Source organism: Bemisia tabaci, chromosome 4 (assembly GCF_918797505.1).
Source record: "Bemisia tabaci chromosome 4, PGI_BMITA_v3".
Classification (NCBI taxonomy): Eukaryota; Metazoa; Arthropoda; class Insecta; order Hemiptera; family Aleyrodidae; genus Bemisia; species Bemisia tabaci.
In genome coordinates, this window is record NC_092796.1 from 46,227,240 (window position 1) to 46,449,903 (window position 222,664).

Sequence of the window (222,664 nt, forward strand, 5' to 3'; positions counted from 1 at the left end):
TCGAATCGAAACAAATCGTTCGGGTCTTCGAGCCGGATGAGGTTGATTCATGGACTATGCTGCCGTGCTAAGGAAAAACGCCGTATGAACCTTTGTCGGTTGCCAAATTTCTTTTGATTCACCGGAAAAAAAACACATTGGATCTAGAGTCCAGACTCTTAAAAACATACTCTTGATTCAATCAGAATCTAGCTTAAATCAAGAACCAAGCCTCTTAATTTAAGCCGATTTCGTTTTGATTCAAGCAAAAATCCGATGGAATCGAGAGTATTTTTTCTTGTCAATGTTTTCAAGAGTCTTGACTCTAGATCCGACTTTTTTTCCAGTGTACTGTACACTAAAAAAGCCAGGCCAATTTTCGTACGTGCGTCACTATCTTTATTCCAATTGGTCGATCGATCAGCCGATCAAAAAACGTTATTGCCTTGGCGCAACTTTGAGTTCCTGATAACTTTGTCTCTAAATCATCGTAGTTTCCAAATAAATCGGTATGTATTGCGGTGTATCAGGACAAAACGCGATATATTGGGAAGAAACGGGATAAGTCAGAATAAAATGGATTAAAACAAGGTGATCTTATATAGATCAGATAACCACCGGATAGGGAGGGATAAAACGGGAGAGGCATCGGAATAAGGTGTGAATAATCAGGGTGAATCTAGATTTACTGGATACACTGATGTAAAACAAGATAAATTGATGTAAAATGATGTAATTGATGACATAAAAGGGACGGTACGAGTCGAAACGGGATTGATCGGAATGTAATGAGATGAGACGCGGTGGACCAGGATACAACGGGAGAGGTAGGGATAAAACGGGATGCATCGATATAGCACATTCAGCCATTTCCTAAACAATCTTATTCGGGGGCCGAAGAAAGTTTGACCCAGTGTGCGACTTGGAAGTCCATGTTTATCCCTCTTCGTCTATTAAATGTAATTTTGATACTATGTTCTCCCTTTCAGTCGCAAAAAGTACCTCAAGCACGATCACTTTAGAAATTCATTACTTCCTGAAGTCAAGATTATTTTTCTCAAGTCTAACAGCAGGCCCATCTATGTTAGACATTTCGATTTTCAAAACTTTACAACAGTTGTTATTTTATTTCATTCAAGCGGGGCGCCATTCTTATGATGAATGAAAACCCGTAAAAGCGACCGAAGGAAACTATCCTCCGATCACATAAGTGTGGAACATGCTCAGAGAATAAGTATGCTTCATCTACAAGTGTTTATACTGGCTCTGACCTCGAGGATCCCGAAGACATTCTCGGGAACCTGAGCTAAAAAAATTCAGTCGCGAGACAGAGCAGATGAGCCCTCGATAACTTAAGATGAATCTGCGATAAAAAATGCGCAGCAGAGGCGTGCTAGGCCCATAAACTTAATGCTATCGACAAAAAAAGAGCTTTCCTCTTTGAATGGTTTTATTCTACTTATTATACATATGGTTACCGATCGGAACACGCCTTGCGACTCGTCTTCAAGCAGAAGTAAAAGGATGACGGCCGTAGTCGTATTCACAGTCAAATTTAAGTGTGTCGTGCGAAAACTGCTGATGTATATACATCGTTCCAGTTTCAAGTTCTTCGTGTTAATAACACTTTCTAAAAGTTGATACATCCCTGCAGCCTGATTGTTGAAATCGAATCGACACTATGTCGTTGCTATGTCGTGTCGATTAACCGTTTAAGCGGGAAGTGCGATTGTTGAAACCTATGTCTTTTCGGTTCTCGGGACATGGGGCGGTTAAGCGCCGACCAACTAACGGCACCTCCGGAGGACCCGATAAAAGCTTTGTCGATGAATAACTTTAAATTTGTTTCGTGTGCTTCATGAAAAAGTGTAATTCCTTCAAAGTGAAGAGGAAAAGTTCTGTGGTTGAAGTTTGTTTGCAGTGTTTTTCTTTGTTTGAAATCAGGTTCAAAATTTGAATATCCCGCCGAATCGAAAGAAGTAAGTTGCAATTTTATACTTATAGATGACGCTACTCCCTCCATTTCTTATTTATTATTGTTTACATCTCTTATCAATGCAAATTTGCATTCATATCAAATTCACAGTTTACTTCACACGATGAAAAATCGATGAATTTTCACTTTGTTACTTTTCATTATCTTAGTGGAAACGACATTGATTCAAAATGTAATCTACTCAACTTCTCAAGTGTATTGTTGCTTATTTTTGTAACTATAAGAAAAGTGTTTACCTCACAGTTTTGATCTTGTCAGTCTCTCAGTCAGTTATCTTTCTCTGCTGAATGTGCAAGTGATGAGTAACTCTTAATTCCAAAAAAAAAAGTATATTCTCTTTTAAAATATCATCTTAAGTTCTCACTATAGTGTTGTGTCAAATAATGCTTCGCTCCATTAAGGGGCAAATTATGAAGTTCGTTTCATCGTAAATTACCAAGCGTCAGAGTATTCTCCTTTTGCTGCTGGTATGAAGCTGATGGTAGAGCTTCCCAAGAGTGAAAGAGAGTGCTCTCTCGCAGTTTTTTTGCATCATGATAGTATTTCATAACTGTTACTTATCGCAGATGGCTTGGGCATTGGAGATGCTGCCGGTCCTTGCCCACCTCCAAAATCTCCATGATTTGATGGAGGAAGAGGATGCCGTGCAGAACTGGCGGGTGGAGAGGAAGCGGTTAAGGAATTCCTGCGACCCATTCATGGCCCCGAAGCGGCAGTTCCAGCAAAATTTCCGCATCTCGAAGAATGTGGCACGAGCCCTGATCCAGAGGCTCGTGCCGCACTTCCCGACAACACGGAGGTCGTCGCTGACTCCAACCTACAGGGTAAGGATTCTCAACATGATTATCTAATCCTGACAAAATACTTCCTCACTGCCGCAGCATGTAAGTTATATTTATTTTATTTTAGATATTTTTTTCAACCTGTCGGAAAGTTTTTCAGTTTTATTTTTTTCTCTCAATATCAAAGACACAAGGGTGTTTAAAGTAGTTCGAAGCGTAAATAGTAGGTGCATCTCATATTCATCCACTAATCTCATCAAATTAAGATTCTCCTTTCCAGCATCTGCAGTGAGTGTTACCTCAGCACATTAGAACAGAGGAACATAGATGAAATTGTGTTGTGTGTTTCCTTGACTGGTCAAGGCAAGACTTACGTCAGTGAAATGGACTTATGATGTAGGTTAGTTTTGTTAATCGTGTTCTTCCTTGTGCCTACGTAACGTGGAACTGATGACAAGCTGAAGGCCTCTCTTGAGATACCGATAGCTTGTAGCATGTACTATAGCCCAACATAAGCAAGATTGACAACTGTTAAAGTCAACTTATCACACAAGTCCTTTTCACCTTTATCTTGTCTCGTACACTTGACAAGCACAAGCTTTCAATAAACAATATATCTGGATCTTTTTTGGAGGAAATTGCAAAGACACTTGCTACAGCCAGACATATAGATAACTTCATGTTGAAAATCATGGTAAAAATATTTTTAGGAAACTTGAATTCTGTGGAATCCATGAGAACTACCAAAAGTGTATAGCTATTCCAATTGTGGAGGAAGGTCCCCCAAAGTAAAATAAGTTTGCATGTGCGATGGTGGTAAATGATTTTGTGAAAAAATGAAAAACTAAAAGAACTATAATGTGTGATTTTAGGTCCTTGCCGCGCTGAAATTTTTTGCAAGTGGCAGCTACCAGCGAGGCTGCGTGGCGGAGCACAATGCAATTAATATGTCTCAGATTTCCGTCAGTAACAGCCTGGCAATAATAGACCTTTCGTCCCATCAATTTTTGATTGTAACTTTGAATAGACCATTTGATTCCCTGCCAAGGCCGAGGAGACCATTTTCATGGTTTTTCCTCTCTATATGCGGGTCAACTATACATAGTGTTTGTTTTCTGTGATCTTTAGTTTGTTCTTAGCTTCTGGGATATAAAATGCAATAAAAATGTGTAAGTTAAGGTACATGTCAACAGTTAAATGCAGAAAATAATGAACATTCTTCAATAAAAAGCTTTATGATCCATTACGCAATGTTAGTCCCAATTACATTTTCGATAATTAAATATCAATATACACCAAACTAAAAAAATTCCACTGGTTACATTTTCCCTTTGAGCCTGTAAAAAATATTAAAAGAATATCTCATTGAACACATTTATTGCTTTTCCTTCAGTAGATTGATCTGAAAGAACTTGTGCGAAAAGTAAGAATGGATTTTGCATATTTTGATCCCATAAGCTTCAGTGAACGGTCAGATTGAAATCAAATACAAACTTGACATGGAGTGTAATCTTGAAAAAAATTGGCATTCCGTTTTTCTTAAACGAGTTCCTTTTGGCAACATTTTAATACTTTCGTTTTAAAGAAGAATACTTATATGTTCCTCTTTTAGTTACAATATTTTTCCCCCATTTTAATTAGAGGTTCCTTAGTGGAATGCTGTACTGAATGTTTTAAAATATTTAACTCTCCAAAAGATGGTTCTCCAAAATATATATCCGCCGACAAACAAATACCCCAGAATCTTACACCTCAGCCAGGAACACCGCAATAGTGTGATACATACACAAGACTGTGATAACAAAGAATTTTATTTTGTCATTTTATTTCGATTCTAAATTTCAGCTTGGTACTTTTTCCTTCTCGATTTTATTTTTTAGCATTGACTTTAATGTTCTGAAGCGAATGCATGATTTGGACGAATTTATGCTAAGAAGAAACATTGCACACAAGCCATATATGCACATAGTTCTTTTCAGCATAAGTGCGTCCATTTACTGGATTCCATGTTATTTTATTTTAAAGTCTCATTAATTTTTACTTCTCTGTTTTGTGGTGTTTTTTTTTTTGGGGGGGGGGGGGGATGTCTACCTACATTTACCATAATTTTCATTCTAATTTTGATGTGAAATTTTGCAGGAGCTGGGTGATTTGCATACATTGTCAAAATAAATACATACCCATTGGCCAAACATAGGGTACTCCTTGGTCGATTACAAGATCCCTGAGGTGGTGGAACTAAAGAATGTGACCAGATAAAACCGTCGTTGGTCGCTCCTCCGTACCTTGGATTAACATTTAAAATTTTCAGGTTGCTATCACAAATCTGCAAATCACAATGTATCAATCAATTTCAGCAGTGAAAAATATTACTCGGAAGCAAATTAGGTATTTGGCATTCAAATCAAGTTTTGATTGAATCAAGCTCAGTTGTAAATACCAAACAACAATGTTTAATTTCTTAGTAGTGAGGGTTTAAACGTAGAAAATTGTAAGGTGATGTTATTTTATTTTAAAGTCTTAATGATTTTTGCTTCTCTGTTTTTTTTGGTTTTTTTTCCTACATTAAGTCCTACCTACCTTAAAGTACCTACATTAAGTCCTCAGTGTAACTGGAGATCTGTTAACTTTCAAGTTTTTTTTTTTTTTTGGAATTATTTGTGATTGTATTATTTTGAAAATGTTGGTGTCTCTCTTTTGTACGGTAAGTGATAAATAAATAGACATTTATCTTATATGATTGATACATTTGGAGCTGCCATGAGTTAGAAGTCCCACTTTTTTTGATATTGTGGGACTCCTGTGGTGCCCCTGTGGTCCCTCCTGTGGTGTCCAACCAGCGCTTGAAGCGCTGGTTTCATAATCAGGAGGTGCCGAGCTTGATTCCCAGCCATGTGGTCCGAATTTTATGGTCATAAACGACAATTGCCTGGAGCTGATCGTTTAGTAGTGGCTGAGGGGGCGGGGGCTTTATTCGTAAGCACAGGATTACTCCCTGGGGAGATATTTGAGGTTTCCACCATATACTATGAGAATTAAAATATAGTTCAGGTCCGTAAAAAACGTCTGACGAGAGCTGCGACATAATGCAAGTTCAGGAGAGATTATCAATTCAATTAGCCCGATTTGTGGATCCTCGCGCGAGTCCAGTGGCGTGGCGTGAATTGCGATGTATCGATTGTTATGCCATTTAAACCCATGGTAAAGAATTGATTATTAAGGTGTTCGCTGCGAACACCCTGTTAATCGATCTTTTTCCATAGGTTTAAATGGCATTTCAATCGATAAATCGCAAAGCACGCCACGCCACTGCGCGAGTCTTCCTATCGATCCCCGCAATGCGGTTCTCCGCATCCGAGAGATTATTTTCTAATCTAAAGTGTAGGAAGAATGAATCTAGATTCCCGACAAAAGTCATTTTAGGAAAAGCTTGGAAGATAGATACTTTCCAGTTACAAGTTCGAGTATCCAGTTCCAATTTCCTGTTTGATTTCCTATTTGTTGTGGTTGCAAGTTCCTGTGCTATCATCGTCCAGAATCTTCTTTCGTGTATTCATCTTCTTTGTGCAGAACTCCGTACTAGTAACTATGTTTTAGCGTTAGTGTTTCAGCATTATGTTGATCTGTGATATGAGTTCAACTATACGTGACCTTTGTTTTCTAAGTAGACTAAGTTTTTCTTTGTTTTCTATCTATGTCGAGTCGACCCAAAAGTGCGCTTCGGCGAGCACGTGAAGGGCAGTGGCGTGGCGTGCTTTGCGATATATCGATTGATCTGCCATTTAAACCTATGGTAAAGGATCGATTAACAGGGTGTTCACAGCGAACACCTTAATGATCGATTCTTTACCACAGTTCCAGATGAAGAAATATCGATAATAGATCATTCACGCCTCGCCACTGATGAAGGCAGACTCCGAGAATCTACTAAGCGCGTTGCGCAGCCTCCATTGAAAATACGATATCAAAACGAATCCGGTCACGGCAAAACCCAGTCGTCGAAATGGTTCCAAATTGGCAAATTGCATAGCTTCGCCTCATCCAACTTAATTTTATCTGCGTAATTGGGGTTGAAAAGTAATCACGATCATATGGACTTCGAACTTTTAAATATACTTCCTATGTGGCTTCAGATCCGGCTGGGTACCCGGTTCCGTGTTGTTCGAAATCATTGATTTCATCGTCTGTGTACGTGGAACTATAATATCCCTGTTGAATGCACGGTCATGTTGTGCCCTGCATTTAGGACCGTGTTATCAAAGCTTAGTTCAATGGCTGGAGTCATTTCAAAGGTGATTACTGTGGCGGAATCGGTAAACTCGAGTAATTAATGTGGCGATAGTGGCAGCTTTCAGTCGTTTGAGCCGTAATTTTTACACCAGTGTTTTACGGCCGGCCAAGGTGACTTTCGGTCCGAATTAGCTGCTAAACTGGCCGATCATTGCGCAGGAATCAACGGATATGGATAAGCTCGTTTTATGCCCCTGATGCCGGATCCCTTGCGCATACAAATTGATCTATTTTTACTCGAATCTTCAGCATACAATCTGAAATAGGTAACGCGCATTGTAAAGCATTATTACTGACACACCGGGGAAAAAATCACATTGGATCTAGAGTCCAGACTTTTAAAAACATCGACAAGAAAAATACTCTTGATTTAATCAGATTTAAGCTCAAATCAAGAACCAAGCCTCTTAATTTGAGCGGATTTCCTTTTGATGTAAGCTTAAATCTGATTGAATCAAGAGTCCTTTTTCTTGTCAATGTTTTCAAGAGTCTGGACTCTAGATCCAATGTGGTTTTTTTTCCAGTGCGAAATGAAATTTTTCATAAAAAACTCCTGAACAGGTGTAATGCACTTCCTGAATCATCGCTTTGGGTAGAAACTTTCAAGTTCTGCTTTTCCATTAGCATTGATTCTACGTCTCTTATCTTCATTCCTTTATCGACGGAATATTTAATAAGTATTCTTAATGGAAAAAAGAATGATCATATGACAAAATTAAATAGGTTAGCTGCCCATCGTCAACGTCAGTTATGATGAAAGCATATTTGTAGCTCTGTCACGCGCGCAACCTGACAAGGAACTATACCCCGGCCGAGTGAACACGACACGAGCAAATCATTGAAAGATACACGGGCATACAATTTTTATCTATTGATAATATTAAAATGATAGATCCATGTATCATCCAATCGGAATTCAAAACTATTGACCAGTGTATATAGTCCAGGCGCCTGGTAGCTGAAAATGAGGTTACCTGGAATTTCGGGTACACAGCTATTTTTTGGGCGTACAATAGGTGTTTGTAGTCGCTGATTCCGAATCTGAAGTTTCTTTACACGTATCTGTTGAGTATTTGCCGCCATTTTTAAAAAATGGCCTAAAAAGGACTTTCTTGCGGTTTCTCTATAATAGCGGCTACGCATGAGAAATAATCCCGGATTTAATTAACGTTTTGAATAGCTGACGTGGTTTGGAAGAAAATGGTATATATAAAGATGCTAAGTTTGCTCAAAACTTGAGGAACTTCGGAATTCGGAACTTTTCGGAACGCTTCGGAACTTGGAGGACTGCGGCGAGCCGGACCGCGCTGACGGGTGCGCCGCGAAAACGTGAATGAGCTTGATGTTCACGATGCTGTACCTTCCTCAATTTTTGAGCAAACTTAGCATAGGTGCATACCATTTTCTTCCAAATTACGTCAGTTATTTAAAAAAATTAACTAAATTTGGATATTTTGTCTCATGCGTAGCGCGCTATTTTAGAAAAACCGCAAAAAAGGCCTTCATAGGCAATTTTTTTAAAATAGCGGCAAACGCTCACCAGATACGTGTAAGGAAACTTCAGATTAGGATTCACTGACCCAAAAAACAAAAATTAGGCCAAAAAAAAGCTGGGCACCCGAAATTCCAGATAGATTTACCACGATGCCTGGACTAATATAACAATTTTACCCGAAGCAACACAGATTCGGCGAGAGCCTCTGAGTATGTTATCGCCGCTTTTTTAATAAGGACTTCTTCAAACTCTTCAAACTCTCCAATTACGATTAAGATGCCAAAATTATAAATTAGATTAGATAGAAAATTAGAAATTATATTAGAATTAGCTTCTTATGATGCGGGATGTGACCGTTCTGGCTGCGTAGTTGTCCCTTCTTGAATGAAGTTGAGGCATGGAGATACTTGGGGATATGATTGATAGAAATCAAAGTTGGAAATCACATGTCCATGCTTATATGTAAAAACTAAAGTCTTTAGTCTACAGTTCGTTGAACCTCAGTAAATATTCATCCGTCAATAATCTAAGAATAGTGTATTTTGCAATCTTTAAATACTTTCTTGTGGAATTGAATTACATGGAGCTGCCTCGATAAACGTGAGCATGAAACTTCACTACTATACCCTCACGCTTTCATCCAACTCATAGTCATTCATTTCCCTTAAAGCACGTTGGTTTGTTTCCCGTTGTCTAGTCTACTGTTTCAGGAAGTCACCTCACTAGACCGTAAGGTGTGGTGTGAAACTGGTAATAATTTAGAAACTTATTCTACCGAATATCATATCCCTTTTCACCCATAACAATCATCCACTCATTCCAATACGTCTATCATTACTTGCAGGAGGCTCCACTGGGATAAAAACCATAAAATCAACAGGGGGAAAAATTGAAAATAATGCCATTGACGAATTCACCTTGCGCCGATTCTTCCATGGTAATTGATTGAAAAATGTTTCCATTTCCTTTCAAATCAAAGTAACGCAGCCACCTTCGGCACCAATACTATTGATGCAGTTAAGGAAGTGCTCGATTATCCAATACAGACGGTCGTCATTACAATGACAATGTGCTTGTTGTTCAGAAGCCACGCGCAAGACTCGCCCAGTTTAAACGACGGGGAGGTATGAAGGTCACCCGTAGCAGAGTGACACCTGACGACCGAGAAGGAGATGAATACATTATGGATCGGTGGCAGTATTGGCTAATGCTACGCCGCCACTATGGTCCACAGACTGGATTTAACGGAACTTTATTCGAAAATGCACTGCACCGTTATAAAAGGTGTTGGATCATATGTTTTTTGGGTCGCTGATTTCATTTTACATCTTAGTTTAACAAAATATTAACATCCTGACCGAGAAACATAACCTCAAATGTGATTTCTGGCGCTTTCAAGACTGAAGATTTTTCCACCCTATTTTGACATGTATAAAAATAATAACAAAAGTGTCTCTCTGTCGAGATCAGACTATTCTCATTTATTTTTAGGCGGTAAATCCGAATATGACCTCCGTTTTGGTCCATCACCCTTAAATTTTCCGGAAAAGCCGATTTTACCCGGAAAAATGGACATTTTTGGTGTTTTTGCGACTGTTGACCTCTGCAACATGTAGGTAAAATTTTTTCCAGGTACTAAATAGTACTAGTTCGATGTATTTTGATCTACTGAGTCTGAAATTGACCTTTGTCTTTTCTTATCACCTCTCTTTTTTCCGAAAAAGCGACTTTTTCCGGGAAAATGAGCAATTTTGACGTATTTTTGTCATAATTGCAATTCATGTTGATAAATTATACCGGACCCGTGGTAAAGCGATTCTGTCATGTATATTAAGCTGCTAAATCCGAATATGACATAGGTTTTGGTTTATCACCCTCCAGTTCTCCGATAATGCCGATTTTTCCGTGCCTTTTGAGTAAAACCTTTCCCGGACTCTTGTGTTAAAAATACGGTTTAAAATTGATTTCGATGTTTGATATATCGATTCTTATGTATTTTGACTTGCTAAACCCAAATATGACCTTAGATTTTTCCTATCACCCCTCATTATCCCGGAAAATTCAATTTTCCTCGGAGAACGAGCTTTTTCGGTATTTTGGCGCCAATTTTCCTATTCTATGGAGTTGTAGCGATTTTCCAAGTTCCTCTTTAGGTCTTCTCTGACGTCTTAAGAAACATTCAACCGGAGTTCGACCTCAAATTGCCTCTTACAACCCCCAGTTTTTCTCAGAAAACGGAAAATCGTCGCAAAAATACCAAAAAAGCTCGTTCTCCGAGGAAAATTGAGTTTTCCGGGATAATGAGGGGTGATAAGAAAAATCTAAGGTCATATTCGGGCTTAGCGAGTCAAAATACATAAGAATCGATATATCAAACATCGAAATCAATTTTAAACCGTATTTTTAACACACTTAGAGTCCGGGAAAGGTTTTACCCAAAAAGCGCGGAAAAATCGGCATTATCGGAGAACTGGAGGGTGATTAATCAAAACCTATGTCACATTCGGATTTAGCAGCTTTATATACATGATAGAATCTCTTTATCACGGGTCTAGTATATTTTATCAACATGAATTGCAATTATGACAAAAATACGTCAAAATTGCTCATTTTTCCCGGGAAAAAGTTGCTTTTTCGGAAAAGTGAGAGGTGATAAGAAAAAACAAAGGTCATTTTCGGACTCAGTAGATCAAAGTACATCAGAATACTTTTATTTTGTACCTAGAAAAAATTTAACAGTCGCAAAAACGCCAAAAATGCATGGAATATTCCACATTTTGATGCACGGAGGTGCACTCCGAAAAAATTGATTTCGACCGTTAGTTGCAAAAAGGCGCAATTTAAATTGGCATCATTTTAAAGTCAAGGATATGTTGAACAAGATTTTTCAATCCGCAAAGCATTAACTAGAATTAAAAAAAAGTTAGAGCTTCCTAAAAATTATGAATTTCACTGATTTCTAGCATTTTTTGGCGTATGTTTGGAGCGTTCAAAAGCATACAAATTTCGGTTCAAAATTAATGAAACGGGGTGAAAAGGAAGTCACTTGCCATCAGGTGGATCCATGTTGCCCAAAAATTTACATAGATGAGGCGTAACTCGGTAAAATAAACACCCTGTAACGCACCACCGAATGCGGCTCACAATCAGCTAATGAAGACCTACCGCGCGCTCTGTTGTTAGGGTCCGTCACAATCTTATAAATCATTATTAGTCGATGAAAACTTAGGTGACGATCCATGAGAGTATGTATGATAAAACTGTAGTGCCAAACTTTAATTTTTTCCACCCTCAAAATTTGACTAAAGTTCCGTTAAATAGGGTCTGTGGACCATAGTGCGCCGCGCCGTCGTCGGGTTGAATGGTAAGTGACGCTTTTGAGAACGAAATTAAATTTGCAGTCGAGTGGCGCACAGCGGTATCTCTATTCCGATGAGAAGTGCTGGCTCTAAGAATCGCGCTGGCTCACACAACACCCATCACGGCCAGTTAGGGGAATTTTGCTTCCTCTCTTGCCGTGGATGAGAAAACGATGGAACTGAAGTAAATCTTGCAGGGTAAGCAAACTAAATCCATCCTACGGTGTTAAGAACAAATTTAATTTAACAATGGAAATGTGGGCTTTGCCGATCTAGACATGGACTGATCGGGAGTTACAAATTGTCTTGGAAACTACTTGCGGCTATAATGAAGGGACTGGAAGCCTGGCAGTTGATAGCGGCTCCCAAGACTGTTCTACATCTTCAAACGGTTTCTGTGTTCTTTCTTAATTTAACGAATTAAAAACTTGGGATGACGCGCGGTACAATTTTGGGCTTGTGAGACAGCACATGCATAAATTTTACCTTTACGTAAACCAATTTTTTTTGGAAATAGGTAGTTCCAGCTCTGAAAAAATTATCCGCTCGATATGATTGACGAAGGCGCGAGAGACAAACATACCTTTGCTAGCACGATAGACACAGTTCCTTCAATGAGAGGATAAATAATACTGAAATTCGGTTACTGTAGGAAGTGAAATACAAAATAATCATGGTCTTCGATTGATTCTGCATATCATCACCTTCCAGGCAAAGTATCACAAGCGCCATGCGACGTTTAAAAATTTCCGCCGCCATTTTATTTTTTTACAGAGAAATTGTTCAACGAAGCTGTCCGAAAATTTCACTGAATTTTCTTTGTGCTGCCGATAAAATTTAGTGAAATTTCCAAACAGATTCAACGAACAATTTCTCAGTAAAGAAATAAAATGGCGGCGGAAATTTTTAAACGTCGCATGGCGCTTGTGATACTTTGCCTGGAAGGTGACGATATAGGGTTCCCTGGTTTTTCAATGGTTTTCGGAGCTTAATTCAACGCAAAGTAAAAGTTGAGCTACTAGCCGACTGTACAAATACATGCAATGATTGCAAAGTATTCGTACAGTCGGCTAATAGCTCAACTTTTGTTTCCGCATTATGAGTAGCCGAAAACCAAAAAATCTTGTTCAACACAAAATGTAGTGGAATCAACATACAATTAAGAATGATTAGTGTTTCTGTTGCTGTTAGTAACACGAGAGTAAAAATGGTATTCTCATAGATTGGAACTCTCTACGCAGGCTGGATATACACTGAGAACAGTATAAAACTCCCAAAATACATCTCATTTGAGGAGTTTCGAAAACCGGCAAAAATTCACAATCGGTGGGAAACCGATTATATATTTCACCGTTTACTCAAGCGCAACCCAGCAGTTCCGTCTTGTATTAAATACAAAGTTCGAAACCCCAGACCCACTTACGAATATAAGACCTTGTCGCCCTCTACGGCCCGAAGTTCCCGTAACGGAAGGAACTTTCAAAAATTGGTTGGTGCAGGTCCTCCTGGGTGAAGCACATGCTCATCCAGAGGTAGGTGGTTCCCCTTCAAAGCCTACAAGCCCGCGAAAAGTGAGCAGACATCGCCCTGCTACAGTCGTGAGGAATCTCACGAATGCTACGCTCCCAGCGGCAATTACAGAAAAGTTGCCATAAACCAGCACACCCTGTGTTTATTTCAGTGCACTTTTCTATGAATTTCGTACAAGAAACAACTACATCCCAAGCATCAACTGAGGCTTTGTGTTATTTTGTGTATCGCTCCCAATCTTACCGAAGGTTGGTGTCATGCGTTTCCCAGTATCATCACCGCTCCCCAAAAGCCGTCATGGTGCAAGTGTTGAAAGTATGGCCGAAAGCTTCTTTTACACTGCTCCAAAATGAGTACCCTTTTCGGCGACTACCGTTGAAAAACACCTAACTTTCAAATCGGATATTTTGAGTTATTGATACTACAAATTTGTTGTTCCGATCTTTCGGACAGGTATTAATATTGGAAAATTTAAAAAAAAAATGGAGGGATGGGAGATAGCCGTCGATAACAAAACGTCTACAGTGATGGACAAAGGAAACCTCTGGCTTTGACCACTGTACGTCGGCTGGAGAACTGACACGCATTACTTCCAATTACCAGGGTTACGTCGCCCAATTACTTCCACCAAGTGGCGCTCATTTCACAATACGCCATCCCCTGACGACAATACCTCGATTGAACTAGATTTTCAGTCCGCAGATCGGTGCGGAGGAGTCTTGCAACACCGAGCGTTTTAGTCTAAGCTTCAAATACGTAATTTGAAAGATTCCCGAAAATTATAAGCAAACTTTTAAGAATCTAACAGTTAAATATTAGTTTGGACACTTTACTTTCATAATCTTACATGATGTATGTCATGAACGGCAAAGCAATAATTCGTGGGTGACTCCTAAATTGAATAACGTCATGCTAAGACGACCACATTTCAAAAATTCCAAGACCGACACGAAATGAAGAGAATGTGGTGAATTTTCTTGCGACAATGAATACTAATCCAAATTGATTAAAATGGCCGATTAAGTTGTTTCTTCTGATCCAAATCGAAGTATTCGTGACACTTCTCGCGATTCAGGAGTACCTGTTGGATCTGTATGACGTATTTTGGAGGAGGCACAATGTCATCCCTTCCATCTTGAACTTCATCAGGCGCTATCAGAAGTAGACAAAGTAAAAAGAATTCAGTTTTGCCCGTGGGCCAAATTCAGGATGACCCTAATTTCTTCGACAAAGTTCTATTGCAAATTTTTTTATAAAATTTAAGTTTAATCATGTCATAGTATGTTATAATATAATAATATTAGTTATTTAAACACAAATTGTTACCCCGTGCCAGAGGATATCAAGATGATTGGAATAACCAATCACACGTTCTTTACATTTAAAACTTATCCTAACTTAGTACTAAGCTAATAGATACCTAATTGTAGAAGGTAGTTGTCGTTATTTCAATAAATATTAATGTTAAAAAAAGAAGAAAAGAAGTTATGTTATCCGAAGAAGCAATTTTTAAGGGCAATGATGACGTCAACTAACAAAGCCAATTGCCACTTTTGGGCCTGTCAGGATCCACATTGGATAGAGCAGGTGGACAACCAACATGTATGGAAGATTAACGTGTGGTGCGGGACGTGTAGGTAGGCGACCATACATTAAATGGAGAAATGTCTCCTCATTTCCTTGAAAATGAACTACCGTAGCTCCTCAAAGACGTACCTCTCGAGATTCGTGCGAACATGGTGTTTCAGCAGGATGGAGCTCCAGCGCACTTCGCCGTAATTGTAAGAGCTTTTTAAAATGAAAGATTCGCCGAAAAGTGGATTGGCCGGGGAGGTCCGTTTTATTTGCATGCCCCCCTATAGAAGCCCAGACCTGGCGTGCCTGGATTTTTTCCCCTTAGGGCATGTTAAAGGACAGGGTATTTTAAGACCGTCCTGCTAATCCTGACGTTATGAAGCAGAGAATCCGCGATATTTGTGCCTCCATCACATCCGCACGTATCTTCCTCATGAGACTTGTGTATAGATGTTCAAACTTCAGGGAAATTGCTCCGTAAATCGCCTTAGGCAATGGATGAGTAGGTTAGATTGCAAAACTTAGTCCATAAGTAAAACACCCACTTCACGGTGGAACCAAAAAGTAATAAAGAAAAAGGTAGAATATCGAGGGGTTCTAGGAAAGAGCACACGCTCGGTGGAGGTATCATTTCCCACGCGGTACTCGAAATTCGATGTACGAAGGTTACGCATGAAGCATTCGATAGAGCCCATGATCACACGTATGAAACCCGCGGTTTTGTCCGGTCATCGGTGTCGGGTATCGGCTACACATCTTGTCCGAATCAAACTGGGTAAACTGGGGCGGTCGCTGCCAGCGCTGACGGATAATTTCCATTAAAGCCGCGGGGACGTGAAGGTTGCGTCGTCGAATCCGACACTGCCGTTCGCTCTGCTCCCATAGCGCCTCGGTCGGCGGCTTTAATTACCGGGTGGACTCGGTGAAAAAAAGCCTGAAAGTTTAGCCCGTTGTAATGAGATGCATTAGAAGCTCGTTGATGCGAGGAGTGGTACCGGGAGCGGCGCTGTTGCTTCTATGGATACGGCGAAAAGTTGTCATATTTACTGTATTTATACTATTTATAGTTGTCACTATAAAGATAGGGAAGAGATTGTTGCTCGAAAATTGTTACCCTAGCACTCTTGTTGATCGGGAATTCTCAAAAGTGTTGAGGGAAAAAGGAAGTGGAAAACACCAAAATTATGGTTGTAAAAAGGGTCAAATAAAATTTGACAAACTGATTTCTTTGCCATATGTGCCCCTTTTGTCGGAAAGCTTAGCAAATGTTTTAAAAAAGTATGGATTTTCTGTTGTGCATACCAAGTATAACGATCTCGGTTTTTTAATGTCCAATTTGAAATCAAAAAGAACTAATGACTTGGTGGCTGGCGTCGTTTACTACGTACAGTGTCAGGATTGTGAAGTCGGGTACGTAGGACAGACATCCCAGGTACTAAAAAGGAGGCTTTCTCAACATCGATATGGGAAAGGGGAGAAGACTGCCTTGCAGCACCACCAAGATGCAGAGGTACATCGCTTTGACTTCGGGGGGGCTAAAATTTTAGCCTCCGAAAAGCGTTATTTTCCGCGTCTTCTCCTCGAAATGATGAATATCTTGAAGCGCAGGAACAAACTTTGTAATTACCGCGCTGATGTTGATGGTCTCTGTGCCTCTTATCACCAGTTTATCCTCCCAGAGGGAGCTGGTGATTAAATTTCCATCCTTTTTTGTAATTTTTGTCTTGTGTGCTTTGATTTTGCTGCACTGTGCCGAGTCTGTTTACCTGGTAATCAGTCTCGGTCTCGCAATTACAGCGGAGCGACGGCTCGTTTTTGTTTTTAATTTATTTTCCGGTTGATAATGAAATTGTTATTATTTTGAAACGTCCCGGGTTTTGTTTATTCATTTTTCTTTATTTGCAGCCTTTTCCCCAAATTAAGTTGTTCTTTTATTGTGTGTATTTTGGCTGATTAAGTTGTTTCTCATTTTGTCATATTTACTGTCGATTTCCGAGTTACTCTGCGGGCCGATTATTGAGACTGATAGACAAAGCTATAGACAAAGACGACAAAAGGGATTTGGAGGGATCCTATTGGTGGAAGCAGGTGGTGGCAATGGACATAGAAGGTAGGTAATGGACTAACTAACGGCAACCCACTGAATACCCGACAGTTAGTCCATCATTTTCTTCCTTTGTCTATGAGAACCAATCTTGTCAACCATTAAGATCGCTCCATACTCCCTATGTCTTCTTTGTCTATCGCTTTGTCCATCAGTTTCAATAATCGCCCCGCAGGTAAGCACTTCAAAAATAATTTTTAGCAGAGAACTCCGCACTCCCAAGGATTGAAATTATTAATGATTGGTAAATATGAATAGTACGAAAATGCGTACCCTTCAATTGATGGCAATAATAACAAGAAATAAAAAAACCTCAACTTAGGTAGTTATACTTTTACTTGATAAAGGCTTGAATAGTAATACTGGTCTGAAGAGAGTTTAAGAAGTTGATATGGATAATATATGAATAATAATTAAGAATATTTTACATTTTCATCGGCGATTGAGGTTTATGCTCTGCAAAGGTGTGCGTGCGGTGATTCATGGAACTGACGGTGTATCTTAATGTGGCGCGACGAGTACTCACAAAAACGCATGTCGAAATGAACAAAACAAGTCTAATATAACGTTCGATGGATTTTTCGAATTTCCGTGCTGGTGCAAGCTTCCTTATTTCTATCCTCTCGTTAAAGTCTCTCTGGTAATTATTATTGGAGCTTGACTTCAGCAGTGGTCTCTAGAAATTTCACACTTCAAAAGTATACATAAATTACAGAGCAAACGACACTGTCGGGACTTTCCAATCAGTTTCTTACTCAGCAAATCCGGTTTTAAAAAGTTCACTTCTTATTCTATAGAATTCATTTAATCCAGCGTCTCGGTAAAATATGATCGTTTGGCTGCTCTAGCTCTATCAAACTGTGAATCATAGCAAAACTAGTGACTGGTTCAACAGGATTTCGTCACTCCCCTGACGAAAGGGCGTGTCTTTATTTCCACATGAGACCCAGAAAACATATATGTATACGTTAAACAAGGCTCTTATGGAAATCGAGATACGCCCTTACTTCAGTGAGGCGACGACTTGTATGTATATGTGTTGCTAAGTTTCCCTCACCAATCATAAACCAACATGCTATCACTCCACAGATGACGTCAGCAACTTGATAAACAAGACAGTTAACTCTTAGACGGCAGACCCAGTGCTCTTCCGTCCATCTTCTCCGACCCTGAGGCCTGAGCACACTTTCGCATAATTCCAAAGTATTTACCCCCATCGGTTCACCCGGACTTCGACGCCTTCAATAATCGTGATGGCAATTTCAGCGGCTTAGGAGCAGGAATAGTTGCACGCAGTGGTTTAGTAGCCTCCGATCCGTCCAGGCAAGGAACACACGTTGATTATAACGCCTCACTGCGTGTTTCTCAATTCGTCGAGTTCACCTTAAATGACCGTGATGGCAATATGAGCGGCTTGAAAATTATCCTGTATGATGCTCTGTGGGAAGACCGAGCTTTGTTGCGATTAGGCGTCGCACAGCGCCAAAGAGCGCTATAAAAGCGACTCATATATATATATGATGCTCTGTGGTGTGATTTTAAACAAATTTAAGTACTCATTTATTTTTTCATTGTGTGGTGTAATTGCCATATCAATAGCTCATGTGTCAGTCACTGAAAAAAAATCTCGGTGTATTTACTAAGAAAAGGGTAAAATTACAAAGAATTCAGGGTTCTATTTGATCCCAGTTTTTTCTTGGTAAAATTACCATTAATGGAATTGGTAATTTTACCGAAAAATATCCGTAAAATTGTTGAACTTTCTTGGTGATTTTACTGGACCTTGGTAAAAATGCCAATATTTTTTATCGACTGTGGTAGAATTACCGAGATAAAATGGCAAAGTTACCGGGAATTTATTACCAATAAAAGTGGTATTCTTACCTGAAAAAAAAAACAGTAAAATACCGGTTTTTAGGTAAGCTTACCAGTCTGTCTTGGTAAAATTACCAATAATTGGTAAAAAAAGTGAGATGGTAAAGGTACCAACGGCCCTTGGTAAAAACGTTGAGAATTTTTTTTTCAGTGAGGCAAGGTAAGAAAACGTGGGACTGGCAACAGGGGAAAGTTGGTCCATAGGACGACGCGATGCTGCGAGCAAGTGCGATTGGCGGAGCGGAACAGGACTGTTATGAGAAAATGGACTCATCGAGCAGCTATCCCGGAGTCGCCGAAACACTAGACGCGCGAGATACACGGCTAATTGATACATCTGGCTCCATTTCCATGCCCTGCCTCCGCCCCGTCACCGCATTAACCATGCATTTCAATCGAAAAACATCACCGCCATCATTTCATTTCAAACCCGCCTGAGAGACCGCTCATGCTCTGAATAAGCCTGTTTCTCTAATTTCAGATCTGGCTTCTCATCATGATTTTTCATAGGAACCCTTCCTGAGACACATACTAAGTTCGGTATTACAGACTTTAAAACGAATAAGTTAGTTAGTTAGTTATTATAATTTTTTCAAATTGTTCGTATTGATACGTACATTAAAATGAAACCATTGGTCATCAAAATTTGTCATCGAAATTGTGTCCCCTACAAATTTTCTAATAGTTAAAAAGTTCATATTTGCAGTAAAAAAAGTTATCACGCTCTTTGTGAAAAAGAAGCAATTCAATTTCTAAAAATTTGCGAATTTTTTTGAAATTTTCAGCTTTCTGTGGGAAAATTTGTATGATTGTTAAGAATTTCTCAAAGAGCATATTCAGACAGACGTTTTTAAAAAAAACCAGAGGTGTCTAGCTACATTAGGGGCTGAGTTAAAGCGCTTTAAATCAGAGGGGGATTTTTCAACTTTGAGGGGGGGCTAGCAAAAATCCCTATACTCCGAGATAGTGGCACGCAGACCAGCCCTATGAAATCTCCGCCGCCCCCTACAGACACGCCCGACGTTGTAGTCCTTGAAGGCGACGTCGGTGCAAACGAGGACCTTAATAACCAGAACAATCCTTGGGGCGGACCGGAGATCATCGTACCGGCCCAGCCCTCGACGTCAACAGCTGGCGTCACGGCCCAAGGTCCGCAAGTCCCGCCTCAGCCACCGCCCCTACCGCCGCCGCCATACCCCCTGCAACCGCCTAAGCAACAAAGGCCAAAAAATACAGAAAATGACGCTGTCACCATTGTGAATAATGCAGGGGGCACGGAATTTTTGATGATGCAATTTAGCAAAATGATCAGGGAGGAAGTCACCAGGGCGATAGATATGCGCCTGGGACAACCTGATAAGCAGGCGCCGCCAAGACAGAAAGGCAACAGAATTGAACAAACGAGGCCTGAAAGTCAGAGGCAACCAGCATCGACTCCCCCGACATCCCCCAGGGGTGAGCCGCCACGTCCCGGAGGAGGCGGTGGCTACTCGGAAACCTGGCAGGAGGTAGTAACTCGAAACTACCAAGGTGTCAGGGGTCCGAGGGCGGAGACTCATCCGTCTTCTAAAACAACAAATACAACAAACAACAGATTCACACCGCTGGGAGGAGGTAACAATGCAAAACGTCGGGAACGGGAACCCTTTCCGAGCCTCCCCCCGCCTCAATCGCCGAGCCCGTCCACACCTGGGAAAGGGAAAAAGAAAAAGAAAGGGGCCCAAAACCCCTCCCTAAACCCGCAGCGACCACCAGAAGTGCAGCAAGAAACAAGTAATGCTAAGATACGGGAGAAGAACACCTTCCCGGGGGCGGACATCATCGTCCAACCCAGACATAGTAACGCCACAGTAACCTGCAATGATGTGTGGACGGAGCTGACCAAAACGGTCAACCCCAGAGAGGTGGGGGTACAACCGCTGAGATGGGCGAGAACGCGTGACGCGCAGGTACGCGTAACCTGCGCCACGCAAAGCGGCGCTGAAGCCCTAGCGGCTGCCGTCATTGCCAAAAGTTCCAATCTAACTGCCAGTGTACAGGGCAAGCAAAACCCGAGGATCGCCTTCCATGGTGTCCCAGTCGGTCTCCCGAACGACGATCTCACCGCGATCATTCGGGAGCAGACCGGGGCAGACAACGGTTACACCTACAAGTACACTTTCGGGAGCAGATCCGCGACGACAAACGTCCGGGTCTACGAATGCTCCCCGGACATTTTACAAACAATTGCGTTGTTACCTCCACGGTGGTCGGTCGGCTGGGCTTTCGTCACTGTCCGGGAACACCTACGGTTAATGCAATGCCACCGATGCCAACTCTATGGGCATTTGCAAGCGGTGTGCACCAACAGGGAGCCCACCTGTAAATGGTGCGCTGGGAACCACGACTCCGGACAGTGTCATGCCAAGTCAAATAAAAACCTCTGGGCCTGCGCGGGGTGCAAAAAGCACCGCATGCCCGGACCACGCCACGCCACTGGGGACACGAACTTGTGTGCCTACTACAAACTGCGTCGCAACGACCTCGAGCGCAGTATCAACTACGGGCATAAACCCACCGTGCCACAACCAAGAACAGGTGCTGCACCGGCGGCCGCGGAACAACGACCTCCGCAACCCGCCAATCAGCTGAACTGGGGCTCCGCGCCACCAGCAGCGTCAACCACACCTTCATCCTCTTCAAAGGCACACAAGTCCCCGCTGGCATCCGACCGACCCCCCCAGCCACAAACATCGAACAACAACGGCAGCGGCTTTCCCGCCGACGGTGGGGATCAGAATCAACAGCCATCGCCGATGAAGACAGACTCCTCGCAAGTGGGAGGGAACTGCCATTAGTCCAACATGGCAGTCCCGACCGCTTCTGGCACTGGCCTGCGTCTCAAGATCGGGCAGATTAACCTTGACCATCGAAAGGACCCGAACTGCGAGACGCAGGTCGATTGCGAGAAACTCGGGATCCAACTAGCACTGGTTCAAGAACCTTTGATCAAGAAACTTCCAAACGGCCACAAACTGGTCGGCTTCCGAAACAACGTCAAGAAGATTTTCACCATCGAAGCCGACCAGGCCAGAGCGGCCATCGTCATACTAGATCCCACAGTCGGCGTGCTCGCGTTAAACTCCCTAAGCACGAAAGACATCGCCGTCGCAGAAATCGGCTTTGGGGAGTGCAGAATGATCGTCGCCTCTGTTTACATATCGCCGAATGAAGACTACGAACCTGTCCTCCAACAACTGGAACAGATTGCGCACCGGACCTCGGGCCGCCCCTTACTGATCGCCGGAGATTTTAACGCTAAGTCTCCGGTTTGGGGCGGAGACCCACAGAGGCTCCACAGAGGTATAGCAGTGGAAACCTTAGTCGGCGCCCTTGACCTAACAGTGTGTAACGACCCGTCCTCGCCACCCACTTTCGAGAACGCCCAAGGGAGATCGTGGATAGACCTCACCCTCTCCCGCGGGGACGTCACAATCGAAAACTGGAGGACGTGTGGGACCGAGGCGGGTCGATTTATAACCAGCCACAAACTTCTCCAGTACGAAGCGGAGATAAACCGTGCACCTCCTAGACAAGGGTTCCCAAACCCGGGTACATCGCTTCCCCAGCTGAGCAAGGCCAACTGGGGGAACTTCCAAGGCCTTTTAAAGCCTTTTGAAAACAGGAGGTGCCCGGAGGGCGCCGACGAGGCGACGATCGACCGCGAGGTAGACGACTTCACCACCATCATCAAACGGTCCACCAAACAAGTAAAGCCCCTGGTAGAAACCGCGCGCAACTCCTGTAGTCCGAGAGCCAGACGACTTTGAGTGACAAACTCGGGATACATGTTTTGACCCCCTAAATCGATAGCCTTGCATGCACTGAAACGGAAAATTTTTGTCTGCCGCCCTCTAGCCTGTGCCATCACCCTCATCTAGGCCCTCAAAGTGGTCCAAAAAACACCATCTGGTGACAAACTCCTGACGCTCAGCAGACAAGTCTATTATTAAAGATCATACCCAGGGTGACTAGAAAAACTTTGTCTGCCGCCTTCTAGCCTGTGCCATCACCCTCATCTAGGCCCTCAAAGTGGTCCAAAAAAACACCATCTGGTGACAAACTCCTGACGCTCGGCAGACAAGTCTATTATTAAAGATCATACCCAGGGTGACTAGAAAAACTTGGTCTGCCGCCTTCTAGCCTGTGCCATCACCCTCATCTAGGCCCTCAAAGTGGTCCAAAAAACACCATCTGGTGACAAACTCCTGACGCCTAGTGCGGTTGCAGATGTACTCCTGTGAGCAGCTTGTGTAATAAAGTTTGAATGATACATCATTCTCTTCGTTTTTTCGTGTAGAATCCGATTTTCGATGTTGTCAAGTCCAAAAATGATGCTGGTGCCCCCAATTCAAGATGGCGCCCAAAATGGCCGCCCCGGGGGTCAAAATTCCAAAATTTGAGAATATTGTCGAGTTTGGTATCCATTTATATATAATTTTGGTCGTAGAATTCATATCTGGTGTCAAAAAATAATTTCAACCCCTTAGGGTCCGTCAAATCCAAGATGGCGGCCAAAATTTCAACTTTAATGATAATTACCCAAGATGCACCTTTCACTGTCGAATGACGTGTCTTCATTTATGTTAATTAGGTCAGAAAACCTACAAGGGAGGTCTACAATGCCACTGCACCCTATGGAGGGCCAGGGTTCACCCCCTCCTACCCCCAATATGGCCGCCGCGGAGGGCATAAATAGTGACATTCTCTCAGAACGTCATAGTAGGTGTCCATTCCTATGTAATTTGAGGCGTAAATTCCAAATTTCAAGTCATAAATCGCAAATGTGAGACTTGCAATGGCTTATACCCTATATGGGGCCAGGGGAACCCCCTCAACCCCCTCTTCTTTCTAATATGGCTGCCATGGGGGGCATAAATAGTGAAATTCTCTCAGGACGTCATGTGAGGTGTCGATTCTTATGTAAGTAGAGGCTTATATTCCGAATTCCAAGTTGAAAATCGCAAATTAGAGGTCTGGAATGCCATTTCACCCTACGCGGGGCCAGGAGCAGCCCCCTACCCTCTTCAAAACGGTCGCCGGGGGGGGGGGGCATAGTTGCAGTGAAATTCTCTCAAAGCGGCATGTGAGGTGTCGATTCTAATGTAAGTTGAGGCCATTTCACCCTACGCGGGGCCAGGAGCAGCCCCGTACCCTCTTCAAAACGGCCGCCGGGGGGACATAGTTGCAGTGAAATTCTCTCAAAGCGGCATGTGAGGACTCGATTCTCATGTAAGTTGAGGCGTAGATTCCGAATTTTAAGGCAGAAATCGTCAATATCTCAAAGTGACAAAAACACTTAAGCATGGCAATCGCTCTGGCCTTCATCTTGGAATAAAGAATGCATCTTGGGTTGGGTTCAGTTATGTCGAAAGAGCTGGAAATGAATCGGATAATTTAATGGTGATTGACATATTTCACCGGTGTTCTTTTTCAATTGTACACAGAGGATTCATATTGGTTTCTGGTTCTTTCATTATTAGATAACTGGATAATAGATGGTTCTTTTTGTAATCGATTTTCTTCTAGCAGGAGCGTGCGTTTTGTTGCAGATAACGCAGGAAACTGTAGGTGTCGCTTCTACTAGGAGACGAAACCCTGCGCTACAAAAATCACTCAATTATCCAGTTGTTTTAATTGCAATTAAACTGAGTGCGTTCATAAACAATAACATAGGAACTCTGAATGCAGATACATACTTCGTCGGCAAAAAAATTATATTTTTGTGGGAATTTTTAAAAATGAAAAAAAACAGACGCCCATCTGAGTCCTTTGCGTACATAGAAAAAGAATACGCGTGAAATTTGTCAATTACCATTAAAATCACCAATTCATTTCCAGCTCTTTCGACAAAAATGAACCCAAGCAGCATTTTTAGTCCAAAATGTAGGCCAAAGCGGTTGCCATATATAAGTATTTTCGTCACTATGGGATATTTACATGTTTTGACTTGTGATTCGAAATCCACGCCTCAGATTAAAAACAAATCGACACCTACTATGCCGCTTTGAGAGAATTTCACTGTTCCTATGTGGGCGAATATTGGAATAGCGGACATTTCAGGGTGAAAAAAGTCGATAAATCAAGTTCATAATTTCCCTTGGAAGTTATGTGTTTTCTTAATTCTGGACGATTTCTGGGATCTGAAAACGTATATGGTCCCAATGTTATGAATCGACACCTCACATGACGTCCTGAGAGAATTTCACTATTTATGCCCCCCATGACAGCCATACTAGAAAGAAGAGGGGGTTCCCCTGGCCCCATATAGGGTATAAGCCATTGCAAGTCTCACATTTGCGATTTATGACTTGAAATTTGGAATTTACGCCTCAAATTACATAGGAATGGACACCTACTATGACGTTCTGAGAGAATGTCACTATTTATGCCCTCCGCGGCGGCCATATTGGGGGTAGGAGGGGGTGAACCCTGGCCCTCCATAGGGTGCAGTGGCATTGTAGACCTCCCTTGTAGGTTTTCTGACCTAATTAACATAAATGAAGACACGTCATTCGACAGTGAAAGGTGCATCTTGGGTAATTATCATTAAAGTTGAAATTTTGGCCGCCATCTTGGATTTGACGGACCCTAAGGGGTTGAAATTATTTTTTGACACCAGATATGAATTCTACGACCAAAATTATATATAAATGGATACCAAACTCGACAATATTCTCAAATTTTGGAATTTTGACCCCCGGGGCGGCCATTTTGGGCGCCATCTTGAATTGGGGGCACCAGCATCATTTTTGGACTTGACAACATCGAAAATCGGATTCTACACGAAAAAACGAAGAGAATGATGTATCATTCAAACTTTATTACACAAGCTGCTCACAGGAGTACATCTGCAACCGCACTAGGCGTCAGGAGTTTGTCACCAGATGGTGTTTTTTGGACCACTTTGAGGGCCTAGATGAGGGTGATGGCACAGGCTAGAAGGCGGCAGACAAAGTTTTTTCTAGTCACCCTGGGTATGATCTTTAATAATAGACTTGTCTGCCGAGCGTCAGGAGTTTGTCACCAGATGGTGTTTTTTGGACCACTTTGAGGGCCTAGATGAGGGTGATGGCACAGGCTAGAGGGCGGCAGACAAAAATTTTCCGTTTCAGTGCATGCAAGGCTATCGATTTAGGGGGTCAAAACATGTATCCCGAGTTTGTCACTCAAAGTCGTCTGGCTCTCGGACTACTGGTGGGACGAGGAGTGCGAGTCCAGAAAAACGGAGGTCCTCAGGGCGCTGTCTGCAGCCAGAAAGGCGAAGCCCTGGGAAAAAGACCTCCTCTGGGCCAGGAAAAAGGACCTAGAGAAGGACTATCGGGATTTCCTGAAAACGAAAAGACAAACATACTTCTCTAACCTCCGGAAAGAGTCCCTGGACAAATACGGACCTTGGGGAGTCGTCTACAAAGCCGCTGCCAATAAATATCAACACAAGCATCCACGGGCAGAGATTCCGACCCAAGACGCCGACCCCGACGGAGAGGCCCAGTCTATGCAAGACGTCCTCACGGCTACTCTACACCGCATGATGCCGGACGACGACGCACCCGAGGACGAACGGCATACGGCGGTACGGGACTTCGTTGAGGTCGGTCGAGGCGGACCCTCCTGCCCCCCGCCCACTCTGAGAGACGTCACGGAAGCCGCCGCCCAGATTAAGCCAGGAAAGGCCCCGGGCAAAGACGGGATCCACGGAAGAGCACTCCGTGAGAGCATCCCTGTCCTCGGCCTCTGGCTTCTATCCATCTTCGTAGCCTGCTTCACCACCGGATACTTTCCCTGCGCCTGGAAGCGGGAAAAACTCGTCACAATCCCGAAAGGTGGAGCAGGCAGAAATATCAACGACATTTCCAACTGGCGTCCCCTCACAATGCTCTCAGAAGCAGGCAAGCTTCTGGAGAGGGTGATGGGGATTGTCACAAGAACGGCTCTGGGCGGCGACGGCCATGCCGACCAACAGTTTGGCTTCCGCAAAGGCCGCAGTGAGATTGACGCGGTCCGCAGGGTAAACGAGCTCACGAAACAGAAGAACGCGTCGGGGCAGCGAGTTATGCTCGTCAGCCTCGACGTCAAAGGCGCTTTTGACAACGTGTGGTGGCCCTCTGCTCTAAAAGCAATGATAGAGAAGGGCTACCCCGAGAACGTAATCAACCTTTGGAGAAGCTACCTGCGAGACCGCGTCGTCAGCATCACCGACAGCGGCATTACGGTACTAAAAACGCTCACAAAGGGGGCCCCGCAAGGATCAGTGCGGGGTCCAGAAATTTGGAACCTAGTGCCTGACACCATCCTTCTAAACTGGGCCGTGCCAAACTGCGAGATAGTCGCCTACGCGGATGATCTCCTCCTCGTAGTCTGGGGAGACACCTGGCGATCTGTCGGTGGCACGGCCCAGACAGCGCTAAATCAACTCTCAGAGTGGGCGGGTCTTCACAAACTGTCGTTCAGCACGTCGAAGTCCTGGAGAATGGCCTTCGGGACACATCAGCCAGCTCGTGTCCCGAGGGTCACCATCCTAGGTGAAGCGGTACCCCTGGAAGAGACGAAGGGCCGATACTTGGGGATCTACCTGGACCCAAGACAAAGGTTCGGAGAACACATGAAGGAGGCCGTGGGAAAAGCCGTCAGACTCTTCTTCGCTCTCCGCGGCCTCCTTCTAAAGTGCGAAATCAACACCAGGACCCTTCTCCAGGTGTACCGCGGAGCCGCTGTGCCCGCCGTACTGTATGGAGCAGAAATATGGGGCCGTCGCTGCATATATCAAACTTACCAACGGATCCTGGACCGCGGCCAGAGAATCTGTATGATAACGTGCCTTGGAGCGTACCAGACCCTCTCAACAGAGGCGGCCGCGGTCCTAGCGGGAGAGCTCCCCCTGAGCATTAAAGCAGCAGCAGCGGCGGCCTTAGACGAATGCCTAAGGACCGGCAGAACACAGTACGGCGGCCAGGAATTCATCCAAGGGGACAACACCAAGACTTCTATCAAAGAAGCGCTGAATGCGAAGTCACTCGATATGTGGCAAGAGCGCTGGGACGTCTGCGAAAAGGGGCCACTACGAAGGCCTTCGCGCCAAGCATTCAAGCCCGCCTCGAAGCAGACGTCCGCTTCTCCCCCTACTGGGCACAGTTCTTCAGCGGACACGGAGGATTCGGCTGTCACCTCGTCCGAATCCGCAAGTCCGCTCAGGGACTGTGTCCGGACTGCAGAGTCCTTGATGACCCCGTCCACAGACTCACGACGTGCCCCTCCTTCACGGAACCGAGGGAGGGGTTACGGGGTCTAGGAATAGACCCCATCCCAGAAAACCTCTTGGTCAGGGCTGCGCGTGCTCCATCCTGGATCTGGAGAGCCCTGGCCAGGGACCGGACGGAGGAAATCAAGGCTCTTGAAAATGACTTCGACGTGGCTGACGACGACAACGACGACGACAACGATCCGGACGACCCGGATGATCCGGATCCCGGGCGTCCGGCAACACCCCCGAGGCCGCGTCCGAGGCGGGACGTGCGCGACGTCCGAAGACGTGTGGTCGAGGGGGAGCACGGGCTCTTGTGAGCTCCGCCCCCGCCACAAACCTCGCCGAGAGGACAAATCACAGCCCGTGGGAACATGCCTGCTGCGACAGGAGCCCACGGGCACAGGGGGGGCTCGAGCCCTAACCCGCTCTCGGTATAGCCGAGGTCACTTTTTATATAAGTGTTTATGTCCTCGCGGCGCAAGCCAAGTTAAAGCCGCGAGCAATGTGAAAATTACCGATGGAGAAAAACATAGTCAAGAAAGAAAGTGAAGAGGCACAAACGAGATAAATAGGAGAGAACCGATAATAGAAGGCACACTGAGATTGAGGAGGAGCTAAATAGAAAGAATCCAAGTAAAGAAATTTAAAAATGGATAAGTAAAAAGCAAGCAAATAAAATAGAAATAAAGATGCCGTAAATAAAAGATTGCCGGTTAGAGGGGGCAGTAGTATGGCCTGCTAGGCTAAGGCCCCCTCAACTAGTGGAAAAAAAAAAAGGGGGGTAGGGATGGGGACTTTTGGGAAAATGGTCCTCTTAGTGGATACTATCAATGGGGGGGGGGGAAATTAGCGTGTTACTAATTTGTTCCGCAAACCCCCTCTTTTTTCCCTTCGTTTACTGGACTATAACAAATTATGATGAATTTTAATAGTTCACTGACGCATGTGTGCTAAAATATGTGTCTGACACAAACAAGAAAAACGTAAAGGCCATAAAAACTGACAACTACTGGCGTCAAATGGAACAGGAAAATGTAAGTTTCAGTTACCTCAATTAGTCATAATATTACCTATAGCAGTTATAACTTCTACCAGCCTTTGCTTTGCTGAATCCGCATAAAATTGGAACTTTTAAAAGCGCAGCAGTCAATGTGACTATCTGTTTTGGTCACCCTTTTACAACAAAGTTCATATAAAAAGCTTTCACTGGTGAGTGTCACTTGAGACTGGAGAGGAATTACAAGTTTGAGTTTTATTGTGTATTTTTTAAAGAAGGCTTTGAGGGATTTCAAAACGTCCAATGGCCATGAAAACCAACCTGGTTATTGGCCGTTTTACAGTTTTTCAGCTCCTCATGACTTCCAACTTAGCCGTGCCTTCCCCTCGCCTCCATTGCAATATGGTTCGGAATCGGATGGTGCGGCGAGTGACAATCATTTTGCTCATCTATCCCACGATAACGTTAACCCGTCTCCACTCGAACCTAATCGTAATCCAGGTCACTTGTCTTCTAATAATTTTTATCCCCGGCCAATGGGTCACTAAACCTTGTTTATTTTATTGAATTTTCTGAAAGTACTGGGTGAGTGGATAACGTGGTGATTTTTCCGCATTTTTACGGAGCCGAAATCGCGAGAAAACCCGCTTTTGAAAAATCTAAAAACTGCAAGGCATTTCAAACGCACCCGAATGGCGGGAAACTGACAGTGTAGATGTACTGCGGTAGTCATATCGCAGTCTCCTCTCATTTTCCTCTGATGTTTGTTAAAATAAAACATATTTCGATGTGGAATTGTTACTGTTTATTACAGCTAACATATGAATAAGATTCGAGTTTTGAATTCAAAATATATAATTTCGACTTTAGTATTGTTCTCGTATACGAAGAGTAGATAGACATTTGACTGACGTCGTGGAAACCCGTGCCCGCTTCTGATTGGTGCCGGATTACATCATTCGGTGCAGCGCGAAACCGGGGCGTTATAAATTTGCGTGTAAGTTGAGCGATTTGAACTGCACATTTCTTGATTACTGAGTTACTTGTTCGCCTTTTTAATGTGCGCATCGTGTTCTTTGCGTCATTTTCCTTCAGGAAACTATATTCTCAAGTCAAAATTCGTTCATGGTTTAGTGACCCATTACCCCCAATGTAATTGTTATGAATCAGGAACAAAACCAAAACACCCCTACATTTGTAAATCCTGAAGAAAGTATTCCTAATGTTCAACTTGCAGCTCTCACAAAACAAGTGAAAGAACTGACCATGCATTTTGGCAGTCAACTCGAGTCTGTATATCAAGATATTCCTCGCTTAATTCAAACAGAAGTTAACAAATTGAAAACTAATACAAAAGAGAACAATGTATCTGTCGTAGGCAATAAGCGATCGTAGGCAATTTGCAATCGGCTCGCAAATTGCTTAGGCATTCCGCAAGCCGGCGAATTGCCTAGGCAATTTGCAATTTGCCTAGGCAATATGCATATTGCCTAGGCAATCCACGAGCCGCAAGTGATGAATTGATGAGGAATTATCGGCAACACCGGGGGCGCGGAACCGGGGATACGCGGATGAGTTTGTGGTGATCTTTGATATGAGCGACGGTCGCCGTGCTGATGATAAGAGTTTTCGTGGGTAATTTTGGTTGTTTACATTTGTAAGAAAGGAGCTCTGTACGTGAAAAATCTGTGACTTGGGCAGTTAGTATCACCCGTGCCTCATACCACCGGAACGTTTTGGATGAAAATTAGCCATGAAAAAAAAAAAAAAAAAAAAAAAATGTGAAAAATGTGAAATGTGTGTGTGTGTTTCATGTGAAAATTAGCCTCATTACCCGCTGTTTTAATATTAATTATACTTCTACATTTGTCACGGGCTGCGGAGCATCAAATATATCTCATCGATTATTGGTTAATCACTTATATAGCGTTTCAGGCTACGTCGTCTACCGTACGTCCGTCTTCCGTTTCTGTTGTGTATCATTCAGAGTAGATAAGGGAGTTTCCACTTTCTAAAAATATGTGTTTCTTTTATTCTCAACAGTTCAACCCCACCATCCTGGCAGAAGCCGAGCGATTTGAAGGTGTTTGTGTCGACACGAGGGCTCCTCCGGCCATCGTAGCCGCCGCCTTCATCGCGTGTGAGTATTTGTTCAATATTCAGTTATTTGCTTCTATGTTAAGTTACCTTGCCGCGTTCGCGCCTGTCTGTGTTCGTGTGTTCGCATTTTTTAATCATTGCTTTGCTAAATTTTCTTAAAGATGGAAAAAATCGGTGTGAATAGAGATCTTTTTTATTTGAAGTTAAGTGCCCTTTTTGATGAAAAAGAAGGAAAATCCGATGCGAGTGAAAAACAATGTATGCCGAAAGTGAAGTGGGACGAAAATCATTTCGCGCAAGTGGTCAGTGTCCTCAAGTGCCGAGATATTAATAGTGTCAGTAAAGGTTTTTGTGACTATTACCGAAGAAAGTACGAATTGCTGGAAGTAGGTGAAACAACTAATGTAGTTCTGAGGAGAAAAAAACCTGACGATCCAGTGATATTCGTCGTTCCGTATGAAAAGTTGTTCGATAAGCTTCATGAATGCCATGTCAAAACAGGACACGGTGGACGGGATAAGATGGAATACGAACTGAAAAAGAAGTACCATATAACTAGATCCATTATTACAGAATATGTGAAGCTGTGCACCATCTGCCATGCCAACACGGAAAAAACGAGTTTAGGGCTGGTACCTGCGGCGAAGGTCCCAGCCCTAACCGGGTAGGTAAAATTGCTTCACCTCCACCGCCATAGGGGCAGGCCCGGCGCGCGTAGAGCCCAAATCTACCTACTTCAGGGTTCAGCCCTACCTGGTAAGAGCTGCACCCTGTCCAGGTAGGGCTGGGCCTTACCCCCGCAGGGCCTGCCCCTGTGGCGGTGGAGGTGAAGCAATTCTAGGGCCCAGCCCTAATCTCGTTTTTTCAGTGAAGAAGCAGATGCCACAGAAAAATCTTGTTGTGCAGCCTGTATTGTCGAAAGATTTCAATTCGAGAGGGCAAGTTGATCTTGTGGACTTACAGTCTGTGCCCGACGGCTAATAGGCAACCAGGATCTTGAAAATATGCTTCGTGCATGGATGAGAGAAAATAATTCGAAACGATGGTCCTTGGGAATATATTACGTACAATTTCAAAAAAATCTATCTTATCACCGAAAAATCGGAAGGAGCCCTTATCGTTGTGTTTATGGGTCAGATCCCAAAGTTGGTCTTACAACATCGGCCATTCCAAAGGAGGTACTAGAAAAGTTAGCATCAGAGGAAGATTTAAGAAATATTCAAAGTGAAGTTGCAGCAAAAAGGAAAAAAGATACCTGTTCAGAGGATGACTGTGGAGATGAGGAACGTCCTTCAAAGCGCAAAAAACAAATTCAGGAGGAAAGGAGTCAAGCAAGCGCAAGCCTTCAGAAAGCTGCAGAAAAAATGCAAGAGAGAAGTAACTTTCTGCATGCTCCCTTAAAAGTTAACGCGCCTGTCATCATAAGTGTTTCACAATTTGATCGCGGCCCATTAGATGATTCAAATCTTCCCGGCATCATTGTTACGGTGAAAAACAAAAAATACAGTGTTACAACGGCTGCAGGTTTACTTAAAAACTGGTTGTCAAGAAATCAGGTTCAAGAAGTCCCAACCAACAATTTGAAACTGAACGATATCGATTTGCAGAAAAAAGTTTCGATAAGAGAAGCTGTAGCCCACCACTCGCTTTTCAACGGCCAAGGCTATAAAAAATGTAATTGCTCGACTTCTAAAACACAGTGCCGCACCAATCGGTGCACTTGCTTTAAAAACAATTTACAGTGTAACAGTCGCTGCCATACTTCTTCAACATGTGCAAACAAATAACTTTAGTTTGAATTGTATTTTTAATTGTAATGACGCGTTTTATTAATAACTTTAAAACTAAAAAAAAAAAAAAACTTCCGGTTTTTACATGATTTTTAAGTATGAAGTGTGTTTTTTATCGAATTTCTACTGACGCGTTTTATTAACTTTAAAACTAAAAAAAAAAAAAAAAACTTTAAAAGTGAAAAGAAAACTTCAGGAACTACACGATTGCGGCGCGACCTATTTGACCATACGCCGTCCACACTGAGGATATCACATTCAACTTCAAGGTAAAGTCTTATTATTTTATCATTTTTCAATTCATCACTTGCGGCTCGTGGATTGCCTAGGCAATATGCATATTGCCTAGGCAAATTACAAATTGCCTAGGCAATTCGCCGGCTTGCGGAATGCCTAGGCAATTCGCCGGCTTGCGGAATGCCTAGGCAATTTGCGAGCCGATTGCAAATTGCCTACGATTGCTTATTGCCTGCGACATATCAATAGGCAATAACTCAAACCATGTATCAACCGAAAACAGTGTATTAACCTCTTCTGGGAAATCGCCCTCTACTCATTCAAATTTTGAATGTACCTCAGGTTCGAACCATCGCTATAAGGAACATTCTCATTCCTCTACAAGTAAAATAGCTTGTTATCTAGAACTTCTGCATGGGGCCGTTTAACGCTTTGCCCGATCAGGTACGCCAGAAACCCCGCAGAACGTTACATGCAAATTTTAGGATCATTCTTTCGAATTTATTGCCATCGAAAACACAGAACATGGATTAACTATGTACCATTCTTGGAAAAATGTAATCCTGATATATAATTTGAAAAATAGAATGAAATTGTGAATTAACCTCTGTACTAATTGCGAGGGGCGTTGGTTCATTTGAAAGGTGTTGTACTCATACTATACTTTTGTTCCGAAAAAGGGTGAACCAAGTAGATGCTTAAAGATCATATTTTATTACTCAACTACCTAAGTGCATTTCAGCCCGGGGGTCATCTTCAGTAGGATACATTCAATAAACGTACATACATTCGAAATGCATTCAGTTGAGTAACCTGAGTTAAATTTAACCTTTAAGCACCTACTTGGTTCACCTTCTTCCAAACATGTACCCGATACACCAGATGCATAATAATTTGTTTTTTTTTGTGCTATAACTTTATGCCCTCCACCACTGATGCACCTTCATTTGTTTCATTTTATAGCTTCACAGGATCTCCCTCGTTAGCGGCTCTGACACTCGCACTAAGTGCAACAATGTGATAGCAACAATAATGACTGACATGGCTGCAACAGAATTCTCTTTTGGCGGCAAAGCCTTCAGAGGAGTTAAAAAGACTGATTTCAAGAATCTGCACCTTTGTAATGTAGTAAAAGCAGGAATCAGAAAATTGTATCCACAGAGGAACATCACGGATGATGAATTTAAAGTTTGGATGAGCGATTGGCTAAGCCAGGCTTCCGTTAGAATTAGCCGAAGGTTTGTATCCAAAGAATATCCAAATTTTGCTTAGTTTAAAGGCAAAAATTTGCATTTTGCCTCATCACGACTACGATTTTTTGCAAATTAAAAATCTTAAATGAAACATTTGAGTCTGAATAATCAGCAGAAGAGCTGGAGGGTTTTATGTCTATTACAGGGAAGAACTGGGAAAATAAAAATTAAAACATTCAAAATCCCAGGATCCCTCTGCTGGGCGTTTAGTTTTCATTATTTTATTTTTCCTGCAAACTGGAAAGAGGACCCATGCTGTTGGTACGTCGTGAGAGTTTCAAAATATTGTTCGTTATCTTGTAATCAAACTATTTTGAGTACCTGCCCAGGAAGAGTAGTTTTCCTTTAAGTTATTCATGGGTGTTATTGGTATTCCCTTCTCTCATCATTATTATAGCTACATTCCTTTGTATTGATGCAGTCTACGACAAACAATGATAATCACCCTGATGAAGCCCCATACTTAGGGAAATAATTTGAACCAATAATTTATTCCTATTTGGACGCAATACAGATCTACAGAGCGCTTGTAATAACTCTAATAGTGAAAGTACGGGCTGCCCTCCAATCGAAATTTTCTGTGGACAATCAGCTGATAATTTCTTGAAATCGTTAATTACTTTTCCGCCGGAGTCTTTAGACCGTAAGACAAAACTAGCCTTAGCAGCGAAAAATCTGCATGAAAAAGCAGGACAACGCAAAAAAGTTCATGATGTAAATGTCAATGTACCACAATTTAAGGAAGGAGCCAGTGTCTTGCTAAAATCTCACCACCTATCGGATGCCTTGAAAGGCGAAATAAGTAAATTGTTCCGTTTGTATGAAGGCCCGTATAAGCTTGGAAAACCAAAAGGTATAAACGCTTTTGAAATTATTGACCCAGAAACAAATGTACTCAAGGATGTTTACAATGTATCACATTTCCGCTCTATCAAGTGTAATGATTAATTCTGTCTTGTGGTCATATTTCTTTCTTTAAATTTTTTTTTTCAGCTTTTTCCTTTATCTTTGACATATTTGATGTCACTCAATTCTCAGGGTCTTGGGTTCAAGCCCGGCGTCGAGATCTTGCTAATCTTGTACAAAATAAAAAAACCACCAAAAATACAAAATAATCAATAAAGTTAAACAATAATCTATATCTGTCTAATGCTGTTTTGAATGAAGGTTCAATTTTACTCAGACGCCCCAAAGCATCTCCAAGAAGTGATCCCGGCCAACACAATTAAGCGGAATTGTTACAATTCAGGACGTAGTTTGGCGTCACATTTTTCCCAAGTCATGTATGAGTCAAATTTTTCTTGCCTTTCTATTTTTTCTTGGTTTTTGATTGACTTGTCTCCCTCCTTTCCTTAATATTTTTTGCAACTTCATGATGCGTTTTCAATGAGAAACTAATTTTTCATTCCTGAAAACTTTCCATACTATTTGATGGTGTTATTCATTTTGGTCAAAAGAAATCCTGAAATTTTGGATTCCTGACATCTTCATCTCTTCACATCTAGGATTTTTAGATCACTACAATGCAATATCTCGACCTGCGGGTCGCTTGTTTGAAACGGGCGATGAAAATATGACAAGATAACTAAATTCAAGTGTAAAAAAAAAAAAAAAAAATAATTTCAGAGTGTCCCGTCTACAACAACGATGAAGACAAGTCGAAGTTCTGGAAGTCCTCCGTCCCAATGCAATGCGGTGGAGACTCCTCGATGATAAATGCGCCTATCTGAAGATGAAGGAAGAAGCAAAGAAGAAAGCTGCGCAGGAAAAGGAGGAAAAGGCATCATGGAAACGACGCGAGCAATTCGACGCAGGATTGCATTGTTAGTCACTTACAACCAGGGAAAATGCAGCGAGGGAGGGACTTTTTGATACCGTGGCTGGTGAATGAAAATAAGTTTAGATGGAAGAGAGTATGTTCGCAAGCCTAAATTAAGTGGCGGGAGGGGTGGGCAAAATCGTCGGAAAAGTGCGCTACGACGCGCTACTAATTTAGGGACCGCCCCTACGGGAATGTCCATGAATCAAGCCACTTTTTTAGGGACGGGCAAAAATTTCGGAGCCCCCACAATAAGAAAGGCCTCCGATTTGGTACATTTTTTTCAAATGACAAATATTTTCCAAATCATAAATGTGGAAATTCTATTGGACTAAATGAGAATCTTACGCGAGGAACGTTGGATTTAAGTGTTCAAGCAATCTATACAATTCCTTGCACTTTTCACGGAAAGTTGTCTTTTGAGATGCGCACTATGCTTTCTTCGGTTAGATAGCTGAGAGCTACGCGCTTAGGAGAGAAATACTGCTTAGTGACCGAAGAAGCATACGATTTCCCTCTCAGTAGCTCCCTCCGACTTCGTGATCCGCGGTTTTGCACGTGAGCAAATGGAGGGGCGCGAAAGCTAATGGCGCAGCCTCCTGGTTTGGAGACCTAATGAAACATGAGGTGATTTAATCTTCCCAAATGCACAGTTGCCAACTTCGTATGGTAAATGAAGGAGAAGAGACCTCGAATTTTCATGTTTTGAGGAATTTGAGTACATTTTAATATATTTTCCATTTACTTATTAGGCGTCCGATAATTTAGTTTTTTAACACAAGAAAAGATATAGGTGTGTTCGGAAGGGGGGGGGGGGGGGCGTGCGCTTTTCGCCCAAAAAAAGAGGAAAGAGGAAGGAAGAACGCAACTTGAACTTGGTAATTATTCAAGTCAAAATTTTCTGAGACTGTGTTCGGTAATTCAAGATCTCCAAAATTTTCTGGGGAAAAGCCCCTCGGACTCCCCTTCTGCCTTCGAAATGTCTGTCTTTCTTTGTTGACAAGTTGACAGCAGTAATCTGTGATCGAGAGTTAAAGTGTTAAAGTTGAAGACTGTAGATTCCAACTGTAATGTCCGGAAATGGTTCAGTGAAAATATCATTCATAGAGGAATTCTTCGATGACTATGGAAAAGGCGCAGCAAAGGGTGAAAATGCCTACCAAAGCAAACATGTCCATTTCGTATCTTATGACAGCCAGCTGAACTTCTTAAAGGCCAAAGTTTGGGCCAGCATGAAAAAAGTCCTCTATGCCATAAGTGTAAGTATTAATTCTGCTTGATATAACATCACACATTATGCACGATTATTTTACAATTGTGTACTTAATTTATGGCTCCGAAAAAAAGGAATGTTAAATAAGTTGTCCAAGTAAGCTGTGAAGTAGGAGTGGAAGTGTTCGTAGTTTTCAGATTAGTTCAAGTTATTAGATTTCAAGTGTAATGCCTGGAGATAGTTTACTTAAAATATCACGCATAGTGGAATTTTTCGATGACCATGGAGAAGGCTTAGCAAAGGGTGAAAATGCCTACCAAAGTAAACATGTGAATTTTGTAACTTATGACAGCCAGCTGAACTTTTTAACAGCAAAAGTTTGGGCAAGCATGAGAAAAGTCTTGAATGACGTATTGAATTCCATTTTATATAACATCACACATCATGCACAGTTATCTTACAATTGTTCACTTAATTTATGGTTCCGAAAAGAAGGAATGTTGAAGGAGTGAGTTGTTCAAGTAGGTAAGCTATTTGATTCGTTTGGAACTTGCGTGTTAACGTATGAGAGTCCAATTTATCAACCTAACGCTCACAAGTCTCTGGGACTGTTGAATAGCGTTTCGTAGTTTCTAGTCTTGGAAGAGGATTGTATCAACTTGTCCAAGTAAGTTGAAGGTGATAGGGAAATTTTTAGAAATAAAAGGACCAAACTGTATGGGATAAGTTTACTTTGACAATGCACTATCATGATGCACTTCACCACCCAACGGCCATTTTCCTGGCCTTAAAGTGCTCAAAGTTATGCCAACCAACCATCGATTGTTTGTGCCTGCTGTTGGGCCCCTAGCCAAGGTATGAGTCAAGGCACTGCGCAACACCTTCCTTCTACCAAATTTCACGAAGAGTATGAACCTCCAAAGAATAAGACTGGACATCAACTCCTAAACCCATTTGTGCTAAAAATTAACATTGGTTTAATGACAAAATTACAGAATACTCATAGGGTCTGCGATGGGTGCTGTGATGACGACAGTATAAAGGGGCGGGTTAAGGAATAGGAGAGCCAAGTAGAAACATTAAGAAAAATGGAAAATATTTAAAAATATGAATTTATCCTGTACAAAGTAGGATTTTGGTACAATTTAAAACCAAAGAATTGCCGGTTTGATTGATTGCACGTTTCGGACACAATTCTATTAACCTGTGCATGTGCAACGTGGCGAAGTTAAAAAATCTATGAAAAGGAAGTTGGGACTTGATAAGTCTTCTCGATCTCCACCACTGAAATTAGCGTCAGATATCCTGAGGTCCAGGACTGCCAAACCGGTTGGATTTGCTTGGATTTGAAGCATGGGGACACGACGGTCGACGAATTGCCGGAATAGACGGCACATGAGCTGCGGTCTCGCGGTCACCGTCTCATCATCGACATTAAACAAGGGAGAAATTGTTCGGATTTTGTTCAACACTGAAATTTCATAATAGCTGCCCGCTTGGGCGGGAGGCTCGATTCATAATGCGGTGTGCGGCTACCATCAGGCGCTCGAGGCCCGATTGTGATTGAATTTCTCGGTGGAAAATGTTTCGCCTTCACTCGACGATAAGCGATAGGCCCCGTTCGTGCTCATTGACATATCGTTAACGAAGTCTAAAGCAATTTGAAATCTGAAGAAATATCAATTGAACACTGGAAATAAAAACACATTGGATCTAGAGTCCAGACTCTTGAAAACACTGACAAGAAAAATACTCTTGATTCAATCGGATTTTTGCTTGAATCAAAACGAAATCCGCTTAAATTAAGAGGCTTGGTTCTTGATTTAAGCTAGATTCTGATTGAATCCAGAGTACTTTTTCTTGTCGATGTTTTTAAGAGTCTGGACTCTAGATACAATGTGTTTTTCTTTCCAGTGAACCTCGTATGCTGTATTTGCACATTGACACACCCTCACGACTTTTGAACGTTCCCGCAAACTTCCGATTTCAGCATGTGTTTTTCTTTTTCTTCCTTTTAAAACCGCTGAACATGAATGTGTGTTCGGAAACATTCGCGTTTTCCTACACTGGAAGAAAAACCGCTTGGATCTAGAGTCCAGACTCTTGAAAACAATGACAAGAAAAAATACTCTTGAATCAATCGGATTTTTGCTTAAATCAAGAACCCAGCCTCTTAAATTAAGCGGATTTCCTTTTGATTCAAGTAAAAATCCGATTGAATAAAGAGTATTTTTTCTTGTCATTGTTTTCAAGAGTCTGGACTCTAGATCCAACGTGTTTTTTTCCGCGAGTGTAGGACATCCACCTGACACCGCGTACACATCCGTCTTTTAGTACAGAGTTAATTTCACAAAGCGTGCGCTTGATCTGCCGACGACCAGGCGCTAACACCACTTCGGGGCGGTGGTGATGGATGCTGCGCGAATTCAATCTAGACGCAGGTGAACGCCAGAGGTTTGACATGCTTTGATTCGAGGACCCTTTAGGACCTAACATAGGACCCTTTAGGACCCTTTCCAATGTTCCAATCAATTATTTGATGATGACTGATAACTCATTCACGACGGGCACAGATAAGAGGTCCTTCGTGACGAAGAATCCATAATGCCCGATTCTATGATAAGGGAATGAACAAGTCGGAATAAGAATCTCTCGGAGCCCAAAGAGGCAACCAACCTTCCCGATTAAAAAATGCACTGGAAAAGAAAGACTTTTTGGTATAGAGTCAGAACTCGCAGTCGCACTGGAGAAAAAAAAACACATTGGATCCAGAATCCAGACTCTTAAGAACGTGGACAAGAAAAAATACTCTTGATTCAATCAGATGTAAGCTTGAATAAAGAACCAAGCCTCTTAATTTAAGTGGATTTCCTTTTGATTTAAGCTTAAATCTGATTTAATCAAGAGTCCTTTATCTTGTCAATGTTTTCAAGAGTCTGGACTCTAGATCCAATGTGTTTCTTTTTCCAGTACATGAAAAATTTGACAAGAGAAAATACACTTGATTCAATCGGATTCATGTTTGAATTGAGAGCCTAGCCTCTTAATTTCAGCGAATTTTCTTTTGATTCAAGCAAAAATCCTATTGAATCACGAATATTTTTTCTCGTCTTTGTAAGAGTCTGGACTTAAGATCGAAGAGACTTCTTTTTCCAGTGACCAAAATATGCCGCTGCCAATCTTATAACGGCTCAAAATGCGGAAAGCATACGATATGCCGATGCTTAAAAAGCATGATTTAAAAAGAAGGGGGAAAATTAGATGGAACTATGGAAGGAAACAGAGAGGAGACCACCATAAGTGCAAAAAAATCTTCAGTGTACGCTTTTACGAGCAAGAAACACGTTTTCCCTACGCACTTACACACAGCGCAGTCGAAGTAATTTTGACCAAATAATCAGCGCGGTCGAAGTGAATTTGACAAAAAAGTCAGCGCTGGTCGAAGTAAATTTGACAAAAGTTATGCGCGATGGCGTTTGAAGTAAATCTGACTAAAGTTGTGCGCGATGACGATTGAAGTAAATCTGCCAAAAAATCAACACTGTTGAAGTAATTTTAACAAAAATATCAGTGCAGCTACAGTAATATACACTAGAAATCAGTGTGTTCTTATTCACGTTTACACAAAATTAGTCTGCTTGAAGTATTTTATAATTTTTCTTCAAAATTTAGGCATTTGGACAGTTTTCAGCAAAAAGTGTGCTCTTCTTATGATTCTCACTTATTGAAATTCTTTCAGTTGAGCTAAATTATCAGAATTTTATTCAGCAATGCCTAACAAGATAAGGCACGGCACCGAACGTCGACGCGATCTGAAAAAAAGCTGACGTCGCGAATTCGAGTTATCGCGGACGCGCACCGCTTGGAGCGCCTTCAACCGCGTATAAATGCTTCAAACGCTACACTGAAGAGGTGATGTGCAAATTGCTTGTGCTGTGCCTGCCAAAGTGAACACCGTGTTTTGCAGTGTACACTGTTCACACAGGAAAGTTGTGAATATTTTTCCTTGAAATTTTCAGGAACTGTAGGTAAAATTGCGAACAAAATTATCTTAAAAATTGAGTGGGGAATATCCATAAGCGTACCAGGAAATTCGTGTTTTATAGAAGGAAATTTGGCAACGCCTGAAGGTTCATACGGCGTTCTTCTTTAGCACGACACACTGAAAAAAAAAGTAGCTTGGATCCAGCATGATAATTCTTGAATTTGCCGCCAAGAATTTTCTTTATCTTGCTTTAAGCTGACTTTTTCTTGATTCAAGAAAAATAATGCTTGGGTTAAGCAAAAAAGTAGCTTATATTAACCAGCAAAATTCTTGATTTAAGAAGAAATACTTCTTGGCGGCAAATTTAAGATTCTTTTTTTTCCAGTGCAGAGCAGCTGCACGCAGCTTACGTGGTACGGACTCGGACACGACCACCTTCGAGATTTAGGATTCAGAAGAAACGTCTCTCCAGCGGGCCAATCATTGGCATTGATAGACAAAGCTATAGACAAAGAAGACAAAAGGGATATGGAGGGATCCTATTGGTGGAAGCGGATGGTGGCACCCCTTTAGTATATAATATGAGCCACCCGTTTCAACCAATAGGACCGCTCCTTACTCTCTACGTCTTCTTTGTCTATAGCTTTGTCCATGAATTTCAATAATCAGCCCGCTGGTATAAACCGAGTTGGCCGGTCAATTCTCGTGTGTGAGGGCTTTGCGATTGCCTTTTTCCACACGCGCAACACTGCATAAGAGGTGTCCACGCGAGGGTAGATTCACCGTGGCAGGCACTCGGCGCGTAGGTGCGCGTCAACTAAATGCTTCTATTAGTTACGAGCCGTTCTTATTATGTAAATAACCGTTGAAAAAGAGACAGGCCTGAAACCGAGTCGCCGGGCGGAAACCGCAAACAGGATATTTGATCGGAGTCTCTGCGGTTTCATCGGACATGCATAGTTTTCCCTCCGACCTCACCGCCCCGCGTCCCTTCGCTGGGACCGCGGGATTTAATAAACTGTCGAGAAGAGAACTACTCGTCAGCACAGCACTGAGAGTGGGGCAGGCGCATCGATAGTTTCAGATAAGTTTTACGGGGGACGTCGTTTTTATCGATCCTCGTAATATGCTTGGCCTTGCCGTCTGAGCTCATTGGGATATATCGATTCGATCGTCGGGATGCAATACTGTCGGCGCGGGGCGAACAGTCGTAATTCCTCACACTTCATGACTACCTCTGCACGACCGCAGCAGCGATCCACTGCTGTCAAATGTTCCTGGCACCTGAGAAGATACTAAGTATGACGAGAAGGTTCACGTTATCCCACTTGCACCGTTGACAATGGCTCGGTATTCTGAAGTTTACTTGAAGGGCAATACCAATGATAGACAGTAATAGAGAACTTGCCGGTGTCTTAAATTTTGTAAATTTCATCTTTAAAATAATACCACTACGGAAACTGAGAACGAAAATATCCTTGCGGTTTCTAAATTGAACAATTATTGGAGAAAATATGAAAAAATAACGTGATCTGCTAAATGGTGTGGATCTGTGGAAATTGTTGATGGCCACGGCTTAATCTCTTTACGTGTTTTAACATCTTTAAAGTTAACGGTTCATTTTGGAAATATATCACTTTACTGCCTGACTCGTAAGTGTTTAGTGGACATCGAAGTATTCTGTGAAAATCGATATGTTTTTCCTTAAATTGCAGCCGGATCCGGGGAGAATAAGATACCAAATAAGAACGTATCCCCAAGTCATGTACTGTGGAACTTCAACATTTGCTCACAGCATTTCATTGAAGATGAATTTAGCGTCAGTGGGCCGTACAGGAGGGTCCTTAAACCAACTGTTTCACCATCTGAGATTTTAAATGGGTCCAACCCATCTTCATCCGTAGAGGATGCAAAACTTGCAGATGAAACAATATCGTTGCATCCAAACTCATCATCAAACGAAAGGAGTAAGTTTTAGATTTTTTGTGACCTTTTTGGTTCCGGTAATTTGAATAATTGAAGTTAAGAAATAGGCTCGAGTGCACCTCTTGACATTAGCGTTTACGTGACGAGTATCAGAGGAGACCGAAATCAGGATTATACACATACATTTTAAAACGTAGACGAACGATTTCATCATGAAAGGAATCAACTCATGGATTTTCCTTCAGTGATCGGCCGTCATTTTGACAAAGTTCGAAACCAAGTCTAAATATTTTGTTATAAGATTCCTCGTCATCAGTTGTGGGGTTTCGTAGGGCTAAGCAATGATTCTCCTTAGTCGGCTGAATGACTCACACCCATTAAGTGTTGATTCACAAGTAGTGAGAAGCGGTGGGCGGAGTCGAGAGGGAGGGGCTGGCGCCGGGCTCGTGAAACTGGTAAACGGGCCCAATAGCCTCATCCGGGGCCCGCGGGCCCACTTCGAGGACCTGATAACAAGCCTCACCGCGGGACAACCACCTCGGAAACCTTCAATGAGAGCTGCAGCCCTGAATCACCGTGCTCGTCGATTTCGTTCATCATGTGGGGTTGCCGCGTTAGTCTCAACAAGAATGATGCCGCAATCACACGCTGAATTTGGCAGCTGAATGTGACAGTCAACAGTCGGCGCTCAACAGCTGAAATTTCACTAATTCGAGTTGTTGGTATTCAGTTGTGTATCAAATCTATTCGAATTGTTCAGACAAATCCGACATTGTCCGATGGTCGCTGAGAATCGTTGCTGAATTTTGCGCGTCAGCGTGTAATTGCGGCATGACCGGGAATATTTGATTTTTGAAAACCTGGAAATAAAGAAGAAGGATTGGGCATCGACAAAAGCCAGGGTAAGTAATTAATTGGCAAGAATACTTGTAATTTTCAATATATTCGCGAAAATTGAAGTACAAAAAGCGGCATCTACAAAACGCCGATGCGTCAGTTGTGCTGGTCACTTAATCGTGTTTCAATGCTAGATTTTCACAGATCAGCTAAAAATAAAAAAAATCCGACCAAACAGTAACTGTTCGCGTTCGATATTAACCGAGATATCGCGCTTTGAAAGATTCGATTTCTGACGTCATCCACCGCGGTATTTACGCCCTAAGTTTCTTCCACCTTGCTTTCATCAATCAGTGAGACACATACATTTGCATTATTACTCAACGTAAAACTCGTATGAAATCAAGGGTGTCATTACCGCGGTGAATGACGTCATAAATCGAATTTTTCAAAGCGCACTATCTCGGTTAACATTGAACGTAGGAAGTTGCTGTTTGAACGGATCTTATTACTTTTAGCTAATAGACAAGAATCAAGCATCAAAACACGCGAGTAGATGACCAGCGCAACTGACCCAATAAATAGAGCCAGCTTGATTGCTGATGATTAGAGACAGCCCAACAGGAGATGCGTATGACAAATCAAGGAGAAAAGTGGTTCACTCCACGACCCCCTACCGAGGCTCTATCATCCAAAGCACCATAAGGGGATAAAGAGGCGCAATATTGGGGCACACAGCATCTGGTGAAGGGCATCTACTCTTAGGGTCGTGTGCATCGTATCAGTTCATCCCTTATCAAAGTTGCAAAAAAGTACATGCATACGGCCAACAAGGTGCGAGGCTTGCCTTGTTTAAGCATCTCATACCGGCGCGACGCTCTATCTAGACCGTGGTTCGCATCCCGCACTGTTCGGTTCGATTCATCCCCAAGTTGTACACCTACACCCGTCACACTACCCGAGGACACGACAAGAAACTCCGCGATGCATTGATCAAAAATGCAAATATTCTGACCTGAGCAATTTTCTTTCTTGCTGACAATCAAAGACAGCATCGTGACGGTATGTGACCGCCATTTGTTTTGGGGGATAAGTGGGTAGTGAGTATCGATGAGCAAATGATTCTGCGTCGTTTGACACTAATATAACCTCGATCAGACAAAGTGGAGTGGAGGTGCTGCCAATGATGTGCCTCGAAATTCCGCCCTCTATTTGGGGAAGGGGGATGAAGGGGTGAGCAAAAGTGAGGAAATTATTCTCCGTCGGTCGAGATCAGTTTCAGGTCCATCGGACAAGGTGAAGGTGCTACACTGAGAAAAAACTATGGTTTATAAACCTATTAGAGGTAAATATGGAACACCTATAATAGTCGTAAATAAACTAATGATTCTCGGTCTGTGAACCATACTAAGGTCTCTGTGCCTAATTGAGGTACAGGTACCATAACTAAGGTATATGTGCTATTATTATATGTAGAGGTACTACTATTAGTGGTGTTCCATATTTACCTCTAATAGGTTTATAAGCCATAGTTTTTTCTCAGTGTAGGGTCAATGATCTCTCTAAAAATTCAAAGGCAACTTTTGAGGAGCACATGCCTGAGCAAAAAACTGAAAGTCATTATTGGGGTGAGCAAATGATGAGCAAAAGAGAAAATTGAAAATTTAGAAGTCGGGGTGCTAACTTGCATGGAGCATTTCTTTGCACTTACACTGAGAAAAAACTATGGCTTATAAACCTATTAGTGGTAAATATGGAACACCACTAATAGTAGTACCTCTACATATAATAATAGCACATATACCTTAGTTATGGTCTCTGTACCTTAATTAGGTACAGAGACCTTAGTATGGTTCACAGACCGAGAATCATTAGTTTATTTACGACTATTATAGGTGTTCCATATTTACCTCTAATAGGTTTATAAACCATAGTTTTTTCTCAGTGTAGGATGGGCAGTTAACACGGGCTGTGCCGTTTCAAAAATCTTTGTATCTGCACGCGACAGGCTTCGATGCTCTTCAGCCGACGTAAATTGGTGTTTCAAGCCCTTTTGACAAAATTTTAAATGAGCTTTTTACTTTAGCACTGGAGATCACTACTGCCTATTGCATCGTAATTTGTGCGAGCTCCAGTCTAAAAAGCTGATGCTGACAAGCTGAACTTCAGTCAGTCAAGCTGAAAATCATGACAGATATCCCGCTAAATTGATACGTCATCTTCACTTTGGATGTTTTGTATTTTTTTCAGTGTCGAATTCTTGTTAACCCTTTCAAGGGTGGTTGCCAAAGTTTTCTTCTTCTTTTAAATCATGAAATATTCTGATGATATACGGAGTGAAATGGGGTCGACACCGACTTCACCCGAAGAGAGAAGAAATCCTATATACACGTGTTTCTATGGTGGAAGTTACCAAAGTTATTCGGTTTAATTTTACTCGAATGTCACTTGGATTACATTTTGCAATAGGGAGCCACTCTGGCCCATTTACATACATGCCATTGGTTTCCGCATGCAGATATGTGCTTTCATGGGAGTGCCAAGAGAGGGAAGTTCCTTATTGCGAAATGTACACTGGAAAAAAAACACACATTGGATCTAGAGTCCAGACTATTGAAAACATTGACAAGAAAAAGGACTCTTGATTCAATCAGATTTAAGCTTAAATCAAAAGGAAATCTGCTCAAATTAGGAGGCTTGGTTCTTGATTTACCCTTAAATCTGATTAAATCAAGAGTATTTTTTCTTGTCGATGTTTTTAAGAGTCTGGACTCTAGATCCAATGTGTTTTTTTTCCCCCAGTGTAATTCACTTTTAAGATGCTATTTTTAAGGCTCCCTCAGTAAGGATGAGTTTTCGGAGGAGAAAAGCTATTTACGACTCCCAGCAAAGCCGCTGTGAATACTTGATACACCTGACAACGCGGTGAAAAGGCTGCCACCGCGCACAGAGAGAGGAAGCTTGTCATGTAAGGCGAAACGCAGAGGCTAGTGGCTGAGGTGCTGTTTGGGCCCCCTATCATTAGCTTTTACCGCGCGGTTTCCGCCCACTCCAACGACCCACGCCAGCGCCACCCGACTCACCGGTCCATTGATAAAAAGCACAGCCTCCTATCCTGGCGCCAAACCATCATCCAATTCATGCTCCCGCCCCCCGCCCCCTCTGCTCGATTCCAACTCCTGCTTAAATCGTTTTAAAAATCCCTCGTTAAAGATTGATCAAGTCTCGGCGAGACGAGTCGCGCTGAACAATGTTGGGCCATGGCTCCTGTGCTCGGAGTAGTACACGAAATAGTGAGCATTTTCGAGGCAAACCTTTGCGGCAAGCCCGCTTAGAAACATGCCCTTTAAATTTCTTGCATGCCCTTTGCGCACGTTGCAAGTGTTTTGCTGAGAGTGGGGGGGGGGGGGGTCATCGCTGTATCACTTATTGAAAAAAAAACACATTGGATCTAGAGTCCAGACTCTTGAAAACATCGACAAGAAAAAATACTCTCGATTCAATCGGATTTTTGCTTGAATCAAAACGAAATGCGCTCAAATTAAGGGTTGGTTCTTGATTTAAGCTAGATTATGATTAAATCAAGAGTACTTTTTCTTGTCGATGTTTTTAGGAGTCTGAACTCTAGATCCAATGTGTTTTTTTTTCCAGTGCTCATCGATGATCGTGAAATAGGTTGCAAAAACCCTCATCGATGATCATGTAATTAGCGGGGCCCGCGCAAATTAAACGATCAGAGATGAGTGATGCACTGAAGACCCCGACTTTCAACTTGAAGCATGTAACATGTACAAAAGGAATCCAGCTCATTTTTAAAACAGCAGAATATATGTACCGTTAGTTACTATGCAGATAGATGCTTCGTTGAATGAGCCAGAACTAGTAGTTTCTCAGTGATGGGTGAAAAACGAGGGCTAGTCAGTTAGATTGCGACGAAAACATGCAGAATCAATCGCAGTATGTCGGAATTGTTTAGCCGACATGCGTTCAAAATTCAGCATAACTCTGACAATTTCAATACACGGGGGAAAAGCTCACACACAAGCATAATTCGCCCTCAAAGAGCACGCTATTTAGTGCAACACTAGTAAGTCTACAGTTGCTTTCCTGAATGGTCGTTACTAGTGTTGAACCAATCAGCGTACACTGGGAAAAAAAAAAAAAAAACATTGGATCTGGAGTCCAGACTCTTAAAAACATCGACAAGAAAAAATACTCTTGATTCAATCGGATTTAAGCTTAAATCAAGAACCCAGCCTCTTAATTTGAGCGGACTTCCTTTTGATATAAGCTTAAATCTGATTGAATCAAGAGTATTTTTTCTTGTCAATGTTTTCAAGGGTCTGGACTCTAGATCCAATGTGATTATTTTCCAGTGTATCTCTTTGAGGGAAAATAGTGCGCTTGTGTGTGAGCTTTTTTCCTCCGTGATGAGTTTTTAAGCTTTATGCTGAACTTTTAACCCACCTTGGCTAAAAATGGCAACATACTGTCTTACGACCCGTGCGTCCACCGCAATCAGTTAGTGTAGAACCAATCGCGCTGATGATGCTCCACGGGCTGGAGCGAAACGCGTCCGATACATAATGAAATACGTGCAAGGGAGTAATCTTGCATTTGGATCAAACACCTATCCCGGCCCTAAATGGCACATTCGTTTTCGTATTTATTCGTTGAAGTCAATTTCTGCAGCCTCTATGAATGGTCAAATTTTCGCAGAAACTACTAAGAAGTTAGGTGGAGCGGCCTACAAATTAGAAACTGACGAGCAGAAGCGCTCTCATTTGAGGAAGAGCCATCGCTGATACACTGGAAAAAAAAAAAAACACATTGGATCTAGAGTCCAGACTCTTGAAAACATTGACAAGAGAAAATACTCTTGATTCAATCAGATTTTTGCTTAAATCAAAAGGAAATCCGCTCAAATTAAGAGGCTTGGTTCTTGATTTAAGCGAAAATCCGATTGAATCAAGAGTACTTTTACTTGTCGTTTGTTTTTAAGAGTCTGGACTCTAGATCCAATGTGTTTTTTTTTTTTTTTTTGGCGCGTATACGTAGTATACCGCCTTTGCGATCGTTTCGAACCCTGCTCGATACAATAACCGAGTCCCTTAGTTCCTTACCGAAAAGTGACTACCGCGAACTTCTCAGATTTTCCAAAGCGTGTAAAAAGTTTATTTATCCGTCAATAATTATGATTTAAAGTTGTTTCTCATTCTGGGGGTCTCTAGTTTATGTGCAGTGAATACCAAGAGTCTACGTTACTTGGTTTTTTTAAAAAAAGCCTAAGAATGCGACGCGCTGATTTAAAATATGCATATATAAGCAGAATCAAGCGAACTGATTCGAGGATGGTTGAGCAGGTCGGCACTCTCGGAATGAGAATTTAACTCCTCCGTTTTGTTCAAAACGTTGCTTTGACAGATCTGTAACCTCGGTTATACTTTGCAAAAGTTGGTACCCGTGCTCTGATAGTGCTGTTCATCTGACAACATTGTCAGTGTCAGCTGATAAAATGTATATTTTCACATAAGAGGTTAATAAAAGTTTTCAGTCAGTCTTTGACATCTATTGATAATTGTTTTGGTATTTATTTATAATTACTACGTAATTATATATTTTTCTTAGTTTTTAATAAGAAAAATATATAATTACGTAGTAAGTAGGTAAGTAAATAGTAGTAGGTTTGTAAATTACGAGGAGAGGCGGGCATTCTGTTCAGCATATCGATACATAAGTATTTTCATACGTAGAATTTAATTTTCACGTCAGGGAGTCGACATATTTTGATTTTTTCGATTTTATACGGAAAATTTATGGTTTTTCGTGATTGAAATTACTTACAATTGTTTCATGAAAAATGAATGCACCCAAAATGACTATAGCATTTTGACTTTCACATACGTGCACTCACTAAATTGATTGGTAAATTCAAAGAGTGGGTACATCGACCTGGTATATCAAGTTTCTGCGATTTTTTACGGCAAATCGGTAGATTTTCGGGATGTGGATTGCTTACTTTCAATTCATGAATGAATAAAGCATGGACATGGTTGAGCTTCTTTGCATGAAAAGACGTTTAAAATAACAAAATCAAGACATATTTAATACAATTGCATTTGTATCGAGTCAATTTCTTTTCAATAATATAACGGGATTTATAATACCGGTGATTTGGGTATGTTAGCCCCAAAATACCTTTAAATCGACTTTATCTTTTAGGAGTTCGACAGAATTTTTCCTTTCTTCGCTTAAATTTTTCCGTAGCACTTTTCTTCAAGAATCTGATAAGATTTTGCTTGAGGCAGATCAAAAAACTTAAATTTGTTCGAATAGCTTTCTAGATTCACAATACACGGTCTCGTCAAGGTGCGTCGTTGACCTTGCAGTGTTGGATCGTGAATTCTCTTGTTGTGCTGCTTGCCTTTTTTGAAATCTCTGTAAATGAAACCTAAAGGGGTTGATATGTGCGAGTTAATGACGCGCCTTATCAACACATTGTGTTGGAGCTCACTGCTTGTTTTTCAGTGTAACTATGCCGTTAAACCGGACTAATTTCGATAGGACTAATTTCTCCGGTGGATGGAGCGGCTGGAGCAACGGGGGACCGGGATATTCGATCCAGGGATTCCTTGCGGTGTGACAAGAGCTTAGCGAGACGTCGTGTCACCGCGCTCCAACTCGAATGTCTGCCTAAACGGTGCGGGTAAAGCGGTCCGAGACGGCTGCGGACCACCGGGAAAAAATTCCCTCGACGAAACCGATCGTGTTCGGTCCAGCGCATACGCACCAGATTTCACGAATAATCCGTCGGGAAGGAGATCCCATCTTGATTACTAAGAGGATTCGTCCTCAAGGGTTATGTTTTCAGGATCTGGCGTTGATTTGGGGGCAAAACATCCGCACTTAAGCCCGCCAAACTCGGATGTTGCATGATCATCGATTACACCCGATAAACGTCCAAACTTTACAATTTCGTCTAGTTCATGACAATCTGCGCGAATGTCGATTTCAAAACTTGGTTGCTCAGGATTCCCTTAATTTCTTCATTTTCCACTTCCCCAATCGGGTATTGCTTGATCATCGATGGTGTCGCGCTGAAAGTGCTTCCTGAAGTGGGCGAAACGCGCCAGCGTTAATTGAGCGAATTAGCACATGCGGGTAATCATATTTTAAAATTGGAAAAAATAATCGTGGTTCCAGGAGGGAAGCACTATATAACGCAAATCCACAAGAATAATCTAGTTGCCCCAGTACCTCATGGATTCCACCACATTCTGTTCTACAATTCGTTTAATATGAGACTTCTTCCATTGCGACGCGAAGTACAATCCACTATGCCAAGAACCGAGTATGAACTCGTCAAACCCATATTAGAGAAGAGCCGAGTTGGGGATATTACAGTTAACCGAAATCAATTTTTTATTTGTGTCGACAGACGAAAAATTTCAAAATTTAACACTTGGACTCATACACGGAGAAAAAAACCTCGTGAGTGGGACCCAAAGTTTAGGTCATATGGATCTCTGAAGTTTTCAGATTGGGCATCTGGACACTGAAGGTCTAGCTGTCGAGGTTCGGATCACACATCTGAAACTTCAGTTCTTACATCTGAGGTACTTCAGATGTGAGAACCGAAGTTTTTCAGATGTGAGAACCGAAGTTCTTCGGATGTGAAAACCGAAGTACTTCAGACGTAAGAACTGAAGTTTCAGATGTGTGATCCAAACCTCAGCAGCTGGACCTTAAGTGTTCGAATGCTCAATCCGAAAATTTCAGAGATCCATATGACCTAAACTTCGGGTCCCACGCACGAAGTTTTTTTCTCCGTGCATGGACTGTTTTTGGGTTCCGACAATTAGGATAGCCACTGTGACGTCATAACCGAACACGCACGGTATTTTTTGAACTCCCTGTGACTCGAAAACCACGCATCTTAGAAGATTTTGGTACTGGGCTTATCTGTTTGTTTTGAGCCATAGAACAACCCCAGAAAATTTGTCGCCACTTGGTTCTTACACCTTGTATATTATCTACCCCTTGCAAAAGGGGACCCCGAAATCAAAGTAACTCAACTTCCAAGCATTTTGGACTTGAGCTAGTTTATTCACTTGCATTAGTGCATCTTTAATTATCTGAAACATGCATTAGTATGATGATGAATGTTTTTAGGATTTCAGAAAGAGCAGATTAAGTTGTTGTCAACCTTTGCCTATTCTTCCATCCCTAGTTCTGTATGCATTGAGATTAAAAGCTTTGTCTAGGTTTCCAAATTTGGATCCTATTTTTTGACGAACAAAAATGACCAAGTCCCATCCCTTTATCCTTTGTCAGCTTTCTTGTTTACTTTAGAGAGCTGTAAAATTGTGTCAATAAATTTAAGATTTACGACTGTAAAAATCATTCTTATCTACTGCAGGAACTTAGGGGTATTATTGTTGCTTTTTTAAGTATTGTAAGCTTTATAGCCGTTAAATTATTCTACTTTTTCATTTTCTTAATTCATGATTCCTGTCATGATAAGTTAAATCATTTTTTTCCTAACAGGCAAGCAAGAATGTAGGGGTTTTAGTGTTATACCTCTCGGCAAAGGCGCTGTGAGGGCGACTTACATGAATGTACGGAAGGACAAAATTATCTTAAAATTTGAATTTTTGGATTCAAGGTCCTCGAGGTTTAAAATTGAGACAAAATCATGAAAAAAGGGACTTAAATAGGAAATGCGAAAAAGCTAACCATTTCACCACTTTAGAAGTTCATATTATAGAGTTTGCTATAAAGAAAACCATAATTTTCAAAATGAAATTCAAATTTTCCAATCAAATTTAAGAGAAGTCTTCGCCAAAAATGACGGATGATAATCTCTGATCGTGGAGTTAGTGAAGGTCAAATTTATCAACTCACAAGTCCTCCGAATTATTGGGATTTATGGAACAAGATAAACATGTGAAATGAAATTTACTGCAAAAATTCAGAATGAATTCCGAAAAAGAGTATTAAAAGTATATATTTACCTATTGTTATGTTCGGTTTCTTTTTGCATAATGCAGTGCGAATTTTACCAAATATTATGTTTTATTCATTATTTTTAGTTTCCTTTTGTTTGAAGAAAACTAAACTGTATTCATTTAAATTTAATGCATTTATATAAGTTACTAAAAAATGAAACTTTACAAGATTGGGTAATTGGATATTTTGGTATTGAGGATTTGGGGTAGATTGGGTTTTGAGAGAAAGGACCGTTCAAAAGCTGTACAAAAAACGCTCATTTGTTCACCGAAAATATATTCATCTCATGAGTAGGCATTCTTATCTGAGAATGGTCATCACCTAGATTACATATCATTAATATAAACTTCGAAGGATTCTGCCTTTTTCTATTTCACTCGAGGGGAAGTGTCCCCTCCCGGACTCTCTTCCCCACCCGGTGACTGACGCTGCGCTGTGCTGAACGGTTCAGCCTGAACCTTTCCCCTACATCTGACCGTTCCCCACTCCTCTGTCAATCGAACCATATGCACCGCTTACGTATTGTCGCTCGCCCACCCAGGTACCTATAGCGGCCAGCGGTCAGTTGATGATAAATCTCGCTCATGCTCCTATGCAGCTACGCATTGATTACGCCAGCTAATTACTTTCTAATAATTAGAATTGCTTCGATAATAGTTTTCTTTATTTATTCGACTGTATTTTTTTCTCTGTTCTACTGTGATTTCTTTGGTTCTCTACTGTGTTTTTCCTAAATCTCTGAGTCAGAAATCTGAAGCACTTCGATATGCACCGAGTACTTCAGATGTGTGACCTGAAATCTTCGGTATATACCGAACTACTTCAATTGTCTGACCCGAACTTCGGCAGATGGACCTTAACTTTTCGGATGCGTGATCCGAAAACTTCAGAGATCCATATGATCTCAGCTTCGGGTTCCATGCACAAATTTTTTTCTCCGTGTTTCCTTTTGGGGGACGCAACTAAAATTTCAGTAAATTTTTTTCAGAAAAGTAAAAAAAAGAAAAGAAAAAAAAAAGGGGGCTAACGATGGTTCCTCACCTTCACGTGGTGTTGCCTGTTTTTACTAAGTGGGAACCGTCCATTTTAAGATATAGTCTATTTCTTGCCCTGCCATTATTATTCTACAAGTTAATTGTGGAGTGAGACTTTCATAATGTTTTCTATGAAATCTTCAAAATATAGTGATAAAAAATTTGCAACTACTACAAAATCGGCTCGCGAAGCGAGCCGAATGTCACTCGCGTAGCGAGTGACCGGGGGTCCAGGGGGCGTAGCCCCCGGCTAGGCGTGACGGGCGCGCGAAGCGCGCCCAGAACGGCTAGTATTACATTAAAAATTCAAGTTTTAAAATATATAAGAGAGAGAGTGCGTACGTGGTATTTTACTTAAAAATTTCACTTTGAACATGATCATTTGAGTTGGATCTAACTCACTTTGAGAACTTGGTTAATAGAGAAAAAAATTGATGGAGCCAAAGGATTTAATTATAATAAATTAAACGGGTCGTTGACACGCAAGAGAGATACATTCGTGAAAAGCCTTTCTATGGATGAAATTGCAGAAAATTCACGATTGCCACGACAAAGAATTCTGAAATCCACCGCTTACCATGCAATGCTTAGTTAGTAAGACTTCCGCATCAGCGGAAAGTTTTTCTTAGTGGCCGGTTATAAATTTCGTCCGGAGAGAGACGCAAAAAACCTGACCTTAAAATAATCACTCATTTCGAGAACTGTCACAGACTTTTCCCACGCATGATTTCAACTGATTCAAGATATTTGATTTTCCAAAACAAAAAAAAAGGAGGAGACAAACGCTAGAAAACGATTGAAGTCACACGCGAGAGAAAGAAAAAAAATCGTGAATTTTTTTCTTTAGTTAGGTAAGGATTTTCTACGTCTGTCTATGGACGAGTATAGTCGCCAACAACTAAGAATAACTGCACGGGAAAAAAAAAATTGCTGATTCAACAATGCAATTGCTAAAAACAGTGAGTGCAATGTTTCAACGCAGATTTTCCAACAAAAAAATGCTACTTTGACCACATTGTAAACTACTTTAACCACATTGTAAACTAATTTAACCACGGGGGTGGGTAAAGTAGCATTTTTTTGTTGTAAAATCTGCGTTGAAACATTGCACTCACTGTTTTTAGCAATTGAATTGTTGAATCAGCAATTTTTTTTTCCGCGTGCCAAAGACGCAGGAAATTTGAAAAATCATGTTACAAACTACGTAAATTACGCGCTCTGTGCGCTAGACTAATTGTCGTGCCCATCGTGATTTATTATACCTGTAGAATGGCTATCCTATTGGCTGTACCTCTTGCGTGCAGCACACCTGATCGGAAATTCTGGTCATGTGTTGAAAAACTGAAGATGCTTTATCACAATTTTACCAAACGTGAAAGTTGATTCAAAATTCAGCATACGAACCAGTACGAAAATGATCAGTCATGTGTAAAAAAAGATCTGTATTCGACGGTTCGCGTAAACTGTAGACTTAGATAAAAACATTGCAATATGCTATAAGAAACATGGAAAATTTGCGGACTCCGAAACTGGATTTTTGACAAACCTATCTCAAATGCATCATGATTATCACAAAAGAAAAAGTATACATATATTTATTTGAAGATCATCTTTAGTAGTTTTGCTGTGAAACTCTTTACTTTCGAGGCAGAATATTTCTATATTAAATTTAATAATTCTCATTATTGTCGGCTGCATTTTTTTTTTCTGACTTGAGGGATTTTACGGTTTTTATTAACATCTCCCGGACTTAACATAACTCGTCTCCCCGGACTGAGTGGCTCAACGAATAACAGTAACGAATGATCTAATTCTAAAAGGATATCAAGTTTTTGCCTCCGACTAAAACTTGAGCCAATTTCAAGTTTAGAACACTTGCAGCTGTACCCTAAAAATAGCTTCTTTATCATACTAAGTATAGTATGGTCACTGCACGAAATACCTACTTACCGAGATTTTAAAACCAGCTTTTGAAATGGAGCAGAATGAAATAATGATGAATTTTTGACCACCGCCAACACAAAATCGAGCTTCATAGTTTCAATGCATATTACCTTCTTGAAATATGGAACTTCTTTACCATTTGTACAATTTTGCTTTAAATATTGTTTTATGAATTTTTCAGGAGAAATCATTTTGCTGCGTCATGAAGGTCCACCCGCAAGGTTAATTAGATTGGTGACATACTCTAAGTGAGGCAAATATTTAGAACTAGCAGGTGATGATGATAGGCATGTGAAAAATGTGTATAAATCCGTTACTTTTGGTTTGCAATACGAGGTTTTTGGGATAGAAAGTCACACACCCTAGCTTGTTGATCAGCCACGGGCCACAGGGCTTACGTCACAGAGCAGAAAAGAAATTACGGTGGTATGTAAAATTAATTTGATTCTCGGCAGAATATTAATCTAAACTGACACAGCGAATAGATTTGTGCGTTGATCGTGAAGAATAGTCAACTTAGTCGGAAGTTAAAAAATTAATTTTAAACAAAGTGAATTAGAAGGAAAACTGAAGATCCTAAGAAAATAATTTATCCTAAAGCTAAATTAAGAAATAAATACAAATTTGAAAAATATTTACATTAAATTAATGATATGGCATCATTGATGGAGAATCTCAAAATTAATGAGATGCAGAATTTGATTCTTCACTGGCATGCTCCTGTTGATGTGTGTCCTCCATAGCATGGTTAAGAGGAACTGTAACACGCAAAAAAGAGGAACGATCAAAGATTTTTGCATCAAACTATGCATCAAAAAACGGGCTTTTCTCTAATCCCTTCTTTCCTTCTCTCTCATCTTATTTTATTTTTCAAGGGGCGTAATGTGTTGAAAATGCACAATGAATGATTTTGATTATGCCCTTTGGTTACAGGATAATAAAAATTGATCTTTACCGCAAACGTAACGTTGTATTCTAAACTAGTATGTCAGATTAAGCCTGAAACTAGACATGTGCATGAAAATCTGCGAATCCTTTTTCTAAATGTTTTCAAGATTCCTAGAAAACACATTGAAAAATGAAAAATTCTAGGGAATGTTACAGCATGAATGAACGTTAAACTCAAATACGGAACTTGACAATTAAATCTTCCATTCAACTTTTTCTCAAAGCACATGTCCACGGCTACATGAAAACAATGTAAATAAAGTTGCATTTAGGGCGTTGCGATACTGCTCTGATGTTTTATTTGTATTTTTATATGAGGTGCATACCTAGCTTACAATTGTTTATAATCCTCCCTTTGAATTGTATTCACTCATCCATAAATATTAATAGAACCTTCTAGAGAGATCTCTTGGTTATTTTCCCTCTAAGCAGATAAAACACTGCATTTTATGACCTTAGTTTTCACTTTCTCCTTAACACTAGTTTCACTCAACATAACTTACCCTCCATAATGTTTTTAGATTCAAATGTTTAATTAAAAAATCAAATTACTAAGTTCTCACTCACCGACGAAAACTTCTCCTCGCACAAACTGCTCTGGCTGCTGTTCGTGCTTCTGCTCGGCCGGAGGCGGCGACCTCCTCATCTGATTGGTCACCGGTCTGGCATTTTGCACGTGTTCATGCTCAGCGTGGACAGCTTCATGTCCGTGTTCAGCACGCTGAGCGTGTTCAGCGTGGTGAGCGGGGTGTTCACGCTCAGCTTGGACATGGTGGACATTGTGGGATGGCAGAGCATGGGCTGTCTGCTTTCCATGTTCTGCGTGCTCGCTGTGGTTTCCTCGTGCCACCACGTGCTCAACCTCTTCAACATCCTCCTGGCCTTCGTCACCTTCTGCCTCCACCTCGTCGTTCTCCGAGGCTGCCAAGAATGAGTCGACGTTGTAGAAAGCAGGTGCGGTCAGCGTCGTGCCGGCCGGGGTGATGAGGCGCTGGCCTTGGGCGTACACGGCGATCGGAACTTGGTAGGAGTCAACTGCAGCGGCGGCTGCTACTTGTCTGGGGGTATCCAAGGGTAGTGGAGGAGGCTCGAGGTGGGTACCGGGGGCAAGGGCAGAGGGCACGCCGTAGGTGGCTGCTGGGGCTTGGGGTGGACCGTAGACATCTACGGGTGGTGCTGGTGGTGGTGGAGGTGGGGGTGGTGGTGGGGGTGGTGGTGGAGGGGGACCATAGACGGGGACGGGCTCTGCTGGCGGTGGCGGTCCGTACACGGGTGCAGGTGTGGGTGGTGGTGGGGGAGGTGCGGGTTGATGGGTGGTTGGGAGCTTAACGCTGACGTAAGGGTGGTGCTTCTTGAGCTTGTATTTGCCGGGGAATTTCAGGAGCGGGAGACCGGGGAGGGGTGATAGGGCTTCGAGGGAGAAAAGGGGTGAAACTTCTTCTAGAGGGGTGGGGAGCTCGGCCTCGTAGGGTCCGGTCTCTTCTTCGGGCCAGATGTAGCCGGCGATGTTGGAGGGGATGGAGGAGACCGCGGATGCGACCTTGGCGCCCTCAGCGGCCACCAAAGCGAAGGGGGCGAGGAGCTTCTTCTTGGTGATGGCAGCCTTGGCGGCGACTCCCTTGGCCAACAGTTTCAGCTTCTTCTTCTTCAGGAGCTTCTTCTTGGCCTTGAGCTTCAACAAAGCAGCGATGATGCCGGCTTTCTTGACCTTGGGGTTCTTCAGTCCGTTTACGATGCTGGCCACGAGTTTGGGGTTGGTCTTGGCGATCTGGGAGAGGGTTTCGATGGCTTCCAACGGGATTTCACCGCTGCCAGCGATGCTCAAAAGAGCGGATAGATCCACGCCGCCTTCGCCGGAGACGAGGGGGCCCAGGGAGTCGAGGATTGCCAGGTCGGGGTTTCCCTTGCCTTCGGAGGTAGCTACGGCTGCTGCGGCGGTATCGGGTGGTCCGTAGACGGTTGGCGGTGGGGATGGTGGTCCGTAGACTGCGGGCGGTGGGGGTGGTGGTGGCGGGGTGGTGGGGATAGGCTTGACTTCGATCCCGGCGTATTTGTGTACTTTGAACACGGGGAGAGGTGAGGTTTCTTTGACCTCTTCGACCTCGAACTGTGGGAGGAACCAAGGGCCTTTTTTCTTGAGAAGTGCCAGCTTTTTGAGCTTTTTCAACTTCTTAAGGGAGCGCTTCTGAGGCTCGGCACCAGTTTGGGTGGAGTCTGAATCTGCGTCCTTCAAGGCTTCTTCGTTAGCCTCATTGGCCAGCGCAATGGCCACCGTGCTCAAGAGCAGGAGTACGATCGATAGTTTAAACCGATTCATCTGAAATAGAGAAATGGCAATAGTTTTCATTCAAAAATTTTGAAAAAAAAACCGCACAACAATAAATTATCACCGGAATCGAAATAAATTGAATTCCGGACCCCCTTCGCCTTGCCATCATGAAAAAGTTTGTTTTTAAGAAGCAATACTATTTTCCGCTGATGGATGATGGACAAGCGAAATCTCCCACATTCTACTTGACAAAAAAGACCGAGTTTGACAAACTACTTAATAATGTGCTTCATTCGATTTTGATCAGTCATCGATAAACTTTTCCTCCGTAGACCTATTTTTGCCAAAAAAATGTAAGCGGTTTTCATTTATCAAAGCCAATATTAGAATAGAATTGGTATGGTTGTTACCAGATTTGTAGTAATTAATTGAGAAATAAAGATTGATATGCGTAATCAAGATTCTGGTGATATTATAAAAGAAACCAGCTTTTTCTAGTGAGCCAGACCAGAATCACAGTTGACTTGGTTCGATTTTTGGTGGGTCAACCATGATTTTGGCTGGGTCACTGAAAATTTCGATTAAAACGAAACATCTGGTCACAACATCTAACCAGAATCTTGATTACGGGAATTTGCCTCTCTCACAGTATAATACACTTAGGAACCTTATAAAAATTATGAAAATACTTCAAAAGGTTTTATTTACTCAAAATATGAAAACAGCTTTTACTAAACAAGGTCATGGACGAAAGGAAGGGATAATACAAAATATCATGAAATCTCCGTTGAAAAAGCACATCAACAATTTTAGTTTCGAGTTAGAAAGATAACGTTCCAGTGCATTCAAGGATGGAGAGAAGTTTAATTGATAAGCATGGTTAACATCTTTAGGATGGTTTCAAGGAACCCACAGCGATGAGAAAATGACGTCACAAGTGATCAGTTATTTTCAGAATTCGAAAAGCCATTTGACGCGAGATGCAGTAGTAATTCCAACCCTTAGCGGATTACTGTGATTATGACAAACTCCCTTGCTGCCAAACTGACGCGATCCTTTAAAATCTCGCTCACGCTGAAATGCAGAACGGGGACATAGAGATAGGTGTTGTGGAACTTAGGAAAGTTGACTGCCGATATGATAGATAATACGATTAATGCGGCTACTGGGACGCCAAAAACAATATTGCCGCGATCCCTTGGGTGGCCACTGGCCAGTGAGTTTGTCAACCAATCTTTGAGGTCGTCATTCAATCAACGCTCTGAACGGGTGGACACTTTCGCACGGTGTTACTGATTTTACACTGAGAAATTTGGCAACAGACGCAAGTGGCGACAAACGTGCGTTAATTGCCCAGGCAACTGAGGATTGCAGTTGATCACAGCACATCGCGCACCGTTGAATTTCATGCTACGAAATTAGATGTATCTCACTTTTAATCGCCGCAGTTTCAAAATTTATAGCTTATGACCACTGCCTAGCCGCGTCGCCGTGTTAAGCAATACGAGTGGGGAAAGTTTGGGTTTCCCATTCGAAGAACTTTAAATGCCTTCTCATCATGAATGCCATAATTATAGCTGGTTTGGTGGGATTTACATTTGTTGCAATATGTCGAGTGTATTTTTGATTCTGAAATTTACCCGCCATAGCAAAAATATTCGCCGGGTCACCCTCCGGAAGAATCACACCGTAGATTAAATTTTGACTTCATTCTTCAATGAGGAACAAGAATTGCGGTGTTGCTAAGATTTTACAAAATATTTGATCATATCTTACAAAGGCAGCTTCAAAATTTGAAGGATTTCTGTATCCACATCTTAGATAATACGGAGAGAAGCAGGCAAATGAGAGAGTAAGAGAGCAATGGAGGAAGAATTAGATGAAAAGAAGAAAATTAAGACGGGGAAAGGGGTAAACGTGAATGGAAAAAAGAGGAAGAAAAGATAAAGAGGAAGAGGAAAATAAGAAATAGAAACAAGAGGAGAAAAATGAGACGAAGGAGATGAAAAAATTAGGGAAAAAGAAAATGAGAGAGAAACTGATTAAAAGAGACTTTGACTCTGCATTACCTAACTGAATCTTGAATTGAATTTTTCTCTCCTTCCTCGAGCACTTGAGCTTGAATCAAATACCTGAAAAAGTGTTTGGCGACGAATTTATGGATCATCATGCCTGAGTCAAGCACCTTTTCATAAAACTTATGATAATTTATTCATTTTTCCTGCTTTCAAGGCATTTATTGTGAACCTTGAAGTATGCGTCCTATCAAAATGGCAAAGCTGACTTACTCGATGCAATCAATTGTTGAGTCCTTTTGGAAAAAGCTATCGGTGGACCCAACAAAAATTTCATACATATTCGTGGTGTCGCGGTGGCAAATCACAAGTATGTGAACCTTCATGGTGGATTTATAGCATACTTTCAGAAGTGATTCGATAATCAATTTATAAAATTGAGTTTAAAGACATTTTTCCAAAGTGTGCTAGGTATTAAAATCCATTCGTTTGTGAAACACCTACACCTTGCTAAACTTGAGTGGAGCTCATGTAATGAAGAACTTCATCAAAATTAAGGGAGTTTAAAACATTGTCTTAAACAACTGAGGGAGCGCGAAATTGACAAGAGATAAGGGGATACACTGGCAAAAATTTGAAATATGCACACATCTCGTTAAAAAATCGGAAATGTGACTTACATTCATGTTTTCACTATTTTTTTAGTTGAATAGGTATTATGAAAGATGAAACCAGGTAACCTCCATTAAATTGAAGAATTGAACCACACAAAACTGTTACTTAAAATTCTGGGAATAAAATAATGGTAATCTACAGTAAATTAAAAAAAAAATTAATATTCCAAGATTATCAATCTGAAAGGTTTCATTTTCGCACAACTTCACATGCCTCTCATAAAGAATCAAATGCACGAATGTCTATGCAAATATTAAGAAAAGATCCCGTCAAAAAATGCATTTATAAAGGGAGAGAATCACACCGATGTTTTCATTCGGCTCAATAAGGATGTTCGGTCAAAAGTAAACACATCACTAAAGGCGGCCTGATTTAATTTTACGAGTTCGCAACTCTTCATGTATGCCACATCCTAATAACAGCGAAATGAGGGCAATGATGTGTTTTTTCAACCGTATAAACAATAAGCATAATCGAATACAGCGGTTTTTCTTAAAAATTCAAATCTCTAAGAGCATTTGATTTTTAGAAAAATAATCAGGTCGCCTGGTCGTGAGAACGTTGCGATGGATTTTTGCAAATTTCTTTTGTTCATGGAACAGTTTTTAATACTTCTGAAAGCTTGGCTCAGAAGAACATCAGGGATCGTCATAGGTTCAAACTTGCATTGCACTGGAAAAAAAACACATTGGATCTTGAGTCCAGACTCTTGAAAACATTGACAAGAAAAAATACTCTTGATTCAATCGGATTTTTGCTTAAATCAAAACGAATTCCGCTCAAATTAAGAGGCTTGGTTCTTGATTTAAGCAAAAATACGATTGAATCAAGAGTATTTTTTCTTGTTGATGTTTTTAAGAGTCTGGACTCTAGATCCAATGTGTCCCCCCCCCCCCCCCACAGTGCTGGGCACAGACTTACGACATGCATCCTCAGTTACTTTTGATTACTTTACAATCAAATATCGCGCACGAAAATACTAGACGCGCAGAAAACCATCTGAATTTTTAGAATTTAAACGCCACAGAAAAATTATTAATATTGAAATTTCTGTAAATTGGGGGGGGGGGGAGGAAGGCCCTCTGACAGCTTCGCGGTCCAATCCTTCGGAGCGATTCGCGCCTTAGGCCTTACGCGTTACGCATCACTCGTAGGATTTCATATTACAGAGTAGGAATGTCATTACGTCACACTGGAAAAAAAAACACATTGGATCTAGAGTCCAGACTCTTGAAAACATTGACAAGAAACATGACTCTTGATTCAATCAGATTTAAGCTTAAATCAAAAGGAAATCCGCTCAAATTAAGAGGCTTGGTTCTTGATTGAAGCTTTAATCTGATCGAATCAAGAGTATTTTTTCTTGTCGATGTTTTTAAGAGTCTGGACTCTAGATCCAATGTGTTTTTTGTCCAATGCTTGCTTGGAAACCTGTTAAAATAATGATCTTCGGATTGGTAGAGTCGAAGAGAGAATGTTTCATTGCAATTCTTTGTGTTTTTTTCAAATCGCAAAAAATGACAATAGAGACTGCTGGTCGGTTTTCCTTTTGAACCAAGCGTGAACGGAGACTTACAAAGTCACTAGCTAAGATATGCATTTTTCAACTTTATTCATCGATGTGACTCGGTAATTTTTCGAGGAAAAATTTTAAATTATCAACGAATAAAGGCGTTGCAAAAAAAAGACTAGGTTTTGTGGCTCGACAATTTTTGAAGACTATAAATAAAATTCTTGAGATTTGAATTTAGCACCTACTTATCAAGCCATGTGAGATAATTTGTTTGCCTTCGAGATGCTCACAGCATATTTTCTTCCTTGGACCAAAATGTATTCTAGACTAAAATTAAGTTGCGAAATAAATTTGGTCTAAAAATCAAGTTCTTCTACATGCACTTTAGACACACAAACTATCTCACATTGCTATTGAAAAAAATAGTAAGGCGGAAAAGGGAAAAATAAAATTGAGGGGAAACCTTAGAACACAGGGAAACTGACCGCTTTCGTAAAACACCAAATTTTCACTAATCGCGATGTATCAGCGGGAGAAACAAAACACTGGAAAAAAACACTCCAGAGATAGGATCTTCTGGATTTGTATATATGGTCAGACGGCCGATGACCGCACAATTAGAAAAACACAATACTCACTTTGAAGGGAGGTTATCCTTTTGGTAGAAACACTGCTCACTGTCGCATTCTGTATGAGTGCCAAACTGAAACGGGTCTCGAGCGGTGGTAATTAGTGTTTATATCGGGTGGTTGAAACTTCCTTGCTGATCGTCGAGGGTAGTTCTGACCTCGAGAGGAGGATTGGCTCTCGGCGTTGTTTCAACACGAGAGAAATTCGAAATTCGGCAAACGGAACTGGTGACAAACTGGCGGAGGGCAGAGAGCTTTCTTTCGAATTCCTCTTGCACCTCGCTGCAAGCCAGCTCACGCTAAAAATACCTAAGTACAATTGGACTACATTTCTCAATTAGGAACAACAATTTCTTGCTCGCCTGAAAAAATACTCAAAAGCATAGGGAAACTGATTGATTACAAGTTCTTTCTAAACTGAGCCTTTTCCTTAATGCAAAATGTAGTCGAATTCTCCCGAGTTACCGAAAAAAGCAGCAATTTCAAATATGAGATGTTGAAAAAAATGGACTCACATCCTGTAACGCCTGGGCAGAACATTTCATTAAACGAATTCTCCGGTCTTTCAGAAAATCTTAAAAGTAACGCTTGCAGCACGACGCGCTTCGGGGTTGGGCCGCGAGGCAGTTAGAAGGATCAGCCTAATAATCATCCAAAAGAACCCCAATAATTGTTCGTTTGTTAAAAAACCCATGAATTTTACTTTCAACTTTGTGAAGAGGGCCTTTTTTTAATTTCATTTTAAGCAGGACAGCAGTTCCTGATATGCTTTGGATGCTTGCGTGCGTTGCTCTGAATAAAACGTTCTTTCAATTTTAATAAATTTTAATTTTGAAAAATATTCAGACACTGTTAAGACATTTTTGACATGTTTAGTCTCCCTTCCTCATGGTCTACTTTTAATTTTCCCTAATTTACATTTTTACAATTTCTCCAGTTCCAGTTCCCATCTACTGAGGCTTAATGCGAGCGAATTGCTGATGAATTTTACGAGCGGTGGAAATTAAAAAAAAAATTAAAATTAAATTTTAAATTAAAATTAATTTTCCGAATTTAATTCGTGCCTTAGATGGAGAGCATTTTGCTTTCTGTCCCTATCGGAAGGTGGGTTCCCGATTTTACAATTATAAAGGATTCAAGAGTATAGTCCTTTCAGCCCTCGTGGATGCGTATAAGAAATTCATTCGTTGACGTTGGTGCAAATGGGAGAAACAGTGATGGATGTGTTTTTTCCAGGAGCAGTCTCAGTAGAGCCTTGAGAGAAAACTTATGGAATTTTCAACCACCCCAGCCTCTTTTTGGCCGATGAAGAAAGGCACCATTTGCCGTGATCGCTGATAGTGCATTCCCTTTATTACGGCGCGGCGGCTTATGAGACGGTATAAAAATTGTGTTAACGCAATTCAACAAATTTTCGACAAGTTTCTAAGCTCTGCTCGAAATGTAGTAGAGAAAGCCTTTGGGCTGTTGGCAAACAGATTCAGTGTTCTCTTATCCCCGATAATAGTACATGATCCACAGTTTGCTAAATTTTGCTTTTAGCACTGTCATATTGCACATAACGTGCTACTAGAACGATCTCCTCAAATTCATGAATCGATGGCGAGTGTAGACATCCTTCAACTCCCAGATTTTGACGGGGAACATGGCCCCGGCAGGCCTTCATGTGAGGCGGGAATATGTTCATGGTCTATGACCGATTTCAAAGATAAATCAGAAGTCAAATAGTTTCGTAACCAAACATTTTGTGCGGGTACCTGTTTCACCTTCACTTTGTTCTTCAGTTTTCTAATGTGCTTATTTTTTTTTGTCCGTGCTTGTTTTGATGTACTTATTCTTTGCTCTGAGGCATTTGCTTCATCGTGTTTATTTGAATACAGCTAACTCAATATTTTCATAAATAAGCTTATTTTCCTTTATTATTTTAAATACTCCTTTAATAGTCTGCAGTAAAGTAGGATGAACGTGCTTGAAAAGGCCAAACTTTAACCTCTTAGTACAGAAAATGTTGACAAGAGATGACTACAGAGAGCTCTTATGTCCATGCATGACATTTGTTGGAGGTGTGCCCCCCCCCCCCCCCCCCCGAATAGAGTAAAGTCCATGTGCCCTGGCGCATATAATAGAACGAGATGGACGGCAAAGGCGATTTATACCCTCAAAATTTACATGTTCCAGAGCCAATTTTCTTTAACTAACAATGAAAAGAAGTCGCTCATGGCGATCAATTTATTTATTATTAAAGCCTATGTTAGGTATAGTTTCACGACTCACTCCTCGATTGCGGCGCCTCTAAACGACTTGATTCTGATGGATGATATAAAAAAAATTGAATCTGTGGACAAAAGTACCGCCACTGTTGCCATGAGGAAAATGGATAACCATTTGTGGTATCTCAGCGAGAGTTTGGTGCCTTTCTCTCTCTCTTTGATCATCGAATCGATCTCGCAACGAAAAGAGCCTGCGTTGCAAATTTGAAGAGTAATATAGGATTACCGGATCCCCCAGTGCGACTCCACGTTGACAATGAAGAATCTCTAGTTATAAGGGATTTGTTTTCCACCAATAGCTTCAAGTTTTTCGACATTTTGGGTCTACCACGCGGATTTCTCAACGTGAACCCAAGTCAGTGGTCCTCGGATACCGATTACTTGGAGGCGCGGCAAATTTTTAAAGCTTGAAAGGTAGTTATCGACCACGCAGAGCATGCAATTACAACCAAAAGTAAACGAGAGATGAGGAACAATTCCAAAGTATTCTGCAAGTGACCTCTCAAGTCAATAAGACGATCGACAAATCGAAAAAAATGAGGTCAGCAAATCTGTCTAAGCTGTTGAATCAGTAAAACTCGCCTTTTAACTGTATTATTTAGTTTTTTATTCATGTAATTTAATTGTCATATATGCAGGGTACCGCTGGTTGCTGTCATATGCAGGGTTGCGCGCTTTGCGATTGCAAATGGTAGCAGAGAGCGTGGTTTCGATCACATGCATTTACTTCATTGGAATTTGTAGATTTAACGTTATCAAGTTTTTTAAATAACTCCTTTTGGATCATGCCTTATTGAATTTATCGATCCGAGCTATTCAAATTTTTAATCTTCCTATTGGATCATGTTTTATTGAATTTTGGTTAATCTGAATTTACTAAGCATATCAATCAGAGTTTTCCTGTATCTTCAGGAGATTTAAAGTTTTTAAATCTTTCTATCGGATCATGTTTTATTGAATTTTTGTCGATCTGGATTTGCTGAGCATATTGCTCAAAGTTTTCCTGTATTTTCTGGAGATTTAAAGAAATTTTTTAGAATTAAGTTTTAATTTTAAGAAAATACTTATGTGGTACTAATATTTGTCAGTTTTAAGTCTGTTACAGGTTTTCAGGTCAGCATCAGTCAGCACCAAGTAAGTTTAAAATTTAAGTGTAGTAATTAAATTAGGGCGCGCGTTGGGTTTCTGGTTAGGCCCCCATTTTGTTTCCCTTTTAGGTATTCTCTGCAACCTGGAACTTTTCTGTCTCTTTTCTGTTTTTCTGTTTTCTGTTCTTTTCTGTTTTGGCAATCGCTATGTTAAATGGAGTCCTTTGGGACCAAAGGATCTCCAAAGAGAACAAAAGAAGGATCTACAACGCGATTGTCAAGAGCATAGTAACCTACGGGTGTGAAGTATGGCCGATGAAACAGCGGACCCGGGAGGTTTTAGAGGCAACAGAGATGGACTTCTGGCGTAGATCCGCTGGTATTTCCAGAGAGGATCGCATCAGGAATAAGACGGTACGGGAGATCATGGATGCCAAGCAGACCATCGTGCATGACATTATGACAAAACAACTCATTTGGTATGGTCATGTCCAGAGAATGGCAGGAGGAGACAGGTTGCCGAAGAAGGTCCTTGACTGGGTTCCTCCTGGGAGAAGACGCAGAGGGCGCCCAATGAAAGGTTAGACGTATAAACGTGACCCTACTACTGACGAAACACACAAAAAAACATGGGAGTTTTCTGACATTTGCAATTCCATACTGATGGTATGGACATGTTTTCCACCAATTATCGGATTTTTATTATCATTATAGGCTGCTCAAAAAGTTCGTTAAACGTTAAAAAACGTCGAAATTTCGATTATTAGAGCTGCCGAGCGGAGAATTTGGGCATTACCAAGCGAAAAGAGAAAACCAAAATTTTTCCCTTAATCTGCAAGGTATGTGCTAGGTTTGTACCAAATTTTGGACATCTAGCGTCAAATCCGTGTTGCGGGCAAAAATATCAAAAATATACGGCGAAAAGGCCAAAAAAACCGGAAAAATCTCGAGGTTTAGGCTCTCCCCCTTGAAAACTGGTGCATCGAATCCACGCACTCACCCTCCCCCCCCCCCCCCTCAAAAATTGGTACATCGGATCCACAGGTCGCGGTTGTGGAGCCCACGCACCAAATTAAAGAGAGACAGAAAAAAAGTGGTGCGTGGAGCCACAGCTCATTCCATTCGCATGCTCCTAAACATAGTACAGGATGAACAAGGATGCCCTTCATTGCGATGTCGCAAAACTATCACCCGTGGACGAGATTCTAACCATTTGTCAACATCCAAGCGTGTTTACATTCACGATTACTTTGCGTTGATAAAGATCCGCTTTGGTTGACCTTGTGCTCCCGATTGTGACTGCGCGCGGAAGCGTCGGCTATGTTGGGTATATGTATTGCAATTGCGAAAGGGTTGAATGGAACGACACCTCTAACGGAATGTTCACCTGTGCCGTAGTATCGTTTTGGAAGTGGGAAGCTCCAAAAAACGCAAATTTCTTACGCAGATTAGAAGTTAGGAGTGCATTTTCTAAACCTTATTGAAAAACGTTGGTATTATAGTACAGGTATACCATCTGACCTTACCTGACGGAACTTAACTCTCAAGGTACGCCACCAAACGGCTACCTATGAAGCCTGTTTCGTTTAGATCGACAAATTATTTTTTGCAGTTTACAGACGCGGACGTAAGCGAAAACCTCTTTTCCCGATTGAAATATGGGAATGTTTTATTATCAGCTGTGGGTGGACTGCCTCGCATCAATAGCTGATGGACCCGGAACAAATTGCGACAAAAGGTTTCTATACAACAATGAACGCAGAAAAATCAGCTGAATCCGAATTTGCCCAGATCACCGCGCTGTCATGTTCTTAAATCCCAAAACCCTTAAAAAAACCCTCCAAAAAATTGAAAATTTTTGAACTTCCTATAAAAACTTAAAAATTGCACCTAAGAGTCAGGAGAAATCAATCATGTGAATGAATCAGAGGAGATGGATTCTATGAAAAAGAATGATACCCATGACGATACGGAGTCAGGAGATTCTGCACAGACTTCTTTTGTTTATATAATTGTAGAGGAAACAGAGTCAGGAGATTCAATATTCACACTAAAAATTGTGGATTTTTAGCCGAGATTTAGAATCCGGGCCATGAAGAGCGGATGAAAATTATAGTTGTGACCTAGTTTCATTTTCTGTCTCAAGGTCAACCATAGAGGGGAAAAAGGCGACAAGAGAATTATTGTAGTTTGGGAAACGATGAAAAAAACTATAGATTTAGTTCGCCTCCGACCGCTTTACCATGTTCATCCTCACCCTGGGTTGAGTTGAATTTTCGCGACGGATAACTGCGGAAAGTTTACCCTTCTATCGGTCGCGCCGGAAAATATGTCATATTTATGTTTCGTTCTGTTTATGTTTTATGTTCGTTACTGTCATCGTATCTGAATATGGCTTAAAGGCGTTTACTAAATTGTGTTCAATGTGTTATGAGCTGAAAGGAGCGCTCAAATAATTCGTGCAATGATGAACGAGTGTTACGAGCGATATCGTGGCTGACTTAAATAGAAAATGTGTGTTTTGTGAAATGTCTTTGACGTCGGAGAAAACTCAAAAACTGGGAGAAGTGGGTATTGGAAAAACTTTGACTGTATACAAACGACTGAACATTGAGAAAAAAGTGTCGTTAGGTCAAGCCTTTCATGACCTCGAGTTTTCATGACCATACTGAAAGGGCCGTCAAATTGATGCAAAAGTTTAATAAGAAAGTTGAAAGTGAGCAAGATTTCAAGATTTACTACAAGTATCGTCTCACTTCACAAACAATGTTCATAAAATATCCAAAAAAATTCTAGCTAATGACATCGAAAAATTTTGATAAGCTTTGACTTTTGTTAAACTACCTAATATTGCTATTGTTGCCAAAAAAATGTTACTACGCAAGTTGGACGATGGTACGCTTAACTAATTTCATGCCGAAGACGTTTTTAAACATTGAACAATTTATATTAATTTTAAAGAGCCTTATCAGAATTTTAATTGTCCTCCCTCTGAAGAACAACATTGAGTCTCCGTCTCGCAATAACAGCGAATCAACAACTCGTGTTTAGCCTTTTAATTTCATTTATTTATTTATTAATTCATTTATTTATATTTTTATTTTTCTTTGTTTCCAGTTGAGCATGAGAAGTTAATATTACGAAACGCCCCGTTTCTTTTTTTCGTCTTTTTTTGCAGCCTCCCCATCGTTGCTTCCTGCACTACGTTTAGCTGTGTATGAGTACATGTTCCTCACTCACAACCCACGCGCGATGCAAAGCTTGTCTCGGTCAGCCGCGCGCGGCGCGCGGCCGCGGCTCGACTTCCCGCCCATTTAAGTCGGTTTTTAAATTGATTAATGATGAATTAATTGTTTTAAAATTTTTTCCAAAAAACATTCCTTATTTGTACACCTCATAGCACGTTTTGAGACCTGGGGAGCTTAACTTTTCTCAAATTTCAAAAATAAGGGACACCGTAAGGAGGGGTTCACAACTCCAACAATGTGTTTTTTGATGTTAATCCCGGCATGGAAGAAATAACGCAAGGATGTCACAACTGTAAAAATGCATCCACGTATTACAGCCACTCCTGTATAAGACCAAATATTTATCTAGATCACCCATTGCTAATTCCACAGGATGCTATGTTCCACAAACTGTCGGATAAGGTAAAGACAATAAATCTGAGAGAGACGCTGTTAACGGATTTAGTTCTTCAAAACTTAAGAGAAGACGGACGGAAAAACAAATCGCTCTTATTTCTAGTAACACCGGAGAAATTGGACTTAAGGTGATTCGATGGACGCCATAACTGGTGTCAGAACGGCATGCGATAAATCGCATCAATTGGTTCTATTTTTTCAGCTACTGGTCATTTTTCTCCAATTTTAAGATCGCTATTCTGTTGTCAGGAGACTAAAGCACTCACTTACCAATTTTAACAAAGAAATTCAACGTAATAAAGGCGTGGTTTTTTTAGAGAGAAAATATCGCATTCGAGTGCAGTTTCGATATCAGTATTGAATGCGATGTTTTCTCTCTAAAAAAAAAACCACGCCTTTATTACGTTGAATTTCTTTGTTAAAATTGGTAAGTGAGTGCTTTAGTCTCCTGACAACAGAATTGCGATCTCAAAATTGGAGAAAAATGACCAGTAGCTGAAAAAACGGAACCAATTGGTGCGATAGATCGTATGCCGTTTTGACACGAAATATGGCGTCCATCAAATCACCTTAAATCCACCTCCACAAGGAGACCCGAATCCACGTACCCCTTTGGGAACCTCAAACGAACAAGTGCGGTGTACCACCAAGTCTGTAACAGCAATTTCTGTACTGGAAAAGCAGTGCCTGCTCCACACGTGGTAACTTTCAAGCTTGTTGTGTCCATGGATAAATCGCAGAATACAGTTGAAGGTTGGCACAACGCGCTAGCCTCCATTTTTAAAGCCAGGCATCCATCTAAAGGGTAGGTAATAAAGGCATTAAAAAAAGAGGAACAAGTGTGCAGAAAAAAAATTAAAGATGTTGCTGCAGGGAAACCGTTTCCTCGGCAACAAAAGAAGTACCACGATCTCACGCAACGGCTTGAAACCATCTGCGTCGACTTCCAAAACCGCCCAATAGATGAGTTCTTGCGCGGTAATCGATCTTCGGAATTTGACCGACGACGCAAACTAGTTCTGACTAAAATTTTACGTAAAAACCCGAAAAAAAAAATCGATTTCGGGTTTGGTCGAAGACGCTCCGTCAACGTTTTGACTAGTAAATTCGCGTTTAAACGATTTTTGGCCTTGGACTCTAACGTATACAACCAATTTCAAGGAAAATCTTTTGCTTTTTAATAAGACACAAGTATTCTTCTGTTTCGTTTCACGTTGTCAATGGACCACTAGACAAGGTACGAATTTGAGCAATTTGATACATGTTTCTTAACCAGAATTTCACGTAAAACACGATTCACACAACTAAAATTACTGAAATCAATTCCTAACGAAGATATTAACGTTTTTGTTTCACATTGATTACGAGGAATTTGAACTGCCCGCACACAAGAAACTCAAAGCTCTACGTGAGTCAAATCGCCCACTACAATGGTTTCAGTAAGCTTCTCAATCGAGCAATGTTCATTTCCCACCATGTGTTGTTCAAACTATAAGCAATTTGCTACAGCTGAGCCAAAGTGTCAAGATTGAGGTTACCAGATTTTTATATCTCAGAGACAGTCATGATAAACGTTTAGCGCGCGATGTGAATCACGTAGAGCATTGAGTTTTCATGAGCGGGTGGTTTGAATTAACGCATCAAGAATTAATGAATATCTTCGTTAAGGTGTGAGTTCGGCATTTTTCGTTGGGCGCATCGTGTTTTACGTGAAATTTTGGTTGAGAAACGTTCATCAGAATGCTGAAATTCGTACCTCGTCTAATGGTCAATTCTTGCGTGTTCGTCTTTTTCTTTCTTCCTTTTAGATGTAGGGGGCCGCGGGAGGAAGGACTACGCGGGCGTTTATTGAGACGAGCGGGGATCCCGATTGGCGCGGCGAATGGTGATTGGTGATCCGATCTGGACACTAATAGACTTGACACTCGGTTTCGTCCGCACGGTGCACGAGCGTGCACCAAAACCTGGCCCGATCATGTATCCTCACCAGTGGTTTTTCGGGGTTCTCGCCGTGTTCCCTTCCGAAAGGTTAAGCAATATTGATTCGACCAGATGGAATTTCGTCGAGGAATTCGTCGGCTTGTCTGCGCGTCCGCCGTGAACCTTCCCCTTTGAGATACTGTCCAAGTCCACTCCAGTGGGTGAGCAGCATTCCACGCGGGTAAGGATTCTGCGAGAACCTTGAGGCTTTGCTCGTCACCGCGGGAAATGACGAAAAAACTCAGGATTTAGAGGTAGTAGTATTTATGGATGAGATAATTTCTTGGATGAATTTTGATGTAAAAGGACATTAATTCAAAATGCTTTCGTTTTTAAAGAAGGGACGGGTGTCCCAAAGCGTAGGTGTATCACACTTTCATAGGGCTCTTTGCACACGTTGCAAGTTTTGCTGTAAGAGAGCCGAAAGTGGGAGTCATCGGTGCATCACTCATCGATGATTCTGAAATTTGCGGGGCGCCCGCAATTTTCACGATCATCGATGAGGTCGCGGCTCTACAACCAACGTTCTTTTAAATGGTGACCATAGTGACCGGGTAGTGTAAGCCTCGTAGGCTTTTTTGTAAATTTTGTATATTTTGTATATTTTGTACAGTTGTACATATTATTATAAAAGATGGATAACAAGAATTCGTTGAAATATTTCATAATTAATGGAAAGCCAATCTTGGTAAGATTTCAACCTACAACAAGTACACAAGAGAATGAACTTTTGACTCTTCCCGGTAGGCCGCGATTATTAGTAGGAAAGTCCAAACTGCCAAAGCAATAAGGAGGTCGGTATCTATGATACGTAAAGCGAAAAGAACTTTAGTCCTTAAAAAAGTTTTCCTTGCATTATGATCACTAGGATAACAATAACCTCAAACTTTTCAAAAAATGTCATTTGCCGGTGAATATTGTCAACAAAACGAAGGACGCTCATTGGTCGAAAGGAGAATGCGCGCGCCGCTTTCACTTGCAACGTGTGAACGCAATTGAAAGTAAAATCGGGCGTCAGCGCTCAACAGCGCATCGATGACCCTCACTTTCGGCTCACTTGCAGCAAAACTTGCAACGTGTGGAAATGGCTTTAAGCGGCTTCTCTTCGGTCAGCTGTTCTTTCCAGGCACAAATTTCTTGCGACAATTTTAGCACCTAAAAACGCGGGCAGAACGCTTGGCACGCTCGCGGTGTAGGTGAGGTCGATGTTTGATGCTAACTGAGATTTTTGATTCATAATAATTCTTTTAAATTACAGTAAATTGATAACAAATAAACGTCAAAAACAAAAATTAGTGGAAAAAACTATGAACTAGCACAAATACAGAGAGCAAAATTGCAAATTAAACATCAAAAGGAATTAACTTAAGTGACTCACCTTGCAGATGTGACCTGCCAAGCTCTCATCTGTAAGGTAAAAATAGGAAATTTTGATGGTAGATAATACGGACGGTAGATGATGTAGTGGAGCAGGTCGTGGGGACAGCTGCCCACGGATCTAAAAAAATATGCTGTGAAGAAGAACATCGAGAGGAAGCTTCTCGGAAACATTGTAAAATTTGTTATGGAAAAGTAAGCGTAGAAATCTGACACATAAACTTTGCTGATGGAACGCGCAAATGAACAGATCATACTGAAAAAAACGGACTACATAGACATACCGTCCCTTCCGGGCACAGAGGCCGAGAGTTCCGGGTGCTAAAGCCGCATCATCGACTGCTCCGGGTGCTACACCCGAAACTTTCAGCCTCTGGGTCCGGAACGAGGACAGTATATGTCCATATAGCCCGTAGGTGCGGCTTGCACGGTTAGATTTTTTTTTTCAGTGTGTAAAAAAGTGGCTGCAGTCCAGGTTCTTACGGTTGTGTTCAGTCTAGTACAGAGGGAGGATTAGCAAGTTGCTACAAGTGAACACACGCCAAAAAATGTTAATTACAGCATAATAAGACTCAGCAGACGTTATGAAAGTCCTTCATCTTTTTTTCGTCGAAGAAGGAGTAGTTAAACGAGTTTAGGAGGAGTGGGTTCTGGTGACAAATTTCTCCTCGTTTAAAAGTCTAATCTGATGACATTTTTGAATTGAAAACTCAACAATGCTGAGGTCGCGCATCTTCGCAACATAATAATATAGATTTATAAACTCACACTAAGAGATGCACATTTGCCATTCCTGGGTACAAAATCAAAGCTCTTTCCCGAAAACAGGCTCATTCTGGACAAATTTCGGACGCATTTGCATTGCAATTTTGCGGCGAGCCCCCGCTTCGTTGAGGACGTTGGGTTGGGGTAAATTCTTGCGGGAGTAATCGGCGAAAATGAGGGAATCAGTTCTGAGACAGTTCTGGAGAGACGGGGAGGCAAGAAAAAAGGTGAGATGCTAACGGGGATGGACAGATGCCCTGGCTCGGGTTACCGATCGACTTGTGAGGTCTCGGTGACCAACATCCTAACTACTTGCTTGAGCTTCCAACATGCGACCTCGCACCCACCGTGTTGTCATTGTAGGCGTTTATTCCTCTTCTTCTTCGAGTTGAGACCGAGAGTACGTTTATTAGGAGGGGAATATACGACGAGAGAAATGTATAAACATTATGCTTGCGACTGACAGGCAACAGACGAGAAAATTGAAGTAAAGCTCTTTATTAAAAAGCTCGAGGAATGGACCTCTATACCAAGGTATGAATAAAGCACAGTGCTAACGCTAAGTACTTGCTCTTCAAAACTCTACAGGGAAAACGAGTTACACAACGGGAAGTCTAAACATCAACCCTTGAACAAGTTATAAGTGTTTTCAATTAATATAAGACAAATTTCAAAAATTCAAAGGGCGTCATTTGTATAGTCGAACTACCATTTGATCTGCGTTGAAAAAACTTGTTGATTTATCGTTTGGGAGTTGCTTTCAAGACTTCCTTTTGTGTAAATTGTTTCCTATGTAAGATATTGAAGAGAAAACAGGTGACGCTTTCTTCTACTTCAGACCCTGTCTATAATTGATGTTAGGACGCTTCTTGCAGATTGACTGGAATTTTGGAAATTTCGATAAAGTTATTTGGTATTTTCTAGACACCAAAGCTAAAATCACATACATAAAATTTCACGAGTCTAATTATGTCGAACATCCAACACTGAAGGCGAAAGACCTGACGGACCAGATCAACGAACTACTTAATTTTACTCTAGGTACTCGCCATGGAAGGACTCAAAAAGACGCTGGGATTGAAAATACAGATTTTTCAAACTCGTCATCATGTGGATCTTCGATTAATTTCTGGGCTTTTAGTTTCTTTTCCTTTTTTTCGTAACTAGAGTCATCGAAGATGCAAAATTTAAAACGTTCCTTCTTAGCCCCTCTCTCCAGTGGAGCAGAAACTATAAATAGTTTATCTTGGATCATAGATAGAACGGAGGAATGATGTTGGCAATTGCAAGGAATCTGAAAAAGATAATGTAGCCGCTTAAGAATATGCCGAAAAAGTACAAATATGTTGTTGAGAGTTACTTCTTTTTGCGCAGGCTTTAGTCATTTTGTGAACAGGAAAGTGCGAATTTTTTATGTGTTACATTCATCAAATTTCCAGACAAAGTAACAGAATCTAATTAGTTTAAAGTTAAAAAGAAGCATTCAACATAAATGCTTCCAAGTTCGATGTGGAAAAGAGGCTTATTCCTCGATATATACATCTAAAAATTGCATTATTGGGCGTATTTTATACAAACATTGTTCAAAAAAATCTTGCGCTCCATGTAATTGAAGAGGCAACCTCTCGAAGGAGATTTCCAGAACCCGATGGAGCTTCCACATTTCGGCAAGCTTCTGCATTTTTCCCGTCACAAACACAGTCCTTCATGATCTAGTATCAATAACTTGATTATGAACTTCTGTGAACAATGGTCCATTTGCCTAAGAGCGGTTGCAGATAAAACCAAAATTACAATAAAATCAGAAGACAGTGAATGGGCCTGTGGCAAACTTTTGCTAGAGCAAAAATAACAGTTGTTCCGCATAGATAATGTCTCAAAAATTACGATGAGCGCATCGGCAAACTCTGAGATGCACTCCTAACTTCACTGTCTGCGTAAGACATTTGTGTTGCTTTAAGATTCCCGCTTCAAAAAGGATACTATAGTACAGGTGAACATTTCGTATGAGAAGTCGTTCCATTCAATCCCTGCTCAGCATGGCCGGCGCTTCCGCGCGCGTCAACCAAGGCGGATATCTAACAACGCGAGAAAAATGTGAATGTAAACACGCCGATTGTTATCAGGTGGTTAGAATCATCGTCCCGTCACATGTGTTTTGGCGGATTGGCGTCGGCTATGTTGAATATTGCGTAGTATCCTTGTGGGCAGGGGTTGGGCGGAATGACTCCTCTAACGAAATTTTCACCTGTGCCGTGGTATCGTTTTTGAAGCGGAAAGCTCGAAAAAACTCAAAATTCTCATGCACATTATCGAGTAAGGAGTGCATTTCGGACTTTGCCGATGCGCTTATCGTGATTTTAGAGACAATTTCTATGAGTAACAACTCATATTTTTGCTCTAGCAAAAGTTTGCAACAGGCCCATTGGAAAAAAACCCCTTTACAGTTCCTTATAATCGCCAAAATGAATTTTCCTGCGAAAAATGCCTACGTTCTGGTCACAAATTCTGAAATGATAACTAAAAAAATAAATGGGTATATAATCTGTAAAATATCTCTAAAACAGATTCTTTGCTTTTCTTGTACGATCTCAATGCGAAGACTGATTGGTGACGCTAATTAAATATGAAGCAATCGGATGACTTTTATCAGAGAAAAGTTGGAGGCTGATTTACTTGAAAATCGGCAACTCTGCGTCTCGCTTAAACGCCTGTTCCTGATCGTTGACCGTTGAGCGTTAATCGAGAACGCGGAGGGAGGGTGAGGGGAGCGTGGTGTATATGCACACCCTTCTTGCGGATTAAGAATTTGCGACAAGCAGTGCGCACGAACTGCATAGCCGTTTAAGCCGATTCACAGATTTACAAATCAAAGATCAAGAAAAGAAAATTATTAAACACATGATGGAATTATTCATTCCATAACATTCATTCCCGATACAAAAAAGTTTCGAATGAAAGGAACACACCTACAAATAACATCTACCGAAGAACAGAAATTATAGGAAACCGGACGACCAAGATCTGCGCGTGAGGTAGTATCGAGCAGATACTGCTTTGTACCTATAAAAATCAATCAATGTATGAGAGTTATACTCATATGTTAGATAAAATCAGTTTCAGTTATTGAGTGTGACTCAAATCAAATTCTTTGGAGGGAAAAAAATCTCTTATTGTCAAATCGACCAAAACCCCGTCAATTAATGAATTGATTAGAGCAAACCGAAGGAGCGCAGCCATCAACACTTTTTGGGAAAAAATCCCATGCGGTACTTCGTGCTGACGACGCGGTAATCACACTGGTTCCTCTTTGCTACTCGTATATGCGATCCATGTAATCTGTGAAAACTTCAAGCCATGATGGTGCATGCTTCAGTTGCAATTGCTTCATTGTGTGTTGGAACATCAAGCTCACAACTTCACAGCTTCAGTTGCAATTGCTGTATTGTGTGCTTCAGTTGAAACATCAAACTCACAACTTCACAGCTTCAGTTGCAATTGCTATATTGTGTGCTTCAGTTGGAACATCAAACTCACAACTGCACAACTTCAGTTGGAACTTTTGGAACATCAAATTGCGGAGCGGAAATTTTGAAACATATCAGCCCAAATTCGCATTTCTGCAGTTTTTCCGTCGACATACATAACCTGCGAATGCTAGATAAATAACTTTTCAATTTTCGCACGGTCGTGTGACAAGACTTCGTCACATACAGCATTTTGCTTCGCCGACGCGCCGCGCGTGCATCCACATTTGTGAGCTTAAATCCCGGCGATGATATTTAAATCCCTCTTTGAAATGGTTACACGTGCATTAGAGTTGCACACTTGCACAGGCGTTCAAAATGACTCGATCGCCCTATTCAAGGATCACGGGTAGAGGTGTACATCCCAAAAAAATGTGCAAATACACTTGGCAGGCACAGTATAGGCAATTCACACATTGAAGCTTATGTGTACCGGTGTAGCGTTTAAAGTATATCTACGATGTTGAAGGCGCTTAATATGATGCGCGTGGGTGAATGAACCTCATGTTGTCCACCATATTTCGAATTGGCGGCGTCAGCTAGTGAAAATTGTTAGAAGAGTATCATTTTTGCTGATAACTCTTCAAGCGCTTCGGTTTTGACAAAAAGGTATAATATAATGCTCGAACATATAGTACGTTGGCTTAGCGCAAAACAAGGGCCAAATGCTGCAAATTGTTATTCAGTTTTGCCACCTTGGGAGGTCAAACTAGATGATACTTTAAGCGTTTTGAATCGAGGAGGCTTTTCCAAAGGGTGGCAAAGCCAAGATGGCGACCGGGCGCGTACTTTGAGCCGCTCTAGATCAGGACCCGCTTGACCGATTGTAACTTTTTTTATATTGAAAGATAACTTTTGGTAGAATCTAAAGAAATACATTTTTTATTTTTACGATATTCAGGGTGTTTTTCCCCCACCGAAACTGGTTTTCATGGGTTGAAAAAAAGCTTGTAATCCGTATAACTTTTAAAGTGGCATCATAAGAGTCACTTTAAATACTCACCATATAACAGAGTCTTTTAAGTTTTTCAACGATATAATACATGTTGGGTCTGTGATTTACGGTTTTGCATTGAAATGAACTCATGTTTCACTCATGTGAAGGTAACCCCCCCCCCCCCCCCCCCCCATGGGAATTACCCCAAAAAGACGTAGAAAAAGAAGAAACTTTCCACATTTTGAAAACTTCCTTTGAACAGTTCGTTTCGGATGATTTCGGGAAGGAGCTCCGGAAAATGATAAAGAAAGGAAATCGCACCAGCTAATTGTTAACGGGATATCATTCAAGTGTAAGGGAGATGCAAGAAACATCGTAGAAGCATACAAAGGGTCGCTAAATTTAGAGACAACGAAGAAACTAACAATGAAAAATAAAGAGGTTGTTCCATCTACCATTGAAACTGGGCCCAGAATGAAATCTCCTCATCTTTTCAGGTATCAAAGGGCATGGTCAGGGACACCCAAAAATGGTTGAATTTTTTCCAAATTTCCCCCTGGGGAGGGGGGGGGGGGGTTATATGAAAAACGGTTTTTTGGCTCTAACTTTTGAACGGTTTGAGATATCGATTTGAACTTTTTTTAAATGAAAGGTCGTTTAAAGAGCTTTCTTTTGGTATATTATGTTTAATAGTTAGGTCAATTTTTGACCAATTTATGGCCTGTCAAAAATTTTCCATGAGTCCAAAAATCAGATTTCTGTAGTTTAGAGCAGCGACGATCGCATGCAGATGAACAAAAAACTGTTCAACTTATAGCCCTCTCTCTGACGGTTAAAATGAGCCCAAGATCATCTTGGGGAAACGATTTGTCTCCGAGTTATGCTTCTTCAAAGTTGGCGCGGCGGGGTCCGCTTCCGCGGGGCAGCGCTCCGGAGTACTATAGTTCACTCCCACCCCCCTCCCGTCATGCCACGCGACGCAAACCGAGGAAGACTACCTTTAATGATCATTTGAACAGATAAATGCACACAATATACGCTATTATGGTGTACAAGAATTATTAAAATTATATTGAAAACGCTCTATAAAATGAGAAGCAATATACCTGGATCCGGCAATTTGTTTGACGACTATCGCATAGTGTCCGCGATACATAATTTATATTTTCAACGCCTGCAAAGTGATGGTGACGACGCAAAAATTGCCATTCAAATGCTCCAAAAATTAAATGAGCCGAATATTGTGCAACAAATTGTTGAGGACGAGAAATGGCTCCGAAAAAAAGTAGTTTTTGAAAACCTGACGACAGATCATTTTAAACAATTAGAACAGTGGAGGAGCGAAGATCTTGACACCCTCTCGGGAAGTTATCAAATTGGACTTGCAGCAAGTTATATTGCAGACCATTTTGCTAATGGAAAATATTGCTTTCAAGTGACGAAGGATAACTTTTTGCCAGATTTTCAAAAATATGATATTTCCGTAAATTCGCCTCTTTTTCTTCGATCGCGGATCCTATCGAGGCATAAATCAAAAAAAGAATATCATATATTTATATTAATCGACACCAGTAAAAAATCCAGCGAGGCCATTAAAGCAAGTTACTGCACATGTAAGAACGGTGCGCGTACCATCAATCCTTGTGCTCACGTCGTAACTATACTGTGGTATTTGTTTTACGGGCGCTATCACAAAAAAACCAGCGCCTTCAGCCTTTTTGAACGAGTGCTTCCCTCTCAGAAAAGTCGATTTTGGCTTTTCAAACGACGAAGATGAGGATGAAGATGCGGATCACACTGCCGATGATCCTATGGATTGCGGTGATGATAAATTCGGTGAGATTCCACTCTTCTATTTATTATATTAATATAATTTTAATAATTCTTGTACACCATAATAGCGTATATTGTGTGCATTTATCTGTTCAAATGATCATTAAAGGTAGTCTTCCTCGGTTTGCGTCGCGTGGCATGACGGGAGGGGGGTGGGAGTGAACTATAGTACTCCGGAGCGCTGCCCCGCGGAAGCGGACCCCGCCGCGCCAACTTTGAAGAAGCATAACTCGGAGACAAATCGTTTCCCCAAGATGATCTTGGGCTCATTTTAACCGTCAGAGAGAGGGCTATAAGTTGAACAGTTTTTTGTTCATCTGCATGCGATCGTCGCTGCTCTAAACTACAGAAATCTGATTTTTGGACTCATGGAAAATTTTTGACAGGCCATAAATTGGTCAAAAATTGACCTAACTATTAAACATAATATACCAAAAGAAAGCTCTTTAAACGACCTTTCATTTAAAAAAAGTTCAAATCGATATCTCAAACCGTTCAAAAGTTAGAGCCAAAAAACCGTTTTTCATATAACCCCCGCCCCCCCTCCCCAGGGGGAAATTTGGAAAAAATTCAACCATTTTTGGGTGTCCCTGACCATGCCCTTTGATACCTGAAAAGATGAGGAGATTTCATTCTGGGCCCAGTTTCAATGGTAGATGGAACAACCTCTTTGTGATAGATTTGAACGTGTACAGCAAGAATCAGCAATTTCGGTTACTGTACAACACTAAAATGTTCCGAAACAAAAGCATCCACCCGAAGTTGCCAATGGACCCAGTTTCCTCATTAACCCGAGACAATCTTCACTTAACGATTGCACAAGTATTCAAAAGAAACGAGAAAGATCATCCACAGATGTCACATGAAATAAGCGTTGATGTAACTACTTCCAGTAATGACTTTATGGTGAAAACAGAAGTAGCATTACCGAGAGAAGTAATAAATAGGATACATGAGTACCTAACATGAGGGGATTGGGGGGATAACCCTGTATAATTTAAAATGTAAAAGACTGCTCGATTGGAAAAGTAATCATAAAAAAGTGTGTTAACGATAAGCGTGTGTTTCGTATCAACAAATTGTGCGTGTGTGTGTTTTCTGAGTACTCTATTAATAAGACTAGCGAAACAATTGTGTATTTTTATTAACCGTCTATATTTAGGAACGATGTACTAAGATGAATGTTTGGATTGTAATTACTCGTATCTGGAGTGATAACACAAGCAGGTGCGGACGTGTGTTTAAAAGAATTGTGCGTGTGTGTGTTTTCTGAATACTCTGTTAATAAGACAAGCGAAACAATTGTGTATTTTTATTAACCGTCTGTATTTAAGAACGGTTTACTAAGATGAATGTTTGGATTACAATTACTCGTTTCTGAAGTGAAAACAGAAGCAGGTGTGGACGTGTGTTTAAAAGTTCACCATGGAACATAAGCAAGAGCCTTTCACCAAAACTCAGCAGCGGTTTTGTATTGTATACTTCATGATGCATTTGATTAAGACGATTCTGCCATTTCCTTATTTGAACAATGGGTTACAGACAAGGAATTGGCATGTCCCACTTTTAAGTTTTGGTTTCTGGTTCTAAACTTGGAAATTCTTCTGTTAAGCCTTGTACGTTCCCTCAGAACCGGTGATTATGCGTTGTACTTTCAGGTTTAAAAAAAATCTCTTCCTTGGTTTTTTTTGACAGACCGAGTACATTACGCTCGCGGATTATCTGCGCATGTGATGGATCTAGAAGAGCTTCACAACAATGCCCACACTGTGCATGAACAATTTTGTAATGGTCAGTTTGTTTTGCACAAAACTAGGAATCGGTTTTCTGCTCTAGCAATTGATCAAGCTCATAAGCAGAATACGGTTCCAATTAAAGCAGATGATGGAGCAATAGGACTTTTGCAAGATCCATCCATGCTGAACAGGTGGAAGTTGGCTGGTCCTCATATATCTACCATTCTACAGGAATATGAGGATGAGAACAGCTAAAGTAAAGGTTCCGACAATTTCAATCACCATGAGCAGTACGCAGCCCACCAAAAAAAACATCAAAATGAGAAGCATGCGCTGAGAGGGAGAGCTTCTTAGAATTTGGGAATCCGTTCGAGGAAACTTCTTCAGAACTTGTAATGTGGAACTCGAGATCGTAATGAAAAAAGAGCGCAGCATAATCTTGATGAAAGCAGAAGAAAAAGCCTTGGAACTATATACGAGTTTCGTTTAAAAAAACCCCTTTCCAGAAGGAGAATCAAACAAACTTATATGCGCCGGTATCAAGAAACAATTTCAAAATTTTTACCCCGGATTGGAAGAAGAATGAAACTGGTGCAATTTCCACATTAGAATCGGATTTGGAATTGCTCTCTTGCGCCTGCATTGTAAGCAACAATAGAAATTCGGACATAAGTAAATTGTTTGAAGACGAGAATGCTAGAGCACAACCTTCTCTATCAACTAACTGTAACCTGCGCGCTTGTCAAAAAGCAGACCTTTAGAAAATCCTTGATAAAACGGTCTCCATTTAAACTTACGAAGAGGCGTTGAACGCCATAATTTATGATTAAGCCGTCTTGGATCACGGTATTTGACCCAGAAACTCGAAAACTTATGGATCTTATTGCAGCAGCGAATTCCCAAATCGCCTGATAAGGGACGACGAGAAATTCCACGTCAGACGAATCCATTTGGCGAGAAATTTTTCAGCCACGAAGCTTAAAAAATTCCCTTAGAGAAAAAAGAGAAAAGAGAGGCGTAGATGTTCGTCGCAGAGTAGCAGAAGAACTGGAATGACATCCATCTAAATGACGACAATAAGTCGGAATTTTTCAATTTATTGTGAAGATATGTGATCGATAACGTAAAATTTGCTCAAGACATGAATTATGTCATTTGGCGGAGGTAAACTGATTCATTTACTTCCAGAACAAGCGAAGGGAATCGAGTCGTTACTTTTGGTGCTATTTCATCTGCGGGTAAAATTCTCCTAAGACTGCGAAAATCCCCGCTTTTTCAGGAGAAATTGTTTTTTTTCTGAAAGGAAAAAAAAATCTTTCTAAGGAGAAATGTTTTTTTCTCAAGGAGGAAACAAAATACTCTCTAGGAAGTAATTATTTTCTTTGTAACAAGAAATTAAAAAGTTTTTTTGGAGAGACTTTTGTTTTTCAAGGATGATACGTATGTATAATTGTTGTATTTTTTCTGTTTCTGTTTAGAGTAAGACGCGAACCAGCACGGAAAAACAATTTTTTTGTAAACGTGAATATAACCCAAACATCGCATACACAGTTATTCGCTACCATAGATGAAGGATACACGCACGTGATATTCTATAATTCAAGGACTCTACGCATATCAAGCTTGAACGAGAAAGCGGGGATTTTCGTTCCTGCGACAAGTTTGCGCGGGAAACGGAAATTCATTTCAATGTTTCCACCGTTGATGGACCTTGGTTTCCGTTTCCGGTATTGAGGTTATGGAAAAATCGGATAATATGGAAGCAGACAATCTTTCTTTTGCTTTTCTGAATTTAATTGTCGCGACGGTATCTACTTATTTAATACTAAAAAAAAAAAAAAAAAGAAAAAGGCCGAGATGGTGGGTCAGGCCGTGGTGGAAAGAGGAACATAGCATAATAAATGTTGCTCACAATGAAATGCGACTGGAGGACCCGGAAGGTTTCCGGACGATTTTTCGGGTAAACCCACAAACTTTCGAAGTCCTGCTCCACGTCCATTCGATTCGAATCGATTTTACCGAAAAAAATCTGCACCCCTGTGACTACCGTGCGATACACGCACCGGCGACTTTCGGTGGGTGGCAGCGACTGTAAGTCGACGGTAGATCACGCGGGCAACAAGTTGCGGCGACCAGAATCCAATCACGGCCGAGCGTGAGCGAGCGAGAAGCCGCCACTAATATCCAGTTATTTGATTGGAAGCGACGATAAAAGAGATATTAAAAGAACATTAAAAACCACTTTGTCCGAAAACAGTGGTGCGGCTCCTATGTAATTAGATCTTTGAATAGTCAAATGTTAATTGCCGCGCTGGGGCTTTGTGTCGCTGCCTCTCAAGGCCCTCGTCCCTTGTTCCACGCTGTCCGACGCTGATTATTAAAATCCGACTCCTTTTGATTTTACCTCGCTTCATTTGGGCTTATTCGCCGTTCGGATTGATTTTAAGCTCTCGATCGCCCTGGCGCCGTGGGTGCTCCTTCGTAAGGCACCTCAAATGCAAAGCGTTGCCACTAGAGAATTTTCTAGGGAGAATGCAGCTGTGACCACGTTTGAAAGTTCGAATGCCCTTACCGATGGCTCCATTAATTAATCTTGAGTCAAAAATTACAGCCAACTTTTGATTTCAAATGACCAATAATCAGTCACTCAATATTACAGTTAGGATCAATATACTAGTTCGTAGGATCCCATGATAATCATCGAATACAGATTGAAATATGTTATGGGCATTGCTATATAACCCTGATTTTTCAGCGAGCATGTCAGTCGAGTGGTCCGTAAAACGTTTTATCCATTTAAATTTTCTCAAGAGATGTTGGCATTCCGTCGATTTAGTCTTCGCGATCAATTTCCGGAGTGGGTTACAGTTGTGGACTGTGTTTTGTTCCATGGAAACCGTTTTGCTGCGATGAATAACCAATCAGTTTCCGTTCTTGCTAGTTTGGAGAAGTCTCGTGTCGTTACTGGTAGTGTCTGTGCCTTAGATCGGGTGTTAACCTCTCTTGAGTGATGTACTCGAGTATTCCCTTCATTTAGGCCGGAATTTCAAGACGTTACTCAAAACTTCCGCGACTCAAGATTTCCTTGAGACCCCATTCGGAGTGTCCTCGAGAATTGGCGGTATTTTAAGACTAGACTCGAGATTTCCTCGACTCGAAACCTCGTTTCGAGTCACCTCCAATCTTCCTCAAGTGAATTTTATTGAGGAAATCTCGAGATTTTCGTGACGGAGGTACTGAGGTCCCTAAGGGGAGTTCTGAGGAAACTTGGTTAGAAGTGATTGAGAAGTGTTATACATGTGGTTAAATAGAAAATAATAAAAAGAGCATTTTAATCATTTGTTTCAGCAAGATGTCGGTGACGTACACGGTGTCAGCCAGAGCTACGTCTGCCAGGCAGTAAAATATGTCTCGAAAGAGCTGTCAAGGCATTTGAGGAGATATATCCAATTGCCAAAGCCAGAAGAGATCGACCGGTTGAAAAGGGAACTCTACCGGATAGGAGGTTTTTCTCATGTCACTGCCCTGATTGATGGGACACACATAACAATTGAAAATCCCTGAAATCCCCATTGTTTGTAATCACAGTTTGGGCCGTTTTAGAGTATTTTTAGTGTTTTTTTTTTTTGTTTTTTTGTTAATCATGTGGTTAAATAGAAAATAATAAAAAGTGCATATTAATCATTTATTTCAGCAAGTTATTGGTGACGTACACGGTGTCAGCCAGAGGTATGTCTGCCAGGCAGTAAATTATGTTTCGAAAGAGCTGTCAAGGCATTTGATGAAATATATCCAATTGCCAAAGCCAGAGGAGATCGATCAGTTGAAAAGAGACTTCTACCGGATAGGAGGTTTTCCTCACGTTACTGCCCTCATCGATGGGACGCACATTCCCATTGAAAATCCCTGAAATCCCCATTGTTTTTAATCACAGTTTGGGCCTTTTTAGTGTATTTTTTAAAATAGTATTTTTTTTGTTGTTGTTAATCATGTGGTTAAATAGAAAATAATAAAAAGTGCATTTTAATCATTTGCTTCAGCAAGTTGTTGGTGACGTACACGGTGTCAGCCAGAGCTATGTTATGTCTGCCAGGCAGTAAATTAAGTCTCGAAAGAGCTGTCAAGGCATTTGATGAAATATATCCAATTGCCAAAGCCAGAGGAGATCGATCAGTTGAAAAGAGACTTCTACCGGATAGGAGGTTTTCCTCACGTTACTGCCCTCATCGATGGGACGCACATTCCCATCCAAAATCCCTGAAATCTCCATTGTTTTTAATCACAGTTTGGGCCTTTTTAGTGTATTTTTTAAATAGTGTTTTTTTTGTTGTTGTTAATCATGTGGTTAAATAGAAAATAATAAAATAGGCATTTTAATCATTTGTTTCGGCAAGTTGTTGGTGACGTACACGGTGTCAGCCAGAGCTATGTTATGTCTACCAGGCAGTAAATTATGTCTCGAAAGAGCTGTCAAGGCATTTGATGAAATATATCCAATTGCCAAAGCCAGAGGAGATCGATCAGTTGAAAAGAGACTTCTACCGGATAGGAGGTTTTCCTCACGTTACTGCCCTCATCGATGGGACGCACATTCCCATTCAAAATCCCTGAAATCTCCATTGTTTTTAATCACAGTTTGGGCCTTTTTAGTGTATTTTTTAAATAGTGTTTTTTTTGTTGTTGTTAATCATGTGGATAAATAGAAAATAATAAAATAGGCATTTTAATCATTTGTTTCGGCAAGTTGTTGGTGACGTACACGGTGTCAGCCGGTGACACCGTGTACGTCACCAACTCTGTGTACTTGAAACGCACGTCACTCTCCTGGCCAACAGACCCAGGAGTAACGAGCAGATGTTAATGGGGGCGAATTTCCACCAGTCAAGGTATTAGGGGATAGGAGCCCTTGACAACTCCAAAACACGACGAATGGACTCAAGAAAGGACTAGTAAGGGCATTTGATTTTTAATTCTGCCAAACCTGGCCTGAGGATTTCTTTGACTCGCTCGGCTCCTGCCGCCAAACGGGTGCGGGACGCTCTATGGTTGAATGAGGATGGTAGAAGAAGCCGGATTGTTATGTCAGTCGGATTGTTGGGCCTATGTTATGTCTGCCAGGCAGTAAATTATGTCTCGAAAGAGCTGTCAAGGCATTTGATGAAATATATCCAATTGCCAAAGCCAGAGGAGATCGATCAGTTGAAAAGAGACTTCTACCGGATAGGAGGTTTTCCTCACGTTACTGCCCTCATCGATGGGACGCACATTCCCATTCAAAATCCCTGAAATCTCCATTGTTTTTAATCACAGTTTGGGCCTTTTTAGTGTATTTTTTAAATAGTGTTTTTTTTGTTGTTGTTAATCATGTGGTTAAATAGAAATAATAAAAAAGGCATTTTAATCATTTGTTTCGGCAAGTTGTTGGTGACGTACACGGTGTCAGCCAGAGCTATGTTATGTCTGCCAGGCAGTAAATTAAGTCTCGAAAGAGCTGTCAAGGCATTTGATGAAATATATCCAATTGCCAAAGCCAGAGGAGATCGATCAGTTGAAAAGAGACTTCTACCGGATAGGAGGTTTTCCTCACGTTACTGCCCTCATCGATGGGACGCACATTCCCATTCAAAATCCCTGAAATCTCCATTGTTTTTAATCACAGTTTGGGCCTTTTTAGTGTATTTTTTAAATAGTGTTTTTTTGTTGTTGTTAATCATGTGGATAAATAGAAAATAATAAAATAGGCATTTTAATCATTTGTTTCGGCAAGTTGTTGGTGACGTACACGGTGTCAGCCAGAGCTATGTTATGTCTACCAGGCAGTAAATTATGTCTCGAGAGAGCTGTCAAGGCATTTGATGAAATATATCCAATTGCCAAAGCCAGAGGAGATCGATCAGTTGAAAAGAGACTTCTACCGGATAGGAGGTTTTCCTCACGTTACTGCCCTCATCGATGGGACGCACATTCCCATTCAAAATCCCTGAAATCTCCATTGTTTTTAATCACAGTTTGGGCCTTTTTAGTGTATTTTTTAAATAGTGTTTTTTTGTTGTTGTTAATCATGTGGATAAATAGAAAATAATAAAATAGGCATTTTAATCATTTGTTTCGGCAAGTTGTTGGTGACGTACACGGTGTCAGCCGGTGACACCGTGTACGTCACCAACTCTGTGTACTTGAAACGCACGTCACTCTCCTGGCCAACAGACCCAGGAGTAACGAGCAGATGTTAATGGGGGCAAATTTCCACCAGTCAAGGTATTAGGGGATAGGAGCCCTTGACAACTCCAAAACACGACGAATGGACTCAAGAAAGGACTAATAAGGGCATTTGATTTTTAATTCTGCCAAACCTGGCCTGAGGATTTCTTTGACTCGCTCGGCTCCTGCCGCCAAACGGGTGCGGGACGCTCTATGGTTGAATGAGGATGGTAGAAGAAGCCGGATTGTTATGTCAGTCGGATTGTTGGGCCTATGTTATGTCTGCCAGGCAGTAAATTATGTCTCGAAAGAGCTGTCAAGGCATTTGATGAAATATATCCAATTGCCAAAGCCAGAGGAGATCGATCAGTTGAAAAGAGACTTCTACCGGATAGGAGGTTTTCCTCACGTTACTGCCCTCATCGATGGGACGCACATTCCCATTCAAAATCCCTGAAATCTCCATTGTTTTTAATCACAGTTTGGGCCTTTTTAGTGTATTTTTTAAATAGTGTTTTTTTTTGTTGTTGTTAATCATGTGGTTAAATAGAAATAATAAAAAAGGCATTTTAATCATTTGTTTCGGCAAGTTGTTGGTGACGTACACGGTGTCAGCCAGAGCTATGTTATGTCTGCCAGGCAGTAAATTAAGTCTCGAAAGAGCTGTCAAGGCATTTGATGAAATATATCCAATTGCCAAAGCCAGAGGAGATCGATCAGTTGAAAAGAGACTTCTACCGGATAGGAGGTTTTCCTCACGTTACTGCCCTCATCGATGGGACGCACATTCCCATCCAAAATCCCTGAAATCTCCATTGTTTTTAATCACAGTTTGGGCCTTTTTAGTGTATTTTTTAAATAGTGTTTTTTTTGTTGTTGTTAATCATGTGGTTAAATAGAAAATAATAAAATAGGCATTTTAATCATTTGTTTCGGCAAGTTGTTGGTGACGTACACGGTGTCAGCCAGAGCTATGTTATGTCTACCAGGCAGTAAATTATATCTCGAAAGAGCTGTCAAGGCATTTGATGAAATATATCCAATTGCCAAAGCCAGAGGAGATCGATCAGTTGAAAAGAGACTTCTACCGGATAGGAGGTTTTCCTCACGTTACTGCCCTCATCGATGGGACGCACATTCCCATCCAAAATCCCTGAAATCTCCATTGTTTTTAATCACAGTTTGGGCCTTTTTAGTGTATTTTTTAAATAGTGTTTTTTTTGTTGTTTTTAATCATGTGGATAAATAGAAAATAATAAAAAAGGCATTTTAATCATTTGTTTCGGCAAGTTGTTGGTGACGTACACGGTGTCAGCCAGAGCTATGTTATGTCTGCCAGGCAGTAAATTATGTCTCTGCGGGACGCTCTATGGTTGAATGAGGATGGTAGAAGAAGCCGGATTGTTATGTCAGTCGGATTGTTGTGCCTATGTTATGTCTGCCAGGCAGTAAATTATGTCTCGAAAGAGCTGTCAAGGCATTTGATGAAATATATCCAATTGCCAAAGCCAGAGGAGATCGATCAGTTGAAAAGAGACTTCTACCGGATAAGAGGTTTTCCTCACGTTACTGCCCTCATTGATGGGACGCACATTCCCATTCAAAATCCCTGAAATCCCCATTGTTTTTAATCAAAAATAATAACTTACAAAAGTCTATCTTGGTTTTTAACATCACTTCCTTGTGGTGGCAAAAAAATATGACTCTCCAGGACCTCCATCATCAAAGTAAAGGTTGCAGCCTCAAAAATTTTGGTGCATCCTGAAGAATTATCCCTAACATCATCAGCGCTGAAGTATCATGCATTCAGGAGCTATTTTCAGATTCAACTTTTGATGGGACGAACCGATCTGGATGTTTGTCAATGGCGGCGGAGATTTGAAAACAACGAGCTTCTTCCTATTTTAGGCGACTTGCCCCCAGCTCCAGAATCATTGCTTACAATTGTACGGTGTAATTGTAAGAAAGGATGCAGACCATGCGGTGTACTTATAAGAAAATGAACGTATCGAGCACGGACTTATGTAACAATAAATTGTGAAAACCCACCTGTATTTCATTCTTTCTATTTACGTTGTTTCAGTTGCCAAGTGAGTATGTCTTCCAAATTTACCTTCTTTCGACTATCCTTTCTCTTAATAATAATCAAATGTTTGAGTCCGGCCTTCTACCATTAAAAGTTCATATATTTCGGTTAAAATGCGTAACCGGTTACGGCTGCCTGCGGTCCGGGTGCCGCGGATGACTTTTTCCAAATTCAAATAAAGTAAATGCGCATCGTCTCTCTATTTAATTAACCCCATTCGCGTTTCTCGTGACCGGTCACGACTGCCTGCGGTCCGAGAACCGTGAATGACTCGTTCGGCCTCTGAGCCCGGAAACTCCGAGCGTAGCACCTGCAGCAATCTAAGCTACGGCACGAGCACCCGGAACTTCCAGCCTCTGAGCCCGGAACGGACGGTAAGTCTATGTAACCCGTAACTTACTTTTCCAGTGCTTTTTTCTACACTCGTCCTGGTCCTCGTTCTCTCTTGGGTAAGACGGCAGTGGGAGAAGAGACGATAAGAAGAAGCGACTACCAGGAGGTCCGAAGCTAGCGCGAACTGGCAATCAGAAGTGAGAGGACGAGTCGGTCGGGGCGCGAGAGCGGAGCAGTGAGTTGAGTTGCGGCATGATTGATTCGCCGGGCCCGATGACCGGTGACCGGTCATCAATTACGCCGGCCACGATCATTTCATTAGTCATAATCGCCCCCCTTCCGCTCCCAGAGGATTTGATTCGGCTCCGATTCCGAATCCCGAATCCTCACCCGCGGATGCGGCTTCTTTAAGGACTTAATTCGAATCCCACCCCCCTTGTCTAATTATCGCCTCGGCTCAACCCTAAAAGCACCGCCGTTGCCAGCCCCCTAAGGTAAAATCAAACACGGGAAGCTCTTCCAGAAAGTCTACTAAAATTTAATGTTGGATTTTCCTAATATTAAATGAAGTTGTAGTTACTTAAATGTAGTTGAAGTTATTAAATGAAGTTGTAGCTGAGCTTGTTCCTACTTCTTGCAAGCGCCCCGACGCCAATTTTCCTGTTTGGTATGATAAAGAGCTCATCAAAATTACAATGGATATAAGATTCTATCACTTCTTGTGGAAATCTAATATTGAAATGAGAGACTACATTCTATTTAAGAAACTAATATTGTAGACGAGATTATTTGATTCTTGGCGCGAATACGTTGACACGAGTTCGATTTAAAAAATCAACACAATTGATGTTAATGGAAGTCGTAAATGACATCGTGCTCGACGTCATGACCAAACAGCTTGTCTGGTACGGTCATGTGAATAGAATGACGGAAGAGAGGCTACCCAAAAAGATGCTTGATTGGGTTCCTCCTGGGAGAAGACGAAGGGGACGCCCGGTGAGAGGTTGGCGACAGGGGGTTATGGCCTATGGGTGAGATGAGGGAATGCCAACTCCCTGATGACCTGTGGGAGGACCGAGTTTGGTGGCGGTTAGGCGTCGCAAAGCGCCGGAGAGCGTTGTGAGAGCGACTCTTATGTATGTCACACATTTGATGGATTTAATCGAATACTTTAATAAAATGCATCAAGTACTCGGAATTACCGGATCCATGGCCGATTTTCCTGACATTTTCCGGATGACATCGAATTTCCTGGTATTTTCCGGTTTTTGCGGGTTCAACACCTTGTCTTCCGTTGGCCGATTGGTGTCAACACGATACCGCGACAAAATACAGAGGTTAAAACCCCGCGTCATACAATTCGACGTGTGAAAATTCCGCATCGCTGGAATACTGCGTGAAAAATGATTAAGGGGAAAAAAAGGATTTCATGACAAAATTTTAAAACTCTGCGACCATCTCTCAACCCCACGTTCGAGATGATTTCGGGCATGGCTTACTATGCTACTACTCCGTTGAAGGATGTCACGACGCTATTGCCTCTCTTCTCTACGGATCCCTCAATATGACAGAATTGAAAAAGGCTTTTGAAACAGAGAAACAATTATGCCGAAAGAAAATTTTCGGAGATATCATCGTCGGAGCCCCACAGCAAGTAAAGTACATTTGAGGCTTAAAGGCCCCACAAGCCATCTCCGCAGATTTTGATTGCCCATTCTATTCTACCGCACGTTGAATGATTGAGCGGAATATCCTTCTTTGCATTATAGAAAATTGAACATGTTTCCTATGGACACCAGATTTTTTCTGAGACACTAACACGGGATTCTTAAAAACAGGATTTTTTCGCCGCGAGATTTGATCCACGGGATTGCGCCATGCTGGATTTCGTCAGTGAACCATTCAACTTGTTCATGCTTTAAGAGAGCATGCTGGATTTGCGCGCAACATTGTTCTTTTTTACTTCATTAATTTGCACTTAACTCCTCCTCGCACAAATACGATCAATTTTTAATAAAATTGCTTGGTTTTATTAGAAGTAATCTGACTTGGGACTTCAAATACTTAAAAATCTAGGACATATTTTTGAGTGATGTCACGTGATGTGGTCCATTCCTCCTTGCTTCATATGTAAAATTACCACTTTCCACGTGCAAAAGCCGCGATGATAAAAAAGCGTGGGTTCGTTGAAACTTGACTTTTTGACGAAGGGCACCTTGCCTGATAGGGCCATACAGAGGTCACTTTAATATTCGTGGGTTCCAATAGAACAAACGGATGTTTCCATTTAGATGTTAGAAGTTCGAATTTAAGTTCGGCAGCACTGGGAAGTACCCCACCACCTGAGCAAACACGATAAATCTCGCCCACCCCCGGCCGACCCCCATATTTATAAAAATCAACACGTGAATATGGATTTTTATCCGGAGATCGTTAACGACGCGCTAATTAGAGTCTGGATTAAAATTGTCGGAGCTCTTTCTAGCGGCCAAGTTAATTAGAGTCGCGTAAAGTTCAGGTGTTAAATTAATCTTTGATTGAGGTAGGTTGTTCGTTCGTTCAGAAAAAAGGGTAATCAAATGGGTATCTTTACACTCACATGGATTCATGACCATCGGTATAGCTAAGAAACTTGCATTAGGATGTGCAAGTGAATAGAACATGAGCGGTAAAAAGATCGGTGATAACGTAGGGAAACAATAAAAAAAGAATCAAGTTGGTGAAATCAAGAAATTATGATCGAATAAGGAACACTTACGTCGACAGTGAAGGATAATTTCTTAAAAACTTTGGTTCGATCAGTTATAAACATGGACTTAGTCTTGCATTGTATTCTGTATACTCAAGGAAACCGCTTTCTATGCGCGACTCTCCTCCTTGCGATACCTTTTGTTTTCCCGACAATTATAAGTCTTAACATATCAACAACGTTGCAAACTTTTGCTAGTGCAAAAATAAGAGTTGTTCCTATCAGTAAATGTCTCAAAAATCACGATGAGCGCATTGGCTAGGTTTGGAACGCACTCCTAACTTCACAATCTGCGTAGGAGTTTAGCGTTTTTTTTGAGGTTCCCGCTTCAAAAACGATTCCACAGCACATGTGAATCGTTAAAGGTGTCGTTCTATCCAACCCCTGTGCACTAGAAGGATACTAAGCAATATTCAACATGGCCAACACCAATCCGCCAAATCACATGTGCCTGGACGAGATTCTAATCACTTCCAGGGATCAGGGAAGAGGTTCAGAATCGAAGAAATATTGTTTCGAGACTTATCGACATCACTATTTTCCTCGCGAGACAAGGTTTAGCATTTAGAGGCAAACGAGGTGAAAGTGTCTACTCTCTTTTAAGTGATCAAAATCACGGAAATTTTCTAGAAATGGTCCAGTTTTTAGCAAAATACAATCCAATGATGAAGGCTCATGTTGAGCGGAGTATTCAAGAGAGCAGAGGTCGAAAAAAAACATAAAAAACATCAAGGCAGGGGAAGTTGTATTACTTTTCTGTCCAAAACCTTCATTAATAAAATTATAACTGTAATTGGGTCCCATGTACAAAAATGTATTTATGATGGATTGAAAATGAATAAAAATTTTAGCATAATGGTTGATAGTACCCAAGATGTGGCCGTTATGGATCAACTAGCAATTTGCGTAAGATATATAAAAAATGATCAAGCTATTGAAAGGCTTTTGAACTTAGGTGTGGTGAATGACTCCACAGGACAAGCTTTGTTTAACCTATTGAAAATCGAACTCGAAAAAAAAGGACTTTCATTATTGGATGTAGAGGCATGCTCCTTTGATGGAGCAAGCAACACGAAAGGTATATACAATGGGTTGCGGGCAAAGTTAAAAGAGGTAAATGATTCCCTTATTTACACTCACTGTATGGGCCATGTATTAAATCTGGTCATAGTTGACTGTACGTCATCAATACTTCTCTCTAAACATTTATTTGGACTTGTGCAACGAACAGCTGTTTTTCTTTACAATTCGCATAAGAGGATGGCTGTTCGGCGAAAATGTACTGAAGAAATTCATTAAGGTCACCAAAAGTTGTATAAACTTCAACATATCGGTGCCACTCGTTGGTGGAGCAAATTCAAAGCTTTGATATCCATTCTCGATCCAAATGAAGAAAAAGTCGCCGAATCAAAATTTGTTACTTTATATTCATTTTTACTGAGTGTAATAAAAGGTAATTTTGATGCTGACACTAAATTTCAGGCAAGAAATCTTCTGCAGCAATGGAGCAAGTTTGAGACTATTTTTGTTGCGATTGTTTTCTTGGATATGTTTGCAACCACATCCCCGGTTTCAACATTTTTACAAACAAAAGGGTTGGACTATGAACAAGCATGGAATGTAATTAAAGCAATGAGTGAGTCTCTAAGAGAGAAACGATGCGATGAACATTTACAAAAATTAACCGAAAGGTGCAAAAATTTTGTGTTCACCCAACCAACGATTTTGTACCCAGTCCGCCCCTGAGTTTTGCTCCAGCAAAAGCTCCCAACAGGCCCATACTTAAAACGGTTGAGCCTTTTGAACCAGGTCAAAAAATTAGGAAGATATGGAAGCCCACTGACGAATCTTTTCTCAAGCTGTACAATTTTTACAACTTGTAATTTAAATAAACTGAATTTGTAATATTTTAAAGTTTTCATAATATTCTAATTTTTACGACGTGTTTTTGACGACTGGTTATACTCATACTGTGCTTTTTGAAAATCCGCGTCTGAATGCACCTCGTGATAAAATCAAGCGGTGGCTGTAGATCATCGTATACACCACTGATACCGTAAAACAAAATTGTATGTTTTTCTTCCATTTTATTGTGCTGAAAAAATTCCCGTAAAAAGGTTGGTTTCACCCGCACAAAAGTCCCTCCGACTTTTCATGCAATAGCCCCGGTTTTTTTTAAGTTAACTGGCGAAAGAATCTATTTCTCTCCAATTTGTATACAAGCGGCACTGAATTGCTCCACCGTCGAGGTGAGGAAAAAATAATAAGAGCAGATCTTGTAGGTGTAAAACGTGATTGTACAAAGGAAAAGTTGAAGGAGGCGTGTCATAAAATAGCTGTAAAATGTCATCCTGACAGAAGGTTGGTTTAAATCCTCAACGGAACCTTTTCGCATTCTTTCGAAATATTCGTTAATTTTCTGCTCAGTCTATGCGCAAAATTACGCCTCCCCTGTCCAACCTCTTTTGTTCACGCACAACACTTCACACAGAGGAGTAACTCGGTGGAATAACTTACTGTGCGTAGCTTGAGCAGCAGTGAAAGACGGAAAAGCGGTCGGAAAACCCGCACTCGGGCGGAAGAGGAAGGGGAAAGCAGCCGTCCTGAGAAAAACCCCATGTGAGAATTTAAGTTTTGCCAAAGATTCGCGCTAAAATACCAATTTCAGGGAAAAATAATTAATGTATTCCCGTGAAGTTGTCAAAGACATAAGATCAAATTGCACGTTCAATTGTCCGAAAAATTATCGGGAGACAATTATTGACAGCTCTTCAAGAAAATTCGAGTTTTGTTCGATGAGATTTGACAATGCCCTAATGTTCGTAGGATGTTTTTTCTCTGAGAGGTAGAAGGGAAGGCGGGAGGACGGAATTCGAAACACGTACGCTCAAAGGCCCTCGCCGAGTCGCGGAATAAGCGGAAGACACTTCTTAATTCATTTGTGCGACGAGTTCAGCTCGGTCTGTGTGTATTCATTTCGGCCCCCGTTAATTACCAGCTAGCTTCCTGGAGCCTTCCGTCTTCGCTCTACGTACGCGATGCTGCGAAGCTTTGTAAAAATTCCCTCACTTTGTATCATTTTATAATCTGTATACTTCATACTGCTTCAAAACTGAAAGTGTAGAAAAAATGCGTCCTGCCCATAACGCAGAATTGATAAAACATGTGTAGATTAGGATGCTGCAAAATCTGCACTGGAAAAAAAAAACACATTGGATATAGAGCCCAGACTCTTAGAAACATCGACAAGAAAAAATAATCTTGATTCAATCAGATTTTTGCTTACTTACATCAAAAGAAAATCCGCTCAAATTAAGAGGCTTGGTTCTTGATTTAAGCAAAAATCCGATTGAATCAAGAGTATTTTTTCTTGTCGACGTTTCTAAGAGTCTGGACTGTAGATCCAATGTGTTTTTTTTTCCAGTGTGGACACAAACCGATACAATGAGACTTTCTATCTAATAAGACTTCGCTGCAAAAAGTTACACTATGCGTGTGTGTGTGGCTTACCGACTTTCGATTGAATCGGGACGTGCGAAAACCGCCGATGTACATTTTTCTAATCTTAAGTTTTGATGAGTTCATGATACTTTTAAAGAGTTGATACAACCATAAAAGTGATGAAAGGACTCGTTTTGGGATTAAAGAAACTCGATGACGAGTTTTAACGCCACTTTCGTGATTGCAACCAACTCCGAAAAGTATCATGAACTCAAAAAAACTAAGGACTGAAAAAATGGACATTATGCGGTGAACTGTCACAGTCCGAACGCGGCCAAGTGCGGGTTTAAAAGTTTCAAAAGTCATTTGATATATGAATTTAAAATTGATCCTTAGATGAAAAATCCCGACTGTTTTAATCCACAAGTATGTTTGCGTCCGATATTTTTTTCAGTGTTTTTTTAGTTACTTGATGCGCACCGCGCAGCAGTGTTAGCCGAACCAACGGCCTGGAGACGGGTGAGAGCGCGAAATATACATAGCGTAAAAATCCTGGAAAATCTCCAACACCGGGATGAAAAAATCATCGCAGGTAAATTAATCATTAATACGGAAAAATGAACAAATCATGTTTTAAGAGTTTTGTTTCCATTCTTGTGTTGGTCCTTGTTGATGCAATTTGTAAATTCAAGATCGTCGATATTGGATCATACGGAAAAGGAGGGGACGCTGGAATCTTTGAACATTCCAAGATTGATAACGAAATACACGGCAATACTTGCAACTTTCCTCCAGGTAAACCCCTTCAGGCTCCTCCCGGAGACCCACGTTATCATCGGATGACGTGATTTTGGTGGAAAAATGTAAGAAATACCAGTATGTTTAGCAACCTGAAAAATCGATGATCATTAAGGAAAACCTTGAAAAAGGTCGTAGATCTGGCTTGAGCTCATCCTCAGTTCGCCTTCAGTTTTGAGTGGATGTAAAATGAGCTCCCACGTGCCTAAATAGTAGGGTATGAGTATCGTTCTCAGAAGTCACGATTGCTCGAATGAGAAAGCATGCAGAAATGATTCACCAAGCGTGCGGCCGGCGCGGCGTACAGTAGTGACTGTAGGACACTGTCGGTTTGCCTTCAGTTTTCAGTGTAGGCAACGCGAGCTCTCACGAGGTCGAAGAGTGGTATCACTTACAGACGTCACGATCGCTTGAGTAATCACACGGGAACAGCAAATGTCAGGTAGCGATGACTCGTTCCATACTTTTTTTGAGTGTGACCGTTTTCTGAAGTCAACGCGGAGCTATCAGCGGACCTCGGGGAAGATCTCCTGGTGGACAGCTTCCAACGGATAGCGACGAGAAGTCTTGGACATTGGTGTAGAATTGAGAAATTTGCCAAAGAGGTGCTAGAGACAAAGAGACTAGTTTTATCAGCCCTTAGGAGGCCTCTGGTTTCAGCCGATGTTACGCCACCAGGCACTTACGGCCTAGCGCACCCCCTAGTCTAGGGGAGCTGCGCTCTCAGTTGATTTAAAATCTCATGTTGCGCAATGCAACCTTTGTTCATTCTTTACTTTTCCATATAGTATCTTGTGAATCATATTGCAGTTAACTGTAATGAACAAAAAAAGAACAAGTCTGATTTAAACGCGATCACTAAGATTTAAAGGACAAATTCGTTAAATTGCCTAGTTTCCAGCTGGTGGATTGAACATGAGTTCTGTTTACTCCTTGCAAGGTAAAGTGCAATTTCAAAAGATAGCCAAAAGGTGATGAATCATTGCCTCCATACAAATGTGTGTTTAAATGGGCTTTAATAAAGTAAGTTATGTGGCGAACACGGGCCAACAAAACGAATAGCAATTTCTAAAAATGAGCAACATTGAGAAATGAATAAAATAAAAAAAGATAAAAATAAGAAAACTGAACAAAATTTAAACAGGGTGTCTAGTGTCTTTTAATTTTGAAAAATCCTGATATTTTCCTGGTTTTTCCTAATATTTTATAAACAATTTCTGATTTTTTTCATTTTGAAAATTCCTGATATTTTCCTGATTTTTCAACAAAGACGGCGCGACGACTCCTGGCACGGTAGGCAACAAGCAGTAAGACTTCTCCGCTGAGGAGATTCGCGTAAGAAAAATTCCTGATAAAACGTCCGATTTTTCCGATTTTCCTGATCGGTCAAAATTCCTGATATTTTCCGGTTTTTCCTGATGCTAGACACCCTGTTAAAGAAGCTGACGAGACAAAATACCTCTAAACCAAACATCGCATGTAGAAGGAGAGCAGGATACCATTGAGAGTCGTTTGGCCGGAGTTCGTCGAACCAACCTGGTCAAAGGCGGTCAAATTTCACTGATCGACGAGTGATGTAGACCGAGCGGGGATCGGCGGTCACCTCGAGTGAATCGAAAGAAAGGTGAAAATTGAATGGGAGCAAGTGGACGCGCCTGCACTTTAACAGTCATAATGTAACTTAAAGAAGTGCGTAAATGGATTTATATCCGATAATTGGTTCCCACGAGCGGATAACACTACTGACCGGGACTCCGCACCGCGTCGAAGAGATAGATCGATAGCTCGATAATGATGGATCAAAGTGGGCGCTCATCATGGTTCGATACTTCCAATACAATACAACAACGGGTATGCTCTATGCGCCGCGAGAAGTCCAACATGGGTAAATGAAAGGAGTTAAACAGAAAGGAACCAATCCACAACGGGATAGAACCGAGAAAAAAAGGTTTAAAGTTTGGCTCCTGCATAAAACTCAATGTAAAAGATAAACAAGTTCAATTTCTGCAAAATTTGCTCCCACAAAAACTTTGAATTTTTGGCGATAGATACTAGAGCAGTGGTTGAGTTCAATAGCACTTATAATTCAATTTTTTCCAAAATGTGGGTTGGTTTCTTTCTGCTTAACTCAGTCCAAATTACATACGGACAGGGCATTTTTGTCGGTACGGTTTGCTAACCGCTACAGAGTGAGCCTAAGCATTCAGGCCGGGCGCTAGTTTGATTCTTTTCAGGTAACAAACTTTTTGTTTTTCAGGAGTTGGGTAAGATGGCCGTTTGCTAACCGCTAAGAGTGAGCTGCCAGTCCGGGCGCTGCTAAGATTCTGTTAAAATAACAAATTCTACAGTGTTTCGGGAAGTAATAACGCTCACGCAACAAGAAGAGGTTAGCACGCATATTTTTTTTTCTTCTTTTTTTCTTTCTCCCCCCCCCCCCCCCAAAAAAAAATACCTAGGTTCACCCAAAATTTAGTCAACAGCATGGTAGTTTGAGCACGGCATTTTTGGTTGACACAGAAGAATGTGACTTCAAGCAGAAACGCAAAAATAAGGCAGATGAATATATTCTTTATGCCTGGTGGTTCTAAACTTGAACGAATAGCAACATATCTTGCACGATGTATGTAAATAAGAACAATTAGGCAAGTTGAATTATTCGTTTTTCGGAGATCAAATTGGACGTTTTTCGTAGAATTGCTATGCGTTTCACGCCGACCAGGGATTGCACTGTGTTTGGCGCAATGCATGAAGTATTCTTACAGCCTTGTAGGCGCTAACAGGCTTTTCGCGCCGAATGGCGACCGCACCGTGTTTGGCGCAATGCGTGACGTATTCCTGCAGTCTCGTAGGCGCTAATGTGCGTCCTGCGCCGATAGGCGACATCACCAAGTTTTGTGCAATGCGTAAAATACTCTTACAGTATTGGAGGCGCTAATATACGTTTCGCGTCGACCGGCAGCCGCCGTCAGACGGTCAAACTTTTAATCCGACAAAATCGGACGAAATATTTGATATAATTTTCGTTGCCCTGTGATTTCGTCACTTTTCTAGTGCCAACACCGAAACTTGACAATGTGAAGTTAAAAGATAATTTTAATACTGTCAACTTAGCGAACCTTGACGTACCTAAATTGAAGAATTCAGTCCTCTCGACTGAAACTTCGAGGGCCTTCACATGGAAACTGCCAGTTTCAGATTTTGGCCTGGTTCATAGTGGGTCTGTTGCAAGCAAGAGATGCAGCCAAAAAAATGTATTCCCTCAACGGGTAAAATTGCACGAAAATCACGCTGGGCACATAAAAAAATATTGATATCCCTTCCTTAGCGCGCAATCTGCACAGTTTGTAACACGATTTAACAAGTTTCCCGCATCTGCGGACAGATTTTCTCAGTCACCGCCGACCAGGTTTGCACGGGCAGAGGAGTAAAATCAATTGAGTTCTTACGCAAGGGGAGTTTATTGCAGTTCGTGAGATTGTTTGTTTATTTTGGTAAGGTCACTTTCCGGGCGAACCTGACTGCCGACCACCACTACACTGGAAAAAAAACACATTGGATCTAGAGTTCAGACTCTTGAAAACATTGACAAGAAAAAATACTCTTGATTCAATCGGATTTTGCTTGAATCAAAACGAAATTCGCTTAATTTAAGAGGCTTGGCTCTTGATTTAAGCTAGATTCTGACTGAATCAAGAGTACTTTTTCTTGTCGATGTTTTTAAGAGTCTGGACTCTAGATCCAATGTGGATTTTTTCCAGTGCAAGAAAAACTGCCTACACGCGCGATAAATTTGAAAAAAGCATGTTACAGATTGCGCTCAGGGGTGCATTTCGGACTTTTGGATAAGCCCAACGTGATTTTCGAGCAAATTAATCCTCAGAAAGTGTATTCAGTTGGCTGTATCTCTCGCGTGCAACAGACTTATTGCGCTGACATGCCTCAACTCAGAGAGCCGTCTTTTCCACATCTTTCAACCGGTAATTGAAAGTCTGTTGACATTTAACTCGTATTTTTCTCCCATGTCATAATTCATTTTTATCGGCCGATATAGGTTTCCGAAATTTTTAAGAAATCTAATACCCACTTCCACAGGGAAGGACACACATGTGAGCATGTGAGGGGTCACGCGGCGCGGCGATGAACCCGCGAAATTCAAAATGGCTGTTGAATATGTCACCAACACAAGTCTTTCCCACAACAATCAAGTTCGACGAGGTAACGTCTAAATTACCTTGGCATTTTCCGACGCTCGCACAGAAGTTTAAACTTAGTTTGAAACTACGTAGTTTTAAAACTACACCTTCGGATTTCCACATCCGGACGTAGTTCGGCGCGAAAACAGTACGACTCGTTTTTGTGATGAGCTAGAAAGCTTACAGCGGGCCAATTATTAAAATTGATAGACCAAGCTATAGACAAAGAAGACAAAAGGGATTTGGAGGGATCTTATTGGAGCAAGCGGAGTCGCAGTGACAACGGAGGAAAGGAATAGACGGACTAACGGCAACCCACGAGAGACCCTTTCGTTAATCCATCGTTTACCCCTTTAGTGTATGGGAACCACCCATTCCAACCAATAGGATCGCTCCATACTCCCTACGTCTACTTTGTCTATTAATTTCAATAATCGGGCTGCCGACAGCATTCGGAGACCTCTCGATTGCTCGGTGACGAGCGCACCCACTGTTCTCGACGCGAAGCTCGCAGTCACTCGCGATCGAGTATTGCTGCCGCTTGTTTCTGTTTTGGCTCGAGTGCCGGACACAAAGCGAAACGCAAGTCATGTGTTAAAGGCACCTCTTAATGAGTCCATTTTACAGAGTAAATGACCCCTCCTCCCCCCGCCCATCGCCGGGGGGGCGGACCCGGTCGGTCAGCTCCTTCTTTCGGCTCCCCTTTGAGCCGGGCTACCTGACTCCTGTTTCTTTGATCTAATAAACTCGCTGGGCCTGTGTGGCAATACTATCACACGCAATTAATCTTCCACCGTGTTCACCGACTCTTCCGACGCCAATCAATGTATTTGTAATCCCGGCTTGAAAATAATCCACTTAATAACTTTTTTTATTCCTTCCAGAGGCACTGGGAGGTCGGAGATCCTCAAGTCTGAGAGAGTCATTGACGTCAGCTATGAAAATTTCGGCTCCCAGTCTAAGCTGGTCATTCGACGCGAGATAACACAATTATTGTTGCTGCTACCTAAATTTGAAAGTACATACCATTTACCACATCTGACGTTTCTTTTTGACTCCTCAAGCAACATTGGATTATAGACAGTGTTTGGTGGTCTTATAACACAAGTAAAAGTGTGAAAATCCATCGTGAGAATTTTCGTTGGGATGTGTAAGAAGTTATCAAACATCTTTACGTTAAATCTCGATACCTACCGCTCGTTCCAAACATTCAAAATTAATAGATGACCCTCTCCGAACGAAGTTTCATAGTGTAGACTGCATGAATACTACTTTAATATTTATCAATCGTGTTGCATCTCCATGACGACATCACTTCTCAATAAGAATTAGTTTATTAATCAATACAATTAGAGTTTTCTTCAATCTTTCTGTGCAGCGGCCTTCTTCAATAAATTATATGAATATTTGTTTATAGGTGATATATTATCATTATTACCAATAAAATTGTTTTTGTTGCTGACTCGACTCAGCAAATGAGAGATTTTTTCCATTTCTTTCGCAGGAAAGAGATTCTGGGAAAAGAATGAAGTTACACTGTTAAAAATCGTTGATTCCGTCCGACGGAAAATCCGGAGTGAGAATGAACACGGGAGTGCGGTTCAGCGCGTAGGTGCTGAGACGGGCTGCATGTGAAGTCAAAGCACTCCGCACCGGAGCTGCAGTACGGCCCGGAGTCACGCGCACCTTCTCTCCCTCGCACTAGCGCTATATACTGTCTCTCCTCCCCTTTAAGCCTACCACTCTCAGAATGAAAATGAAAAATTTAAAGAGAAAAAAATAGAAAAAATAATAGAATAGTGGAAATAATAGAATAGTCGAAATTATGGTATAACAGAGACAAAAGAAAAGAAATAAAATAAAGTAAATCAAATATATGATAAAATGAAGTCAAAGACTAAATTGAAGTAAATAATTAGAGGGAGCAAGGAGATGAAGAAAAAAATAAAATAAGGGAAACAACTAAATGATGTTAAAGAATAGAATGAATTTTAAGAGTAAAGTGAAGTCCAAAAATTATGATGAAGTATATTAAAAGAAATCACAGTAAATATAAAACAAAGTAAAGGAATGAGAAGTAAATAATTAAAGAGAAAAAATGAAGTGCTTGAAAAAATAAAATAGAGTGAAGAAAAAATAGAGACAACAAGGAAATAAAACAAAGTAAAACAATAAAATATAGTTAAAAAATATAGTAAAGTAAACTAAATACACGACAAATCCAGGTAGATTGAAAATATTTTAGCGGCCCGTTCAAATCGACGTTAAATACCGTTTTTGTGTCACTCGCATGCATCGTTCGCTATAGCTCAATCGGTAGGGTCGTCGGTTAGTGTTAGGTAGGTCCCGGGTTCAATTCCCTATGTCGATAGAAAATTTCTAACCTTCAAAATCGGTTAAATCATGTACCAATGGTTTCATTATTTTTATTTTTCATGGTTTCAAAAATTATTTCCACAATTAACCCCTTTCCACCATTCCCTAGCTGCGAACCCCTAAATTTGCGGCTCCCGCGAATCCGTCCGGCGTCGGAGTGATTTCTATGCGTACGGCACCCAAAATCCGTCCTGCCGATTCTCCGTCGGAGTGACTCCTTCGGTCCGGCGAAGTGAGGGCCCGTTCTTACTCGCGCTTGTGCTGAGTCTCACTCCGTTTTTTTTAACAGTGTAGACGGTAACTTCATTCCGTTTATTCAGGTCAGTGGCCTTTCAACCGAATCTTCTGTGCAAAAGGAAGCAGCAAGTCCAAGCGAGGCAAAATACGAAGAGGCTGATTTTCACCTTGAAGCTCAGCGTATTAATAATAGGATCATGGAGAAAAACTCTCACACGTACCTAATTAGGGCTGGCGGGAGAACTTTTGCATCTTCTGGTTCCATATCCTGAACTCTGACCATCGCCTCATTCGTTTTACACTTTTCATATAAATATAGGTTCCGTTTGCTGTTGCGCCGTTTGATATCTTACACATGGAAGTCTCGTGCATTTATGAACCTGTTACGCGCCCAAAACGCACAATGAGTATGTTGTTGTTGTTAGTGGTGGTGGAGTTTTGGTTTTTTCTTAAATTTACATTTTATAAAAGAGTACTAGACAAGAGTAAGAAACATACGCGCACGTATCCATGACTCATCGATTAAGATCGACCCAATAATTAATAATTATAATAATTCTACACTTATGAAAAGGCAGTATTACCGCCCGACCGTCCGTATCGTTTCCCGGATAAAGCTGGTTACGTTTAACATAATTATTGTTATTATCTGCTTTCTTTTTCCAGGGCACTCGTCAGAGTGTCAAGAAAAATTCAACACACACTAGGCAAACCATTTTGTCGCAAAATACTGGAAGTATTCCAGAGGCCAATTTGATGTAAGTGGATTTCCGTTGAAGGAAAAAAAACCCGGGATCTGCACATATTAAATTAAATACATTTAAAAAAAAAAAAAAAAAAAAAAAAAAAAAAAAAAAAAAACCGTCCTCACACTGCCCTTCAAAATTTATTCAGGAACGCATTCCGGAGTGACTAAGGCTGCAACTTCAGCCGTCGGCGAATTCAGGAATACATAATAGAGTAACTTTACACTCGGAAATGGAATTCGGCAAGTTAAATTAAAACCTACCAAGTTCTGATAGAAATACTGGTGAGGAGACGCATTTCGGAGCTTGTTGTTGAACCCTTTCTCGTGGTCCTTAGGAAGGAAACTCACATCTTCATCGTCTTTTTGTTAGCTGCAATGTCGCAGTGTAGGCGGCAGGCCGCCAGGCGGTGATTTTGCTCAAATCCGGCCTGACAACGCCCGATCCATGCATGCGTTTGACCGTTCCGGTTCGAGAGCATTCCTTTTATTTGAGCATTTTCGACGATGCCTATACTCAGGACCTTGCTGAAACGGTTGCATGAAGAATGAAGCTCAAAGCAAACTGCCCCAATTGCTAAATGCATCAGGACTGCACAAGTCACTGCATCATTGCAGCAGCTTTAACCGTGTGTGTAAAAAACTCTACTTAACTTACGTTCAACAACTAGTGCAATCGGATGAATTTTAAAAATGTTTACCGGTTACTGAAGTAAATTCTAACCACTCAAATATACGGAGAAAAAAACTTCGTGCGAGGACCCGAAGTTGAGGTCATATGGATCTCTGAAGTTTTCGGATCACGTATCTAAAAACTTGAGGTACAATTGCTGAAGTTGAGGTCAGACATCTGAAGTACTTCGATATGTACCGAAGGGTTCGGGTCACACATCGGAAGTACTCCGGTACATACTTAAATGCCTCGATGTCTGACCCGAACCTCGGCAGCTCGACCTCACGTATTCGGATGCGTGATCAGTAAATTTCAGATATCCATATGACCTCAACTTGGGGTCCCATGCAGGAAGTTTTTATCTCCGTGTGGACAGAATAGAAACCACGGCAAAGATAGCAGGAAAAAACCATTACGATCGTCGTACGTTCAAAGGTATATTTGGTCGTTTCTTAAATGATGACTGTCTACGGAAAATTTTCAGCTTAGTAGGTGTGATTCGGAACAATTAAACAGAAAAGATATTTTCAGAAATTATTTTTTTGTTCTTTTTTATTAAAAATAATTTAAAATAAAATGAACGGGAATGAAAACGTAGATCACAGACATTTGAATACAAGTAGGAGTTATTGTCATTTTGATCCGTTCTATAAAAATATGACCAGATGACAGTGGACATAAACGTGATAATAAATCAGCAACGTGGTGGAGGCTGTCTGCGAGTTGCGCAGCGCAAAAGAGTTGATTGTTCTGACAACCTACTCTACACTACACCTTCTTGTGAAGCACTTTAAGCACTTCTACAATAGAGTGTAACCTGTAACACTACTATCAATTCCAATCGACCTCCTCGTGTGATACTTAGTTCAAGGGCAATCCTTTACTTTCACCCCTTAGATTGAACGTTATGATTTTGTTGCTCGGCGGAGATTCTTCTAATTCCTCCGAAAAAACAAAGGAAAACAAAATGAACTGACCTATGAGTCATCAATGCAAAACGCAACCTTCAGATACCCCAACGTCATTTTTAAATGACTGGTTTCATCAATGTATCGTGGTGGATCGCGCTGAGTAATTATAAAGAAGATATATTTTACTTAACAAGGTCCTGCCCACTTGAAAAGCAATAAAGCTATTCAGGTGGGGTTTAACTTTTAATGGAACTGTCATCCTTCCATTAATAGCCCAACGGCTAAACTTAAGGCATCACACGGACCTGTTTCAAACTTCACAGTTGACATTCATATTGGTGTTAAATTATAGGATTACTTAGCAATTCAAGTCATTTTTTGACATGCTTTAAACAACCATGAGCTATGATAGACGAAGACAAAAAAGAGGGGCTTCGATTCAATCAGCGAAATCAAACTTAGCCGACTTGCTGGGTAAGCCACTTTCGAATTCTGCGTTGGTCAAAATTCTAAGTCTGTCAGCGGGAGTTAATTTCCTCTTCTTCCCCGGTTTTATTGACGAAGATATCTGTTTGGTCGAGGGCCTGAAACAAATGCAAAAATGAAAAGACTATAGAATAAATAATAACGACAAGATGAAACCCATGCATTTCCAGATGGAAAATTGACTTTTTTTGCCACATATTTCGAAGAAAACGTGCATGGGTCCTAAGACACGGGGAAGAAACGATAAAACATTTAAATACGCTTCATATAAAATTGCAAATATTTGCTCAAATAAAAACATCGTAAACTGGCTGAGGCGAATACTGTAAATGGAGCACATGTCTCTAAGCATTACAGAGAGACTTGAACGCTGGGCTAAGAGAATGCGAGTTTAAGTGATCTAATCTTTAATCGTTTGATGCGATTGTGAATTGACAGCAAATGACAGTTCGCGAAGTGAGAATCAATACTGATTGTTGTAAATGCAATATTGGAGAGACGAAGATTCGATATTGAGGGTGAATTAAGTATGAAAGGGGGGAAAAAGAAGGCATGGGACAGGTCCAAGTCGAAACATTAGCACACAACGTTCATTGTATCACCACGATTCTCGGTCATGGCATCTTTTGAAGTTAAGGTTTGGTACAAATTCTGATGATGTCAGTTGTAAAAACTTGAATTATGTCACAAAATGTTATCACTGCTCATCCGAGGCAAGCGTACACTGACGGGAGACAGAGCTGCATTTTTCAACAAAATACACGATAATTGGACCGCGTTGATCAGAAAGGAATCAAGCCACATCAGCTATGGCCAAATTTAATTTTTTACATGAAAACTGAAGTGCAGATTTTTGTGCCAATTCCAGTGAATTTTCTGCATAGTACGAAGCAAATTCCTTAAAATCCTCAAAGGAATTCGCACCAACGCAACGTTCTCTTGTAAAACATTGAATTGCCCGATAAAATTTGGCAATGGCTGATGTGGCTTGGTTCCTTTCTGCTTAAAGCGGTCCAATTCTTGCATGCCCTATACGAACAAGACTCGATGCGTAGAGGGGTACAACGTTCCTGCAACAGACGATGAAACAATCAGGGCTGCATAGTCACGGCCAGAATCCATCAACTTTGGAAGTTCAAAAGTTGGGTCTCCTTTATCGGAGAATGGACCACTAGATAAGGTACGAATTTCAGCATTCTGTTCTGATACATGTTTCTTAACCAAAATTTCACGCAAAACACGATGCACACAACGAAAATTACCGAAAACAACTCCTTACAAGATATTTAATGATTCCTGATGCGTGAATTCAAATCACTCGCTCATGAAAACTCAGTGCTCCACGTGAATCACATCGCGCGCTAAACGTTATCATGACAGTCTCTACGATATTCAAATCTGGCAACCTCAATCTTGACGCTTTGGCTCAGCTATAGCAAATTGCTTATGGGTTGAACAGCACATGGTAGGACATGAACATTGCTCGACTGAGAAGCTTGCTGAAACCGTTGTAAAGCGCGATTTGACTCACGTAGAGCTTTGAGTTTCTTGTGAGCGGGCAGTTCAAATTCCTCGTAACCAATGTGAAATAAAAGCGTTAATATCTTCGTTAGGAGTTGGTTTAAGTAATATTCGTTGTCCAAATCGTGCTCTACGTGAAATTCTGACTAGTGAACATGTATCAGAATGCTTAAATTCGTGCCTTGTCTAGTGGTCCATTTAGGAACCTCGTATCAAAAAAAAAAAAAAAAAAAAAAAAAAAAAAAACTCGAAATTGAGCTGACGCCGAATTTCTTGCTATTTCGTACGTAGTCCATTATTTCCCCCGAGTACTACTCCTTCAGATTGTAATAAGACTTGTCAAATGAGCTTCGTAGGACCTGAACCAGTGCGGGCAGAGCGCGAACGGTTGCCGATACAGCGAGGCTGAAGGAACACGCCCGAGGCGAGCGCTGTGCTGTGGCTGTGGAAGCCGACAGGAGGGTCGAAGAGGCGACGACAAGTAATTAACGCGCTAGCGCCATCCTCATCCCGCGTCCCACATAGCAGGAACCGATCCGATCGACGGATCCACGACCGCCTCCAGCCATCGACGGGAGCTACGGGGGTTTCTCGGTTTCTTTTGTCCCAGACGCGACGGAGACGCGGTCCTGGCTCCATCGCCTCTTCAGTCGTTGCCCTGCTCCATCGTCGGAAAATGTACACCGGAAAAAAAAAGAATCTTAAATTTGCCGCCAAGAAGTATTTCTTCTTGAATCAAGAATTATTCTGCTTAATATAAGCTACTTTTTTGCTTAACCCAAGCCTTATTTGTCTTGTTTCAAGAAAAAGTCAGCTTAAAGCAAGATAAAAAAAATTCTTGGCGGCAAATTCAAGAATTATCATGCTTGATTTATGCTACTTTTTGTTTCCAGTGGACACCAATAGTTGCCGCCATTGGTTCTACAGGGTTATCCAAAAGTCACTGACCACCCCTGTAACTTTTTTCCAAATTGAGATAGAAGTTTGAAACTTTGGGAATGTTCTTCGGTCTAAAGTAGCAACTTTTTGGTCCCCCCAAAATTTTGGGGGGCGGCCCCCCTTAAGGGGGGCGGGGGCTAACTTTTTTTTTTCAAATGGCAACCCCCCCTTTGTGATACCTCATTCGAAAGATAATAAAAAAAGAAAATTTTTGGCGCAAACAGCAGGTCAAAATGTTCATTTTTGACAAAATGGCGGCCGGTCAAAGTTCAAAATGGCGGATATTTGGCATCTCCGTTGTTTATTGACGGATTGGTGTAAAACTCGGAATCCTAGGGTTTTTCGAGATGAGAAAAACGATTCTGGCATTGGTTTTCCAGAAAAGTCAGTCCTTTTTAAAATGGCGGCGGTCAAAATGGCGGCCTCGAGCGGGAAGTGGATATTTAGGCTGCATATCGTTGGATTTGCATGTAAATTGGTATCTGGGGGTATTTCGGCACTAGAAGAACGAATCTTCCATTGGATATCTAAAATTTTGACAAATTCCAAAATGGCGGCGGAAAAATGGCGGGAAATCAGTTTTACGGCTCTTCACAGATGGATTTGCATGAAATTCGATATTCTGGCGGTTTTTGGTTGGTTAAAAAGGAATCTTTCATTAGATTCTTGAAATATCAAATAATTTCATGCTAATCCATCTGTGAAGAGCCGTAAAACTGATTTCCCGCCATTTTTCCGCCGCCATTTTGGAATTTGTCAAAATTTTAGATATCCAATGGAAGATTCGTTCTTCTAGTGCCGAAATACCCCCAGATACCAATTTACATGCAAATCCAACGATATGCAGCCTAAATATCCACTTCCCGCTCGAGGCCGCCATTTTGACCGCCGCCATTTTAAAAAGGACTGACTTTTCTGGAAAACCAATGCCAGAATCGTTTTTCTCATCTCGAAAAACCCTAGGATTCCGAGTTTTACACCAATCCGTCAATAAACAACGGAGATGCCAAATATCCGCCATTTTGAACTTTGACCGGCCGCCATTTTGTCAAAAATGAACATTTTGACCTGCTGTTTGCGCCAAAAATTTTCTTTTTTTATTATCTTTCGAATGAGGTATCACAAAGGGGGGGTTGCCATTTGAAAAAAAAAGTTAGCCCCCGCCCCCCTTAAGGGGGGCCGCCCCCCAAAATTTTGGGGGGACCAAAAAGTTGCTACTTTAGACCGAAGAACATTCCCAAAGTTTCAAACTTCTATCTCAATTTGGAAAAAAGCTACAGGGGTGGTCAGTGACTTTTGGATAACCCTGTATATCAGCGCAACCTGTCTTCCTTCAAAAAAAACTTCGACAACCTGTCTTTACGACCGAAGAAGTTCTGCAGGGTGTCTACTAAAACAGGCTGGTCAAAAATAAGTAGTTTTACGGCACTTTTTTAGTACGTTCTCAAAAAATTCAGTAGCTCCCCGACAAAAAAATTCCGTACTTTTTCAGTACCTCCATTCGACGAAATTCGAAAAATTTCAAAAAATTGAAAATGCAACAAAAATGACAAAAAGTTAAAAAAAATTCCGGACCTTTTTGGGGAATTTCCGCACTTTTTCAGTACTTCCGGACCGCCCTTAAAAGATCAGTACTATTTCCGGACTTTCAGGAAATCCCGGACTTGTAGACACCCTGTTCTGGCTCAAAAAAGTTGCACAAATGCACTTTGGGGCTGATTATGAATGCTTGTTTATGAATGCTCGAACTTTGAGATAGACACGAAGTAAAAAAAAAAATTAACAGTCGAATATTGATATCGTTCCGAGTGCCGTTGTGCGGCCCCGGTCAGATATTGAGCCTTACAGATAGTATAAAGATTCCAATTTTTCAGGCTCGCGGAGGGTAAACGATTCATGTTGTGCGAAGTTCGTCGGGTTTTGTGTCGTAACCCATTGTGAGGCGTTGTGCAGCCGATTTATCAGTGTGATCAGTGCGACGAGCCACGAGGCCCAATACGTGGTGCGAAAAGACATAGAAGACCGCCATGTTTCCACCTCCCCGCATCGTATTCCTTGTATCAGGGTGACGCAGATCGGAGAACGTCGAAGAATAATACGAGGCAACGGTGGAATTACACGATTTCCTTTCTGCTGGCTGTCGATGGTCGACGGTTTTTCATTTTTCTCACCCGTTTTCCCTGCGCACCACCGCAACTCCCAGCCGCTCGGGAGCCTTTTTGTACCGGCTCCTGAGACAAAGGCAAAGCAAGAAATCTTCGAGAGGCAATTATCACAACAAAGAAAACTAATTGTCCTCGGAGTAAAAGAAAAAAAATTAATGATGATTTATGTCTTCCCCGGACTGAATTCGGGGTCGGCTTCCTTCCCAACCGAGCCCTACGATAACGCATTGGGAAGCTGCTATCTCGGCCACTTAATTAATCGGTAGACTCACTGTCGGAGGCTGATTTTAGAGATTGACGCCGTATAAGTGCGGTAAAATACAAAAAGGCATGTGTGAAAAAGGACCTGAAAGGAAACATTTAAATGAGTAGTATTTTAGTCGAGTGGGGTAGAAAAATTTTCTTTGGAAAAAAAAGAGAGATTTCTACAGAAAATTTTCGGTGGTGTCCGAAGGCATTGTGGTTGAGAGCGGTCGGTTCACTTGTTGAAGGATTATTTTAGTCGAATATTTGTCCCATGGGCCACCAATTAACTCTGATTTGATCACTTAAAAAAAGTGCTTGGCTCAAGCATGATGATAATTGAATTTGTCGCCTGGAATTTTTGTTTATCTTGATACAAGAAAAATAATGCTTAGGATAAGCAAGAAAGTATTTTATATTAAGCAGACAAATTTTTGATTTAAGAAAAAATGCTTCTTGGCGGCAATTTAAGATTCTTTTTTTTTCAGTGTTTACTCTTGGAAAGTTTTAAATGCCAAGCAATCAAAAATGGTCGGCGGGGTTTTTGAACTCGAAAGGTCCATTTACTGCACGAAAATACCCGCACACACGTCGCATCTCACCGCAACTAACAGTACTCTGTTAGAAGAACCCTTCTGCTGGGAAATTTTGGACCGTCCCTTCCAGCTTAGACTTGATCCCTTCAGAGAATCGCCTGCTTCCGAAATTAAAGGGATCACTTGGTATGAAACTGCATTTGCAAAAAACAAAAATCGGCCGGTTCATTCACTTTTCTAAATAATTTTCGTCGAAGTAGAATGCGCACTTTTCAGTATCTCTTACCGTGACCACGGAATCTAAACGCAGCTCAACCGGAGACTATAATTGAATTATATATAGCTGCATTGCATGGTGATAATAGAGAAAATAAAATATTAGCAAGCTAGGTTGTGCCAGTGATAACGGCCTTGCTGATAGAGAAGCAAGTTAAAACTACATAATGATTAACACGGACCTAATAGGTGCGAGGTATGAAATTCTAATGGGCAGCGATTACTTACTCTAGTGGAGCGCGGATTCAATGGGAAAAATTCGGCAATCACGAGCACCGTTGTCGAACTTAGGGAAAAACAGAGTTACCTGGTGCAAAAAGAGGAAGAAGGTATTCGATTCGGTTGTTTGCAACAAGATTTTCAAACCATGTTGATAATGTCGCGTTTCGGGTTAAGGTAAATTGTTACCTTTTTTTTGAAATTTATTTGACTCCTATTCCATTTATTAGGTTCGGAATCTACAGTCATCTATAGAAAAATGTAAAGTGTATTTGGAAGTTGAAACATTCATTCTCCAATCTTTTAAATTGTCAGGGATTAAGGAATCTGCTTTTGCAGATCCACTCATCAGTTCCGCGCAAATTTGACGCCACTACCGGGATTCGAACCCAGAACCTATTAAATTAATTATTCCCTATCATTTCCCATTCACAAAAACTGAAGTCTACTTGAATCATATCGAGCACTGAAGTCATTTCGGTGTATTTAACGATGGACAAATTTTCCTGTGGAGAATAACTTTTTTGTTTCTGTTTTTACAAACTTGAAAATACCTTCCAATCGGAAGAGGAACAAAATGTGTGGGAGACTAACCTCTGGATACTGGTTTAACGTACAGGTTGATTTCAGGGTTTAAATAATTGGTCTACGCTGACAATGATTTTTTGGGGGTAAAAAGTTTGAATCAGCTGCTCATAGCCTAACTAGAAACTTTTATTTCTCACTTACGAATTAATTCTGTGCGTTTTACGTAGACGGAGAGAAAACTAAACTCAGGAGTTTGGTTAATATGGTATTATATCGACTAACTCAATGGGGTTTCCCGGTCCTTCGATTGCTTTCTGAGCTAAATTCACTGCAAACTGAACCAAAATCGAAATAAATAAGGGTCGGTTTGTGTTTCACCTCCTATTTCAACCAAAAGTAAAATAAGAACACAAATATTTATATCAGCGTATGTCCAACGCGCTCGGCGTGAAATTTTGATAAGAAAACTTGAGGAGTATGGTCCTTTGAGAGACCGTCAGACGGTGGAAGGAAACCTGCGGGCTGATTGTTGAAAATGATGGACACAGCAATTGACTAAGAAGAAAAAGGGAGTATGGATCGATCCGATTGGTTGAAATGGGTGGTTCTGATAGACTAACTATGGGGTATTTCGTCGATTGCCATTAGTTAGTCCATCCCCTTTCTCCTTTGTCCACCCTCCTTGGTGCAACCATCCGCTTGCACCAAGAGGATCCCTCATTATCTCTTTTGTCTTCTTTGTCTATCGATTTCAACGATCAGTCTGCTGAAGTTGCTACATTATGCCGACGAGGAAGTCGACGAATAAGTGCGACACATGAGAAGAGGACTACCTATCTCCTTTGTCCATCGCAATCACCCACTTTTAGCGGTAGAATCCTTCCGTATCTCTTTTGTCTTCTTTGTCTGAAACTTTGTCTCTCAATTTCAAGAATGAGCCTACTGAAACTCTTACATTATTCCGACGGAGAAGAAGACAAATAAGAGCGACAAATGACAATAAGACAGACGGTGGCGTTATCTTATCGTGTCTTCTTCGTCGATCAATTTCAACAATGAGCCTGCTGAAATTCCTACATAATTCCGACGGGGAAGAATACGAATAAGAGCGACAAATGACAAGAAGACAGACGGCGGCGTTATCGTGTCTTCTTTGTCTAAAACTTTGTCTATCAATTTCAACAATGAGCCCGCTGAAATTCCTACATTATTCCGACGGAGAGGAAGACGAATTAGAGCGACAAATGACAAGAAGACAGACGGCGGCGTTATCGTGTCTTTTTTGTCTAAAACTTTGTCTATCAATTTCAACAATGTGAGCCTGCTGAAATTCCTACATTATTCCGACGGAGAAGAAGACGAATAAGAGCGACAAATAACAAGAAGACAGACGGCGGCGTTATCGGCAACTCCGCGGTCGCTGTGACGAATGGCGGCAACGCGGGGTAACAGAGCCGTGATGGTTTGTTAGTGCAAGGAATGAAATGGTTTTTCTGGCGACCGTTTTGCGATTGCGGCCGCCGGTGCCCGGAAAAATAGGGCCAATTTTCGGGCGGGCGCGGCGGCCGCAGCTCCAGGGCCCTCGCTCACTTTCCAACGTCCTCAAGCGGAAAGGCCTCAGGGACGCCGACGCGTTAAATCGCCCCGCCTCCGCCCCCGTCCGTTGCACACTAAATGCCGTCGCGAGACTTCCTCCGCTGTTGTCAAACTTTGACTTGGGAAACTTTCCGGCTCGAAAACCGAATTTTAGAGATTTTCCAAGTCCTCGCCGACTGTAAAGACACCAGTAGCGTGGCGTGCTTTCCGATATATCGATTGTTATGCCATTTAAACCCATGAAAAAGGATTGATGAACAGGGTGTTCGCAGCGAACACCTTAATAATCGATTCTTTACCATAGGTTTAAATGGCAGAACAATCGATACATCGCAATTCACGCCACGCCACTGAAAGACACCATATGTATAGATTAGAACCCTCCACTGTTGTTGATTTTATGCTTTCTTCAGCAAATAACTGGCAGACCATCAGCCAATTTGTACAATCGGTCTTAACAAAAAAAAAAAAAAATGCTAAGGGCTTGTCTGTCGCAACCGTCACCGTCATCCTAACATACCGAAGAAGTGCCTCAAGGCGATTCCGGTGACATAACCTTAAGATAAAGTATAATTTATAATTGTATAATTAATCATTTCATGTATACTGCTCTCTTTTTTAACTTTGATATCATTTCTCTTTCTGTTCATTGCTCTTTCCTTCTTATTTAGAATGTACCACATAGGCTTTTGTGCCAATATCTGTCAATATAGGTTTCAATTTGTATTTCTTGAATCAAATATTATGTAAAAAAAAAAAAAAAAAAGTCTTCGCCGTCTATATCATCACTCACCGAAGCGATCAGAAGGACGAGCAATGTGAAACGTGGGACGATGGAGCTGAAATCCTAGTCAAGGGTCTCACCATCAGGAATAGCTGGGAGCCGAATCTTTCCGAGGAGTACTGATTCTGATCTCAAAAAGCGGATTTCATTTGAAGTTCCAGACCTCTTTGGAAAGTTCTATTCCGGTTTGTCTCAACAATCACCAACACCAGTGGACACCGTTGTTACCAGATTCGTTGGTTATCGATCCGTCGAACCTTTTTTAGAACCACCTCACGAGGTGGTGCCAAAAGCACAAACCCACGTTGCGATTCGTTAGTCACCGAATCGAAAGTTCTTAAATAGAATGGGAGGTTCGGGCACAAAAGTAGTACCGAGCATCTAAATAAAATTCGCCTAAAGGCGGAGGAAGAACTGCGAACTCAACTTGCAAATAACCAGCCCCTTCGACGAATGATGAGACAAATAGTGATACACGCCTAGAAGGCGTGGCTGCCGAATCTATTCTGAAGTGCTTACACTGAAAAAAAATCTCGGTGTATTTACCTAGGTCCGCGGGTAAATTTACCATCTCATTTTTTTTTACCAAGTCCTGGTATTAATACCAAGACAGAGTAATAAACTTACCAAGAAAGGTGTATTTTTACCATCTTTTCCCGATGGGATAACCCGTTTTAATAGTAATCAAATCCTGGTAACTTTACCATTTTATCGAGGTAATTTTACCATTTAGCCTTGTTTCTTGATTGGTTCCGGCTCGTTGCACCCTGACGCTTGCAAGCAGAAGCCAAACATTTCTAACAAAATATACCGACAAGGCTTATTGGTAATAGCCGGCATAGCCCTAATGGATACTTTCTCGGCATGCCTTCATCAAGTTATTGTTATGTGAGGAGTGGCATTGGCTTCTGCTTTGGATAAGACTGAATGTAACTTACTCCGGGGCCCAATCTGTAGTGCAATAAAATAACTGGACTAAATAAAAATCTGTTCTGGAGTTCAGGAAGTTTAGATGTTGTAGAATTTCCCATCCTGCTATGCGATCGGAGTAAGGTATTATCAGTTTATGAGCTCACTGAATGTATTTCATGATCAATGGTAAAATTGAAAATCCATAAGCTCGAATCCAAGGTTAATGCATGTTTTAGGATTCTGCACCGTTTGTAAATTTAATTTTTTCTACAAAAGTGTTCTGGACAATTTGCCAGAAGTAAGTGAAGCAGCAAGCAAAGTTGAAAAATGCTCTAAGTACCTAATGTTAATGCTTTGGCATTTCTTTGACTCATAAACATTGTGATTACCTAGTCATTTTCAGAGCTACTTATTGAATGGTAGCACATGGTTAATTCTTCTCCATCTGAAAAGACCACTCTTAAAATGATCAACACAAAGTTAGTGTCCCTTGTTAATTAATGGCAAACTACTGATCAACGTTTGTCTTGTTTACTCTGTAGATGCTGGAATCACAAGTCCGGCTCAATTAAGGCGCTAGATTCAGCTTCACTGGACGACATCCTCAAACCAATTCTGACACCAAGAGAAGTAAAACTCTTTAAAATTTCTTTCCAAGATTGGAAAGTCTCTGAGGTGAGTTTTAATGGAAATAGATTTATTGTTTTTTCACTTCCAAAGAGCCAATTTCAAGGAAAACTTGGTAAATTTTAAAGGCTCTACCCCAATAAATATTTTTCAGCTTGGCATCGCTGTTTACGTCTTGACAGGTGAAAGTCTGTGAAAATATGTTGAGAGCTAATTTTTAAAAGATAATCCAGGCATCAACATGTTATACATGTATGAAACTTGTTCAACAAAATTTCTTTAATTTCAGCTGCAAGAATAATTTAAGAGACAAGGTAATGAGAAAAGAATCATCTCCTTTTTTTGGTAATTTTTCGACACCATAATCATCATTTTTTCACACATCCAAATGACGCCAGTGCCACAGGGGAAGTGAGCTTAGTTATTTACAAATGAACCAAGGAAGCAAGGGATTTCATTAACGGAGTTTTCCCCTCAGTATGAACCTATCATTTTCCTAACAAACTTCTTATTTGAGGTGCAGGCAAAGTGCGGAACTAATTTTTTTTTTTTTAATTTATTTATTTATTTATTTTTTCCCCAATATTAATAGTGGCCCTGTTTTTCATTGCACAGAGTGAAGAGAAAAAAATCAGGGACAATTTCTTCCATCACCTTGTCTGTCCAAAGCAGTTCAAAGCCATTATCTTGTCCCAAAAAAAGGAAGTTGAACAGTGGAGGGAGAAATTTTTACAAGCTAAAAGGAAAAATGTATACCTAAGGGAGGAATTGTTTGGTTTAAAAAGGGAACTTAAGCAGGTGAAGCTTCAGAGCTCTGAAAAAAGTAACCAAGATCATCAGCAAGATCTAGATGATTTTTTTGACACCCTTCTCCTCCATAATTCTGCTGTTTGATACTGCTATTTTCAACATGACACTTCCGTATTTCAATGAATCATAGTACGCATTAGTAATTCATACTGATTATAACTGACTCATCCACACGAGTGAACTCATGGATGAGGGAAGTTGATTGTTATTATTGTTGTATATTGTAAATTGAAGAATTTGAATAAATTGAATTGAATTGAGGTTCACTTCTGCTTGCTTTTACTGTGCATTTTCATTATTTCTGATTGGCTACTTAAAATATCCTAACATAAGTGTAATTAAGTTGTAAGTCTTAGGGAGATATTGGGAATCTTTAGGGAGCCTATATGCTGCATTTTATTATTCGGCTTATTTCTACATCATCATGTGTGCTTTAGGGTCGAGAGCAAATTCCAATTAATTTTTTCTTTGTTTTTTTTCTTTCCAAATTTTGACTCAACTTTATTTTGTCCTTTCTCATGGGACTTACTGTCCTATATGACCAATACTCCTGCCAAACAGGGTGTCTAAGGTCTAGGAAACTTGGAAAAGTCAAGAACTTCTTAAAAAATTGGAAAAAGGCATGATATCTTTTCAGCAGATATCCAATGAAGAACTACAAAAACGCGATCGGTCCCCCCTCAACATGCGCAGGGACATACTCGCTAGGTCTCTGTGAGTACAAAGACTGAACCGGAAATAGACCTGTTGCGTCATAGGGATGCACATATCAAGGAAATGTCAGTATTAAGTAACCTTAGCGAGGACAGTGAGTATCCTGGAAGGATTAGTCTCTCTATACTTCAAACATTTGAAAAAGTACAAAGTAGCTAGTACGAACCAATCTGTTCTTTCAGAAGTCATTCGAATGGTGGTAACATTCAATCTGTATTTGACGAAACCAAATGAGAAACACAATTAAGTATTAAGTGCAAAAGAAGCCCTTAAAAAAGCAATGGCAAGCCGTTTTTCTGATATTAAATCAAATCGGAAAAAACTGGTTGCGACTTCAATCACCCTCGGTTCAAAAAGAGGGCTAACAAGTGATGCGAAACTAAAGTTTCGTCGCTGAGCAATGATCTAAGTAAAATTAAATCTGCTAATAAGGGCATGCTTAAACAACGGCAGTCGAAAAAGTTCAATCTTGAAAATATCTGTATTTTGAGATTACGCAACATCTGGGTTATTAAAAAATTTAGAAGCATAAATAATACATTCTCCTATGTTAAGCTCCACTAGCTCTAAATTCTTAGCTGAGAATAAAATGTCGTATCCGACTAACAGTTCCACCAAAGGTCCTAGCATCGTTCCTACTAAAATGTGTAAGATCAAAATTCTAGGTGGCAGCCATGCCAAAAAAATTGCTTCTTTAATTCATTATTATGACCCCAATGTATCTGTGGAATTTCGTATTAGACAGTCCAGAGCACCGGCAAAAGTGGTCTTAAAAACCAGTTTTCCAGTTTCTTGTATATGAAAGTCCGCGATCTAATTCCGTAAAATGCAGATCCTGCTAGTTTTTTTATTCGCTACCGGGAGATGAAGAAAACTGTCCATAAAGACTTTTAGAGCCTTAATAAAATATATTCATTAACTGATCGAAAATTCAGGCTACGTGCAGTTTCGCACATATGTTAACTTGTCTAATATCCCTTTATTTCGCCCTCCTGATAGTACGGTAATCCGTAGAACGATTGCTGGCGCTAGCTACGCGTACACGTTAATTGATATAAACAGATGAAATTCAGCGTTTCTAGGCCCCTCAGCTTAGAAATTACACTTACAGATGATATTTATACGTTTTACGGGCGCTGCATGAATTACGCTTACCTACTGTATATTAAGCCGGGTGCTTTTGAAAAAGCTTTTGCGTGACACATTTGTACTCAGGTAACGATAATATCATATTGGAACAGGCTGGCAGCCTCTGAAGTTCTTTCATTGCCGCAATATAGAAGCCACCCTAACCTCGAGTCCAATGCGCAAAAAAGTGTTGCTACAAAAAACATAACATTAAATTGAATTATCAGTTTCAATCGGTCGCAAACAGCGACCTTGGGTGTTCTTCGAATGCGTATAGCTGTGCTCTTTCCTTTTATCTTGGGACATCCATCCATCTACCGAGATGAAAGAATTTATATAGGACTTATTATTTTTAATTCGACGCACGACGCACATTGATGCCTGGTAGACAAAGGCCTTACCACAATCGATGATATCATACACCGATTTAGTAAAATTAAGAGGCTGTGGACTCAGCTGCGTCTAAATTGATTGAGAGACCGTGGTCGCGTACAGGGTGTTACGCGATTTAGAGACCTGACCAACTTAAATTTGGAGACGAGCGAGTCTCCACAACATCTATTTCAGCCGTATGTTTATTGTTTACCTTCTAACAATCGTCGAAATTTCGACGCAAGGGGTCTAAGACTTATTAGTCGTGTGGACTCTCGCTGATTCGAGCATTGAGGATTTTCAAGGATACTCAATTTCGAGACTAGATGTTCTCGTGTAATTTCTGGCTTGAGTTCATGATATTCATAAGTATTTGGTAACATCAAACTCTGTAAATGCAGGACCTGTTGAAGTACTTGTAGGGAATTTTTCAGCCTTGCGGGAATTTTTAGTTTTTCCCTTTATCTCTTCTATGGTTGACCCCTTTTTCCCCCCGTTGGGAGCGCGAGGGCGGCGGTGGTGTGCGTTTCATGTATGTCCGTTTGTGCTATGCAAAGTTCTTGAATAAATCGATCTCGGGGCCGGTGAGACTTATCCTCACTACTAACTGTGCTTTTTTATTTCGTTTGATCTCCAATATCAATAGGACCACGTGATAATGCACTCCAGAAGTTAGACGAAAAGAATCTCTACCGTGAATTGTGCATCTTATATGTTATCGGGGCGCGATAAATGCGGTTCTTCACGAGTGGGCAACAGAAAGATTGTTTTTGGAGGATGGGAACACAGTGAAAAAAGAGAGAAAAACCATGAAATTATGCAATAAAAAAAGCAACAAACATTTAAACGTATAAAATATTGAAACAAACTACATTTGATAGGCGTCGAAGGAGAAGTTCGCAAATTTCTTGGGAATGAATTGACTGAAGGTGGATTTCATGCAAGGTAAGGGTCGTTTTTCAGTCACCAAATTTTATGCCTACAAGCACGGAGAGAAATCCTTGTTTCTACCCTTTAGATTCGTCATAACACCTGATGATGATTTAAGTAGAAGAGTTCGCATTTCTCCCACAACTTCAATACGCGAGAAACAACGTGAAATTGAAATCGAGGAAATACTTGTCAATGTATTTTATTTCATCTTTGCGTAACATTCCATGCATTCTTGCATGACGTTTTCCGGAAAACGTTACACTTCATTCACCTTGCTCCCGCCAATACAAAAATATGGATGCAAATTGCGTTTCTGATGTGACGATGATAAATAGTGCCTTGACGGAATGGTGACTGTCATTGGTGCTGTAAATATACGAGAGCACCAGACCAGAAGCGTTGCTAAAAATTGACTGCGTCTGATAAACTTAAGGATTACTAGCAGCACGATGAAATAACAAGCTGATCGAGAAAATTACATTAATTTACAAAAATAAAGGTTTTCAAAACAGTTCTAGCCATTTATTGATCAAGAACGTGTGATACACGTCGAACAACCGATCCAAAATAGCAAAACGACGGTGTAAGTCGGCAATCACTTAACTCGGTTTGCGACGTCGCAGACTTCCTGTCATACTTTATTTTTTACATGGAAAACTACTCAACGGCAATTCTTTTAAACTGTCATGATTTTTCTTCTCAATGCGAAGAAAATTTTGCAAAAACTTCAAGAAATAATGTCAATTTGTTCTCCTTTAAAAAAATGACGTAGAGGCGGAGATTTTCAGACACCTCAAACGAGTTAGGTGATAGCCGACTTTCACCGTCGAAAAGCATTATTTTCGATTGCAGATTCTTCTTTTCCGCATGTAGAATAAAAAAAGAACCGAAATTTAAAAAAGAGTTGAAAAATGTACAAGCGTTCATACCTCTAAATGAAAATTCAGAGGTGTGATCAGTGGTAATCAGTAGCAATGTCACGAAAAATATCCTTCCAACGGGCCGATTATTAAAATTTAAACCAGCCCTACAAGACATCGAATTGCGATATATTGCATGGTTGAGATTAGGCTTTGTCTTGTCGTGTCGGGCTGACATAGTTCCAATAATCGGGTCGCTGATGAGACTAACATGGACACCATGCTGTCGTCTCGTATATATTTGAAGGAGACGATCGAACCAAGCGACTTCACAATCCTCACGGACCGAAGCAACACCCCGTAGCCACGCGAGGGGAGGCCGGGTGTAGCACGGGGGCGCGGGGAGCAGGGGCCCCTGAAAAGAGAGGAAACCGAGTTTTGAGAAGGACTCGAGTCGCCTATTATGTTAGTTGAGCATTACTTACAAAACGATAACCAATCTCCTAGTTAAATGCCCATAACCAATCTTTAATTGGTGCGGACAATCTTTCCTCATATTATCATTTACCCACTGCGGGCTTTGCTGCCTGTGCCTCGGCGCTCGTTTCCTTCCTGCGCGGCCCGGCATTGTTCCATCGCCTCGCTTTTCACGTAGACAAATCGCTGGCCCGTTTAACCGTTTACCGACGCTAAAAACCTGTTTGTTTCAAATTAATAGCGTCAGCTATGCACCGAGCCTATCCAGAGCCTGACGCTATAACAAATATTCCTCCTTTCCGCGGCCTTCCGAAAAGAGAGCCAGATCCTCCAGTGAACAACGTGCTGATTATTGAAATTGATAGACATAGCGATGGACAAAGATGACATAGGGAGTGAGGAGCGATTCTACTGGTTGAAATGGTTGGTTCTCAGAGACGAAGGGAGAAAATGATGGAATAACTATAGGGTCTCTAGTGGGTTGCCATTAGTTAGTCTATTATCGACCTTCTTTGTCCGTTGCAACCACCCGCTTACACCAATAAGATTCCTTCATATCCTTTTCGTCGTCTTTGTCTATAGCTTCGACTGTCAATTTCAACAATCAGCCCGTAGGAGGAAGGAATTCCAAGATTTTCATTTCCGGGATCTTCTGTATTTCAGTTTCACTTAGCAGGAGTGCGCTGCACGAAGAAAAGAGCTGAAGAGTCACTGCACTGCAAGGAAAACCTCTCCGTAGTTTTGATGAACTGGGCTTGGAAAACTATAGAGGATTCAATTTTTCGAAAATCTTTGACTGAACACGAAAAAAAACCGGTTTGACAGTCATGCCTAGAGAGGTCTGGTCAAAACCCAAGTCAAATGGCATCACAAGGGTTATGAGTGGATAACAGCTCAGCCCAAATTAGTATCAAGCCTAGCGAAGGGGATGATGATGCCTACCCAAAGTCTAGGTAATGCTTTTGAAACGCCCAGCCTTAGAGTCGTTCTATCCGTGTATGATGACAAAAACAATCTTATGGTTATAATTGCATATAAGAGAAACAAAAAACTAGTAAACCCCTCCAATCTAAAGCATCCTTCCGATGTAAGTTAGGAAACGCATCTTTCCATTGTCAGAACTCCGAGAAACCCGTTCACTAATCTCCAAAAATTAATAGGAATCATTTTCGACAGTGAAAGTACAGCTACTACATGACTTCTATGAAGACGGTAGTCTATACTCGCTCAACCACGAAATTTGTATCGTTAATGGAGATGTTGCATGTGTGAGGGATTTGCGATTTGACAATTGATTCTTATGTAAAAGTTCGCGAAAAACACGATGGAACGATGGTGCCACTGGTTTTCTCTGAAATTAACTCACAAGCTCAAAAAAAACTCTCAAGTTGAGGCCAAAATGGAGGGGATATTCCACGCTATCCTGAGAGTCCACCTCTACGTCAAGACAAACTCACCATGCAAAGATAGGGAGCAAATACATTGACAGGGCTGTCACTTTATTTGGGGACTCCAAAACTGAAAATATGGCACCACTGCTAATGTAATTGCTCCCTATCTTTGCATGGAGAGGTTGTCTTGAAGTAGAGGTGGACTTCTATTTTGGCCTCAACTTCAGAGCTTTTTTTGAGCTTGGGAGTTGATTTCAGAGAAAACCAGAGGCACCATCGTGTTTCTCGCGAATTTTTACATAAGAATAAACAGTCAAATCGCAAATTCCTCACACATGCAACATCTCCATTTGCACCGTCAAAAGTTCAAGGAAAGACTTTACAGGTTCATAATAATTTGAAATTTGTAATTAATTATTATGTTAGAGAGAAATGCTTTAAAAATCAAGGGCTAAAAGTTTTTCTTGGCGCCATAATGTACTTGGTCCTTGGACGATAATTCTTCAAGCCGAGCGCCCTACTTTTCATCGGCGGAGCTGCGTGGGAGCTGGCTACAATAGGTTAGGTAACGCCAAGCGTAATGGCGCTATCGGCACGGTTCCGATCCAGAAGGAAAACCCCTGGCATTTTTCTCTTTAAACATGGAAAACGCGACCGCCGAACACCGCTGGGTAGCACTAATTGAAACGACAATTTAAGAGTCCAATGGAGCTTAAACATAGCCTTGTTGATTATTTCATTGCTCCGGCAAACAACTCTCATTTTCGCCGCTGTTTTCGTACACTTTGTTCCTCTGATGCCAATTCGACTGACTTGAAATATTTGCAAAACATTATGTCATGTCATAATAATTCATCATTCATCAAAAAGCGGAACGAAGGAATTGAAGCAATCACAAGCAAATCGCGAAGTGAATAGGAACACTTCCAGGGTAACCTGTAAGTCTGGGTCAAATGCGAATGGTTGTTTAGGCAGCCATAAATTAAACGAAAAAATACTCTGTCCATGTTTATGAACATAAGGGCTTCAGAATAGAGTTTTCAGTGATAATCCCCTCTGAATACTCTGCTAACGGCATTAAAGAGATGAATAATTAGGAGTTTATGAGGTCAAAGGAGTATTCATATTTGACAAAGCAAGACAGCAAAAACACATTATGCCCGTGTAGTGATGTACCATTCGTAACTGAGATTTCATCAGAAAAAATAATTCGACAAAATCATTTCATTGCCTCGGTAGAGCTCACAAGATACCCATTGACTTCGACAGTTTGAATAATGAACACCCCCATAGGCTATGGAGAAGCAAAAGAGTTAGCCGAAAATGCAGAGGTCCACTCGACGAATTAATAGCTTTTTCCGGACAAAAGCTAACATGCATATTCACTGCAAGAGAGTCAGCAGATAGAAACCCTCAGACAGAAACTGCCCATCCAGAAAACACACATATTGGTATGAAAATTTGGTAGGCTTTAATTATGGGCGGGGTCAAAGGAGTATTCATATTTGACGAAGCAAAATAGCAAAAACACATTTTGCCCGTAGTGATGTACCATTCGTATCTGAGGTTTCATAAGAAAAAATGATTCGATTAAATCATTTCATTGCCTTGGTAGGGCTCACCAGATACCCATTGACTTGAATAATGAACACCCCCATAGGCTATGGAGAGGCAAAAGAGTTAGCTGAAAATGTAGAGGTCCACTCGACGAATTAAAGAGCTTTTTCCGGACATATAAAAGCGAACATGCATATTCACTGCAAGTGAGAGAGAGACAGAGACCCTCCGACAGAAACTGCCCATCCAGAAAACAAACAGCTTCAGATATGTTGGTGTGAAAATTTGGTAGGCTTCAATAGTTTAACCTCAACGGCACTGTCGTTGTATTTGCCTTTGGAGACTTACGCACGAAAGGTACGAGTGGCGCCACTCATTTTTTGCTTAGACATCGAAAAAATTTCCGCTTCTTCGGATTTTTAGGGCTGTTAAAGGGGTACTTCGTCATTTAGTTAAAATGTCTCAGTTTTAACTGTAACTGTATAACAATCAAAAGAGCAGAGGGTAAAACAAGATTCGCGACGTCGTAGAGTTCATTCGAGAAGGAACGTGAATAAAGATTACGACTATAAGGATCAAACTAGAAGTATAATAAAGCTGAGACTGGCTAGTCTTTAAGTGCGGTGCGAGCTCATTTAATTTCAGGATTTTCTTACTGAAAGTTTGCGGGTATCAAGGGAAAAAATTTTCTCTTGGATTCAGAGTTTAGACTCTCAAAAAATTTGACAATAATTTTTACTCTTGATTCAATCTGATATTTGCTTGAATAGAGAGCTGAGCCTTTTAATATAAGCGGATTCCTCTTGATTCATGCAAAAATCTGTTTGAATCGAGAGAATGTTTTTGTTAAATTGTTTTAGGATTCTGGCCTCTGCATATAAGAGACTTTTTATACAGCGCTTCTTTACACTTGATGATCAACTGAAATATGTCAAGTCTAATAGTCATATGTTCACAGAATGGCGATCAAAGAGCAAGAGTAAACTTTGGTGCTAGTTATGTTCTTCAGTTTACTACACTAACGAAGCTATATACTTCATAGGCGCACTATATGATTGATGTGTCTAGCATACATCCAAGTTTTTTTCCGCCCTAAAAAAAAGGGAGGGGAAAAATTCGGTAAAGTGCCTTGTTGACACATGTCAAACTACCACGCTCACAGTGAATTACCGTAAAAATTGCGGACGGTAGGTTTAAGTTTATGACTTGAACCTTGGGTCTATTTTAGTACGTATACATACATAGATTTATCAATATTGAAAATAGGATCTTTATACCTACTATTGATGAAGATCTCAGACATACTTTAAGTACCAAAAAATAAAAATGAATGAACAAAAAGTGAATGAATGAGTGAACTATACCAGAATTTAGGACACATGAATATATTTGTCTCGGAGAGCAGAGAATATAAGATGTTGCATGTTTACATCTAATCAACTTTCATAATATTTTTCATTTAAACTTTGTCCGAATTGATACCACCGTGTTATTGAAAGATAGAACGGATTATAATTTTCCGGCGAGAAATCACTGAGACACTGCGCTTCAACGCGCCTTTATGATTTGAGATTTTTGAGGATAATTTTATTCTACGTGAAGGGCATTTTATAAGTATAAACGTGTGCAGGCATGTACAGATCAACATTTACTTGCCTTCTTTGTGCACGCGAAATGCACTGAGAAAACATACGTATAATTGGTGTGATCAATTCCAGAGACTTTTGACCGAGTCATTCCTCACCCCGTGAGACTTGATTTCAAAATGATAACGTTGATTCATTTTTGTGGGGGGGGGGGGGGGGGGGGGCCCTCAACGCCCATTCAAGATACTTGAATTCATCACGAAATGAAAATAAGAGTGCAGGCCTGACAAATTCTCAGGTGCGATATTAAAAATGTTTGTACCATGGAAACGTACAAATTGGATTTTGTAAGGAGAACCAAGATTTTCGCTGGCGATGCGTGCATTCGCATTCTGTATAATACACTTTTGATGATCATTTTACGTCGATGAAACATTGCCTCAACTTTCACAAGAAACAGCAAAACATACGGATGGATTAATTGCTCCTGCCTCGCAGAAAATGTATAATATAACTTACAGCCAAGATAGCTATAAAGTCGCGTTAAACCTGACCTCGGTAAAAAGCAATATATTATAACTCGCTTTCCTCCATGGGCGAGTTTAACACAGAAAGTTAGGTTACGAGCACAATCAGAAAATGTGATGAAAATTGTAGTAGAATCAAACAAATCTATTTACATTGATGCATATACGAAGGATGGACTGATGGTCTTCTCAAGAGATTCGATGACTATCATACGCAATGGTGAAAGAATTCTAATTGGGATCCATCAACCATTTCAGCTGGCAATGCTTAGTATTACAATTAATCGAAACTGACAGGACAGTTCGGCGGAAGAAAACTAACAATTAGCTTTAAAACGAGGAGTTACAGAGAGCTAGTAAGTGTAACTAGACGAATGACTATTACACATCAATAAAAATAACGATAGAGGCTTGGCAACGCTATCGAAGAATTTCCCGGCGTAATACCAATTATCCTCTGGCGGTAAATACTTACATCTTTCGTAACTTTCAACCTTTGCTTATTTTACTGCCATTGACTGGAGGAGAGCAACTCATTGCTCAATTCAGTCGCGGTTGCACGTCATTAAAACATTCCGACTAGGCGAGATCTCTCATAATATTCGCGCCAACTGAAATTGGACGCTCTCGGCTAGCGAGAATGCATAGAATTATCCGGTCGATTCTGCGCGATATTGCTCGTTTATCTATAAAATTCGCTAGAAGGTCCTAGGATACCATGCAAATCATGCAATGATATGAAATGAATAAAGCTTAATGATAAAATCACATTATAAGAGTGATCAGTCCTGAAAAATACATTCTGCTCCCAGATAGACAACTTAACTAGACGTTAAGTAAAATTCAAGTTACAGTGCGTGATAACTGATGAGGGAAAATTTTCAGTTGGTCAGGGTACAAAACGATGTAAAATTTTTATTACATCACTAGAAATTTGTGTTTCTAAATAAAATGTACTCGAAAAACATTTAACATAATGTACACATGTACAGTTAACCAGGTGTCCTCTCAAAGTCAATTATGAAAATGAAAAGCCTCGTACACAAGTTTATCACATAGTGAGTAGGTATAGGCAAACAAGAAAATATAAGACAGCGGAAGGTAACGCGCTACATCAAATCGCAAAGCGCGTTTGATGAGGGCGAAATTTTGCGTTTCGAGGGGAACTTCAGAGAAGCCACGCGAAAACTGATAGAAAACTATGATCAAAAGTTCGTTTTCGTACTCATACCGATCAAATCGGCTGTGAGGACAGAGTGCTCGTTAATAGAAGTTCGAGTTTCCAAGGGGAGAAGGACACGGAATTATTTCTGGGAAATTTTGATGAAGTGACCCACAGTTACACTGCACAGTATTGCGAGAGTGCTGATGGAACTTTGCTACCAGCTACCACCTCTTCTGTTTGCAAGAGGTTAACGGCATTTTTGGCCCTCGCGTCATTGAAAAGGTCAATCGATTACAGGAGGAGATCGGGAACGTGTCCATCACTTGTTTAAAATCCAGGATATTAACAAAGGCTCATGTAAAACTATTCAGCGAGAACATTATCCCCCAAAAAGTAATAAACATAGAGTTTCCCCTTCTGTTAGATTCGTGGATAGGACGAACTGAAACATCATCGTTATTCCACGATTATTTTACTAATGAAGATGGCGTGAAAAAAAGTGCCGTCGAAATAATTCCACCGAACTGTACCAAATATTGCCAGCCAAAATTTTCTACTAATGTTAAGTCAGTAAAACCATACGAGTTTTTGTACTGACAAAGTAACTCAGTCGGAAGTACAAATGGAGTAAGACAATTGTATGTACTTAAAAACCAAAGATATTGAGGGGGGGCAAAAAATATTAACATTTAACAATTTCACTGAAGCTTTGTCGGCATTTTCAGTGATGCGATGAAATCCGTAACAGCGACAGTTGTCAACACGAAAGTGATTGAATCGATGATGAGAAAAAAAACGCCTTCAAACCACGGAAATGCAAAACTTCATGCATGTCGAGGATACGAATTGGATGAGTTGAATTAAGACTGAATCTAGGTGCATAAAATTCATCATTGGCGTTCACCAAATAAAGTAATTCATGTTATTCTCAACAATTTAGTAGTTATTTTTTTCTCTCTCTTTTTAGCGGAACATATTCCCAGCAGCGATATATTGAAATTTTTCCAAACAACCTCAATTCAGACAAAACCGCCCCCTCTGCCACCTCAAGATGAACGACAGCCGCAGCAGGGACCGCCGCAGCAAGGACCATCACAGCAATACTACTATTATACACCATACTGGTATCAGCCACCAACAAACCAAAGGGCCCAATCCCAGGTAATGCGGATTACTTCAGACAATTTTCCTTATCATTCATGCATGTGTCCAAGATCCTTGATTTATCAGAGAAGTTCTCGTTGAAAAGTTTAAAAAAAGATCATTCAAGGAAACTTGACAGCTATGTTTAATTTAATTCACTTTTAGACATTGCCACTATTAATTTTTCTTCATTTTTCCTGCTGATTGTTCGTGACGTACAACAATCAGACTGGAAGTGTAACAAGGGCTCGTAAAAGATCATTTAAAATATTTCGAGTAGTTAGGAATGACTCAGTCACATTGCCTAAACCCAAGTAGCACAGTGCAACGAAAATATCTAAATTAAATTGCAATATTTTTACATCATTCAGTCGATTTATGCCGATTTTAAACAATCAAGAAAATGAGCACCTTATGTCAGAGAGATAGGCAATATGCAATGCAATGAGAAATTGAAACTTATTTCAATTTTATTGCGATAAGTTTCAATAAATGGGGCCCCTTCAAATAAGAGGTAGGCAACATGCACAACACTCAGTGGTATTGCAATATTTTTTAGTAAGTAACTGTTACCTATTGCGACCTGGCCCTTGTGAGTTTCGAACTTTGCTGATTGAATGAGCACTCATTGACAGTTTAATGGTTGATGTACGAAATATGTGCCATTGAAGTTGAACGATAGAGTGTAGTAATTGTTGACTTAAAGAGTCCGCCCGCAAAACATGCACATTGTTATTTCTCCGTAATTTCAAAGAATTTCATGCGTCAATTTTAACATAAAAAGTTCTGACACTTCATGAGAAGAAAAATTGTTAACCAAACAAATAGAAGAAGGAAATGATAGGAATATTTTTTAGGAACAAAATTGAGATAATTACGAAAAATACACAGTAACTGAAAAACACGATGTTAACAGTGAATGCACTTACCGTTACTCTACCGCTCAAATAAATGTCGGATACACGATACCCTATATGAATTTTTACCCATTTCCCAAAATGCGCAAACATTTGGCACACTTTTCCGGTTATTTTCCCCTATTTTTTTGGCCTTATAGCAAAATTTCGTCATGGAGGACGAAGCTGTTGTGAGGATGAGAGATGTTCTCTGCTGTGCAATGTGTGATGTGTGAGAGATGTTCTCTGTGTGCTGCTGTGTGATGTGTGTGTGTTTCTTCTTCGAGCTATTTACAGTTATTTCTGTATTATCTCGCAGGTACATTTATTTTTTTCTTTTCAGATGGATCTCGATGCATCATTCAGCGGAGCAACTTATGCAACGTTAACATCCTTTCGAAAATTTGGACACCCTTTATGGCAAGATTTTCTTAAAAAAAAAAACTCCGTCCATCATTTAGGATACCATCACGGGATCACTTAGATAACAAATTCTTAAACAAAGAATATGAAAACTTTCAGCCGACATGGAAAAGGAGTTGAAAAAAGATAATATTCTAACCATAAGTCTGGATGGTTGCAGTAATTGTAAAAGAGACTCAAGAGTTAATATTCTACTATTCACCCCCGCACCTATATTTTTATCGTCTGTTGACTGAAGAAAGAGTCGTCATTTTCTTAGCCCACAGTATTATCGATGAGAAAGGAGCTGAAAAGTTTATTGGTTTCATTACCGACAACGCCTCTAATATACAGGCAGCAGGGCGACTTGTTGACGAAGCTGTTGTAAGAATGAGAGGTGTTCTCTGTTGTGCAGTAAAGAACACACAAAAGAGGTTATCGTATTGATGAATGACGCTAGAAACGGGATTAAGCGACCGCGTAGTTATCATGCAATGGATAATAATTACCAACGGCTGAATTTGCTTGAGTAAGGAAGTGGATGCCTTCGTTGTCCGGTTCGAGCACCGATCCAAAAAATGAAAAAGAAAAAACTGATCCTGGTATTGTTGTAAAGCCAATAACCGCGAGGACTACGAATGAAAGAGCCTCCTTCCTCCACATCAGGCATTTGAGGCGCCTCATGAGGTTATGCTGTACAGCATCGACTCGTAGCTTCAGCATCAATGCCGTATGCCCAGGTAGCGGCCGTTCGGGCATACGGCTCCGAGCCTGATGCGCTCAGCCTGCCGGCCGCCGGCTTCGGGCATTGAAGCCCGATGCTGGAGAACCGACCGAGCCAGCCTCAAGCGCTGATGCTGAGGTTTGATGCTGGCTCAGGGACCAACATGGGCCTCAGCCTCTGAGGCCGGACCGTCGGCTTGCGGCCCGATACGGCCTCAATTTTCGGACCCGCCACCCAGCTTAATTACCGACGGGGCTGTCCCAGAAGACCGCGACCCTCGGACTCGGCGATGAATTCGCGGAACACCCCTTTGTTTACGTTTCCCATTGGCGCGGTGGCCCACGCCGGGGCGCTGGCGTCCGACGCGTCTGCTAATTGAAGCCGCCTCAATTTTGATGCTGGACTCAGCATCGAAACTGATGCAGCATCAGAAAAGGAGCCGGGAGTCGGCTTCACCAGGTGAAGCCGCCTCAACGGCATATGCGCTCCCCCGGCGCACTGATCGAAGCGGCATGAAAGTCCGCGCCGGGCCTCCGCCTCGCGCGCCGATGCGGCTCCGTTTATGATGCTCCCTCAAACCTCAGCTCTAAATCCCTGCTCCACATATTGAAAAGAAGACTCGCTCGCATATTGAAAGGGGCATGCTCACTTTTAATGCAGTATACCAAGATCGGAAATGGGCTGAATTTGCTTGAGTAAGGAAGTGGATGCCTTCGTTGTCCGGTTCAAGCGCCGTTCCAAAAAATGAAAAAGAAAAAACTGATCCTGGTATTGTTGTAAAGCCAATAACCGCGAGGACTACGAATGAAAGAGCCTCCCAGATGGAGACTACAAGTTCATTCTTCGTCACCAAGAATTTTTGACGAAGGTATACGATCGTGAAAACAAATTACCGGCAAAATAGACCGATGCTCTTACCCAGATTTCTTGGCGAAGACCTTCCCGTGTCGGCTGATATTTGATGGCGGGTCTCGTAGAGCAAAACTCTTGGCCATGTGACCCAAATGAATCTCCTTGAATGGGAAGATCGACCGGACTTCCTTAGGGTAGGTTGAATAGAACCTAATCCATGATATGTAGGCTGAAACAGATAGACGGAAAAATTTTTAGAGAAGACCAGGTGTAGAAGACTTGTTTTGAAGGCATCTCATTGTCAGTAAAGGGAGCAGTTTCCAGAAAGAATTGAGTAATTTGGACTTAAAAATGACCGATAGTCCCCTTGTAAAAATACCATTGGCAGAGAGGAATGTTTAGACCTTGAATGAAGTTACGTTGTTTACCTGAGAGACGACTAAGTGTGCTTCAAGGAATGAACTTTGACAATTTTTTTATTTTCGAGAGGACCCTCAAGGAAAATATTAGTATTATTTTGCAAGGATTTTCAGTGGAGTTGAGCCTAACGTTTACACAGGGTTGTAATATGCGTAAGAATATATTCAAAGTGGATCTTAGAAAAAGCCAATCTAAAAGGGAGGGCCCTCGAAAATCCCCTTCAGTATTGCTAAAACCCGGACCCTTTCATGAAAGTGGGCACTAGGGCACCTGCCAAACATTTCTCTGGTAACGTCTGAAAATGTTGGCAAGAATAATGGACTGATTTATTGGCTACGTTGTAGTTCAAGTACGAGTATCTTGTCTCTAATTCGCGCTCTTCACGCCACGGTTGTAAAATGCGTCTAAGTGTTTGTCGCAATCCAAATTTCTCGTATTCAACGCATCTTAATTGATTCATGACCAATTAAGGACCAAATTGTGAAGAATTGACGCAAATCCACTCACACGGAATTTGTACACGAGGTTAGTTTTTGTTTTGGTTGGAACCACTGAGTTCGTGATTATATCGAATGGCCTTCTCACTAAATCAGTCTATCGCTCCAGCGGGCTGATTATTGACATTCATAGACAAAGAAGACATACTAACTTCATAGGGTATCTCGTGGGTTGCCGCTAGTTAGTCTATAACCTACCTCCTTTATCCACTGCAACCACCGGCTTCCACCAATAGGATCGCCCCATATCCCTTTTGTCATGTTTGACTATGGCTTTGTCACTTTCAATGGAGATGTTGCATGGGTGAAGCATTTGCGATTTGACTATTGCTTCATATGTAAAAGTTCGCGAGAAACACGATGAAACGATGATTCCACTGGTTTTCTCTGAAATCAACTCCCAAGCTTAAAAAAAGCTCTCAAGTTGAGGCCAAAATGGGGGGGGGGGATATCCCACCCTACCCTGTGAGTCCACCTCTACACCAAGACATACCGACGGAGAAACTACCAAACCACGTATCTCGGTTTGCGACGTCGCAGACTTCCTGTCATACTTTATTTTTTAAATGAAAAACTGCTTAACGTCTAGTCTTGAAAATTTCTGTGATTTTTCCTCTTTCTGCGGAGAAAATTCTGAGAAAATTTCAAAGAATGATATTGATTTGGTCGACTTCAAAAAAATAAAATGCGAGCGTAGATTTTTAAACACCGCAAACGAGATACGTGGTTTGGTAGTTTCACCGTCGATACTCTCCTTGCAAAGATAGGGAGCAAATACATTGACAGGGTTGCCGTGATTTCAGTTTTGGAGTCCCCAAATAAAGTGGCAGCCCTGTCAATGTATCTGCTCCCTACCGTTGCATGATGAGTTCGTCTTGATGTAGACGTGGACTCTCAGGATAGCGCGGGCTATCCCCTCCATTTGGGCCTCAACTTGAGAGCTTTTTCTAAGCTTGGGGGTTGATTTCAGAGAAAACCAGTGGCACCATCGTGTTTCTCGCGATCTTTCACATAAGAATCAATGATCAAATCGCAAATTCCTCACACATGCAACACCTCCATCATGAGCCCGCTGCCACATCACTAATGGCGGCCATTTTTCTGGATCCTACGGATCTCGGGTTCTCTCTGTGAGTGTAGCGAGGACTCTATCATAATGGCAGAAGCTAGTTGGCGGGAGGCCCCGCCCGGGTGGGACGACACTCCTCCGGAGCCCCACGCGGGGGACGGGGCTGCGCGGCAGTGGTGGCACCGGGCCCGCCGCGCCGCGCCGCGCACACGACACGTCCCGCGCACGTGGGCTTTGTCCGGCGCGTAATCTTACGTCTGTGCCTCTTTACCGCGGCTTCCATCCTCCGCCCCGGCCCGGCTCCCGGGAAATCAGTTCATTATTTCATTTTCCACAGCCTCGGCCTCGTACTTGGCTTCATTGTTACCGCGACGACCTGCCGCATGCCGCGCGCTCCCGGCTAATTGATCGCCTCCTCCGAGGCTCTGTTGCCTCTCACTGGAAAGAAAAACACTTTGGATATAGAGTCCAGACTCTTGAAAACATTGACAAGAAAAAGGACTCTTGATTCAATCAGATTTTTGCTTAGATCAAAAGGAAATCCGCTAAAATTAAGAGGCTTGGTTCTTGATTTATGCAAAAATCCGATTGAATCAAGAGTATTTTTTCTTGTCGATGTTTTTAAGAGTCTGGACTCTAGATCCAATGTGTTTTTTTTCCAGTGCTCGTCTCCCAAAAAATAAGAAAATCAAAATAGGAAAATGGATCATTCAGAGGAGAAACATTAATTGAAAACCAAGCGAAGAAGATATGAGAAAATCTTACAACTTCCCCGGCATTTTTCATTATTTTTCAAGGCATTATATGTCATTGGTTTCCCTACGCAGATATGTGCTTTAATGGGAGAGCCAGAGATGTTAGTTCCTTCTTGCAAAATGTAATCCAATTAACAAATTCGGAAGACATATTCACCAGGGGCCACCACTGGCCATGGGGGCGGGGAGGCGATCGCCTCCTAATAATTTACCGCGGAGGTCCCGAAGGGGCCCCCGCGGCGAATTTGTTTCGAGTCATTGTTTTTTTTCCCTGTAGTGAAGTAATTTTCCTATCCTTTTCAGCCACTAAAAGACCCCAAATCCTTGAAATTTTGTCTCTAAGAGACATGAAAGGTCGCCTAAAGCTTATGTGATGAAGGGGCTCCCGAAGAATCCTGAGAATGGGTTATTTTGAAGTTCAAGTACTGTAGAATTTAACTCCAATAATGCTTAAAATTGCGTTTAAAAAGTGTGAATTTTTCAAAATTTTCCGAGGGAGGGCCCCCCGAGCGACGGGAGTGGCCCCCACATTTAGGTCGCCTCCTAACTTTTCGACTACCAGTCCGCCCCTGATATTCACACCTCCACAGGAAGTTCTGGGAACCAAAGGAGTAAAAAAAAAAAAAAAAAATCTTATTTCTTCTCCGGCATTTTTCAGTTACTTTCCAAGGCGAAAACGAAAGACAAAATGTAGAATTTCTGCTCTTCAACTGATGGAGATCAGTGCTCCCAATCCATGTCCGTCAAAAGTTCCAGGCTTCGGAACTTCTTCATTCCGACTTCTCCTACTCCAAGGTCCGGGATTCTAGTTAGAATTTTCCAAAATTTCCGGAAAATGTATGGAAAAAAAACACCTTGGATCTAGCGTCCAGACTCTAAAAAACATCGACAAGAAAAAATACTCTTGATTCAATCGGATTTTTTTTTAAATCAAGAACCAAGCCTCTTAATTTGAGCGGATCTCCTTTCGATTTAAGCTTAAATTCACTGATTGAATCAAGAGTATTTTTTCTTGTCAATGTTTTCAAGAGTCTGGACTCTCAATCCAATGTGTTTTTTTCCAGTGTGCTTTCCTGTTGAGACAAACCCGGAATCCTTTGGGAATGTCGGAAGGCGCCTTGCATCCTGCAACGAGATGTCAACAGTGGAGACGCCACGTTCGATCCTCTTGCTCCGCGAGCAATTATGACGGTCGAGATTTTCCCGACGGCGAGACGCGACGCGCACGGGGGCTCAACAATGAACTCTGATCGTTTGGCTTTGACAGCGACCTGGTCTTCCCTTTATAACAGCTCCCATTTAGCCATCAAAGAGGACGGATCGTCGGCTGAATTGGTTGGAATCCTTTAAGCGACCGTTGCGTTTTTGACACCGGCCCAGAAGCGGCCACTTATGGAAGCGGGACTCACGCTGCGCGTGCGCGTGCCAAAAAGAATGCCTTCCTCCGGTCGCCGTCTAGCATTTCAAGTTCGAACCGTCAATATTCCGCCATCGGGATTTCACACGGAATTTTCCGGCTCAGGCTTCAGGTAATTACAAAAAGAATTTCGGTTGATTTATCAACTACCCTCTATGGGGATATTTCAGATAATAACGAAGTAAGCTTGAAAATAGCTGAGAAACTTATTTTTAATGGTAATATTGACACGAACAGCTTTTAAGTGGAAGGCTTGCTAAAATGCAAGGGCACAAAAAAATGTCACCCAGTGTGGTAAAAAAGTACGAAGAGGAGTTGCCTGCAATGCCAAGGACGGACTGGAAAAATTAAGAAAAATCACACACATAATATAATCTGTGGCTCTGGCTCAGCTCACTTTTTTTTCTTTCTTCCGGTGGTGCACTGGAAAAAAAAAACACATTGGATCTGGAGTCCAGACTCTATAAAGCATCCACAAGAAAAAGTGCTCTTGATTCAATCAGAATCTAGCTTAAATCAAGAACCAAGCCTCTTAATTTATTTCCTTTCGATTCAAGCAAAAATCCGATTGAATCGAGAGTATTTTTTCTTGTCAATGTTTTCAAGAGTCTGGACTCTAGATCATACGTGTTTTTTTTTTTCCAGTGTGCTACATTTAATTCAAGCGCAATATCGCAGTTTTCACATTGAAATTTCACGCAATAACCGATCCGCGAGACAAAATATATGGACGCTAACTCTAAAAAGAGTTACACATGTATAAATTGTTAAATAGCGCGTGTTTTTCAGAGATGTGTTTTTTTGGGCTATTTGTCCGGAGGCACATTTACTGTGCTTATATGATCCGCGGGTGAGTAATCCAGTAACACAACCGTGTATTCCCTGAGGAATGTGTTCGGGGTGTGCGGGGAGCTAGAATGTTACACTTTCGTTTACCCGCCTACGGATAATGTTGTACCTTTGTTCCTGCGGACGAATAAAAACACCGGTGTACAGATATTTTAGAAAGTGCATGCTACTGCGCATTAATTTAAGCACGACAATGCACGAATGATGGAATCCTTGTTCCTCTAAATAGATGCAGTTGAGGGCACATAAAATCGGGGGGGGGGGGGGGGGGGTCTCAAGAAATCATTTCCGACTTTACCGTTGAAATAATTGCTGCCTGCGTGAAGTTTCGAAAGTTCCATAAAAATATTTCAACGTTGTCCTCAACCTCGTCAAATCAATCCGTCCCGCTCCTCAACACTGATGAAGGGACTGTCTCTCTGGCCTCTTCCGGCGCGCTTCCCTACACGCTCGCCGATTTCGGTCCGGAACAATATTCCACCCCCAGCGGAAAGAGAGGAAATTTCGGGATTGCGCCACTTATTTTACCGGAAACGGAGAGAAGGACCTTACGATGGTTCGCCTCGGCGGGAACAAGTTACGAAAGGGTGCTTCCCCGTGACCCGTGCGGACGTAATGAACAACCTCTTACCATGTTCATTCATACAGCAGAGGAGGCCGCGGCCCAAAGTGGCCGAATTATAACAGATTAGGCCTCACCCTCGCTAATGATTGATCAACCCTTCTTCCGATGCGTGGTCAGAGGAGGGTGGCGGGGGGAGGGGTGCTTTCGGTTTGATGGGGGCAGCCTCGATATTAAGAGGCTGTTTCTTCCTGGTAATTTATTTGCCCCGCGATGTGTTGATGGATGAGCTTGTTTTAAAAGGTGTCGGGCCAAGGTAAATTCAACCGTGCACCGTTAGGCTGCCGAGCTAACTGCTGTGCAAGCGTTATAATACTGCCGTACTAAGGAAAAACGCCGTATAAACCTTTAGGCGTTGCCAAATTTCCTTCGCTAAAAAACGAATTTGCTAGTAAATTTATGAATATTTTCCTTTCAATTTTTCAGATAATTTTAAAGGCAATCACGACTAAAGTTCGTGAGAGTTTCAAGGGAAAATATTCATAATGTTCCTCAAAAATAAACACTTTATCGAAGGAAATGTGGCAACTCTCGAATGTTCGTACGGCGTTTTTCCTTAGCACGGCAGAATAACAATACTACACAGGGTGTGTTGCGCGTCTCTCTCATTCCTCATGATAGTTGTCATCAGTGAAAAAAAAATTTGGTGATTGTGTACTGACGAGTAATATGAAAAATTTTTGGGGATCATCAAAAGAACTCATGAATGGCTATCGAACGATACCACCTATCTGCAGACTGACGAGTTTGTAGAACGAAGAGAAGGCTTCGCTCTTTTTGAAATTTTCATGTTAGATTTGCAATTTTTTCATACATTACGGCGGCATTGCAGCACTCTCCCATAGAATTGGGGGAAAAACTAAAATCAGCTTGCGTATTTTATATTGCAGAATGCGGCAAAGTTGCTAACTCATTTCTGCCGAAATTGTCAGTCATTGTTCGTTATCCCTCGTCATGTATCCTTCAGAGTTGAGCACTGCCTTTCCAAATTTGAGGAGACGGATATTGGATGCAAAAAACCGAACAAATAATAAAAAGGAATTTCAAGCAAGGTAATAACTGTTTAAAGTAGACACATTTATTTAATGAGTTGCCACAAATCAAGAATACGGGTCATTTTGTGGCCTTTTGTCAGTCCAAAGGTTCTGAATTCACATAAGCTATATCAAGACATGTCGGAAGAAAACAATTCATATTATTGTCCACTCCTTCAATTTAGATCGCGCAATTTTGCTATACTATGTCTAATTGATATATACTCCCCAATTTTTCTTGCGCAAACAAAGATAATAAAAAAAAAACCAAAAATTAGTTGCTGCATCTCTTTGAACCAGTTTAAGTTGGACGCATTTCTGCCAAATGGAACTATGTGTATCATGACGTGAGCCCTGGTATGCATATATTCTTATGGGTCTTAGGGGTCATGTCTTAAGGCACATAGTTCCGTTCGGCAGAACTACGTCCAGTTCTAGGAATGAAACTTACAATTTGAATGATCTTGAAAATTTCCTTGGGGATGTAAGTTTTGTTTTACGCGTCTTGACAGAATTAACGTGTAAAATCATTCCCTCTTTAATAACACAGCAAAAACGTCCAGTTATTAATTTTTTCACAGATTCTGCTTAGCTTGTAACCACAAGCATTTATTCATACTGGGTCGATTCGGTCTTTTTCCGTGCGCAATCCAAAAAGTTTCATCGGATCGTTCCCCGTTGACGTCTGAGTCGGGCAATTCTAGGTCTCGACTATTGCGGTTTCTATAACGTTTTTCGCTACTGTCACTCGCGTCAGTGCCACCTCATCCCTTCACCTGCGAGGCATCGACAATAACTGCGCATTCAGAGCGATTGGAAGTGTCTCGAGCTGAAAGCACTCGTTCCTCGGACGATCGAATTGATGTCAGATTATCTGTTCGATTATTGCGTTTGAGTTCCGATGTATCACGTATTGAGCACGATTGGTTGCCAGCCAAGCACCAAAAATCTGCGCAGTTCGGGAATTGACTCCAAAATCTGTACAGATCGGATGGAAATCGCTGTAGTATGAACGGTGGTGAAGAATGCCATTCGCCGTGGTGTGCCATTTCTATTTTAGAGGGAGGCGTTTTAGAGTTTACTCAACTTCAAATAATTTGTCATTTTTATAAGGAGAGAGAGTGAGAGAAAACTCCTAAATCGCAGTTTTATTTTAGGGCTTATGATTTCCCAGCAGCATTTCATATTTTTCTTTCACTTTTTGTTCATTCTCTCTGAAATGTCTGCAGCCCGAGATAATGATAACAGTGGAAAAAACAAGGAGGGAAAACAGGAAACAAAGCTAAAAATACGCAATCAATAAAACCCGAGACATTTCGACTCAAAACTGAGTCATTTTTAGTCGGAAACAATACAAATTTAAAAGAAAAAACGATAAAAAATCTAAGCCCTACATGGTCGTGGCTCTCAACTTAGACTCAGCCCTCAGACTTCAGACTCTTAAAAACATCGACAAGAAAAAATACTCTTTGATTCAATCAGAATCTAGCTAAAATCAAGAACCAAGCCTCTTAATTTAAGCGGATTTCCTTTTGATTTAAGCAAAAATCCGATTGAATCAAGAGTACTTTTTCTTGTTAGTGTTTTCAAGAGTCTGGACTGTAGCTCCTATGTGTTTTTTTTTCCAGTGATTAGTGTCATCCGTCTGTTCGGGCGTTGTCTGGCAACCGCGGGCTCACCTTTCCAATTTTCCGATGACTCGGAGTCAATTTTGTGTGTTTAGAAGGGAGCGGATGCTCGCGACCCACGTGGCATTTTATTTCTCCTCGTTCGTGCCTTTTCGTGTCAAGCCGTCCGTGTCTGGAACGTTCACGGACGTGCCTCGGAGCCACGCGCGCTCTCGTCTCCGCGCACGCGTAAAGGTGTCAACCTCCTCCTCTCGACCGAAACTCGTTACGGCCGGACCCCAAACCCGTGAATCTTCCTAGCGTAAAAGATACTTCGTGGAAACTTCTTTTTCACAGATTATGTATCGAAAAAGTGGCCCGGCGTGACTCGGGAGTCTCGGATTTCGGGACCTGGAAAATGCTGAGAAGTGGCGCTAGCTCTCTCATTTACACTGCATGCGACTATATGTACTCTATGATTTCTTACGGACACTGGAAAAAAAAAAAAAAAAAAAAAAAAAAAAAAAAAAAAAAAAAAAACCACACACATTGGATCTAAAGTCCAGACTTTTGAAAACATTGACAAGAAAAAATACTCTTGATTCAATCAGATTTAAGCTTCGATCAAAAGGAAATCCGCTCAAATTAAGAGGCTTGGTTCTTGATTTAAGCAAAAATCTGATTGAATCAACAGTATTTTTTCTTGTCGATGTTTTTAAGAGTCTGGACTCTAGATTCAATGTGTTTTTTTTTTTTTCCAGTGAAGGTTGTGAATTTAGGAGAGTATCTCAGACTTTCCCGATACGCTCATCGTTATTTTTTTAGCCATTTTCTGCGAGGGACAACTCTTCCTTTTGCTCTGACTGAGTTTTGCAACAGGCTCATCGCCAAAGTGACGTCCTAGGTGACAGCGTCCTCCGTACATACGAAACGGTCCAGCGGGCTGATTGTTGAAATTGACAGACAAATCGATAGACAAAGAAGACACAGGGAGTATGGAGCGATCCTATTGGTTGAAAAAAGAAGTTCCTAGACTGAGGGTAAAAAATGAGGGACTAACTATAGGGTAGCTGACTATCTTTTCCGCAAAAAGTACACTTGTGGTAAATTTCAGATTATCGTCGCCGCATAAAATCATTTTCGCACAAATATGTGGCAACGTCGAGAAAAATATACGGCATATTTAAGAGGGTTCAGATATCTGTATTTCTTCACATAATTTTTGAAGCAAAGACCACATGGGAAAGTATGTGTTTTGAGTTTTTGAGGGTAAAAATAAAGTTATGACATGGATGTAGAACCCATTTTTGAACACATGAAGTGCATAAGTTTGTTTAAAATGATCAGGAGAATAGGGCAGCATGGTTTCCCTGCTCAGCTGCTGTGCGATGTTGCCGGATGTTTGAGATCCGATTCGTGCGAAAATGATTTTAAGCGGCAACGATAATCGAGAAAATTACCACAAGTGTACTTTGTGCTGAAAAGATATTCTGCCAATAGAGTCTCTCGTTGGTTGCCGTTAGTTATTCTATTACCTACCTCTTTTGTCCATTGCAACCACCCGCTTCCACCAATAGGATCCTTTCTTATCTCTCTCGTCTCCTATATCTATAGTTATGCTTATAAATTTCAATAATCGGCCCGCAGGTACCGTTAGTTAGTCCATTACCTACGTCTTTTGTCTATTTCAACCACCCGCTTCCACCAATAGGATCCTTTCTTATCTCTCTCGTCTCCTATATCTATAGTTTTGCTTATAAATTTCAATAATCGGCCCGCAGGTACCGTTAGTTAGTCCATTACCTACGTCTTTTGTCCATTTCAACCACCCGCTTCCACCAATAGGATCCTTTCTTATCTCTCTCGTCTCCTATATCTATAGTTTTGCTTATAAATTTCAATAATCGGCCCGCAGGTACCGTTAGTTAGTCCATTACCTACGTCTTTTGTCTATTTCAACCACCCGCTTCCACCAATAGGATCCTTTCTTATTTCTCTCGTCTCCTATATCTATAGTTTTGCTTATAAATTTCAATAATCGGCCCGCAGGTACCGTTAGTTAGTCCATTACCTATACGTCTTTTGTCTATTTCAACCACCCGCTTCCACCAATAGGATCCTTTCTTATCTCTCTCGTCTCCTATATCTATAGTTTTGCTTATAAATTTCAATAATCGGCCCGCAGGTACCGTTAGTTAGTCCATTACCTACGTCTTTTGTCTATTTCAACCACCCGCTTCCACCAATAGGATCCTTTCTTATTTCTCTCGTCTCCTATATCTATAGTTTTGCTTATAAATTTCAATAATCGGCCCGCAGGTACCGTTAGTTAGTCCATTACCTATACGTCTTTTGTCTATTTCAACCACCCGCTTCCACCAATAGGATCCTTTCTTATCTCTCTCGTCTCCTATATCTATAGTTTTGCTTATAATTTTCAATAATCGGCCCGCAGGTACCGTTAGTTAGTCCATTACCTATACGTCTTTTGTCTATTTCAACCACCCGCTTCCACCAATAGGATCCTTTCTTATCTCTCTCGTCTCCTATATCTATAGTTTTGCTTATAAATTTCAATAATCGGCCCGCAGGTACCGTTAGTTAGTCCATTACCTACGTCTTTTGTCTATTTCAACCACCCGCTTCCACCAATAGGATCCTTTCTTATTTCTCTCGTCTCCTATATCTATAGTTTTGCTTATAAATTTCAATAATCGGCCCGCAGGTACCGTTAGTTAGTCCATTACCTATACGTCTTTTGTCTATTTCAACCACCCGCTTCCACCAATAGGATCCTTTCTTATCTCTCTCGTCTCCTATATCTATAGTTTTGCTTATAATTTTCAATAATCGGCCCGCAGGTACCGTTAGTTAGTCCATTACCTACGTCTTTTGTCTATTTCAACCACCCGCTTCCACCAATAGGACCCTTTCTTATCTCTCTCGTCTCCTATATCTATAGTTTTGCTTGTAAATTTCAATAATCGGCTCGCAGGTACCGTTAGTTAGTCCATTACCTACGTCTTTTGTCTATTTCAACCACCCGCTTCCACCAGTAGGATCCTTTCTTATCCCTCTCGTCTCCTATATCTATAGTTTTGTCTATCAATTTCAATAATCGGCCCGCAGGTACGAACAGACCACGGACGGAGGAAAAGCCATCCGGCGAGGAAAACGAGTGCACGGGGAGGGGGAGGGTGTTGCCACTCCGAGGATGGCGGGCTCAAAAGCAAGAGGTCGAAGCGGGGCTGGCAAGGGGCAAGGCGCAAGGCGCAAGGCGGACGCCGGGCTGTGGCGAAGGAGTCGGCCCGGACTCGGAAAGAAAAGGCGAGCGCGACCCTGACACTTGATCAATAGAGTTATCCACTTAGCCGCGGAAAAATAAAAAATTAGCCGGAATAAAAGAAAGAAAAAAAGGAGATCGCGGCAATAAATAAACAGTTCGCGGAGGAGGAGCACACTTTCCTCGCGGCGCACGGTGGGACACCCCGGCCGGAACCGAACAAAGCGGATCAAGTGTAGAGGAAGCGCGAATAAAATGCGAGAAAATATTCACTAAAGACTCAGAAAGGGAATTGTTTACTTAAAATATTTCCATGTTTAAAAACAACGAAATTTGTCAATTCTCTCGAGAAATTTCCGCCATTTGGATCATCGACAAAATGGTTCGCATCAAAATTCTTTCAGGCCCACTACCACACCACGCAGAAGTGAGTCGGGTCCAAGAGGGTTGGGTATTGGTACATTCAAACTCAGTGAGTTTTCCAGTTTTCCAGACCGCCGGTAACACTGAAATCCTCTATTCTGAAAACGCCATGGTCCCAACTTTTGAGTCATTCTGCATTTTCCTCCAGAATTTTCCAAGTTTTACCTGCACTGAAAAAAAAACTCCGGCCGTGGAAGCCGTACTTACGAGCTATATAGATATACCGTCCACGTTCCGCGCTCAGAGGCCGAAAGTTCCGGGTGTAGCTTCCGGAGCAATTAAAGCTACAGCTCCAGCACCCGGAAGTTTCGGCCTCTGAGTCCGGAACGGACAGTATGTCTGTTAAGCCCACACATTTTTTTCAGTGTTGGTTTTCTTGGGTTTCCACATGTTCTCCGAGGTTGAGATCAACCCAAACTGTCTCAACTCTACGAACATTTAGCGTTAGTTCGTGTTTCGGGCGTTGCATCCGGAGCAATTGCTACACTTCCAGCATTCAGAACTTTCGGTCTCCGAGCCCGGAACGGACGGTATGTCTGTACAGCCCGTAACTTATTTTCTTCAGGGTGGTTTTTAATGGTTCAGAGGTTCGTCCTGCCTATAACCACCCTTTCGTCTCCCAGTTTTTACCCAAACGGCTACACTGAAAAAAAAAGTAGCTTGGATCAAGCATGTTGATTCTTGAATTTGCCGCCAAGAAATTTTTTTTTTTTCTGACTTTTTCTTGATACAAGCAAAATAATGCTGGGTTAGGCCAAAAAGTAGCTTAAATTAACCAGAAAAATTCTTGATTTAAGAAGAAATACTTCTTGGCGGGAAATTTAAGATTCTTTTTTTTTCCCGTGTACGCTCGGTCTCAAGGCCGACTGTGCACTGGAAAAAAAAGAATCTTAAATTTGCCGCCAAGAAGTATTTCTTCTTAAATCAAGAATTTTGCTGCTTAATATAAGCTACTATTTTGCTTAACCCAAGCATTATTTTTCTTGAATCAAGAAAAAGTCAGCTTAAAGCAAGATAAAGGAAATTCTTGGCGACAAATTCAAGAATTATCATGCTTGATCCAAGCTACTTTTTTTTTTCAGTGTGCGGAGGGAGAGCGGCCGGCCGCGGCCAGGGAGGGCTAAAAGATGTATTAGCGTGATGTATGTCTTATGGGTGGCGAACTTTGTCCGCCAGAAGTGCTATTCGTTGTAGTCACTGGTCTCTGAGCCTTTTTCACTCTCCACAAAGCGGGTAATGCATCGCTATTTTACCCTCTCGAGCCGCGCCCGCCCTCGTCCTCGCCCACTCCGCCGCCGCCGACTTATGAGCTGTTTTCTCCTTCCTACCCCCAACACCCCCCCCCCTTCTTACCCCCAACACCCCCCTTCCTCCCCACACTCACGTACACACACGCGGACTCCGCCACTTGGCTAAGTGCGGCACATAGATCGAGCAGCTGAACCGTAAGCGGGAAATTTAACTCATTGAAGGTCAATTTGGATTGCATTTTGCAAAAAGGAACCACTAGCATTGCAATGATGCTAAGATTGTGCAACTTCATCCTTTGCAGTAAAATTGCGGAAATCGTGAAAAACTATGAAATTTAGATGGTAATTTTTGTCTTAAATTCACAGTTTTTAGCGAGTAAAATAGAAATTAATAATGGATAATCGGGTTTTTCCTCCAAGACAAAAGAAGTTGCACAATCTTAGCAACATTGCAATGCTAGTGGTTCCCTTTTGCAAAATGCAATCCATTTTGAGGGGGGGGGGAGAAGAAGCTTGTCTTAAACACCTACCCCGAGATTTTCAAAAATGGGCCTAAGCTAGAGTACCTACATGAGAAGAGTATGGACATGTCAGTAATTTTGAGGTTGGGTCATACAGCCCATAACATTTTTTCAGTGATGGTTTCCTTGGGTTTTCATACGTTCCCCGAGGTTGAAATCAACCCATACTGTGCCAAACTCTACGAGAACTTTCATTCAGCGTTAGCTCGTGCTTAATTTTCCATAGACTATACTGACTAAAAGTAACACAAGGACAAAAACATTTTTCTCGGTGTAAAGTAGGTAACTCTTACGAGCTACAGCTTCACGGGTCGTATCAGCCGTATCAGGAGGGCTGTGGGTATGGATTTTAAAGTATTTTCCGCAGGCTGAGACACTATTTGATCACCGTCGATTCTTCGGCGAACCAATGCAATGTCTCCTCTGAATTTTAGCTCAATTCAATGTCGATATTATGTAGGGCTAGCTGACTCGACTTCCTACATAGTTCTCTGCATTTCCTCTCAGCTAGTTGGGATTGCTGAGACAGCAGACGACTTCAACATTTATAATCGATGGGGGGGGGGGGTGGGTGGTTTGATCGGATAACTAGCTGAACAGCGCGCGCATATTGTTGGCGCGCGCTGGCGTGACCAATGCCGAGTTTTGGCGTATTCATTTCCGAAGTGATTGGACGGGAGAGGGGTGTTGCTGGTCAAAAATAAGGATTTTAAAGAAAGGTAACAGATACAGGAATAATAAGAACGCGGACAGAAAGCGTTGAGATGACCGACTTGGTTTGAAAATCACGACTTCCAACATCCTCGTCGGATGCAGCAATCGGATTCCGCAGATCGGGTTACGTCCTATACCGGCACCTCATTTCTGAGGTTGTCATTTTGCAGTGAAAATAGGAACCACTATTCAGAGCTTCCACCCAGAAAATGAGTTAGGTAACTTCGGGCATGAGTAGCGTTGCAAATAATAGGAGATAGGGTACGTTTAAATTACTGGTGGTCTGAGGTTCAATGTTTTACTGGAGGCTCAAGAGCGTTTCTATTTAAATCGTTCAGGAAAAATCTCCGGAAAATTGAGCTCTCAATGGCACTTAAAAAGAGGAAAGAAAATAAATAAAAAAAACCGAATGATGAACCCATCTCAGCTCATGACTTTACCCACTTAAAAAATCCCGTGTTTACGGTTATAATTTGGGTTCCTTAAAGTTCCTTTTTTTGAGTTTTTGTGCGTAAAATCAAACAAAAGGTCTTGGACAAAATCTATGGTTAAACCGACTAAAACCGCGGATTACTCTGAGACATCCGGGAATGGAGAAGGTGTCCTGCAGTGGCGTGGCGTGTTTTGCGATATATCGATTGATCTGCCACCTGAACCTATGGAAAAGGATCGATAAACAGGGTGTTCGCAACGAACACCTTTATAATCGATTCTTTACCATAATTTCAAATGGGGAAATATCGATGAGCGATCATTAACGCCTCGCCTCTGATGTCCTGCTGAACTAATGTACTCTCCTTTTACTCGATATCTTGTTTTCCTCAGGATGTTGCGACTTCTAAGCCGCCAGCGCATTTGACTTAAGGAAATTATACCCCTAATCTTCAACATAAAATAATTTGAAATGGAGATGTTGCATGTGTGAGGAATTTGCGATTTGACTGTTATTTCTTATGTAAAAGTTCGCGAGAAACACGATGGTGCCACTGGTTTTCTCTGAAATCAACTCCCAAGCTCAAAAAAAGCTCTCAGGTTGAGGCCAAAATGGAGGGGATATCCCACGCTATCCTGAGAGTCCACCTCTACATCAAGACGAACTCACCATGCACAGGGCTCCATACATTGACAGGGCTGCCACCTTATTTGGGGACTCTAAAACTGAAATCACGGCAACCCTGTCAATGTATTTGCTCCCTATCTTTGCATGAAGAGTTTGTCTTGATGTAGAGGTGGAATCTCAGGATAGCGTGGGATATCTCCTCCATTTTGGCATCAACTTGAGAGCTTTTTTTGAGCTTGGGCGTTAATTTCAGAGAAAACCAGTGGCACCATCGTGTTTCTCGCAAACTTTGACATAAGGATCACTAGTCAAATAGCAAATTCCTCACACAAGCAACATCTCCATTGTGTCTCTGGATCCCTTCAGATTGCAGAACTGGCAACAACGCACCAGCGCTTCGACAGAACGCGAATGAACTATCGAAATGCGACGGATCGACCCACTTACAGTCAAGACGCGGTGGCTTGAACATGCATGGTAGATACCACGACTCAGGATCATTTAAGGATTAAGGAATATCAATTACTAACTTTACAGAGATGAGCGAACCTCCTGGCAGACAGGTCGACAGTGGACGGTCTTACGAATGCGGGTTGGACATTCGAACGAGCCAAAGACGATATCATTGACGTTTAAATGGGATAGGCAGCTTAGTTTATGGTGTGAAATTTTTCGGGACGACGAGTTCCATCGAGTAGGATCACGATGTGATCAGGGCCGGATTAAGAAGGTCACAGGCCGCGGCCCATGGCGGCAAATCTAGGGGGCGGCAAACATTGCAATTTTTTTAAATGTAGGTATATACAAAAAAAAAAATCGGATTTAGAAGAAAAAAAAAAAAAAAAATGCAAACGAAAAAAGGCGACAAAATCTCTCATTTCCTGAGAGTATAGTAATTTCTAATGTTGTCATCTTTCAGTGATACAAGTGACAGCGCCTTTAATTAGTCGAGTTAAGAGAGAAACCAAACACGCAATTTGGCCTGGAACGGCGCGACTTAGAGAGAAATGATGACGAGGACTTGAGATGAAAATGAGAAGCCCTCGACGCGGCGATCGATCGGCATGTAACACATATTAGCGCCTACAAGACTGCACGAATACTTCACGCATTGCATCAAACACAGTGCGGTCACTGCGGTCAGCGTGAAACGGATAGCGCCTGCAAGAGTGCATGAATACTTCACGCATTGCGTCAAACACAGTGCGTTCAGCAGCGGTCGGCGTGAAAATCATAGAGCCTACAAGACTGTCGGAATACTTCACGCATTGCGCTAAACACGGTGCGGTCTGTGCGGCGCGGCGGAAGTTAAATTCATTAAACCACATTTGTGTTTGTTCTTTCATAATTTTTTCGTTCATTTCTTGTGAATGGAAGGCCTTGTCCACAAAGAGATAGGTTTACGAAACTTAAATTTCGCGCAAAGTTCCGTGAACTGTTGCTAGTAGTGTTGACAGGGCTTTCGCAAAAAATGGGTCCAACACGAGTGAACGCGTCTTATGCACCCCTCCCCCGCTGGCACGTTCACTTGATGGTTTTTATTGAGCTTTAAGTTCGCAAAAAATTTGATACTTCGCACAGGATGTCTACAAGAACTGGCTGGCAGAAAATCAGTTCTTTTGCAGAACTTTCTAAAAAAAATTCAGTACCTCCTCAAAAGAAAAAATCAGTATTTTTTCAGTACCTGCATGCAACAGAATACGAGGGATATCGAAAATTGGAAACTCACTCGTCGAACACAATAAAAAGAACAGGGCCACAAAGGTCACTCCATAAAGAACCCACCAGCCATGCAACCGCCCGACTCGGATTTTGCTGATAAATTTTTTTCTCGATCAGACCACCAAATAATGAACTTCTGCAAGGAGTGAATGGCCTATGCATGACAGGTGGACGGACATGTTTTTTGGTACACTTCATATTCTTTTTGTTTCAGAATCAGAATCAGAGAGCCATCTCCAAACTGTTGAGGTACACTTCATATTCTTTTTGTTTCAGAATCAGAATCAGAGAGCCATCTCCAAACTGTTGAGGTAGAAATTCATCAGCCGCCAGCCAAGGAAAATATTCTTCCTTAGTCCAGAGATGATGACCTGCAGATCCCAGCTCGAGCTCCGGAGAGAAAAGAATCAGAGAGCCATGAGCAAATTGTTGAGGTTGAAATTCATCAGCCACCAGCCAAGGGAAATATTCTTCCTCAGTCCAGAGATGATGACCCGAAGATCCCAGCTCGAGCTCCGAAGAGAAAAGAATCAGAGAGCCATGAGCAAATTGTTGAGGTTGAAATTCATCAGCCGCCAGCCAAGGGAAATATTCTTCCTCAGTCCAGAGATGATGACCCAAAGATCCCAGCTCGAGCTCCGGAGAGAAAAGAATCAGAGAGCCATGAGCAAATTGTTGAGGTTGAAATTCATCAGCCGCCAGCCAAGGGAAATATTCTTCCTCAGTCCAGAGATGATGACCCGAAGATCCCAGCTCGAGCTCCGAAGAGAAAAGAATCAGAGAGCCATGAGCAAATTGTTGAGGTTGAAATTCATCAGCCGCCAGCCAAGGGAAATATTCTTCCTCAGTCCAGAGATGATGACCCAAAGATCCCAGCTCGAGCTCCGGAGAGAAAAGAATCAGAGAGCCATGAGCAAATTGTTGAGGTTGAAATTCATCAGCCGCCAGCCAAGGGAAATATTCTTCCTCAGTCCAGAGATGATGACCCAAAGATCCCAGCTCGAGCTCCGGAGAGAAAAGAATCAGAGAGCCATGAGCAAATTGTTGAGGTTGAAATTCATCAGCCGCCAGCCAAGGGAAATATTCTTCCTCAGTCCAGAGATGATGACCCGAAGATCCCAGCTCGAGCTCCGAAGAGAAAAGAATCAGAGAGCCATGAGCAAATTGTTGAGGTTGAAATTCATCAGCCGCCAGCCAAGGGAAATATTCTTCCTCAGTCCAGTGATGATGACCCAAAGATCCCAGCTCAGGCTCTATAGACAGCTAAAGTCTGGACAATTTTTTATTAGGTGTCTTTGAAGAGTGGGAAGCAGATGAGGACATTCTGGGTGGCAGTAGCCACCCTGGCCCAATCCTAAAAATATCCCACGATTCATGGACCAACAATTCAGGCAGGATGCAACAAATTCAATTCAACGTTACTCTTTAAGAGAACATTTCCAATTTAATTGAAAGTCTAGAGGCATTAAAACCTCATTCATATACAGCAAAAAAGCAAAGCAAATTTCTAAAGGAAATAAGAAAAACTTTCTATTGATGAAGCTTTAGTGATTTTCGACTTCAGTGAGAAATCTATTTTTGTATTGCAAAATGAGATTCAAGGTAGGTTTTGGGCAAGAGAAAGCTGCTCCTTGCACCCTGCCTTTAAGTATAGGACCTATAAGGAAAATGAAACTGTTTCTTCCAGTTTTATGTGTGTTAAGTGAGGACTGTTATGTTAAGTACTTCTATACATTGCCACCTGAGGCAGCACTGTCGCCTAGCTGTCCGGGGATGTCGGACTTGGCATCTCGCAATACAGTTTGTCATCACACATGCATCAGTTGAGTATCTCGTGTCCAATCCTCCCATTCCCTTAGGGGATGACCCTAACAAGGGCTTAGCGCATGTTTTTGCATGAAACACAGAAACTTATTGTTGAACATTTGAAGCTAAATCTTCCTGAAATCAAAAGATTTTGGTGTTTCTCTGATGGCTGTGCTGGGCAGTATAAAAATTACAAAAATTTCATAAACTTGTGTGATCATGATGCTGATTTTGACATGACGGCATCATGGAATTTTTTTGTCATCAGTCATGGCAAGACAGCTTGCGATGATGTAGGTGGCACGGTGAAGCGCCTGGTGTCTAGAGCTCCGCTTCAAAAAAAAAACAGTGATCTAATCGACTCGGTCGAAAAAATGTTCCATTACGATTGGTTTGACTTCAGACCAGCTTTCAGTAGATTAAAAACTTTTCTGTTGGTTTTTTTTTTTTTGGTGAAGAACGTTTTCGTTTCTCTCATTTTCTTCAAGCCCCCCCCCCCCCCCCCCCTACCAGGGTTGTCATTTATTAAACTCTTGACCTAATATTTTACAAAAGTTCATTATTTGATGGTCTGATCAAGAAAAAATGTACCAGCAAAATTTGAGTTGGGCAGTTGCATGGCTGGTGGGTTCTATACGGAATGATCCTTCACAGAGTGCATATAGTTCACCAAAACTAAGTGATAAAACTAGGAGCTGAGAATCAAATGAATTCTTCTTACCATTACTGGCTGAATTATGAAGCTCTTTATTTTCTAGGACGGCTTTTTCAAATTCTAATTGAAGATAAGTTGCAGCAGACTCCATGGTGGACCCAATTTCCTAAAGTCAAAAAAAGAAGTAAAAGAACAACGTAAATTGATTTAATTAGATCCGCAGATTTAACGGCCAAGTATGTACCTATTTTAATTTCTTCAAGTTTGGCAAGTACTAAAAATAGATGTAGAAGGCCAATATTTAGCCATGCTCTGAACCTTTGCACACGTAGTCAAGTTTTTCTGCCTGCCCTACTAAATCGAAAATTAACTTTTGTCCGTTTCTCTGGGTCAACAAAAGAGACGTACTTATGTATGGTTAGGAAAATTGCATCAGTCATGCAAATTTTTTCAGCTGTTGTTCTGACAGCAACCTGGCAAATTTGATGCACTTGACAAATGAATTGGGTTGGATCCAGAATATTTTAAACTGAGAAAAACGGTTGTCAATATAGTTATCAAATACTGGTGAGTAGTTTATCCAGTGAGAGTTGGCGATCAGATCGCCAAAATACACTAAAATTCAGCAAAATGATAGCAATTTAACAATTCTTCATCAAACTCAAAACAGGTCTTTCAAAGTTGATGAGGCAAATCTATATCATGTCAGGAAAAAATGTACAATAAGTAATTGTTTTTGAACTATTATTGAACCCTTAAGAACTATTTTTGACCCTTTACACTGTTGCAAAATTTTATCAAGCATGAAATAAGATTGATGTTTCTTTGTTCTGGTTATCTATGACTTAAAAATTGGGTTGCATGTTCAAAAAGAAAAAGAGAAAAATGGAAGCATAGAAAAATGTGAAGCGAGTGAAAAAGAAGGGCTTGCTCTTGTTTTGAAAGGAAAATATTTGAAAATCTCAAATCGCAAGGAAATCAAAGGAGGGAGGCACGCTGCGCAATGATTGAGGAGTTTATTGAATGAAAGAGAAAAGAAATTAGAGAGACTCACCTGTCGGTGTCTTTTATCTTGTCGGAGGGCAAGTAATTTTTCTAGGTAACTTTCTGCATTCTCTTGAATGAGTCTGCAAAAGAAAAAAAAAAAATTACAATCAAATTGGGAGGTCATTAAATTTAATTATAATGATTCTCTAACTAATCACATGTTATGTCAGTTTGGGGTGCTCTATATGTATCTTTAAGGGGCCATTAAAAACGATCAGAAAATAGGCAACACAATATATTTTCCCCTAACAAAATTTCACGAGACACAGGAGAGGTATATTAAACTTAACAAGTGACTCATAAGTGAAAATTTTACTGTCACTATACCTATCGCCAAAATACGCTAAAATTCAGCAAAATGATAGCAATTTAACAATTTTTCATCAAACTCAAAAAACAGGTCTTTCAAAGTTGAGGAGGCAAATCTATATCATGCCAGGAAATAATGTACAGTAAGTAATTGTTTTCAACCCTTAAGAACTATTTTTGACCCTTTACACTAATACAAAATTTTGCAATATGAATTCTACTTTCTTCTAATTTCTCCGATTCTCATTTAAATCAACAAAAAATTATTCTGACCAGAAGGATAAAAAAGCCTCAAAAGAGAGCATAATGGGAGATGCCTTCCTTTCCCCAAATGCAAAGCAGAGAAATAACAAGTCTGCCCAGAAACTGTATAAATCCCAAAATAAGTGGCTTGCCTTACCAGGAGAAAATTTGATAATCAAAATAATTTGACAAGATAATAAATGTGAACAGAACCCGTTGACTCATCAACAAATTTTAGTTGCTCATAGCTGGGCTTCGAAACATATTGGAATAGTAACTGAAAATGGCAAGTCAGAGGAGTCAAACTCCAAGGCTACCGACTCACCGGTAATTACCCATTTCGTGGAAATTTTAAGTTTCAGTAGATAATCTACTACAGCAGGTTGATCTACCTGGACTAAACCGACTTAAGCTTTGGGATGGAGATTTTTGAGAGGTTACACACTTAACACTTAATTTGACACTTAACACCACACTTAACCCTTTGAGCCCTAGGTTTTCGCGCGGCCGCCCGCGACCCCGGCCTAGGTTTTTTTCCCGGCAGCGCGCAAATTTAGATGTTTTCATTGACTCAATCTGGGTAATTATTTCGGCAATAGATTGCACACTTAGCCGTCGTTTATCCATTTTATGACAAACAATCTCATTAAATCTTTTAATCAAACACTTTTACTTCACTAACATCGAACAAAAACGCCGGTAGAAAAACGAAAATCGGATTGTTTACATCACGGCAAATCAAGCACCGCAACTGAGAGGTTACCTTGATGCGGTTTCTCCGGATGGCACCGCACTCTATCGGCAGTAGTCTACAGTTGTAGATCACATCCTTCCCGACAGAATGCATATGCTACATGACTTGATACACCGATTACAGAGTGAGCTAGAGGGGAATCTCTGGCAGGCGGTCGCAACACGAGATAACTCGTGCGTAGGCCCGGGCGTGCGGTATGCGCTACACGAGTTAACTCGTGCGTAGGCCTCAAAGGGTTAAACACTTAATTTGACACTTAACTTCACCACACACTGACACTGAATGACACTTAACTTAACACTTGACACTTAATTTTCACCAATGTTCTTACTAGAAATTCAACCAGTCTCTACAAAATCTAAGACAATTAATAGCTGAAAGTTCAACCTGTAGAACATCGTTCTGAATACTTACTGCAGCTAATAACTATTTTTAATATAACTTTCACACGCAAGTGCAGCGATGAAGCTAACACCGATTTTCCAATGAATCTGTTGGGTTAGTTGGCAAGAGTTTTCTTACCGTATTTGACGTTCTTGAAGTAGTTCTATGAACCTGACTTCTGAAGGAACCAAAAAGAGGAGAGCTGAACCTGCCTCTCCTGCCCTAGCTGTTCGCCCGACTCGATGAACGTAGTATGCAGGGGACACAGGTGCTGTGTACTGAATGATCCAATCAACCTTGGGGACATCAATTCCTCTGGCAGCAACATCCTACAAAGATGAAAAGTCAAAATCTTTTAATAGAGACGGGAGATAAGTACATACAAGATTTACAGAATTTTTCCAGTGGGTCAGTTGTACTGGCCACAGAATTGTGTTTGGACGATTAGATTAAAGATCACCAAAAAATAAAAATTCGTCTGGACAAGAAGTTGCGACACCAAATGTTGACGGAGATATTGACCTTTAAATTACACGGCGAATAAATCCATCGCCCCATTGGTGCACACCACGGTTTCCTCCACCTTAGTTTCATCCATGCTTCAAGAAAGACACAGTGCAAATGAGCCTTGCCTTAACCCCCTAAGGCATGGTGTAACAAATTCGTTACTATGCATTGCTTGATTTCTCAAAAATGGAATCATTCCTCAGTAACATAATGTGGCAAGTTTGTATCAGTGTTTTCCTTTTCAAAAACGTGAATACCAAAATTTTGAAATTCTGAGAGAAAAAATTAGAACTTTAATGTTTTACAAAAGCTACAGCATAGATTTGCGTCCCTCAGAACTTTCTGAGATGTCATGAATCATGAGTTAATATGAAAAAAATCCATTTTACTGGTGATTTTTGAATGGTAAAAAATAGTGACTACTCACCGTGCACATTAATACACCAGATGTGCTTTGTCGGAAATCATTGAAAATTTTGAACCTTTCTTGCTGAGTCATGTTCCCGTGAAGTTTAGAAAACAGTATTTTCTTTTTCACTACCGAATTGATCACAGAATTGAAAAGGTCATGGTGATAATCTACCATATCTTGTGTCGCCATAAATACCAACATTTTGCCTGCTGTTTCTACCTGGAAAAAGTAAAAAACAAATGACACAAAGAGAAATAGAGGAAATCAATTAACAATAGAGCTATGAGAACAACTAACTGACAAATAATGATAAATAAGTCAGCACTGTCTGACTGAGTTGTGGTTGAATCATAGTTCACTTGAAGTGTGCGCAACTACAAGAGTACCTATTGAGAGGTTGAGAGATTGAAATGACACGGTTCAACTGGTTGGGAACATGGATATGCTTCCAAAATGAATGCTCAGTTACGCCTGCATACAATTCACTTCTGTTGATACGCCTCATTGGACTGCCACTGAGCCTTGCAGGGGAATTATATACATCTGATAGCATTGAGTTAATTAAAGAGAGATTGGTCCAACTTCAAGGTGCGTAATGGCAGAATTACCGGTGCCTAGGCTCTTAAGGGTCGCCTCTCAAGGAAGCTCAGCGGCTACTTCTCAATATTACACCTAATAGAATAGAACAGAATATGTGGAATATCTGAGGTATCCACACGACACTGTAAAAAAAAATGCTGTACCTTGTTTTTAATGCTGTTTAAGCACTAAGCACATTAAGGAATCTTAATTTTTAAAATTGAATGTTTAAGTTCATAGAACAATTTACTGGCCAAAATGATTCAGCTAACACACATGCATGATTTGTAATTAACTACAAAAGTATTAATATCTGACATTACTCACAGAGCATTTCCAAATGATGAAAGCACCAAGAGCGGCGAGCCTTAATTTAGGAGGTGTTATTGTATAACATTGACACAAAAAGTCAGGAATGACTAGCTCGTGATCGATTGAGTCTGAGACATCTATTCGTTCAGCATTCTTGAGAGCTAATCCTGCGAGCTTCTCAACAGCTGATGTTAGGGTTGCGGAGAGTAGGATTGTTTGTCTAGAGTTTTTTTGCTGCTCATCCAGTGTTCTAACCAGACTAGAGAAAGCCATACCAGAGAGAAGGTATTAATGCAAGAGTACATAATAAATTAACCATGCAGAATAAGGACTATTAAACGAGAAAAATTGTAGCTGTTGGTATTGTGAGCCCTTGTATTGATAAGTTTCTAACTAGAAGAATTTAGAGCATTTTGAAAAAGGCTTGAAAGAATACTCGAGTGATCAAACTGCCATTCAAAATTACCATTTCTTGAGAAGTGAAAATTCGGCAAGGACAAATTAAGTATTTTTAAAAGGATTTTTCAGAGTATGTAGTTCCATTTTAACAACACCATTTTGGATTGCCTGTAATGAGAAGAAACCAAGGTGTTCTGGAGAAATTTCTTTTGGTGTACTGAAGCACTGATTGAGTAAAGGACTGACCTAGCAACATCTCTTTCATATCCCAGATCAAGGAGTCGGTCGGCTTCATCCAAAATTAGCCATTCAACTGAGGAGAGTTGCAGACAGCATGTGTGCATGGCATGATCAAGCAGTCTTCCAGGGGTGCCTACGAGGATGTTCACACCTTTCCTAAGCCTGGCCTTCTCTGACTTTCGTTTCTCGCCACCGACAAGAAGCCCAGGCACTAACCTGGTAAAAGGCTGAAACAAAGAATCCATGGAAATGAAATGGCATACTGATTAACAAACTACAGTAAGACCTCGATTTATCGGATTTCACGGGACGGAGGCCAAATCTGTTGAATCCCGGAATCCGCTAAATCGCAATCCGATAATTCGAGGTCTTACTGTATGGATTTATCCTAGGAAAAATGGGTGTTAAGAGGGGAAAAAAACATGAAAGCAGTCATGCAAGAGTGTTCAAAGCAGTAAGTAATGTCCTTCTCTTTCTGGACAAAGAAGCCCTTCTGCAAGGAAGAGGCCTCTTCTTGATGGAGTGAACTTTTATTTATAGAAATGTTCATTTTTCTGGTCTGTTCAGGCAAAAAAGAACCCTGGGAACTTTGATTTCTTCACATTATTTTGCCGAATCTCTATTTGTCATTCAGCTACAAAAGCTTGAGTCTGGGATGCAAAATTTATGTGACTTCATCCCAAAATGTCAGTAACGGTAGATTCAAAATTTATTTTTCTCGGTGGTCATTGGTCACTTTTAATTTTCTGACACCAGCTTTTTTCTGGTGTTAAAATATTCAGAAGGTTTAATATCATATTTTTCTAAAAGGGCATTTGAAACACTAGCCTAACATTGAACATCCTTCTTTTCGCCCACAGGGAAAGAGGGTCTAGGACACCCCCCCCCCTTTCAGGGCGCTAACAAAAGTTTGGCTTGGGCTGAAAATGTAAATCCAGCAGGAAAATGGTTAGTTGAACAATGAGAGAATGAAAAAAAATAGTCTAACTTACTTTCACAAGTTTAACAAAGCACTCATAGGTTTGAAGAGCAAGCTCTCGTGTTGGTAAAACTACTAATGCTTTGACTCCATCAGACCTAACAATTTCAGGCCTTTTTTTCTGCAACATTTCGACTATCGGTAAAGCATAAGCCAAGGTTTTACCACTCCCAGTTTGAGAACAAACCAACAAGTCTTTTCCTTCCAGCAGCGGAAATAGAGTTAACTCTTGAACTTGCGTCATCTGTGTAACATGGAGCACATCTGCCAGATTTTTCACCTGTTGATTGAGGCAAAAAAAAAAAAAAAAAAAAATGTAATATCAATCAGAACAATAAGCTGACAGTACCTACTTATACTTAGAAATGGATTCAAAACTGAACCACAGGGAAAATATAAACCTGTTTGCTTCTTAAATTTCAGTTTTAATACTGTTTCAAATTATTTGACCAAAAAAAGGAATCTCACAAAGCTTAGCCCATCAATAATGCTAATACTTTGAAGCCAACAGAGCTATTGAAAGCCAGAGCGCAGGATTTGGGTTCACTAAGTGATCTCCTAAAAACTTGGCATGAAACAAGATGATATCACCAGTATCACCAAAGATCAAGACCTAAGCTCATGGAAAAATCTTTAAGATGAATCCATAATAAAAAGGCACAAGATCTGCTTTCAAGAGAATTCATCCATCTACCTCCTACCTTAGTAAAATTTTTGGTGCACAAAGAGGGTTGAATAGATTAACGAAGTTTAAGTATTAAAGAACTTGATAAGATATTAGAAGTGGATACATAGTACCCTAGGTGGCCATAGAAATTTTGAGTTTGAGTTCCTTAATAATTCTTTTGAGGCAACACAAGGTGATAAAAAATATTCCAATTTAGCTGAGGAACTTAAGCTAAAACTATGAGATGTAACATTTAAAAGTTTACTACTTCTACACGTGCCAATTTTCTGGCTCTTTCCGGTCATTTTGTTCTTTCCCCATACTTACGCTTGCCCTGTTTCCTCTTAATGATGCCACCCCGGGTGTCTACTCATTCATACCTTTCTATTTTACAATAAGGAAGCTGCCATGACTAAGCCAAAAATTACCCATTTTTACATTACTCCAGAGCCTCCATTAAGAGCACAGACTCTGCTGATGAATTACGTTGTTTCCTTACGAAGAGACTTTGACTGAAAACATGGGTGGACCTCTTTAAATTATGTATTTTCTTGCGATCCCAGCTTCAAGAGCTACAGACAATAAAGTTCAGAAGGTTTAAGGATGCTATCCACTGGCTGCAATTTCACTGCGACTTTTTACTGACTTATTTCCCAATTTCTACAACTTTTTTGCTAAAGTTTTTCTACTACTTCAAAATTCCATGTTTTTTTTTGGAGTGTTCCAGCAAAATTTCTCAGGTTTCAACACCAGAGAAGTTTGTAGAATTGAATGCTCATTACAGTTTGAATTTTGATTGAGATCTATTTCTTCTTGTCTTGATTACAGTGTGCTGAGTCTTTAGTCATTTTAACAGATAGATGTACCCATCTCTTTAAATGGTCACAACCAAAGGTAAATTTTTCGACAAATGCAAGGCAATGAAGTGGCTTCCTTTATAAAAAAAACTTGGTGGAAAGAACCACAAACTTACCGTATGAGGGTGCAATTCAGCAACATCCTTGAAAAACTTTGAGGAAAATACAGCTTCATTTTTTGGTTTGATGGATTTGTTCTCCACCTGAGGGACTTCTGGATTTTTTCGGAAGAGGGATGAAGTAGGCCCATAAGTGTTGGTAGAAACTTTCTTTGGACCCTGCCCGATTTCATTTCCAGAATTAGTTTCTCCTTTTTTTGGCTTGTTAGATCCAGCAGAGAGGAGATGCTTCTCTTTGTGAGACTCATCTGCTGGTTTCCCGAACTTAGGTTTCACATTTGAACTCCTTTGAATTAAGGCTGAGTTAACTTTCTTCACAGCAGGGTTGACTTTGCGTTTGATATCACTCTTCACACCAACTCTGGTTGTCTTTGAAGCACCTGTCCCTTTGGATTCAGAGGGCCTTTGAAACTGTAACAATTAAGAAACAACTGATAACAATGCAATAATCAGACTTTGAAGGCTTGGACGTTTCCCCTAGATACAGAATGATGGAACGCTTGCTGTGTCACAGATTTTTAATTTGAACACATGTCTTCACATAAAATGATTCAAGAAACAAGATGGTGCCACTAGTTTTCTCTGAAACAAACTCCACAGCTTGAAGACATCTCTCAAAGGTTGAGGCTGTAATGGAGGGGATCTCCTGAGCTATGCTGAGAGTCCACCTTTAGATTTAGTCCAACTCTCCATGCACAGATAGCATACAATAGCAGGGCTACCGTAGTTCCAACTTAGATGTCCCAAAACCAAGTGGGCGACCCTATGAATGTATTCGGTCTCGGAAGATACACTGAGTTTGCCTGGATGTAAAGATGGGCACTCGGCATAGCATGCAGGAAATCCTTCCATAACAGCCTTAAGTTTAAGAGCTTATTTGGAGTTTTGAAGTTCATCTAAAAAAAAACTGGCGGCACCATTGTGTTTCTCCGATAAATTAGGTATACAAAAGAATGAATACTTGAAACACAAATCCCTGACACATGCATGAACTCCGTCGCTACAGGTGAATCCCAATATCCGGCCATCGATTATGCAGTCATCCAACACCGCTATGTATAGTTAGCCTACTCAACTGAAAATCAACCAATTCGTCAATTTACCTAGTGCGGACGCATCGCATGTTGAGACAAAAGTCAAGTATTGTTTAGATCGTCACTCATCAGTAGTGCCATCTGACAGCATGTAGGTATTCACGTGTAGAGTGATGTTGATTCGGCAGTAATCAGAGATTGACATTTGTCTCAACCTACGAAGCGTCCGCTCTAATACACTGCAAAATGGAAGTCCGAAATGTAAAGTATGTACTAGATACAACTTCGGTGTTGGGTACGTCCCTTAGTCTAAACTTTTCTCATTCTGGATCAAACAGGGGTTAGCAGTTAGTGTGCTGCGCTGCCTGTAATCTATAATGCAAAGGCATTGCTGCTATCAGACAAACACAAAACCTAACCAAAATCTAACGATGCGTACAGAAGGTAAGTTCCAAAGTTCTCTCCGATCTGCAGATGCAAATCTAACAACATTACTAGTGTTTGGATAAATGATAGAATTCGCTGCAATGACAAGTGAACGAATGTTACGCTGTCATCTCACCTCACACACTGAGATACTGGACGTACATACAATGCCGTTCTACGGGCTACTCTCCCCGATCAAATGACTTCAAATGCTAGGGTCCACGTCCCCTGGTAATTAATAGTAGCAGCGGTCATTCTTGATCGACGCAATACTTTGCGCAAAACAGAAGGATTAAAGAAGTGAATAGGTATTTAGGTGCAGGATAATCAGAGAGTACAGGTGAGGAGATGGACGAAGGAATCAATGCACGGATTGCTCGACCTAAGTTCTGGGTCTGTCCAACCTACGTATGGAAATGAATGACGACAAAAGAGCGAAAAATAGATAAAAATAAAGGAAAGAAGTGGACGATTTTCAACTGGCGAATGAAATAGAGACGAACTTACATATTTTGAGACCTCTGGATCTAGTGTGCGTGCTCCGATGTTGAGGCAGATATTATCGGTGTCTCCGGCCATTGCGACGCGGAATCACCATCCACAGACTTCAAATTTCTTGCCAGACTCAAATTTGTCAGAAATTAGAGTGTAAAAAGGCGCAGAATTAGAAGAAAATCCACAAAACTAGCAATCTAAACTACAGCACATCTAATTTTGAGTGACCACATGGCTTGTTATCAACAACAACAGTTTTTTAAGAAACAACAGCGGCCATTGACAGGAAACGGAAACAAAAAGAAATTGAACATGGCGACGGAGAACCGGAACCGGAAATGAACTTCCGTCTCATCTCAAAGTTGCATTGCAAGCAGCAAGCAGTAAGCAGTGCCAGTGTTGCGATTGTTGCTAGCGTCACGGAAAATAAAATATATTAACGCTTCTTTTGAATTCGACAGAAAAGAGTTTGTCTTCACTTTAGCAAAGAGAGTAAATACAGGAATCTAATTTAATTTGGCCTCGGTAAATTGGTCCTTCAAATTTCGACCCAATATCTTCAAAATTTCCGCTCCTAATTATTTTTTCTAAAAGAAACAAGTCAAAGCTATGGCGAGATATGTATGCAAAATATTTTGCTATAAGAGAGAAAAAATCAAGAAATTACATTGACTTGTTTTCTGTAAAAGAAAATAGGTACCTAAGGTATGACAGGAGATCTGCAATGTCGCAAATGAAGATACATGGTTCTGCAAGTTAGCCATCAATATGTTGTGACAACTGATGCACCCTTGCCACATACCAACACCACTAAAATGTTGCTGGAGCCCCCTCAACCAGAATGAGACTGTTGCAGTTTTACGTGATTAATTTTAGGAGAGTGTTAAAAATAAGAATCAATCAATAACATCACGAGAAGAATTGACCGCGTTAAAACAGAAAGGAACCAAGCCCCGTCAGCTATTGCCAAATTTGATTGGGCAATGTAATTCTTTGCAAGTAAGCGGTTTTGCGGATTTTCGTGCAAATTTCAGTGGATTTTCTCCATAGTACGAAGCAAATTCCCTAAAATTTTCAAAGGAATCTGCACAAACATTCTCTTGTAAAAAATTAAATTGTCCAGGTAACTTTGGCGATAGCTGATGTGGCTTGGTTCCTTTCTGTTAAACGCGGCCCATCTATCCTTCTACCCAAGTTAGTTTGTTTTCTTTCAAGTTGCCATTGTAACAAAAAATATGTATCCTGACCGTGCTCGCAATACTATGGGCCAAACACAATAACCATACGCAGGCCATGCTGCATCGGATTGAAGGTGCTGGACACTGGGTCATGACCAAATATGATATCATAAGCTTCTAGCCAAAGAGAAACATTTTTTCTGCAACTTCAACTATAAGCCTTTTTTTCAGTCAAAAGCGCTATTTTGAGTTTTGAGAAGCTTGACAACGCATAGCTCCCTAAAATTCTCCCTAAAATGTCTATTTTCGTCAAAATTGCAGGAGCTTAAGCTGGAATGCGAAAAACAAAGAATTAATAGGTAAATGCAGCATTAAACGATAATCATGATCAGAATTTCTTATTTTCCCTTCTTTGGATGGTTCATCTGAGAGGATGAAGTCACAGGATTATTGCTTGGTAATACTTTTGGTGAATAAAAGAAATAAAAGAACCACTACTACAGGAAAACATTATGTCCTTAGTTTTTTAAAATAATATTCACAAGAGGACTCTTTCTAAGCCTTAAAGCTTACTTGTGCCAAAGGCCACAGGGTGAGGTAAAAAAAAAAAAGTTAACACAAGGTTCAGAAAAAATAATCTATTTCAATTATTGTTAATTAATCCCCTAGGAATACAAATGTATGTACACGCTACATTAATTACTATTAAAATTGTAAAATTCACAAAAAAAAAAAAAAAATTGACACATATCGAGCGAGGAACTTATAGGTTCCTTTCTTAAATAAAAATTGAGGACATTAGAGAATACAAGTCAGACAATTTGGAAAAGTACTATCTATTATACTCTTTGAAGATGAGGAGAAAAAAAAACTGGAACATCCTACAAATTTCACGTAGTGCTTTATCCATGCACTAGCCTCTTACTCAAATTGGCTCAAATTTTTGTTTAAAAACAGAGGTGGGTAAACGTTATTTGGATACGGTTTGGGCTTGACACAGAACCATTTGTTTTTACAGCTCTCACACATCACAAGGAATACATGAAACGGACCTCAAAAGTGGTCATTTTCAAACAGAACTGGCTTAGCTGAAACGAGTTGAAAGAAAGCTACCAACAAATCACAACCTGTGTACTAAAGCCATTTACAGTCCATCCTAATTCGAGCGAAAATGTTTGTCACTAAGCACTACAAGACAAAATGTACAGACAAAAATTTAAGAAATTGAGGACGTTAGTTAAGAATAATACATGGTGACCAGAAATGAAATATTGCCGAACCAAACTAATGGTGAATTTACAAATTGATACAAAAGAAGATGAAAACAGAATAAGGAGGTGAAGCTCCTTATTTGAAAGCCTCTGAAAACAAGCTCCTCTCCAATCGAGAATGATGGAGAAAAGGCTAAAAATATACTTCTTTTAAATTTAACACAATTTGCAAATAGAGAAATTGCAAATTTAAATAGGTCCGAATAAATTCTACATGAAAACTTCATGTCATAACACGATATCTCTTTTTACAGTAAAAACAAAACTACAAAGAAAAAAAATAAGTCCACCGTTGATCAAGAGGATTGGTCAATTTTTTCTACCTACTCTTTTGTGGAGGTATTCAGTCAAATACTGATTTACTAATTACTAAAAATTTTACAGGATTTCATTCTCCTTAAAATACCGAAAACAAAGTGAGGTTTGAACTGCATTTCATAAAAATCTTCCGGAAACCAGGCACTAAGGAACAAAATTTTCAGACAACTAGTCATGCTGTACTCATTGCCTCATTAGACTTGACAAAAACAATTTACTGCTTTTTAAATGTATGAGAAACCTAAAAAAATTAAAAACCTGAAAAATGATTTTAAAAATTTGAACTCCCCAACTAGGCACTTGCCAATTTTTAGTGCGTGGACTAAACGCAAAGGATGAAAGATGGGCCCCTGCAATTTTATTATAACTTTTCTATCTTTAAACTGTGTTTCCAAATAATATTTTTAGAATGCAGCAATGGGAGACTAGTTAAAAACTTCGAATTTTCATTAGTCTTAGTGCTTATATCTTTGTGCAATTTGTCGTAGAGTTATAATCAGGGATAGCCATTCCTTAAAATGTACGCCAAAATTTTTAATTGATGAGAAAATGAATGGAAGAAATTATCAATCAGATCAGGATGAAGGTTGAAATGTTGAGCAAACATAGAAAGTTGCTGATGTAAAAATTTTTCTTGGATATTTAAGCTGTCCTTTCAGGTCAATTTCGATCATAGGGTTTTGCTTCTTCCCTTGAGAATGTCTGAAGATTCAGATAACATGGTGCTTCATAAAATTACACATCAATCAAAACATGAATTTACATGAACAAGAGTCAGTTTACATCATGAATCAAAAGGAAATGAGATCAGTAAAAATGAAAATTTTGACTTGCATTCTTAGATTTTCATTAAAAAGTTTTTGGAATCATTAACACTCATTAAATGGAGATACAGTTAATGAAATTCACTTAAAAGTTAACCTCTTTTTTTTCTTCTGCGTTGAGGGACATATATTTTAATCTAGCAACAATTACCAGCTTAATTTACTCTAAATTTGGTAAGACACGCAACCTTTCATTATTATTTGTCGCTAAGGATACTCTTATCTGCTTGTGAATTAGGTAATATTTCATAAATTACAGCGAATGAAAAAAAATAAACGGGAATAAACAAAACAAAAAAACCAGCCGAGTGCTCATTATAAAACACCCAAGTAGTGACAGTTCTATCTATCGGCAAATGGTGCTCTTTCCAAAAAAAAAAAAACCTCCCAAAAGAGGTCCAGTCTTTTATCAGTGCTCCACTTCAAACTTGAATTGTAATTTTTTCTTTTATAAGGATGGTAATAAAAAAATTTTAGGCCTTCGTCAAGACAAATGAGATCAAAATAACAAGTGCGTTCTCATAGGGAAATTAGCACCTGAAGAGATGACTGATTGGAAATCTTCAAAGATTGATAAACTGTCAAAACTCAAGCAATTCAAGACAATGATTAAACATCACGTCAATCAAAATATTGCTTCCCTATCATGGAGATTATTCTATGTTCAAATGATTAACATGTAATATTCAAAGACAATTGAGAATTAAAAGGAACTAGAACTAAACTCAAACACAGTACGATGTAAGTAACACATTAGGAGCTAATCAATTTCAGTTCTGAAGAGTTACACAGTGAGCCTCAACAAAGAAAAAAAAATTTAGAACGATTAAAGTCCATATTATCTTTCATTTCACACTCTGACAGGGAAACTACAGGAACACATCTCAGTTTGCAAAGTTGCAGACTTTCTGTCACTCGCTGTTTCTTTTAAATGGAAATATATTCAACATCATACCTTAAAAACTATCATTATTTTCCTTCTTTTTGTGATGAAAGATCTATAAAGCGATGGCATTAGTTTGCTCTCCTTTGATGAAATAGAACAGAAGCAAAGATTTTGAAACATGGAAAATGAGATATACGTCCTTGCAGATTCACCACTGGCCTATTTTTTAAATTTTTTTGTACTTTTTGGATCAAAAACCTGATTTGCTGAGGAAACTTTACAACATTCTTCTTTCGTCAAGACATAATTATGAATAATACAGTCAAAAAATTATGAGGAGCTTGAAAGTGAAACGAATATTTTTTAAATCAATTTAAGTAAAAGATTATTAGATGAAAATAGATTTGAGATTTAAAAGAGTTACGAGGAGAATTCGCAGACAAGAGAAGCAAAAAGAAGAAGAGCAAGAACAACGATTTTGGGACCTCCTAAAATAAGAAAAATATTACGGAACAAACAGAAAAAAATTGGGAAAATAAAAATACAAAAACCTACAATATAATCAATGCACTCTCTTCCTTTCTATGGGCTTGTATGAGCTCCTCCAATATTGCAAAGAGACTAGTCTATGGTCGTTATAATTCATTACAAAGAGAAAGAGAATGGAAGAAAGGTAAAATCTTCTCAGAGAGGTGTCAAACTTTGATGTCATTAGAAACAGCAAGGGGGTGACAGTCATCTTCTGCCATTGAGCTACTGCAGTCCGAAGATTCTGATTCATGGCGTTGACGAACTCGCCGCTTCCACTCTTGCATTGGCGTTGAGGGCAGGGACTCCACCGACATGCTTTCATCACAGCTTGATTGTTCTGACATAGAGCCGTAATCGTCCACACTGAAACAAATAAAACGTATTATTAGAAAGGGTTGTAAAATTAGTAATACAAGTATAAGAGATCAGATGGATGTATGCAAGCTTTCTGATAGATTTAAGGGAAAAGAAAAGAAGGTTAGCCAATTCTCCAAGACGCAGAAACTTAATAATGAACACAATTCATAGATACTGACAGAGAAAAGTAAATTAAACTTTAAAAAATAGCTTGAAATCGAAACTGACACAAATATTAATGACACATTCGCAGGGCACAGAGGCTACGGCTGACTTTGATATCATGGAGACATCCAGAAAATACAGAGGATATGTGATCTCAAGCTATATTCAAGAATTAGAGTAATGCGACAGCCGATGAGAATGGAACAAAAGCAAGGCGCAGATGCCGCTTCTTGCTATGCACAACCCCACTTGGAATTTTGCATTAAGTATAATACCTAGTGCTCTATCTTGAATGGCACCAGCTGAAGTTACAGAGTCATTATTCTCTATGTGACATCCCCTAACTTCTTCTACCTATGCCCTCATATTCCCCATGAATCCCTTGACTCCTTCCAGTCACTGCAAGTCCTATAACTTTCCCGGATTTCCAGACCATTCAAAACCCTGAAAATTGGGAATCAAAACGGATGTTTTAAGGTTCCATTCCCATTTTAACTACCATCTTCTGTAGCCACCTGTGCTTTTCAGTATAATGACCTATTGCTAGCAGGTGTGAGGATTGGTCTTCATATTTTTCATTATGTTTTATTATACATCCCCTGTATTTATTTTTTTTCAAGCTTCTTATTTTGACAGCATCATAATTGTTATTTTTTTAGGGTGAGGGGCTCAAAAATCATTTCTCTTGACATAGGAGAGGACTTTATTAGAAATTGTACTGGTGAGATAATGAGAGACATGGCCGAGTGTACTGTTGGGCAGCAAGGCAGAGCAAGCCATGCTGTTACACGTTAGCAGGGAAGAGGAGCACTCAGTGACGCAAAAGCCTGTGTCACACTATCAAAGCTAGCCATCAAATATCAAGATCAGGTGTTGTGATTAGCTTATTCAACGACTTGGACCAATCACAGCTCTTGACCTTGACATTTTGATGGTGTGACACAGGCCATAGTAGTCTGATGCCAGGCGAGAGCCGAGCGCACAGAATCCCATTTTACACATTCATAATGATGAAAGTGAATGAAAAATGCCCATGAATACTTTCATAGTATAGAAGAATTCTTTATAATATAGAATTACAAACTAAGTAACAAATGAATGCCCCATCGAATCTGACCAGGAGCCACTCACCATTCGAAACCTATCTCCGTATTTATATTACTTTCATTTTTGTACATTTAAACTGGTAAGACGAAAATGACAGCTAGGTACAATAATGTGTAAATTCTATCTTGGGATAGTATTTAGAAAAGTTCATTTTCATTCATTCATTTGAGTTTATTTGGAAATTGATTTCTAGAAGCCTCCTTGAACCAGAGTGTCTCGCAAAATTTTCTATCCCCCGTTTCTGACTTCTAGGCTGCGCCAAACTCTTGTATTTAGTATCTCCCTTATTTTCCCTGGCTTTTAATTCCAAATCATAAAAGATGCAAAAAATAAACGCAACTCAGCGCTAGAGCACTAATACAGATCGGTAGGGACTCAAATTTCCGAGAGAAGTCAATTCAAACTGAGAGAGATACTGCAGAGCTCTGTATAGAAAAGCTGTGAAGTTACAGCAGAAAATCATAATCTTGCATGGAAGTTCACAACTCTCCTGGTTGCACCTTTCTTCTCTCAGACTTTACCTCTGCTTTTCCTGTCGCTAGACATCCTGTTTTATGAGGAGTCGGCAGTCATTTTTTTTAGCAGAAAAATTGTTTTCGATTTTTTTTTCTGATTGATTTCTACACATTCTCAGATGTATATCAAGACCAACATTTTTAAAATATGGCCATTATTGAATAAGTTATGCCTTGTTGTGTGGCAAACGGCGAGATGCAAACCTCATGTGTTTTCAAAAATTTTAACAGGTTTTTCTCAAAACAAAGTTTTTTGACCTCAGGGTACACTTTTCTCAGGACAAGATGGACAGATTTTCAAAAATTTCTTTGGTTTGTTTTCTCTTACCTCTTTCTTTAACTACACAGGAGGAATTGTTTTTATTATTCTTCAAAAGAAAACAAAAATAAGTTTGAAGGCCTCATTTGGTAAATTTTCTTCAAATTTCCTGAAAAATTCATGTGATTCAATTTTCAGATTTTTCAAAACCCTTTCTTTCGAAGCTAAAACCGAGTCTAAGGAATCAAAAAAAAATTTTTTGTTTTTGAAAACCCGTCTGGTAGAACCTAAGAAAAGTGCACATAACATCAGTGATATTTACATGGTGAAGATAGGGACTGCTAACTCCTCTAAAATCTTAAGATGTCAATTGGGTTGGCTTGTGTGAAAACATCCGATGTCTAACACAGTGTTCCAGAATTTGCGTGGGCGATTTCATTGTATCTTATGGACAGAAGTTGGTATAAGATTTTAGGAATGAGGAGTAAGTTTATCAAAAGTCCCGCAGATATAATTAAGCATTTTCTAACAAGAACGACTTCACTACTCAGTGTTGTGGGTCAAAATAACTACAGCAGTTCTGAAACACAGTATTGAACATCAAATGTTTCCGCACCAGGTGATTCAATTACAACAATCATCTTATTCCATATTTAAAGCATGGAGGATGAGTTCATGAACTTACTATTCAGGCATGGTGCCATCCTCATTTGGTACATCCCAGTAATGAAGCCGCTTCCTCCATGTCCTGACCAATCCGTCCCATGCTCGCCGACTGTACTTCAACTGCTTGGGAGGAGTTTTCGGATGATCTCTACTTCTTGAGTCTCTGCAATAAAAGAGCAATTTTATTTAATCATAAAATAAAAAGAGTGGACCAACAAGTGCTCTATTTTAATAGATAGCGCTTACATCAGATAAGCTGGTCATTGATTATTTTCAATTTGTAAGCGACTGCACTACGCAGTCTTGTACGAATTAAGGATTAACTAAGGACTGTTGACACTTCTTGGTGCAGTAGCCACACATAAAATGATTAAAAAAAAAAGTGGCAGATACACCTGCAAGTTACAAGCGCTTGTTGAAAGTGAAACACCAATAAGAAACCAGGATTTTGATCGCTCGACGTCGAGCTATAGAAATCCTCCTTGCCTATTGGTATGTCATTTTCAACAAGCACTTGCAATTTGCAGGTGTATCTGGGCTTTAAGAGAGGGGTAAATGAACTTTAGCATGTGGATCTGCAAAAATTATCAGTAGGGATAAAGTCCAAGAAGGTCGAGTGAAACAGCAACTAAGTGTGAAGTCACAGTTGACTACCTTGTCTGCTGATGTTAAAAAAAGGTGATGGAAAAAAGGATCCTGAATTCAGTTCTAGATAAAGTTTCACCTAAAAGAAAACATGAGGAAGCCCAGCCAAAGATTGAAGCTCGAGGAACAAGGGATGAGAGAGAGGGCTACAATAATGGCCGAACTAGTTTCTTCGATGGACTATTGAACCGGCGTTAGTCAAAAACATCAATAAAAGGACTTACCTTGGCACCAATTCTAGATAGCGCTCATAGCCAGACGTGTTTTTCCCATAATCTATTTGCTTTTGCCTCCGGAGTAAAACTTCTGGATCTGTTTCTATTTCAAGGCGTTGCTTTGATCTGAAAATAAAGAGTAAATTACTTTGATAACTACCTACACAGGACATTAGATGCTGAGAGAAAAAATTAACAAAATATAAAGAATTAGAGGAACATACAGTCTCATCATTTTATTTTATCCATGAGTATGTGGAGTAGTCTGAAGTCATTTTGACGAATGACCTGCCAAGAATTCCACAATTATTCATTTCTCAAGTCCCTGACTTCCGTGGGATTTTGAACGAGACTTTCGCTTAGATTTTTATCTTTTTAACGAATACACTGACTTTGGCTAGTAGCTGCTCGCATAATCTCATTTCAATGTTGCAGTAAATTTTCTGAATTTTAAGACTGCCAGAGACCCTGCAGTGTTTAAAGCCATTTGTTGGCGCATAATCCCCAATTGCGTTAATAGGTGTAAAATCAATCGCTGCTGGGATATGAATAATGTTTGTTTGACAGGCAATTTAAGAGGTTAAATGAGGATTACTTACCCACTTCCAGGGGTGCTTGGCTGACTATCCAGTTGACTATCTACTCTCTTCCGCTTGGAGGTTTTATCAGATTTTTCATCACGTGGCGTTCTTGGCGTTCTCGGTGTTCTAGGGGTCCTTGATTTTGAGTGGGAATGATCTTTGGAAGAAGACTTGGACTTCTCTTTTTCTTTCGGTGTTGAGTGGGATTTTTCTTTAGGCGTCGAGTGGGATTTTTCTCGGGCAGAGGAGTGGGATTTTTCTCGGGGAGTGGAGCGGGATTTTTCATAAGAAGTTGAGCTATCTTTCCTTTTGGGAATTTTGCTAGGGCTTGGGAGGGACTCATCCATTGGTTGATTATCATCCGATAAAGATTCTTTAAGTGGAACTCTGCGTTTAAGGCGATAGGGGCTGGTGACAGTTGATTCATCATAACAAATGGGTGAGCGACTGCGTAACTGTTTGGTCGGCGTTGTTTTTCGAGGACTCTCCATTTTGATGACATCAAAGTGTGAAGATAGGCTGAGACTATCTTCATTAAGGAGAAGTTCACACTCTTTCCGTTTTTTGCCCTGTTTTGTAGGCTTCATATCTGTACGAAACTCTCTGGTTTCTGATTCAGAGAATACTCCTTTGATTAGCCCTGAATGAGAGGAGAAAATTCGGATCTCACTGGAAGATGATACGGATGAAATAACACCCTTCATGTCACTGCTGGATTCTTTGTCTGTTGAAATGGGACCTAGTGTTGAGTCATCTTGCAACAGCAAGCTTGCGTGATCTTTTTCTGGTTCCAGAGTTTTCTGACTGTCTTCATCGCAGATATCTGCCCAACTCCGGTTGGCAAAGTTCAGACCAGAGAAATTGCGCTCCTCATTGCGATAACCATCTTGTGCTTCTCCATCATCGCATATTTCTGGAATGCTTCTACCATTGCTTGATTTTCGCCAACTTGTTCGAACTTTTTCAGAGGACATCTTTCCAATACTTCTGCTTACTTAGTTCCTGAAAGCACACATTAAAGGAAGTTGAAATAGAAACTTTACAGGGGAAAAAAATGACTTTAAAGAATTCAGAAATTCAATTCATTGCATTTGAAAATTCTGAAGGGTACATCAAACCATGTGAAGACATTCTAAATGTTTGAGTGAAATTTCAGTAGAGATAGAGTTTACACTAAGTATGCAGGTTCAAGCGCGTCTACAATGAGACAGAAGGTCGGCCGTCTTCGTTTCAGCATTAGAAGTTAGTAAAGAATTGAGATTGGGTTTCTTCTGTCCCACCGCAGTAGTGATGTAGCTTCAATCAGCGTGGACTCAATATGAACAACTTAGAACTATTTGAACTTATGAAAATTGATAAGGCTGGTGCTTATGCAGATAGCATCAGGCAAATGGCTGTTCAACAAACCCTCTCAGATAGGTTGAACTAGTATTTTGAGAAGAAATCACCCGAGAATAAAGATTAACATAACGCACAGCCTAAGAATGCTATTGACACTCAACTGATAAGACCCTAGGGAAAGGAGAAGTTGATTCTGACACGCAAGAAACATTATTCAGTGGTGGGAGATGAGAGAGCCATTCTTCGGCAGAGTAACAGAACTGAAATTCACCCAGCGAGAAATCTATGAAATAATGTTACATGGTCCCTACTTCAGATTTAAAATCTGAATCCACTGAAAAGGATAAAATTTCTGTTGAATTCTGATCTGGCATTGAGATTAATCAGAAATATTCATGGATGTTGAGGTTAACCTCACTGATGAGAGACATAGTTAATTCGGAACAAAATAAATACAGAGAGCTGTGAAAAATCTTCCATGGAAGTTAAAAGTATTGGACCGAAATTTTGTTTTTCGATTAACTCATAAATCTGCTGAGGAATCCTATGAATTGGTAAGAATGTCATCTCACCAGGAAACCGACTGGGAACAAGCCTAGCTGCTCGAAGAGGTAGTTGATTCTACTAGCTACCGGAGATTATTCCACAGGATTACTCCTTGGCAACTAACTATCCATACAAAATTCCTACAAAAGTATCGGTCGGGTCAAAGGTATTGCGCTCCTTAGTATGTGATGGTATCAGAAAAAATCCAGTGCGACTGAACGTCTACCATCAGTTTCAGAGACCAGACAAATTAAAACATAGTACATAGATGAGCAGATAAAACAGCCTGAGGAATTATAGGCCCAAATTTCAATATATTACTACCTGATACTTGCTAGCATGAAGACGAAAATGATAAATTCTCTTCAGACGAGAAAAAAGTGGACTGATGTGATGTAGGCAGAGCCAGAGCTACAGACATGGAACAAAAAAGATTATCAGAATATCACAATTTAAAGAAAAATGGACCATGACTTAGAACTTACAATTTGACATCTATTTTGGTTGTGACAGTAACAGATACACAATTATTTCGGCGGATTTAGAAGTTGAAAATAAAAGCCGCAGAGATTATAAAAAGACCGCGGACTTCGCACAGAAATGGAGCCTTTTTCTCTTTATCAGTTTACGCGGGAATCAAAACGCATCGACAGCTGTGTGCGGTCCTCTCAGATTATATACCCAGATAGCGCGCAGCATGCGTGTTCAAAGTTCAAAGATTACATTACACTTCTGAATTCCCGCGTTTTTTTAAATCTGATTATGTGTAACTGACGTCCGAACCCCCCTCCCCCCCTTGCAATTTCCTATTTTCATTATTTCACACCAATTCAAACAGCGATTCCAATCAGTTCTCAATACAGATTTAAAGAAACAATTATTATCATAATATACTTCAGTACTAAAATTCTGACTTGATCAAACTATGCAGTTTCTTTTCTACGAAAATTAAATTTTCGCGGAATTTCAACTAAGCGGCGCGCGGCGCCAGACGCTGGGCCACATACTTTATTCATTGGGGGGGGGGGGGGGGGGGGTGTTTGTTGGTAATTACTTACCTGGGTCAGAGTCGTGTGTACTCATAAAAAAAGAACAAAAACAATAGTAAAAAAACTCTGACAAAATTAATTGAAAAATCACAAAATTGTCAAGGGAAAATGGAGGGGTTAATATTCATTCAAATGAACCGAATGTCTTAAAATTAAGATATTCTCAAGTTTTAACAAGTCCCTGGGTACATGACTGCAAAATTGGAAAAACTTTTGTGGACAGTTTGAATCAAATGTCAGTCATAAAGTGTCAAAGTGGGTATTACAAGGTAGCCTGAAGGAGGAAGGAATACCTACCTAAGTCGCATTTCAACATTAAGAAACTGCAAAATATTGTCGATGGAAGATATTTTTTTTACATTCTGTCAAAATAGCAATAGAAAAATGGGAGGCGGGAGGGGGGGGGGAAGGAGAGAGGTCCTGCTCAGCATTGTGTAGGTTTGAAGAGCGGGCCATTAAGGGCAAGGTCCAGTCAGCATTAGGTGCGGCTATGATAAGGGGAAAGGACGAGGAAAAATAACAGTTATGAAAGCCATACATGACACTCAAACGGTTCCTAGGGACTCATCAAAATGCATTGTAGACAAGCTCATTATTGCACAATTTTTAGAGGGGCATCTTTCCTTTGCAATTGATTTCAAAGGTTCTTTTGCCAAGGGCAAGAGATGGAAAATATGCTTATTCCTGCAACACAGCGGTTGCTAATATGTTGCGATAGTTGTCTTTGCATATTATTTGAATAAAAAGAGATAAACGTGAAAAGATATGAGGAATTAACGACTGGCACAACGCTAGATATGGCTCCACAAGTACAATAACTAACTCCCTCACCGTGCCTTCCCATGGAAAGAGAAATTAGCATAGCTTTTCTCCATAAAGTCGAGTTAAATTCATCCTGTAAGCCTACCCTTAAGAGCTGATAAAAAACTTTGCAACATCTGGAACACATCGACAGTGTAAATCGGCAATCACATAATTCGGTTTGCAACGTCGCAGACTTCCTGTCATACTTTATTTTTTAAACAGAAAACTACTCAATAGCAATTCATTAAAACTGCCGTGATTTTTCTTCTCTGTGCGAAGAAAATTCTGCAAAAACTTTGAGGAGTGATGCCAATTTGTTCTCCTCTAAAAAAATAACATAGAGGTGGAGATTTTCAGACACCGCAAACGAGATAAGTGACTGCGGACTTATGCCGTCGATACATGTAACTTCCTGAGACCACAACATTTAAATAAAATGATTTAATTAGTCTTAAAGAATGTCAGGTGAGAGAAGGTCCTCAGGAGGATTCATTTTTGCTGAAGGTATACCGAATGATATGCTCTGATAAAGGAATTGCTAACAATAACAGTTCAATTAATGAAATTTAATTAATAAAGAGCTAATAAAATTGTTTCAAAAATACAAATTTTTTTCAAGAAGGAATAACAAAAATCATCAATAAGTTTGAAGTTCATAATCAACTTCTAACAAATGATAGTATATCACAAAATTTCATAAAATGCTTACCTACTATAGCTGCAACAAAAAACTTTAGTTAAAATGGAAGAATATTACTAAGATCCTACAATTTAATTAAAATAAATACTTTGAAATGAAGCAAAACATTATAAACAGGGGGAAATCCATTTAAATAGAAAGTATAAAACGGTAACATGTATCACAATTTCAATGATGATCAATCAACGACTTAAAGATGAAATGTTCTGCTTTTTTGCTTGCATCAAAAGGAGGAGAAAATGATTGATTTTACATTGTAAAGATTTATTGAACACAGGAGGAAAGCAAAAAGAACAGCCTCCAGCCTCCTCCTCAGGAATATTGACCATTGATTCTGTACGGATCAGGTATTACCTAAAATTTCAAGGACTTGCCAAGATAATTGATTCTCTCCTTTTCACAACAATGTGAAAGGGAGGTAAATTCAGACAAAACTTGATAAGTTATGGACTTCAAGGTCGGACCATCTATTGGGAACCAGCAAAAAGTAACCATCCATCGCTGTTATGAACCTTTCTCGATATAAGTTTGGAGAAACAATAGTTGGAAGTTTGCCTTGGCCTCCTAAAAGCCCGGATTTCTTCACCATTGCCTCCACTTTCTTATCCCAGGTGAATGTGCGAATGTAGTCAATGATGCCCACGACTAGTTCTTTCTTATTTTCATCTAGACCAACCAGTAATGAATAATCCATGATCATTCGCTGAGCAAGCAAATTTGTATCACTGTTAATTGCAGAGTTAAGAATTGCTTTTGCATGAGGATGGACATACAGAGGTGAGTTACATGTCATGTTGATGAAATTTTCATCAAGCAAAACTATTTCTCCATCTTGTTCACTTGAGAGTGTGACAAGCCTATTCCTTACAGAGCCTTTTAGGTCAAATTTATGCGTTATAGTTCGACCATAAAACAAATTTTCCATGACTAAAAGATTAGATTTCACTTGATTACTATTTACATTGTTTTTGTGAGTCACACGATACACACCAACAATTTTTCCTAGTAGAGTTGGCTGATTTGATAATTGACAGTTCTGAACATAGTTGAAGTAATGTGGTGCAAATTCCAAAAATAAGTGGGTCTCTTGCCGTGACATTTCTTTAAGAATAAACCGATCATCCTTGGTTTTGCTAAAGTTGGAGCCGGATTTGCCACCGCGGGCAGCCCACTGAACACAGCGCGATAGAGAACGAATGTATGCCTCTTCACCGGCTGGAAATATCAATGATCGTAAGTTATGGAATTCTTCTGCTTTATAAATTTTCACAATAAAACTGGCTGTTGCATCACTAAATTGTACCTCTAAATTTGAAGCATTATCTTGTTTACTAGTTTTTGACTTGGAATCAACATCATGTTTAACAGATTCTTCAGTCTCTATTTCATCACTTCCAGAGATGAAAGGCTGAGCTGTATTTTCCGAGCTACTTTTTCCTGAAACAGTACTAGAGCTACTGTTTTGAGTACGCAGGAATGAGAAAACTTTCTGCTTTTTGCCATCTCCTTGCTGCCCTGACTCTTCTGCACCACTGTGCCTCTTCTTAGAGCTTGTGTTGGGTGATGGTTGAGTTTCCGTTGACCGGCTTTTATTCTGCAACTCGGACAAGGCAATGCGGTAATCGTGCATACTGAGAGCATGGGCGATAATTGAGCTGGGTTCACTTTCATACACAATGACAGGCACTGATGAGCCGACCATGGATTTTAGTGCATAATGCTCTGTTGCACTGGTTGGGCACTGAATTGGTAGATCCGGTGCAGCTCCTGGCAGTAGCTGTAGTAAAATATTTTTCACTGCTTTTTTCTCTTGAGACCATAAACTAGAACTACTTTCAGGAACCACACTACAAAAAACATCACTAATTTCTGATAGCTCATTCTCAAATTCTAGAATTGGATCATCCTGTTTCTTATCAGTTTTAGGAGAAAGTTCACCTCCAGATTTCTCTACTTCAGCTGGTACCTTGAGCGCTTCATCCATCTCTATAGATGTTCTTGATTTTCTTTTTGTCTCTTCTTCAACTTCCATTCCTACTTCCCATGAAGCTGTCTGGATATTTGGTCCATGATCTTCCGTTGCTATGGATTCTTCGACAGTTGAACTCGATGTCACTGAGTCAGCATCAGCTTTTCCAGTGCTTTCCAAAACTAATTCTGGGTTTGAGATGCTTTTACTATCGTTTTTCTTTGATTTCTCGTCTTTCTTCTTCATGTTAATCAGGCTTTCTGCTTTCAAAATCCTTGCATTCCACTTTCCAACATATTCAACTACCATTTTTTTCAAGTTAGTGACTGAATCCTGCAGTTCTAGAATTCTTGTCTGGATTGATGTAGGACTCTTTTCGCTGGACTTTTCTAAAGTTGGCGAAACCAATTTAACCTGGATTTCCTCCACACGTAACTTGAAGTATGCTTGGTCTTTTTGCATTTGCTGCTTGAAGGTCTGTATTGAGGGATCATTTGAAATACCCATAGCATGCAATTTTTCAAGAACATTACTAAATACTTCATGACCCATGCATGCCCACTTTTTCATTTCATCAAGCACAGCTTCTTGCTGATGAGGAGAGGGCAAGATGGTTAAAATAGGAGGTGGGAGCGATATTTCCCAAATCATAATGCCCATGTACTTGAAACAGGCAACGCGGTTCCCAAATGCAAAATACTGAGAGTAATCATGATGGAGAGAGTGTTTGCAGCGTTCCTCCGGAAATGCTCGACATGTGTACATATTCCCATAAAATTTCAACTCTAGATATTTTCCAAAAGATAGTGCCCAAGCATCTGAGGACATAGGAACAATGGGTGTCACAATACCACAGATTGGGCACCAGCTCCATAGAAGAATGCGCTCCTCAAGAATAGGCTTTTCTGACGATGAAATTTCCTGTAATGAAATAAGGACACAGCCATTTTGATGCACGAACCGCCGCTCATGATCAAGCATAGAGGTTTCACACAAGTCTGATGGGCACTTGTACGCTGTACGGAAGCAATACCGTTCCAGAAATCTCCCCAAAGGAATGTCATTTCTTCCATAAAAATCTATGTTCACGATCCAAGGGGTTACACAAAACGCAGGAGCATTATTTGATTTGTGAGAAAAACTACAAAATAAAACTGGGAGTCTTTGATGGTTAGCAGGATCCAAAGCATCCAATTTCCCTTTCTTCTCTAGTTCTAGTGACTGTTTCTGCAACTTTTCTGGAACTTGTCTCTTCTCCGTTAAAACCATTTTGTTACCAGCTTTAGATTTTATACGACTCCCACATGCTCGGTATAATGCTAAAAGTTTCTGTACCTCATTTTCCTTAACGCCAGCTGTTATTTTAGCAATTGTAAACGGATGAGGGGCTTCTAATTCTGGACCTTTGGTAGATGCACTTAGCTGCTTTGAAAGAATGTTATGACTTGGGTAAGCACTTTCATCTTTACTGAGGAGAGGCGAATAGTAGCTCTCAGCTGGGAAATACTTCCGGAGCTCACAGTTCTTCCCAGCTTCAGTTTCAAGATAGGGAATTGTGAATGTCAAAAAGGGGGAGACACACAAAATAGTTTCATCCAATATTTTGCGAAAAGAATTTGCTCTAGGAACTTCTGCTATCGATAAAGCCTGATCTGACTTACTGCAATACATATTTGAAACACACTGATCTTCAGAATTAAGGTAAATGTGGAGAGGATCACTGTAGTCACTGATGACGTTTTTAGATGTCTTCTCATTATTTTGATTTTTGATGGCTCTCAAGGAAGTGAACTCGCCGTCCTGAGTCAGCTCAGATTTTTTAGGCTTCACCTCTTCATCCATGTTAAGGTTGCCAAGGTCTTCAGTGTCTTCTCCGCCGACTGAGAACTTTGGTTTAGGTTCTCTTGTTTCGATATTTTTCTGCAGGTTTGTTGATGGAGGAGACTCTTTGAGGAAGCTGTCGACAGAGAAGTTTGGAGGTCGGGCAAATTCATCCATCAAGAAAGAATTTTCAAGTCTCCAATTGTAACTCATGTATATGAGCTGATTCATGATGACTTTCAATTTTGATAATTCCTGAGATGAATGGCCGCGAAGAATTACAGTGGAGCCTCTGTGAGGAAATGCGCAGCCTTCAAAGAAAACGAGAGTTTTTGATAAGCCTGCAACAATATAAAAAATCATGAAAAATGAGGAGAAAAAATAATTACTGTAAGCATGATGGATAGCCTCTGTTACAGTCAGAGCTCATAAGGAACCTTAACAATATTTAGAGCTATTTTATTAGAAACTAAGTGCTCGGTTAATTTTGGATTTTGGTGATACTCAAATTTTTTTTGCTCCAGAACTGAGGCCCAAATCAGCTCCATTAGCCTTAATAGGCTAAAATTCTTATTATTCAAGTATTCCACCTAAGGTTTTATGCTGGACTTAGGGTGTATGGTTGGAGAAAGACCTCTCAGGACATAAAATATATGATGATGGTTGCCTGGGTTCTTTAGGCCCACAGTTAAGCGATTTAGTCATTCAGTGAGTTGGATAAGAAATAAAATTATTCACAAGCTCACACACCTTGAAAAAATACACCAAAAAAACAAGCAAAATCGATCCCAGATGCATTTCCAAAACATCTGGTTTTTTTTCTAGTTGTTAGTTGGTTTCTACTCTTTATGAGAAGTTCAGATGATATGACTTGATTGTGCATTTTGTTTCATGTTATTTACTCTGCCCATGAACATCGCATCATACCCCAGAGTCTATGAGTCCTGTTTCATCATTCAAGTTTATTTAATTTTAAAAAAGCTTAAGACTTTGATGAGATTGGCTAGTAAATTATACCTTATAGCCGTTCAATCACCGGCAGATAAGTAAAAAATGGGTTTAAAAAATATGATATTTAAGTAAAAAATAGTTGAGAAATTTGCAGTCACCTGCTTCATTTATGAAGGTTTCAACATGAAAATAATGGCACGTCCCCAAGTGAGGTTTGCCAAAGAAAGCATCCACGGATGTGATAATGTCTGCTCTGGTGCATCGAGCTATCCTCTCCAAAACACTAAGTTTAACATTGAGAATGAGAGTGATGTTCAAATCGTACAGTGACTCCTGTGCAATTCTTGAAACATTTCGATGAACAAGAACAACATCCGGTTTCAATGATGCAATCCTGGATACAACATGCCGTAAATATTCATGCTCCTGAAAATGAATTCACAAGTGTCAGGAGAAAAGTAGCTCTAAGAATTTAAAACAACTTAAAGGCCATTATTGATAATGTCCCTAATGGTAGGAAGGAAAGAAGATTGTCCGACATCACTTTTACATGTAAAGTAAATACAGGAAGCAAGATGGTGGATCTTCTGTCGCAGTCTTAAAGTGCTTAAATTTATTTGGTGTGGACTCATGACGGCAATTTGGGTTATCTAGTGCAAGAATCAAAGAGAGTGAACATTTTCTAAGGAGCTGCGATTAAACTTCATTACGAAGAACAAAAAATAGTAAAATTGGTTCAAACCACCAAAATTGAAGAAGGAACAATATTGAAATAGTATGCATCTTCAGATAACCTACACCCTGAGTTTTTTCCACTACAAAAGAAACTAAGGTATCCAATATGTGGTAAACACATCTCTTCTTTTGACTCACACTGCAACTTAGGGGTGGCATAAATCAGAGAAGTGCAGATTATCTGACATTGCCTACAGTATTCTTGTTACATTCTATCCTACTGCCACAATAGGAAAATTATAAATAATAATTTACTATGAAAATACATTTTACTAAACTACTACTCAAGCTCTTGGACTTCTTACGCAATACATGGGATACATATTAAGATTTTAATTGTTAAAAACACATGACATCAATGATTACATTGGCACGAAGAAAGTTCAGTATCTAAAATAAAGCACATCAATGGCCGGAATTTTTTGCCCTTCTTTTGTATAATAGAAAATAGCCATAAATTATGGAATCAAATAATAATTATCTGCAATAAAACTTTATAAGAGGGAGAAACTGAGAAAATACAATGAGTGTACCTGCATCATGACTGGTTCTAGAGACAAAAGCCTTCCTTCAATGCGCTGATAGACAATTGGGCACTGGATGAGTAAAATACGAGGATTAATCAATCGATTTGCCATACCACGATGCGCAATATTTTTTGTGAAAACAACTCCACCGACAACAAAACTTTCTTGACGAGAGCCACCAACCACTTTTTTGACTTGGACATACCTGAAAAAGAGAAGAATTTCAGAACAAATAGAATATCAAAAGAGGCAATACATTAGTATTGATGAAAATTATTATAGTTGGACAATGTAATTTGCAACATATTGCTCAGTAAAATTTTCCATTACATTGGGTCACACTCATGGTAAAACTGGTATATTTCTCTGATATTTCAAAGTGTTATTCATGGATGGCTCAGAGAGCCAATATAATATACCTGTTGAAAAATTTCAGTCATTAGCTCATTACTTTCGTATATAATGTTTGTACATATGGGCATACGTACATATGTATGTACGTATGGGCCGATAGTGGACAGAAAAATTAATCTGAGGGTAAGTCATAAATTAGCTGTTCTTCACTTGAACTCAGAGGTGCAGAAAAAAGTTTCTTTCCTAACTCACAGGGGATCCAAGAAATAAATTTCCTGAATTCCCCTAGTTTTCCAGAAGTTTCGTAAAAGATAAAAAGTAGCTGATTGGAAATTGACTCATTTTTCAGTGCGACGGAACTTTGCAAAAAGGGAAAAAGCACAGACTGACTGAAAATTAACACATTATTCAGCAAGATGATCTTTTCAAAAAGTAAGAAGTATACTCTCACGAGAAGGCTTTCCTAACAATACCCGTCTTTTCTGAATGGACCTGAGCTCTTACACCCTATGATCCTATATTTTTTTGTACACCTGCTATTCATATAACTAAAATTAATTAAGTTTTTTTATTACTATTTTCTTTTTTTCAATTACTTCAAGTACTTTCAAGGAGGTAATATCACGCTTACAGTTAAAGCCTTGTCCCTCCTCAGTTCCTTATAAATGACTAGCCTCAGCAAATTACGGTTTGAGACCAACAAAGTCAGATTACCTGGCTGGTAACTGAATCCAGGACCTCCTGATCATAGAGTCAACACTACAACCATAGGAGATCGGCTGTTGCTCAGTGCTCATGCGTTGTGTGACATCATTTAGAACTCTTTGTTGTATACTTTTCAGTAATCCTACTTGAATAAAATTCGCCTTATGTTATCTTAAATTTCTTTTTCAGAAGGACAATCATGCTTCTACCTTGCAAAGATCCATCTTAATGCGAAGAAATTTTTTCCAGAAGTGCTTCAAATAATAGAGTGATCCAGAGAAATTCAATACAGCACTAGATTTTTTACAAAACTTACTGTCGGATATCAATGATGTCAAGATTCTCACTGACATCTGGTTTCACATCCTCTACAACTCGATCCACCAGAGGAATAACTACATCACTCCATGAAAGTGGTAGCCCCGCAGACGCAAGAAGCTGGCTCAAAAACTTCTGTCGATGCAGAGTGAATGCATTTCTAAAAACAAATTAAAAGATGAACCAGTCAAATATCATTTGAAGAAAAAATTAATAACACTCAGCTGATATAGCTTCCAAAATAGAAAACCTAGAAAATCTTTTCAAATGTTTCAGTGCTGTAATCTATGGTTTATTTTATAGGATAAAAACCAGCAGTTTTACCTGCTGAAAAATTCACACCAATATCTTACTGGCAGGAGGAAAACAACAAGAAAATTGTACAAAGAAAAAAAAGATGATAATTTAATAACAATTGCTGATATTGAATGAACAATGATTACGGAGGAGGTTAATTGGGCATTATCAGGATATAAAATGGGCCTGTTGCAAACTTTTGCTGGAAAAAAATAGAAGTTGTTCCTTATAGATAACTAGGGGGCTACGCCCTCTGGCCGCTACGCGGCCCAACCCCCTGAAGGCGCTCCGCGCCATCAATGGGCCGCTTCGTGGCCCTATTTTTACCCTCCTATCAGTGTTAGTTTTATTTTTCCCCTAAAAAATTACGATATGAGGTATACTTTAATTTTAAACTTTACTTAAAATTACTTCAAAATTAAAAGGACGCGTTTTGGAATGACTGATTGATGAAATATTGCAGTAAGACAATGAACAATGATAGTCAGGTAATAATTAAGATTTCATGAGTCGAGGATCGATCCCACATTGAGTTCATTGTGGACGCACTCGACGTCTTAGACGACTCGGCCACCGCTCTACATGAGGACTATAGCGCGAATCTTGTGGAGATAAGTGTAGAGCTGATGCGCAGGCTACACAGCTACTGCGCAACCTCCTTGACCACTGCGCATCCTCCCGCGCATAGCGGTAGCAGCACCGGAGCATTCTGTAAACTCTCTCACTTTTATAACATGATTTTAAAAAAACCTGGGTCCTTTTTCCAAAATCTGATTAAAGCGGGCTCATCTAGGGCCTATTACCTGTCGATTTACGCAAAAATCATGGAAATCGGCCCGGTAGAACGCTCAAACGAACTATGACAAAAAGTATAAATTTACATTGTTTAAATGGGAGAATTTGCAACTTTACCACGTAATATAAAAAAAACCTGGGCCATATTTTGAAAATCTGAAAAGAGTTGGCTTATCTAGACACAATTGCCCGTCGATAGCCGCAAAAATCATTAAAATCGGCCCGGTAGAACGCTGGAACTAAGCGTTACCAGTTTCGCAAAATTAGGAGGTCTTGGAGCTTATAGTATAGATGTCTCCAAAATCATGATGAGCGCATCGACAAACTCTGAAATGCACTTCTAACTTCACAATCTGTGTAAGAAATTTGCATATTTTTAAGCTTCCTGCTTCAAACATCCGCGCGTTGCAAATGTTTTCGTTAAGGTTAGAGGTTAGGTTGGGATTTTTCTCTCTAAACTCCCCTTTTTGCCCCCTCTTCGTGTCTGGCACCTTCAGTAGAGTACCATAATACCGCAGCATCAACAGAGAGACCATCTGAAACGCTTTCAGACCTACAAAGGTTTAATCAATAATTCTAAAAAAAATTAATAAATTTCAACTTTGGTGAAATTTATTCGAGCCTTATGAGATTTCACTCTCCACCTCTGCCTGTCACATGTGTTTTGGCTGATTGGCGTCAGCTATGTTGAATATTGCGTAGTGTCCTTGTGAGCAGGGGTTGAAAGGGATGACTCCTCTAACAAAATGTTCACCCGTGCTGAGGTATCGTTTTTGAAACGGGATGCTCGAAAAAAGGCAAATTTCTTATGCAAATTGTGAGGTAAGAAGTGCATTTCAGACTTTGCTGATGCGCCACTCATCTTTATTTTTGAGACACTTCCTATGAGTAACAACTCTTATTTTTGTTCTAGCAAATGTTTGCAACAGGCCCATTGACAGTGCAAGGCTTGCTGTAAAATTTTTCAACCTCAATGATGTTAAATTGACACCCTTTTTTTCGAGTTCTACTTTTATTCGCCGATTCTGTCATTAAGAGTCAACAAACATTGACTCTCCCATTAACTAGCTTTCACAGTTTATAATTTTTACTAGGTTACATAAGATCTTCATGAATAATTCAAAACTTCTGAAATGACCTTATACTTTTTCATTCTTTTACAATTTATCCTTGTTCTTTGAAGCAGAAAAAGAATTCATCAATATTATGCTATTTGGCTGTAAATACTAAATCAACGGTTATTGATTGAGTAGATAAAATAGAGGGAAGGCTACAATGTGGTTATTTGAAAATGATCTTTTGATTGTATCAAGTAAAATTTTTATCAAATAATATATGAGTAAAGTGCAAAAAGATACCTTAGATCTATAAAAACTTTGGCTTCTTGAAAGTCTGAACGTAAAGCTTGAGGGTTCACGATGTGCCAGTTCACAGGACGGATGTGAGGTTCTCTTTCTTGATAGGCATTTATAAGGTTCTTCAAAGAAGCCATGGTCAAGAAATCTTTTGATTCTGTATTCTTGAATAAATTAAAAACCTCTTTCTTTTCCGAACCTAAACAATAGATAAAGTTAATTCGGATTATTTACTTTGTTTCTTGCGAAAATGTTGATTCCAAACATCCTCTTACTTTTCAATTTCTTTTTTATTCGTGGATAAGTTATACTACACCTAAATTTCATCTCTTATAGTGCAGTGCAATACGGTTCCTTGTGAAAAAAGTTAGAGTCAATATGCACGCCTATTCTTCTTAGATAATATACATATAAAATTAAAAAATAATATAAAATCATAAGAATAACGCGTAATGCAAGACACCTAAGGTGCGAAGTACTTCAAAGGGTGGGACTGTGAAGCAGTCTAGGGGCGTACCGGCGTACCCCCTAGTAAAATTGAAATTTGAGATAGATGGGGGTTTTCAGAAATCTCACCGGACCTTAGAACTTAGGATCATTTTTGAAACTCTATTAAATCAGATGAATAAAAATCTGTGAGTTAATGAATGAAGATACAGAGGAACAGCTGCAACTTCGGCCCTCTATTACTGCAACAAAGCAACAGATAATTCTTATAGCTCAATTTTTCCAAGTTTTGTTACATTCTATTTTTGTAAAGAAAAATCATGGATATTTTTGATTTGATAGTTAAAAGAGCAACTTTGATTTAAAACAATTTCATGAAGATGATTCTAGAAGTCGAGGAGACTCTCCTCATAGAGAACCATTCATTTCGTCAGTTTATATTTCCTCCCTTTTTAACATGGAGTTGGCTTTCGTGGATAAAAATAATTTCGGATATGTTGATCAATTCCCCCATGCAAAAGCCATGTGAATACCACATTTTCTGAAGGACACCCTGCTCTGAAGAAAAGAAGCAGAAGTGGCTCAGAAATAATATAATTCATACCTGATGCACAGGAAGTACTGGAGTCCATGCTAGAGGTATCTACTGGGTACAATCTTTGGTTATCAAAGCTTCCATCGGGATTTGAAGGAGCTGAATCATTGCTAAAGTTCCTAATATTTGAATCTGGAAACCAAATCATAATCAGTTCTGTTGTTGAAAAAAATTTGCAACGTTTCATTAGTTACAGATTAGAGATTTTGTTGTTGTTGTTGTTGTAGAAAATGATGAAAACAGACATCATCTCAGCTGTGGAATACAGCCTTTAAAAAAAATTCAAAATATATTATCTGTTAATACTGTCCAAAGCAACAAATATGAAAACAATTCTGATGATGTTCTCACATTTCACAGACACAGCCTAGCAGAGTAAAAGATAACACAATTCTGTGGAAACAGTATGCTCCATTTAAGGATTATCCAGATCGAGTGATCAGGGGAAATACGAGAAGAAAAAGTTCTTCATATTCTGATCTAAATCAGAACAGAGCAAGGTAGACGAGGGGATATTAATTTTTATAAGTCTTTTTCAACTGAAAATAAAAATTTAATTGAAGGGTGGGGGGCTAGCGATGTAATGGGGGGGGGGGCACTATATTTTCCCCACAAATCCCTACTGCAGAATACCTGCAACCTACATCATTGGAAAATTAATACAAACCTAACATTTTTGTCAAAACCAGAGGTTTCTATCTTTCACCTATCCTAAATGGCCGTCCGATAAAATTGAAATTTACAAAACATTGAGTGGCCTCCGAAATTGACGATGAATAGAGACTTGCGGTTTGGACCAAGCTTTTGTGCTTTTTGAACATTAATCCTTCCAAAAATGGTTTCCTCTGGTCTAAGAGCACTTTCTAAATTTCAAATATTTTAAGACCTTAAATCAATAACGGGCTAAAGGCCAAAAAAATAAAAATCGAGTTATACCTCGAGTAGCATTCTATGTACCAAGGACAACAACCCATGAAGCGGGCTGAGTGCCATGACCATGATAGAGTGTGTAAAGTGCCCCGATAGGTAACGCTACGTGGTATGTGCTGGGCAACCTGTGGGAACTACATGTTGAATAACAGAAACTTGTCTTTTTGGCACTTAGCCGGTTATTAATTTAAGGTCTTCATTTAAATAAATTTGATCATAAGTTAGAGGAGTGGGTCTGAGGTATCCGAATTAGAAAACCTCACTCCATAGAGGCCATTTAAAATGACAAAAATTCAAAACCTACATACCTGTTGAGTTACAATTCGTAATGTCCTCCCAGGTGGGAGTGTCTGAATCTCCGCTGCTTGAGGAACAGAATCTATACAATGCCGGGCCATCAACGAAACTAAGTTCTGCTGATGCACACTCTATCAAGTTCGCTTCAAGGAGTGCTTGACATACAACCACAGCTAGCGACCTGAATGGAATACATATCTTTCAGGACATCATATTTATTAAATAGCATTATTTTCAGGAAAAAGAAACATCAAACAAACATCGTTTTGCAGCCATAACAAACAAAAATTTTAAAATTCTGAGGTTTAATTAAATTTGGAAGTGGCGAACTATAATTTTTTTCCCTAAACGAATTTTTTCCTAATTCGGAACGATGTCAAATGATAATTCAATTATAAAAAGGTATAGATTAGATATGAAAACTTATCTGATTGTATAATTTTTAGCAAAAACATACAGTGTTCATTGCCTCATTTTAAAGATCTCTAAAAGAGGAACTGCGTTTTTCAAATCTTTGTCTGAAATTTGCAACTTTACTGGACAAAGGAGATAACGTTTACAAATCTTCAAATAATGCTAAAATGCTCAAAAAATCAAACTAATTATTTCCAATTGATGATTGAGCATACAAAAATTTTTGAGGGTGATGGCATCTTTTTAGATTTTTGTCCATCCACAGTCATAATTTTTGCTGGTGGATACTTAATTTTGAAAATTTTTGAATAAATCATCTTTTACTCTGATATTTAATGTCCAGTTTTTCAGTAGTAGAACTTGTCTGTAATCTTCATGCTTAAGGGATAAAAAATTTTTAAGAAGAATTTTTAATCTTTTTCATGGTGTTATACATCAGAATGCTTTGTTTTTACCAAATGCTCAGAGACTTACCGGCTGGTCACTTTCCCCTTTGCGTGTAGCCAGTCGACCAACTGATATCCGAGCAAACAAGAGTAACAAGTGACAGAGCGGTGTTTGTATGTTTGAAATGAGAGACCATTGGCTGGGTCTTTCATTTCATCTACGAGACTTTGGAGGGAGGCAGAATTTTGCAGACTGCGGCAAAATTTGTCATCAATAGACGGAGATGAGGCAAAACCAAAATACGCAGATCTGAAAAATTTATCATGTAAGTTAGTTAGAGCAAAAGAAAGAAAAAAAAAAAAAATGCTACCTACCTGAATAAAAATTGATTACTTTGTAAAAATTAGGGGATTTGAGGTAACACACCAACCGTTCAATGGAGTCTAAAGAAAATTTTCCATCAAATTCAAAAAATTCACATAGGATAAAAAATTTAACAGGGACAGGCTTGGTTTGAGTGTTCTTGCTCCCTTTCATCATCAACTATTTTTTGGAAAGTTCTTTAAAATTAATCGACCAGTTTGCGTGTTTCCTTCGCACCACTTAAATCTAAATATTTACAAAAGAAGAAGGAATGCTTGGTGCTCTACTTTCCCTCTTCCAAGAATGTCCTACTGATTTAGGGTAACCTTCAAATATGGTTTTATTAAAAAGGAGTAACAATGAGAAGACCCTTACAGATGCCTATTAAAGGTTTCAAGGCTGGCAAAAAAGAGTTACATGTTGCCATGTACATACATAAGTCTACAGAATGAGCAACACAATGGAGAGAAAAATGAGGCAAAATATTAAAATGGAAAAATAACGCATTGATTTGGAGTTTGGTTAGTTCCTACAGAAGCAGGTTTATTGCAGTTAATCTGTATTTTAGGACAAAACATATCAATGACTTCTCAGCAAGAATTTGTGAGAGCACCCTTACCTTTTCTCATTCTCAATTAAAGAGCTCTTCGGCAAAAATTTGAATCATAAGCAACTGATCATGAACATCTGCATATTTGCTACAAATAGAGAAGCTAGGTTTGCCAGAGAACAGAAATATTAAATTTGAGAAATAAGTCAAACATTTAAAGTTCTTATTACCTCCCTTGAGCAAATCTTTCTTCTTGATATCCAACAGATGTTTTTCTTTTTGCTGTATCCTCACTATCCAAACTAGCAGTGGACAATTTATGACTGATGGTTGGATTATTTGGGCTTTCTGATGGCAATAAGCTTGATGACAGTTCAGAGTTGCTCCCAAATTTTGACTGTAGATCTTCTTGAAGTGCGCGTAAATCTGCAGAAAGATCTGCGTCTACATCTGCAGATTGCAAATAGGATAAAACTACTTTGCAGCAATATGTGCATACCCTTAGATCACCTAGATAAAAAACAAAACAAAAATTTAGACCGCTTATTTTCTTTTTTTTAACAGCAAAATAGACGGTAAAAGCAGCTTCATGAGTTTTGGAAAAGTAAAAAAGGGAGGCTTTTTGTATACCTGAACGGGAGATTCATGATTAAGGGTGAATAGTGAGGAATCAACTGCTGTGTTTAGGAAGAGTGCCATATGAGCTTTCAGACTTTGCCAAATTTTCTTTGATAAGGTATGAGAATTCAGGGAAATCTGGGAATATTCTTCCTCCAATATTTCAGAAAATTTTATTCGCATCAGATCTAAATTATCTGAAAATTACAAGAGAAAATTTACACGACTCTCCTTAAAATAAATAATACTTCCTTATTTCCCGGATCAAATTTGGCAACTCTCAAATGTTTGTACTGCGTCCTTCCTAAATGTGACGGAATGAGTATGAGATTGAATGCCTCCCTTTCTCTACAACTTAGGGACAAAAAAAGCCGTCATGCTGTTTTACCAAGAAATTTGAAATCAGCATTTATTTTAGTTGTTTGACAAATATATTCTATTCTAAGGAAGCACAACTTCAGTAGCATAAATTTAAAACCTATAAATCCAAAATTAATATTAAAATGAAAACTTTAACAAAAAGTTCGAAAGTCCAGGAGCAGTCTGCTTTATTAATTTTCAGTGAAGTTGGTTGAATGTTATTGTTATTATTGTGGTCAGTGGATTATAATGGCTTAACTTAAGTCACCTAAATTTTTAATTTCAGCCTTATCTTAAGTGTAAAGAGTGTTTGATTTTTGTTTGAAGTATTTAAATGTTTGAAGTTTTTGATTCACATAAGTCTTAATTAAGTATTTTTTCTTAGTGCAGATGATTGATAAAAACTCACAATGCAAAGGACTTTTTTTTTTAATAAGCAATGAATATACATCAGGAAATTTTAAACAAGGCAGAGGAGGAATAGTCAATAGTTCTTTAGTCAAAAGTTGAAGTTACTTCAGCACGTAATAGCCCACATACTAACCGGTACAATTCATGATTTTTCCAGGTATTTCTTGATTGCAACAACGATAACAAAAAATCTGGCCACACACTCGACAATGATGCCGGCGAATCAATAGAGTGAACTTGCAGCTGCAGTCATAACACTCTTTGCTCTTAGAATCAGGCATCCAATACTGCTGAAGGTCCGTGTCCTTGTACGCTTGCAAACCCTGCAAAAGGAAATCACAGTCACTCAAATTTGTGCAAATAAAGTTCCTGATAAAAAATCTAATGAAAAATTAAGATAGTCAGAAGGATGTGATCCTCTCAATTCTGATGAACAGCTTCCTCTAAAATTAGCTTGGAATTATCAAATTGAATAAACATAAATGCACCTCCTTTCTTCAATTTCTTATTTTGGATCGATTGAAAATGTCCTGAATTGTTACCTGATGATTGGAACTTTGAGTTAGATGGCACAAGATAATACCAGTCAAAAAATTATTTTTTGCTTGAGCTAATGTCTACCTTTTTTAATATATTACGTCCGAGCGCATGAGCCATCGAAACCTGATCCTTTGCCATGGGCAGCAAACCAAATGACAGATGGGACATAGAATTCTTTATCAGAAAAGAAGAATCAACAAAAAAAATTAAACTATTGCATCATTTCTATTACTTTAAGAGCTGTGATACTAGATTCATTGGATCAGTAACTTTTTACAATTGGTAAAAATCTAATCAAACAAGGCTGATTTTGTTTCTAAACTTTAAAGCGTAACGTTTTTGCAACCACTTGTCGAAAGGGTTGAATGTGTAGAGTAAAGTGAAAAGTAGAGTACTAAAACTCATGATGAACAACATACCAGGCTATGAAAAATTAATATCTGAGATATTAGGTTTAGAATTAGTTATTATTTTAAAGTACTTACAGTGTTACGTAAGGCTACAAGATTTCTCACTCGTTTCAAAACATTGGGAAGACTTCTTCCCTCATTTGCTCCAGACTGTAGTTGGTCAGGCAAACTGACAGTATCTGAAAGATCACTCTGGACACAAAAAGAAATAAAATATTGTACAGTTTTTAACAAAATAAAATATGAAAGAAAATCTCGAATTCGTAGACTAAGATCCACATTTTTTATGATTTCACCTTTGACACTCAATGTTCATCCAAAAATAACATTCTTGACTTCAAAGACCTTGAATAAATACCATACCCTTTTGGTAGGCTCGGATTGTAACTGAGGTGATATATTTGTATAAAAATGTAGACACTTGCATTACTTAAAGAAAATATAACTCACATGGAGGGAAAAGCATTCAAAAGGCAAAATGACATTCATCTTTATTGGTTCCCGTCTGTTTCCAGAAAAAATGTAGGAAGTGCACTAATTTTGTCTTTCATTTAGCAAATTGTAGTCTTATCTTAAACTTTCACATAAATAGGGCTGATTGAGGCAAATATTTCATTCGATGAGTAATTTTTCTTAAAAGTCATTTTTGAGAATTGCTTTCAATTAAGTTTTGTTTCATTTTTACCGGATTTTGAATAGACTGTGGCTTCTAGAGAACTTTTCAAAAAGACTACATAGTATTATAACCAAAGGTTTTAATAATTTGGATGACATTTTTAGACAAAATAATTTGATGAGCTCAAAGATTTTTAAAATCGATCTTGACATAATTGGCAAAAAATAATTCAGATCTTTAAGAAAAAAAAGTTATCACTAAGAATAATTATGGGTTGAATAATGATATTATTAATTTACAACAATGCCTGATCAAAAAAATATTGCTACAAAATTGAGCAGTACCTATTTGGTTAAAACTGACAATGAGTATGGGGCAAAGGTTTAGAAATAGATACAAATTTGCAAACCTCTTACCTTAATTTTATCAGATATTTGTTCCGAAGATTCACTTCTTGATGGATTATTGGAGGACTCTGAGCTAGTCTGAGCTGGTGGTAGAGATTTTGTGTCTTCAGTTCCATCACCTATGGGTATGATGTAAAGAGAAAATCCAGTGATATGAAAAACATACTTAGTAACAGTAGGATATATTGTTTCTTACAAATAAACTAATCCATATCTCCATGTTTTCGATAACAAATCAACGGTGTAAGTCGGCAATCACATAACTCGTTTGCGGTGTCTGAAAATCTCCGCCTCTATGTTATTTTTGTAAAAGAGAACAAATTGACATCATTCCTTGAAGTTTATGCAGAATTTTCTTCGCACGGTGAAGAAAAATCACGGAAGTTTTAAAGAATTGCCGTTGAGTAGTTTTCCGTTTAAAAAATAACGTATGACAGGAAGTCTGCAACGTTGCACCGAGTTATGTGATTGCCGACTTACACCGTCGAAATGTGTTACTCTTTATAGGGAAGCCACTTTTACTTTGGCCCGCAAAGACTTTTCCCCAGAAATAGAATTTTCCCACTTAATTCGGCTCAAAACTCAGTTAAATTTTATTATTAACTTTAATTGCAGAGCTAAAACCTAACTTACCTTTAGAAAAACTAAAAAATTTGAAGAACATAGATGAGACAGAGGGTTCCTTAGGCTCAGGGCTTGGCGGGTCAAACTCGGTGAGAGATGTTAAAGAATCCAGATTGCGACTCATAGCTGCTCAATGATTGTGCTTCAAATATAACATACAATCTGAATAATGTAATGAAAACAAAGGTAAGAAGTTGGTAAAAAAGGTGGTTGGTACAAATATTAAAGTGCCTAGGAAATTTCAGGGTGGTAAGTATCAACCCCTTGTCAACCGGGTAACAAAAAAGTAAAAATAAAATTGACAAAATATTAAAAAGTTTGTAACCCCTGCTTGTAGCAACAGATGTGAGATCTCTCTGAAGAAAGAACAGTTTGTTAATGAAGAGTCAGTAAGAAACAATTCAAAACTGACAAGGAGGAAAAATATGTTTAAAAACAAATTCATAATTTTATGAAAACGTGAGAGATCAAATAGTACTGAAATGAACATGTTTGAGGGAAAATGCACTTAAACTTTGGCCAGTGAGGTAAAGAAGATAGAAAGTCTCTGTAAAGTATTTCTGTAACCTTCCTCAGGCTCCCGATGTCACTGACACAATTTACGCTGCATTGAAATCTCACCAGAATAATTACAAATTTAAGATGTTAAAGCAGAAAGATAAAAGATACCCTTCGTGACAATGCTCTTCTGATTCTCTCAGTATGCTTGATTCTCAGATTCTCTGAAGTGATAAATAACTACTGGGCCTCTTTGAGAGTTGTGAGGTCGCATAACTTAACGAACAACTACATCTGATGAAATTCACTCTCATGCATACCGCTCAAGTAAGACTGCACATTCTGACGTAATAAAAAACTATGGAATCGCAGTTGAGTATCAACATTGCTTTAGAATAATACTTGATAAATAACTTTTGTCCTGATGTTGCATCAAAATTAAAGGGTGGTTTGAAAAACACTTACCTACTTAAAAGAGAAAATAATTTATTTAGGTTCTGTTTACGTTTGCGATTTACTTATTAGGAAGATGCCGATGGAGATGAACGGCAGAGTAATAAAAGACTTTGAAGATTCCATTATGAGTTGAGGAGTATGAGTATGCTTACAGCTTACAATGCAAGTAGCCAAACCCACTGAACGATAATAATGTTGAGACTAGTGACTTGTTTGGAACTGATGATGTATGTACAAGAAAAAGGGCCTTCTTAATAGATATGAGTTAACCGATAATTTGTAACAGAGATAATAATTAGAACGCGTGAGGACAAACTTGAAAAGAATGTAAGGGAGGTAAAGACAAACTGCAAAAGCATCAAAGGGTTGAGATCTGATTGTAAATAAATAAAAAAAAACACAAAAGCACTGATAACTGATAAGACTGGGTTAGGTTCTGTTCTGGTGACTGTTGCCACTGCATACGAATCAACCGGTTAGTTGTGTTACCGCGATTTTTAAAATTCCGCGCCATCCGCAGCGCGCATGCCGCACGACCCGCCTTTCATTATTACACTAACTTCCTCTGGCATTGAGAGTTCACTAGTTGCTTCACACTACCAGTCTGTAATTTTAAAAGTCGAAATCAAGTCAGTCAGTCGAAAAAAAAGTCTTGTCAGCGGGCAGTTCAAATTCCTCTTAACCAATGTGAAATAAAAATGTTAATATCTTCGTTTGGATTTTGTTTCATTAGTTTTCGTTGCGCAAATCGTGCTTTACGTGAAATTTTGGTTAAGAAACATGTATCAGAATGCTTAAATTCGTACCTTGTCTAGTGGTCCATTAACAGGTCAGGGTGTTAAAATGTAGGCAATTTAACATCAAATTCGAAATTAGCGATTGAAAATACTATCGGTTAAGAAATTTTCTTGATCTTTCAGTCTTTATCCAACTTATTTCCTCTTATTCTGGAGTGTTGGACCATGGTGCGCCACGGGTTGGCTGCTGCTCATGAAATTCTCCCCTGTGCTCTACCGAATCAATGCTACATGGCTCAATGCTGAATTTGAGACACTGTAATTTCATCGTCTAGTTTACTTCCATTTCCTTTTTAAAGCAATAAGAATTGTCATTGCTTATGAATTTCGAGAAACGTATATATTCTTCAGACTATCACAACATTTGCAAGTCATCCTCGCGGAGAGTAGAATTGTGGGGTTTAGAAAACAAGACGCATACGTAGGTACAGTTTTTGCGAAAAATACACGTTTGAAGTTTCGGAATTACGTGGATCTTCATGACGGGAAAAAAGATGAAACTGACTTTTTGATGCTTAAAAATTGGAATGTGGGGGCCAGTTTTTCACAGAATATGCGTTAAGACTGGTTTTACTTGGAATCATTACCTACATCTCAATTTTTTCAAAAATTGCACTTATGTGCCTTGTTCTCCAAGCGCCTCAAATAGAAGAGTGGAATTGAAGAAGGCGTAAAAAGAAAAACTGCCCTATCGGTAAAAAAATTCATATTTTAGTGTAAAGTGCGTAAAAATTTGCGCAAATATAATTCTAACAGCTACATGGCCGTCACTATATCATGAATTTTTCATTTATAGAGGGAGCATATTATATTCATTTTACTGGGCTGTCTTTCTTCTCCAATTTGTAAAGTTCCGTCTTCTTTTAATCCTTTTATGAGTACATAATTATGATGATTTTGGAATGCTGTGGTGCAGGGATACGACGATTCCCGGCAGATCAGTGCATTTATAGATTTCGCGAGGAAAGGGAAGAGGGAGCAGTGAGATGAAAATTCAAAAAATAAAGAAGGCAGGACAGAAGAGAGGAAATAAAGAAGCGGCAAAAATACGGCGAGGAATAAATAGGAGGCTGTTAAGTTCGCCTTCAATTTCGAGTGATACTGTGCTAGGCTCGGGTGATCGAATAGTTGCCTCGCGCTTTTGTATACGCTTCCGTGGGTCGTGAAGGGGGGGGGGGGGGAGAAGGAAAGAGGGAGAGGGAGGGAGGGAGAGAGAGAGATAAAAAAAATCGAACATCAGTGCTGATTGGAAATTCTCTGACCCGGATGTTTCAAGAAAATTCATGGATTTATCTCTGTTGAATGATCTTAGCCACATCAATACAGAGAACAGTTGGACTACATTTTGCAACACGGAACTATTCATCTTCCTCACTCATTTTAGAAACAACATACGTGCCATTCTCTATGCAGATAGGTGCTTCTAGGGATGGGCCAGAAAGACAATAGTTCCTCATTGCAAAATGCGGTCCGATTTTAGTTTGTCTTTTTTTCTGGCCGAGCGTTTAAGTCTCAGTACATGTGTATCCCCGAGCTCAATTGATTGATGTTAAAACCAAATCATACCCAATCTCTAGTGCCTAACCTCTGACATTCTTATGGCTATTGAAGGTCATCAGATAATGGCCTTTTTAGGTAGTAGCATCGAACAATGCAACCTTCAAGCAGGATCAACACTTATTTTAAATACAATTATTCCAATTTATTTTTCACTTTTTAAAGTTCGACTGTGTATTTTTGCTACCATCAGAAGTTATTTATAAATTTTCCAATTTTGTCGTTCTGATTGATTCTAATGTCAAAAGCTGTTTCTGCTGCCCGAAACGTTATGGGTATGGGTAATTGCCCAAGCAGTCCCCCCCCCCCCCATACCATTCCGACCAGAAAGACTATGCATACATAAGTGTAATGATGTTTCCCTTTGATCTCTACGTAAATTCTGAGCAATATTTTTTATCATTTCTTAGTATTTGAATTTTCTCGAGACTTCATTTTCATTATTTGCCGGGACGTTCCAATTAAATCGTGTGTATTAGGTCACAATCAGCTTAGTATCAGAACGATTTTTCAACTGAATCCAATTCCCTTCGATCGTCATTTCCTTCAATTTGCCAGGTGGTTCATTCTAATTCCTGTTCACGAGGTATCCATCGTTTTAGTTTACTCTCTCACACAACTCCAGTTTCTCTGCGGTCACTTGCCTGCTGCCCTAATTGCGGAAAACGGCTTAATGTCATTGGTCAGTTCGCGAATTGGGCAACCAGTCCACGGATTGGCCGATTTTTCGGCCATATCCATCAGAATGGCAATGTGAACCGTTATTCCGTGAAATGGGCAAAAAACTGCCCATTCTAAAGGATGACCGATTCCGTCAAGAGGTGTAGCACCTTAGTCAAAGTGACCGACAATGAGAAATGGTACCGACATGGGACAATTGAAGACTGATCTAGTACCATGTTGGTACCTATCGAGTCGATACGAAGTTGGCGTCAACGTTTTTCTCTCAAGCATGTTTCTCTCACCAACATAGCTCACTAATATGATACCATGTTGGCTTCATGGTGGTAACAACATGATCTCAACATGGTACCAAGATGATCATTTATAGCTAAGGGGGTTTCTTGAAACGTTGCACTTTTACAGAGTGGCATTTTCAGAATTCAGCCATTGATGGTCCTCGTGCCTAAATTGAAAATTTTGGCCCCGTCAAATACTTCTAATAGATCGTTTTCGATAGTGGTTCGATGTATCGTTTGGTTCAAAACAATAGAACATAACTTCAAACAAAACTTTCAGGATTTCAGTCGGAAAAGCCGAAGATGAGAAAATTCCTAACTATTTCACCTTGCGATGCCATTTAGTACTCATGAGAATCAAAAACCTATCAGAAAAACCCCGTTCCCTCAGATTACTCGATTGACTTTTGAGACTATGTTTACAAGTTGGACCATTCGATATCGATACAATCTCACCTATTTGATGTATCGAAAACGATCATACTTTAGTTCTGAGGAATTAGGAAAGTATTGAGAGAGAACAAGTTTTCAGAGAGTGGTTTTGTCGAGGAATACCCCCACTTACAACTTTAGACTACCTTGTGTAATGAGCCGAAAGCTTTTCTCGCTCTTCCTCATTTCCCGGTTCAAATAAGTAATGAAGATGGATAATTAGATTGATCGATCACGGCTGCGTTGCCACTGTTATCAAGTTAAATGTCCGAGCAATGAGTCCTGATCCTTCTGTTTATGTAAAATCTAAGAAAATGTATTTACGAACTTGTGTATACTTTTCGAAGATTTGGCAACAAAAGTTTAACCGGTCCAGAGAGAGTCTTTCTGAGGCAATGACACGAGGGAAACGCAGGCCGAGAAGGAACAAAAATAAAACTTTGCCAAGCGGCGATTAAATTAGGTGTGGTCACTTCATCGAAAGGGTGGGGTGGTTCGCTTTTCTCGAACTGTTGCCAACAATTCTAAGTTTTAACTATAATATCCTGAAAATGGAGTATTTTTTCGAAAAATTGAAAAATTTCTTAAAATATGGAAAAATTGTTTTAATTGCTAATCTAACACAACCAAGCTCCCCAAATATTTCGGAAAAAGTTGCGTTTTACATTGTCTGATATCGAGCAATGGCAATGCAGCAGATGATGGTGAGGCGATCCAACGCGGTCTTTTTTTCCTTTTGACTGAAAATTTCTCAGCCTCGAAGGGGCTGGGCTGGCCGGCCATATAAATACAAAAGCACGGGGGATTGGAATTGTAATTCAGTGGCAGCTGGCTCTCGTTTTGTTTCGGCTTGTGTTAGTAGCATCATTCAAATCCATCTCACCATGTTCCGATTCGTAAGTATTTCTCTTTTTGCTTCGCTCTCCAATTGAAATTTTCTTTTTATGGTTTTATTCCAAATTGAAAAGAAATAACTTATGACTTACAGCTACATGGCTGTTGAAATTCGGTGTCGAATATCCAAATATACGTATTTCAAATACTAGGTTTCAAAATTTACATGTCTACTATACTCGTATACATTTTATTTTTTTAAAAAAAAGTCTCAATTTGTCAAATTTGTGAATAATAATAACAAATTCTGATAAAATGTCCATAAATTATTATTCTATATTTTTATTTCTTCAATTGTATAAATCAACTTAATTTTTCCTACGATGAAGAAATATTATTTTTGTTTTAAATTTTTGTGCAATAATACTTTTTGGTATATTCTTTATAAAATAAATATAAAAAAGCGAGAAAAAAATTCAAGAGAGAATTTTAAATCGTTTGCTTTTAAGAAAATAAAACATGCTAGGTCGTATAAAACGTCGCGTCACAATCAAAAACATATATTTTTCAAAATTCACTGAGGAAATTGGTAATTCGGTTTCGATAGGCGAATTTGCAGGTGATTTTTTTTTATTTTTTTCATCAAACTATTATTTTAAAATTTGCATATGTTCTTGAAGGTAATATTCTTGAAAGATATCTGGCAAAGAAGAAATTTACAATTTACAAGAGAGTAACATAGAAATTTACAAGAGAGTAATTTTGCTTCCGCGTGATGCAATACATAATCTGGGAAATGTTTGTATATGAACGGACTTGCCCATACATCTGGTACGGTGTGCACGAAGTCATTGAAAAAATTCAAGTTCTGCACGTTGAAAATTCTCTCTTTTTAAAATTGATCCATGTCATTGACCATAAAATATTCATTAATTGGCAAATTGAAACATTTAATATGAAGGCACGAGAGATTTCAGAGATTGCTACCCGAGCGTTTAAGTCTCCTAACTTTACAAAGGGTTCCGCCCTCTAGTGGCAGAAATGAGAGTCAGCGTCGGTAATAATTGTATTCAACTCTAAATTTTCTACTCATCGTTCTACTTTCTCCATTTTTAATCGTTCTATAGATGAGTCTAGGGCCCAGGTGGGGAGGGGGAAGGAGTAGTACTAGAACGTCTCAACGACAAAAAACTGCGCTTTATCTGAGCAAAAGTTTGCACCAAATGTTCAGCAGAAGATACTTACATTAAGTGCTTAACAACGAACTTTTTGGAGCACAAAGAGAAGAAAAAGAGGCTACTCTCTTCATCAAGCTATAGTTTAGGTATATATTTAAGAGCGGTAGTTTCTTTCTTCATACATAATTATGTACCTAGGGGAAAATTAGGCGTTTATCGTAATTCTGTCGCTTTTCAATTCTTACTCTGCGAGTTTTTAGAAGCAAATGTTTGCTAAAATAATAAGAAATTGAAATCTAAACGTGCAAAAAAAGAGGATAAATAAGAGATCAGTCCTGAAGATGCCATGTAATCGAGTCGAGGTTAAAATCTATTTACTCTGAGAGTCTCCTCCTCCTCCTTATAGTCTACTGCTCCTCCTTACCAGGGCAGGCTTGCTGTTGAATTTCACAGGAATTACATACATAATTTGCAAATCAAGATCTTTGCTCAGTTTATATATCTCCATACATATTCCGATTTTCAACTTCTGCAGACCTATTATTAAATTGTGTCAACCAATTTTTTTCGGAAAATTTTTAAACGCCAGGCAAGAAAAAATGAAGAGAAGCGTCAACATTTTAGGCAACAAGTGGTTCTGCAAAAAATGCTTAGGTTAATTTTGCTTTGCGCTTCGATGAACTTATTTGCGCTTTCGCTTCGCTCTAAATGTTTCGAACCAAGCATCGATATTGCAGGATCATGAATAAAAAAGTTACAAAACATTTTTTAAAATTATTTATTTAATTATTTTTATTTAATTCTCTTTATGATTGAGATATTAGTATTTTTTCGCAAAATTTGCTTTAAGAAAGACACAAATGAAATGTAACAATAGTTCAAATAACCTCAGTTCGTGTTTTCGTCTCCTTTCAAGATGGCTATTCATCCGGTTGCTTTCTGTTCGTTACAAATCGTCGCTTGGCTGACATAAGGGCGTAACTACACATTGAGGTGAGCCCGGGAAAGCATTGAAATGTTTGGAAGGCAGGATACATTGCAGAGTGTAGTTACGCCCTTGTGTCAGGTAGGCAACGAAATGTTACATACCGATGGAGGGCGCGGTTCCTTCGTGACTTGCCAAATACTTCTTTCGCATATTATTACTATTCGCTATACTATTCGCATACCTCCACGATTTAATTTTGTTCAGTCATGCAAGCGAGGCAACATCTTTCACCCATCAATGCTATGCTTTCAGACCAATGTCATTTTATGGATTTTATTAATATTTTTTTTTTAAGGAGGAATGTCGATGATGAAAATCCCAAACCGCACGTAACTTTGTGGGCACTTTTTGAGTGGGAAAACATTTCATCGTCATTCCTTGAAAACTCATGAATTTCTGTCTCTGCATGCAAAATGTACTGTGAAAATTTCGAAAAATGATGTTGTTTTGTTCTTCCGCAAGAAGAATGAAATAGAAGAGGATTTTTTGAAAAATCGTGATCATAATACGTGGTTTTAGAATTTTAGGTGATAATTTTTTTGCGGTATTTTTTGTTTTGTTTTTTTTTTAATTACTATCGTGCTTCAAAGAAAGTGCGGAAATGCCATTTTATAATTGCTCCTGTTTTCATTGAAAATAAACTTCATTGATCCAAGCAAGCAAAAAATAATGAGGTATCCACAATTCCAATGAGAAAGCTTCCTACAGCCCTCTCTTGCACCTTTGAAGGTCAAAAGGAAGATATTATTAGCTCTCCACTAGTAGCCAACATTTCCCGGTTTAAATTATAACATTCACTGTTACGGTTTATTTCAGTCTCACCATTGTCACTTCTTTCCCAACGTTTTACGTAACTGGGTGTTTTCTTTTTGTCACAGGCATTGTTGAGTGCTATCCTCGCCGTAGCGGCCGCCAGCCATGCCTTGCCCCCAGTCCTCCTGGGCAAGATCCAGGTGGCCCCCACCCAGTTGAACATCATCCGCCAACCCCACTTGGTCACCCAGCCAGAGCCAGTTCTCCGTGACGTGCCCATCCCGTACAAATCCGTCCAATACACCGCCCCCCGTGTAGTCCAACCTGCCCCAGTCGTCGTCAAGGAACCCTACCCAGTCCACCCCGTCGTTCAACCTGTAGTCCACGCTGCCCGCCATGTTCCAGTGCCAGTAGCCCCTGCCCCAGCTGTCGCTTACGCCGCCGCCCCCGCCGTTGCCGCTGTCCCAGCTGCCCCTGTTGCCTACGCTGCCCCAGCTGCCTACGCTGCCCCAGCTGCCTACGCCGCCCCAGCTGCCTACGCCGCCCCCGCTGCTTACGCCGCCCCAGCTGCATACGCTGCCCCAGCTGCCTACGCTGCCCCAGCTGCCTACGCTGCTCCCTTAGCCCCCTCCTTGGCCGCTGCCGCCTACGTCCGTTAAATCATACCTCTCAGTTTTCCCAAGAATCTCTCTCAAATTCACGTGTGAATAGTGCGTTGAGTTGTGGCGGAAAAGCGCCGGAACGTTCAAATTTTGACATTTCCCGCCATGGCTCACCGGCTGAAAACACGGAGCAAAACCTGCCGATAGAATTTAAATCAATGTTCCTCTGTTACTATTTAGTTTTATACGCTCTAGGTCCGTTTTTTAAATAAATGTTTTGTCCCTATCCAATTTAGAGTCGTCTTATTCCATGGTCATGACATCAGAGCATACCTTCTGAGTTTGTGAAGCACGGTATACGATTTATTTACTCTCTCTTTTTTTCATTTCTATGTTAAGGTAAAATGAATGAGCCACTCTCTGCCTGACTCGGAAACATGCACAATCTAAAAAACAGGTTAAATTGAAAACCCCACATATTCATCGGATGACCTTAATTTGCAGATTATTTCAAGGTTTGAAAGTCGGAATTAGTCTGCCCAAATAAGTTAACTAAATTCTATTGAATTTGTAAACTTTCTTTCACAGTAAAATTTTCCAGAAATCGAAAACAATGACATTTTTTTTTAAAAAAAAGAAAGAAAAAAGAAGTAGAATGTAAGGATTTATAACTCCTTTCGCACTAGAAAAAACGTTTCCCCAATTTTTCAACAAGCTCATCTAGGTTTTTTTCAATCTTTCAGCATGTCACCTGGTCAAAATATTTAGGTAAAGTTCAATAAATAAGAGAGTAGGGCCAGTAAGCCATTTTGGAAAGATTTTCAAAGTCTCGCCTAATGAATAAATTCATCTGCATGAGTCAAGAGTATTTGATAAAAAAACACTATAAAATCTCCAGATAAAATTTTCCGGTCAATTAAATGTGATGCATTTTAGTTGCAACCTTGATAGGCTCTATACCAGCGAATCTTTCACAATTATGAATCTCACGTCGTTAACGGTTTGTATCTACTAAAAAATTAAGTCAAAGTCTTGAGAGTTTGCACCTAATTGTGCCAAATTTTTTTATTATCAAGTCCAGATAAAATTCACTGAAAGACTGTATCTTATAAAAATTTGTGCATTTTTCCCAGTCATTTTAAAATTTTTTGGTAAAGCGCTGGCTTCATTTTCAAGAATCTCGGTTGAGGAGAGTTCGGTGTAGGTGCAGAGGGCGATTCTTGAGAATAAAGCTTCACCGAAAAATCTTGAAATGGCTGGAAAAAATGAAAAAGTATCGGTCAAATTGTATATTATATCATCCATGTAACAAACATTTTTGAAGAAAATTCTTTAAGAAAAAAGCAATGAAGGGGTGAAAATTTAGGCTATTTTTCTGGACTGATAGGTATAAATTTTCCGTGAAACTCGTTTGAATTAAATTAAAATTTTAGTATAAGGTATGTTTAGAAAGTTTCAAGGCGAGAGGTTGTTTACTTTTTTGTTAAAAAAAAAAAAAAAAAAAAAAATGGAGCATGAGAGGTAACAAGGCTGTGTGAAATACAGTCGAGATAATTATGGTTAAATCCGCTCAAACGGTCGAAACAATGTACTCTAAAATAAATCAACAAGACGGCAAAAAACTGAAATCGATTTTCGGAAGGATTTACACATTAAATATCCTTCACATTAATTAGATCGGGTTCAGTGGCGAGGAGTGAATGATAATCGATATTTCCCCATTTGAAGTCATGGTAAAGAATCAATTATTAAGGTGTTCGTTGCGAACACCCTGTTTGTCGATCCTTTTCCATAGGTTTAAATGGCAGATCAATTGATACATCGCAATGCCACGCCCTCTGATCGGTTGTGTGAAAAGCGCGGTGCGAAAAATAGCGAAACTGGTCTTCCAAAATTATGCAAAAGGAAAGAGGGTTCCTCATAGTTCAGAGTTCAACGTCCACTTGCTTGTCATAGCAGTCAAGGTGAATAAGGCACAAAAGTATGGAACGGGAACCGCGCTAGGATCCCGCCGAAATAGGCTTTCAGGCGGAACATCGTCGCAGATAGTGCTGAAAATTCAGCAGTTTTCTCCATTTGAACCCTTGTAAAATACCCACATTTTTTCGCTAACTTGGCAACTTTGAGACGGAACGGGCGTATGCTGGCAAACGCAAACCTGATGACCTTTAGCGGAGTTTATTATTAGGGAGCACCGCGGGTACCGTTCTAACAGACCGAACAGAGACAAAAAAAAAAAAAAAACTTTCCATGGGCACTGTTGTTCCGATGTTCCTTGCTCATTTTTTAGGCATTTTTGCTGTACATTAGCGTTAGCCCCACATTTTTTTCTTCATTTTAGACAAGTTCTTGCATATTTAGATTTAGTTTAAGTACGAACATGTGCAAACATAATATGACAATTCTCCTACAATTGAGGAGGTGCGAGCCAGATGGGCTTCATGCCGTATCGCAATGTTTCACATTTTTACCTAGTAGTTTATTTTTTTATTTATTACCACGGTGGACTTATGTTTTACGGCGAAAATTCCAGGAAATGTTCGTCTTATCACAAAAAAATTCCACAAAAATTTCTAAAATTGCTAAAGTACCTGCGGAAATGAATACATTTTAGTTTTGAACACTGCAATGAAATGAGACCCCCTTTCCCTCTCCTTTTCTCTTTTAATTTACATTTCTTAGACGGAAGAACATTGAAAAATATATGAATACCATTCTCTGCTAAACACTTAGAGTAACGACTTCGGTTTCTCTTTTTTACCTATATTGTAACGTAGATACACAGACCAATGCTCATACATATAATTCACGCTACGTTTAGCCCCCAAATAGGATGGAGGAAATCTCGACTTTATTTCAGCCGAAACGTGGCTCTATTTCCGTGCAATCTTCATTTTTTGAAAAGAGAAATTGAAAAGTACTCTCATTGCATTGCAAAAATCTCAGTTGGCATTTTATATCAAGTAGCGTCTTTACCGCGGAAATCTCAATTTTGGAATGAATTGAGTTCTTTCATTTGAAATTGGGCTCATACATGACATGAGTTCATTTATATCCCACTCAATAGCGATCTTTCAAAACCACCTCAAACCCTCATTGGTGATACCATTCTTCTTGAAATTCCTGGAAATTGGCATTTCTCCATTGCGAATTTCCGCAGGAGAAGTTCCTTCATATGCGCAAACTAGTTCACGGCCACGCGTGAATGTTTTATTAGTTGCCTACTCTTCAATTTTACGGCGAACCGTTAGTTCGCTAAAGTTCCGTATCCTCATTCTGTCATGCCAAGGAAGAACGCCGTATGAACATTCGAGAGTTGTCAAATTTCCTTCGATAAAATGTCCACTTTTGAGGAAAGTTATGAATATTTTTCCTTTAAATTATCAGAATCTTTATGTAAAATTGTGAACTAAATTATCTTAAAAATTGGAAGGAAAATATTCATAAAACCAGGAAATTGGCGTTTTATGAAAGGAAATTTGGCAACGCCTGAAGGTTCATACGGCGTTCTCCATTCGCTCGGCAGCATTGGTCTGCTTTTCACACACTCGTCAATATATAACGATGCGGCGACAAATTTTAACTTTGTAGTCAACTGAATATGAATATGAATAGTGAAATATTGATATTACTAATAACGTCAGGAAATCTGGAGGGAATGGTAGGAAATCTTGAGTTTTAGGGCCGATATAAGTCTGTGAGATATCAGTGGCTCAATGTCTAAATATCGAACAGCTATATACTTGTTCAGAAAAAAATATGGATTAATGGATACTACTGAGATTCGTGATTTGGTAATTTCATCATTGATATCACATTGCAAAATTCTATACGCTATTTGAATCTTTGAAGCGTTAATGATGAGTAATTACTTTTATTAAAAATCTTAAAATAAGTATATAGTCCAGGCAAATAAGCCATGAAAAGGGCTATAGCCTGCAAAAATCCCGGGTAGCAATGTTTTCATCGATTCCTATGTAATTTTTGACGCTGAATCCGAATTTCAACTTTGCGCCATTAAATTCGGACCGGAAAGTTGCCAAATTTGGCAAAAATGGCCTAAAATCGGACTTTTTCCCCGGATTATGGCCTGTAACTTGCCAAAAATTGATCTGACGATAAAATTAGTTTTTTTCAGAAATAAAGCTCGTTAAATTTCCTATAAAAAAGTTCCTATAAACTTTTTTGCTCAAGGCAAAATCAAGCGCGCTGGCGGGCTCCAAACTTTGAAAAATAAGCGAAAATTTGGTTTTTTGCGGGTTATGGCCTGTGACTTGTCCAAAATTGATCTAACGACAATTTGGTTGTTTTAAAAAAAAAGTTCGTGAAATTTCCCATAAACAAGTTCCTATACACTTTTTTGCTCAAAGAAAAATTAAGCGCGCTGGCGGGCACCGAACTTCGAAAAATGAACGAAAAATGCGTTTTTTTGCGGTTTTTGCAAAAATCCCGGGTAGTTATGCTTTCAGTGATTCCTACGTAATTTTTGACGCTGAATCCGAATTTCAACTTTGCACTATTAAATTCGGACCGGAAAGTTGCCAAATTTGGCAAAAATGGCCTAAAATCGGTCTTTTTTCCGGATTATGACCTGTAACTTGCCAAAAATTGATCTGACGATAAAATTAGTTATTTTCAGAAATAAAGCTCGTTAAAATTCCTATAAAAAAGTTCCTATACCTTTTTTGCTCAATGCAAAATCAAGCGCACTGGCGGGCTCCGAACTTTCAAAAATGAGCAAAAATTGTTGTTTTTCGCGGTTTTTGCCCGATGTCTCCTGTTTTAATCCTCCGACGAGTAATTTCTGGACAAATTAAATGAAGATGATAAAATTTACACCTAGTGAAATTAATTGATGTAAATAATAAGGATAACCCAACACATTACAATATGCGCAATTTTCGCACATTTTACAAAGTTCGGAGCCCGCTAGCGCGCTTGATTTTGTCTTTACAGGTCATAATCCGGAAAAAAGACCGATTTTAGGCCATTTTTGCCAAATTTGGCAACTTTCCGGTCCGAATTTAATAGTGCAAAGTTGAAATTCGGATTCAGCGTCAAAAATTACGTAGGAATCACTGAAAGCATAACTACCCGGGATTTTTGCAAAAACCGCAAAAAAACGCATTTTTCGTTCATTTTTCGAAGTTCGGTGCCCGCCAGCGCGCTTAATTTTTCTTTGAGCAAAAAAGTGTATAGGAACTTGTTTATGGGAAATTTCACGAACTTTTTTTTTAAAACAACCAAATTGTCGTTAGATCAATTTTGGACAAGTCACAGGCCATAACCCGCAAAAAACCAAATTTTCGCTTATTTTTCAAAGTTTGGAGCCCGCCAGCGCGCTTGATTTTGCCTTGAGCAAAAAAGTTTATAGGAACTTTTTTATAGGAAATTTAACGAGCTTTATTTCTGAAAATAACTAATTTTATCGTCAGATCAATTTTTGGCAAGTTACAGGCCATAATCCGGGAAAAAGTCCAATTTTAGGCCATTTTTGCCAAATTTGGCAACTTTCCGGTCCGAATTTAATGGCGCAAAGTTGAAATTCGGATTCAGCGTCAAAAATTACATAGAAATCGATGAAAACATTGCTTCCCGGGATTTTTGCAGGCTCTTTTCCTTGTTTGCCTGGACTAATATCTCAGCGAGAGAAATTGAAGAACTTCTTTGCCCGTATAGCGATTCGAAGGCAGATTCTTATCTATATTATACATGCTACAAGCAAAATCTTGGAAGCACTATTTCTGACGAACCGCCGGACCGATAAGGATGATTTTTACATGTATGTCATCTGTAGTAGATGTAAATGTGCAAAAAATTATGAAACCCCGAACTTTTAATGTTGTAGAGCTTTTAAAGCTCATGTCACTTAAGTCCAATGTTAATAGCGTGAGATATATGTCGGTTCCGCTAGAAACGTCGAGGTGTGGGATTCTACCTGAGTGACTCGAATAAACAATAAAACAATGGAAAAGCTCGTGAAGGGCTCCTCATTCGAAGAGTTGAGGAACGGTGCTTCGCTCAGGGTTCAAGGTTCAAGGTCCAAGGTATAAAGTTTAACTCAACTTTTCCTGCATTCTTCCGGCTTCGATTTGTGGCATTGGTCAATTTACTTGACTGCTGAATTTCTATTAATATTTACAGCAGATAAACAGCACATACAAAGTGAGAAGGCAGGCGCTGCGTCGCGTCGGGACGGACCAAATATTATTAACTCTTAACGGTCGAAATCCGTTTTTTTTGTTTTAAATTAAGTATTTAATAATAACATAATAAATGGAAATCTCTCCAGTAAGTGGACTGTGAGATTATGTACATCCAGCTATTCCTCATCATTTACAAATCTGAGTGTTACGTCAAAAATTTTGAAATCGATGCAGCTCGAACACAAAATGGTGTATTAAAATGGAAGAACATATACATTTGCCTATACATATGCGTAAAGAGCCCGCGAAGCGGGCCTGAGGGCGCGAGGCGCCCTCCCGGGGGTTGGGCCGCGTAGCGGTCAGGGGGCAGGGCCCCCTAGTTTTTTATAGACTTACCTACCAGGAAAACTTTCAGTTAATCTTGTTTTAATATTTTTATAGGAATTCGTATAGTTATAAAAAAAAATAGATAAGATTTCATCTTCGGCTAAGAATGTTTAAGTAGTGTATATATGAGGATATGGCGCCAAATTTGACCTTTAAGTCGGGAGCTACGTGACCCCGGTGTGAGATCACTGGTTGCGGGTTGCCTACCTATCGTTTCGGGACTTGACCTTTAAGACGGGACCTATGTCACGTGACCCGGGTGTGACGTCACTAGCGACTGTTGCGGGTTGCCTACCTATCGTTAACAGTGTTGTAAAATTGTGCAGAAAAATGTTGATTATTTTAGGATGATTTTGCAACCATGATGTGTCGTCACTAGCGACTGTTGCCTACCTATCGTTACCAGTGTTGTAAAATTGTGCAGGAAAATCCGAATTATTCCGCGATAATCTGGCAACAATGTTATCATGTTACGAGGTGTTGTAAAATTGTGCGGAAAAATCTGAATTTTTTTAGGATGAGGGCTGGGGTATGGTGCATGATTTTCCAACCACGGTGTGACGTCACTGGCGACTGGTTAATTGTTGCGGGTTGCCTACCTATCGTTACCAGTGTTGTAAAATTGTGCAGAAAAATCGGAATTAATTTACGGCGAGGGCTGGGGTATAGTATATGCTTTTACAACCATGGTGTGACGACACTAGCGTAGACTGTATCGTTACCAGTGTTGTAAAATCGTGCAGAAAAATCTGATTTAACCGGGGAGGGGCGTGGGTCACTTGAGAGTTGACTGGTTAATTGATACGGCTTGCTTGCCTGTTAGGGACGACGGGTAAGTTTATTCGTTACCAGTGTTGTAAAATTGGGGGTGATGGATAGGAACAATTAGCTTTTCTTAACCACAACCGATTAATCCCTGCGGTTTGCCTACCCAACCGGGCGAAACGTGATAAGTTTACCTCCCAAAACCTTAAAACTTGCCCCGCAAATATTAAAAAAAAAAGGAGGAAAAAACGAGAAACAAGGAGTAATAATAATTATATTATCAGTGTTTATTGATTCGAACGATTCACAATTTTTACATTCTAAACAAAAGATTTCTACAAACTAAGGTGTTACATTCATTCGTTCATTTTCTTTGAAACTACAATATTCTTTTTATATTACCCGACAGAGTCTGATAAGCGTAAACAGATTTATGGATTAAAATTGCGTAAACAGTTGTCCCAGCCGGGAAATTTTTGAGCGACTCTACCTCGATTTGAATGTCCAACGGTCCAGGCTTGATGATATCCTCGTAAATGCATTTCATGATGAACATGGGATTTTGCGATTTGAATTGAGTCATGGTCAGTGCCGGTTCGCATAATTTTTCACCGTTCGAAAAATCTGTGATGAAATTCAAATAGTTTTGATAGAAACTCAAATACTTTTCCTTTTCGAAATTCTCGTTGAGAGCCTCGTACGGGAGGCAAACGCTGTTCAGATACACTTTAAAAGAGCGCAAATTGACGTGATCGAATTTGCTAGCATCGCTTTCCTCGCTATCCGAACGATTCGTTTGAAATACCAGAATTATATACGACGGAGCTTCCACGTTGGTCGTCGTCATCAATTTCCACGTGTCTTTATCGCTCGTCGGCAGTTGCGGGTAGATGAAAGTCTCGAAACTCGTGATCGGGAGCAATAAACTAACATTGTTCTTGACCTTGTCGAGAAGCGTTTTTTCTGTTGCCAGATTGAATTTAACTTGAGGCATGATCCATTGAACTTTTTGCAGAGAGATGGAAATCGAGCCCTTGTCCTTGCAGCCCGGTTTGATCAGGTAGCAATTTTTATCGGTCCTCGATCGGATCAAAATGAGTTCTTGCCGAAGACGGACCAGCGGTGTTTTCACATCGGGATTGAAGCCTAGAACCATGCTGAGCGGTATCATCCCGTAAAAAGTATTGTCCGAACCGCATCTGATTGGCGTTCCCCATCCGGCGATTTGGAGAGCGTTCAGCTCTTGAGGACTGCTCGTCAACAGGGTTTTACACGTTGACGTAACACCGACCGAACGGGCTCGATCCACTTCCTCACCGTTGATTTCGTATTTGATTTGCTCGAACAGGTACAAAAGAGCGTTATTAGTCATTTCATATTGGAAATCGGCCGCCGTGGACCCTGTCTTAAGCGTGACGTCGATCGTTCCTTCGACGTAAATTTTTGAATCGCCCGGCACGGTGTAGAGATCCTGGCTGTTGATGGGTAGACGAATTTCATCGTTATTCTTGAACGTTGCGTTGTAGGGGTTATAGGTATGGTATTGATAGTAAACCACGTTTTTTAGCGACGGGTCCAGTGTGAACGCCTCCATTTCGATATCTGATATTCTTCTTCTTCTTCTTCTCCTCGTTGTCGAGTACAACGTAGCCGAATTGTGCGAGCAACCGTTTATTGTATTCGGTGAGCTGTTTCGGCTCCAAACTCGTCACGCGAACTGGTGCGAATCCCGGTGCGACTCGTTTATTTATAAATTTAAATTTACCCATGATTCTTCTTCTTCTTCTCTCTGATGTGAAGACGTAGCGTCACCTCTTCTCCTCCGAAATTCACCGGGCGTCCGTCTTGATCCACGAGATCGATACGCAAGTGATCGATGGAGCCTACGTTGATCGGACTGTAAATGATCGTTTGCGGTGAGAGCGACATTTTATATCCGGGCGCTACGTTGAGGCTAAAGGCGAAAATCGTATGAGCCACCTCACCGTTCACGTAACTCCCGCTGGAAAGATTACATTCCACACGGATCAAGTTGATCGGTACGATGTCCACCGGTCTATCCGCATCGTGCCATTCGTTGGCCACCAGCAAACGATTCGAAAATCCCAATAGCGGACCGATCGACTCTTCGACATCGAAACTGATACCGTACGCGCACTTGATTTTCGATCTGAGAGTATTATTGTTCGCTTTCAATTGGAATCCCGCTTCGGTACCCAATTTTTCCTGAAGGAATTTCTCGATAGATTCCAACTCGTAGGCACCGGGCGGTATCGCGAGCTTAACCGCTTTAGTCACGGAGACGCCTCCACCCTCGTTCTTCCATTTTACGAAAATGAGTTTATTGTTCGCTTCGGTTACGTTGGGAATGGAATTGAAGAACACCAGGTCGACCAATCCGATCTCGTACGATGATGATGATGATGACGATCGATTCGATCCGTTACCGGCACCGAGACTTAAAGGTGGGGAAAATCTATTTTCGAGAACACTGCTCCGTCCAGACAGAATGAAAGTTATACCAGACATTTTTACTCAGATTATTTAATTGATGCTGTTGCTTCGCACAAGAAAAGTCAAGCATAAATGACCGCAATTAACTGAGTTTGGTTTTTGCTCACGCTCGAAATTATACTCTATAACGTCGTCGTTGTCGGAGCCATCCGCATCTAGATAATGTTCGAGTTCCACGGGAGGGGGTAGGTCACCGAAACTGTCGTAGTACAGAGTTCTTCGACCTTTCTTGCAGTAAGCGACCCAATGGGATCCGGGACCTCGACTCGAATCCAAATTGATTATCGCACACTCGTTTCGACGCGGTCGAATCAGCGACTGTAAAAGTTCATCGCGCATGAATACACCGCGAAAATGAGGAATTTTCAAACGCTCGATCGCTCGCGATAAATCTCGATCCGAGAGGGGTCGATACGGTAGCTCCTTGATTAGTTTAAACGAGCAGCCATTGATGGCGGTTTCAGGTAAAGACCGTAACCTTGCTTGTACGGAGCCAGGTAGAGACCCTCACCGATCCGTGTCCTTCGATGACGAGATTTCCGTCCGGCCATGTGAATTCCGATTTTACCCATGGCTTGATTCGACGACTCGGGCGATAACCCGATGCGAGATGTTAGGATTTTCATCAGAGCACCACCCGTAGCCGGAACGGGTATGATACGGGGCGAGGGAGGCGTTGCCTTCTTCTTCTTCTTCTTCTCTACTTTAGCTGGATCTTGTTTCCTCGATGCGGGGTGAGCACGATCAGGAAGAAATCCATCCGCTTGCTTATAGACACCCGACTTGACACTACTCTTCTTCTTCTTCTCCTTCTTCTCAACACCATCGTTACCACATTCTCCACAGCCCATACCTAGTTTGGCTTTGAGTTTCATACTGTTCGTGACGAGCCAAGCTGCCGCTTTCTCGCCGAGCGAAGAATCACTCGCCTTGACGCGTTCCCAAGCTTTATCGGCCAACACTAGATCTGCTTTGTTCCTCTCTTTCGTGTCCGAAGTCTTACTGTACTCAATATCATGGGAACGGCAAGCTTCGTCCAGTCCGTTGATTGGCTTGTCTCCGCGTGCCAATCTCTCTTCTAGTTTTGTAGATGGACCGCAATAATTGTAAAACGGAAGATGTTTCTCACCCGGGATCAGATCGATCAGATCGTTGAGCAACCCCGCACCCTTACACTTGCGCTTCATTACTGAACGGTAAACACTCTACGAGTGGAAATTTATACTCAATTCACAGTATCGTGACCGAGACTGTCACTATCATCATCATCATCATTATGGAACGAGTTGCTTCTCATACGTTTGTACACTGCTCTAAGAATGAGCTTGAGCAAATACTTGTTTATGAAACGAACCACCACCTTGCCGAGTCGCTTCACACACTCGACCCTCTCTTTTCTTTTCGAATCTTCATCACCACCACCACCACCATCGAAACCGTCAATAGTGGAAACAATTCCATCGAGGAAATCGAGTCGATGATCCATTCTCAAGGAGAAAACATATGATTGTTTCTAAAGCCCCCTCTCCCTCCCACTCTTTATACTCGTGCGAATGGCGATGATGATGATGATGATGATGATGATGATGATGTTGGGTTTGACCCCCTCCCCTCCCCTCCCTTCGAGAAAAAATGGTGACGCTGAGGAAAGAAATTAAAATCCGAAATTTATGTACAAGTTTTATTGTTTTATTATTTTTTTTTTGTTAAAGGATACAGAGAGAGAGAGAAATTATATACACACAAAGCGTTTAAAGATTACATACTACTCCAGTCCGGAGAATGATTATAAAATCTATTCAAATGTTTCAATTGAAACACTATACAATTGTAAAGATCGCAGATACAAGATGTCTTCGGCCCGCCTTTGCACAAGTCCTTGAAATGACGTTGATCGGGGGCTTTCTCCTCGTCGCACAATCGCATGACGAGCTGAATGTCACTGTTCAGGAGATGAGAGTCGTACTCGGAGATTTTATGACGATTAACGTTCATGAAATGGACCGCTTTCGAAACCAACATTTGAATTTCACTGTCCTTCACTGCCGGCATGGCCATTATAGCATAGAAATCCCGTACTCCTTCCGCAGTAATTCGAATTTGTGGTCGATGATTGCACATGTGTTGCACGCGCAAGTATCCGGAATGTCCACCGCCGCCGCCGCGAATGGTTCGAGCGCTCCCGGGCAATTGATGTAGTGATCCCTCGCGATGGGAATAGAGGTTAAAAGGTTCAATTTATCGATCCACAGGTCGATACGCACTAGATCACTCCGTGACAGCACTGCGAGACACTCTTTTCGAAAATTTATCAGAGTAAGCAGCAGTTGAGTATCGAAACGATCCGGACTGTTGCTCCTGCTGATGCAACTGTTCGACTCAAACATCATCATCTTGACGAATGAGCAGCTGCGCTCCCCTCCACATTCTTTTCATCGATCCACGAGTTGAATTTCGAATCGAACCCCCACCACTTTACATAACACCTGCCCTTGCTCCGACGAATCACTTTCTCGATGAGATACACGTCTTCGTAGCGGGTTTTTTGCAATTCTTCCTTGTAGAAGGCTCCTCGTATTGGCTGCTTTTCCATATCTTCTAGAATGTACGTCACCGGATCGGTTCCTTGAACCTTGACGATGATAAACTGCTCGTTCGACCAATTCGGTGTGTAACCTTTCTCGAACAAGGCTTTCTGCTTGCTAATCCGAACCCGGTCGCCGACCTTGAATTTGGATTCGGGCGGTGGAGCACCCGGCACTGTCGCGTAAATCGATCTACCTCGAAGCTTACGCAATATTTCCTTCTCGTTGCTGGGGCCAGCTTCGATAGGCTTCATCCCGATCGAGCGATGGTGGCTTCGATTATATTCGCCGACTAATTGTTGAATGTTTTTGATCCATTCGTAGCTACCCTGGAGCGAGAAGCGTTTCCACATTTTAGTCTTCAGGGTGCGATTGAATCGCTCCACGATGGCCGCCTTGATTTTCGTAAACACCGAGTAGAGATGGATATTGTGCTTTTTCATGAGAGCCATGAAATTCTTGTTGTAAAATTCCGAGCCGTTGTCAACTTGGAACAGTCTCGGTGGACTCGTCGTCTTCAGTACGGTTTCCATCGCTCGCGTGATATCCTCGGCCGACTTTGACTTGACGGGTTGAGCCCAAGCGAATTTCGAACAGCAATCGATCACGGTGAGCAAGTATTTGTATCCTCGATTGACCCCGGCGTAGGGTATCATTTCCACGAGATCGCCTTGCCACAGATCCCCGATTCCTTTCACGATAACGCTCCGACGCGGGAAATTCCGTCGAGCCGGCTTGTGTACTTCCTCGACGAGACCCTCCTTGATGCTGCTGCTGCTGGTGCCCGCGGGAGGAGGAGTCGACTCTGCCAGCTTCATATTGGTAATGACGAGTAGAAAATACTACATTTTCAATTCGCTAAACGGCACAGCCTCGACGATTACGGCTCTGCAAATCGGGCAAGTTGGAATATTCCGCGAGTCTTGGCAACGTTTGCACACGTAGAAATGTCCGCACGAAATATAAACGTAGAACTTTTTATTATCGAGACAAATGCAACAGGTATCGTCATTTTCTTCGGTGAAAATTTTCACATATTCTCGAGGAGCGATATTTTCGCCGATCAACGCTATATTTTTCTTCGCGATGAAATAGAAATCTTTGTTCAGATTTTTGACGATCCTCACATCTTTCGCGGGAACTCGATAAATTTGATTTTCCACCCGTAACGCTCGCGGAAACTGGCAGTTTAAGTTTTGAAAATAATTATTGGAAATTACGCGCACACTGCAAATACACAAATTCTTCTTCTTCTGGCATCATTTCTCTCAAGTCGTTGCTGACGTCGTCGTCGTCGTCGTCGTCGTCGTCGGTAGAACAATCAGGGTTGGTTTGCTACCTGGAGCAGTGTCCGACCCGAATGTGGCCCCTGTCTTTGTCAGAATTTGAAACATTTGTCGAATATTAGTCAACTCCTTCTCGAGGTAGGAATATTTTTCCTCGAGTTTCTCTTCGAACCAAGCACGTGGAATAGCGTCGCGACTATCACTCGGGTCGGAGAGATTACTTATTCTCTTCGAACCTGCATCGTAATGTTCACCTTGAAGAGAGTCTAGACTCAGCGCTCTGGCCGATATGAGATTGTTCGCAATCTGACGAACGAGAGCATTCCATCGATCCGACGATGCCGGGATGTTTGCGTGTCCGAACTTGTCCACCGACATTCTTGCAACTCACGATCGAAATGTTTCAACGCCGTCTCCTACGTTTATTCTCTCTCTCCCCCACTTCTGCGCCTCGTTTCCTCGAATCGAGAGCGGGGGTTTGAGAACTGTCGCTTCGAGCAGTTTCTACAATCAAATTTTTCAAGGTTTCGTCGAGTTTATTCACCGTCTCTTTTAACTTTAGATTGTTTATTTCCATCGTACCCGATGCGTCGTCGTCGTCGTCGTCAGCATCGGCAGGAGAGTGAACGAGGACTGAATCGTTTTTTTCTTCACCCTTCGGTGATGCTGGTGTATCGCTCGATGTAACAGGTTCAATGACTCCTTCTTCTTCCGACGGGGTTTTCGAATCGTTAATCAGCGATGGAGTGGTTGACGATGATTCTTCAACAATTTCCCCGGGTTCTACCTCACCCGTCGGTGATGCTGGTGTATCGCTCGATGCGAGAGGTTCAATGACACCTCCTCCTCCTCCTCTTCCTCCTCCTCCTTCTTCTTCTTCTTCCGATGGGGTTTTCGAATCGTTAATCAGCGAAGATGATGAGCCTGTTTTCACTGACGTCAATTCTTCTACTTTACGTTCCACATCGACGAGTCTAGGCTGATCGTCTTCGAGTGTCTGGAGTCGAGTGTTCATTTTGCTCTCCAACTCTACGAGTTGTTTCGGCTGCTCCATTTCGAGGGAATAAATACGATCACTTTGTCCGAGGATGAGCTCATCGAGAACTTTGTAACCATCCCGGAGTGAAAATATCTTCCCCTCAAGGTCTCGGATCTTGTTCGCATGCTGGCTCAGGTACTCGCTCTGTCGATGGTGGACCCCTTCCAAATACTCCGTTTTCGAGAGGACAACGTTGATCCCTTTGTATTTATCGAGTGTCTGCTTCAATTCCTCGAGATTCGTGTGCGTCTCCAGCACTGAGGTCAGTTTCTTCTCGCTCGCTTCGATTCTTGCCGGTATGGTTTGATCGTAGGCAACGAGCTTGGTTTTTATTTCCTCGAGTTGCTCCCTGGTGGTTTCCTCACATCGAGTCAGCTTTTGCTCGTGCTCGTCGACTCTGGTCGGTAGAAGCTCCAACGATCCCAATTGTTTTCGAATGTCCTCGATTTGCGGGGTGAGCGGGGCGAGGAGAGAGCTCAATTTTCTCTCGCTTTCCTCAAACCTCTCGGGTAAATTTTCCATCGGAATCACTCTGGCTTCTAGTTCCTCGAGTTTCGAGCGGAAAAAATCGAGCCCGGTCGATGTTTGCGTTTCGAGAGAGGAGACTCGAGCGGTCAAATGATCTAGAACGTCCTGGATGGTTTTTATCGATGTAGTTTCGACCTCGTTGATTCTCGATTTCAACATTTCAATTTTATTCTTTTGATGTTCGAATCTGTCATCATGCACACGAAACTGCGAATCGAATTTACCTATTTCGAATTTATTCTCTCTCACACGATCGGAGAGATCTGTGATGAGGACATGGAACATAGATTGCTCAGTACTCAGCTTGGCGTCTACTTCATTCAATTCGTTTCTTGTTATCAGCTGCGAGAGAGGGTCAGATATCGCAGGCATTGACGGGTCCTCATTTTTCACCTTCTGTTTACCCCTGTTTCGAGCATTATTGATCCCGGTCAGATCGATGAGTTCGGGACTTTGCTGCTGCTGCTGGTGCTGCTGCTGCTGCTGCTGCTGCTGCTGCTGCTGCTGAGGTGTTTTTGGAAGGTTGAGTTTTCCAAAGATTGGATCTTTTTCCACCACGTCCAAGGAGACCCATTCGATTGAGCTCATGATGATGACAAGCACTTAAAACGGAGGGAGTAACAGCACTAGAGAATATAACCACTCTCGCGAAGCTCTTCCTCGATACTGAGTATCTCTCGTTCGAGTCCGCTATGACCGGCTGCGCGGGAAGCAATCAACAAAGACAATCGCTCGACTAATTCGTTCGGATCGTCCCAGTAGACGTAGTCTCGATCACGCTTCAGAGGCACGAAAACGCCTCTACCGGTTTTCTTCTTCTTCTTCTTCTTCTTCTTATTCCTCGGAGTTGACGGCGAGTTTCCTTCACTGTCGTCGCCGCCGGGCAGCGATGTTAACACTTTCTTCACAAGTTTATATTTACTCGAACTATTGCTTCGAATCGCTCCGTCTGATGCGTAGGATACTCTATGAGCGTTTGTGAGTAAAAGTATCCTTTTATATTGTTCCAGATCGGCGGTGGTGTAATCTACCGGCTTTTTCTTGAAAATGAGCTCCAACAATCCCGAAGTATAGGGAAATCGCGCGTTATTAATCATAAATGTGTCATCGTCTCGCTGGAAATCGATTACCTCACCACCGATTTTATATTTATTCTGATCCGGGTCGTATCTTACCCCGTACATGTGATCGAAATCGCCTCCATGTTTCAACATTCCGTAGATGTAGGGGGTCACTCGACTCGAAAATTGCTCCTTGGCCACATATTCTTCGAGAGTAATTTCTCGATCTTCTTCTTCTTCTTCCTCTAAGCGATCATCATCATTAGATTCCCTTTCCTCCTCCTTCTCCTCCTCCTCCTCCTCCTCCTCCTCCTCCTTCTCTTCCTCCTGCTTTTCTTCCAGATACTCTTGTTTAGGTTGTTGTTGTTGTTGTTGTTGTTGTTGTTGTTGATGATGGTTGAGTAACGCTTTCAACGGTTGCGAGATAGGCTTGAATCGTTTTTCGAGTTGAATCTCGGTTTCGGCTTCACCGCGTCGCAAAGCGGCGAATTTCCTCTTCACAATTTCACGAGCATCGGCTACTTCGCTCATAAGCTCCATCTTCTCGAATGATGATGAGCCGAGGGAAATTTACGGTTTTATATACACATCGAAACCTTTCCTATATCTTCCCGTCTCCAATTCGCTGTCCTTGTCAACGACTAGAAATCCATACTTATTTTCCCAGCATAGGGAACACATTGTCTTGAACGTATTGAAACTCATGTCTGTTGTTATATGATCATCGTAAACATGACGTAAATTGGTATCGTCTTGCTTAAAAATTACCAAAAGATTCGAATTGTCTCTAATCAACTGCTTCGGTATACGACTGTAAGTCTGTCCCAGATAGAAACAATCGACGCCACTGTGTCGTCCCATACTGAAATATTCTCGCATTACATCATGCTTATCGCAAGCTACATCGTCAAAAATGAAAATGGAATTCTTCTTCGCATCGCGAGGTTTCACAATTTCAACATTTTCCCCAAAAACATGATACCCGAGATCGGGTATCTGATCGAAAATAAGACGAAGCTGCTCATATTTTGGTTGGAACGGGGTTTTCGAATAGAGATAAACGTTTTCAAATTTTAACCCGTTCTTTTCGAGGAGCAGACACAATACAACATTGGTTTTCCCACAATTGGAAGGACCACAAACTATGCATCTGATCGTATCAGGAAGCAAATCACTGTGACGTGGTATTCGTTTCGCCTTAACATCGGGGTCTTTGTTTTCGATTTTAAGACGTTTAGGTTGTTGGAAAAATTTCATTTTAACACTCGAAACAAAACTAACACCGTTAAAAGGAATGCTTTCATATTTATATCATGGTCCAACGCTCCCCCGAAATAACCCCGAT

General features: G+C 40.4%; 7 protein-coding genes and 1 long non-coding RNA gene across 9 annotated transcripts; 2 read left to right on the plus strand and 6 right to left on the minus strand.

Annotated features, from left to right (window-relative positions):
• The first annotated feature begins 45,731 nt into the window (after positions 1 to 45,731).
• LOC140224385 (uncharacterized) lies at positions 45,732 to 105,438 on the plus strand. Its single transcript, XR_011899661.1, has 2 exons — positions 45,732 to 45,879; positions 104,954 to 105,438. It is a non-coding gene; the product is annotated as an uncharacterized lncRNA (long non-coding RNA).
• LOC109034983 (uncharacterized) lies at positions 54,769 to 66,498 on the minus strand. Its single transcript, XM_019048427.2, has 3 exons — positions 64,474 to 66,498; positions 57,931 to 59,680; positions 54,769 to 57,173 (listed from the first exon to the last, which is right to left on the minus strand). Exons 2-3 carry the CDS (start codon positions 59,678 to 59,680, stop codon positions 57,097 to 57,099), a joined length of 1,827 nt encoding a protein of 608 aa, XP_018903972.2. The 5' UTR covers positions 64,474 to 66,498; the 3' UTR covers positions 54,769 to 57,096.
• Positions 105,439 to 107,802: 2,364 nt separating the features above from the next.
• LOC109035026 (probable ATP-dependent RNA helicase CG8611) lies at positions 107,803 to 164,463 on the minus strand. The gene is made up of 11 exons (XM_019048487.2): positions 164,213 to 164,463; positions 162,243 to 162,656; positions 160,616 to 160,882; positions 159,630 to 159,850; positions 159,000 to 159,243; positions 158,109 to 158,312; positions 157,313 to 157,503; positions 155,492 to 155,564; positions 154,504 to 154,603; positions 134,800 to 134,962; positions 107,803 to 108,948 (listed from the first exon to the last, which is right to left on the minus strand). Exons 1-11 carry the CDS (start codon positions 164,282 to 164,284, stop codon positions 108,804 to 108,806), a joined length of 2,094 nt encoding a protein of 697 aa, XP_018904032.2. The 5' UTR covers positions 164,285 to 164,463; the 3' UTR covers positions 107,803 to 108,803.
• A 4,283-nt stretch (positions 164,464 to 168,746) lies between these two features.
• Slbp (Stem-loop binding protein) lies at positions 168,747 to 176,259 on the minus strand. 2 transcript variants are annotated; one of them, XM_019048481.2, is made up of 5 exons: positions 176,091 to 176,259; positions 173,737 to 174,720; positions 173,147 to 173,263; positions 172,297 to 172,440; positions 168,747 to 169,571 (listed from the first exon to the last, which is right to left on the minus strand). In XM_019048481.2, the coding sequence occupies exons 2-5, from the start codon at positions 174,690 to 174,692 to the stop codon at positions 169,373 to 169,375; spliced, it is 1,416 nt and encodes a 471-aa protein (XP_018904026.1). In that variant the 5' UTR covers positions 174,693 to 174,720; positions 176,091 to 176,259; the 3' UTR covers positions 168,747 to 169,372. The 2 variants fall into 2 exon arrangements, with proteins under 2 accessions (XP_018904026.1, XP_018904028.1); XM_019048483.2 differs by lacking the exon at positions 176,091 to 176,259 and adding an exon at positions 175,930 to 176,078.
• Positions 176,260 to 178,003: 1,744 nt separating this feature from the next.
• Positions 178,004 to 197,337, minus strand: fab1 (1-phosphatidylinositol 3-phosphate 5-kinase fab1). Its single transcript, XM_019048485.2, has 14 exons — positions 196,918 to 197,337; positions 195,964 to 196,116; positions 195,340 to 195,449; positions 194,383 to 194,499; positions 193,491 to 193,680; positions 192,199 to 192,478; positions 191,143 to 191,364; positions 190,266 to 190,435; positions 189,037 to 189,159; positions 187,989 to 188,184; positions 185,537 to 185,698; positions 184,168 to 184,366; positions 183,058 to 183,325; positions 178,004 to 182,289 (listed from the first exon to the last, which is right to left on the minus strand). The coding sequence occupies exons 2-14, from the start codon at positions 196,076 to 196,078 to the stop codon at positions 178,583 to 178,585; spliced, it is 5,859 nt and encodes a 1,952-aa protein (XP_018904030.2). The 5' UTR covers positions 196,079 to 196,116; positions 196,918 to 197,337; the 3' UTR covers positions 178,004 to 178,582.
• Positions 197,338 to 201,404: 4,067 nt separating this feature from the next.
• On the plus strand, positions 201,405 to 205,299 carry LOC109035038 (uncharacterized). The gene is made up of 2 exons (XM_019048503.2): positions 201,405 to 201,549; positions 204,532 to 205,299. The coding sequence occupies exons 1-2, from the start codon at positions 201,538 to 201,540 to the stop codon at positions 205,063 to 205,065; spliced, it is 546 nt and encodes a 181-aa protein (XP_018904048.2). The 5' UTR covers positions 201,405 to 201,537; the 3' UTR covers positions 205,066 to 205,299.
• Positions 205,300 to 212,685: 7,386 nt separating this feature from the next.
• Positions 212,686 to 213,900, minus strand: LOC140224476 (uncharacterized). The gene has a single exon (XM_072299632.1). It carries the CDS (start codon positions 213,898 to 213,900, stop codon positions 212,686 to 212,688), a length of 1,215 nt encoding a protein of 404 aa, XP_072155733.1.
• A 1,343-nt stretch (positions 213,901 to 215,243) lies between these two features.
• LOC140224514 (uncharacterized) lies at positions 215,244 to 216,021 on the minus strand. The gene has a single exon (XM_072299945.1). It carries the CDS (start codon positions 216,005 to 216,007, stop codon positions 215,249 to 215,251), a length of 759 nt encoding a protein of 252 aa, XP_072156046.1. The 5' UTR covers positions 216,008 to 216,021; the 3' UTR covers positions 215,244 to 215,248.
• Between the last annotated feature and the right edge of the window lie 6,643 nt (positions 216,022 to 222,664).

Coding starts and splice junctions, on each gene's coding strand:
- LOC109034983 (XM_019048427.2), bottom strand. CDS start 59,680: ATGAATCGGTTTAAACTATCGATCGTACTCCTGCTCTTGAGCACGGTG. Junction 57,174..57,930: donor GCGAGGAGAAGTTTTCGTCG/GTGAGTGAGAAC, acceptor TGCGTGTTACAG/TTCCTCTTAACCATGCTATG.
- LOC109035026 (XM_019048487.2), bottom strand. CDS start 164,284: ATGGCCGGAGACACCGATAATATCTGCCTCAACATCGGAGCACGCACA. Junction 154,604..155,491: donor AAGATAAAAGACACCGACAG/GTGAGTCTCTCT, acceptor TTTTGACTTTAG/GAAATTGGGTCCACCATGGA. Junction 134,963..154,503: donor TCATAATTCAGCCAGTAATG/GTAAGAAGAATT, acceptor TATCTGTTTCAG/CCTACATATCATGGATTAGG.
- Slbp (XM_019048481.2), bottom strand. CDS start 174,692: ATGTCCTCTGAAAAAGTTCGAACAAGTTGGCGAAAATCAAGCAATGGT. Junction 173,264..173,736: donor CCAAGCACCCCTGGAAGTGG/GTAAGTAATCCT, acceptor CTTTATTTTCAG/ATCAAAGCAACGCCTTGAAA. Junction 172,441..173,146: donor TATCTAGAATTGGTGCCAAG/GTAAGTCCTTTT, acceptor CTTTTATTGCAG/AGACTCAAGAAGTAGAGATC.
- fab1 (XM_019048485.2), bottom strand. CDS start 196,078: ATGAGTCGCAATCTGGATTCTTTAACATCTCTCACCGAGTTTGACCCG. Junction 195,450..195,963: donor ATTTTTTAGTTTTTCTAAAG/GTAAGTTAGGTT, acceptor TCATACCCATAG/GTGATGGAACTGAAGACACA. Junction 189,160..190,265: donor TACGAATTGTAACTCAACAG/GTATGTAGGTTT, acceptor TTTGGTTTCCAG/ATTCAAATATTAGGAACTTT.
- LOC140224476 (XM_072299632.1), bottom strand. CDS start 213,900: ATGGAGGCGTTCACACTGGACCCGTCGCTAAAAAACGTGGTTTACTAT.
- LOC140224514 (XM_072299945.1), bottom strand. CDS start 216,007: ATGAAGCGCAAGTGTAAGGGTGCGGGGTTGCTCAACGATCTGATCGAT.